The following is a 288,358-nucleotide window of genomic DNA, read 5'->3' as shown; positions in this document are numbered from 1 at the left end:
GGACCTCAGCCTTATTTATGGATACTCCTGTCTTCACATGCCCTTTGATGCATCAAATTAAAAACAAAACAAAACAAAAAAAACACAAAATTTTCAACATTATGGTCTCGGAGCAAGAATACTTATTTCAGAAAACAAAATTTGTTATGTTTTTCATTCTTATGCTGTTGTGAAAGTGTCTGTTATAAGAAATATTTGAAACTTCAGTCAGTAGAACATTTCCTAATTTCTCCCTCACCAAAAAGCAAATTATGCACTGAATGATGACACACAATTCTATTTTCATATGCTATGTTTATGCTATTATACTCAGTTTGAGAGTATAAAGAAAAAGACGACTGTCACTTCAATGAGTAAATTCAATTTATAGTTGAAACTGATTGTTATAGAAGTTGTACATGTTTTGAGCATAACAATCTTTGGTAAACAGGATGATTCCACATCATGGGACTACACAAATTCTCCCCCAAAACAGAGAACATAGATTAAGCAAGCAGTCAGCTGTATGAAATTGCTCCAGTTTTTGTTGCAGACTACAGGACAGCCACGCAGCATACATTATTAAGAAATCTATGTTGTTCAGTCACATTAATTGTAGGCTTTTGCCACTGCTACTGCCAGATGTTACCCTCCTTGCATAATTTCTCACTGATCACCCAATCAGGTATGAGTATAGAAGAAGAGATGAAATATCCCAATCCCCAACTGCCAATCAATGCAAGCAAGGAAAGGCAAACCCACAGAAACTACTTGTCAGTAGTTCACTTCTGCTCCTAGGAACAGCAGATGATTATCAATTCTAACAAGACACCAAATCTCCATAAGGCTGTCCCTTTTAACAGCCTATTAAGAGAACGGATATTTAAAATAATTGAGTTGCATCAGTAGAATTAGAGATCACTCAAAACACATTACAACACTTAAAGTGGTTGCTGATACTAGTAGTCATCTAGTAGTCATTGCAGATCCAATATATGTCTACCTATAAAAGAAATGCCTAAAGTAAGATTACTGACAAAGCTGCAAACGTTTCTGGTTTCTCGCCGTAAATGTAAATTACACACACATTCTAAAAGAAGAATCAAGCATGTTTCAATCCTACCATTTATCTACTGAAAATACATAGTGCATCAGGATTCATTTTGAAAGAAAAAAAAGACTTTTAAAAGGTGAAGCACTATTTAGAGCATAATGTTCATAGAAGTCTATGCTCTCATTTTATTCATAAGATACTATTCAGAATACAAAACTGAACAATGGACTTGACCTATTAAAGGAACTTAAAAGAAGGACTAGTAAAATTTTATTTTTGCATTCTACATAGCAATCTTGGAAAATCCTCTTTTCAATCAACTGAAAACAAAACAAAGATTTCCAACTTAAGAATTGGAGGCTTTTATATATATAAATTAAGATGACCAACAAGAAATAAATAGAAGTAAAATTAATTATCTTTACATGAATGCAAAGCTAAAGTCTTGAATTTAGGAGGAAAAATTTCCACATGGGAAGCAAAAGAAAAAAAGATTTGGAAAAAAAAAAAAAAGTTTCTTTAGGAATGGTAAAATTAAGCTCTTCATTTCAGAAATCAAATTCTCAATTTATGAAAACATTAATGAAATAAACCGCTTTGAAACAGAGTAGAAATCAAAGGAAAAGCCTAGACAGCATATCTCATCCATCTTCACAATGCTTAGTGAAGGGGTTGGAGCTAACTACAGCAATGCTAGCTAAGCCTGTGCAGAACACAGGCACACACATAGTAGTAGGAAAGAAGCAAACAATCTGTTCTACTGTTGGGTTTGTGATTCAGACAAGAAGCAGCAATAACTGTGATCAATCTGAACATTAGTGAATTCCACAGTCTTACTCAGGAGAGACATTTTTATGAAGAAAGAATCACATAATCCTAACTAGATCCAGAAATTGTCCTCTGTCTAACTTAACCCTCCCTTTCCCTTATGCACTGATGGTATACCGTCTCGTAATCAGGTGCTTTTTAGCTGCTAGCTTCCTTTCAAGTGCAAGGACAGCTGCCATGATCTTCTCATTAGCACAATACCAACTGCAGCAGCATTTGTAAATCAACATAATTGATTACTCCAGGAAATGAGCCTACTCTGATTACAGCATTAGGTAACACAGAGAAGACTCTTGCATTCTTATGGTAGTGTATCCCCGCTGTTTTAATTCTTCCTTTGAAAAATAGGCATATGTATATATGGCTATTGCATATTTGGACAGTATGTTAATGAACATGATGACTTCTATTAATACTTTGTACTGGTATTCCACATGCTGTTCTACTTGCAGCAAGATATTGCCTCTGTATGTAGCTGCAAAAGTGTTGGTTTCAGTTAGTTTAATCCACAAGCAGTGAAATTTGCCACTGTTTATTTAATACTATAAGAAATTAACGTTGAGGTGCAAAATGAGCAATTCATAGGCAAAAGAGATACTTATACATATTCTGTTAAGGTATAATTTATTTTTATTTTATTCCATTTTTCTTAAGTGCAAAGAAACTACAAAAAACTCTGCACTCTGTTTAGAAAGCCAAATCCATTTTTTCTATTTCCTTTTAATCTTTCTAACTAATTTGAAATCAAAATATATAATTACAGAAGTACCTTCCAGCTTTCTTATGTCATACATAAAAAAAATAGGTTGGGCGATGGTGATGTAATGCAGTATTTTGGGTAAATTATCAGAGAATCACAAAATCATAAAGGTTAGAAGGACCCTCTGGGAATTATCTAGTCCAACCTGTGCTAAAGAAGGTTCCCTGCAGTAGGTTGCAAAGGAAAGCATGCAGGTGTTTTGAATATCTCTGGAGGAGGAGACTCTACAACCTTTAGGCAGTCTGTTACAACGCCTTGTCACCCTCACATTAAATAAGTTTTTCCTCATGTTCAGATGGAACTTCCTGTTTGTGGCAGTTGCCCCTTGTTCTGGGCATGATTGTACGGAGCCTGGACCCAACCACTTGACTCCCAGTCTTTATTTACAAGGGCTGCTTTAAAATTAATGCTTCCTCTTTTACTATGTTGGTCCCACCAAGCCCTATGCTATAGATAGGAACACCTCCATCTAGACCAGATTGCTCAAAGCCCCATCCAACCTGGCCTCAGATGGTTCCAGGAAGGGAGCATTCACAACCTCACTGGGGAACCCGTTCCAGCGTCTCACCACCCACACAGAAATTTCTTCCAATATCTAGTCCAAATCTACCCTCTTCCAGTTTAAAACCATTTCCCTTGTCCTGTCACTACATACTGCATGCCCTTATAAAAAGTCCTTCTCCTGCTTTCCCACAGGCAAGAAAGATGCTGCTATCAGCTTATACCGTATATTAGTACTCTCAGCACAAATAGACTATTGAGTTGCCAGACTTCTGTTTCTTATGAGGCAGGGTTATATTGCACTAAAATCATGACCATGCTCCAGCTTTCATAAGAAAACATGAATACATTCATCTTCACTGTATATTTTAATGTGCTTATCCTGATATCTCCTGCAATGCAGATATCATAAGATCAAAACAAAATAAAACATCATTTAAATCAGATCTATTTGCATACAAGATGGACTCTCACACTGAAGGTAGCATGAATTGTTTCTTAAGTATGCAAACTGACTCACTAAATCATAAACAAATCCTTTAATGCAGTGCAGCACTTTGAGAAAATCATCCTGCATACTTCCTTCATTTCAGAAACAAGTTTCCTGAAGTCAGCTAAAAGAGGCCTTTTTTGAGCAGTTTCAACAGCACTGATTATAGAAAGTGAACCAGTTACTATCTTCAGCTATTTTCTCCACAGTAGTAGATCCAATTCTTCGCTGCCTCATGCTTTCCACTAATATTAGGTAATATTAGGTACTGCATAATACTAAACCAAAAGAATAATAAGCAGTTTGAATCTTGTCCAGTCATAAGCACTATTACAATGTGACACAAGAGAGTGGTTCAATACCTACCACATGGTCTACTTACCAGCGAGGTAACAAAGAAAAACTGAAATGGGAATCTCCAAATGTTTCAAAAAGTTATTCCTGATGGTTATCAACTATAAGAGGCAAATTCCAACAAGTGGTCTTTGGTTAGTTGATTGGCTGAGATTTTTTTTCCCCATTTATTAAAGATTTGTCAGTCTACAGATTCGAAAGGATGAATGACAAAATCCTTAAAGAGCACGACATTTCGTGCCACACTTAGCACAGTTATGAAAAATATGTATTGTTGAAAGTAGCCAGTATTTCTTATCTTGAAATTACATTAGATAAACCATGCCATCAAAAAAAGACACAGCTGTGATTTCAGCATTATATAATAAAAACACGTGGGTCAAAGAACTGCAATTTTTATCTTAAATATGGATCGATATTTTTTTCTTTCGGTAGCAGAATGTTCTTAGTATCTAAAAATTAAAAATATTAGCGACTTATAATGAGTCAATCCAACTCACGCCTTTTATCAATGTCATGTAGGCCTCTAACTAGAAAAAATCACCTATAACTTAACAGCAGAAGGTAAAGCTATCTCTATTTTAAAAATACACTCCTCAAATTCATTAACATTAACATAATTGCCTTTCTCCACTCTCACGTTCATAAAATGGTTTTGCAAATACAGTTTTCAAAATAAAAGATTTTTGTCCTTTTTTTTTTTTTTTAAGCAATGCAAATTTTATAAAAATAGGATAGCAGGATAGAACTCTGTTAATTCGGCACACAAATGCACCCTGTCACTTCCCTCTTCCCCAAGAAGAGTCCAAAGTCAGTCAGTCAGTCCACTTCCCCAGTCAGTCCAAAACATAAATACATTAACAAGTTGCTGAAGATAGAAGTGTCACAAAATCCTGCAAGTTTTCTACAGGTTTCTGATAAATAAATACAGATGGAATTTTATCAAAAGAAGAAGTTGTTCATGATACCTTCAACCCCAGTAAGACTTCTGTTGTGGATATCAAGATCTCTGGATGGAGAAAAATATTATCAGTTCTATTGACACAGTCTTAGAAGTGTGTCTACCTTGAAATTACTTTGGAGCACAAAGAAATGTTTGTTTGCTTATCTTTAATGATTCCCAAGTGAAAAGTTTCACAGAGTAAAATCACTTTCATAGAAGACTCCAACTCTTATGGCAGGTGATAGTAATCTAGCTGCAACTACCAGTTAGAAGGGAAAATAAACCCAGAATTTATATACTAGCAGAAAATCTAGCATCAACAAATGTATGAGGTTTGATGTTGCACAAGCACTTTTTAAACTGTCTTGTCTTCAGACATCTTCTTTCTTCATACAAAGTGAGGACAGATGGTTTAAGCCTGAATCATTTTATTGAGTTATTGAAAAAATGCAAATTTATTCAAAGGATCCAGATTTGCATCTTCCCTTTCCTACAAAATATAAGTCAGAGGAGTGAAAGTATATTCAATAAATTATTTGAGATAGATTTAATTGAAAACTGGAATATTCCAGTAAGTAAACAGCTCTGTGCATTACTGTAAGATCCGTATGTGATTTGACTTCTCTTAATCCGCAGATAAGCACTAAAAGAAAAACTAACTAATAAAGTATGAGCACACTTAGAGGTGGGGTGGAACAGGGGGATGTGAAAGGAAGGGAAGCATCAGCACATTTAAAGAAAGGTTCCAAAATTTTTCTCATTTTCAGAAAAACAATGTGAACTGTTAACAAACATGAGAACCAGCTGAACATTCATCTATGTGAGATCTCCCATGATAGTGAACTTGATCCAACTATATGTATGGTAAAACTCAGGGAAACTTATTTGCTTTAATTCTGAAAGGGCAGATGTTTGCACACACATGCTACTACAAATTGGTCTATCTTTTATGCCATTGCACAGCTTCATAGAATGTTTCTTGCTTCACACTGGGATAGCCTGTGTTCAGAGAAAGTGAGGATAATGCCACCACTAACCATCAATTCCATTCTGATAACAGACAACTCAACACTTTGCTTGAACTAGAGATGAGAAAAAACAATGGTATACATCATTTTCCCAAATAAATTGGTTCTAATGAAAGGAATACAGTATGGGAGAATCCAGCCCTATACCTGTCCTACCTGTTTGAAGTAAAACAAAAAAATTTGCATGACACTAAATTCCCAAGCACGTAGTATTTCTGTGTGTGCCCAGTTGCTATTATCAGATATACTTTCTTTGGAAATACGTATGTACTCTTCAAACTGATTCTTAATGTTCTTTCTGGTAACACGCATAGCTGAAGGCTTTTTATCTTTCATCATGAGGCATGTTTTCCATCACTGTCATGGTTCTATGAATCTGTCTCAATTTATTGGTATCTTTTTTCAAGTTGTTAACTCCAAAACTGGACACAGTATTCTATTTTGATTATAAAAGTGACAAATGCGGTGAAAATAACATCTCTTAATTTAGATTTTCAGTTCTAACACCTAAAAATGGTATGATACTTCAATTTGATGCAATGTCTTTATTTGACAAGAGCCATTAATCCAAAGTCTTCCATTTATAAATTTTCTTCATGTTCCTTTATTGCATAACTAGCTTTCTGCAATTCTAAATTGTTACGTTTATATTTCTGCATCCACTTCTGTACTTTTCCTTTTGTTAAGCTAAATTTTGCATGTTATAGTTGTATCCAACTTTTCTCTAAAATAGAGTTGCTCATTATAATTAAGAGGAGATTCTTTTGCCTTAGTGCAATATTCTACTTTTCTGCATCAACCTCTTACCTTACACATAACTGTCTTTTTTCTTTTTAATCTATTTCCTTTGTTTAACTTATTTTTGAATTCATTTTATTTTATTTTATTTTTTAATTTAGTGAACAGGATCACAAAATACTCCTGCTAGAAAACTGTGACAGTCTTCAGTATGGATGAGGTCCAGATTAACATTTTTTCATTAGCAATATTCAGTATGCAGATGAGTAAGGAACTGTCTGCTAAGATTTCAGATTTTCTTCTGAATTATTTGAATGTCCTTTCTAGCAGGGAAACAATGTAAAGATTTCCATGCTGTCCACAGTGAGGTACATTTCTTTCATTTCTCTCTTGCTACATATAAATAAGCTTTTACAGAACTGTCATTCTGTTCTTGGGTCTCATTATGAAGCAGACACCCACTGTTAGCATTTTGCACTTCAGCTCTTGCCAAGATTTATCCATTGTCACTAGAAGCCTCCCAACCTATTGGTAATTCAAATGGCTAAAACCGTATTTAGCACATAGAATCAATCTCCTTCTCTTCTGCCACTTAAGTCTTACTCAGTATGCTAGATATTGAATCTTCAGTCATGCCACAGGGCTTCAGCATTACCATAGTGGTACTGTGCATTATCTTTCCTCTTCAGTTTCTGAGCAGCATTTAGAATATCTTCTAAATATAGTCTCCCATGACAATGATATAACAACTTTGCATTAGCATGAAACTATGTTTAATTCACAGCTTTATGACCCTCAACCTATTTCTTTACTTGTTTAAAAGAAAAAAAATGAGAGAATCATTGGGACGGGCTTGAAAATTTTTCTACTTTGTGAGCCTACTGCAACATTGCTTCCATCTTTTTATTTTGATGAAAGTATGCAGCCCTCCTACTGAGATCTAATTTACATTCTTTGTCCTTCTGCTCCCAAAAAGCATTTCTCAGACCACTGATAAAGTCACCTCTTCTGAATGTGTGATTAGGCTGGAGATGAGCTAACCTATATTTGACTTAATTTTTCTTTTAATAAGCTTTGATTTTATGCAACTGAATATCTTTACTCTTGGGCATAATCTCACTGTTAGACCTTTATGCATATCTGTTTACTGTAAAGATTTGAGTCAGTCTTAGATTTTTTTTTCTTGAATAATTTTGCATACTATATTTTGAAACCTTCTTGTGCAGAGAATACTTTCCAGCACAAATTTCATTAGATACTAAATAATAATAAACAAATAAATATGTAAATAAATCAGTGCATCTTCTTTCAGTGTATCTGCAGAGTTTCCAACTTGTTATTCCTTGAAGCCTGGTCAGTGGTTGGTGACCCTGCACATAGCAGGGGGGGTGAAACTAGATGATCTTTGACGTCCTTTTCAATCTAGAACATTCTGTGATTCTGTGAAACAATTGCTTCCAAATGTCTTTATGGTACATTAGCAATATAAAAAAATAAAATAAATAAAATAAAAAAAAAAACAGTACCGATTTAGAACACAGATAATTATGATAAATTTGTATTAAAGCTTTCTCATAGCTTTCTGTCAATCATCTCCAAGTTCAACTTTCTCATTATGTGTTTCCAGAAACTATATGATGGAATTCTGCTGGTGACATTTGAGTGATAGTGACTTTGATTTCAAAGGAAAAGTTTCAGGTTCATTTCATTACCTTGGAAAAGTAAAAGCAAATTTGCCTTATAAAAAGCAATTACTTCTTAGCTGACCAGTGCACAATAGCAATATAAAAAAAGATTTCTCATTCCACTATTCAAATCCTAAACTAGCAAACTAGTGTTTGATTTTACTTTAAACCAATTTTACCTTGTTTGAATTGCAAAACCGTTTAATCTTCATAAAGTAGGTTATTATAATGGAGATCATATTTTATTGGCAGAGTACACCAACTTGGAACAAACAGTTTTGTATTTATTATTTTTTTAAAGGAAGGAATGCTTTAAATTGGATCACATCTTTAGGTATTCCGTAGTTGAACTTATTTATTTATTTTACAAATACCTACTTTTAAAAGTATTCTAAATATAATAAACAAATATTTATTCTGAATACATCATAGATCCAACAACATATCTGATTTATGTAAAATATAGGATCTTATTCAGTTAACTACTCTCTTTCCTCAATGGTTTTTGTAAGAGTATCATGATAAATAGGAGATGAATACTTCATTTAGATTAATTTGACGAGTTTCTACAATGAATTAGAGAATTCCTCTTTTATTTCCAGACTTGATAACCATATTTCACAGATATTTATATAGCAATGAAGGTATAAAATTTAAAGTGGATTTAAGGTAAAAATTGTGTAACTAGAACCATTTCATTTAAACATAGAACTAACAATTTTATTTTATATGTTTAAACCCAAATGGAAAATGCTATATTTTCTTTTACTTAGTAGTTGTTTCTATCAAACCAATTACTGAATTTCCTTGGAGCTGTCAACATGAGTTTACTGAGCATCATGACAGTATTCCACAGCAACTTCTATTTTGAAGTGACTTTGGAAAATAAATAGATCGATATGCAATTATAAGCATCAGTAACAGGTGTATCATTCAGTAAGAGTCTATGTAATTATTCAGAGTAATGGAAAAAAAAAATCACAAAAAGTTGTCTTGCTTTGTGATCATATTTTAAAAGGTGACTAAAATGAAACCCATCCTTATCTCTGTAATATACCATATCTGGATGTAAAAATATAGTTAAAAAGCACAATTCCATGTCTTTTTAAAGTCCTCTGATCTAAATAACCTAAAAAAAAAAAATGCATAATCTGAAAACGAAAATGAAGTGGAGAAATCATGAAATCAATAGTAATATCTATCTACCTATCTATCAAGAAAAAATCTAAGTAAAAGCTTTAGAAAAACACTAAAGAGAAATATCTTGAGCTAAAATCAGAGCACTTATTTTCTGCATTTGAATGTGAGTTGTATACAAATGCACTGGATGAATTTTTACAATGATTTAAAAGTTCCAGCATACATATTATCCTTAAAAATTAATGTAGAATATCTGTCTTCGTCTTTTGAATGAAACAGGCATTTAAGATATGCAGGTACTTCACTGTTAAGGACTGCACATTGTTGCAGATGAAGCACTTATGGAAAAGGTTGAGTCCCTACTTGAGAACAAGGAATGAAAATGTTTGTGACAACCCTCTGAACTGAATAAAGCCTCAGTCTTCCATACATCTTCTGCACATCAGACATACAAACGGGCCATATTAGGGTAGAGATGGTGATTTGATGACAGATACGGTTAGGTGTTATCTTAAACTCTAAATGATGCAATTTATCTATGCTACTAGGCTGCAGGAATTTCCTGGCAGCCCAGGAGATTTCAGTTTATCCTGACATAACCCAATTTATCTTTTCCCTTGCATGTATATGCATGTATGTTTCTGGACTAGTAGAATCGCTTACTTTAGAAAGGAAAGAAATAGACCTTTTTTTTTCCCAGCTGGAGAAAAAAAAATTACATTCTCATTTTTTTTGTAAAGCATATTTTCAAATAAAATTTTATTTAATAAATTTGAAAGGTGACAAGATGAATGACACCAGTTCCCTTATGCTTTAACATTATTTTCAAACCAGATTTTTCCCTATATGCAATTGAGAATTTTTGTCTAATGCACACAAATCCTTCATGAAATACCAACTGCAATCCTTTGCAATGAATTCTTCTAAGAAATAGAGCAAGAAAAGTAAAAATAATCCAACTTTGTCTGGTTCCTGGATCCTAGGAAGAACAAGCAGAGTAGGCTGGAAATAACATAATGTTTACATACAATTAATTTCAAGTATACCTAAGTTTGTAGAAGAAGAATCTATCAGTATTATGTCTTTCCAGCAAAGAACTTGGGACATCAAAAAATTACCCTTATCTACGACAGAATATTACAACCGAAAATTAGATTTAATTGACAATAGGTTTACTTCCACATAGTAAAACCTAATCTTAGCTGAAACAGGAAAATTTAATATTGGAAAGTGAAAGGAAAAATATATCTTACCAATGTTCTGGAAATAAAGTTTGATGATCAGCTAAAAAAAGCTTGCAGTGAGTAATCCAGATTGTGATATAAAAAACAGTAGCAACAGTGCCATACAAAAAGTTTTAAAAACTTGTAATTTAAAACAGCATTGTATTACAAGTCGATAATTTAAGAGATGCAGACAATCTTCCACTGAATAATATAAACAGGATGGTCTGAAAGCAGTGCCTCCTATTTACTTCCATTGAAACTACAACAGATATAAAGATCACAATAACAGTATCTGACAGAGCAAATTCTCAGCTACAGAACACTATTTTTTAAATACTATTTTTTAAACAACTATGTAATTTTGCCAGCAATGAACAAGAGCCCGCATGCCAAGCTCACAACAATCCACCAGAAGTGGCTCACTGTCACTGTCGTCACTGCTGAAATGCACCATCCACCGCACTCAAATCCAATGCTTGGTTTCCATCAGCACTAAGCAAACATCAATGAATGCCAATAAATGCCATTATTTCCACATGGAGGAATACACTGATGCACCTTTGCTTCATAAGCACTTCTATATTAGGTGCCATTTTGTCAGACTGCCCCTCTGCTACCTTATGTTGCACTGCAACAAAGTGAAATGGAATACCGAATGGGAAGGCTCAGCCTCGACTGCCATACTACCAGCATCTGCCTCCACCTTCACAGGACAACATAATAAAACAAGGGGCATTACTCTTGGAGCAGGTCTTCATATTACAAAGCTGAGCAGAGATGAATTAAAACTGTCTTTGATTCAAGATAAATGTGAAATGAAGTTATACATCATTGTTGTGAAGATAAAAGACAAATTTTGATTTTGAGGTATAAATACCAGATATTTCCAAATAATGTTTTGGGTGAATCACCAATGTATAACAAAATCAGTTAAGTGAGATGCAAAGTGAGTAAGACCATTATTTGACTTTACAAATATATCAAAGAAATGGTTAACATAGAAAGCTGGCTCTCCAGAAAGAGAGAAATATCATTCAAACAGAAAAGAAATTTCATTATTTCACTGAAGGAATTTAATCTCTCTCAATCTAAAATGTCTTTTTTTTTTTTTTTTTTTCCATTCTTTCCTTTTTAATATCTGTCCCGCTTCAAATTGATGTAAACTATACTTACAGTATTCACAACACAAGAATGGAATAAGAAGATAACACAGATGATAGTTAAAAAAAAAAATGGTGTCAGAAACAAAGAACTCAGAGATAACCGACAGTCCTCCTCCACACAATATTTTCTTTTAAAAATGAAAATCAACTACAGAGATTTGTATCGAAGAAAAATAAGAGAATGTTTGTTGATTTGTCAATAAATACCTTGAAAGCAACCCCTATTTATAAAAAATATGTGAGTTTTAGCCATATTAATCATTAAACTTACAGTAGCATAAATGTTACTTCTGGGATGGTGGGAAGGTTCTGTTTTTGCTGTTATTATCCTTCCATTGGTAAAAAGGTATGTTTCAAAATAGAGATCAAGGGAGTTATAATATATGTACTTCAGCTTAGATACTGACAGACTAAAATCTGTAAAACAGTAAAGAACTTACATATAGACCCACAAACAGAAGTTTGGTAAACTAACATGGGTCCAGAATGTTGTCTGAAATACAAATACATCCACAGCAAATTTTGGTTAGGTTTGAATAAATAAGCACATACATGACACAACTGTCTCCACGTACCACTCTCTCCTATTAAGTATGGACTGGAAATTCTCTCAAATCATCTTTGTGTAAACACACAGCACGTAGCTTAAAGTATGTTGCTACCTGTGCACAAGGTGACTTCTTACAATGCTGTAGTAATGTTAGTTTCCAAAATAATGATACCAATTAGTAGGAATTAAGAGAGACTACAAACACATAATAAAAATTTAAACTCAAAGATTCTGATGTTGATAAATTCTTTGATTTGTTTCTAAAAGCATGTCTGCAGCACTGCATGTGAAATTCATACTACCAATGGATCAGTAAAACCACACAAGTTCACTGACTTACGTTCCTTTTTTTCTTTAATTTCAAACTTAATTAGAAAACATTTTCCTTAGCTCAGAGGAAAAAAAATATGTTAATAATATTTAAGCAAATACTAAGACAAAGTGGCTACAGAGATTCTAGGAATCACAGCTTAGTAATGTAGCTACACAATTAAATTGTATCACAGCAGAAGTAATAACCAGCTGCAGCTTAAGTAGAGTCAGATGGATGCTTATTAAAATTTAAGAGTTGAAAGTTCAAAGAAAGAACTTAGAGCAGTCAAGCTGTCCTCAGGTCTGAAACACTTTTTGATGAAACACGGAGGTGATAAAATCAAATTTAATCAAAGGAGAAGAATAATTAAATTAAAAATGAAAAAGAAAATTACATCAGAAAGGTAAAGACTAAGGTAAAATACACTATGAAGACTTTTTTTCTTCATTTATTTAACATAGTGCTTCGAAAAGCAGTTAGATTGACATCAGCAGAAACAAAAGCCTTTTGAACAAGCATGGTATAGTCACCACTAGAAAATAGTCTCCTGTCATGAAGCAGCTACACAGCTAAACCTAGACCTAGTAGGGCAATCTTCACACTGTGTTAAAATACAAATTCATTTGTATTCATTTTCTATGTTCATCCTTAGCTTGCCTCTCTCCTTCATGAATGTCATCTAGCATAATGACTGATAATGGTTACATGGACTAGTTTATAGATATCTGTACTGCAGAAGAAAAAGTCAAGGAGCTGGTTTAGACAGGTCGTTCAATTATCATCAAGCCACTTTTAGCACTGCACAAGGCAAAATAAGGTATTTTTAGTCCAAATAACGAGGTAAAAAATTCCAAACAACGAGGTAACTTTGGATCTAGCCAGCAAATAAAATCAAGTCGGTCCTAAGCACGTGCACTTTCTGATGAGTTCAGTACTAATTTCAGTCTTCTTGTGACCAGACGAAAAAATATCCAGACAACCACATCCTTTAATGGCGCAAAGATAATCTGTTTTCTCTTCAATGTAGAAGACCTATCTCTAAAGACCCTCTGAACAATGACTTCACCACACGAGAGACCTCAAGCTTTTCCAATGCTTGTGGATGTACACACTTGTTTTTCCAAGAGCCACCCATGGTATGGCCACTACTAGACTCTTGACAGGTTACTGAGAAAAAACTAGCAACCAAGTCACCTAATTTACAGGTGTTTACCTAGTTGTATATATTATCTTCAGCAGATTTCTGTTAGTAGGTTAAATTATTCATGCATCTCTGCATGACGGAGCAGAGGTGTTTGAAGGTGACATTTGACTGCAGTGGCTTGCCATTTCACTATACACCTCAGCAACAAACAGACACACAGACCTACAGCCATCACACTCCACCAGCAAAATGCACTGATATCCTTATCGCATAGCTTCATAAAGAGTACAACAGATAAATGTGAGGGGGTGGAAAATGCAATCCTCTGAGTTAAGGAGCATACCATAATATCAATGCACAAATCAAGTGTACCAAGTATTTCCAAATCCTGTATGTTCTTGTGGCTGTGGTGCTATTAGGTATATGCACAGGGACTGTTTATACACGCACACACACTCACGCACTCAAATGACTTAACGTGTCAGTGAAAGGAATTACCCAAGCCATAAATCTACAGTTAGGACTTCTTTCAAATGTAAAAAATCATTAGCTTCCTACTACAATTTCTGTAAAATCTAACTTCCACATACAGTGGTGCACAGGGTATATACCTGCATAGGCTATATGGCAGCTTTTGGAAAGTTGCTAGTGCTGTGAAATTCACAGTGTTGAAGCTGCATGTAGTATAGCACACAAGGGGCAAATGAAGGATGATTTCTTTGTATCCAGGTTTCTTTGTACAACTCAGTAGCTCCTGAATGCTTTTCAGTAATGCATGGCATCTGGCATAACAAAAATAAACAGAGAGGATCCACATTAAAAAATATTCCAGACAAGCTACGATAGAAAGATGTTTTGTTTTCAAATCATTTAATACAAGAATATTACCTTAAAAAAATATATTTTTTTCCTCTAACATTTTCTCATTTATAAACCAAATCCAGAATATGAAAACACTCAGGCCACCGAAGCTGATAAGGAAATGTTTCTTATATGATGATAAAATGAACATGATGATTCACAGTTTCAGCTTCAGTAAGTGCTCTTTAAAATTGTTTCTATTGATTATAGAGAAAACAAATTTCCTTCAACCATTTACATTTCCTTGAATTGAATAAGAAAACATATTTTGTGTATATTTGCAATGCATAACTGCATTTGTTATAGTCTCACATTTTATCATGCACTTGGTTTGTAAAAATCTCAGAATTATGGAAAATGCTCTGATGTACTTCCCTGTTTTGAAAAGATGCAGATTACATGCATATGCAAACTATCACTACAGTTGAATTTTCTTTTAGTAATGACAATACAGTGATAAAAGTCAAATTATCTTCCATTGTTGTATGCCCTGTTATTCTAAAATCATTTTTATCCCAAGGTTTTGTGAGGAATGGTTTAAAAAGACTCTTTAAATATTAAACATACCAAAATATTGATGGATTAAATGAGATTTAGTTTCATAATCATAATGCACAGTGCTTAGTGCACAATGTTTTCTTTCAGTGTGCTGAGTACCAGCTTTCAAGAGGATACCTTGCATTTTAAAATAGACTCAGTTTCATTATCATAGATGTTTTCTCCTTTTGAAAACACTGAGTTATTCAGATATATATTTTTTAATTTCCCAGATAGTAAACCTCTGATGGGATAATCTCATACCAATCCATATGGGAAGGCAGTTTTGCAGATCAACAAATCCTACCATTATTTGATTTGATCAAAGAACAACTTAATTGAAACAACATAAAGCCGTTAACAAAAGTTCTTATGCACATCCAAGTTAGTGTAAACAACAGACAGTTTAAAATAATGAAAATGTTGTTATGACCAACAGATGAACTTTTTGTTTGTTTTTGATATATACATGCATACAGTACCTTCTGGTTGGGCATAGTTTTATACCAAATGTAGTGAACCATTCACAACAACTATTTTGCAAATGGTAAAATGCACACATACGCACAGAATATAAAAATGCTGCTAAAAAAAACACACATAATGCCATGCTCCAGGTAGAGTATGTGAGACAATGAAAACTCTTCTCAGAAATGTTAAGTTGGTTTTAATTTCAGTATATACAATCAAGAATTTTATTTTTATTTATAAAAATGAAAAAAAAAAAAGCTGAAATCAATATAAGAAAAAATTGCATTAAGATTCTGTGCTTTACAATGCTGCCTTTGCAATTAAAGCCCAACTAGCAGTTAGCTAGATTTAAAGGGACGTTGAAATACATCCGAAATGATAAAAAACATCTGTAGTTCAGAGGTGGTTTAATCATGTAAATATACAAAATATCTTATTGGATCTACTCCGTATTTTCCTTCTGAAGAAAACGTGGCAAAAAGACAATTTCCTACCCACACAGCAGAACAGATTTTAGTACCAGGCTTTCTAAGGTCAGCACTTCAAAATTCTCCTCATGTGCTGGAAGATATTTTCTTCTGGAAAGTGTGCCTTATAGGGAAAAAAGTTTTTTCCTAAAATTCTTAAGTGTAAAAGAAATTGCACAATCATTTCACAGGAGAAAACCTGTACTTGTAAAGGAAGGGAATTCTGTGTTCTGAAATATTTTCCAGTCAAAAATCTGGTCAGTTGATCACTCTTCTACTGAAAAAGGATTAATCACTGACAAAAGAGTAACAAAATAAATTGCATTTCTAAATGAAATTTAGGTGTTTAAATGTTTAAACAGCTTTACTCATGTTTTCTGAAAACTTGAAAACTCATGCAATGAATTTTTTCTTCATAAACGTGTATAGAAGGAGAATTTCTGACTTCTATTTACAAATACTCATGACTAAAAATAGTTGTATAGCCTCTAGCATTTGCCCATTTAAAAAGGAATAGAAAGATGATTCCACAATTCCATCCAAGAAAGTCATAATTAATGATAATGATACGGGCAACAAATATGAATTATTGTCTGAATAGCTGGAAATAAAAGTTCTGAGTTTTATACCACTGACTCAATATGACTAACTTCTAAAGCAAATAAAAGCAGCTCTATGCTGTGGGTATTGTTTGGACTAAAATAATGAACGAACATGCTTTCAGCAAATTGCCTTCTCAGTCTTAAGTAGCTTTAATTTTCATATAGGCAAATGTTATGATGACAAGCATAAGTTCATTTTCCTGAGAGTAGTGGGTTTTTGTTCTTGTGACAGCGGTAAATCTTTCTAATATGCCACAAGTCAGTGTGTTCCATGTGTGGAAATCATTAATCTAAGCTTTACAATTCTAATGGCTGATTTTTTTCAAAATGGATATAGTCCTAGATGTTAAAGATAATTTCACAGAGAATGTTTGCTGTTTGCTATACATTTTAATTTACTTATCACATCATCTCCTGGATCAAACCATGTTCTTGATGTATATCAACATAATTTACAATCAAAATCCAATACAAATGGTTGTACATACTGTAAATGTTTCAAACATAACATATCTGTTCCTAATTATTGAAGTAAAACTGCTGTGATTATCTGAACAGGTCTCAAAAACTTTATAGCTGACATACTACACAACAGTAAGTTTTGGTAGATCTCCATTAAACTGAACACACCCCCTACCTTAGATTGCTCTCACTGTATTGAAAGAAGCACACAAAGAAGCTGGTTCAACTGACATCTGATCAATCACATACTGACAAAATTGTGCATATTGAGTAGAAACATTACTTGGCTCCAAATCTCTGGGCTATCTCACTCAGAGGATGCCTCATGTAGACTGCTTACTGCAAAGTAAGGAACTCTGCAAAGGAAGATCTTTCACAGAAAAATAACTAGAAGCAGATTACTGGTGGGTGATAGTAATACTCTGCTACTTTAACTTTAGAGTGAGAACTGCAAATGTCAGTTAGACTTTCCATTCTTTGAAAGTAGGAAAAAAAAGAAAAAACGTATTTTAATATAATTCTCTTAATTTTTTACATTAACAAGAGTAACCCTCTGAAATTTTGATCCATTAGATTTTCCAGTTCATATATTCAGAATGGGTTAGTTTTTCAAGTCCCAATATTTTCAATTATGAAAACATAAAATTCTACAAGGAATTCAGAACTGTGTTCCCACAGGGCCGCTAACCACAGCTTGTTTTGGCAAGATCTACTATTCTTGTTGAAAAAAAAAAAAAAAAAAAAAAAAAAGAAAAAGTGCTAAATTGGAAGAGATCAGAATTGGTTCTTGTTTATCTTATTTTTTTTCTTGGCAGCAAAAGAACAATTTTTTTGATACCCCATCTTCATTATCTACAATTTATGCTTATTATCCCTTGCCATAGTAACAGCAAGAGAATAGTTATTAATCGATGGAATAACTGAGGAGACCATATTGTCAACAGCACACTGCTCACACTAGAGAGAGAATTCTTTATTTTATTTAGGTCTTTTTGCCGTCAAAATTTGCTCTCTATAATATGGTGTTTTTTTAGTTGTTTCTGCCATATTAAAAAAAAAAATCAAGAAGCACTACATTTGGAGCAATTTCCATATATTCTTTAATTGAAGTAATAATCCACTGTCTGTGACACCACATCTGATTACTGTGGAGAAACTGACAGTGCTGCAAAAAGAGAATTATTAATCTAGGTGAGGAAAAAACTGTGAGAATAAATAACTTGCAATAAAGGAAAAAGGTCCTGTTATTAGAGAGAAAGTTGTAGGAAAAAAAGCAAATGAATAGAAAATAGTCAATAGGCAATGCATACAGACAGAATTATTTAATCAGGCTTTCAAAACAGAGGTGTGTGTCTATCTTCTGGGGGATTTAGAGTTAGCACAACAAAGTCAAAAGATTTGCTGCCTGGAAAAAATTCTTATCCTTAATTCATCGTGCAGATTTCCAATATTTCATGGTGAGAAATCACTTTCCAAGATCAACATCAAATTGATTAGATTTAAGGCCATGTTTATCAGTGAAGAAAAAAATATAATCCTCTGAATTAAGACTAAATCAGGAATTCTGCTAAAATATACTTGAACATTTTTTTTAATCAAATTATTCTTCCAGTTTATTTCTCTACCTTCATTCAACAGCTAATATAACTAAGTGAATATAAATATAAAGGAAATCTAAAAGTGACTAATTTTAATCTTGCTCAATTACAGTTTATGTCCCTAAACACTCAAAAAACACTTCTTACTTTCTTTGGGTGGAGCCAAGGTATAGGTAACCTACACTCTCAGCTATATAGTTCACTTTTGATCCACCAATCATAGGGATTTTGTAAAGGTGGTAGTTGTAACTCACTGTCAGTTCTCAGTGGAAAATTATCACGCACAACAACCTGAACTTTCCCAAGAGAACTGCAACATATTAATAAGGCAACAACATTCAAATATAACATAATTTCCCCTAGAGACAAAGAGTGATTGATTAATTGCAGTTATTAAAGCAGAATATCTAGCCTCTGCCTTGTCACTTGTTTACAATCTGTTTTTTTTTCAGCAGAGTTAGTTCATATAAATTATTGATATGTACATTTTTGTTGCAGATCTGAGTATAGAAACTATAAGATAAAGCACAGCAACAGAAAGAATCCTAAGATAAACAAGCAGAAGGAGTTTTAGATGTCATCAGCTATGCTCATAACATCAGTAACAAATTAAAAGGATAATCATTGCTATTGAAATCAGTGGCAACAGAGTAAAATGTCATAACCCAAAGGCAGATCAAACTACATTTCTTCAGAGATGGTGAGGCTCTGGAACAGGCTGCCCAGAGCAGCTGTGGATGTCCCATCTCTGAAGGCATTCAAGGCCAGGTTCAGTGAGACCCTAGCCAGTCTGATCTGGTGATTGGGATCCTGCCTGTGGGAGGCGGGTTGGAACTGAGTGATCATTAAGGTTTCTTACAACCCAAGCCATTCCATGATTCCATAAGCATATTACAGATGTCTTTCACCCTCACTAAAAAGATGTCAACTCCCTTTCAAAGTAATCAGCGGAATTCTTTATGCCTTTTTTCTCATTGCTTGATGTTGTATGGCTGAAGAAATCACTATCAAAACCATATTATGGAGAAGCTGAGGAACAAGCTTGTCGGTTTTTATTATTACATCTCCTGTTCCCATTTTCCCATTTTCTTTTTTTCTCTTCAGTTTCTAAAATCCATTTCAATCCATATCATCTCATTCCACTTTTCAAATCAACTGTGATTTAAAAGTTTCCTCAGTTAAGTCCAGAAACAGAAACCTTTTTCAGCAAAAAATGCTACCATTCATAAACAATTATTAGAGAAAATTACTCAGATAAAACCTTCCATCATGTCTATCATTGTTTTCTTTGTTGAATTTTGTGTGGCATTCTGTTCACACAATCTTAGCACTCAGATAACGCTTTTTGTTAAGAACAACAGGACATACTTCAAACAGATCACTTTATATTACAGAAAATGTGGATAAAAATGGTGAAATTATTTACTGGAATTGTTAAGATTATTCAAGATTGGATTACCCTTCTGATGAACATTTAGTAAATTCAGAAAAAGGTAAGACTGAAATTCATGGAAGAAAAACTCTGTCATGATTTATGATTTTTTGTTATCAGAATTCCACATAATAACATCATGTACAGAACTGGAAGTTAAAGAATTAATGCCCCACTTCCATGGACTGTCAATTTTCCAGTTTCTCAGAAGAATATAAGAACTACATATCCCAGAGGACTTGTCCCGTTCTGTTTCTGTTTTCTGCTCAGAAGGAAAGATAAAACTGTTCACAAGTCACGAGACACTCCTTTTTTTCCTTTTCTGCTCATCATTGCGGTGTGTGCTCCCCAGCTGTCTTGCCTTCAGCATTAGAGTAAGGTCTTTGATTTTGGACACTCTCTCTCCCATTTTATTTGATTTATTAGTTTCAATTCCAATTATATTGTATCGTTTTTGTTATCTTGCATTCCAATATCATACTTAGTAAATTAACTTTCCTCCTCAGATTGTTGCCACAGCGTTGTTTTTAGGCCTGTCTCCCTACTGTTTCCCATTCCCCCTCCCCCTTTATCCAGGGCGTGGGTCTGTGGCTTCCCTTATCCCATTAATCACGGAGCAGGACCGACCCAGCCCATAAACCATTGACAAACTCCTGGTATCAAATCAGCTTTGCAGACAGCTCCTTTCTCCTCTACAAATACTATGTCCAAAGTGACATGGATCTTTGTCATATATGTGATAGACACTGCTAAGATACTACTTCTGAGATTTCATGGAGATTTCCTGTTTATTTCATTAGACATAATGCTTGTTACTTTCCTTTGGAGCTCTGCTAACAAATTGCAGTGCACTATGCAGAATATCTATCTTAACAGATGAACAGAAGATAAAAATTTACAATTTACAGATTACACTGAATCTGTAAGCTAAAAGAGTCTTCCTCCAAGTGGAGAGGTCCACTTACTGTATATATATTACAATCATTTCCCACCATTAAGCATCTGACACTGTGTATATACATTACCATCAGCAGCCTAGAAGGCACAACAAGAAAGATGAGATTCCTCTGCCACCCCCTAAAGACCTGAAGACTATGAGGAAAATGAAATTATTTGGGAAAGCCAACGACCAAAAACACTCTCTCTCTCTGTGCACACACACACACACACACACACACACACACAGAGTACACTGAAGAAGGCACACACAACTAAACCTGAAATCCCAATTCTTAATTACTTCATATCATGTTTGATGCAATGTTAAAACTCTGGAATAATTAGTCTCTTTAATACAGGTATTGTAAATCACTTAAGACCAACATTACAACCAAAACTTGGGAAATCTAGGAGGGCATTCAAAGAATGCCAGCAGGTCACTGATAGAGAAAGGAGTTCTACTGTCAAAGATTTTTCAGAGTAACAATATTCTTAGCCACCTGCCATCCTTTCAGAGATAAAAGTTGTAGAATTTGTTCTTTGTCTGACTATAAATTTGACAGACAAAAAAGTTCTTACAGTACTATTTAAAAACTATTTAAGTCTTAAAAACCTGGTGCCTAAGACTGCCTGAGTAGGCACAGACCACTGCCACAGCAAATAGAGCACTAGTCTGATGTTTTCTGAGCATCGTCTTATACTTAATAAAGAAACAAACTGTTTCCTTTTGCACCTAAAGACAGTGAAAGCCCTAGACAGACAGCATTTCTGTCTTCTCAATGCAAGGTGAAGAAAGCCCATTACTGTGTCCAACCACAAGCACCCAACTTGAATCATCTTGTTCCAGGATGGAGCCAGCCAGCCTAGTGAAGTTCACCAGACAAAGAGTAGACTTCAATAAGAAAAAAAATTATTTATCTTTGAGATTTTCTTTCCCATTCAATCTCAAAAAAATAGAAGCAAACAAAATCAAAACAGATAAACTGCTCCAGACTTTTACACAGGCTTCAAGAACCGCTGTGAGAAGAGTCTCAAAAGAGAGGTTAGGATGCTTATACTAAGTTTATTTTCTAACATTTCATAAAAAGACACCAGGCAACTGAATCATCCCATGAAATTACAGTGCTTAGGATATATTCACAAAAGTATAAATATTTGAGTTTGTAAAGTGCCTCAGGCACCATTAGGTTTATCTTTTCCACAGTTGGAACTGTGACATTTCAAGATCATGGAACACATGATGCCTTTCAAGAAACAAAAAAAAACAACCTTCTTTTCAAGGTAACTTATCTAGAGTGAAGCACACTTACATATTTTCTTGGAAGCAGAGGGAGTAAAGATACTCTTTCATAGTGACTGAATTAGAGAAAAAAGCCCAGTTAGCAAGGCAGAGGTTGATGGACACTGAGCTGTATTCAGCTACAGGTTCAATTCACCTTTGCAGCTTGAACATAATAGTAATTGAGAGAAAAGATTAAGGAAACAAGACAACAAATTCTCTCTTCGGGACTAGATTAAGCATTATTCAACCAGTAAGAAGATGGAAACAAGGAGCAGCAACAAATTAGATTGAGGTTAATTGCCCATAATTCATAGTACGTAAGTGTCATACTGAAGAGAAAATATGTTAAATAAGTGAAGGCAAGATCCATGATGGATGAGTACATGGCTCAGGATGAGTACATGGTTATGCCTCCATCACCAGTGTGCAGGAAGATAATGAACAGGATCTTTTCACTAAAACAGGCCAGAAAAAAGAATTATATTTTATATATACTGCTTGGAATGGGACAAAATGATTAATAGCGAAGCAGAATGATTTATGTGACATTAGATTGAAAAATAGTTACACCGCTTCTTCACTGAACAAATGAATAACCTTATACATGTAAAAACAGTCTGTGCATTTAACTTTTTTTACTGCAGGTTATTCAGAGTACTGTACTGTTTATGGCACTTTCTCATTAAATCTAAAGGAAATATGATTTCAAAGCTTATGATTTAACATTTTCTTTTTGAAAAGACATCTGGCTATTTTCTGGAATTGTGTTTCCTGTCCACAGTTTGAAGTAAGTTTTCATGAACATTTCAACACTGTAGACGATGCTATGTGTGAAAGAGTGGCAGTAATTAAATGTTTGGCTTCTGGAGTTTTGTACTGAAGGTGAAAGTATTGTGGTAACACCCGGGATGAAATGTGGGTGTACCTGTCATACATAGTAAAGATGAACATGTGTGGGTGGGTTTCCATTCTGATAATTGATGTGTAAATTTCTGCAGTTTGTAATAAAAAGCCACATTTATGAAATCTTGATTCTTTACAATGGGAGTAGGCATTAGTACAATGAATACTATTTCTATAAACAGATGATCTAAAAGTCTAGAGAAATACGTTATGTTTCTGACTGAGAATAAACCCAGGTGTTTGGTTGGGTTAGCAAAGTTCAGAGGAAGCAAATCCCACACAAGTTCCTCACAAAGCCTCCCACTCCCTTTGTTCCTCCTCACATCTCCTCATTAAAAACATGAACAGTGAATAACTTTACATAACTGACTTCCCTTCTTGCCTGAATTAGAGAAAACACGCTGATCCTTAGAATACGTATCACCTACCTGTAAGTTTCTGCAAAAGTTGGGAATAGAGGGGAACATAACTAGAAAAAGTGAAACCAACCAATGCCTTTAGTTGCTAGTATGACATATAGTTACAGAAAATTTAGATAGTCTATTCAAAACCAATTTTTTTTAAAGGAACAAATACAATAAAGAGCTTAGTATCTCTTCCTCTTATACTTAACTACAGTCTTTAAAATGTACTTTTCTTATATTAACATTTATCTAAATGCATCTAGGTATGCTGATAACAAATGTCTTTTGTACATGTTTCCAGAAAAAGCTGGCACAACTGGAGCTTACAAAGCTAAATGATAAAACAATTTTTAAAAGCATTAAGTGAAGTACAGTTTTCTTATAATAATTCATTTTAACAGATCTGCTCCATGGCTTCTAAATATTAACAAAAGCCACAGTTGATATTAAAATGGAACATTACTGGTTTTCTAAGTTGTCACTGTCAACACTATTTTTTTTTTAACAATGTAGTAAGTCTCTTTCATCATTTAAGTAAATGACTTTCTAATTACATATGCTAGTACATTTTCCATTGAACTACACAGCGTTCTATGAATTTTGTTTGCAAAGATGCATGGAAATAACCCCTTGGGTTTTTTTTTTAATTTGTTTTTGGAGGAATTAGATGCTCTTTGCTCTCTGTTCATGAGAGAGCAAGAATTACTCTCAGTAACGCCAAATAACTACCTTCTAATGCAGCATAGATAAATTATTACTGGTAATCTATTTAAGTCTATTAAAAAAAAAAAAAAAAAAAAAAGAGAGAGAGAAATCACTGTAGATTGCATTCTTATGGTACTGATAAGATGTTCTTATCCTCACAGCAATATTGACAAGATATGGATTAAGTCTGAAGTGGGGCAGTAAGGTGTATTTCAAAACTGCATTATCAAAAATACTATTAAGCATTTTTCTCCTTCACAAGTGGTGACAAAAATTGTTGAAATTATTTCTTCCCTACATATGCACTAAGTTAATGTGCCATTTATCTGCATTTTCTGAATATTCCAAGGAGCTGATTACTGCAGTTTATTAGATAATGTTTTATTCTACCGTGAGTACATTAATAAACCTTCTGTCTTAAAACAGGTCTATGTGAAACAGACATATTAGCATTTATTTGCACACTATCTCAACAAGTCTTACTGTCTTAGTGTAAGTAAGGAGAAAAAGGGGTTAAAATGCATGGGCTATACGTTAGCAGCATCACAAAACTACGTCAGATCTATCATACACAGGTTCAATTGTATCAGAAATAGAAAATGAAAAAAAAAATCTTGAAAGTATATGACAACAATGATATTTAAAATATGTTGCATTATATTTAAGCTACTGCTTAATAATAGCTAGGAGTACAGATAGTTACAGCAACCTGAGTTAACTTGCCACGGCTACATATTAAAACCGTGAGACAAAACTCAAGCCCCTTACATTTCACAGCATTTGGTGAGTGATGGTATGAATGTTGAGAGAAGAATAAGGCAGAGACATAAAAATAAGGAATAGATACAGCAGCTCAGTGAGTGAGAAACACTAAGAAAGAAACTTCAGTTCACAGGTTTTAAGCATATCCTTTTGAGTTCCAGTTTTGACATGCTTTAAGTTCTCTGAAAATGTGGAACTACACAGGAAAGCACTTCATGGTAGTTCTAAGATAAAGAGAAGGAAGAATGAACAACTGAGTGAAACAATTCAGTATGTGCAGTGTTTCTGGGCCAGTAACCTTTTGATTTCTCCTTCATGTAACCTCTAGAGTTTTTTGTTATTGTTACTGTTTTTATTATTATTCTGTTACTGTTACTGTTATTATTATTATTATTCTGTTATTCTGTTATTACTGCAGCCATACTACTCACTTGTGAATTTAATTCAGAGAACGGGTAACAGACTGCTAAAATGATCTGTCTGCACAGTGCTAACTTGAAAGCATGACCAGAAAGAGCTCTCCACCAAAATAAAGTATTGCGCTCCCTCGCAGTAAAAATATACTTGAAAAACAATGTAAAGTTATGGGGTGATTTTTCATGAGGAAATAGTACTTACAAACAGAATTCATAAACTCTCAGGGCTGATGTTTGTCTTCAGGATGTCCACTTGAAAAGACGCTTAAGTTGTTACAAGTCAAATTTCATGGTCAGATGGCCTATGACTTACTATGTGAAGCATCATGATGCAGCGTGTACAGCATACACCGTTATGATAAAATAAAGAAAATCACCATTAGAACAAATTACATGCTGGTAAACTGCCTGTAGAAGGTAACAAAACCAGAAAGGATAGAGAAACTAGAACTTCCTCATAACATGACAGCTTACGCTGTTATACTACTGCTGTGGATTAACAAAACACTTCATTTTCCAATATAACCAAGTCAACAACTTACAGGAACACTGAAATATTTCAAAACAATTACTGAAACAGATTTGGTGATACAGTGTAGAGAGAAGATGAAATAACTAAAACGGAGGCACAAATAACCAAGTAGTATGCTGATGGTATGTTCCCCTTCTATTGCACACCATCCACATGACTAATAGTTTCACCTAGTGAGCCATGGTACTCTCTCACGTTAGTAGTTATTGTTTATTTCCTGTCTGGATGTAAAAGAAAACATTCTCTTCAGTCTCTTCAAATTGCTTCAGGACAATTAAGTCCTTGAAAACCCAAAAATAAGACAAGAATGTAACACATTAATAGAAATGGAGTAAGCACTGATTTTACTCATGGTTAATACCAGTAGGACTTCAGGATCTGGAGAATATCAGACTGCATTAAAAACTCTGTTCTCACATAGACATGTATTAAAGCAAAATTTGCAGCAGAAACTCTCACACATCCTATGATGTTTTTCCTGCCTGGCTAATTTTATTTTGAAACAGAGACAACCGTGTTCAGCACCGATCCTTCTATCCAACAGAGAAGTGTGGAAAGAGAACAAGAGAGTCAAGGTTATCGGTTATCCATTCTTACTCTGAACTAGGTTTTGCAGCCTAAGAATAAACCAAGGAAAAAGGACAATAACTTGCCAGGTAAATTTACTGCTCATTAGCTTGAGTTTCTGCAGACATTTATACTTTATTCCCTAAAGAATAAAGGTTCACATATACAGCCCAAAATATCTGCAGTCTCAGACTTGGAAAAGATGGAGAAGTCACCTAATCATATCTGGAAATAATGAATGTCCTTTCCAAACCGTGCTATCCTGAAAAAGAACAGAATACCATAACAATGAATATTCTGACTACCGTTAAGTGCTATCTCCTGTCATTAAATCCAAATCTAGTTTATCATAATGGCCCATGCTAAGCACAAAAGCATCCAGTGCAGCACAATGAACAGAGCTGCCTGCAGTCAATGCCAGGAACCTGGCAAAAGAGAAAGTCTACAATCACACGGGTCCTCAACTACACAGTTCTGATGGTTAAGGAGAGGCTGCATTTGCAGTTCAGGGTCTGGAGTTCCTCCCTGAAGGCAGGAGGAAAAACTAAGCAAAACTAATGCTTTTCTTTAAAAATGGCCTCCTCCAGACGAGGAGGAGGTTTATCAATCCCACTACTGGTCAATACTCATGCAGTTAAAATAATCACATGGATGAGTGTGAAAAATTGAAATGTGCTTTTTTCCTCTGTGAAGGATATGCTCCTACATGTTTTATCAGGAACAGAAATTTGTAGTGACCAAGTAATAGGCTGTCACTGGCTGGAGATCACTGTATTGAGATAGTATTGATGTGCAACAAAGAAATTTAGGACATGAAGACTACAAGAATGGAAAGTAGCCATGGTGTTAATCTGTGCATATGATCACTTCAGCATCATTTTTCATATAGCAAATATTGGAAAGGGGGCCAGCTTTTTCTATTCAGATAGAAGCAAAGCAAAACAAGCCCTGTATTTTGAAACCCTTGCTTCTGGATATTGTTACAGTCCCTCCTGATTGTATCCAGAACAATCTTAAATCTCCTCTTCAAAAACATAGGAGGCAGGAGCAGGGTGCCTAAGTAATACGACAGTTTTCACACAAGTACATACTAAGAAGTTAGGAGGGTGTTAAATACTGTTGGGTCTATATACAAAAGAGACTTCTCTTTCTTTTAGACCATTTCATAGATTAATTAAATTTGCTGGTTATAATATATTTGAAGGAATTAACAATGTGAAGAACTAAGAAATACAGTCTCAAGATCAATTTCAGACAATCATGTCACTTAACTCCAGAGCTGCAACTCAGATTATATCAGCCTGCATTGTATGTGGCAAATGTGAGCAAGATCAAGTGAAAGTAGCCAGCTGCTCACAAACTTGTCCTTCACAGATGCTGAAAAGTCTTTCCTATAAATTTGGGCAATATAAACTGGCAATGCTCGAACAATAATGCACTATATAGTCAGTTCTGAATAACAGAGACACTGTTATCATCTTTACTTTCCAATAACTTAGCTCTGTTATTCAACTACTTTCAGTGGATCATTTTCATGAATTAATTTGCATCACAAACCTAACCTTTTTTGATTAAAGCTTTCATATCTTCTTTGTGTGTTTCCAAAATTAATCCTATAATTCTTAATATAAAATAAAACAATTTTGCCTAGCATTTTTTAAATTACAGAAGTAATATATTCAGAGGGCAGTTTACAACAACGGATAGCCATTGCAAATCTCTTCTCAAATCATTTGTACATTAAAAGATGCTTCACAGTCAAATCTAATGGTTCCCGTTTTCAAACAACAGTAGTAAAACAATTTTCATGCTGTATTAAATTATTTTTGCAAGGACATACAGTCTTTCCCTCATATTATCACTGCTACCTTTTGGCAGGACCTTATCTAAAGAGAAAGGTAGTCTTCAATAACTTCAGTATAACCTCCTTAACTGAATTACAGTAGTTGTTTGTTTGATTAATACAGGGCAATAAAGAGTAACAAAGAACAAGATACTTAGTAAGAAATTACTAAGTGCTCACTCCTGCATTTCACATCACATGCTTTGCATAAACTAGTACACAGAAGCAAATAACCATGCAGAGAATTGAAGATTTGAGCTACAGTGTAGTGAAAAGTACATCTTCGTTCTTTTTTTATTTCCACCAATAGGCAAAAAAGTATTTGGTTTCCTCCCACATTAAGTACAAGACCAAACACCTCGTGTGCTCAGCTGTTGCAAAATGTGGCCATATCAGACTGCCCTATAATGCTCCAAGCTGTCTCTGCTTCCCTCATTTGCTACCCCTTTTCTCAAGTACTGAATTCTTACAGAAGGAAAAAAAGATGAATTATTTGTAATACCTGATGCCACAGCTAGTCCTGCATCCACTGACAAAAACTCTTTCAAAGCCTACAAAGTAAAAGCAAGCGTCACCACTCTCTTGTAAGTATTCCAAATAAAACCTGTTAACATTGAACTCAGAGCTTTGCCCAGAAGGTTACTTGTTACAGTGCTGAGTCTGCTGTGACAGCAGTGACTGACATTTCCATTACAACCTATTTTTCTTAAGCTACATAAAAGTAAAACCACTGCTTAGAACATGAACCCAAAAGTCAAAACTGCCCAAACAAGCCAGGTGCGTTGTCACATAAACCCCCAATAATAAAGGGCAAAGCCCAGACTTGCAAAGAAATGAGACAAGGAGGGCAGGAAATGAAGCTCATACTTCTAAATGTGCTCATTTATCTTCTGGCTCTGGTTTCTAAAAGCAGCCCTCAGACCTGGGACAAAGCAAACAACTGCAGATAGCATCTTAGAAGGTTAGTCTCTGCTGCAAGACTCACAAGGAGGTGGAAGTCGGAACTGAGCAGGTGAATGCTGCTGGGTTGTGTCACACTGATGCAACCAAAAATGACAGAGAAAACATTATAACTTTTCAGAAAATTCCATTACACGCAGTTGTTTTCCATCAAACTTAGCTTGCAACTATTGCATCTTAAATATTGTAGTATTAACAACCCGAGAGTGAAAATGATTACCAGCACACTGAAACTAACTTCATCGATTTTCCCTGTCTAAGCAAAGTGCAATGCAAAAAGGGTAATCAAACAAACAACCTTAACTGTGAAAACAAAATTGGTTTTTTTAAATACTGTCATTTTTATTAATCTATGCTGATATTACTTGGCTGAAGATTGGTCTCTCATTTACAATAAATGTTTGGGTTTTTTTTCCAAGTTAACTTTCCCTATTTAACTGAACAAAGAGTTAAAGAAAAAAAAAAAAAAAAAAAAAAAAAAAAAAATCTGCTGTATTTCAGGCAAAAGCTTTTTTTTTTTTTTTTCCCCATGAAGTCATAAAACCCTGTAAAAGAAGTTTACTGTGGGAACATTGGTATCTGCTTAACTGCAGCAGCAGCAGCAAAAGCAAATGTAATAGGGAAAAATTTTCAAAGATAAGAATCAAAGTGTTTTATCAAGGTTGTTCATTCTATTACAATCTCCACTTCTACAAACCTTTTAATGTAGAAAGTCACCTGCTGGACAGAAAGCTGGTGGTATGAATCTGTACATAAAAGCATTTTTCAGTTAGAGACTGTACCTAAAGTGCCAACAGGATTTCTTCTGTGGATTTTCTTTTTAATGAAGAGGATGGTTTTTGTGGCTGTTGTTATTTTGTTTTGTTTTTCTTCTTTGCTTGTTTTAGCATACCAAATTGTATTCAGTATAATAATAAAGTCATACTCTGTTCTTAAAATACAGCAAGTCTGAGCATAATTTTACACCATAGGGTCTTGAATCAGAATCTGATTCTCAAGTCCTTGCTCATTCTTGTTGGCCTCAGCTTAGAAACACCAGGAGCAAGCTAAATATGTCTAAGACTTTGACAAACACACATTCTCAAATGTGCAAACATTTTCAAGAAGAAAAAGAAAAGCATGTTCTAGTTCTGAGAATCTAGAACTATCTGAATACATGAAAAATATAACTATTTTCTTCCTCCAATCCACTAGCACAGTGTCACAACTGTTAACAAAATTGTAAAGATTCTATCAGATTGGTTTTCATGGATCTCTGGATATATCACTTTAAATAAGATAAAAACACTGCAGCTTTCATTTTATTGAGCTACAGAACAGGTACTGAAATATTTCTGAGACTGTGATCACACATTCATTATTTATAAAATAAACGTAAAATATTCCATTACAAACACCATAAAAATATCAACATCTGTTTCTGTATTGAGCTAGGCTCACTGGATTTCTCAGCAAAAGACAAAATGATATCTCAAGAAATATATGTTTACAGTAAAGTTACTACTTCTTCCAGATGTCCTGAGAGATACATTGTGTGATCTAACTGGCCTATCTTCTATCTATAAGTTTTCCAAATACGTCAGAACTAAGAAATACCTGAGATTGAATAGACCCAGAGAAGAACAAAATATGTACATGCAGAAATACCTGTGTTTCTTAGGCATTGTTGGGGACCCTCAAAAAGAAATCGATGGGCCAAGCACACAGATCTGCACTAACAGAAGTATTTGAAATGTAAACTATGCAGGAGAGAAGACTTTGTAAAACCTCTCCAGCAAACAGTGAAATATTTTATTGACAGCTGCTCACCCCCAATGACTAGGTTATGAAAAAAAGGTTTCTTTTGGCCACATAAATCAATGGTTTGTACCTTCAGAAGACAACAGCAGTTTCCACACAAATCTAAGTTTGAGCCGGTGTGAGTAGCCTACAAGGTACTTGCAGGGGGAAAGAGTATTTATTTGAATTAACAGATTTTATGTATTTATTTAAATCTCAAACTCCAAGATTCTAGCTCTTCAATAAAGATAATACCAAGGCATGTATTTTCAGGACACTATGCTAGACTATAGTCAACATTTTTTACATTCCCACTGGGAAATTTAAATTATAAGCCAATTTCAATGAGATTTATCCCAGATTAAAATATTACAGTTGCAACATTGCAAAATACTCTTTTTGTGTCAGTGCAACATTTCATTTAATCTATCAATGGAACTACAGTGTTTCAGGGAAGTTACCCTACATAGGTATCACCAGACTCAATCTCAAGTCACATCCATTAGCTCTTTGGCCGTTTGCATCAAGCCAAAATGTGCTGGGACCTAGAAGACCCCAGTGCATACTTCACAGTATTAAGGATTTTCTTTTTATGTTTTATTTCTCATGGATGCTTTTTAATCTGGCTTAAATCATGGTGCATAGAGTAAAACAAAGAATCCTGCGGGACTTGGCAAAAATTATGAGTGGATGATATCACATCAGACAGCAGATGATTGGCAGAAATTCCAAGATCTGAGTCTACAGTTAGAGGCAGAGTGCCCAAACTATTGCAAATCCAAAGCAAAGTCCAAGTTTTCCAGAACACTATTTCTGCCCCCCATTATTTATCTTAAAAACAGGCCATTCTCCTAAGAACTTGTATTCCCTGCCCATTGTTTGCTGATGATTTCCTTGGTTCTGAATATTCAAGCCTAGCATCTGATCCTTTCTAAAGACAAGTAACACATAATGAAGAAGACTTTAATTACAATGTCTCCTAGCAATCAGCTAGCCAAGGACCAGCTGCACCATTCTTGGCTTTCAAGTCTTTTTGCTATGGAAGAAGGCATGCCAACTGTGTAAAATGTAGGCCAAAGTAGAACGCATAAGTTTTAAGGAACAGGAATGATTTTGTAAGTGCATCATGTATTTCTGAAATACATTTATCCCCTTCTTACAAAAAAAAAAAAAAAAAAGAACAGTTGTAGAATTTGCTGAGGATGCATTTTATCTCTCAGCCAGTTTCAAAATTAAGGGAACTTATTTCCTCTTCCTCTCCCTCTGCTGTTCTTTTTTTTTTTTTTTTTTCCTTCATTCACTGAGACTCCTTTTGACAGGAAAACCAGTGCTATAGACACATTTCCACAAACTTTTGGTATATGTTGCTTATACAACACCTATTATGCATAATAAAAGCAAAGAACAAAACATCACAACCTTGAAATAATTAAGTGACCTTAAAGTTAATAGCCAAATAGAATAAAACACAGGCTACACTATATTTATGCTCCAAACATCACTAGCAGCGCACATTCTGTCAAAACATTTTGATTCCTCCTTCACTGGAAAAGAAATACCTTGTTGCACATAAGGAGTAAATTTCATCTCCTTCTGAGGGACTGACCTGCAGAACACTGGAAGAGGAATGATAGTCCCAGCAGGAAGAGAGCAGTTCTGTGCAATCATTTTCTGTTTTTAATTTTAATTAACATAGAATCGATCTGGAGTTAATTGTTCAAGATGACAAACACAACTATAACACCAGAAACAAATTTCATGGAAAAACAACAACAAACCAGCAAATAATAGTTGAAGAGTAACAAAACCCAGGGTCTATATTTGCACTTGCAGTTATGTCCTTACTCTATCACCCGTGACTGCCAAAAAATACTGCAAAGCTCACATGGATGAATGTATTGAGAAAACACGTGTACCATCAGTTCTTTTAAGGCACAACACATTTTAGTATAGATATCTTGCAGGTGCGTTTCAGAAGATGAGAGTACAAACAAATGCTAATAAATCCATATCACACTGCAGCAAGAAGTCATTTACAGTACTAAAATTAACCTTATTTGCAAACGTCTTAAGATCATAACATTCATATATTGTTTGAACAGAGGTCCACTGTTGGGAAATACTATAGGAAACAAGAAAAATGAAAACAGTATATCCTGTCAGACAAACTTAGTGGACTCCTGAGGCAGAGATTTTAGTAGATGAAGATTGAATATACTTGAAAATTCACAAAATTTATTACTGCATGAACTAATCAGAACCCATTTAAGCCTGTTCACCTTTCAGATCTTTATTACCCTTTTAGACAGAAAGTTCCTAAGTTTAATTATGCATTTATGAAAAAAAAAAAAAAATTCCTTTTGTTGGTTTCAAATATGCTGAATGTTTATTTTACTTGGAACACCTTCATCCTTGTATTATATTAAGTAATAAAATATGCTGCCTTGTCTTTACCACCATTCTAATCCTCTCTTTTCCAGGGAGAAGTTACACAGCCATATAAGTTGCCTTCAATGAGTAACTGAAGCATGAAAGAACTTCTGTTCTTGCTCTTTGTAGCTATAGCAGTAGTTTCATTTATGATAACTTCATTCACACGGGAATGTAAACTTTAGAGCTGGTGAGACACGGGAAGTTTTTTCAAAACAAAACAAAACAAAAAAAACTGAGCAGAATTTGGACTGTTTATGGTATATTACTCACGGGGGGAATTTCCACCCAAAATATCGCAAATATTGAATTTGGGACAAAAAGGAGATTTTGTTTGTTTTATAGAAGAAAATAATTCTTTACTCAAGAAACAAAGTCAGAAGTTGACAGCTATAATAGTCACTGCCTGAGAATTTATTCAAATACAGAGTAACAACAAGGGGGAGAGAGAGAAAAGAAAGGAGTGGAGAGATGAGGGAAGGAAGAGAGCTGCATTACCAGAAATATTTTTCAAAATGACTATCTCCCAGTCACTCTCTTCATTGTAAAAGACTATAGCAACACACAGTCACCTCACAAAAGTCAAACACTTAACTGGGTATTCTGCTCCCAAAACTACGTAACTTGCTGATGATACAGGTAACATTCAGAAGTGGTTGTTTTTAAGTCTATACCTTTTTAGGAATCTTCTCTTGACATCAAGTTCTACCTAAAATAAATGTACTTTGCTGTTAATACCAATTAATTCTCATCTTATATTCCTTATTACATTGTCTCTGCAGTAGTTATGTGGGCTTGCTCAACACCCTAATTTTTCCTTACTCACAGATATTCAAAATAAGCTGCCTGAAACTTTTGAACTTGCTGAGCTGGGTTCTTTTTCTCTTTTACTAACATGTGTGCTCACCTGGCATTTTTATCTAAGCTCTGCTTAAGAGTTAAAAATTGTAACAGAATTGAAATATGTTAATATAAAAGGAAGAATGGGATTTGTCTTACCATGTTAAGAAGATTAAGCAATGGCTAGATAGTCCAGGACCATCCAGGGCTTAAATTCCACTTGTCAAAGCTGCTTCCTCATCTCTATAAAAACACTAGGTTAGAGCCTTTCCCCAAGGTCAGGGTACTCTGTCTCTGCAAGTGAAACAGATGGAAGAGATTTATTAGGCAGCAACATACATCTATATGTTTCATCTTTTTGCAATATAAACACCTAGAAGATGCTTCAAGCAGAGTTTAAGAGGAATTCAAATGAATTATAAATGATGATGAAGTCTAACTTTTATATGAATACATGCCATATACTATCTCTTAGCAAGTTATCAGTATATGAAAGACTGGTTTTCTACTGAAGATGGTAGGCATATTTTATAATATTGCAATCAGTTTATACTAAGGAATTGAAGTGTGAACAACCATCTGTATGATTGTCATGCCCCACACAGATGCCAAGGTACTGTGCGTACACACTTCTGCACACACCATCTCTTCACAGATGATACTGAATGGGAAAGGAACAGTGAAGAACCTTTTTACTGATGGTACTTTATGGTCAGATGAAGAACTGACAGGTATGTAGAGAACATTTTAATAGGCAGTATAGTGCCTTAACACCATGCAGTAATTTCACACAAAACACTAGCAGCACACTAAACGAGAGATGTTCTCAGATGCAGATCACTTCAGAGTGTATCTAAAGACATTAATAACAACAGCATAATAACACTCAACATTATTATTCACAGCATTTCCCTTATTGCATTATGAAGGCTAGGTCAAGCTTATGACTGTACTGCTTTGTTCCACGCATCATAGAACGTCTTGAATAGGAAGAGAATTTAAAGATCATTGATCTACAATCCCCTACTGTGGGCAGGGTTGCCAGACACTAGAACAGGGACTAGATTAGGCTGCCCGGAGCCCCATCCAAACTGGCTCTGAACACCTCCAAGGTTGGGGTATCCACACCTCTCTGGGTAATGTGTTCCAATGCTTCACTGCTCACTGAGTGAAAAAATTCTCCCTGACACTTAATCTAAATTTCCCCTCTTTTAGTTTAAAATCATTGTCCCTTGTCCCATCACTGTCAGGCTCTGTAAAAAGTCTGTCTCTTTCCTTATAGTAAGCATTTTGCATGTGACAGAACATTAAATAGAACTTGCAGACAGTCTTAAACATTTTGACGAATCCATTCTGGTCCAATTATTAAGAGAACAAATATTTCTAAGCAGCTAAGCAGATGAAAAATACAACTAGAAAAATCTGGCACTTAGTTTTCTCCTTAGAAAAATAGAATGTTAAAGCTTTTAAGACAAATCTTGTAAGTACATTTCCCTCAATTGGGTTCCTCTCATGTGTGTTTACTCCATTCCTTGCAAAGCACTCAAAGCTAGATTCAGAAAAACATAAATAGTTATTATTTGTTTTTAATTTTAGCAAAAATTTTAAAAGGCAAAAAAAAAACCCAAATCCACTCAGCAGATGACATAAAAAATGTCCTCAAGAACAGACTGAACCAAATATGTAAGACTGTTTTCACACAACCCAAGGCAGCCTGTGTTTGTTACAGAAGTGCCACACACAAGTTGCATTTTACCTCTCAATTTACCCCTTCTCAGCTCTAGGCAATGACACTCCTCCAGCCCTTTGCTTCCAGATCCCTGCACCTCAGTACCACAGAAGTAAGCATTTTTTATTCTTGCCTCTGATATTCCCTGGATCTTTTTTCTTTTTTCTTTCTTCCCCCCCTTCCCCCAGATCTTGATTCATTTACATCACGTCATGTATATTTCTGGACAATTTTATAAAACTGTGCCCAGGATTATTTATTTATTTAAAAAAATATGAGAGGTTTTATTGCTCCAGCAATAAAGCAAAATATGCAACTTTTTGCTAATCTCTAATCCAGAAAGCTCTTTCCCAGTTGTATGTGAAACACTAACATTAATGAGCTATTCCAACATATACTTGTAAGCAAATGTATGATGTTCATAGAACGAGGAACCCAGAATTTGGGACAGGTATAGATACTCTTCCATTTGTACTGGTGCAGCTAGAACTGCACTGGTCTATTAAATTTTGTCCTAACAGGAGTGAACTTCTTCAAACGGGCTGCTGAAAACCAGAAGAGTTTTGGGATGATGAGATTTCTTGACGAATGTCACAATATAGTATTTGCACATACCAGACGAGTGAGTTTTAAGTGCTTTTCAGCTACTTGTTATATTCTGCTGTTTCTGTGCTGGATGCAGTTTTGCTTATCATCCTTTGCTTGAGACCTATTTTCAACTGAGGGCAAACATATCTCCATAATATGTCTGTTTGGATCATGTACCTATCATACTGTAAAAATCCTTGGAATCAAAGTCCTGCAAAAAATGTCATCCAAAACCCTGTGTATTGTTTAGGTTAACATAGGCTATTTAAATGCTAATCACTGCAAATGCTCACATACAGCATTTCTCCCAAATATGCAATCACTCTGTATCTCTGAAACCATCACCAGTGGTTATGTCCAGCTAAGGGTTATACAAAAAAATTAAAATCTTTAAATTGGATTAACCAATGTGATCAAAGTTTGACAGTTTCGTGTACATCAGCATATCTACTCAACAGGACTTGAAATTTCAAAATCAAACCAATGCACAACTTTGTCTATGTAGGAATCTTAAATGTTATTGGTTTGAGCTTCAGCTTCAGGATTGCAAAAATGAATAATATATTGACTAATCTGGCAGTGACATGTTATGGATTCACCTACATATGAAACAGAATTTTACCAAATTGAAATTACAACTACGTACTCAACCTAGACCATTTTACATAATTCCTTAAAAACATATTTTGAAATAAAACTGTGACATTAAAAATAGGCAGGAGTGAAACCTCTTAGGTTTCATTACTTACACTAGATAGAAAAAAAACTCTTCAATTTGTATATTTATATTATTTGTAAAAAGCACTAACCTTTCATTTATTCACTAAAAAAGGGGTGAGACCTGCAGAAGAAGTGATGAAGAAATTTGTTCTGAAAGAGAAGCAAGCCTAAATATCACTGTGCATGTGTAACGCTGGAGACACCTAATTTATGAAGAATTTCTGGTGCCTTCTGTAATCTGTGTCAAAAAGAAAAAAAATCATCCACTAAAAAATAATAAAATAATAATTAAAAAAACCTTCTGAATAATATGGTCAGTATATATTAAAAAATCACATCAACTTCTACAAACATTTTTGCCAAGTTCTCCTGGGCACAGCAGTACAACTCTACTGATTAAGAGAATTTCACAATTACTAAGAGGCTGATTACATCTGCTGATACTTTATACTCAAATATTATTAAGTAGTTCATAATAATAATGCCAATCAACTTTTTTTTTTTTTCCTTTTCTCTAAACTCCTCTCAATAAATCTGACATTAGAAAAGAATAATTTTTGTTCAAAGATATCACTGGTAAGATGATAGGACTTGGACAGGGGAACCAATCTAGCTGGTCTTGAACTTGTCTTGTTACAGTAGGTAGACTGATGACCAGCAAGTCATTAGTATGGTGTAATTAGCATTTGATTTACCCACAATTTCTGACGGTATCAATTATTCAAATTTCAAAGTCCCATCTAGCATTGCATTAAAACAGTTGGCCAGGCACACTGGTTCTTGGAACAAACTTAATACAGTACTGAAGAGGACTCTTGAAATGGATACTGAAAGGGGAAAAATAAAAATGGACATACAGAGAAACAATTTACAAAAGTTTCAGTAAAAGCCTTAGTATATGCATTTATTTTACCAGCAAAAGTTTCTAGTTGAGCTGTTTCATTTTAAAAAAAAAAAAAAAAAGAGGTTGTACACTCAACACGTTGTTGTTGGTTTTTTTCCCATAGTCCCATACTAATGCATCCATATTTCCAGTGTCATTCATGCTACAGTAGAATATATGAAAGCAGCATGATTAGCTTTAAAACCAGTAGCTTTATAAACTGCAAATCCCTCATACATTTTTGAGCAAAATATCTTTGGAAGAAGCATGTGTTTGTTGAATGAATTTTGATTATTTCTCCCAATTTTAATACAATTGCATTACAATTACCATATTTGCAAAACAAAGAACAAAAACCAGGAGAGCGTAAAAAGAAATAGATGATGACATTTGCATATTCACTGTGCCTGAAACGTAAGTTTGATTTTATTCTACTCAGCATCGCAAATGTGTTTTGAAACCTCAATGCAGTGAGCATTATGCATTCATTTGATGAGTTTCATTTGCATTTAATTTGCCTTCAGTTATTTAATAGATTATTAATTTTGGAGGCTTACAATCATTTCTCAGTAAGTATTACTATGACCTAAACATGAGAAATTGCATATTTTTGCAATATTATTCACTCAATAATACAAAATTTTTATTGTATGTTTGAAAGTGCATATTCTTAGCATAAAGTATTTTTTTTAAAAGATGTGTTCTATTATTCAGAATTTCCCTTAAAACTATTTTAATGTAGAGTATCACAGTTAATTTGTCATTAGCAAAGATTAATGTAATTCACTACCATTGCCTTCAGATCTTTAGCACTTGGGGGTCTCCAAAATTTTCCAGCTGCCTAAGGCTCATTAAGCCCTGCAAAATCTTCAGTTGAGGCTTAACAATTAGAAGCATAACTCTGAGAAACTTTGGTACTCTTACGACATCTTCCATTGTGGTACACATGTCAGAACCTGAAGGATTTTCCTTGCACTCAAGTTTATCACCACTGATTTGATCATTTACTTGTTAAAGCGTCATGGAATACTTGACCTTTTTACCAGTCAAGAATGATAGAACAAAGGATGATAATGAAAGGCATTAATCTTACTACACTTGAAGATGGAAGAAAAAATGATTTCTAAGAATTAATGGATATTATATATTATATTGTATATTAATGCATATTATATAAATTATATAAAGCTTGCTATAAGAAAAACAAACTAAAACATTACTTTAAGGACCAATGAAAAGCACTTCCTGGATACCTCTTCCCTCCCCTTACAGGCAGGACACGACACCTTACTTATCCACAGAGAATTCTGCTCAAAATCAGGAGATATGAATGAACAGACTGTAATCTCTGGCCAAAATTTTAGGATTCAAGATTAAAAAGGATTGGATAGACCCTGAAAATAACCACAGTAACTAAAGAGATCCTAATTTTCATCACTATACTTTATATTTAACTTAGCTTAGCTTTTCTACCTCAATGGAAACTGTAAAAGACAAGAGGTAGGAGCCAAGAGAAAATCAGACAAGGTAAAACTGTTTTTTTTTTTTTTTTTTTAAACTGTGCAGAAAAACTCTAAGTGGTCCAGACATCACAAGGAAGAGTAGTAGATTAATAAAACAAGTACTTGGCTATATTAGATTTTGCAGTAGTGAGAAATTAAAGCAAAGGGGGACGTGGATTCAGAAAATGGGAAAATGAGGAGTAAACAATGTAATACATGTTAGGAGCAAGTAGACAAAAATATGGCCAAAATGGCAGTGGAAGCAAAATTACTTAGGTAAAAACACAGTGAAAGCAAAAGTGAGTTTGAAAAGATACTTGCTCATGTTTCAAACAAGCTTCCAAATAACATGAGATGACTTCTCAAACTTAAGTCCTACTGAGCCTTTTGTTCCAAACATAGCCATTGCAGTACGTTTATTTTCAGAAGTAAGAACTTTTTACTTCAAAAAGTGCATAACAAAAATAAGCAAAATTTTACATCCAGTTTAAATGGGAATTTGTTTCTGTTTCTGTAAGTCCTTCGAAGACCTTTAATAAAACATGTATTTAATGGACTACCATTATATTCTTACTAGGTTACCCCACTCACATACTGAGTAATTAGGGTCTTCCCTTTGGAAGACTGAAGAATTTACATATGTAGAAATTTTTTTCTAAAGAATCAAAAAGTTTCATGAATGCCCTGTCATGATGCTCACTGCAGCAGTACTAGTTCCTAATGATAGAAAAAGAACACGGCCAGCATCCGTGCTGCTTATATCTTAAAATATTGGCTTCTGGGAGCCATGTACAGTTAACAGATTTCTGGACTCATGAACATCAACAATGAGAATAATTAGTTCATAGCATTTAGACTTCAAAGGAGGCTGGCTAACAGCTGGAAGAATTCAATGGATCATTTAATTCAGTATTGGGGCTCATAAATAGATAAAAATTCAGTACTTTCAGAAAATGCTCAAAACACAGAAACTACTATTGATAGCAAATCCACCAATAGGGGCAATCTGGTTAAGGATCCATTAAAAGAAAATTCTAAATTGCTGTATATCTGTTAGCAATATGCAAAAAAAACAAACAAAAAACCAAAAGCATGCTGAAGCAACTTCTCATGCAATATTACTTGACTTTAATCTCTTTAAACAAGAATTGATTCCAACCTTTTTTTTTTTTTTTTAATTTTTTTGTATGGTTGGTTGGTTTTGGTTTTTTTTTGTTTGCTTTTGTTTGTGATTTTTTGTGTGCTTTTTTTTTTGAGAGAGAATTCATTACTTCTGAAATATTATTGAAGAACTTGTGAAGAAAATATTACATAACAATTTTAAGTAGCTGCCTTTTGCATTCATAAAGTTGCTCTGATTCTACACCTGACTTCAGTTTGATTCCTTTCTACTCTCAGAAATCTACCTGCTGTCATATGCCCATTCAATTGTATGGCTGCTGGCCTAGAGGGGAGCAGCAATGTCTGAATTCAATGTTTTTTTATTTTCTTTGCTTTTTGAAGGATTGACCACTGCAGGGAATTTGCATGAAAACAATGTAAGACGGAGGACAAGAACTGCGATGAATCTTTCTGTAGATAACAGATCCAGACTTTTCCATTCAGTTCCAAATAGCCCTTAATATTTGCAGCACACAAACAGAGCTTTTTGTTCTGATATTTGCTACACACTCAATGGACAGCTACCCCTGCTGGCTGCTCTTGGCAGTATTTCACAGCTGAGGACAAAGCCAGTGAGCACATGCACACTAGATTGGAAACTACCCTTATAGCATCTCTCCACACAGCAATATTTCTTTTCTTTCCAAGGCAAGTAATAATCTGATAAATCTCTTCAGCAATATCATATAACCCTAGAATAGAAGACAAGCACAGATATTCTGCCTAGCAGAATGTTTTCAACACGCATTACTATGGTACTGATATCCTAGTTTAGGAACAAACTTAAAAGCACATTTGTCATACATAATGGCAACTGTAACCCAGAAAGATAATACAATGACAAGAGAACCCATTAAAGTTTTACCTTTCTTTCACTGACCACATTACCTAAATAAAGTGCTCATGAGCAATCAATAGGTAAAAATAAATGGATTAATCATATCATCCAAGAGCAAATATTATTTAATGCTGATCATAGGTGATTACTGAGAATGGCTACTTCATCTAAAGCATCACTTGCACACTGGTTTTTAACATCTGTGATGTACTCATAAAGATGTGCAAAAACAAAAACAGTGGCAAGAATGGCTATAAGATCATTGGATCAAATGGGTTAAAGTCACTGATTCACAAACTCATACCTGCCATCCTATTTGCTAGTTCCGTGGCTAGTTTGTTTGCATTTTTTGTATGTCCTTAATGTGAAAATTTCCAGTGTTCTGTTCTTTATGCTAGGAGTGTTTGCTTTAAATAGTTTAAACACAGTACTTTAAGTTTCATAAACTCATTCATCTATCCAATTATATCAATCATGCTTTAACGCTTCTCCACAAAACTTAGCAGCATTATGCTCATATAAATGAAACAGATCTTATGACTTCTCTGGAGTTATCATTGGTCATAGAAATGGGGACAAAACTAACAGAAGCTTACTCAGTTGTGAGAATCCTTCTTAGTTTTTTTTTGGCTCAAAGCTTGCTTCCTGAGGTTTTTCTTGTGATAAGACTCTGAGTGACTTGTCAAGGAGGCAGCTGATGGGTGCTAACTGTGTGACAATCGATATCGCTTTGGGAACATTTGCAAGCCCCTTCCCCCAGAGCTGCTTGCTCTGTAGAAGAGCGGAAGATCTGGCTTGTGGCCAAACCGTTCCAGCTAAGTATGGAAGGCTGGGGGATGATACCATTGCATCTTGCGAAGGCAAGATGCAAGTTGGTGCCTCCCTGCTTCCTCTTATCTGCTGGCAAGGCCAGAAAGATAAGAACAAAGGAGGTTCCTGCTGAGATCCCAGAGCCAGAAGCTGTCACTCAAAGGAGAGCTGATTCGACCACTTTGGATTTGAGCTGTCACTCCAAAAAGAGCTGACTCAACCACTTTGAAGCATTGAAAAAGGGCCATCATCACCATGGTCGTCGTCGTCATTGGCAACAGGACAACTCTGCCTGACGACCCACCGCTACTGAGGATCAAAGACGGAACTACGAACCACGCTGGATCCATGGTGGTGACTATCTCCCTCTTGCTGCCTATAAAGACTCCTTGCTTCTTCTTTTCTATCTTTTCTATCGCCCTCCTTCCCTTCCCCATTACCCTAATTCATAATAGTGTCCGTTCTCCCCTTCCCCATTTCCCCTGATTAAGATTTGTAATAAACTGGTTGGACCAACATTTGAACCGTTGCTTCTTAATCTCATGCCGGGTATATAGATAATAAAAGAACCTCCTCTCCCTCCTATAAATTAGAGCGAGACATCAGTCTAATTAGCTGAGTTACTGTTATGAAAATGGTATAAAGAGTAGAATGAAGATTCCATCTCTAGGGGAGGATGGTAATGAATAATATTTTGGAAAGATATTCAGCTTTGAGAGAAATATCGCAACAGAAATGTTTTTATATTCTATTAGCTCAAGATTGCCTCTTACTATGTAAGCTTTTTCCCTTTTACATAACGAAGCATTTCAAAACATACTTAAACATAATAATGGTATTCTTTGTTTTTTTCCAATGAAATTTTAAAACAAAACAACAAAAAAAACCCTCTCTTTATGTACAAGGTTATTCTAGTAAAACACAATATATTTATTCCCTTCTGCTGTCCATGATAAGATTTCCCCTACTCAAGCAATTTTGACATCCTGTAAGACATAATGCATGACTACATCTGTTCTGTAATGAAAATCAACTAGACAATGCATATCGCTGAATTCAAACATTTCTGAAGAACCCAAACAGTCTCTCCAAATCCTATTTCATCATTACAGCTACTTTTCCAAACACATCTGGATTTTTGAGAACTTGTTATATTATACAGCATTATCATTTATTGCCTAAATTGGTAGTGTTTTCCTATCCAGTGAGTTCTGAGAACGTACATGAACCTATTTGTTCTTTATCAATAAAAACTACATTGCATAAAGACTCCTTCTGACACTTTACACTTCAAGTTTATAACAATAGCACAGATCAGCTCTTTCAAAAGTAAATTAGTCCCTACAGATGTTGATATTAAACGGTTACTTGTCATACTAAACCAGATGTTCAATTTCACTGCTACGTAAGTGAAATGTGCTTGTAGTGGTAAATTATATTGATTGATCTAGACAGCAGAAGTGACTGGACTTCCTTTAGCCTTATAGAGAGCACCACTTCACTATCCTGAAGAACAGGTTTCTAATTTGCTTTGGGTGAATATCAGATTTTTACGTCAAAACGGAAATTTAAATTTAAATATTGAATAGAAAAAAGATACAGTAAATTTAACGTAGAACATCCTATGCCTTCTACAGTGTGCAAAACTAAAGCATTCTCCCCATTGAGGATTTGTCCCAATTATAGACAACAGCAGTGAGCACTGATGTAAACTGCAAAATCTTATATGTTGGCCAACGCTGAGAATATGGGATTTCTGACCCCCACCAATGCCCAGCTTCACTGGGGACTCAGGTGAGATCATTCCTGTCAGATATCGATAGGTTCCAGACAGATACCAGATCTCAGGTCATGATAAAAATAAAATTAAAAAAATCTAAGGCAACAGCTCTTTTCCAAAAGTTTTCAGCGATATTTTTAAATCTTTGGACACAAAATAAAGGAGAAATTTCTATTCTAGTAAACTTTCACTAAAATTTGGCTACTACCTTTGACACAAGATAGGGAGAAAGTTTTGAATAAAACTTTCTTTGCTGGCAGACGGGAATAAAGTTAAGTGAGAAGGTCTGACTTGTGCAAGAGAAGGAACTTAAAAGCTTCCTATTTTTTTTTTCACTGAAAAAAGACATCAATAGCCATTAGCACCCGGCATGGCAGAAACACATATTTCCTCCAAACAGTGGAAGCAAACAGTAATGGCTGTGTTCTAACAGGATGTAGTCAATCATTTTGAAACCTGAGCCATGTAAGGCTGCTCTGGTAGAGAACATTCAGTAGCTCTTTTATGGAAAGCAACCATTGCATTGATGCATCAACTGATACAATTGCAATAAATTTCCTCTTGCCACTTTCTATCTAAGATTAAGGGTTAGTCAGCAGAATGCTTACATCAATTAAAAATAGCCATATTCATGGAGACAGACACAAATGTTATTTACATGCAAACCACATATATACTAATGTCTGTACAGCACTGAGAACTGCTTGTCTTTTGGTTTAAAATAAAAAATAAAATAAAATGACATGAAAGATAGAAAAGAACTAATACTTATCTGTTATAAATTCATTCAGACAGGACTGACTCTGGGGCAGGAGACTTAACACCAGGCTTTTCCTAATCTGACACAGAGAACAGAGAAGCACAAGTGGAAGAAGGTGGCAGCATTTTAAATTATTGCAAAGATTCCGGAAAAGAGAAAGAGACGCTGATGTGTTTCAAGCAGGGATCACTTCCAGCAACTCGCTATGAGCAGAAGCACAAAGGAACAGGCCAGGCTCTGAGCTTGGGATGCCACTTCTTGTCACATGATTAGAGAAACCACTACCACCAGCACTAAGGCTGCATGACTTACAAACACCTGAGAAGAACAATTCAGGGTGTACCTCCTATAATGAATCTAAAACTAGATTTACTGGACATACTCTCAACTGCTGTAAAGGGGTTCAGTTTCTACTATTGACCATATATGATACTTGTAAACCTCCTGGGTAAAATTGCAAATTTTACTGCGTGTCTAGAAGAGCAGAAGTATAAATCTGTCATAACATAATTCAGAGGAAAGCTATTTCAGGTATGAAGCACTTCCCATAAGGCAACACTCAAAATTTTCCCTTAAAAACAATCAGTATTTTCTACAGCTGGACAAAATACACTCTCATGTGGATATAAGGAGAGAGGATTATAGGCAGGGATTTCCCATCAACACTGCAGTCAGTATTCAAATAATTTATAGTTACACCCTAATTTATTTTATAGTTACACCTTATTTATTATAAGATTAAATCAGTTCACTAGATGAGATCTAAATCTTTATCTCAGTTTATAATAACAGAAAAATACCACATGGAGGATCTCTAACGTCATGTTTGTCTTCTACAAAGAACTTCTACAACCATACATATATATGCAATCTATTTTCGTCTTTACAAAAAACACACCTGCAATATTGATAGAACTCAGTATATTTAAATCAGCCAGTGTTGTGGTTCAGACAGGAAAAAAGTCTCTAAATAAAAGTCAAATACTAGTACAAGTTTGTACTTCAGAATTATCTTTATAGAGACAACAGATGTATAGCGCTCCTGAAAATGAAATGGGTTTTGACAGGTATGCTAAATTTTGCTTAGATAAGCTTCAGTGGGAACTGGCCTTCTTTCATAATTCAGATTACCACTCTGCCACATTTTAATGCAAGAGACGGTGTCTCTGTTCATAGGATTTTCTACATTTTAAACTTCATGGGACAAGCAGATATTGAATTTTATTCTTTACAATTAACAGTACAACATCTCCCTTGAGGAAAGCAAAAACAAATAAGAAAATAAACATGAAATTAAATATTAAAAAAGAGTGTAAAAATATAATACAAAATTTATATTTCTGCTTTAAAAAATAATAGAAAAAGTAATTTATCAACTTCTATATTTTAATGTAGCATAATATGGCTAAGAATAAGGTCAGTATTACAGAGTTTACAATGCATCAGACCACACATTGTGCATTTTATGCACACCAATGCCGTTAACTCTGAAAATTCTATCTACCTATGAACCTCTCCTTTCATGATTTTGTTCTCTCTGGTAAAATTAAGAGTTCTAAGAACAGCCAGTGTTGGCTCTTTTAGTTGGGGAGATGTCTCATTGGTTATTAAAATTGACTATCACTTAAGCATCTTATTAGTTTAGTAGATTACAGTACAAGTACAAAAAAAAAAAAAAATCACATAGATACTTAGATCTTCACCAAAGTTTACTTAAACTGTGCCTGCTTTCTCATTTTCTTTGAGAACTATAAATATATAGACATGCACTGCACTTTTGTCACAGCACTGCACTTTTGTCACAAGCAAAATTTTCCCTTCTGATTCAAGTCTGAACATTTCGAAGTCCACAAACATGATGTGATCAGCCAAGTGAGAAAGGGACATCTTAAGGGCACACAAAATTGACAGCTGCTTAGGCACAATTAAGTGCCTATATCTTTTGGATGAATGGTCAGTCCAAGCACTGTAAAATTTTCTAGCTCCAATTCACTCATTAATAAAATATTATGAACACAGCTTGGCACAGTCTATTAATTTCAAAATAGCAATTGCTTTGTGTATTTGCAGAGTATCATGTGAGATATTTTATTACCCCCAAATCAAAAAGTCTTACTAGACTTTACATGAAATGCCAAACCTTTAGCAGCAAATGATAACTGAGCTAAATATACATAGATCTGTAAGCAGTGCCTCCTATTATTTCCAGAGAAATCATAACAGATACAAAGTGTGCAATAACACTACTTGACAGAGCAAATTCTAGGCTACAAAATACATAGCATCTAAGCACAGTCACCACAATGAACTGTGCATTTTCACCAGTGATGAAGAAGAGCCTGCATGTCAGGCTCGTAACTATCTGCATCACCAGATGTGACCCACTGTCACCACTACCAAAATACACCACCTCCCTCTGTTCACATCCACTGTTATTTCTCCATAAACATTTAATGAGTGCTGATGAATCTCAGTGGGTGCCATCTTTTCCTCATAGCCGACTTCAGTGACACACCTCTGCTTCAGATGCACTTCCATGTCAAACACCATTTTATCAGACTACTCCTCTGCTGCCATGTGTCACAGGGCAACAAAATGCAAACAGGAAGGCTGCACAAGAGTCATCTCAATTTCTCTGTTTTGTTACTTCACATAATCCTATTGGTTGCCCCTCATGTTTTTTTCTTAAAATTTCTACTGCCATACCAACAACATCCACCTCTGACATTGTGAACCAATATAATAAAATAGGAGATGCTACTGCCAGAGCAGACCTCATATGTTTGAACAAAAGACCTTTTTTTGACCAATCTGAAGACAAAAACTTTTGACATGTATGGCCTACATTTTTACAATAACTGGTCATTCTTGATTCTGCAATAGTTGGATACCTTGTTCAAAGTAGTCTGCTTTTCCAGAGACTATATTATGTCCAACCATTTTCAAGATAAGCTCCTTCACAACGCTGTAAATATAGTATCCCAAAATGATAGAATTAAGCTATCTGATTCCACAAAACCCTTTTCTAAAATCCTGATGGTGGACCCTAGTTACTTTCACTTAATCAGCAACCAAAACAAAGAAAAACAAATGGAATGAGCAAACTAAGTTAAAACAATTACTAAATTTGATTAATTTCTTTCAGTTTATAATTAGCAATCTCTTACCACAAAAAGAAAACAAAAGTAGTAACGCACCAGCAATCGTCACATTATTTTGATCAGCTCACTTAACACATTAAAAAAATAAAATGCTACTGTTTCCAACAGACAAAGAGTGTTTGTCTTGTCCCTGACTGTAATTGCTGTGCTGGTTGATCTAATTCTGACATCATTTTCACAAGTGATTTTCTACTCAGGTTTGCCAATAAAGATAATTTGTACATTAAATCTGATGGCTGGTAGCTCAGCCAATATCCTATTTCCCATCCCCACTATATATATATATAACTGCACTTTAAATTTCATTTTTAACAGTGATCACATAAATTAAAGAACATACGAGTGTTTAAAGTTGTTCTGCTTTTCTTGAATTAGATGAAAAGGGTGTTACAGTTGACAAGCACTTGAACTTAAAAGTGAACACATCTTTGATGTCAAGTATGCCTAAAGGATTCCCAAGTAAGAGTAATATGAAGACAGGCTCACCACCACACATCTATTCCCAACAGTCACCTGCTGGTCTAAATGCCTCTGTACTATTATAAAAATCTGTCAAGCATTCAAAACCAATTACACACAGGATGTCAAATGCTGTCATGCCAGCTGTCCTTTCAGTCCACAGCAGCTCTTGCTGCCCATTTCCAGTTAAAAACACATTGAGCTACACTGTTGTTTTTCTCAACTGTGATTCACTGCAGTATGCTAATCTGACATCTATGTACCTTAATATTTTCATATACAGAAATGAATATTCATACTATATATTATATATACCATACAATACCATAACAGTAGCATTCTAAAATTTACATAGTTGCAAGCATAATAAAAAATTAAAAAAATAAAATTAAAATCTATTTCAGTAGATACTAACATCAAGATACTATTCTAAAGCGAGAAGTGAAGAATTTAAGTTATGTGTTGCCTTTTCCTATGAATTATATTTGACACAGAAACAGAAAGGGAGATTTTTCAATACTTTTCCTGTCTCATCTTCTACATGGCGCATGGCCTTGTGTGCACTCATTTACAATGACATACTGTAAGAACATACAGTACAATTATTTAAAGATGTGAATCCAAAACGAATGCATACATTTGGCTATAGGCAGTCTTCCCATTCTTATGTTGAATTACATAGTACTCTCAATGTTAAAAAATTGTTTAAATATCCAGAAATTTAAAGTAACTTACTTAGCTAGATATAGATGATAATTAAATTTTATTTGAATTGAATGAATAATTTGAGTAACATTCAATTAAATAGTAGAACATCCTACTACTACGTTTTTATCTTTTTTACTCTCTTGTGATAACTTGTTTTCAATTTATTATTTAATGAGCTAAGATTTTTCACGCTCTCTATATAAATATTAGCAAATCTTTACTAGAAGAAATTTTATTTGCGTCTTTGTGATTTATGTCTTCCAGACAAGTTCTTGGTCCAGAAAAGTTTTTGAATGGCTTGAAAACTGCACTAAGTTGGCAGTATGGCCTTCCCTTGAAAGCAAAGCTTTAATGGAAACATTTTGTTTTCCCACAATGTTTTTAGCAGAAAAGTTTTAGATATCTTTTAAAACTTCTGAAGAGATAGAAATCAATGCTTCTGATTTGAGAGTATTTGCTCTGAAAATTCTATTGTAAGAAAATATTCAAAATGGTTTGAGTTCAGTGTGAAAAATATTAAATCAAAGATGCCGTGTGGAAGAGATGGTGTATCCCAAAAAGCTGAAAGAATTTCACTGATAGTGTCAGGGATGATCTTCAATAAGGGTTCTAGAGGAATTAAGCAAGTTATTTGCCAAAAGCATTCGTAAATAATCATATTGTTCAACTCTATGTCCATTGGAGACAAACAGCAAAATATCCCTTAATAGACTGCCTAAGGAATTGAATAGCAAAGCATATCAATTACAACAATATATCTGTGACAACTGTACTCTTCTAGCATGTATGAAGTTCACACTTGCTTTGCAAAACTTCTTTTTTAAAAAAACTCTTTAAACATTTTAAAAGACCCCAGTCTTCCCACATAGCTGCTTTTACTGTTCCTGCTAAAGTTCAGCTTCTTGCTAGCAGCCACATATAGCTGTGAAATGGAGGTTAAGTCAGAGAGCATAGTGGAAATGAAAACCAAAATGATGTGATTTTAGAAGAGTGTATCTCCACACATGATGAAAAGCAGTAGAATGACATCCTATCCCTGATGCACAATATTACAGCTAAGGAAAATATAAATACATTTGACTCTTGTTTCAAAATAGAAAATGCTATCTGATTTTTTTTAATTAGTATTATTTTCCTTCATGTGGAATTATTGTCTCACGGAATGCTATTGAACTACCAGTAGCATCAAAAGCTGAGGGCACTCCTCCAAAGGACTGGTGATTGGCACTCCTTCAATGACTGGTGATTTTTCTCACGTGTTTTAAATACAGCTAAAAGTTAATGTAAACAGTAAAATATGGTAGAAAGTATGTTCTCTAGAATAATGTAATCACTGTCAAGAAATACCAATGCTTTTGATTTCAGACAAAATTAAATCCCCAGTTTATACATACATTTACTATTTACTGCCTTCTGAGAACTGTTTTAACTCTCCCATGAGCTGATTATGAATGGGACTGTTCTTGTAATGCCCTAAGGAATTTATCTGCTTAACAGTAATATACTCCAATAGGCCTCTAACCATATATATATATATGTATTTTAAATACAGAATGCAAGGCTTTGATCTTGACTCCTCAATGAGGTTTTTAAGTAGTACAAAATGGGAATGCATCCTTAAATATACTTCTATTGGTATTAGTAAATTAAGAGTATTATGACTCACATTCCGTTGTTAAACATATTCTTAACAATAGAATCATTGTAATCCATTTCCAATCCAAAACACGTAGACAGTGCCGTAATATATTCAGTAGAAACTTGATGAATTTATTTTATAGTTTCCAAGGTTACAGAGGTCTGCAGTTCAGGATATGTTTTGTGTTCACTTAATAATATTGAATATTATGCACTAATATTTCACAACAACTGCATTAACATAGTGATAGCCTAATGCAAAGACCTATCCATGCAGATACATATATATGTATAAAAGAAGTAATCTTGTAGTATATCATCCCTCAGATACCCAGCAGAGAATGGCTTGAATACACTCAATGCAGTAATATTCATGTGACCATCTGTTAGAAACTTGACACTTGAAGACAAAGATGTTAATCTATCTGAAAAGCAAATGCATTTTGATAGCTTTGAGTTATTCCTTCATGCTTAGAAGCCAATCCCTTTGGTGCCCACATGAAGAGTTCACCGTAGAAACAATGACAGCAGAAAATAGTAATAATAAATGTTTACATAAAGAAAATGCCCCTTCAGTGACCCCCCTAGGAAACTTAGAAAATGTCACCATCTATCAGAATCACAATTACAACCGTAAGCCTGTGTCTCTGAAAAAGGTCAGAAATCAAAACAAAATGCAAAAAATAAAATAAAATAAAATAAAATAATAATATTTTAAAACAATCCATACAAGGTCCAACAGAAACAGCAGAAATACCCGTATGTTCTGTACCCTTAACCTGTGTATACAGAAAAAAGCCAGAGAACAAAGGACAAATGTTACCTCTTACTTTCGTGGTCCAGTTTAAAGGTTGGAGAAAACAGAAACTTAGTTAAAACCATCATAAACTCTACAGCCACTACAGCCTATATGAAAAGTTTCTATTGTTTCTTAAAGTTTGAAGTACCAAATCCTGCGCTAATATACAGTCAGCAATTTCCCACAGACTGAGTACAAAATCAATGCTTTGAAACAGCTTGTAACAGCAAACTTTTTCACTCATGTTTACAGTATCAACTCTGGGCACATTTCTCCAAAGCTCTGACAGTTTGACTTGGCAATGCAGCAAACCAAAGCAAAGGTTCGACAGCAGCATGGAGTCACTTACAGACATCCTGTTTCCTTTTTGATCCATGTCCTAATCTATTTTCTCTCTGAAGCAGTAAATATCTGAAAATGAAAGGTGGATAGGGGAGCTTGATCTCTTACCTAAGTGTCTTGCTCCTGTTTCATCTATTGCTAACTCTTCTATCTGAAAACAACAATAAGTAGCTCCACATATAAAAACTGTGTAGACCTGTGTCTATTGAAAATGCTATATTCTGGCATGAGCTCAGCTATTAGAAAGACATACACAAAAAGAAGTCTTCTACAGCCTTACCCCAGAAACTATCATTATTCAAAAGAAATAATAGAATTAGAAGCAAGGCTTAAGAACAGCTCGATTTAAGTGATTTAAGTCTATTCAGGTAGAAGAGGTATGAACCAAAGTTAATTTCTAAGAATGTGAAAGTACCTTTATTTCCCCAGAAAACATAACTTAGATTATAAGAAAACTTAAGCTCTGAGGATCCAGAATGTATGTGATATTGCCATATAAAGATGGACGATTCTTTGTTGCCGGATGGCCAAGAATTCTCATTTAAAAAAAAAAAAAAAAAGAAAAAAGAAAAAAGATACCAACAACCCTGATATGAAAAAGCAAAAACAGGATTGTCAATATGTCAGTATCTGCCCTAAATTTACAGCACAATGCATTCCAGTGGTGGAGGCTAAACACAAGTTTAAAAACACAAGTTTTTTTTTAAGATAACATTGGAAATGAAGACAACATATGGAAGGATAAAATCTTATGAACTCAACTGCGTAAAAAGTTTTACAACTGTGAGACAACTACATTAGTTACAGCTAAATAACAGGCAGAAATCCAAGGTAGCAAGATGTTCTGACAGCATTTTGTGAAAAGAGATCCACCTCTTCACATGAGTAAACAGGTATCTGGAAGTCAGATGTAACGTACAAGCAAGTTCATGCTCTTCCTGCATAGACCATCTTCATGGTGCCTAAAGGGCCATCCAATGAGCTAGAAATGCAACATGGCAGAACTGGCACTGCACAAATGTAAACAAGACCCAATTCCCAATTCCTTACACTAAGGAAAACAAATAATTTCAAATTACTACTCTGAGTGTATACTACTCCGGGTGCTCTACACTTAGAAAATAGATTGATGTCTCAAAACGGATGTTGGATTGCATTCATGAGGAAGATTTTGAGAAAGTATTTGACAGTGAATTTGTTTTTTTTTAATAACTAGCAGAACAAACAATTGACAGTTATGCCCAGAGCACTGTTTAAAGACTAAAAAATATATATTAAACACAATACAACTCATTCTATTGCCCTTTCATAAATCACTGTATTACTCACTCCTTTTTCAAGTCTCAGTCATGAACACACCTTTTATTTTTTTCAATATATGATTAGGTACAAGTGATCTCAAATGCAAAGCAGCATGAAGGAGAAATTAGGTTAGAGGACTGAAGTCAAAGTTGTCAAGACACTGACTAAATTCAATTACAGTGAAAGCCAGAACAATACCAGGGGCTTGTTTCACGTAGTCTGTTTTTAGTAGGCTTCATCATCACATCTGAGTGAGTGAGCTGCCTTACAGAAGGCAGACAAATGGCAAAGGCCAACAACAGAATGAAGGAACAGTAAACGGCACTGCTTAGCCCAGTGTTAAAGAATTTTTTACTACTTCAGTCCAGACTAATAATTCCTCACTTTGCTAATGAAAACAGGATTTCACAAACCAGTTCCATATGGCAGCAACAATTTATTAAAACACTTTTAAATCAGTGATTTCAGAGCCGGCTTATTTAGACATGGGAGAGCTGCATTGACTCCTGCTGGAGATTTGAGTACACTGTTGGATTTCTCTAAGCAGTTAAAGGAAGTTTAACTGCCATATAATCTACGTATAACAAAGACTGTTTTTCCTCATGTCCTTTTCAGCTAGTCACAAGAGTGTACAGAGACCAGACTGTTAGATAAGAGGTCTAAGGGAAAGCCAGGAGAGTCGCTGTTTGGGCATGCTGAGAGAAAGGCAATAGACCAGTGGTCTGAATAAGAGGCAGTTTATTTGTGCTGCTAGGCTGAGAAGCAGCAGCAACTTGATAATCTCGTTGTGCATTTGAATGAATGATGTGAGAAAGCCATTTACACTGAAAGTGAGAGAAAAGGCACAAAGGCGTGTCAGACAACTTGGCTGGCATCCTGAAGCACAGACTTGATGCCTGATATTTGCAAGGCACCTTAACAACAAAACTCAATTAGGACACTACTACAAAAATGTTGACAGACATGTGAAACAAGGGCTGTTCTGCTTTTTTTGTTTATTTGTTTGCATTCATTCTTACAAAGAAGGTTATGATAGTTTGTAGAACGTCTTTGTAGTTGGGTTGGACAGCAGCTAGTGGCTGCTGGAAGGGAGTAGCAGGTGTGTACCAGTGTCCCGCAGCTTGGGGAGAGCACTTACATGACTATTGGGATGGCAGCAGAGAGGAAAGGCTAATCCTCTGAAAGAAAACACAGGAGAGATTGCTGGACCTAGTGGCTCTACATAGAGTTCTAAGCATTTGCTGAAAAGGATGCTATACACTTTCTGGCAGACATAGAACTGATTGTATCTGTCTTATACAGCGGAATACCAAAACAGAATGAAGCATTCTTCATGAGGTAGTGGATAGAGTTCTGCACACATGAAACAGCATAGGAAACTATATTTATTAATCAGTTTAATATTTCGCACAAGCTGCGTTCTTCAGCTCCTTGTCCCTTTCCGTACCTTCTTTTTGCAACATGACTGTTGAAAGAGTGCTGCCAGAAAGTAAATTTGTTTTCTATGTCCTCCAGTGAAAGGCAAAAAATGCATAATTTTATGAAGTCCTATGTACTGAAGTACATAAATGGCTAATTACTAAGTTTGTTTAACACATCTTGGAAAGACAGATCTTCAGTTTTTGTCTTCACTGAAAACCCATCTACTATGGAATAATATACAGTTATCCATAAATTGATAATTTAGTCATGGAAAAAGGTCTTTACTTTTGATCTACACATCACTGGATACAAAACTATTCAGATTTTAAATTTGTTTTTTAGGCAACTGAAACATTTACAGGTTTGGATTTCTAAAGAATGTTCTAAACATGAAAAAATAAACTAGATATTCACAACCTAATAGACTATAGCTGTATTCTTCAAAAATTACTAGTCTGTAAGTTTCATAACATAACATATTTGAAAGGCTATGATGTGTCAAATGTCAATCCAAATGCATGTTTTGAAGAGACATGGGCTGTAATTTAAGCCAGAAAACCCCTACATGGCTAATCCCTGTTACCATTTATATTTATAGGTTTGTTACAGAATGGTAACAGATCCCCTTACTTTAAGACCATTTGCCAATTCTGTCAGTATTCACTGTATGAATATATTGTTCTCCAGGTAACACAGCTTTGTTGCTTAGCAGCAGCTCCGCTTGTGTACCTGACAGTACATGGCTAATCCAGATATAAATAAAAACAAAACACAACAAAAAACACACATCAAAAAACAAACAACAACAACAAAAAAACACCCCAAACCCACTAATATTATTATTCAGTATTGAAACAACACTGGAGAAAAGGAGAGACAAATACTTTCTGAGTTCTGATTTGCACTAAAGAAAATATTATTAAATAATTATTAAATAATATTATTGAAGTTTGAAATTTTACATTCTACACAAAACTTCCTTTAGCATCATGTTAGCCTTCATAGAGGAATAACAAGGTGGTGCTTCAGTATTTGGTTGAAGTGTGATATCAAGGCAAAACTGATGTAGTCAACCTGTACTTTTTTCCTAAACCTCATCCATGGATAATGAAGTTTATACTCCATTTCAAAATATTCTACAAGGCTTGATGCTGAAAGTACAAAATTTACACTTTCCACTACGTATACAGAGTTAGGAATGCAACAAACTTACTCATCTACCTTCTCAGAGCAACTCAGAGCTTGATTTATGCTATCTCAAGGAAATAAAGTACTTCCATTAATTCCTTAAGCCCTCCTTTTATTTACATAAGCAATAGCCAGTTCTACAGTATCTTTTTCAGTTCTTGACTATCTTTTTCTAGGAAGTAAAGCATGCGCCCACTGCTGCGCCCTTAGCGATACTGTGGCAAAGATACTATCCTAAATCTCATGTAAAGTCTTAGTCTTCTCTTTAGATAAAATTCATTAATACAGTTATGCACTGGATGAACAGAAATTATGAAGATTTTCTTGTGAAAAGGAGATCAGTGAACCATGACAATTCCTACCAAAATTTTTTCTGGAATTCACAAAAGGTCCATACAAGAATTTTTAACTATTTACAGAAAGCTAAGAGTTAAATTCAAAGCCAGAAGAACTTTGTTTAGTTGTTGTTACAGTTATGTTGAAAATGCCTGTCCTCAAGACATCCCTGACTTAGTTTTTAAATGAGTTGGCCAATATTTCCCTTCCTGCTGTTTGAGAGCCCTGGTATTCATGCCACTACATTGCAAGTGATAAATACGTGGGTGGACAGGAAGAGTGGGAATAGATGTGGTAAGAGAAAGCCTCCAAGAACTAAGAATAATAAGCTCCTTACTGATTTTTATCACATTTGAAGTTTCTCAGTGCTACTGAGCACAACAAAAATAGATAGGGCAACCCCAAAATTACAATAATCTCTGGAGAACAGTGGGATTACTTTATGACTCCTTACTACAAATCACAGGCAATAATCTACTGGTCTTCTCCTTTGAATCAAAATAAAGGCCACATCACTAGCACGTTATACCATCTTTTAGCATTTTGGGAACACTTTAGTGTACAGAAATAAACATGCTGTCTGAGCAAATGCAATTCTGTGAATGTTAAGAACATGAGGACTGAATATATGAAAAAAAATGTTAAGTAGGCTGGACACATACTTCAAATTAAAGGAAGGAAATGTTTGAATTACCATCAGCAGACACACCAGCAGTAGTTACAAGGCCACATTCCTGATTTGAAATATCTAATTATTTTAAATGTAACAGAGTGAGGGAAGGCATGGGGAGTATTTTTAATTATTTGCATTACAGACAAATTTGGAAACTGAAATCAAGACATAGTTTCAATAAAAAACTGAACAAGCACAGACCAGGACTGGATCTGTCTCGAGTTTTTACAGTCTAAGCAGAAAAGCAATAAGAATGAAGGGAAGACAAAATATACAGAGATAAAGGAGTTATCCGGGAGCCACAGAATAATTATGGAGCCACCTGTTCAATTTTTGTCTCTTGAGATTGTTACCATCATATGTAAAAATGCTGGAAATGACTGTTTCTTTTTTTGTTGACCAAGTATGAAAGGACCGAGGTAGACTGTTAACAGCCTATCTGAAGAGTATTCCTAGTAAAAGAATATTCAGAAAACAATTGTGCTGTAGGACATTCAGAATGAAAATGATTTCTAAACTAAGAGAATAAGAAAAATAAATGAATATATATATAAACATTTCTATTTATAGATCTTATTCATTTTATTTGTGATCTTGAGACTAAAGTTATACAATAACACAGTTTTTCAGACAAACAGTTAAATAATCCAGGCTGAATCTACAAACACTTCAGATTGTCATGCTGCCACATTGTTAAATATATTGCAATTTAAGAAATTTACTCTACTTTCTTTCTGTATGCATGAGAGAAAACTGATTCTGAGATGGCAAAGTGCTGTTCTTTCTTCCTACAAGTATTTTACAAGCTATTTCCTCTCATGAACAGATGGAGCCAGAAGTAGACAGCAAAGCATACACATTATTCACTCTATTTCTAAATGTACTGTCCCTAAGATCTAGTGAATACACAGAGTTTGAAAACCTTTCCTAGACACTATGCAGGTATTTCTCTCTGCAATACTAGACAAAAAAAATAAAGCTTACACTGGGTGTAGATAAAGCTGCTTGGGTTATTGACTTTTTCTAAGTAGAATCATTCACTGCATTTTCAGATTGTTTCACATGGTTCAATAATAATACGGAGTGCACTGCAAAGAAATGTACATCAGCACAGGAAGAAAAAAACACACATAGAAAACCCCAACCATAAATCCCAGTCATGAACTTTGGTCTATTAATACTGGGCTGTCAGATGCTGAAGTTCTTAAAACAGAAAACAAAGCAGGAGGTGAAAGAAAATGGAAACTAATATTTATTTTTAGCAAGTGCAAATATCAGACCTGTTAACTAACTCTTCTCAAATTAATAAGCGTAATATAGCTAAGAGTTTACAGTTTGATATTGGACAGAACTGGCTATTTAACAAGTTTTTCTTCTGCTAACTGTACTGGAGGTGCTTTAAAGGAAGATTCTTGGAAATGCAGCATTTCATGCTAGTATGAGTATGCTACTGAATTATAGATTTAAGATAATTAGTTTACTCTCTGCAAAGTGTAAGATGGAAAGAGAGTAATGCCTTGATTACTCTAATGAAAAAGTGGCACCCCACCATGGAATCATTTACTCAGTGATGAATCTCTACTCCTGCTGGTGGCTTTTTCAGTCTACTGTACAGGCACTGTACAATTTCTATGCAGTTCTAATAACAGTTGAATAACACGTGCCTCGCAGATTTTTACAATAAAATCCTTTCATTCATGAATACAGCACTAAGTAAGTATCTGAGAAGTCACTGTCTCAGTATTCACTCTTACTTGAATAAAACAATACTTCACAACTTCACAATACAATCAACAATACTTCACTCTTACTTGGAGAAGAAATTGATTTTAAAGGCAACTTTTACTCCTTCTACATTCAGGCATGTTCTCTAACATTCTCATGTCTGTCTCAAAGGAAAACCCAAGTGAGTACCAGATCTCTCTTCTCTCACAGAAAAGAAAGGAGGCAGCTGCACTGACAAGGATTCTCAGGAGACCATAATATGATATACCTATGGGTACATTTCCATCAAGTCTTGCCATCAACTGTGCTCATCTTTGGGCTAGACCGAGGACAATCTTTGCTCATGCACTTGAAATTCAGAAAGATAAAACTGGAAAACTCAATTTGTGACACCTTGCCCCCCCCCCCCCCAGGTTAACAATGCCTTTGTGAAGTGTTTCGGTACAATCATAATGAAACCACCCATTACTGAAGATCAGTCATACTTTCAGTGCCTCAAACCAAAGCTACTTGCCATATACTTGCTTCCTACTCACACAAGGATATTTTTTAGCATAAATAGCTGCATTACTTTCAGTAAAGAGACAAGTGAAGAAAAGAAACTTAGCATAGCAATAGATAAAATATACTTCCCTTTTCTCTTGTAAAACAGAAGTCAGCACATCATGGTTTGCATAGTGCAAAATAATGAAATGGAGCAAATAGTCGTCTATAAATCAAGCTTTCAGATTAAAGGATTTACCACTGAATGTTTTAGGAAAATAAAATTGCACAAAGCTTCTTGCATTATGAGAAAAACACCTGAGTCCAAAGCAATGGAAAGAAAAATATTTCCCTCATTAAAAGTTCTTAGAATAATCTGTGTGATAGAGCTTTCGTATTTCCATTTTTTTTTAAGAGGTTTAAAGACTTTTAGTTAAAGTATATGCCTTTGTTCTGCCAATAACAGATCAAAAGCAGACATGAAACAAGGAAGAATTTTTTCGTCTTCCCATTTATGACTTCTTGCCTGTATATGCATGACTCCTTGCAAACTTCTGAATGCCTAAATCATACTCAGTTTAACCTGAAAAAGAAAAACCTTGAAAAACAAACACAGTTTGTTTCAAATACACTCAATTTTGCCAATGATGAAAACACTTCAGTCTAGATTTTCAAACATGTTCAGGCTGATGATGAAATGAATGGAAAATATGCCCTCTGAGAAGATGAGCCTTGATTAAAAAAAAAAAAAAAAGGAAGTCAGACAGGAGTTTTAAGTAGGACTACGTTCCAGAAATAGTTAATTGTAGCTGCTATTTATGTAGCAATAGACTGGTCAATTTTCACTTTGCCATATGAGAAAACATTTAAAAGGCATAAACAGACAGACAATACAGACCATGAGCTTTAGATATTTTTCTTGCTTTTTAAAGGAGTGGCTATGAAAAAACATATTATAATATCTGTTGTACTTTATGGTAAAAATAGCTTTAAGATATGTAGATGCTATTCAAAGACGTAGAAAAATTCTTCAGATTTTTGTTTCTAAAAACCTTAGTACACTGATATTTCATTACTTGCAAAAGTGAGCGCTCTTATGACAGAGATGGTAGGTAAGGATTCAGATGAACACTGGATTTAGGAACGCCACATTTCTAAAGGAATTAAAAATACATGAAAGCATTAAAGTTAGTGAAATAAAGTTTTCTTAAAAGAATCATCATACAAACCACTGTAGGAAATACATGTCATAACTTAAGTCTAGATTGTCCATCTGGGAAGTGAAGTTCTACACTTCACTGGGAAGTGAAGTGAAGAAGGCTGCTTTTTGACATCTGACTCTTGCTAAAAGGACGCAACTTGGATAATTCTAACAAGCACTTCACTGACAGTAAGAAAAACTAACCTTTATTGAATGACACACATATAACCTGCATTACTGAAACTCCTTAGAGGGTCCTTAGGAGGCCCTTTAGGGGCCTTAGCAGATGAAAAAATTAATAGGAGCTGGTAGTGTGCACTTGTAGCCTAGAAGGCCAACAGTATCCTGGGCTATCAGAAGATGGGTAGTCAGCAGGGAGAGCGAGGTGACAGCCCCTGTCCCCTTTGCCCTCATGAGGCCTTATCTGGAGTACTGCATATAGGTCTCCCTGGTTCCAGAAAGAAATACTGCAGACTTCCAATATTTAAAAGGAGCACACAGTCAGGAAGGAAATCAACTTTCCACATAGGTAAATAATGATAGGACAAGGGAAAACATTTTTAAACTAAAAAAAGGAAAATTTAGATCAGATGTCAAGGAAAAGTTTTCCCTTGAGAGGATAGTGATCTGCTGGAACACTGCCAAGGGAAGTTGTGAATGCCCAGCTTCCAAGCGCACCCACCTGGAGATGTTCAAGGCCAGGTTGGATGGGGCCCTGGGCCCGATTTAGTGGTTGGCAGCCCTGCCTATGGTGGGGAGTTGGAACGTTGAGGTCCCTTTGAACCCAAATTATTCTATGGCTCTATTCGGTGCTTAAAATAATATCCAGGGTTATCTTACAAATTTATGGATTTGAAACGTATTTTTCAAAGTGGGTTTCAATATCGGAAAGTGAAGAAATGGTGAAAATACATTGTTTTTCAAATAACCATGCAATCACTGATTTAATAGGTTGGGTTAAATTAGAAGACCTAGACCTACAGACAATTGCCTTGTTAGCTTTCCGTGTACTTTAGCTATTTTGCAACATTCAAAAGAAACTATTTCAATCTCATTCACTCACAAAATCTGTTTCTTCTCAGACTTAATTGCTGTCGTCATATATCCAAACAGAAAATTTTACCTGCTTTTGCTTTATCCCTAATTGATATTCCCTTCACATAGAGCTTTCAATAACTGTAATAGGAAAATCATTTCAAAGAAAATGAAATATAGTTATTATCTACAGAAATACCAGGTTTTAGTTATTTCTAACAACAGCTTTCACACAAACCGCCCTTGTCAACAAAAAGCCCCTGGCTAGCAGAAGGGCATCAAAATGTACTGTTTTAGTTTCCAGACAGTATTATTACAGATTCCACCCAAGAATAGAAGGAAAAAAAAAAAAAATCTGACACTGATGGACTTAAATTATAATATAAATGAATTAGATACATTACAGATCACTGTTTTTATAAATACCATTACCATTATCAGGATTTCAGTGCAAATCTTTCACTGAGTATTATTTTGTGACTTCCCTTGACAAACAGATGGTCTACAACAAAAAACACAACAGAGAGAAATAAGAATGAGCTGGCACTAATTCTGACACACACTTTAAAGAGAAATCAATCCTTCTTTCTGTCTAAATTTACATCTTAAATCTTTTACATCTTAAATCAGTAAGACTATTTGGCTACTGTACTAGAACAGCCCACATAATGCCTTAAAGATCTGCAGTAGTTCAGCATGTCCATCTGCAACGTAGGAGCCTGAACATATTTTTTTCTTTAAACTGAATTGTACTCTTTGGTGGTAGCTACTTAGATCCTGTAATGAACCAGGAGTACAAAAAGTATCTTATAAAAACAAAAGTACACACACACGGAAAAAACAATAAGGCTATTAAAACATGGATGGGAAGCGAAGTAGAATTATGTATCTGCTGTTCCTATCCCATTTCTTATCCAATTATGTATTAGATACTATTAAATACATTACAGAAGAAAAAAAAAGTATGCATGACAAAAATAGAAGTTAAAAAGCACCTTGTTTGCCTGCAGTGTAGACACAACTTTTACCACACAATTATCTCCAAGTCAGTCAGCAGCCAGAAAGCTGCTGCTCTTTGCTGGGAGCTGTGTGTGACCTCAGCACAGTGGGGATAGTGACTCTGCTCACCATGTTGCAGCCACAGAGCCAACAAGAAACTTCAGCATCTCATATCAGGTTTGTGACATAAGGAAGGTACTGAGCAAGGAATGGTTTTGCTCTAATCCACAGCATTCAAGACTCAGAAGGACAACACTGGGAGGTCACAGTAGAGCCAGATACAATTTTCAAGAAAATTAAATAATATTGCTAAATATTAATCTGCTAGTTTTTGTTTTTTTTTTTTTTTTTTTTTTTTACAATTTACGAAAAAATGTAAAGTTGCCAAGCAAAACAAATAATAATTGTGCTGCTCAGAAGCATAAAATCATGCAAAATGCTTTACAAAAACCCCTGTTTGGGGGGCACATGCACTAGGTCCATTTCTATGTCACACTAATCAACTAGCAAGTCCCTATACCAGAGTGTTTTTTTCTTGTTAATTAATATCCAACTACATCTTCACATTTTCTACTTCCACTCTTAGACACATGCATATTTAGGGTTAGATACAGACAAATAATCACAGAATCATCATGTGCAGGTCAGGCACAGAATGTGCATTGTTGCACTCTGTCCTTCATTGTTTGGAGCAACAATAACTGCATTAATCAACAGTTCTCTCTGCAATACGCTGTTTAAAACTGAACACTGAAGACAGTGAAAGAAGTTAAAAACAGTTATAACTTTGGAATTTGATCTCTCACTCCTTTTTAACTGTGGCTGTATTATCCCCTTAAAAAAAAATGCCAGACATGGTAGCATCTATCACTTTACCCACTCCTTTCATTGCCTGCTCCAGCTCCTTGCTCTGAGCTGAAATATTAAATTTGTTAAAAACAGATAGGTTAAAATTCTCTTGCATTTATTTGCAAGTCTTTCACAGAACTTTAATTCCTTTTCTCAAGTGTTCTTGTTAAGAGTGTGTTTATATAATTACATTTAATTATTTTTTTAAGCACATTCTAAATTTGATGGAAAGAACTGGTAGACATAAATAAAACGAGTACTCACAAAAATAACCATAATTGATAATTTTCAGTTGCATAACATTTCATGTTATGCTCTCAATAAATATCACAACAAAGGAGACTATGTACAAAACAGATGCAGCTGAAGGCACACCATCAGAAGTTTTCTATTTTCTAAATTATTTTTATTCTAAAGAGTTTCAACTGCTACCTTTCGCTTTTTGTCTCTACGGAAATTTCAAAATACCTGTAATACTTGTTAGAGGAATTCTCTCCAGTTAGATCTGATGGAGATTCCATTCATCTAAAGAAAGTTCAGTTAGTTTTATGTAGATTTAAATCCAGAACTGCATCACTCCACTCAATTTAACTAACATATAAACTACATCAACAGTGATTGCGTTTATTACAAGAAAAATTCTAACACTATTTATGTAAAAAGGAGACAATTTTACTTATTTTAATAACCTGTCCATGTCTGTCCATGCCCTTCAAGGAACACAAACATATTTCAAACAGTACACCTGCTGTAACTCTGAGCTTTAAAAATCTAAGCTGCTCTGCTATTGTTACTTATATTTCTATGAACTGAACAGAGAAGAAATTCGCAATCCTTTTGCACATTCCCAAGTCTTTCATAACTCTGCCATTTCTTCAGAAGAGAGTGATTTTCTTCTTGTAAAATCAATGGTATTTAATGGAATGTGTAAATTTATTTTTTCTGAAGAAATATATATATATATATCATTGTTATTCTAAAACAGGACATTCAACTGACAAAATAGCAGCTATTTCAAGAAGAGCTCTAGCTAAGGGAATTAGGCATACAGATGTCAATGAAAGCAAACAGGAAAATAAAGACCATTAATAATAATCTATTTTAAGCACTGACAGAAGTCTTGGTTCATTACCTAGAGGATTACATCTGAAAACATGACTTCAAGAAACTGTACCCGCTCTATTAACAAATTCTGAAAACATCAGCCAGAATGTTATACACACAATATGCATGTGTATGTACAAATATTTTCCTCACAAACACAACCAGCAACATTCCAGTCTTCCACAAAAGACAAACACTCAGAACCAAGTCTGACAGTCCTGAGTGATGTCCAATAACAAATTCAAATCTATGCTATGTTTCAACCACGAAACACTGCCCATATGAAAATCTCCATAATCCAGCAATTAGCTTGCAAGTTTGCCCTAATATAGACCATCTGTTCATGGAATGAAGATGTCACAGATGTTGAAAAGGAAACTTTGCCTGCTTTATGGCCTTGAAGTTGCTTTTTTTTCTTCAAAATGAATTTTTTAAAAAAAAGGAAAAAAGAAAAGCATGCTGTCTGCACTTAATATTTTTCTTTTGTGCAAAGGCAACACAGTATGAAATGGTCTCCTGTTCAGAAATGAGCATAAAACCTTTTATAAATTCCTACTGAAACAAGATCTCCTTAGAACAATGCAGGAAACTTTATGCTAGGAGCAATAACATGACCAACAAGAGAAGCGGCAAAGAAAAATAAGATAACAGGAAATAACTGATATAAACATATGAAAGGAGACAGCACAAAGACAGACCCACAAGGCTCAAACATTTAATTGGATTATATGCTAGCCACAATACAGAGCAGAACTCCCTTTGAGTGGCGTATTTTTGTGGTGCACTTAAATGTCTTCCTTATGGTACTTCCAGAGTAGTTAGCAGTTTCACAGAAGGCTTTCAATGCAGATTTTTTTTCTAACAAAATCTGTTCTCTCATCACACTAACTGTTTGAATCCCTGTAGGCAGCTTGGGGGACACAGTGTCTAGGACATGACACCAGAGTACAGCAGTAGCTTCTATCCTAACAGTTATGCACAACAAAATGTTTGAGATACTGAATTTCTTGAGCAAATATTTTTAACCATTGTTCAATATATTTCTGTAATAATGTGCCCTACTTATCAGTCATGTACTATAATGAAAGCGTGCTTAGTAACATGTTTCACTGCAAAATAAAGTAATGCACATAATCAGCATTTTACCAGTAAAATGTAAAATACATTTTCCCCTCCTCCCCACCCACCCCTTAAATTAAGAAAAAAACACTCCAAAACACACTGGAAACAAGTACTTCTTGCTTATTTCAGGATAGCAATAGTAACCAGATTTAGAAAGGAGGTCACAGAAAATCAGAAGTCTTGAAATTGGGTCAAAAAAAAGAGTTTGCAAATTAAGAATATTTTTTCTTTGAGATGAAGCGAAGTAAATTAAACAACATTTCAGAAAAAAAAATGTACACACACAAAATCTCATACTACTACAAAAATTCTAGCAAAATATAAAGGTTTTGTGCACTTATTTTGGACCCCATATTTCTCTTTGAAGTGCACCCCAGTGAGTCACTACAGCTGAAAAGCAGCAGTAAGCATTGCGGAAGTTTTATGTGCTTACTTATCCTGCTATTCTATAAAAATATCCATTAGTTACGACCAGTTCCCATTTTGTATGGTACAGACTTCCATTCATGAGATGAGAGAGACTGCAAATGAAGTCACATAGCTGCACCATATGTAGATTGCTCAATACACTGATATTCATGTCCTTGTACATAATTTCCAAAAAGTTACTGAAAAGCAATGAAAAGAAAAGGGTCTCTCATGGCAACAGTTAGAGTTTCATATTTCCCCAAGAAGCCTTCTTATTGCTAATTTCACTGACATTATAGCAGAACTAACTTTTATTCTATCTTCAATTGCAGCTGACTGCTTTTAGCTTTGTAGAACAATCATGTGCCTTGCTATGTTGCCAAGCAGTACCGTGCAGTAGAAGCATATATGCACACCAGAATGACCAACTAAAGCAAGAGGAAATACTTGTTCAACTTATTCTACCAACATCACTACAAATATTTGCTTGCTACATTTTGATTATATCTGCAAGCTGTGCCTGTTGATTCACTTTTATGTCAGAAAATATATTCTAATGATAAGGAAAGGGGAATTATTTCTCATTACCGTAATTTCTCTAGATGATAACCTGAGGGTTAACAAGATCTTAGATTCGTCTCAGGTTTTATCACTTTTAAAGAGAAAAACTTGAGAAAAAAATAATATATAACAAAATCTGTGCTGAAGATTTTACCAAAGGCAATCAGATAGAGCAACTCCTTTAACAAGCAACGGCACTGTAGTCAGTAAGACATAAAAAATTTGTACAAGGGTTAGCTCTATCTTTAGATATAGCAAATATATACTTTTATCTAAGTCTGGATGACATATCTGAAACTGCAAAAGCGTAAGCAGAGGAGCTCTTAGTTACAATGCAATACGATGACTAAACTTGCCTTGGAAGATAGAAGCATCTTGAAAAAATGTGTAGTTAATTGGCATGTCTAGCTAACCTATCAGAATAGAGCTTAACCCTGTCTTTAACTGACAAACTGTAGGCCTGAAGTTGAATCAGGTTAGTGGTCACATGATAAAATACATGTATACAAGGATATCACAAAAATCCTGTGGTGGACTAGCTTTGTAGGACACCACCAAGCTCTTAAACTTGAGCAACTCTGTAGTAGATCAGTACCTAGACTGCGCAAGATTGTCTTACTGCACACTGGGTAAGAAATCTGCCTTTCACATAGCAGTGCAACAGAAGTACAGTAATGAGAAACATTAGCATCAAGCTGACAGCAAGAATCAGGGGAACAGTTACTGAAGTTCATTTCTGCAACTATCCATAGTACCTCGTTCAGAATCAAGTCATTAAACTCTTGTATCAACTTGATATTGGTTAAGAACTTACATATTTTAAATACAACTGAAACAATTGCTCAAGATCAAAGTGTCGGTTTGATTCCATCAGTGAAGGATAACACTGATATGGAAATAGGGCTTGATGACAGACTACTGTACATTTACACGAACATCGATGCAAAGATTCAGACGTTCAAGCACACAGTGCAGTGCAGCATTTGAAAGTGCAAAACTGGTCTTTGACAGTAGCAAGTGGTCTTGCAGTCTGCAAGTATATTCTCATTTCTTTCTTCCTCAGCAGAAGTTAGTTATGCAGGACCTGACATCAATATGTCAATCAAGTTCACACTGTGAAACCAGTCATAAAAATAGCAAGAGTCACAACAATCCATCAGGTGAGGGACCAGGGCAATTTCTACCCAGTATTTTTACTAAATGTGAATGCTGCCTATATGAAAATCATTCACATATTAGCACTCATATTCCACCAGAGTTTATGTTGAAGCCCTGTGGAAATGACAGAGAAGGATAACCACACCACAGTCACACTCCAGATACCTTTCTCTGTTCTGTCTGGTTTAGTGGAAATGCATGTAAAATGGAGAAGCATACATGGATAATATGGTTGGTTTTTTATTTTATTGTTTAAATCCAAAGGAAATTCTCAGCTAGCATTTCCAGAATCCATTAAAAATTGAGGATAATATTTCAGGGTTGTGAGGCACTGAAAAATTATTGAGTGTTTTCAAAATGCTGTGCTCAGACCTGATAGTCTGAAAAAGCAAAAGAGTTAATAACCTTGAAAGGATACAAACACTATTATAAAGTTGCACGTACATGTGCAGATGTAAGTAAATAAGGGTGCACTCTGAAAAAAAGAAAAAAAATCCATGCGTCTTGATGACTGAAGCTTTAGTTTGATAAAAAATGAAAATTCATGCTTAAATCCAACAGAACACTCAAAGTGTATTCTAATTAGAATAAATTGTGGTTTTATATGCATAAATATTTGCTCACATAGAAAAAGTCTTCACAACAGTAAAGGAAAACAGCTGGAATTTGTGTGGCATTTTAAGCGCATATTTACTTAATACTTTACTCATTTAAGCGTTGACTTTCAGTCCTTTTGAAGTTCAGGTCATATTTCCACTTGACTTTTACGAAAACTGAACTGGTACTTCAAATATCAAATAAAAAAAATGAGGAACGAACAGTGAATAACCAGATTTGTAAAGTTAATGAAGTTGAAATTGAAGTTCTGTTGCACTCAAAAAATTAAAGAGCTATATTACAAAATCTCAGGTAGAATAAAGCACCACTTCTGCTTAATATATTAACAAAGTCAGACAGGACAAGGCTCAGTGAAAAACAAGTATGAACTTGTTCAGATTTCATGCTGCAAATGCTCAGTAAATGAGTGCTTAATATTTCAGGAAGTCATTTCACCTCCTTTCAGAGAGGAAAAGGAACAGTTTGAGCATAAATGCAAGTAAAAGAACACCATAATTAATTGAATACATTTTATGTTTTAATGAACTGAATACCAGAACCTTTACACTCAACTTCATGGAAGAATGGGAAGATTTTGCAAACTTGTGTATACACATTTCATAGACATATAAAAAGACACTTCTTTTATAACACACTTGAACACTGACTTGAACACCATAATTCCTGTCATTTCTATTATACTACTTTTTTTTCTTTTACAGGTGTTCCATGAATTTACTATATTTTGCTGCATTTGTTTGAGGAGGTTATTTTCCCTTCAGGCAAAGAAAGCCACAGAGAGTATTCAATACCTCTGACACATGCTGCTATTATAAACTCTAAACCTCAAAAGGTCCTATGGATGTGGGTGGGACTTCTTTTAACACAGAAGCAGATTCTGTGTAACACTTGTTATATGTTAGTGTTATGCCACTGCTTCTCAATTATGTAGTCCCATGATGAAACATTCACTTTAATGATCCCCAAAAGCAATATTGCTCATTTTGTTAATTCTTCTCCCTAGAACCACTTTCTTTTATTGTCTGAACTTTTCTCATTTATGTCCTGTAGCGTATATCAGCATTTTAAAATTAAGAACAGAAAAAAAAGAATCTCTTTACATTTGAGGCAATCTACATTCACTACAAGGAAAGTTTTTCCCCACCTCTACTTCGTTCATTTTTTCCTCTTTCATTTTCTTTGGTTTCTCATTTTGCTCTCTTAAAAAAGTATTGATATATTATATTGATATCATTTGATTTATATCAAATATCAATATTTGATATATATCAATATTGATATTTGATATAAAAGTCTAAGAGAGGTATCAATTTCAGAGTAAAAGAAAGCCAAACAAGAACAGTGAAGTTTCTCATATTAGGAAAGTTTCTTTATTAGAAAAAAGATATTAATAGCTAATAACAGTAAGTGTATACATATTTTAGCTACAAGGAAGCCCAAACAGCCATACCTGATCAGAGAAAAGGCGGATTTAACCTAGTGCTTCATCTCAGTAATGGCCAAACCTATCTCATGTTCTTCTAATGCCACATGTTTTAAAAACCAGTGCAACTCTTTCTTTGCTTGGAAAAAAAATGAGTTTTCAGAAAAACTTAAACAATCCCAAGTTTGTTCAAAAAACTAAATTCATGTCTTAGCAAATTATGAGAATTTTATCATGTCAGCTTATCAGAAATAGTGAGAACCAAACATTACCCTGGGTTTGTCTTATCCCAGTAACAGAACATGGGTTATTATCTCAGTAAGGGATGGCATACACCTCATCCAGTGTTGAAGACTTTTTGTCAAATCCTAACTAGCCCAGGAACACACCAGTCTGCTACTGCAGTCTTCTTTCTGAGGGTAGATTATTATTTCCATTATACATATTGCACCCCTTTAAAAAGTTTCAAAACAACTAACTTTGTAGTCATGTCACTCAAACATTTTCTCTTTTAAATATCCTATTAGCTTTCTTAAGTCTCAATTCAGCCCTCAAAAGATGAAATATTTACTATTAGAAATAACAGCACGAGACCACCAAGAAAGCAAAGAACTCTGATACTGCAATAAGCCAACTAAAAGCTCATTTATCAAGTATTTTCTCAATTGTGCAGCACTTAAATACCTTTAGCCAGTTCAAGAATTAGCTCAGAAGCTCTGCACCTGAAGCACCACCGACATGGAGAAGTTTCTCAAACAACTCTGTACAGCTCTGCAAACTGAACTACCGACACAGTTTAGAGCTGTTGTTCTCAACTGATAATTGACCAAAAGATGGACTGTTGTAAAATAACTTACAGACTAAGAAGCTTTACATAACTATGTATGTGTAATCACCAAAAGGGTAATTAAGATGCATAAAGGAAGCATTAAAGAAAAAAAATTCAAAGCAAAACCCCAGATGGCAAAGGACAAGAACACATTGGACTGCAAATTGGCAGGACTGCCACTTGATTATACAAGATGAATAGGACTGAAGAAAACAGGACAGGCATTACCAGAAGCAGAAGAGATGCCTAGTCCCTTTTGAAGGAGGGCAAAAAAACAAGACCACACGAGCAATGAATATCCAAGAAGAAAGACAAAAAGACCACTTGAATACCTTCTCTCAAACACTTCTTCCATTAACTTAACCGCAGCAGCTATGATCCACGAGACATCACAGTCATCAGTCCTAACTACACAGCAGCTCCTCATCGTTAGTTCCATCGTGCAGTATTACTAACAGATAACTTGGAAAACTGCTCAAACAGTTTTGTGCACATCGTGCTGATGATAAATATGAAGAAATGCTTATTAGTAACGTGGGCTATTTATGAATTTAAAATTGGTCCAAACATTCCCCCACCAGAACAACCTCTCATTCTTTGACATTTATATATGTACGTTTGTGCATTTTTATATAGATTTATGTATCTAAATATTCCAAATATTTAGTTGCAACAGCAGACTGCTGCCCCCCAAAATCCTGAACGAGTGAATGTACTGCTTAACCATGTGAAAAACAGCGAGCGCAGACATACAGAGACACCTGCAGTAAAGGGGAACTCAATTTAAAAAAAAGAAAAAAGCAGTTCACTGACTTATAATTCTGGGTATGAACTGTGCTGGACAGTCTCTCCCTTTGCAAGGCCCTTGATCTTTAGATTGTCCTCTAATTACTTTCTTCAACTCACTGTCATAATAAGCCTCAGCTTGAGGCTTTCTCGTGCTTCTCTCACAAGTGGAAAGGGACAAAGTAACTCTCAAGCCATTGACAAGAGTGTAGCCTTTAGACAACGAAAGCATGTCACTGGCATTCACATTTTATGACAATAATAATCTTTACACTGTAGTTCTAAAAAAAACTTCCTAAGACCAGCAAAAAGGTAGAAAATTCTCCCTAATTCTCCAAGCTACTTCATAATTAAATGGTTAAATTACAAGAAGATCCCAGAGAAATTATTTGCAATTGGTGGGATTATTTGTATGTACCATCATATTTAAACATGAAAAAACTGAAATTTGCTAAAGGAAGTCTTATACAGTGCATTTTGCAACATAACAGCCTGTAGAATTAATTAGATCTTGTTTTAAATCCTCAGAGTCTCTTCCTTCAGAGCTTCTTGAAAAAGTTATGCTAGTTTTTGTTTTGTCTTCCACTGGGATGAGGGTAATGCTGCAGCGCTTTCTAATCATTTTGGAGAGTAAAAACCAGCAATAGGTGTCAGATAATGATCTGAATGTATAGAGAACAGTTTAAAGCACTTACACTGCAATTATTTGTAATAAGACGACAAAATAGAAATCATGCTATCTAATTAGACAGGTCTTACAATTAATTCTAACTTTGCTAAGTAGTCTGGGAGTCCTTTTTGAAGGTACCTTGATCAGGTTAATTGGATTCTGACAAACCCGACAGAAACCCCTCGGTAAAATCAGAGTTTCAAAGTTTACAAGTTACAAGAGCTGGTCCCAGAGCTATGCCAGCATCCACATCACCACTGCCACCCCCCCATGCTCAGGCCTTTGGTGAAGATCACAGGGTCAGTGTTCACTGTGTGAAGCACTGTGTGCTGCAGGGGATTGGCCACCAGCCCCAACAACGCCCCATACTTTAATTAATAGCTTTGGCCTTTGCTCTCAAAGCACTCTTTCTGCAGGGCAGTACCAGTGGTACAGATTCTCTAATGTTTGGTGCGAGGTCTCAGCTCACTGCAGTCAGGCACAGAATGGATCTCTCTTATTCGGTTTCCTTGAAATGCAGAGATTCATCCCTGACCCATACCTCTGCATTTTGCGAGCTCTATCTCTGCATGTATATCCCTCATGAGACAGACTGACCATAAATCCTTTTTAAAAAATAGTAAAAATAAAACAAACAAAAAAACCCCACAGACTGAAAGTGACATAGACCTTGAAGAAGATTTTTTCTTGCTTTAATTCCCCTCCTCTCGGGGTTCTCCAGAGTACTACAAACTCAAGTCTTGTTCTTATACTGGTACTGAAGTCAAATTCTAACCTCCCGAAAAACTGGGTTTGGAGCATTTCTCTTTGTAAGTAGAGGATGCCAAGTTACTCACACACCTTTGAAAAATGTATTCTTAGTGCCTTTTTCAAGCTGCCTACAATTAAATATTATTTACTTTACATGCAGGAGTTGGAGCTCCTCATATCATGCAGCATGTACTCTTCTTGCTTTCTGTTGAGAGCTGCACCCCACACACTATTTAATGGAATGTCTCTTTGTTTTCACTCAGCTTCCTCTGTATAGAATCAATAATAACATACAGGGGAAAATAAATTGCAGTAATTCAAGGCTGGATACGGAAACTTGAAAAGTGTAAGACATCAATGCATAAAAAGAGATGTGTCACTTGTAAAGACAAAATAAATAATCAAGAAAATTTATGAAGAATGAAATAGGCTTCCTAAAATCAATTATGTTAATATAATTAAAAAAAAAAAAATAAAACATGCAGTCATGTATTTATAAACATCTTTAACCACTCAGATATTCTATTTTCTTTTCGTATGGTTAGTCATAGTTAAACACCATATTAAATAATTACATGGTTCGGGCAAAAAGAAGAACTTGACATAATCACCAATGCATATATTAATATTCTAATTCTACAGTTTTGTTTAGGGTATAAGCAGTATTACCGTTATAAATTAATTATGCAGTGGTTAATCCTTTGTGTTTTAACTACCTTCACAAGTAATCAGCCAAGAAAACAGAAAAAAATGTTATCCCAAAATTTCATTTCACCACACTATTCTTTGATCTCTTTTAATATGTGTTGCACATTCATTAACTCTTCATTATATTTTCATGATTATATTCTGTTTGTAGCTGAAAACCAAACCAGCTTCCTTCGGGCAAACATTTGCAATATAAAAAGTTCATTTCTGTAAACATAATCAATCTTATGCATGAAAATTTAATTCCCCTCTCCACCTCTAAAAAGAAAGAATTCACAAACCAAACTGCTATAACCTACCTCACATTTCAATTTAGTTCTTGTTGATTGTTATTCTACTGTAACAGACAACATAAAATAATTGAGGGTTACCAACACAGATAACACACCACCTACATTCCTTCTGATATCTTTGGCAGACTGGACCATGTTCTTCAACAATGAAGTGATGTTGCCTCTGCAACTCCCTGGAACTACTAGCTCAAATTACATTTGTGTAAGATACTTTTTATTCTGAGATTTTGTTTTAAAACTGTGGAACTTTACCTTTTTTGAAACCTAGAATGTGGCAGTGTACTGAGACAAAGCAGTATGTGGATATGATTTTTACTCTTTGTTGTTTGTTTGGTTTTTTTTTCCTCCTCTTCAGATAGCTTTTATTTTGGAAAAGTTACTTAATTCTACTGCACGCTGATTGAAGTAAGTATTTCTTTATATCAGAATTCTCAAGCTAACTAGAGAAATAGCGTATAATAATACTGTCAAATATATGGAAGTTCAATTAAGGATATTCTTAAGGGATATTTAAAGATATCTCAAGTAAAGACAGAAATTGGAAAATAATTCAAGTCTACATTAAATGTCAAGAGTTCTTGAAACTACATGTCTTCGATTAAGATTTTGGTTTCCTAGAGATTATCAGCTTCTTCGCAACTGCTCCCTATTTCTTTGCTGTAAGGTTTTCACAAGCTTTTAGCTGTAGAGAATTTTGGGAGATCACAAGCAAATTTTAGAGCTTTTTTATGAAGCTTGATTAAGAGATTTTGCCTATTTGAAGTCTAGCTATTGGAGAGGTTTCCTTTTGCATACACTTTTTATTTTCAATAGTTGTGTACAATAAGTGTTACACAAAGTTCAATTTGTCAAAATCAGACCTAGGCAGAATTCACTCTCCCTTTAAAAAAAAAAAAAAAAAAGCACAACAGAACAGCTGGCCACAAAACCCAACCATCCAAGGTTTACTCTAGCAAATACACTCATATCACAGATTTCCTGTTTTTCTGGTTTTTGTTTTGTTACTGTTGTTGTTAGGCAGACAGGTAAGAGAGCAAAAGAGAGAATCAACATATCTAATATTCCTGTCAGTGAGAAGGACAAGGATTTTCTCACATAACTTTCTGTTAGAAATGAGAGATGAGCTTTTCTATGCAATAACTTAAAGCCCAGCATAGGTAGCTAAAGAAAATTCTCTGCTTTTTTTGCATACCTGAAGTCAGTGGTGCCTAGACTGAGTCCTTGCAGTATTATTCTGATTGGCATCACATACTTGTAATGTGCAGCAACCTTACAGAAGGAGAGAGAACTGCACACCTTCCCTTACATCAGTAAGCTGCTAGCAGGACCCAGGTGTAGTGCACTTAATAGGATAGACAGTGAAATCCTAATTTACTTAACAGCCTGGGTGAAAAATCTGCTAATTTATTCCGTTAAAACTCTATTTCACATATGACTGAGAATTATCATCCATTATCTACCCCAAACATTGTTTTTATCTAAACATAATGATTCAGAAGATAATTGGACAAAATGTAGATCCTGTAATCCATGCTATTCACTTCATTAGTGTTTAATCCTTTCCCCAGTCCTCTGATTTAATTGTAAATGTTTGGCTCAGTGAAGTTAATATCCTTTTTGTTGTTATTGTTCCGTTAAAATCAACACAACTCCACAAAAGATATAGATTATCAATACAGATTTATCCTTTTATAATTATGTTAAAGCTCATAACAGGCAAATAAAAATCATTATTATGCAGGCTAAACAAAGTGACAAAGGTTTTTCTAATGCTAAATATTCAGCAAAACAATGCAATTTGTCTTCATAAACACATTACAACAGTGTGTAATATTTAAAAATTTTGGATGGCATATAGTTGGAACAACTGGTGTTCAGAATGGTGCTCAAGTACAAACGTGAATAGCTTTCATTTTGAAAGCCTTACAGCTCAGTACATTTTTCAACCTTTTCAAAAGCCACTGTTCCCAAGAAGACGAAAGCCAAAATTAAACTCTTAACTTTTGAACCTATGACATCTTTTGAATTTCTATTTATTATCTTAATAAACCCTGTAATGGTTCAGGAGATGCAGTATGTAAAGCTTCCACTTCTTAATCTGATTTGTGATACTTTGAACGTATAAAATCACAGAATTAACTCAACTGGTCAACTAATCCATTATAAAGCTGCTACGATTAAATGAACTCTACTGGGAATATGAGATTGCTCTAGTAGTAAAATTCATCACTTACAGGTAATTTTTTCAAGCTGTGACAGCTGTTTAACTGTAGAACTTCATTCTATTAAGTCTTGAAATAATACAATGAAAAAAGAAAACAAAAACAAAAAGAACAACAACAAAAAAAACCCCACAACTTTATCTATTTTATGCTCCCATTCAGTGCCAGAATGAAAAGGAAAGGCAGATAAATACAAGGGAAAACCAGGTCATATTGAAATTATTATTATTTATTTCAAACCACTACTCAAGAAAGCTCACAAAGAAAATACAATAGTATTATGGATCCCCATTTTTCTTTCAGATTATTGATAGTATTCTGAAATAAACTATTTCTACGACAAACAAATTTTATTTACAAAAATTGCCTGCAAGTAGTATGGACTAAATACAGCACAAAAACTCAGGACTTCTTAATATTTTTTAAATCTACTGGTACTCTTACTGGACACTCAAGAAGTAGAATCACTTGCACTGAGCTAAGAACTTATTTGCAAAAACAGCATCTTCTTGCTTTCTATATGTTGTGAAGAAAAATAGCATCAAGTATTACTCTCAGCACTGTGTTTCTCAAGTTCTTTTTATATGACGCTGTAAAGAATATACAATGTGCTTGGCCTAGGAGGATAACAGTTATGCCCACTCTTTTTGCCTGCACTCAAAACTCAGCACAGCCACAGAACTTTCAGGTTCGTGTGCTGCCTCAACTCTCTGCCCACTTTTCTCAAGATAAATACCTATGATAGATTAAAGATGAGAATTTCCTCTCAAATCTTGTGTGACTAAAAGATATGTTACTATGGGAGAAAAAAGAAAAAGGTTTCTATAAAAAACAAAAAACCCATACCCTCAAAGATAATCTTTTAAAAAAATATTTATAGGTTTATTTCTTATATATGTATCACATCTGCCATAACCATATGGTCAAAGAACATTGTCATAATAACAATAGCAACAACAATGTTGGCCTACAACTACAGTCATAGTTTAGATTAATTGTATTAGCCATGTTATCCCAATCAAAACGCTACATTGAGCTGATAGGACGTTCAGCAACACACAGCATAGAAACTATCCTCTACTACATTATTAAATTTGTTACTTACTTGCTAGTTTTATTCTGATTTGTCGTTTCTTGGATGTTTTATTCATTTGACCCTGAACAACCTGCTTCTCAAGGGTGCAATAGATACTTCTTGTTACTTTGCTAGTTGAAGCTGACATTTTCTTTTACTTTGCATCTTAATTTTACTGTCATTCAGACCTTTAGAAATGCTAGATGTCTTACTGTAATCTATTCTCATGGAGAAATTTAAATGCATATGTCACTGCAGAAGTATTTCCCCCCATTTATTTCCATTGAAACCACAACAGATACAAGGAACACAATAACACAGTTTGATAAAGCAAATTCTCAGATCACTATTTTTCAATAGTTACCACCACTAGCTACACACTTTCACCAGCCACAAACAAGAGCCTGCATACCAGGTTCACAAAAATCTGTACCAGTAGAGGTGACCCACAGTCACTATTACTACTGCTGAAACACACCACTCACCACCTCACTGTGCTCACACCCACCGCTTGGCCTCTCTCAATCTTCAGGTAGCATCAGTGAACGTCAAATGGCTTCAAGCATTTCCTCATGGAGGAATTCAATGACTCACCTTTCTTCACATGCAATTCCATGTCAGATGCCGTTTTGTCAGACTGCCCCTCAGCTGTAATCTGTCATGGCAAATAAATGTCACAAGAATATTGGTAGTAAGGGTCAACCTCTACTGTCATACACCACCCTACATCTGCCTCTAAAGTTTTGGGCACCATAATAAAAAAGGAAGCATTATTTTCAGAGCAGCCCTTGTAATATGTACTTCTTTCACATAGTTTCCTTGAAACTCTTTGTCAATACAGATTATTAGTCATATTTCGATTCCTATTATTTCCTATTCCTCAATATGGGTCCACGTGAATGAAATGAGGTTCAGCAAGGCCATGTGCAAGGTATTGCACTTGGGCTGGAGCAATCCAAGGTATTTACACAGACTGAGTGATGAACATCTTGAGAGCAGCCCTGTGGAGGAGGACTTGGGAGTCCTGGTAGACAAGAAGCTGGACATGACCCAGCACTGTGCGCTTGCAGCCCAGAAGGCCAACTATGACCTGGACTGCATAAAAAACGGGTGGCCAGCAGGGATAGGGAGGTGATTGTCCCCCTCTACTCAGCTCTTGTCAGGCCCCATCCAGATTACTGCATCAAGGCCTACAGCCCCAGTACAGAAAGGATGTGGAGCTCTTGGAATGAGTCCAAATGAGGTCCACTAAGATGATCAGAGAGCTGGAGCACCTCTCTAATGAAGAACAGTTGAGGGAACTGGGCTTGTTTAGATTGGAGAAGGCTTCAGGGAGACCTCATTGTGGCCTTCCAATACTTGAAGTGAACATAGAAACAGGAGGGAGAATTACTGTTAATGAGATTGGATAGTGATAGGACAAGGGGGAATGGTTTTAAATTGAGACAGGGGAGATTTAGGTTAGATATTAGGAGAAAATTTTTCACTCATAGGGTGGTGACGCAACAGATTGCCCAAGGAGGTTGTGGATGCCCCATCCCTGGAGGCATTCAAGGCCAGGCTAGATGAAAGCATTCAAATTAACAGAACTACAGTGAATAACATAAAAAATGAGGAAAAACAAATTAGGTCAAAGCTACAAATCAGGCTTCTCCACGTGGTTTTCCTGAAAGCCGTAGACATATGAATCATAAAGGTTAACAGAAAAAAGTTCCAGTAGTCAAAGCTCACAGTGTGTGTTCACAAACCTCATTAAATGTGTTTTCACTTTGCTTTAACAATTATAATACAATTACATGTATTTTAAGTGGAAAAGTTTGTAAATTGCTAATAATTGAGGAATGTATTAATTTGTTGCTATCAGTGTCAGCTTTAAGGCTTTTAAGTTGGTGGATATCTCAACAATACAGCTTACTCATTACAAATGGCAACGCAGCAACTATATTTGTCGTAGAAAAATAAAAAAGGCCAATTGCTTGCCACCCATTTTGTAACATCCTCCTCCACGCCCATTTCATGCTCTGCCTGGATTGTCAAATACTCATCTCTGTAACCAGGACTTTAAGTAGCTAAACAGTTCACAAGGGCTGGTGCATATGTAAATTAAAGCCCAAGATCACTGTAACTGATTTTACATTGTAAAAAAAGCAAAACAAAAAACAAAAAACAAACAAAAACAAACAAACAAACAAAAAAAAACAACAAAAAACAGGGCAGGGAGGGACCACAGAATCATAGAGGTTAGAAGGGACCTCAGAAGATCTTCTAGCCTACCCTCTGATGGAGAGGAGTAGACTTGTATGAGAAGGGTATTTTTATGCCATCTGTTCTCACAGCTCATCCCAAAATCACAAGATGTCTGTGAGGTCAAGACTAAATATTTCCGCTGCCTCTTTATGCACTCAGCCTGAGCCACTGCATGGTTATATCTCTGCAAGATCAGTAACAGCCAGGAAAACCAGAGTGAAGAACTACTATACAGATACATCATGTTTCTTGTTCCAGTGCATTTCAGCACTGCGCTTCATGCTAACACATGAATTATTTGTGCTTAGCCTGAGAAGAAAACTACACTCGGGAAATTTTACAAAAGGCTGTAACACACTTGTAGGGTTAGACGCCACTATTCCCAGATTGAGCCACTTCTGGAAGACAGAAAAAAATACTCATCGGCGGTTAACACTGTGCAAGAGTAATACGTCTGTTATTAGTATTACTGTTATTTAGTGTTCTTAAAAAGGTTCTTACTATGAAAAAAAAAATCAGGATTGAAGCAAAGAAGAGAGATATCCAATATAACTGGAAATTGTAGAGACAAAGTACCAAAGGAGTCTGTTTTCCTGATGAACTTTGTTTAGAACTTCTATCAGTATTCATGGTGAAGATAACACAATGAAAAATTAACCTTCCTTATACTTATATATATGGTAAGAAAAATCAGAATAACAGTATCTACAGATCATATTCAGCCCAACCCCTAAAAATTTCCATACTGTGCTCCATTGTTCACTCCCACATTTCCTCTCAGAATAAAACTGAGCAAGATGAAAATTCATTCTGTAAACATTTTTTGTGGGTGCTTTGTTGCTGTACAATAAGATGTCACTTTATTAATTCCATCTCAGTGACAGTGTATTACGTCCAGAAATAGTACTGCATCATTAGCACAGTAAGGCACTGCAGAGCAATAAGAAAAGGCTCTACACTAAACAGAAGAGTTGGTTTGGTCATAATTTTCTAGGAAGAAATTACCACAGCATAAACTTCCGGGCAGCTTTAAGCTTTTGTCAGACAAGTCAGAAAATTTCTTTGACATCCCAAATCTAAAGGAATCTTAAACATGCTACTGAGGGCTTTTCATCAGAAGAACGCATATCTGATAAGAAACCTGATAGTACCTTTGGTTGATAAGTGAATATGGAAGACTAAAGGAAATACAGTTCAAAAGCAGCAGTTATTACAGGCTTATGCAGCCCTTCTAATATATTAGATATTTAATCAATGTTATCTGTACATTCAAATGCAATTACTTAGTACTTTTAAGCCAGGCTAAAGGATGCAGAAAGTATGCACAACTGATTCAGCCATGTGTCTCTCATCCTTTCGGAACAGATAATATAAATATATCTAAGGCTCAGACAATGTCATTCGAATCAGGAACAAAGTAGACAGACTGCCAACAGGCAAATCTCAAGCTGGTAAAAGCTACAACAGCATTGAGGAAAGGAGGAAGACATTGAGATTTGAGCATTTAAAATGAGACATTGTTAACTAAAGACTCCCTCAATCACAGTTATACATGACAATTTTTCTCTTACCCAAACACAAAATATGTTTTATCTCTTGGTAGATGCAACAGCTATAAAATTGCAGTTATGTTTTGTCTTTTCAACTTTTCTCCAGTATGAGACACAGGGCTGAAAGTATGTTAGTTCTTGCTAAATGACCTCATAGAATCCAAAACACACCATCAGGTTAAAAAAAATCCTAATACAAAATATTTAAAGCCAGATTGTTGACAATTCCATTCAGACTGAGTGATATCTTAATTCACACATACTCCCTTTATCTGTAGGACATAATTTAATCCATCTACAGAAATTCCATTCTAATATTATGCTAACACTTGCCAATAACTGAGTGGCGACTAACGTCAGCCTACTTCAGAAAATTGACTGAAAGCTTGCAGAAACACTGGCAAAGTAACGGTTTCAAAGAGTACTGCTCCATAGAATAAGGCAGAATAATCTGCATTGCTGGCCCAAAACAGTTGCTCTTTAGATTGAGATAATAAAAAATAAAAAGCCTGTTCTATATTAGGTGAATTCTTGGCTCGTACAAAATGAAGCCCACCATGTGATCTAACTGTTGCTGAAACAATGCCAAAATGAATTTATTATTATGGACAACCTTAAGACATCCAGTCTGAAGAGCTACCAGCTTAACTCAGAGAGGCCAACCAGTAGATTTAGGATATTTAAGATGTTTGCATTGTACAAGAAACATTAAGAGTTTTCTTGCCATTTTCCTTGTTCTTAATCAGAAAAACTCTGTAGTACTCAGTATTCACCACAGATTCATGGCCTCCAGATGCAAGTGGATTGTATCAGACAACTTTTCTTAGAATAAATGATCTTTAAAATATGACGTTTTTCCTATAGACTTTGAAACCAGAAGTCGAAGGAAATTAGAAACAAACTAGAAGTCTACATCCTTCTTAATACTCACCAAAGAGAGTGTTAAAAGCATTCATGTGCAGAAGCACGTATTGTTAGTATAGAAGGGCTGGGTGAACGTGACTTCAGTTTCTGTTACAGCCTTTCTTATTAGCTGCCCATTTGCAAAAATGTAATTTTAATTATTCCAGAGAACAAGCTTTCATAAATACTGTTGATTAACTACTAATAAGGGATGTCACCAGCAATCAGACAAATACATTTCTTCAACAATTCAACTCTTTGATTAACTTTCAGCTTCTTTCACACGATTGCATGATTCTCCAGGCTTCATTTTTTACTCAAACTCCGCACCAAGCTTTACCTTTTCTGAAATCCCATACTTCCACTTCATATTTCCCATTTTTCCTAGAATAAACTCATAAAGAGAGCAATACCGTGAAGAGATCAGCAGTAAAAGTGTTAGGAACTTGGCAACTGAAAGACCTCAATTCCCAAATTCATTTGTAAATGACCATAATGCAAAGCAGACATTAATTTATTGCTGCACTGTAAACTTCTGGCAAATGTATCAGTCCTGGCACTGTGCTGCTCTGAAAGTTCCTGAAAAAAATGATTCATAGAGAAGTTGATGCCCAAGCTGTAGCTCCTTTCCACCACACAGAGAGCTCAAACACACTAACTTGAACAGACATACTGGATGCCCTGAAAAACACATTCTCAACACCTACCTTTCCCTGCCAAAAATGACAAACATCAGGTACATATAATAGAGACTCGGAAAGCTTTATAAACAATTTGTTACTTCAATAAATTCACTGTATTTGATTAGATTGTAAATTGTTTTTTGCTGCAGACCTGAAACATCAGCTGGGAGAAAATTCACTCATCCACATCAGTGCTGGGAGCATTTTTATAGGCACTTTCATGCTTTTCATCAGTTTTGCAGACTGTACCAAGCCTAGGGCCCCCTGCACCAGAAAGACATGCAAATGTTAGAGCAGATCCAGAGATGTACATGAAGATGCTCAGAGGGCAGAAGCATCTGTCTTATGAAAAAAACATTGAGGGAGCTGTTTTTGCGGGGGGTTTTTTTGGTGGCTTTTTTTTTTTTTTTTTTTTTTTTTTTAAGGAGAGAAGGCATGGGGGGGGGAATATTCAACACTTAAAATGTGCTTAAAATCAGGTGGGAGACCAACTTTATACATGGTCTAATAGTGACAAGACAAGGGAGAACCATTTTAAACTAGAGGAGAGGAGATTTAGATTAGATGTTACAGAGAAATTTTTAAGTCAGAGGATGGTGAACAGGTTGCCCAGACAAGCTGTGGATACCCCTGCCACCGGAGGCCATGTTAGTTGTGGCCCTGGGCAGCTTGGAATAGTGAGTGGCAACCCTGCCCAAAGAAGAAGGGTATGGACTATATGATCTCTAAGGTGCCTTCTGACTCAAGCCAGTCTAGGGTACTACAATTTCTATGATTAGAAAAGCTGTAAACTGCATCCTCTTAACTCTGCAAGCGTGTTTCCTGGGACATGCTGAAGTGTCCATTTCTCAGCTTGTACCAGGTAATGAGCTGAACACCCTTCTACAATCCCAGCATTAATTATTATTATTATTAATACAATTTTGAATTGTGAGTAGTGAATGTGATCATGATTTCTCAACAGAAAATTCAAATCCCTGGCTTTTGAAGCGTAGAATATACCCTTTTTCTAGCCTATGGTGTTGTGTTAGGCTTGTGTCATTAAGATACGAAGAACACATTACTGCTTAAAAATCCAAACAAAAATTTTTGACATTCCCAAGTCTGTTTTGACAACAGTCACAGATAAATAAATAAAAAAAAAGTCGTTTATATTTGTAAGAATATTTAGTCGATGAACTTAATTTTCTTTAAAAAAAAAAAAGTTGACTTTTTAGAATAGCACAAAAAAGAAATTCATACATTTTTGACCTGAGGTTCATTTTGAATATATTTAACTACAATTTGCTGGTTCACAATGCTGGTAGAGCTGGAGCAAACACTGTATTTTAAAACTTTATAGAACTAATTTATAGTGTAGTTCAAACACAGACTTGATCTCCTGGCAGCAAAATTTTATGTTTCCATTTCAGCAATGCTGCCTAACACAATAATATCAGGCCAGAAAATCTTAAATATAAGTTAAACTAACATGATCCATTACGTTATAAAGCAAGAGTACCCTGTGGAGTCATGCTGAATATGCCAAGTGATTTTTCAAAATTTAATCATCCTAAATGTCAGATAAAGGTGCTTTTGCTGTCATTCTTTAAAACCAGAAAAAAAATCTGCTTGTGCCTTCAAGTTATACAGAAAACAGATCAAAAATAGCTATGTTAAAATATCAATCTGCTGTTTGCTAAATGTAAAGAAGGAAATATTGAAGTGTTTTATTGCAAAATAAAGAATTGCATTTTTTTCTGGTAAAGAACATGATATCAGTATAGGTATTGCCATTTCCTTCTCTGACCAATCTGTATTTTGATGTTGCCTGTACTGTAGATGCTGTAAAATGATAGCAACAATATTCTGATTAAGAAACAAAATAGCATGCTTCAAATCAAGATTTGGTTGATTTTACCTGTTAAGTTGATCAAATAATCAAGTTGGAAGCTTTCATAAGCAGGCTTTAACCTCACTCATGAAATGGGATTGGTAAAAAATAAGAAAAAAAACACTGCTCACTCGAAGGATTCACAAGGTGATATTTCAGGATCAAACTCCCTGTAATTGAGTAGTAAACGTGAAGTGAATTACACTGATGAAACTGAGTAATTGTAAAATAAACTATAACATATTTAAAATATCACCCATAAAGGCCAAACTTATTAAAACTACTGCAATAATGTGGTCTGCATGCAAGTACCACCTTCCAAAAATATCCACTCTTAGCTGTTACTGCAGGGATGAATGTAACAGCGAAGTGATTTAAAAACATGGAAACAATGACATAGATTTTTTTTCTTTTCTTTTTTTTTTTTTCAGGGTAGAAAGTAAATAAAGCATAATTACACAGCAGGTTCATTAAAATGCATGGCAGAAATTAACAGTGGTGCTGGAGCTAATTTTCTTTCTTTTTTTTTTTTTTTTAAAAAACAGAAATTCATAAGGCTAAAAGTTAAAGGACTGGCCAGAACATTCCCTATCTACACACAAACAAAGCACATATATGCATTCTGTATTTCTTTTGCATTAAACCACATGACAAACATTTTGAAAAGGCTAATAACAGGGTCTTAAAATAATAATTAAAAAAATAAAAATGAGAACAAACACATAAAGAACAAGTCATACCTCATTTTGATCACCTCTAACATAAGAAATAGAGCCAGGAAAAAGAGAGAAATAGTCTGAAAGTCACTGAAGGCTCACAACTGCAACACAACTTTGAGATTTTGCTTATATTAAGAACACGTGGATTTCCTTAAAGCATAGTATGAAACTTAATTGTCAGAAGTTTCATTTCTCTTAGCTCATCAAAGAACCTATTCATATGACAAATCAATCAGCTTCCTTGATTGATGCAATCTGCAGCTCAAAGCCAGGGAGAATTAGAGCAAGTGGAATAATTCCCTCTGGACTAGGTGATCATGTTCTCAACCGCTTCATCAAGAAACTTCAGATACTCCAGGGCTTTCCAGCTTATAAACCATTCAGAACTCTCAGGCAGATAACCATTTTTCTCTTACAGCTTCCATCACTAGAGGAAAGGCTGTGATGCCAGGATATAATTTCACCTGGGACAATATTGCAACAAACACTTCATATGGAAATGAAAGTTTCATTTATTCAGTTACTCCTTAAAGCCCAATGACAAGCCAAGTCAAGACAACTACTAAACTGTTACAAATAATATAAAAGTGGTTTACTGAATAGAAAGTATTATGCATGTTTTGCAGAATCCCAGAACATTTTTACCTGCAGAGTTAATGTCTGTGGTTTCTCAGTTTTTTTTCGGACTCTACTTTAATGACAACATAAAACATTTTCTCCTGTGCTTTTGCCAGAATAGACTATCTGGTATATTTTGAAGAACAACCCAGGAGTCAATGGTCACAGACACACTAGTCATAGAACTGAAAGCCCTTCTAGTAAAAAGCATCCTAACTGATCTGCACTGTAGAAACTCAGTGTCCCTTCTGAATGTTTAAAGAAAGCATACCAGTTTCTTATTCTTAAATCTATTTTTCTGAAGAGATTTGAATTCAACCTCTGCTTCTCCCAAGAGTACTTTTTAAAGCTTACAGGAGCAGGAAGTAAAGACCTTAAACTATACAAAGAAAATTCCAAAGCATTAGCTCAAGCCCCAGATGAGAAATTTGCAAACATTGCACCTTCAAACACAAATATGAGTGAAAAATATATGAAGGTTGCTCCAAAATTAATGCCTCCTATTTTTATCCATGGAAACTACAACAAAGAGCACAATAATGGTATTTGATAGAACAAATTCTCGGCTACTAAATACCAATTTTCATCACAATCACCACCATTAGCTGTTGCCACTGCTGAAATGCACCATGCCTCAATGTGCTCACAAACAGTTTGGTCTCTACCAACATTCAGCAAGCATCAACGAATATCACTAGGTGCTATTTTTTTCTGCAGAGTGAAAATTCATGGCACACTTTTGCTTCAGACACACTTCCATGGCAGATGCCATTGTGTAAAACAACCCGTCTGCTGCCCTTTGTGTCATGGCAACAAAATGATTTCATATTGGTGGGAAGGTTCAATCTCTACTGCCACCTCACCAGCATCTGCTTCTTTTGCTGTGGGCCAACATATTAAAGTAGGAGGCATTATTTTCAGAACAGCCTTCATAGAAACAGCATCCATAACAGTCAGGAAAGCAAACATAAACAGGAGTTTGGATAAAGTTCATATGCTCTCCTTTAGGCATTTAGTATTGATGGTGAAGGATGTGTCAGATAACGCGTTCTCCAATCTGATATGAGGGAATTAAGTCAGGTCTTACCTTCAATCCTGCTCTGCTGAAAATATTTTACTCATAGAATGGTTGCTTTTGATTTCGTTACTTCAAAAAGGTGGGTTCTTTGGAAAACCTGTTCAGTCCTATTCACAGTGGATGCTAGTCTATGCTACACTAAAACCCATCTTCCATTTAAGATATACCAAAATAAGTCTTTATTATGAAGAAAGCATAAGCATGAGGCATTCTGTATATAATAAGCTTTTTATTAAACTGGAAGATATGTGATTTTACATCATATGGAAGGTTCAGTAATGTTCCTTTTCAGTAATACATTTATTTTCACAGCCACCTGCTCCATTGTTCAGCAAATAATTTTGGTAGAGTTCACAGTATTATCATCTGGCCTGTTAAGCAGATGTAATATTAAGCACTGCAGGAGGCTGCCAAATTGGCAATCATAAAGAGGAAATCTTATGATAGAAATTAATTCTCTGGAAGTCTATTAATTTGTATTAAATGCCTGTGTGCATATATTGTGCTGTAACACAAAGATACATGTAAAACAGAACAAACACATACAACTCCTTTTTCTCCTCTCAAATCTTCCCCGGGTGGGATAAAAACACAGAAAAGAATTGAGGAATAGACACTAGAAGTGACATCATTTTCTATCAACCATGTGTCTTTTTCTCTGGTTTTGTCATAGCAACTAAGCAGAATCTTCCTCACTTGGCATCACTAACTTGATGATTTGCCTGTGGAAAAAAAAAAAAGTGGTCTCGATCTGGGTTTCCGAAGGCATCTTATTCACCATTCTACTAGAGTCTATAGAGCAATTCCTGGTTTGAGGGAAGCATAACCTCCTCTGGTTACTCATAAGTATATTCCTCTCTGTTTTCAAATACAGGCTGGCCGACCCCCAAATTTCTATACTTTTCAGTTCTATGATGAGTTCTCTAGGCAATTACAACTAGCACTGGCTCAGTTAATAATAAAGGACTGTTCATGTCCTTCTGCCCAGGCTAGCCTAGGGCAGAGGTCAGGTCTAGAAAGATCCACAGTGTAGACTGTCACAAGACCAGGCTATTCTCCTAACATCCTTTCTTCCTTGGCATGCTCTGCATTCTGTCACAGGAGCCAGATACACATAGGACAAAGGGTTCTCCAGAGAAGAGCAATGCAGAGCCCAGTATTTTGACTGCTTGGTAGTACCACACTGAATTTATCCTTGGTGGCTTAAATAGATGAGGACTGATATCAAATTTCTCTCATTTTCTGCCTTAGATTGGAACTGAAAGCCAGGGCAGATTTGTCTTAACTTCTAGCTAAATTCCAATTCTTTAAATAAACTGTCTACAAGCAAGTATTTTAAGTATACTGTACTAAACATCTTACACAGATCAAAACAATTCCTGAGAATAACAATTCCTCATTCACCCAGAAAAAAAAAAAAAAAAAGATTATTAGATAAAGGATGATTAAAAAGGAACATTACATTAACTGAAATAAACAGAAACCACATATTTAACTTGAAATAGTTATGATTTCTGACATCATCAATAACACTAAGTGCAGCTTTAAGCTATTCGATAATAATTACGCTGGTTTTAGAGAGCAGTATTTGAGAGAGAGAGAAGCTACATACTGAACAATAAGATTATACCATTTACACAAATAACTTCAGCATTTTTTGTCATCACAGAAATAATGTCAGGCACCAATGTGTATAAGCCATAAAAGCAGGATGATTAAGTAGTCCTAATAACACCAGATAAAACAAACTTGTTAACCATCTACCAGCAATATTATCTTAAACAACCCATTTCACGTTCTCGTTTCTCTCTATATTTCCCCATTAATGGCTGTCACATTCACTAAAAGACAGAACAGCAAGTTCTTCCAAGGGCAAGGATTATCTAAAAAAAATATCATTTGTTTATATGAAGCATGTTATCACTTTCTGAAATGAAAAAAAGTGTAGAAAAGCTAGCAATTTTATACACTTTCAAACTAATATTTGATAATTTTTCCTCTTCAAAATTGTATTTTTATATCAAATCTAACTGTATAAATGTAAGGAGTTAAAAAATATTCTTTTTAGTCAAGTGTGTCTAAATTTTTTTTTCTACAATTGGTATCACTCAAAGCACCTCTAAGAAATGTTTGATTGATCCATTTCTCTTAACTTCTTCTTTCTTTTTTTTCAGCAGCCAAGCAAAAAAAAAAAAACATTATTAGCCTAGTTCTGCTCTGGTATACTTAATGCTCTCATAGTGTTCTCAGGAACAAAATAGAGGACTGATGCAACACACCAAAGAGTTTACATGTTTAACATAGGAGGACTTCAGATTACTGTCTGGCATGAAGAAGTTGCCAACCCAACAGTCAGATTGAGCTGTTTGCTGGCCTCTTTGTAGCAGCCCTTCCCAAAGACACAAACAGTCTAAGAGTGAGTGCATCTATAATCAGAATGCAATTATATACATAGGTTGTTCTGAAAGTAATGCTCCTATTTGTTTCCATTGAAACTGCAACAGACATAAAGAGCACAATAACACTATTTCATAGAGCAAATTCTCAGATACAAAACACTATTTTTCAACACAGTCACAACAATTAGCTACTCATTTTCACCAGTGATGAATAAGAACCTGCAAACTGCACTCAAAAATCTGCATGGCCATTCAGAAAATGACTTGTTTTTCACACTGCTGTTGCCACTGCTGAAATGCACCACGGACTGCCTCACTGTGCTCACAGCATTTTGCCTCCACCAGCATTCGGCAAGAATCAATGAATGTCAATAGGTGCTATTTTTTTCTGCAGGATGAAAATTAATGACACAGTTTTGCTTCGGACACACTTCCATGGCAGATGCCACTGTGTAAAACAGCCCATCTGCTGCCCTTTGTCTCATTGCAACAAAATGGAACAAAATATTGGTGGGAAGGTTCAACTTCTGCTGCCATAACACCATCTACCTCTGACATTATGGATCAACATACTAAAACAGGAGGCACTACTTTCAGAGCAGCCATTGTACCTATCAGATCATCAGGAATTTTCTTTGAAGGTTGCTTGCATTATTTCTGGTTTTTAAGCTATTTGGCAAGTTTCACCTCATCTTTCCAGGAGCACTAATACTCTGCAGATAGCAATTAGTGCCCTACATGCAAAATATTATGACTCCTGATTTGATCTGCCTGTCATGGTCAGACTACACTACATTACCACTGAGCTCATGCTAAGTGATTCTGATAACACTGCTAAGCACTTCTCTAATTCCATTCTTGCCTGTCCTTTCAGATTAAGTGTTGCACTAGATTATTTGGTTCTGTAAAGATCTGACTCAAGCTGCAGACCTCTCATTTCATCTCTCATGTTTTCAATGGGAAACATTAACCTTTCTCCCTGACAATTTAGGGCAATAGCTGTACAGGTGTACTTCACCTTAGAGATGCACAGAAAGGAATTCAAAACATGGCTTCTATGCTTAGCACATACTGACACTACGTCAGTACTGAACAGTGAATCTTCATGTTGCGATCTACTACCATGAACTTGAAAATAGCTTTTCATCATCCTGAATTTTAGACCTTTAAGTATAAATATTTAGGTAATTGTCTAAAAAGCCAACATCCTTTAAATTTGAACACAAATATGTAGAAAACAAAAACACAGCAAAATATGATTTAAATAAAAAATGAATCAAGAGCAAGATATTTCATTTTTAGAATATCAAGCGTCATGATAGTAATAGCAAGTGTAGCGCACCAAACATGCCCATGGAAATCCTAGAAACAGATCTGCTCACAGCAAGCATGATTTCACCTTTTGCTGCCTTTTCTTTGCTGTACCAATTTTCTTCCTAGTTGTAAACAACTCCTTTAACTTAGCTTAAGAAAAGTGTATTATTTACATCTTATGATACAATCACAATCAGTTCACTCCTATTTTACCTCTTCCTCAACTAAAATGATTTATTAAATCAAACTCACACAGATTCACTTATACATTTCCAAAGTTTTAAAGGAGGAAGCGGAAAATCTTCTCAGATCTGAATTCTAGCATCTAACTCAACTTGTTCCCTCACTTGGAGCCATTAATCATCACATAAGGCGTGTTTTTCGTTCTTTCTAGACAAAATGATTCTGTAGCACCATCTAGTGAGATGACATCACCATCTGTGACGGAATATGCAATTCCTGGTCAGGATTGATCATCATTTCCAGTTTTCCGAAATAAATAAATAAATAAATAAATAAATTTTTAAAGGTATCAAGTTTCCATACTTTCATTTAAATTTAAGCAACTAATTCATGCCATAAAGATGCAAAATTTCATGCGAACGGTTTTTGGTTTTTTTTTTTTGTTGTTGTTTTTGTAGGGCCAATCTTCTATGCTTGAAATGGACATGTTCAATGCCCGCTGCAGAAGTGGAGAAGTGTCTTGACTATCTCCTTCTCCACTGTGTAGTTAGAAGATGCAGTTGCATTGTCTAATTCTTCTGCACTTTCACTAAAGCAGCTGTGCTTTCATCTCAGTGGATGCAGGAAGGACAGATGTCATGAGCACTCTTGGACCTCTGCAGAAGAGGTACTCACAATCTCGCCTGGCTTGGCCAGTCTAAAAAACTACATTTTGAAAGCTATTTGTTTGGTGTTGCTTCCTGTATTGTGATATTATCAGAGTACTCAAACAAATTCAATTGAAAAAACAGTTTAAGGTTAGTACATTCTACTCTTGCAACTTTGCGCAGTTGTACAATTAAATGGGAAAAAAAAAGCCATCTATGACAATCTTAAATTTGTACAAAAATGAATACATATGCTACTCAGTTTCTTCCTCATTCTTCCTGTAAGTTCTTGGCATAACTCAGGGAAAATCATAGATAAATTCTGACTGTCCGTCAGTGCAGAACATAAAAGTAAATTGAACAAAGGCCTGAAAACTCCATCCTGTGAGTGAAATGAAAAGGGCATAAGAACAACGGTATAGGATTTGGACCACCGTGAGTGTGATGAGTCACTGGCACAGGAACCCTATAAGAACTGACTGATGCTCCAAGCTTATCAGTGTTCAAGCAGCATTTAGACAATGACCTCAACAACACGATTTAACTTTGAGTTATCCCTGACACAGTCAAGCAGTTGGACTTCAGGATCCTTGAAGATCCCTGAAATCAAAATATTCTGCTCGATTACAATGAGACATTTCAAATACAACAGCTGTTGTCTATTATCAATCTAGTATGTAAGGTCTATAAAGAAGTTGAAGAATAGTAAGATCTTTAGTGTTTAAATCTGATGAAAAATTTTCCCCTGAACTCCACTGATCGGCTTATTGCATGAAGTATGAAATTTGATTATTTTTCTATTAGCTTGCATAACTGCAAAGTTTTATCAATAGTCAGGAAATCCTGTTTTAATGGAGATTCATGTGCTCCAGTCATCCTCAATGTAAGTCAGTGAAAAAAAAGACTTAGGCATGAACTGATTTTTAATTACTTAGTATATATACACAGGATGGATGCACCTGTTTACAGAAGACATTTAGTAAAATGGTAAAAAACACAAAAATCTCAGATGATATAAATAATTCTTATTATCCAGGAGTGAGGATAATTGATTTCTTGAAAAATCCATAAAATGAAAACTACTGAAACACAACAGGAGAAATAAGTAACGATCTCCATTTCTTAGGCTGCTTGTCAACTAAGAGAGCCACATAGATCTCCTTCCTCCTCTTTTTGCTGTTAAGCTTCACCTGCTATAAAGCATCATCATAATTATGAACTTTTGCTCATAAATCTCATTCTTTATTATATTTATGATGATGAGTGAAAGGAATGAAGAGAGAGGTTGTGTAATACCCTCTCCAGATATGATTGTAACTCAGCTGCCTCAGAACAACCTGATCCAACCTCACATTTGGCCACACTTTTAGCGAGAGTCTGGGACCTGATGAAATCCAGCCTAACAAAATTGAGTACAGTTTACTCCTTTCCTTATCCAATCCAAAACATCAAAGCAGCAGTCCAGGCAAGAGGTAAAGTAACAGAAAAGGGACAGAAAAAGATTAAGTATGCAGAAATTAAAATATTATGAGAATTCATATTTATCTTTTAAAATTTGAAAGCCAGACACAAATTTTGACCAAAGAAGCATCAAGTTCAAATGGTTGGCAGAAAGGCTGCAATGCTTCATGCAAGTGATCTGGTAGCTTGCAGTGAGAATCAACTAAGCAGAGTACAAATAGAAAGAAGCTTAGCCACATCTTTTATACATTTGTAATCAGTTTTTTGATCAAAGATTTCTCCAGTTACCTTATTTTCTAAAACTTATTAAATATGCACTGCTTAGTTAGTCATTATTACTTAAAAGGTGAGCATGAACACATATACCAATTATTAAAAGCACAAAATGAACAATTCATGCTAATATTCATGTCATGTTTAGATACTTTCTGCACTGTTTCTCATTTGAGACTACACATCTAATGTGAGCCTTTGCTTTCTTTTTTGATGATTTTTCTGATGTTCTGCTCATTAGTCTATTGTCCAACTGCTTACAAGCCACATTCTCAAGCTCCCTATATTCCTACCGGTGCACACATACAACAAGCAAACAAGCACAAACAAACAATCCAGAGTAATTTCAGCCTCCAGCTGCACAAATTACACAAACAGTTTGCACAGCCCTCAACCTTGTCAGAGTTCATTGCCATTAAGAAGATTCAGTAAAAAAAAAAAAAAAAAAAAAAAAAGCTCAACAGCAGCACAGTGCTTCCTAATCATAAAAAGCTTCAACATTACATGTCATTAGGAACATTTTCTAGGAGACAGAATAAAATATTCCTTATACAAGAAGGGAAAGAAGATGTAAGCTGATACTTTGGAAGCTGTTAAATTACAATGTTTTTCCAATTTTTCATTCATCAGAATGTGCTGCTAGAATAAGATTTGCCTCAAGTTAGTATCTACCCCCTTCTTCCAAAATTTTGTCCTTTTAATTCATGTGTCAGTATATAGTGTCATTTTCTATTGTAGGTATATAAACATTCTTGCACCTATTCAAATGTATTAAATGCTGTTCCCAGTATAAAGCATTTGGTTATACTTCAATAAAATGCAGGTTCACATTTTCATGTTTTTGAATCACTGGTCTATCCATTTACTTTAAATGTTTGAATAGAATAAAAACATTTGCATTTCTCTCTTCCTGCTATTACAAAGTATTAAAATACAAGTAATGCATCATTTTTTTATTTGTTAATCTCTCCTCCATTTGAGCTGTGATGCCAAAACAGACAGTAAATCATGCAAAATGGATAGTTGACTTGGCATTTGCTATTAGCCCCTCTGCTGTTTATTTCGTCCCTCACTGAAAATATGAAGCATATGTGTATGGCAGTGAAGAACCATGAAACATCAAAATAAAGTGACCTTTTGTTGTTTGTGCATATATTTATTTTTTTATTATTGGAGTTCTTTGCTGTCTCGTGCTTTGCCATCTACCACGTTAAACCACAACAAAAAGAAAGACTGAACAGAAAAGTTTTTATTAGGTGATTTTTGGTGCTGCAACAAGACTTTCCCTAAAAGGGGTCTAGAGTGTGCTGGGAGAGAATAAAGGAAATAGGAGTATCAAGGATAATGCACCAGATAACACCCTCTTGATGCCACCCTCGGAGACAGCATGCTAGGCTATGTGCTATCTCTGGCCTGATCTAAGAATAAACCTCCGACGTTCTTAGAAATATTTGATAATAATCAATGTAATTATTTCTCATGATACTGATGAACTAAATGATGACTAGCGCAATGGTATCCATCTTCTGCACTTTTTATTAAATGCATGGAAGCCATTCAGTTAAAGTTCCAGACCCTACTGAAGCAAAACACATCTCTTAGTTTATGAGTTTGTTTAGATAGATTACAGCTCTAAAAGCATAATTATATTCAAATTGTGTGAACCCAGTAAATCAAAAAAACACAAAACAAAGCTGTTACTATGTTTAATGTTCTGGAAGTTATTCTAGTAGGAAAAGACAATCTATAAATCAACACTAAATAGTGAGGATCACATTTTGGATATATTACTGAAAATAATAGCTAGAACACTGTATAATGATTATAGAGATATGTGCTATAAGTTGGCATTATGTAAAGAAGTGCTAAACTCTCTGGTATAAAATGACCCCCATATTTCCTGTGGGAAAATCCCCAAACTTTTTCTGTAAACTAGTATTACATAGGAGCACGTACATCTTCCTGTTTTCTAAGAGAAACTTGAATTATTTTTAAAAAATTGCATTTTGCAATCTACACAGTAAGTTGTGTGGAAATGACCCTGGGTTGCAAGTGGTTTCATATAAACTATGACTGGTATCAGCTACTAAAATGAAATCAATGTTTTTGTGGAGGGCTCATAATTTTTTAAATGGAAAGAGATGAAGCTTTGAAAGTGAGATAGTGATAGGTGCTGGTATTGTTAAGCATTACACTATACAACGTAATCTAACAGGTCAAATATTCCCTATCTGGTCCAAGCTTTTCTTTATTTTTTCCTTTGACTATTTGCTTTCTATTTTCCTTTCTTTGTTTCATAAACAGTGAGAAAAGGCCAAGGCATTTGTTGAAATTGCAATATACTGTTTTAGTTTCAGATTTTAGCTAAGGAATGACCTGACACAGAAATTAAATGTTTTTACCAAGCTCTGCTCCTACCTTCAGACAAAGCGATCATTAGAGCACGCTTTATATTATTCCTATTTTTTCAGAAACATTGTTGAACTTAAATGCTAGAAATGTAGGTAATGCAAACAAAAGAGAGTAAATTTAGTATGTGCAAAAAATTCCAATCAAGTTTTCATAAACCTAACTTATAAGCATTGAATTAGGCTTTTAAAGGAGAAAGAAAATCTTTCAACAGTGTAGTAAGAATTCACAAGACAAAAAAATCAGGTAAGGATATATCAGAGTTCTACATTCTGTCAGTGCATGTTAAGAAGTTGTCAGTGACACAACCTTAGCAACGCAAGTACACAATGTACACAACATTAGCAATGTAAGTAACAGTGCAGAACCCAGATTTTTCTAAAAGACTGAGTCAGTCTTGGGCATTCTCTTCCGGGACCTTCAGTTACCTTGACAATAACACAAATAACTATGTGCTGGGGAACAAAATGATTACTTTAAGCAACCTTTCTTTGGTAAATAATTCTATCAAAAATGTGTGCCACAAGCTTCTTAAATGATTTTTAATTTTTCTATTCCCTTTGAGCAGGCTTATTTTCCACTATTGCTCATGAATCAGCAAAGTGTATGTGCTAGAGAGCCCAGTGTGGGTGATGAGGAACCCACCTCTCCAGCAGCTCATGTGCCTGTCTCAGCTCAAAGCACTGCCTAGCTCAGCCCAGAGCTGGCCCTAGAGCCCAGCTGTTCCTCATCAGGGAAAGCTTTTCAGTATTGTACATCTATCACTAACAATTCATTATGTTCCAAAATCAAACACAAGCAATAACCAAAGCTGCCTGGGACTGTGATCAGATAACTAGCTTTGAAGGTATTTGAAATGCAGCTGACCATTTCTTGTATTGATGAAACAATTATCAACTTCTCCCAGTAATAACTCATGAAAAATATTGATTTTTTTTTGAGCAAGACATGCTGAACTTTCTAAAAAGTCAGAAAAGAAAAACATGGATTGACAGAATAAGGTACGCTGGTCAGATACATCTTTCAGTGCCAGAGGAAGATTCAGCCTCAGATTTGATGTGAATAAATCACATGGGTTACAAACATAAAATCATAGAATGGTTTGGGTTGGCAGGGACCTTAGAGACCCTACAGCTCCAATCATCCTGCCATGGGAATGGATGCCTCCCATGACATCAGACTGCCCAGGGCCCCGTCCAAACCAGCCTTGAACACCTCTAGGAATGGGGCAGCCACACCATCTCTGCACATCCTGTGCCAGTACCTCATCACCTTTGCAGTAATTAACTTCTGCATTATGTCTAATTTAAATCTACCTTCTTCTTGTGCAGAGCTGTTACTCCTCTCCTATTGCTACACTTCCAATTTCTGATTACTATCTATGGAGGAATGTTGCTTTGCAAACTGAATTGCATTTAACAAGAAAAGCAAAAAAAAAAATCCTCAGTCACCTGAAGGCATATGTGGAATGTTCCCATAGAGTCAAGGCAGTGCCTAGCAACAAAGTGCTCAGAATGTAAACACAGAATGTCAAGGATTGGAAGGGATCTCAAAAGATCATCTAGTCCAATCCTCCTCCCAGATGAGGAACACCTAAACCAGGTCACACAGGAACGCATCCAGTGTATCTATAATAATCACTACTAAGATTTTCTGATAATTTCAGAAGAGTAATTAAAAAAAATTGATTTGATGCTTCAGAGTAGTGTCAAAACATTGTGGCACGGTATTCTGAGACTTGGTTGAGTTCCATGTCATACATGACTTCTGTTCTGAGTCTCTAGTATAGATTACCTTAAGTATTTGATTAATATTACATTGACTTCAAATAATCAAAAAGACTCAAATCACCCCACAATTTATTTGGCAGCCCTGCTCTTCTATCCTTCCAATTATTCTGCAAACATTATTTCCCTGATCAACATCATCTTCTTTCAAATAAACTCATTGCAATACAGGACATATTGCTTACATAGTAGGTAACATGGGGTATTGAGAAAATAATTGCCATTTAAATGGAATTCTAGTACTGCAACTGAAATAAACGATATGAATAAAGTGTCAATTAAATGTTGGTAATAAGAGACTTTACATAATTTGCTTCCCAACAGATCAGAAATTAACAGTCACAGTGGTAATGCAAAGTTTAGAAAAAAGAAAATGACCATAAAAATCTAAGTAATCTGAAACATTTCCTATCGGAAAAAGTAAAATGTGATTAGGAGAAGTGCAGACCAGAGAAAAAGAGCCTCAGGAACCCAGGTACAACATCTGAATGCTACAAAATATGCCACAGATATCTATGCCAAGTGAAGTCCTTTGAGTTGTTTCCCCCATTTGCATGAAGCAAATGTCTGTTTTTTGACCCTTGAAATTAGTGTGCCATAGCAAGTCCCAAAGGAATCCAAGGAAACTGTAATATTCTCTGTAGTTCATGCTTTTGTGTTTTGTTTTCTAGATTATCACTACTAATTTTAAGCCCCTGCTTCTCCTCTATTTAAGCACACTGCCAAATTAATGCAAATCTGCCTCCAGAAAAAAAAAAAAAAAAAAAAAAAAACAGATGTAAAGAAGGAAGTTGTGCCAAATAAAAGATACACATTTGAAGGAAATTGAACAATATGCTGCTCAGTGATTGCTAGTAACACTGAGAAAGACAAAAGAATATGAACCAAAGACCAATACTCTCACATTGCCTAAGTATCCTCAAAGTAGAATTTTACAAAACAGACAGGTTACATGGACAGAAGCTGTTGCTTACAGATTGCTTTACAAATTCCAAATGGCAATGGGTAAATGAACTATCAGCTCCTGTGACACTGCTGAAGTCAAACCAAAAGCCACTCCTTAGAACGCTGTAGACAATATCCTTACTAATCCTTCTCCTAACCTATCTGTCCCAAAGAAAAGCTTTCAAACATCAGTTAAAAAAAAAAAACAATGAAAAGAAAACAAAACAGTAAGTTGTACATTAATTAAAGCCAGCGTTGTCATGATTGGATACAGAATGCACTGTCTGAAAACCAGTTTTTATTATTAGACTCTAACTTAAGTTTCATCTATTGCTTCAAAGCTGGGCAGGTTTTATTAATTGGAAATGAATACACTGGGCGAAATGTCATTATTTGCTTTTTATGCTCAATTTGCTTACAATTTGTTAAATTTATAATTTATTCCTATTATAAACTTACATACTCTCTAAATCACTCCCCTGTGGAGTCTTGGAACTGAAATACTGATAGATTCACATCAGATACCTCTGAATCCTGTTGTTTTGTTTTGTGGTGGTGTTTGTTTTCTTTTTTTTTTTTTTTGGTACACTGAATTCTTCTCAGCTTAGCTCCCTAATGACTTCAGAAATACGTATAAAAAGCTCTGCAGTAACAACTCCTCCACATAAATACTTTGAATTCTATTTTAAAAAGGGAGGGATTCGTTTTTCTGTGTTCGTAATTACTGCCTCACTTCACTTATTTTTCAAGCATCTACTCAACAAGGCCAAACTTATTTGAATTGCTCATTAGAAGACAGCTGAACTGTAAAATACAAGCATTCTTATTCTTTCATATTGTACTGCTCATTTTCACACTTGCTATCTTGTAAATTGTACCTGTTTTTACTAACAAGTTCTATGCTACAACTACATGAATAGGGTATACAGCTTGTTATTTTCAATGAAGATCAAAATGTTTCGAGTTTGCCTCATGGCAATGTATAGAAATCAGATTTCAAAGAAAAATCACTTTCCTTCTGAAAAATTGGACTGCTTCAAGGTTTCCCCCCAGACTACGTTTCAGTTATCCTTGACTGTACTATTACTGTAGGTGAAGCAATAGGACTAAGTATATCTGTGAAGGTCTTATAATCCAAAGTAAGAGTCTAATTCAGATGAACAGTCCAGGCTTTAGTCTTATTTAGATCATTTTGTATTTTTGCAAGTGTAAGAACGATCAGAACATAAGCCAATTCATATAAAACTGGTATAGTGATGACAATCTTTCCTAACTTGAGCTTAGAACATTCACTCAAATCATTAACCAGTATCCTTGACAGTGTTACAGTCTGATTAAGTACCAATAGTAGAGTATGCAAAAAATTTTAATTACATATACATGTACACATATATATACACAAACACACACACAGATACTGATATGAACAATTCCTTCCCATGTATAGTAGTTACATTATTATTGGGTAAATAGAATTCATTTAAAGAATGCTTCATTTCTCCATAAACTTGTTATCCTGTCAATACAGTAACTTGTGAGGATGAAGAAGAATTTAATTGTCTAAACAGATGAATTCTTTCTTCAGAGCAACTGAAAAGGGTAGGAAAATGTGGAGTTTGATCAGCCAGATCTATCAGCACTTAGAGATTTGTTTTCTTTCCATATTCTCCAGTTAATTTCTTAAATAACATTTATGTGACAGTTTAGCAAGTTATTTTAAAGCAGGCAAGTTTAAATTCTCTTCAAGGAGAATTAAAAGAATCTGAATTTAAAAAATAATGACGGGGCTGATACAACAATACACATTGTGTATAGAGAGAGAGACAGAGAGAGATGTCTATACACATGAAAATATACTAATACAGGTCTCTCGGACAAGGAATTACAAGCCGTATTACAAATTCCAGTTTTACATAAGGAATTGCTTCCCAGTAATGTTTGTCTCAAAGCTGGAAATGAGTACAGCAAACAGGCCTGGACAAAGCTAAAATCTCATACATAAGACTACTGCTTTCTACCTCTTCTGTTTAAGATGTTTTGAGTCATAACTTTCATTTGGCAAAAAATAAAGTAACTTTATTAAAGACAATGCTATAGGCAGCTGTCAAAAAAAAAAAAAAAAAAAAAAAAAAGGCATTTTCCATTCACTTTTTTTTTCTTAAGGGAAATTAAGTCTATTAAATTTAAAAATGTCTTTGGCTAGGCAGTTTTCCCAGGAGCAGAAAAAGCATGTAAGGTGGGAAAAATACTATGCTGCTTTTGGGAAAAGTAACTGGTCTCCTAGTTTTATTAGAAAATTATGTCTTAAGAAATAGTAAGAAATAGCACTCACAGAAATGACAGTATCATGAAAGAACTGGTCATCTATTCTCTTGACAATATAGCCAAAGAATACAGCATGGTGAAAAGCACATTACAGCATTTAATACATTTAAACCTTAGTGATCTTTAACAGACTTTTTTTTTTTTTTTTTTTTTTTTTTAAAAGAGCCAATAAGTTGGATGCTTTCAGAGGTAAACATTCTAGAATTTCAATTTACGCAGACTTACCTATATGTGGATTTGTCTAAATTTGAAGTGCATAATTTTATACATATCTTAAGGTGTCATCACCTTGGTTGTGGCTTTTAATGACTCTATGGTTATGATATCAAAACTCTATTTACTACAGTTCTGACAATGATAAAGCAAACATTGAAACAACATTAGAATTTTTACCAGTTATACTTTTGGTAATACAATTATATACCAGCAATACAAAGGTTTGAAGAATCACGATCTACACATTGTGGGACAAAGGCTCTGCTCACTTCAGATGATTCAATTTGATAACTAAATAGAACAACAACTTCACTGGGAAAGAGAGATGACAGAGAATAAGCTTAATAACTGGCAGTATCATAAGCACTTGAAAAATAATACCATCTGAAAACCTATGAAACATATAAGTTCAATAGGTAGAAAAGACTACCTATTGCAAGATAGAGGTGCAAGATAAAGCTCAGAATTTGCTAGCAGAGGAAGGAAGTATGAGAGCAAGAAAGGTAAGCTATGCAAGAACAACCATCTGCAGCAAACCAAATTAACTCATTTGTTTTGGAAATGGAAGGCAGAATTCTTCACTGACAACAAAATATCATCAAGATAATTACGTATCAACCTTCAACTCTTTGTCATGTATGATGAAGTCATGCCAAATGACCAGTTCATTACAGTAGTAAAGATGACCAAGTTTGTTGAAGGGATTTATAGTACACTTCGCATCTACAGTATGCAGGTTCTAACAGCTGGTTTATTCCTATTAAATAGTAATTCAGTCAGAAAGCATTTGCAAGACTGCAAGAGATTACTGTGCAATGATTTTCCAGCTTCCTGGTCTTTATGTGCATGTCTGCCATGTAAGCACTTGCTGAATGTCTGCTGTGCCCTGATCATCTTGATTTACAAGTACTTGAACTTCAGACGACAAGTTGATTCTGATTGAATAGCCATTCCTAACTGTGAGCTAATTTTTATTACTATTTTGTTTGGAAACCATAGGCAATATTCTGCACAAGACCATACTAAATATACTCTTCCCTAAATGTTAACACTAACAATGCTCTCTTTTAACCCTGTTTGGCTTTTCGCACACAGCAGACACAGTACACACTGTTAAAGTGTTCTAGTCTATTAGTTGCTACTCTGCACTTAGAATATTTGAAAATGCAATGATGTGAGGGTGCCTGTATGATTTTAACAGATTAGGGAGCCAGAACTACATATAAGCTCACAGAAACTTCTGTGGAACTCTAAGAAACACTTCGCTGTCTACAAAGTACATATCTGCAGGACCACCAACAACCCCATTTTCAAAGGAGGAAAAGAAACATATGCAGTCATTTTAAAGAAAGTGACCCAAGGCTTACCTTCTTATTTTGATTTTGGTGGCTTTTGTTTCATATGTTTATTTTATTTAAAGAAATAATGTGATATACTTCTGTTGGTTTTCAGCATGTGGACAAATACAGCAGCAATACAAAAGCTAGGAAAAGAGAAACAGAGGTATGCATTTCATTTTTCCTCTGTAACAGGTAATAAATACTGTAATGCAACAGTGACAGAACACAATTGAATTTCACAGTTCTTTGTCAGGAAAAAAAAAAGGAACAATGTTACAGAAGTTCTATTTTAGTTTTAATGACATCTACAAATACAAGTAAACTGACATCCACCACATCAAACTTGCCTTCTGTTTCACAAGTGTTATGCACTTTATGTGTTTAACTTAATATTTCTAATAGGTCTGTTAATATATGCATGGTTACTCAAGCGTTAGTATCAGATGTAAAGAATGAAAACAACCTTATGAGTTGTAACACTAGCAACCAGTTAAATACTTCCAAAAACTGTTATCCTAACTGCATTGTAATGACAATAAAAAAAGGACTTGGAAAACACTAAGTAACACACACCTTAGACTTTGCATGGAGCGACCTCTAGTCACTCTAGAGGTCAATTTTCCTATTACACTTCACTTATTTAATTGGATTCAAGAGAATCAAAGTAACAAAGAACATGACATTTTGATCAGGTTTAGGCTTTAAAGTTCCAGAATCCAGGACAAATAATTTTGTTCCTGTGAAAAGAGCTTTGGTACCCTCCTTTTGTAAACTCTGACAGGGAAAGCCACTGCACAACTCCACTCCACAAGCCTCTCACCTACCACTGTGGAAAAATAAAGCGCAGCAAGTTTTCAACCACAAGAAGCAACTCCAAAAAAAGAAGTTTACTAAAGACCTATCATGTTTGCTATAGTCATTCATACTGATTTTCGCATAGATCTGATTTCTTTTCCTGAGAAGCTGATAATATATGCATCAGAAATATAGTTGATTTGGGACTTTCTGTAATAAAGGTGTATTTGTGTACTATACTACGCCTGTACCCATGAGGAAAGAAATAGACTGCAGTCATACAGCTAGACAGGCTAACTTGACCACATTACATCAAGGCGTCACATTTTCCTTGCATTATAATGCTCAATAATAGCAATTACACTACCAGCTGCAAAACCTAGAAGTCATTTTCAGATGCTAAAACACAAGCCATAAATAACAGAATTAATCTCCCACTACTCCAGTAAAGTCCTTCAAACACCCAGAACATACATTTTTTTACTTGGGAATCAGTAACTGATCTGAATTGCTTAAAGAATGACTAAAAATGTTTTGTTTCAGGATATTGTTTCCATTAAAATCATAGAACATTCTTATAACTCCCACACTAATGCATTGTGCTAAAATGCACTGTGGTTGTTTTTGTTTGTTTGCTTTTAAAAGTAGTGCACAAACAGAGCTGGGTTTTAACAACCAGAAAGGAAGCTTACAGATAAAAGCTTACTTCATAGGCTACACCCTGAATCAGAGGTCTATCCGTTGAGTATACCAGAATAATGAACAGTATATTTCTAGAAGATGACCTTCCAGTAAAGATGGCATTTATTTAAGAGGAAAGAAACAATTAGTTGGGGGGGAAAAAAAAAAAAAAAAAAAAAAAAAAGGAATTAGAGTAGTCTCAGCAGCTGATCTCATTCCAGATCAACTAATTCTTTGCTAAAACGAAAACCTTACTTCTAAGATCCAAAGTACGCATCTAGCTACAAAGGCAAAGTAAATAATAAAAGAGAAAGAAATCTCAAAAGACCTGAGAGCTTGACTTTAAGGTTTGTTCTTACTTTGAAAAAAGTCAATGCCTAATATAAGAGAATTCCCCAATGTTACCTAAGAAAATAATCTTAATCTGTTTTGCACTCTGCATATATTTTTATTAGCTATGTTACAGAACAGATACATTTTAAATTTACTTTAAATTTTCATTTGCCTCCAAATCAAATAGCTGCTATTTCTAACATATTATTCATATATCCCCTTGACATACCTTGCTTGAAATACATCTGTAATAAAAAATGAGGTATCCGGAGGACTCCCCATTTTCATTCTTAGACTACAATGAGTATCCTATTATAGAACACCATACACGCAAGTGCAAAGAAAAAAATCCCAAACAATCAGACCTTTCATGTTTCAGGGAAACACATACAAGATTAGCTCAGCTATAATGAAACTCAGAATGAAAACTCATTAAAGCAGCAGACAGTCTCTTCTGCAGAGATTCTTATGGATCTTGGTTCTGAAACCACTTGGTTAGGAGCAATTCCTCTACAGGTTTGCTTGAGCGAATTCAGAGTTAATGACTTAATTAGTTTCCTCGAACTCATAGGCCAAATAATACTGCTAATCTTGTGATAATACATAATTTTTGGACCAAAATTGGCCATAATTTTTATTTAAACACTGTTATAAGACTAGTCTAGGTCTGTAATCTACTTGTCTACCAAGTCAAGAAAGTACCTCCAGAGAAAAACCTCTCTCCATCCTAAAGACAATGTTTTGTAGGCAATGAACTGCTTTACAGAGCTGCTTATTCCCTCTAGCAACTAGAGAAAGAACCTAGAGTAATGGCTCAAATATTCAATAAGCAAGATTCAGATTAATTCCTTTTTATCAGAACATCCAGTTTGTTAAGCTAACTTCACAGTTCAACCTGTCTACGTAACTACTTTCCTCAATGTATTGCAATAAGACAGCATCAGTACAAAATTATCAGGTTTAGATCATTTTGATAAAGTAATTTCAAATGAACAAATTGAACAAAACTGGTCTGTAACCTTGTTACAAGTCGTTTTGTTTCTTTTAAATTTTTATATAAAAGCTTCTTGGAGTCCCAAAAGAAAGTTGGGAGAATCATTTTTCTGAGAAACAAGCAGTAGTTGAAAGGTTTGTGATGATAAAGATATGGAAAACCTATTTTCTAGAGAAGTATTTTTCTAAATTTTTGAGGAGTAAGCTACAACACCTGAACAACAGACAGTATGCCTGACACTTCCATAGACTATATTAACTTCTGTCAGGGAGCTGCAAATGCTGTGTTTCACTTTCTAGCATGGTAGAATCTTGTAAGATATTGAGTTACTTCAAGCAATGCAAATTGAGGATATTCAGCACAACTCAAGAGGTACTCATCAGCAGTGTGGAGAACCAGGTCCTTTAGCATTATCACAACCTTATGAACAGAATAACAAAGTAAACAGACTTTCAAGACCAAGGACACTTTAGAAATGCAGAGACAGATGGTTAGTGAGACATTTGGAAGGACGTGTTGGAATGGCACAGTTCTGATAGTGATTTGCATAATACGTTTCTTCTGTATCGCCACTGTGATCAAAACTAAATAAAACACATTGTTCTGAACTCATCTTAAGAACTCAATAAATTGGCTTTTGGTCTGTCCAACGAAGCTCATCTGCCCTAGCACAAATAAAGGTCTCAAGCCAACTGAGGCATTGCTTTTTCAAAAACTCGATAGCTTTAAGACTTGTCAGCATATTAATGAGAATGGTTCATTAATGTGAAATAGCATCTCTATAGTCAGATTCTCTAGCTATGTAACTTGAGAAGTCAAAGTCCTCCTATGAATATTTTTATTTATTTTTGAAGTACCGGGAGAAAAAAATAAAAAAAAAAAACAATATTTTGAGTGGCCTAATGACAGTTACTCAACTATATTTAAAGCATTAAGTAGTATTCAAATAATTTAACATATGATCATCTAAAATATCAATATCACTGTCATAAACATGACATATGACAATTTACACTTTGTGAAAAATGCAACTATATCAAAACTATTTTGCATTACTCTTTAGACTGCATTAAATTTAAAACCAAAGAGAAATATTTGTGGTAGCCGAAGATAGCAGACAGCCAGCTAAAGAGGAAGTAAATAACAGTCCTGGTGCCACACACGAAAATGAATTTGGAACTTCATAGTGAGAGCGTACACGCAAGTGAAAGAAGGTACCACATGAAATTAACACTCTATCTGCTCTCAATCTCACATTTGGGTCAGCCCTATGTTCCTGCTCCCCTATTCTTCTCCAGTGCCTGTGGACCACACAGCCTTATTCCCACATGGCTGGTGTCCTCTCTTGCTCTTTGACTGCCACCTGTCTTTCTCTTCCGCATGTTAAGTGTTACATAAGATAAACATATGATGAAGAGGAGTTAGATGCTTGGCTTGGCTCACCCTCATAAAAGTTATTTATGTTGTGGGGCACACTGCTGTCTTCCAAGATCCTGGCAAATTCAAAATGACTTTGACATTTTCCACTGTGATTCTGCATGAGCAAATGGTAGTTTCTCAACAGCAAACAGAACAGAAGGAGATAGCTTTTCAGACAGGAGAACTATCTGTGATGTAATGACTATAAAAGCTAGCACCCTGTGAGAAGCATCCAGCAGCTTCCCAGCACCAAACAGCACAGCAAGCTCAGCTGGGCTGTGGCCCAGCTCACATCCACCACACTGTAGGGAAGAGGAGGGGAAATAGCACCAGGAATAGGAAATGCCAGGAAAGATAGGGTGCTGGCTGGAGTCGTAGACATTCTGAGTCAATGCATAGGATATTTAGTTTCATGGCTCCAGTGGCCCCCATAGCAGCAAAATGCAGGTTCAGCACGGGCTAGAACTCTTTAGCTATGATTTATGCTTCACCCTGTTTAGTTCTATTTTTTCTTCTCTCAGATTTAAATAAGAGGTATTTTTGTCTCAATAGTGAGACAACACTGGTTTTGTTGATGTTTGTAGGGACCAAACTATCTCTACTCCTCCTCATCGGCATCCTCCCTGCACAGAAGACATCTACCTCTGCTCACCTTCAAACTGTAACATCTCTGTTCAAAGAGTAATCAGCAGCTCTCACTTCTTGCAACATGCATAGTTCTCTGTAAAGCAAGCTGAAGGCATTAATTCATCTTACACAGGCCACTGAAGCCATCACAAACAAACGACTTTAGATCTATGGCAAATTGGGCAGCATTCAGTGAAATGACCTAGAGGTTAAAGTCTCTGTATCATATTATCTCTCCTGAAGGCAAAGGATCGTACTTCTTAGAAGCTAACTCGCTTGTACATGGACCTCAAACACCATTTACTGTTCAGTGGAAATAGTAAGCACTGCTTAAGTGGAATTTGCAACACATTCTTTGCTAGTTTATTTCTGAAAATGAGACATATATGTTTTAAAAGAAAATATCAGGATTTTCTAGCCAAGACCAAAAACTGTTTCTCATTAGAGAAGACAGAGATAGAAAACTCAGGTTTAACTTTCAACAACATCAGCACACCAGGATGTCCTTGAACTGACTGATGTGCTGAGCACCTGTGGTGCTCTCTTATCCCAAAAAGAGCTGAGGCACACAGCACCCTGCAGCCAGAGCAGAGACCTTTGCTGGTCAGCCAGCTCCAGAGTTGCAGCGTAGCATTTTTTCCTATGACATGCTCATAAACACAGCAAAGGTAACTCAGTCAAATTATATATAGGTCTAGCAGGATAAAATTAATATGCAAAACATACAGACTGAGCAACCAGATATGTCTATATATAATTTGACATACAATTCTCAAATATTGAAGACATTACTAAAGAAGCCACACTAACAAACCTCCTTGAAACCCATTGGTTTAAAAGTTTACCAATGCAGTGAACTTTTCAAATAGGCCAGAAATATTTCATAGCTAGACTTATGATAAACATTCATATACAAACTTGAAACCAAAGTATGCTTTTATTGTTCAGAGCCTTGCAACAATGCTTATCAATGGAGAACTGAAAAGAAAGAAGAAAAAAAAAAGAAAAAGCAAAAAACAAAAGTAACCTGACTGCATTTTATTTCATTGTAAGCTTTCCAGTCTTGAGCCTTAGTACACTCTCCATAATATGCAAAACATTTTTGAGGGGGTAGAATACACCAAACTAGAGTGTTTGTTTGATTAGAAGTTTGACTACAGTGTTTGTGTGATTTGGGATCATAAAATACTCAATGGAATCTGTACTTCATCACCCAGATCCTGTAATATTACCACTTGGAAAGTATTACTTGATTCTTATCAGTTCAATGATCAGAATTCAAGAGTTTCAAGTAAACAAACCCAAACAAAACACTGTGGTCAGTTTTTCCTGTCCTACCTACCATCAATATTCATTTCTACAGAGAGGTACTTGTAAACTGACTATGGTAAAAGCAGCATTTGGTTCTAGCACAGGCAAAATACAAATACAAAATACAAAGTTTTAGTACAAGAGGACTCCACAGAGGACACCACCGTGGTTTCCTCATACCTCATTGCATTTTAAAAAAAGTAGGGAAAAATTTGTACTTCTTGTCAAGCATTTTCACTGCTTTATAGATGAAAGAAATTGAATACATTGTAGTTACGCTCTAGTTTCTTTCTATCAAACTAATAAATAAAATTAGGAAACAAGACTGGAAATGTCTTTCATTTTCTAACTTCCAGAAGAACAATAGTTTTGTCACCCAGAACTTTTCCAGTCATTGAATACTGTGAAATAATGGTGAATAAAAGCATCATAGCCAGAAAAATATGACAGCAGCTGATGGTGTGGGTGGTAGAAAAACATGAAGTATTTTATACTAAGTTAAAGGTTTTTTTTTTTCTTTTTATCCTAACATCCCATGAAGCAGAACCACATACTGCATTTAATTAAAAGCTGGAGATCAAAATTAGCCAACACTTTATCTAACCAGGAAATTTATAAAGAAAGGCTCCCCAGAGAGACCAAAATCCTGCCCTCGTGCCTTTGCTTTACCATTGAGCCTGCACAAGTTCTGATCAGTATTTAATCAAACCAACTAGAGTACAGCTCAGTGCTTGCTGACTGCATCAGTGGGTACTCTGACCAATACTTAACAGAAAACAAATACAGAACAAGTTCAACAGCAAAAGGAGGTAAGTCATATGCTTCTACAGGCTGTCGTCATTGCGATGGGCAATGAGAGCACTCTGATTGTGGCAGCGTAGCGCATGAAGGGAGATGGAACAGGGGTTATTACAAGGCAGCTCCTGATGTAACAACTGCATGGGCATTCAGAATTCCATCCCCACTGAAATACTTACCTCTTAACTCTGCATACTGACCCCAGATTTCACTGTTTATTTCTCCATGGATGCTGTTTTGTCTCAGATTTTTGGAAGTAATATGGAGGAGGAACAGGCTTGAGTCTTCACTGTTGACACTGAACTGGTCCACAGTGGAATCCCTCTTCCCCTTTCTATTACTTCTACATAGATTCTAGCTCTTGATCTCTAGAATATTTGTGCTTCCATCTAGCGTAGCTACTTCCATAAGCCAGGATGTTGAAAAGTCATAATTAAGATTTCTAACTTTAAAATTAACATATGGAGAGATGTTTCTGCTCATAACCAATAACTTCAATATTTTCCCTCATAAAAATAACATACAGACAAGCAAACAAAAACTAGAAAATGCATGCAGTCTCCTTTTGCCTTCCTATGAATATGCACTGAGAAGTTAAAATTTATTTATTAGGTAAACACATGACCCCTATACATTGCGACCTACAAGTCCCCTGTCTGGTTCCCTGAGACAAGAGCACCAAGATATAATGAAGAATAAATGTTACACTGACAAATATAGGTATTCCCACAACAGCTCACACGCATACACACACACACGCATGCACCCCAGCAGCACTGGAAGTTGCTGTCTTCTGAACAACATTCAGAAAAGCAAGGCCTCAGCAGGAATTATTCCATGTTTTAGGTAATGGATTCATTATTTTTTAATCTAGTCGACTTTTGAACAATTCATGAAATGCTTATCAAACTTTGATGTGCACTTCTTCATGAATCTCTGAATTTAATACTCTTTTATGTAATGATAGGCAATAAATACTGACTCCTTTGGAATTATCTAGTGCTGTGTACAAGTCTGTGACAGCTGCTTCAAGATTAAGGTCTGCAAGTGATAGGAGCTAAAAACGCAGGCAGAGTGGGCATTAGAAATAGGAAATTTTTGTCCTAAAGCATTTTGCTAGATGCAAGCAATATTCACATTCTGTTATCGTCAGCTTTTACAGAGCAAGCTTTGGCTCGTTGTTGAAAGAACCACCACTTGGATCTTCCAACAGAAACAATAAGTAGCAACAACAGCTGCCATCAAGGCTTTTGTCTATCAGCTGCCAGGCACAAGCAGCTTCCAGTTCTCAGCAAGATGCTCTGATTTGTCCTGTCCTCTCCACCTATAGATTCAATGGCACACCTCTATCTACAGCACTCATACTTCTACCCCTATTGCAACCTGTACTATCCATGTTGCAACATGACTCACACAAAAGAAGTCACTTGGATATTTTCAGATCACTTTTACTTAAGTTGGATACTTAGAACTTTTGCACAGTATAAGTACTTCAAAATGAATGATAGTATTTATACTCTAGTCTTGTTTTTGATTATGCAACACCTTGGTTGCTTTCACAGACAAAAAAATATCTGTCATAACTATAGCAATTCCTTATTTGAAAAATAATATTTGGAAAAAAACCTACGAAAGTAACTCACCAATTTCAGAACATTTACACTTCAATTCAGCTTAGCAGCTGTACTGTCGCCATTTAATCTGCCCACATCACATGCATCATCACCAAATGGACAGCCAGTGGCCCACAGAACTATTAGTCTTTCAGTACACTTATTTAGTAACTACGAAATAACATGATTATATGCATTATTGTACTTCATGAGCAAAAGATTACTTTTTAAAAGCTGTACAAGCTACCGTACTCAAGGACAAGCAAGAATCTAACAGAATTCCACAGCTGGATTTAATATTTTGAACATTCCACTCTATTTTGAACTTTGCTTTTCTTCTTCAAATTAAGTCCTCTGTTTATAAACAAGATCTAAATCCCTCCTGGGGTTAATCAAATAACCACAAAATGCAAGCCCAAAAAGAGAAATCACCTTCAAAGCTGATATTTGCTCAAAACCTGGAGCAGTTGCCATGGAAATCATATTCTTTTGATCCATAAATATCGTCAAAATAGCATGAGTGTTTGAACCAGGCCCAGCTAGTTTGAAATCGGAAAATAAGAGGGAAATGAACATGACAGAAGGGGAAGAAATGTGATAAAATCTCCCAAGAAGTTACATCTACTTCTTCTTTTCAAACTTTCATCATAAGAAAACTTGTGTTCCACCAAAACTTTGTTGCTGTAATTAAGTGAAATTTGAAATGGTGAAGAAGGAGAAGATTCAAATAACAAGACAAAATTAGGGTAAGATTGCTAAATATTGCATAGCTATAACCAACAATCTGAAAAAATGCTGAGCAGTTATTAATTGAACAGTCTATAAAATATTATTGTATTTGAACATGTAGGTGTTTAAACTTCTGAATAGCTAACAATTCAAAGAGTTTGCTCATTCAAGAACTTCATTTATGATGTAAATTTCATCATATTGCAGAAAATCTCAATTATATCTTAATTGTACACTTACAGACTTTAGTCATCATGAATGTTCCACCACACAATCCCATCTACCACTCTCAACATCATTAAAAAAAAAAACAAGAAAAGGGAAAGGTTACTTTAGAATATAACTGCAGACAGCTTCAGTGACCAGTCAGAGGGAAAAGTGATCAGAAAACTCACATTTCTTGCTCATCTACAGAATGGCCATACACACAACAATTAAACAGCAACTTATAAATACCAGCATGAAATAAAATGGGGGAAGAAAAGTAGCTTAAAAATTAAACTAAGATGTAATGTAACTATTGATGTTGTAATTTAACAGTTAAGCTGTTTAAAATTTACTGTGTTTTGGGAAAATTTTGATTAAATTGATTTTCAAAAAAGAAAAGTGAGCTTTCCCCAAGGCTAGGAAAATACTGCCTGTTTCTATTAGTAGCAACAAATATTTTGAATTAACGTGAATTCTTTCTTTCATATCTGAAATCAGTACAACTAGAAAGCTGTGCTACCCTTACAGAATGTGATCGGTAGAAGTAAAGATACCATCATACTAATACTCCTGCACACCACCTACATTTCAAAACTTTCCAGAGGCTCCCATGGAGGCCTGAGTATGATAGGCACTCTGAGGTATTTACAAAGAACTGTTTTGTTGTAAAGTTATCCTGAGCAAGACCTGAAGAGGATAAGAAAACTACAGTCATTTAAACATGCTACTTACCTATTTGTATTGCTTTGAAATCTGCCCTATAAGTTGGCACAAAAATTCAGAGGTATTTTTTAAACTCTTGAGCTGTCAGCAGCTATCCAAGAGCCTTTCAAGACACTGCATACCAGGTAAGCCTGGCCAGGTTTGAAGATAACAACATGTAGGAGAGCCTCATGGCTCAGGTAGTACAGCCCACAGCCCAGCTCAGGGGTGCACAGTCACCTGTCTGTCTGTCATTGCCAGCAGAGCATAGGGCAGGCAGCAACACCTCACAATAAACCATTACATCGTCCCAAACAGTAGTTAATCAGTAGCAAAGAGCAAAAAGGGTAATTGATGACTATACACCTCTATGTATAGATCTCCTATTTTGAAAGGAAATGAGACATTATATAGATGCAAATGATTTATATTCACTGCTTTGGAGCAAAGATTTTTTTGCATCTGAAGGATTTCTTAAAAACATGGTTAGATTTTTTTGCTTGTGCCAAAAATGTATTGAAGATCATGGGAGTTGAAGGTGGTTCATCTAAACTATTACTTCAGGATTACTCAAAGAAACAGCTCAGAGAGCAAAATTAACGTAGTCAAAAAGAACTGGACTTCTTGCCTATGACCAGATCATGAGATACAGCAACTTCAAAATAGATGGAAGGTGACAAACTACTTAAAATTAGATTTTTTTTTCCCCCATTAAAGATGACAGAATTGTACTAAAATTGAGAACATTTATTCCTAAGTGTGCAGTGCAGACACATGCCTGGGTACAACAAAATCAACTGATATGCATACCTGGGTCCCATATTTGCAATGCAATATATATTAGGGTATACATATGGGAACATATCTTTTTACAACTGTTTGCAGGTCAGGATGCTTATTGTCCATTTTATGCCTATCCTGATTTTCAACATTCTTAAAATTGCTAAAACTTACATACTAGTAATCCAGGGCATTAATCATGGGTTTGGTTGGGTTTTTGCTATTTTTTTTTTTTTCTTTTCTTTTTTTACTGGAAGGCAAGATGTGCAAATAAAATCTGCTTGGTGCATATGTGACAGTTCCCTGTTAGCTTTTTGTATTTTGACATTTATTTTTCAAAAAGAAATATGGAAATAAAATATTTTCTAAAGTACGTGCCTCACGGAGTTCCTCCAGGCATGTGTTATCTTACTGCTACATATTCCTTGGAATGTACTTTTTTTAATAACAAGTTCCTGAACAAACACTGTCTTTTGTTCAGCAGGAGAGAATAATTTGTTTTTCATTTCGTTTGGGCTTTGTGACTATTATGTAGAAAATCAGACTACTGCTTTCTTTTTAAAGAGAGGTAAACCCAAAAGCAGGTCTTTAAGCAATTTTTTGTGGTAAGGAACGGTTATGGGTGGGTGTAAATTAGTCAGAAAAGGGTTGCAGATGGTAAGGAAGTGCAGTTTACAAGAACGCATACACTGCACCCAAAAATTATGTCTATGAACATGTATGAAACATAACTAGAGAAAAGAAAGTTTAAGTTAAAGATGGCCTTGCTCTTCATTTACAGTTCAGATACGCTTACGGCTTAGAATTCACCATCACAATACACAATGGAAAGCTTACAGTAAATCGTTTAATAAAAGCCATACAAGTGGTCTCCACAAACCTTACCACCTTCAAAAACCTGACAACTTTGTAATATCTCCATCGCTGAGCACCTCTTCCTCTAACAGCCATGGTAGAGACAGCTGAAAATATTCTGACTGCCCTGATACAGGTTACCATATCAAAAAGTTCCGCCCCCTGGGAAACACAGAACAGAAAACTAGTCTATTTTTCTTTCTGCAGGATGAACTAAGAACTCCATTAATTCCTTCTAACAGTCTGCAGGCAATTGCAATTCATCCAAGCCACCAGAGCTTCCTGAATTTCTTTTTGAGTGCTTACCTATGCAATTATTCACCATGTTCTTCTCCATAACTTTCAGACACAGGTTGCTGCAATATTCTCCCTCCTACCTGCTTTATGTATAATTCTTACTACATTTCTTTCTAGCAGCTTTGCAATTCACCCTTGCCTTTAAAAACTACACTGTTAAATAGTGAAATCTCACTCTCTATGGTTACCTTTGGAACCAGTTGTCATCTGCCAGACCAGAGCATCTTCACAAGAAAACATCTGCCAACCAAATCTGAGTTTTCATCTTTGCTCATTTTATTCTCCAAAACTGTGCTGTGATGCCATTCTTAGTGCCTTCCATAAAAGCAATGATATTTGGTGTTTATTGCGAAATGTGTTATGGAAGAACTGTTTTTAAATATCTTTTGAGAGAGATACAGAATATATTTCAAATATTCCTGGGATGTTATTTGCAGTCCTGCTTCGCTCTCGCTTCACTTTGCACTTACCCACTCAGTATTTTACATCAGATCCTACACGATAAACTCTCTAGGGAAAGTTGCAGCTTTTCTCTGCTTCAGAGAGTGCCAAGCCTCCCTTTACATGATGTACAGATAATAAACAACTACATCCACCATTGCAAACTACACAAAGTACACAGGGAAAGGCATTTGACAGTCCTATACCCACCTTCATGTTTCATCATGTGAAGCCTGGGAAACAGTTTGTTTCCATCAGATTAAACAGGAACAGAGCTCCAGCTCCATGAAATAGCGCAAGGTGTGAAAAGAATAGTGGGTTCCCTGGCTATCTACACAGGACCACAGCCCATCACCAAACCAAGGTTTTGGCCAAACTGAACCCTGGTGAGATAACACCTGGAATGCAGTACCTACTTTCTGGGCAGCCCAGCACAGAAAGGACGCTCAGAAACTTCACAATGTACACTAGAGGACTACCAATTTGAACAGGAGCCTATGGCACATGGCCTACAAGGGTGAGGGAGCTAAGCTTACTTAATTTTGTGCAGAACAGGCTAAGGACCAATTCAATTGTGCCTCCAAAATTTGAAAGACAGCAGAGAGAGCCAAGATCTCCCAGACCATATAACAAGCTTCAGGCATTTCCTGTAAACTGTATTTTTATGATGTTTTATCTCTAAGGAAAAAATATGACCCCCACATCACTTGGGCCAGTTTTCAACCATTTGAGCCAGATAGTACAATCAGTTTTCAATCCATCATTAATATTGTACTTCCCAAGCCTCTGTATGACAACGCTGTAGGAGACGTGAGAGTGATCCAAGGCCCAAGCCACTGACCATCACAGATCCCCCCTTTTCCATATTATTAGGAACTTCAAAAGAAAAGGCAGTTCAGACTAGCCAAGCATGGTTTTTCTTTGGTAAATCAGCTAACTAACTACTCATGGTAGCATATACCTGTTCCCTATGTACTTGCAAATGGGACTTCAGAAAAGTTTACCATAATCTTTCCAGGGACTGAAATAAGTCAGACCAAGGCATAGCTCCCCAAGTCCTTGGTTTTAATGCTTACTTAAGATGGGTAAAAGGTTAGTTTTCTCCAGTTGACCTACCATACTAACAGATTTTTCAGCCTTGTAAATACATGAGGAACCTTTTACAACCACTGAGCGAATTGCACCTGGCCCACAGATTTAAACAAAAAGAGCAGGAAAGAACATTACCTGCAGAAGTGACTGACCTCATTATACCTTGCTTCAGAACAGGCTTAGAGAAAGATTCTACTCTCTGTAAAGCGGCAAGATATGAAGCTGATTCAAGCTAACCCTTGTACAACAAAAGTAATTTGTTTTTCCATGTATATATAAGCACTAGGAGAATTTTTTATTATTATTATTACAAAGTTAGGAACCTTTTCCTTATAGAATTATTTACACAAGCTTCTTGTTCTTGATTTAACTTACTTAAGTATGCCTACTTAAAGACATGACTTTACATCCTGCAAATCCTAGAAAAATACTAGAATATCTAGGTCACTTGCACTATTTTCAAGTTTTACAGTAGGACAAGTATCAATCACACCAGTCACTGAAGTTTTTATTTGTATTCTTTTATAAATGTGTATGGAAAGTTTCATTTGATTGCTTTTCTAGGGTTCCAGGAGGGATTTTTTTTTTTTAAATAAGAGGTTTAAACTTGTTTAGTAAATCTGTTCTCATTGTCTGTGCTTTGCTAAATGACTTATCATAGTGGCAATAAACATTTGCAGCACACAGCATAATAGTTTCACAGGATTTTATAGTGGGATGTGCTGAGAATACATATGAGAAATACCACATACACAAAAAATCATTACCGTAAGTTGCTTAGCCAACCAAAAATACTCTCTTTTTGTACTGACATCATTCATTTAACTTTGTTTTCTAGAAAATTAGCAACTGCATCACAAATGTTTTCTTTCAGCAAACAAAAATAACTACAAGCAAGCAAGCAAATTCAGTTATTTGGATGCTGGTCTTTCTACATCACATCTGTTACTCCTCAGTGTGGATGCACCCTTCAAATCTGGGATGATATTTCATGGTGCATATGATGGAAAAGAGCGAGTCATAGATGGACCTTCCCCTTTGATTTTTGGTCAGTGTTTTTGGCATAAAGGGGAACGGATGAACTTTTGGGGCTCTGGAGTCCTGTGAAGTGTGCACCTTTCTGTGTGAACAAGGAAGGCAGAGGGGAATACGCTACTACGGTCCACACAACTAACTTCTTAATATGATTTACCTTTCTCTAGCACTATATACTTCATTTTTTTTCTAAGCATTCCAAAAACAATATCATAGGGTGGTCCTATATTCAAAAATCCATACTTGTACAAACACATTTTTTGCTGTTTGCATGGGTGCTTTTTGTTTAGCTTGGTTTTTACTACACACAAAATCAATACATTATTGTCCTCGGTTCTTCTCCCCTCTGCCTCATGAAACTTTTGAATTCAAGTAAAGAAAATGGCTTCAAAAGGCAATACAAGAGTTCAATAACTAGTCCTTTGATGAAAGATTGCAAACAGAGTTCTCGCTCTGCCTTTCAGATCAAATACTGGTTTAATTCCTGGAACAAGTGGTGTTTGTTTTTTTTTGGGGGGGGTTTTTTGTTTTTTTTTTTTTGCCTTTTTTTTCTCCTCCTCCTCTCCCCCTACACACCAGAGAAAATCCCCAAGAATAATTTTTCCAGGAAGGTACAGTAACATTTTGCTTCTTTCACCCTAAATGTTTATCCTATGTGAAGATTAGAAACAATTGACAGTAAGCAAATGAAGCAAAAATGAATGCAAATGTGCACTGTTTATGTCATTAATTACAGTGGTTTTAAGCATTTCACACACATTTCTTACCCTATCTTACTCTATTTGGACATCAAAAAAATTATCCTCCTACATAACGTGAAGTCAAAGTTTAACTGTGACTTATCAGTACATCTTAAACACTAATCATCTGCAAGCAATCCACAGATCAAAAGCAACAACCAGAAAGAATACAAAAGATCAATTAAAACATTAAGTACATCTGATATAACTTATGCTTCCATAGCAGATTTTACTAATGGGAAAAAGAGGAAAATTCATCTCATGGATTACCCACTTCAAATTATTAACTGTGTAATTTCTCAGAAGCACAACAGCTAGTATTTATACCTCAACCATTTGTATTTTACTAATATAACATGGACACATTTATCTTGAATGCATCATATTAAATCTCTTTATCTTAAGACTAGTGAACTACCGGCCTTCCAGTTTTAAGTATGACAGTACTCCTGTACAAATAAAAAGTGCTGCCATTCACACACAGCATGTGAAATCCAGGCCATCCACATGAATAGTAATTGCCTGATGTCCATCCAGAAGGATATGGAAGGGCAGTAGGGAGAATTAAATCTCAACCGTTTGAAACAACAGTTCATAATCAGAGATGCACAGGTCTTACAAAGATACCTATTTCAGGTTGTGTGATTAAAAAAGATGTTCTTGTTTGCACCAGGTAAAGACATTTTATGTCCTCTAAAACAGCACCATGAAGAGAAGTTCAGTGGTACGTTTTAAGAGAAAACAAAACAACTGTAACTACAGTAAGCAGTATTAAAAGCAGCCCTTTAACTAACAGATCTGGTTTAATTCTTGTTCTTATCTCCACCACAAACATCAAGAACAACATTTGAGCAGCTGGGAATCCAGCAGTGAGAACATGCTCAGAGCCAAGCACCATCTCTTCTTAGAAGAGAGTTCCAATTGCCAGAAGTTACACAGCTTATACTTTGGTTGGCACACAGCAGTAGGTTAGTGTTTGGAAAGGACCGTTTGTAACAGAATCTCATTTTGCATGTTATGTACCCATGTAGTGAAGGCTCTGCTCTTTTTCTTATTTAATTTTGGAAAAAGAACAGACTGAGGCTAGTGCAACCACTTGCTCTTCACATATGGAGATGGCATATCACAGGAAGAATTAAGACTGACAGGGAGAAATTATTGCTCTAATTGTCTTTACAGATGATCTTTGTGTTTCACTACTGCTGTTGATTGGTGCGCAGATATCTAAAAGGTAACAAGAAGCACCATTCCTTTCTAGAGACATTTAAACATTATTTATGGCACAACTGACAAAAACACTTCTTACTGACATAAGCAGAGAATTTACAAAGACTTCCTTTGTATGACATTTAAATATAATTAAATTTATGAATTTCTGGTTGTTTTTTAAAGACATAAAAATGACTCATTAGTATAACTTCATAATTTTATTTTGAAAACAATGACCATAAGATTCATAAAACAGAACAAAGAAAATAGCTAAGTTCTGTCAGTTCTCTTGGAATATGTTTTAAAGGCTGATTCTGAAAATGTTTCTGATTTTACCCACATGGGTGGAATAAAGTTTAGCAAGCTAAACTGGACTTAAGTTCTTCTTTGAAAGCGCGCTGCACTGCATCTTGCAGTATTAGTAAACTGTGAAGTGCCCTTGCCCCCTCTAACTCAGTTAGGGATAAAAAGTTTTTACTGCATAATCTTTTTCCCCATTCTCTCCACATCTAGCTATTGTTGAACTCACCTAAACACTTGAAAGTTTTAACGTCAAGATTTGCAGTGTTAATTTCTAGTTCTACATTTAAATAAATGTGACAAAGCTGTAGATTGACAATGAGCAGAAATACTACTCTGTATATATTTAAAATACTGAGCAGCCTTCTTCCAAATTATAATCTGAATTCTGTAGATCTTACTTGAGAATTTAACTTAAGGCACAGGACAGGAATACACAGAACTCTAGAATAAGTTTATGGGTTCACTTTTGTTAATTTTGAGATTTTTTTCACCATTATTTAACCACAGGAAAAAAAGGCATAATGTATATAGATCATGGAAATGTTGTTTTAATTAGACATTCTGCAAATGCGATAGCATACACATCCATTTATTTTCAATATTAGTATCTTATTTTACCCTCAAACTTAAATACATTCTGGTTAGCTCATTCATAATGAAAAAATATGCTCCACTCCATGCAATTAAATTAGGATCAGTAACCTCCCTGCTTAATAACTGGGAAAGAATAGGTAAAAGAAAAATAGCTTCTGGTTAAAATAGATGTAATTGTTTCTGCTTCCAATCACAGTCTGAAATCATGCATAGTACAGTGAATGTAGATAATACTTCATTCAAATGTTTTTAATCATCTAAAGGCCAAGTCTTCACCAAACTGTGATTCAAATAAAATAAATACTGTATTTGAGATAAACAAAAAGATGACATTCTGAACAGATAAATGTGGCTCTAGATGCACTGAAACAGAATTAGAAAGAGTATTTTACTGGAGGGTAAAAGGTCAAATGAAAACATGAACTCAAAGGTCTTCCAAACAGAACATAGCCAGAACCCCTATGCAGATAACCAGAACCTATGCTGCCGACTTCTGAGGGACAATGGTGGCTTCATCCCAGGGATTTAGGGGTTTTCAGAGCCCTTGAGAAATTCCAAAGAGCCACAGACCTGCCTCTCAACAGGAGAAGATTAAGGGTACAGATGAAAAAAGAAGACATTGCTCTACCTCACAACAGGGAAGAGAACACTCTTGCATGACTGAACAGTAATGTACTATGAACAGACGAGATATTAGTCCAAGTACAGGAGACATGTTTTTCTGCTCCTTAACCAGCAGTCACACCTAGAATTACTATAATGGAGAATGTTAATGGGGTTATATAAAGCAAAAAACAAGAAGCATAACTAATGGCAACTTGAATAAAAAAGTTGCCTACAAGTAATGCTTTTTCTTCAAAGGTCCAAATCCTATTACCCTCTCCTACTCCAAAGTTGTTTACTGAACACTTAAAACTTCAAACTACGCAACAAAAATGATTTAGGTACCTTGTAATTGCAAATAGTTTCAGAAGTTGTACTGTTGCACTTAATACGTATTTGCCATAATAAGCTACTAATTTAAGTAGCAGTGTTGTATAACATCAAAAGATGCCATTACTAAAGATAGGAGTCTAACTAGTGTTTAATAATTCAGTGATACTTCCTCAGCTATTACACAGTCATTATAAATACAAATTTTCAATCAGTTTCTTTCAAATATTAGTGTTTTTAAAATCATTTCATAACAAAAAAAATCAACTAGTGAATATGTTTCTACCCAGAAAACCCAATATACAATGAATTACAACACTGAATTGTTACAATTTTTGCTTAAAGTAATACTTGCCCTTATTACCCAGCTTTCAAACATTTCGCACTAGTCCTTCATAGCAATTAAAAACTCAAAGATGAGTACAAAACAGTTCAGTTTGAGCATACAGAAGGACACACTGGAAAAATTTAAGTCTTTTCTTTACACAGTAATGTTGATTTTTACTTTTCCAATGCATTGCAACTAAAATCATTTGTCTTATTTTACAATCCTAATCCTAACCTCTTCAAAAGCATTACATTTGCCAGCCACATGAGTCCATGAAAGCTGATCCTGATTTGACACATGCCAAACAATCCTCAAGCCCCAAAGCAAGTGTTCAGAAGCCAGTTGCACCAGAGCTACTATGAAGAGAAGTGCTCCGGCACTTCAGCACAGACTCAGCTCCACCAACCCAAATGGTCCAGACAGATAAAGCACAAGCTGCAAGCTACCTGTCTGTAAAACACACAAATTTCATAATTGTGGTGTGGATGCCTCCAGTCTGAGTTGCTGCCAAATTCAGGGCATGAATGGCAAGATCGTGAGTCATTCTTAGTAGCACTCCTGCACAGGCCCTGTAGAAGAAGCTTCCAAAAAAAATCAAGTTCTAGATGAGAGATGCTGGACCTTGTTTAACACCTTCACTTTGAAACAATATTACTCATTCCTGCCCAAACGAAAAATTTCTTATTGCAATTTTGGGATGATTACCAGGCAGCCTACAGTGGTACATAACTAAGCATACTATTTTTTGACTGCAGTTAAGGTGTCTTACAAATAGTGTGTTCTGGGCATCTAGGTGCAGATGCAATGCTTCATTTAGTCTCGCTGCAGAGGAATGTAGAAATTGATTATTAGAAAGTTATATACTTTGGATGAATAGAATATTGAAAAACAGAGCCAAGAAATTCCAAAAACTCAAGAACCAAGAATGTTGCAGGTTATTAAATTTGCAAGAAAATGTCTATGTATTTAATTAGTATTTGACAAGAGTACTTGTGCAAGGAAGTTACAGCTTTTCAAAATATCAATTAGTATTTTTAGTAATAGATTGTTATCTTATTATCATGCTATAGGACTTCAGTTAAATGCCATTTAAAAGGCTGCCATCTTTATCACCAGGATAATGGTGGCAGCTCATTTGGAGAAAGAGCAGTCTACTTCTACCCACACGTTTGAGAGCCACTCATTTTTTAAATTGTAGTTCATTATCTTTTAAAGAAAGTGCAACTTATCTTTTTCATTCCATTCAAATTCCATGATTCACAAACTTTTCCTCTCTGCACAAACAGACGTAGTGAATATTACTCACGTGAAAGCATGTTACAGGTATCTAGACAGTATTTTCTGTTTCTTATTTTCTTGAATGTTCAGGGTGACAAACAGTTGTGAAGAAAGCATATCTGAGAGCTAGGATAATGCCCACTCTTACTGTTCCTCATTCTTCTTAATACAGCTCTTAGTTCACTGACTGTTATTAAACTGAATAGTTGAAGTTAATTCTTTTCTGCCATCATTCTATTAAATATGCTAATAACCCGAGCTCTTTTAACAGACTACTTGTACAAATAAAGAAGGTTAGAAAGTGAGGGAAAAGCTCACAAAAGGAAAACCTTGGGTGTTTAAGCATAAAGTCATACTTCCCGCTAGTAATAACTTCCCTTCTAGAGTTTCTAGTATTTGCTTTTCCTTTGTGAATTTCATAGGCCTCCTCACTGATTTCTAGTTTATCACTGATCCCAGCAGTGCGTTTACAGTAAATTGGACCATTTGATTTGCATATATACCATATACCGTTGAATCTTAAGCTACATTTCTTCCAGGAAATGAACCTAAGGGAAACATAAGGTAAAAGATGTACATTTGGACTTAGGTAAAACCACATTCGGTGAATAAAGTTAACAGATGTCAATTTAGTTATCTAACAGCTCCTTTGGCAACATTTCTGTAATGTGTAGCAGAAGTATAAGTCTAGAAGTTAATACAGACAGCTTCAGACACATCTGAGGTCATTTTTGAGGTACTCTCAAAAAAGAGAAACATTCCTGGCACTAATTAAGAAAAAGTAGATCTTAGAAGGAGACTTTGAGCTATATCACTACTTCCAGCACAAAAGGGAAGCAGACCTCGATTAGAAGCAGTTTAAAATGATTCTTCAGCTTCTAAACTGTGCTTCTTTTCCTGTTATCAAGCACTAACACTATTGTGTTACACTAACGTATTTCTGCAGTATCTTCATTTCACAAAAGGATTGAGGAGGAGTTTAGTTTTGCCTGAGGTAAGGGGTGAAGACTGAGAAAATTATCAAGAACACCATTTTCTCACTAACAAAGTCACAAGTTCAGTTCTCTCTCCACTGCAGCTTGATACACAGTCTTGCACAATGTGAGAGAGGTGGTGGTTGTCATGTAGACATGTAGACATTTACAGGATGTTACTTTGGAAATGGAAAAAGCTGACAATTCTTTGGGAAAAAAAAAAAAAAAAAAAAAAGACCTAGATGTGAGCACTGAATACAGAATAGCATCACTACGTTTTCTCATTTGCTTCCAACTGAGCAATTTAGTTTAGACAGCAGACATGGTTAGCAGGCACACTAATTATGAGGAGATGGAACTCAACAACTCACTGACAATCCTGAATCAAGAGAAAAATGCCTTCAGGATGGCAGAGTGCAGTGAATTTCTTACAAGTCCCAACAAATAGCAATAGTCAAATCTAATAGCTTGAAGAAAATGAAAACAGACAAGAGATAAACATAGGGAGTGATTAATATCTACCTGCTAATTACATTGCTTTATTTACTTTATCTGCTTTAAGTAGATTGCTTTTTAATTTCCATATTAAATTTTTTCTTGGGGGAGGGGAGAGATCAAAGAACATGAACTGCTGCTTTCAAATTACATTTCAACTTCCACCTCACCTCTTTTTGTGCTACTCTCCTTATTTTCCTTACTTGAATTCCTTTCTTTCCCTTTTCATTCTCCCTTACATCCTTAAACACTACACTATGCATCGTATCTCTATTACACCCATAATCTCTATATGGAATCAGAATCAGGTCTGCCAATTGTGCTCAGCAATTTTTTCACAGCAGTTGCATTTCTTTGCCTTGGGGCCCATCTAGCACAATGACTAACAGACCAACCTCAAGGGCATTCAGCTTTCCTCTAGCTTCAAAAGCTTCTGTGGGAATTCAATAAATTGATCAAGCACACTTTTGTTTAGTCATGAGCACACTGTCAAGCACCAATACTCTAACTCATCTCAGAGCTGCTAGAGGTGTTCCTAAAATCCATCAGTCTAGCAGCAACAACTAAAACTTAAACTCTCTGTGAAGCCACAGCACAGTGGTGCTGCACCCTGAGTCTCCCATCTCTGCATCTGAAGCTCATTGTCCTCCTCCAACAGCAAACTGTTCAGTTGCTCAGGAAAAATGTGTACAAGCAGCCATAGATAGGCTACACAAAGAATGCCTAATCTTCTCAAAATAGATAACTAATAAAGCTTTTGATAAAAACGCTTTCCTAAATGTAACCTCTGGTCCACTGTGCCCTTGACAATTCATATAGGCCAATTGTACTCAGAAAGTCAGGATTCTCAAACTCCTAAAGGAAATTCACATTGAACTGACGGAAGCCACAGAGAAGCTTAAGGGACTCACTGACCTCCTGCTCCTTCCTCATCATCACTGTGCTCACGCCATCCACTGCCCCAGCCTGGCTCCTCATGCCGCAGGACCTGCCAGGTGACCCCGTTGCCATGGTAACCTTCTCTGACAATTCCATTTTTCTCACTAAGAGCTGTGTTATCGTCTCAGATATTTGTATTAAAATAGAAAATCATCTGCATGTAATGACTTCTTATTTGGTCTTTGTCTCATCCGTTTACAATGGTGAAGCGAACAGACACCAAAGAATGTAAAAGCTCACACTTCTAAAATAAAGTCAGCAGTTTAGCAGGCTTGGATACAGTTCACTGGGAAAAATGCATTAATTCTTCATGCATCAGAGACATTCACACTGTCAGAGGACTGCTCTGGCAAACACGGAGAGCAATAAACCTCTTCCCAAGATATGCCGTGCAGTAAACTGATTAAGTGGCATAGAACTAATTACAGCATATTACGCTTCCGAGGTCTTTCAGCAAAAAGGACATCTAAAGGAGTAACATTCGCTAATTAATTATTGTTGCCGGCTACTAGGTTTTAAATAATCTAGAGGAATAGAAAATAAAGGCCTACAAATGTATTTTAAACTCATTAGCTTTAAGGAGTTTGCAACAGTACCTTTCTTTCCTTTCTTCTACATCACCTCCAAATAAATCCATCTACGTCACACAAATCCTCTCACACAAACTTTACCATCCAAAAAGGGGTAAGAACCAAGTACTTTTCATCTTAGCTCACCTCTGCAGATGATGCAGAGTCAGAAAAACTAACTGCCTCCTGAAAGCGTTATTTCTTTTCATTAATCACAGAATCACAGAATTGTAGGTGTTGGAAGGGACCTCCAGAGATCATTGAGTCCAACCCCCCTGCCAAAGCAGGTTCCCTACAGCAGGTCACACAAGTAGGCATCCAGGCAGGTCTTGAACATCTCCAGAGAAGGAGACTCCACCACCTCCCTGGGCAGCCTGTTCCAGTGCTCCGTCACCTCACTGTAAAGAAGTTCTTGTGCATGTTTGTGCGGAACTTCCTATGCTGCAGTTTCCGGCCGTTTCCCCTTGTCCTGTCTCTGTTCACCACTGAAAAGAGTCCGGCCTCGCCATTCTGCCCCCCACACCTTAGATATTTATAGACCTGGATCAGGTCCCCTCTCAGTCTTCTTTTCTCAAGGCTGAACAGACCCAGTTCACTCAGCCTTTCCTCATAGGAGAGATGCTCCAGGCCCTTCACCATCTTTGTGGCCCTCCGCTGGACTCTTTCCAAGAGATCCCTGTCTTTTTTGTACTGGGGAGCCCAGAACTGGACGCAGTACTCCAGATGAGGTCTCACCAGGGCAGAGTAGAGGGGGAGGATCACCTCCCTCGACCTGCTGGCCACGCTCTTTTTAATGCACCCCAGGATGCCATTGGCCCTCTTGGCCACAAGGGCACACTGCTGGCTCATGGCCAACCTGTCGTCCACCAGGACACCTAGGTCCATCTCTGCAGAGCTCCCCTCCAGCAGCTCATCCCCCAACCTGTACTGGTGCATGGAATTATTCCTCCCCAGATGCAAGACTCTACACTTGCTTTTGTTAAACCTCATCCGTTTTTTTTTTTTTGCCCAGCTCTCCAGCCTGTCCAGGTCTTGCTGAATGGCAGTACAGCCTTCAGGCATGTCAGCCAATCCTCCCAACTTCGTATCATCAGCAAACTTGCTGGGGGTGGCCACTATCCCCTCATCAAGGTCATTGATGAAGATGTTGAACAAGACCAGACCCAGCACCGACCCCTGAGGAACACCGCTAGTTACAGGCCTCCAACCAGACTCTGCACCGCCAACAACAACCCTCTGCGCTCTGTAATAAGACAAGAATGCTTAGATTCATAGAATCACAGAATCACAAGGTTGGAAACAACCTGCAAGATCATCCAGTCCAACCACCCTCCCATTCCTATCAGTGCCACAACTACTAAACCATCTCTCGTAGCTCCTCATCCAGACGCCTCTTGAACACTGCCAGGGATGGCGACTCCACCACCTCCCCGGGCAGGCCATTCCAGTGCCTGACCACCCTCTGAGAGAAAAAGTTTCTCCTAATATCCAACCTAAACCTCCTCTGGTATAACTTCTTGCCATTTCCTCGGGTCCTACTATTTGCCTAGGAGAAGAGGCCAGACCCTTTTGCACCACAACCTCCCTTCAGGAAGTTGTAGAGTGCAATGAGGTCTCCCCTGAGCCTCCTCTTCTCCAGACTGAACAATCCCAGCTCCTTCAGCCGCTCCTCATAAGACTCCAGACCCCTCACCAGTTTCGTTGCCCTTCTCTGGACACGCTCCAGGGCCTCAATATCTTTCTTGCAGTGAGGGGCCCAAAACTGAACACAGTACTCGAGGTGCAGCCTCACAAGTGCTGAGTACAGGGGGATGATCACCTCCCTGCTCCTGCTGGCCACACTATTTCTAATGCAGGCCAGGATGCCGTTGGCCCTCTTGGCCACTTGGGCACACTGTCGGCTCATGTTCAGCTGAGCCGAGCATCAACCAACACCCCCAGGTCCCTTTCCTCTTCACAATCATCCAACCACTCATCCCCAAGCCTGTAACGCTGCCTGGGGTTGTTGTGGCCAAAGTGCAGAACCCGACACTTGGCCTTGTTAAACCTCATCCCATTCATCTCAGCCCAGCGATCCAGCTTACCTAGATCCCTCTGCAGGGCCTCCCTGCCCTCAGGCAGATCGACACAACCTCCCAACTTGGTGTCATCTGCAAACTTACTCAGGGTACACTCAATCCCTTCATCTAAGTCATCAATGAAGATATTAAACAGGATGGGCCCCAGTACCGACCCCTGGGGGACACCACTTGTAACAGGTCTCCAGCTGGACTTCACTCCATTGACCACCACCCGTTGAGCACGGCCCTCCAGCCAGTTCCTTATCCAACGGAGTGTAAAACTGTCCAAGCCATGGGCAGCCAGTTTCCGCAGAAGGATACTGTGTGAGACCATGTCAAAGGCTTTGCTGAAGTCTAGGTAGACTACATCAACTGCCTTTCCCTCATCTACCAGTTTGGTCACCCAGTCGTAGAAGGAGATGAGGTTGGTCAAACACGACCTGCCTTTCATGAACCCGTGCTGGCTGGGCCTGATCCCGTGGACATGCTGTGTGATCTCTCCCAGGAGGACTTGTTCCATGACCTTCCCCGGCACTGATGTCAGGCTGACAGGCCTGTAGTTCCCCGGATCCTCCTTACGGCCCTTCTTGCAGATGGGAGTCACATCACCAAGCCTCCAATCCTCTGGAATCTCTCCAGTCAACCAGGAGCGCCAGTAGATAGCCGAGAGCGGCTTAGCGATCACCCCCGCCAACTCCCTCAGCACCCTAGGATGAAGCCCATCCGGTCCCACGGACTTGTGACTGTCCAGATGGAGGAGGAGCTCTCTAACTGTCTCCACCTCGATCTCCGGGGAGATATGCTGCATGTCAGCCCAGATATCCAGATCAGGGCACAAAGTGCCCTGAAGATAGCTGGTCTGACTATTAAAGGCAGATGTAAAGAAGGCGTTGAGGACCTCAGCCTTCTCCTTGTCATCTGTGGTCACATTCCCTGACGCATCAATTAAAGGACAGAGATTATCCTTGGGTTTTCTCTTGTCATTGATATATTTGTAAAAGGATTTCTTATTCTGCTTTACTGCAGTGGCCAATCTAAGTTCAAGATGGGCTTTCGCCTTCCGGACTTCCTCTCTGCATACCTTTGCAACTTCCTTGTAATCTCCCCTAGTAGCCTGTCCCTTCTTCCACAGGACATAGACTCTCTTTTTCTTCCTGAGTCTTGACAGTAATTCCCAGCTCATCCACACCGGTCTTCTCCCCCTATGGCTCGCCTTACAGTATTCAGGGACAGCCTGTTTTTGCGCCTTTAAGATTTCCACCTTGAGGAGCGTCCAGGCTTCCTGGACCCCTTTACCCTTGAGGAGCAACTCCCAAGGGACCTGTGCTACAAGCGTCCTGAGCAGGTCAAAGTCCGCCCTCTTGAAGTTCAAGATAGTAGTTTTGGTAGTCACCCTTCTGACATAGCTTAGTACTTAGATTTTACTTCAAAGTTGCAGATTCTAAACTTTTGTGAGATCACGCTTAATCATTAGAAAACAAGCATATATAGCTTTAGGACAGACTTCAACTACAGGAGAGAAGGCTATGGTGAAACAAGACACAGGTAACTGCCAATATAAAAGAAAAACATTGCTCTTGCAGACCACCCACAAGGAATGTGAAGGATTCCAAACTTACAAAAAGAAACTGAGATTACATATCAAGTCAAAACCCACTCTGAATAACATCTAAATAACCAAACAAATCATCTTCTGAGATGATCATAGCTCCCTCAGCCTTTGTTTTAGCTATCTGTTAGATATACTTGACTGTGTCTCAGTGCAGAATCATATCTTAGCTAAGTTTCACATTTCATTCTCTGGCTTTGATGGTCCCTTCTACAACTCCTATTCCCTCAAACTGAAAATACTGATCAGTTGAACGTACAGCCAGTGCATATTCCAGATGGATCAATGCATCTAACTGAAGTACAATATTTGAACAGGCAAGGAACTTGAAGATCATTTGTCACTATGAGTATCAAAGACCTAAAAGCAGAAAATGAAGTTCTACTGTTTTCTACTTAATTAACACCACACATATTGTTAAGAGTAAACACAGAAGTCTATTCTACAAAATCATACTTGTTATATAAGAACTTATATGTCCAAGAGAAGAAATATCAATAATCCCATTAAAAAAAAAAAAAAGCAAGAAAACAGAACAAAAAAACCCACAAAACTAAATGTTTTTATTAGACTTGATAATTTGCGGGTATTGACAAAAGTAAACTCAACAGAATAGTGCTGTTTTAATTGATTGTTCAAACACTACTGATATTATACATATATATTTATATAGAGAGAGAAGGCTTATTATTTGTTATTTAGTCACATGTCATCTGCCGAAACTAAGAAATGCAAACAGACCTAAACCACCATACTTTGACCTTTTCCCTGTTTTCAAATTTTAGTTGTTGACCATTTCTTTTCCTTCTCTAACCTCAATGTTCTGGGAGCAATAGAGAAATGGAATGGTTGCCTACTCGAAATAAATATGCTGTAAAGGTTAAAGTAGTGTAAGAGGTTGTTACTGTTTTTTTACTGTCATTGGCAAACAATACTAGAAGCCATGAGTGTAAGGTGCTACTCAGATGAGAAGAACTAGTGGTAATAAGAAGTGGCAGAACTTCCATTATTTTTCCTAACATGAGCTTTACAACCTATTAAATGTGATAGTTTATGAGTAGTCCAGTCAGTGTTCATGTACTGCTTGAATACTTAGCTTTTTTTTTTTTTTTTAAATGAAGTACTAAAAGTTTAGGTAAATGTCTATTCTAGCAAGTTTACTACATCATTCTATTGCCTTAAAAACCAGCACACCTTTTAGCATTATACTGAAAGACAACTAAAAGATTCTTCTTTATTATTATTCTAACACACATCTTTTCTTTGATCACAGTAGTGAGAAAAAGAATTACTTCTGTGAGATTAATTTCCCACTGAAAGCTTAAAATAAAGTTTGAAATACGGCTAATTTCTTTCATTTACATGTTCCTACTGAGTAAGAAACAAAGCTATAATTATTACAAAATAGAAAGAAAAGTGAACTAAACTTTTACCATTAAAAATACTTATTGACACTAAACAAATCAAATGCTATAAATGACTTCTAACTATAAAGAAGTATTTCCCACATTGTTTATTATACAGAAAAACAAATGGGATATAAGCTTTCATTTTCCAACCTAAATAAAAAGGAACTGTAGACAAAAAATTATTTCTTCAATTTAGAAGTACATGTGGCAAAAGGGAGAGTGACTCTCTAAATCTGTACTAGCTATTCCACACATCCCTGGAAATACTGTAAAGAATTTGCCACAGATATTAAGCATTACTGATTACAAGCCAGAATAACTTTTCTAAGTATGTTGTTGCATACCTCTTGTGTACCGTTACTCTCAGAGGCACACAACGGTCAATACAGGTCATAAAGTCCAATGTTTTAACAGAAAATTAGCCTGAACTACAGTCTCATTACAATAATTAAACCTCATTGCTCCTATTAAATTCTCATTACTCATACAATGAAATATTACATGAAAAAATTCCTAACAACTACATCATCTTCTCATGCTCTGATGCACCTTGCAATGTCCCCAGACCTCAAAGGTTGAGAGTTGCAATCTCCCTTAAGCAAAGCTGCTGGGGAAAATCCCTTCCCGCTACAAACAGGCCACAGGAGAGTTATCTGTACACGTTTTTCTTATTGCCCTGCTTCTTTCCCTCTGGCTCCCTGTGACCCCAGGGCTTCGGTCCTTGCACACAATCCTGGGCTGCAAGCCTTGTTCTACACCTGGGGAGGTCAAAGGCACAGCAGAGCAAAACCAGCCATCTGAGGTCAACTCAAATCCACATGGTTTATGTAGCCCTGTCAGCCATAAAAATACAAACCTAAGAAAATGGCAAAAGTCCCATTGGGTGAGAAAACATACAGACATCCTTCTCCCCCAAGGATGCTTACTTCATAGTTAAATGCTGTGTCTAAACAAGAGTAAGGTTGCTTGCACTTGTAAATGAGGAGGTATATAAACTGAAACTTTCACTTAAATATTTAACTGGGCTTAACATGTACCTCTAGTAAAGCACTGTTTCCCTCCAGACATTTCAAGTCAAAGGCAACAGAAAAATCCCTGTATGAAAATATGTATCTAAGCGATATAATTTTGTTTAGGGTGAACACAGCGAACCAAAAACATAGCTTAAGGGGGACTTTCAGGCTCATTTTTTACTCCATGTAGAATTTAATTCACTTGCAGCTAATTCTAAACCTACTTCGCAGCTATCCCCAAACCTATTCACTCTGAGATCTCTGCTCTATACAAAAGTTTTAAGCCAACAATTTTTCTGATTCTTCAGACTGGATTGAAAGCTGAAGCCTAGAAACTCCTGTTTCATTTTTCCCTGCTGATTCTTTTCTATTAGAAAGGTATCTAAATTAAGTAAGGCTTTGTTGTAGTTTTTGGCAAACAGAGGATAACTGGGATGAAAAGTAACATTGTGATTTCCTCCTGATTTCACGATCATTTTAGACCTTGGATCCTAATCCTCTTTTTCAATTTATTTACTGTACAAGATCCCTCTAGATTATTTTGAGCCGCAAGCTAATCTGCCAGAGTCCAGCCAGGAGCTCAAGGTGACTGAAAACCTAATGTGCAGGGTGTAAAGAGGAAGGGGCTGCTACCACACATACACTCTAACTGAATTGATGCAAACTACTTTTGCCACTTAAACTTGCAATAGCATTTCAGTCAGAACAGCTGAAACCATAGATTAAGTATCCAAATACTTTGTCAGGTTCTTGGACTGTGCAGAAAGCTCCCAGTGCTGCAACAAATGCATTGTGTGTTCAATAATACAATTAAATCTAACCTAGGCATGTATAAAAGAGCTGCAACCAGTCTTCTCAGATGAAAGCAGGCAGGAATACCCTGTGTGACTTTTTTCAGCTAATTTGCATGTATTAAGAATATTTATTACTTCTCACATCTTGTAAGACTTGCATAGCTTTCCCTGGGGAACTTGAGATCATAAGCTATCAACCACTACCAAAAATATCTGAAAAGAAGATGTGTATATGCAGTACAAATAGCATTTATTTGGAAACTAAAAATACATGCAGTCAGAACCTGAATAAGATACATACACTGAGAAGTTTAACATCAACACTGAATGTTAATGTCAAATAATATTAGATTAGAACATTTAGAAAAATAATCACGAATTTTCACCAGTTAAATATGAAGGGAAACCTTTGCCAAATTCACATTGTTTAACAGTTCAAGAGCCACAGCTCTCTGAATTTCCCTGTAAGATAGATGCCATACTCCCTTAACCATTCCCATGACCTTTTGCTATACTCTCTCCAGTAATTCCAAATGTCTTGCCCTGTAGAGGCCAGGACTGGACATAGCACTCCAGGTGTGGCTTCGCCAGGGCTGAATGAAGGGGAAAGATCACTTCCCTGAACCTGCTGAAAATACTTGGCCTAATGCAGCATTAGCCTTCTTCTCAGCAAGAGTATTTTGCTGATCCGTGTTCAATTTGACATTGCCCAGAACCACACAGCTCCTTTCATGCAGAGCTGCTTTCTACCTGAGCAGTACCCAACACATATTGGTGCCAGGGCCTGCTCCTCCCATGTGCAGGACTTTGGTTGTTGAACTTTGTAAGACTTCTATGAGCCCATTTCTCCAGCCAATATACATGCTTACATCAGTTGTACTAAACATAATTCATATTTATTTCTTAGATGTCAGTAGCAAGCATTGCTTTTATTCTCAATCATTAATTAGAGAAAGCTAGGAGCTAATAAAGGCTAACAGGTACTGTCCAACCTAAAAACAGAAAGAAAAAAGGGAGTAACAAAAATACCAGGAGATCTATCACTCGCTTCAGAGTAGCAACACAGAACATAGCCTTCCAAAAACCTTTTCTAATCAACAGAATATATATTGATGTGCACGCAGTTAATCAAAATGCACTTATTTGTTTTCTGATAACAAGCCCAACACAGATATTCTTGGCTTCACAAACTGATTTGTATAACTTACTCAGGCATTAATTGAACAAGTTTGTACTGCAGAAAGCCTCACTCTGGATTGTTTTTCCATATTTTGCCGTAAGAAGTTGTGCCCTCCTCACTCACAGACCGCAGTGCAAAGTTACAGCATTACACCATTACCACACAATGTTTTAATGTCATAGGTATCAGCTCTTCTACAGTTTTCCAGTTGTTTGTTTTTAAATGTATAACTTAGATTGAATACACTAAGATAGCATAGGGAATAGGAGTACACGACATGCATTGTGCTGCTTTTACCCACAAAAATAAGATTCATAATCATTGATACAATGAAAATAAATACAACACAAAAGATAATCTGTAATTAAAGCTGTATTTTGAAGTTAAAAGAAATCACAAGACTTATATGACACTTGGTAGTTTTGTCACATGTCTCTGCATGATACCAGATACCTCAAATGATATCTGTACTTATAAGTGCAAAGAAAGATATCTAACATAAAACAGCAGGCAAGGCCTGTTTCATACAAAGGATTTGAGAGGCCAGAAGTGAAGAAGTAACTGCAGAGCATTGTTACACAGTGATTATCCATAGAAATGGAATTGGGACATTCTTTCAGTCTGTGGACAATTCTCACTAATAAATTTCACCCCCCAATTTACACTTTCCTGGCAACAGAGTAAGCACTGACAATCACCAATGCAAATCCTCAGCAGTTTTTTTTAATGGTTTAATTTTCTGCTGTACTTGTACCAGAAACGGTACAAGCAACAACAAATTACTTCTCTTAATGGGTGTTGAAGCTCTCACAAGGAGAAGATACAACACAGTATTGCTTGAATAATGCTCTCACTTTGCTTCTATGCACTGTGAGATATATAGAAATATGAGTACGGGCTGCACTTACCTATGAACATAAAACAAATCTCCTTTATCAGACTTCAGCATACACAGACAAATTAGCTTCCAAAATATTTTTGCAGTTTAATATTTCTTTGAAGTCTAGTACCCGCTAGGAGTATGTTTCGCACAAAAACGGTAGGCCAACATTCCTTGAATGCAAGGGATATACTCCACCAAGAGCAAATCACAAGGCCAGCACACTCAGTAACAAATATTTGCCAAAAAATAAAAGCAAAAAACATTTCACTGTTACAAGCTCTGTAGAGCTATTTTGCATACGCACACACAAACAAAACCTAACTGGGACACCATAATGGTTGCATGCCCATTCAGACCGCCTACTCAAAATTAGAGGAAAGCTCTTCTTCTGCAGTATAATCCAGCCTTGGTTTAAAGTATTTGCCTATACAGTGTGACACCACTTTTCAAGACTTGAACACATTTTGTAATATTTCTTTCTCAGCAGCTCACTCAAAATTCTTACAACAATATTTTTTAAAATGTAGATACCTTTATACGTTTGAATAGAGAGCAAAAGAATAGTGTGCAAGTCTTTCTTTAAATACGCCTATTATTACACAACAGCAGTATCTGTTTCACAGCAGTATGTATAAGGTACTTAAAAACAGACTTGGATTAAAAAGCTAAAATGGCAGTTCTTTATGATTATCCTTCGTATTTGTTGCCCTGTCTTTCATCCTTTTGTATTCAGATAATCCAAATCTTTAAATCCTCCAAAACTCACTCTGGGTTTGGAGTTAAAAAAGTTTTAGTTCAACAGAAATGCTAACACTCCTCTGTGAATCTATGCTTCCATGTTTATACAAGAAATAAAAATATTTTCAAATATATGTAATCATAAAATTTTAATGAGTGATGAAAAGATTTGCATTCTTCAAGCATATTTCACAAGACAGCACAGAGCTGCTGCCCTTCTCTTAAGTGAAATCTAGTAAGCTGTATCAAGCTTGTCTCACGGAAGAAAAAAGAAACAATTAAAAAACATCTCTATTATGAACTAGAAAATAATTGGGTGATTACTGAAAAGAAATAATTCAGTTAAATCACTGGTTGTGATGTCAAAAAAGTAGAGATGTGCAGTAAGTTAACCAAGGCAGTCCGTAGCCGTAGTTGATTAAGACAGTTCAATTAAATTTTGGCAGAATTCAGCTGTGTGTTGTTTTTTTTTCCTATTATTTCTGCATTCTTCAATTAAATATGAGTTTCTGAAGTAAATAAACTTATTAAGGACAAAAATGGAACTCAAAATAGAGTTAAATATTTGTTGCTAGTCCCTACAATTTAATTACTAAGAAAAGCCTCGTTGCAAAGATATCCTAGTACTTGCCTCCCAGCATGTCCCAGGCTCTACAGCTGACCACTCCCATTTGCTTAAGGCAGAAGTGGGGAAAACTAACCTCCTTCTGCTCAGTCTGCATTACATGAGGGGAGGGGGCTCTTTACACACTTTTCTACTTGGCTCTGCTTCCTTCCCCTCTGGATCCCAGCCACAGTGTGTTGGATGCACACAAGCCTTAGCTGATGCTGGGCTGGTAGGCAGTCATCATGTGGCCACTCCCAGGATCACAATGCAGCAACCTGGTAGGCTCTTTCCCAGACTGGTATTTGCCCAGCTGAAACCACAATCAAGGAGGCTATGCGCACAAAGTTGGAAAACACTCCCAACTCACACAGATCCCAGTGTCTTGTACTGCAAGATTCCTATGAATGGACATCTACTTGTAACAGGAAAAATAATCATCCCCCAAATCCTAAATATCTAGCAGACCAAGTATGTCTTCAGTCTTATCTACTAAGTGTCTATTTCTCTCAGGTTTTAAGTCTTTGATTCTTTTAGAAACCATTGACAGCAGTGCCAAGCAGCTTTCCATTACCAAGGTGAAAAACAGCTGTTTATGTTGCAGTCCCTACTACTGCATATGAAGAAAGTGCTCTGGTATCAAGAGTCTAATTTCTCAATAGTTTGAAAGGAAAATGTCCCTAAATTAGAAAGGCCTGCAGGAAATCTAATCGTGAAAGTAGACCTGATTACTTTCAGCTCTTCAAAGTACACTGCAAGGAAGAGGGAGTCTGTACAAAGACTTATGTTCTGTAACGGTGGAACCAGTTACAATATTTTGCTCTTTTAATCCAGACTCTGTACATCGTACATCCAAGACATCTGCTAACAGCTAAACTAACTTTCTCAGAAACATATTATGCATGCTCAAGTCATCAGTGGTATGAGGGCATTTAACTACTATTTCTGAATCTGAAAGATGCATACAGTATGGAAACTGAAGCATCCTGCTCTCTCTCTGTACACTTAACATTTACAACAGTTATAACAGTTACAAAAATGCAGTGGTGAATTTGCGTGCATCTGCACGCGTACCAATGTAGAAGCAGACCCCAAAATTCTAGACCTTAGTTTGGGTTTTGTAACCTATAAGATAAATGCTTCACAGAGATCTCATAAGGGCTTCTGGAAAGACACCAAGGCTTCCAAATGAAGTTTAGTACAAAAGATAAGGGTTAAAATTAGTTAAAACTATAAAATGTCACTGACAAAAATGACAATGGAGCTATCAGCATGTAGGCAATAATTCTGCTGCTGGCTAAAATTGCAGCAGGTCAAGAAAGAATAGAGAATAGGGGCAATGAATGAGCCTGATTCATATCTGGATAAAACAAAGCATTACTTAGAGCAGCTGGAAATAGACTGATGCGAGATTGCAGAAAACACAAGGAGAAGTTGAAGCTTTCAAAGTTACCCTGCAGTTAGTAGTAATGCAGGGTGAAATTAGAGCCCTCTGCATGGGTTTCTACCCCACTGCAAAATGAGCGCTGTAGATTTATCTCCTTGAAAAATCATTTGTAACTAAACCAATAAACTGCTATTCCTAATGGGAAAGGACTCACTGAGTTAATTTTTGCATCTTCATTCTTCTACTAGTTGTAAAGCACCTCAAACCTCTTAGCTGAAACACGAAAATCCAGCTTATCCAGAAAACAAAGCAAGAGAACAGTGAGAAACTACATGCCAAAATTCAAAGAAGGCATGACAACATATCATCCTGTAACTGACTGGGCACCACCACCATTATTTTAAATGCTTTGTACTTACGTGCAAAGTAATTATCAGCAGGAATTATTTCTTAAAATAATAAGAATAATATTTCTATTTCTCATGACCATAATCTACGTAAAGTTTAACACCAATTACCATTTTGTGTAAGACACCCTCCAGCACAGCATTCAGGAAGCAAGCTGTTCCCTGATACACAGCAACCGCCAGAGCCTTCCCTCTGTTTTTATGCAGATGTGTTAGGTACCTCAGATCTGTGCAACTCTTTGCAATCCTTTTCTTGGTCTGTTTCTTGAGCACCATAGGGAATGCTGTACTTCAAAGGTGATTATTTCAGAAGCACAGTCGCAATTCAAGACAAGCTGTGGTCTATAACTAAAGCACCAGTCTTATTTTGTACTGAAATTTAGCTAGAGCATTGCCAACCAGTCAAATATCAAGTTTAATTGAAGTTGCATCTTCCAACTCTTCTCCTATAGCCTAAGATTCACTACTTATCTTTATATAAATTTTTACATGTTTATACTGGAGCTATCTTCAGTTTGCATCATTCAGGAGAGTTTCAGATACACACAAACCTAATATAAACTGATCTCTGAAATGTGAGCTTGCATACTGGCATAAGAAGTGCCATACAAGTATGTTTGCATGAGTAAGAAGTTGCAGCATGCGAGTCAACGTGTAATGAATGTTCACACGTGTATCTAGTTGGCTAGAGTAGAAGGTAACTTGCGCCATGCTAGCTGTTTGTGATAAGTTCACATTGTGAGTGGGATTGTCAAAGACACATCACTCAAACTCACTGACACTAAAACTCGTAGACCTGATACACTTCTATCATATATATGCTTATTATAGTATGACTAAGACTGGAGCCAGAGCAAAGCACATGTCCTACAACAACAAATAAGCCATCCCATGCTTCTCTATGAAGAGCAGACCAAGATACCCTAACTCCAGAGCATTGCAGTGTCTGCAGACAATCATAGGTATATTTGACTGATTTTCCCCAGACTGACAAGTTAGACTCCCCATTATCCTGGAGACGAAAGTCAGTTGCCTAATCAGCCTCGTTTCTGACAGGTTGTGGTTTTTAGGTCCTTTTATTAGCAATGGCATGCAGCTCACCATGATTTCCTCTGTCACCATGAGTAATGAAATAAAATTTCCAGATCCTATAAACTCAGTTGGTTTCAGCTTATGAAGCTAGGTTTACAGCTCTGTCACAGTAAAGGCAGCATTTCATCCCAAAAGCACTAATAAGCCATTTTTCCAGGAGATTACCTACCAAATTTCAGCTTGCCACCAAGCTGTGCTTATTTTTTTCCTGTCTTACTGTTACAGAAAAAGTCACTGTGGAGGATTTAAATATAAAAGGAGGTAATGGAAAAAGACACAGCTGTATAAAACCTCTTATTGACTTGTATTTGAAAGAAAAGATACAGAGCAGAATCCAGCTGCAGGTTAGATACTACCTACATATCTCTGAAGAAATGAGGCATAATCAACAAGCATTAGCCAAGATCAGGATTAGCCCATAGAATCCAGTTATGAAGAGGCCAGGCAGCAAAACCCTTGTAAGGTCAGAGGAGCTGAAAGTGGCCAGGAAGGAAAGAGGCATGCTTCTGGTAGGGAATCAGTAAAATCTACAACAGAAAAATTGTACAGAAGGCTCATGAAGCACTTCGGTGTTTATCATCACTGGTTGCTAGCATACTATATATACAGACAATGGATTCCCATTTTTTTCCTCTCGTCTTTGCTTCTGTGAGTCTATAACATATGTCTTCCACTCTGTCAAATGTCATGTGATACCTTTTAACTTACACCCACTGTTTGATCTTTCCTTACTGCCATCTCCTTTCTGCCAGCAGAACAATATGGTTTGATCGTGTCTCTTGGAACCTACTGATGTCACTTTCTCATTTCCCAGAAAGTATTTCCACAGAATGACAGGGAGTTACTCCTTCCCTTCCAACTGTTGATTTACCTATAGTGTACTCAAGGCCACCTTGCACTGCAAATCAGATAAAAATTCAAGAACTAGATACAATACGTTAGCACAACAGAGTAGAGACATAGCCTAGCCTCAGCATTAACTATGTTGATTTGATTCATACTGAATCTTGACAGATTTTCAGCTTCGATAACGTAACTTTGATGATATAGATGAAAATACTGAAGCCATTTTTCATGAGTAATCCTGCACTGAATGGTTTGTAGCCGCAAACACCCTTTTTGAAGTTACCATGTTAAAAATATTCACCTAATTGAGAAATCAGCTGAGCATTAAGTGCTTTATAGCAACATTGAAAACCAAGCTGACATAGCTGACAGCACCCTGTTGCATGCACACACAGCAGTACAGAAAGTACATTGAGAATAAAAATGTCTGTTTTTCACAGAACAATTCTGGGACAGCAGGATGCTTGGAAGCTCTAATTCAGAACTTAGTAAATAGCAGAATTAGGGCTGCCTGCATATCTAGAAGGCATACATAAGAGCCAATTTTAAATAAATAACTAAAACACCATGAAAAACAACAACAAAAGCTGATCAAAAGATGTTTGGCCAATGACCTGGGCACGGACAAGTGCACAAATTCACCCCAAATTCCAAAAGCAAGCTTAAAAAAATCAATTTTGTAGTCCTAATTTACCTTCAGGATTGGGCAGATAGCAGATATAACAATTACAGTTATTATAATGGCAAAAGCAGGAAAACTGTTCAACAAGTGGAAGAAATAAATAATCCAATTAACCACAAATACTCATTACGAATTGGGTTACCTCCATCTCACTGGCAGTCAAAGTCTTTTTGAATATTTTGCAGAACAGAAAAACAAAATCAACCCACGCTACAACACTGAGGAGCTACAACTGAACATTACCCAGAAATCTACACAAAAGATTGCAATAAGTATAGGCCTGAGACTGGCATATAAGACTTAGGTACCAGCTCGTAAATTGAAGATCACTATATAGCATAGGCTTTAAAAAATTTAGCAGAAATAATGAGGCACAAGGAAGACAATATTATCTTAAACATATCTAAAACTAGCCTGTAATCTAGGGTTGCTACCTAAAGATTGTCTTCTCTATGCTATGCCATGGCACATTCAGACAGACTTGTCACCCCTGAGGGAGAAGGAAGAAAAGCAGAGAAGCCTACTCAAGATTTCAAAATTAATATTGTTTGGAAAGCATTGCGTCTCATCACTTTTTACAATACAGAACCATGTCATGTTACATTATAACACCAGTTAATTAAAAATATAGGTATTACAGAAAGTTATGTGGAATTTAGTGTTAGTGTTACCTTCCATAGCAACACAGACTGTTATTAATTTAAAATTTCCAAGAGCACCAAGTAACAAAATGGGATAAGTAAAATACAGAATAAATTAAAAAGAAAAAAAAACCCTCCTTCCAATTGTATGGCATTCTTGTAAATAAAGTAAATTAGCTATAGAAGCATGTTCATTCTCATTTATATTTTATTCATTAACTTCATAAAATACACAATTACATTTCAGGAGGGAGAAAACTGATTTAGAGCATATCATCCTGCAATAAAATAAATTTTATAGCTGCATAGTTAATTGTTCTTAAATTCTAAATAAATTTTAACTAGTAAGAAATATCACTAGCTATCTAATAGTTTTGAGATATAGCCACCTTCCGTTCAAACAAGTGGAAATATGGAAGCAGACCTTTGGCAAGGTTTTATTGTTGTTGAGAAAAAAAAAAAGTTATAAACTTATATGTAAATATTCAAAAGTATGCCTTAGTGACACAGGCTCAGTGAATTTCACGTTTGTCAGCCCTCGTATCTTTAAGCTTAGTGATACGGTGAATGGGACACTCCAATAGAGAAGCCATATTTATGAAATAGGCTCACCAGAAAAAATACATATATCAGTTTGTGCAGTTGTGTTCTTACTGAGAAAAATGACGACATTTATTCCTCAAGCAATTACGTTACATCTGACTTTTAGAATTATGCTACTCCAAATAGTAGAAATAATATCTGAAATAAATCTGTACATGAAAAGAAAGTCTAAGCAAGATATCTTACAAACTTTCACTGTCTTCCTGAGAGCAAAGGGAAAAAAATCAACACATAAGAAATTTCCATCATACACTATTACAGGATTACAGAAGCTTTAAAACAAGGCGTTGTTGGATATGCGTCCTACATTCAGAAAGGTAGGGGAAAGAGGGGACAGGTAGAGAAAAGCACTGATAACTAAACCAGCTATTAGCTGGATTATCTGACAGGTGTTTGTTCTTACCAGCTGGGTACTATTTAGTCCTCACTCAGTGAGTCTGAAATGCTTTAGAGTCTCCTCAGGGAATACAGATCCCTGCTGTTAAAATGACAGTGGCTGAGTAAATGAGTTTCTAATGTACATGCTAGCATACTCTGCATTTGCCTGCATTATACCTAATCCTTCTAAAAAATACAAAAAAAAAAAAAAAAGAAAGAGATTCCATTAGTACATAAAACAATCATCTGCAGTCTTACTCCTCAGCTCCTTCATAACTATATAGACTCCATTTTGAAAATATTACTACCATTAGACCTTTTATTGCAGACATGTTAGGCTCAGAAGCTTTAATGGTTATGCCTGTTCAACTAGAAGAAAGAAATAATCCAATTAACCACAAATACTGATTGCTGATTGGGTTACCCCCATTTCACTGGCAGTCAAAAATTTTTTTTGGAATATACTACAGAACAGAAAAACATCAACCCACACTGCAACAATAAGGAACTATAACTGAACGTTACCCAGAAATCTACACAAAAGACTGCAATAAGTTTATGAGGCCTGAATTTGCAGGGTCTTCACAAACTGAATCCATAGGAGGAATGAGAGTAAATCATAACTAAAGAAATAATATTTCCTTACAATGTAAGTTATTTGGCCTTGAAAGGTCATGATTCCTCCCAGTTCCCATCTATCCCAAAATATGAGTTCACATTTATTACTCCACCTCCAGTCTATACTAAAGTAAACTCAAATCAAGAAAATCAGACTCTGCACACAGTTAAGGCAGACTTAAATGTAAGAGTGCTGCTAATTTCTATGAGTAACGATTCTCCTTTAATACATTATAATTCAAAATAATATTTTATATACATATCCTTGTATGAAACTTAGTATATCAAATAACTACCCTTTACCCGTTCAAAGAAGTTGTATTTACTTAAGTTATTCCACTTGCCTGAAAAATCTTCATGTTCTGTAAAGCCAGGCCAGATTTGAATGCTAATTCATTTCTGAACAGGGCATCTATTTCTACTTCTCAGCAAATGATTATCAAAAAGGGTTTTTTTTTTTTTTTTTTTTTTTTTTTTTTCCATTTTGAGAGTGAGCCTCAGCAAACGCACATGTAAAACTGACATTAAGCTTATGACTTTCTTGACTCTAGTAATTACTAGAATTTGAATCCAAGTCAGATTTTGCAGAGGACATAAAAAGCAATGAGAAAGTACTAGCTGGAAAAAGAAAAGTTTAGATAATCTACATATATCTGCAGCAAGCTATCAGTAGGAGACAGCTGTAAAAGATAAACGCTGTAACAGAAACTGTATTAAAAGTGATGAAACAAAGAATTCTGAGAAATGATGTTGTTCTTAAACAAGAAACCTCTTTATTTATTTTCATATGTTCTAAGTAACTTCAATACATAAATATCAGGTAATACCAACACTATGAGATTTGTCCATATATTGTGATTAAAAAGCTTAGAGAGCTCTTTGGAGCACAGCTCTTTCAGAACATAACACAAGTGATAATCTTATGTACTTCAAGGAATATTACATGCAAGTTTCTCATGTGACATTCCTTGCAACATGATATGGCAGCACTGATTCTGACTGTTTACCATCACATAAAAAAAAATAGGCCAAGTTGTCAACTGAAGCAAATTGATGTAGTTCCACAAAAATTAATAGATTTAAATCAATTTGTATGAAGTGATAGTATGCTCATTCACAAACTCTGTGAAGTTATTTTTGCAGGCAGCATTTTTACCTTGGTAGCTATGAAGTTAACTGGAGCCTACTGTAGATTAACACAAAACAGCAACATTAAGCAACTAGCAATTAAAGGCTTGCAGAAATGAAAGAATAGCAATGCTTATTTTTGTGCAGTAACAATGATTTCAGCAGGGCAGAAACTGAATTTAAATAACTGTCCAGTTAACTAACCAAAAACTGTAGCTCAAACTCCCTTTTATTCACGTCAGTGCAAATTAATAGGAATTTCATTGCAGTCAGTGGTGATATTCTGACATATTGACAGGATTGTCAGGCTTTGATGAATACTTTTCATTTTTTCTTCAACAGTGTGACATAGTGACCAACCTACTTGTACATTCTTAATACCCTTGAATAAAATGTAGAATAATCTGTCCCATCACAGTTATGTAGCTCAGTTCTCAAATTCCACTTCCTTTAGATCCCAAGCATGGGTAAAGTGTTATCACAACCTTAAATCATCCAGTGTGGTTCAGCTGATTAAGACAGGGCAATATGATCTATAATACTTTTGTACTATTGACCTCTGGTGTAACTAATCGTTTAAGCTGTCAAAAATTGACTAGCTAACCATTAACTGAGAAGGAGTAACACAATCTTTGACCTAACGTAAAGATTCTCTGACACTGAAAAAAAGTCATAATATAGCACGTTTGGAGCACACTGCTTAATGTCACTGTATGGTTGTCCTATACTGTGTCTCAATTTTGATGAACATATACTAGGAAAGAAAAAAAACCTAATAACCAGAATGAGCAAACGATGCAAGAACACTTAGAAACCTAGATACAAAGGCTCTTCTTTATGTACTCCACAGTGTAAGAACCTAAAACAGCATAATATGCACAGGACAACAACAATATATTACCAAATGATTCAGAATTGTGTCAGCAATGGTCAGATTATTTATTACCGTCTCAACTGTTAAGATAAATACATCATTAAAGTTACTGGGTATGTTATTTCTTCACTGCATGTGACTAAAGTTTTCTTCGTAAAAGCATTACTACAGACAGCTTGACTCTAATAATGCAGCTTGTAAGGATTATCTCTACAGAGTAGCATTAGGTTAGCAATGCTGCTGTACACACTACACGAGTTGTCACCTAACCCACAAATAACAGCACCATCATCTCTTTCAGCAACAGCCTTTGAATTTTTACAGTAGAATTTTCCAGCACAAGTTGTGAAAAAATATGATAAGAGAATATTACAAGGACAGTGAATGATAACTTAAAAGTTAAAACCTTATACTTTTATAAACACATTAAGATTTCACAGTATAAGATGCAGTATTTCTCTTTTGTGGCTACAGATTTGAAAGCTGAAGGAATTGCTCTGGGTGGTGGAGAAGAGCCCATCCATCAGAATTTCCCTGTGATAGCACAGCACAAGATTCACTATTGACAAGTATTTACTCTGCTCAGAAGACGAGAACAGTTAACATCATAAAGCAGAAGATTCAAGATGAATATGAATACATATATATTTGGCTTGGTTCCAAATAAACATTTTACTTTGTGTTATTTATCACTAATTCTCATTCAATAGCGACTGAGAGGAGAATAACCACCTCTACAGCATTTAAAAACCAACAAAAACTGACAGTGAAAAACATCTCTATTCCTAATCTAGGCCTCAGCAATTACATTTTACAAGATAAGTGTTTTGCCAATCATCTTCTTGCACATCACAGTTAAAGAGTAAGGCATATGTTTTCAACCAGTATACAAGTACAGTCTGTACTTACAGTAAGTTTAATATTAAGGGGTAAGAAAGTAATAACATAAAAATTTTGAATATACTTAGAAAACATACTCATGGCAATGACTCTAAATATAAATGCTGACTAAACATACATTTCTGACCATGACTTGACCTCACTTTTTCTTACAGATGGCGATCTGAGCCAACAATTTTCTTCTGCAATATAAATTATTACATGCTAACCCAAAAAATTGTCACGTTTGGGATGCACGGGACACTGATGAAGGTTAGTCATGTAAAAAAAATATTACTGTTACCAACGCAGAAAGATTTTCTTTGTTGTCTATTTTCTCTTAATAAAGACTTGTTTCAAGAGTAAAGTAATTCCAGTTCTTTTTTATGGTGGTATTTTAGGATAATCTTTCTAATAGTACCCTCTGTGAAAGAGTAGAGAATGTGACCTCACAGAAATTATCAACGACATTCCCTTCTTCCCTTTTAAAGCCCAATACATTATTTTCTGTACATCAGTTACACCACACATTTTAAAATACAGAGATATATAAAAAATACAAGATATATAAAATACATAAAGAAATGAGAAATCCTACCACATACAACACACAAGATCTAGAACAAATCTTAGAATCCTTATGTCGATAATAGTGAAAATAGTATAAAGAAAAAGAATGATAATTCCCTTATGTTACAATGATCTTGTGGAGTGATTATCTGCCATAACAAAATTAAATTAGTACAGCATTTTGAATTTGTGTTTCACATGATAGACACAATGCAATCCCGCACTGATTCTTTCAAAACTAGTGTGAAGAAATAAACTCAATGAAAACTAACTTTAGAAAACTCAAAAAAAAAAAAAAAAAAAAAAAAAAAACTGAAAAAGCTTCAACACAGTGATTGCAGGTTAAGGATAATAATTTTTGTAGTGTACACCATAAGAAGATACAAATTCCCTAAAATACATTCAATTCCCCAGTTCAAAGGGAAGAAGCCAGATTTCAAGTAGAATTTGATCTCTGAGTAACAGGTAATAACAGTAAATCAAGCAATATGAATACAATCAGAGTCATCACCATTAGAAAAAAGATTTGTGACAGTCACACTCGGTCAGAAGGATATAATAGGTACGGTATATATTGACAAGCGGAAGAAATTCTGTAATCAGTGATAGCGGAATAAGGCAACAGTGGAGAACAGACATTTCCACATGAGAAGAATGGAAATTGGAAAACAAGCAAACTGAAACAGAAAAGGTCACAATAAATAAGAAAGGATTTTCATCTGGAAAAAAAAACAACACAAAAAAGAAAGAAAGAAAGAAACTCAAACAAGAGCAACAGATAATAATTTGAAACAAAAAGATAGCATAAAAAATAAGGTCATTTCAGGGACAAGAGGCTGAAATGTATCCTGTTGATTTGGTCGGAGAATTTGATCTCTTCAAAAAGTTAACACTAGAAATATGGATAATTTATACCAACAAGAAATTGTGTTAGTTTTGATATAATCATTATTTATGAAGCAATTTTGTGCTCTCAACAACAGTTGTTTTTTTTTTTCCCTAGCAGATCAATCAAATTTCACTTAATATTAAGAATAGTATAAGAATCAAAGCAGTGAGGTGTATCCTGATTAGTAACTTTCTTGTATACCATCACTTTGACACGTAAGGTTCAACAAGCCAAGGCCAAAGGCAGAAAATTTGCATCAAATACTACAAGCACCAAACATCAGCGCATTCTTACATTCAAGAGCCAGGACAAACTGACCATACCTAAGAATAAACACCAGAAGACATATGTATTATTTAGATCTAAAACACTACACAGTCAGCTCTATCTTCAAAAGTCTCTATTTTCCAGAACTTGTTTTCAAACAATACAAAAATACAACTTTACTTATTAAAAAAAAAAAAAAAAAAAGATTATGTCATCTTTCAACAAACTTGAGCATGTGCAGGCACGATCTCACCTGGAACCCTTAAAAATAGGATATCAAGAGCACGTGCACTTGTACAACTGCAGCCTCAAAGCAGTGATTCATATACTTTACAAAGGAAATTACTATGATAACATCACCCACTATGCAGTCGTGTATTAAACACCCTCCTGTAGTATTTCATGACACACAGCATACATGACAAAGGCCAGAATTATAAAATACACACACATGTAACTGTGATAAATCATTTCACTACAGCACAGCGTTATATCATTCCAGCTAGAAGTAACTTAAAAAACACGACCACCACTTCAGAGGAAAATAAATTATAAAGTTATAAAAATATTGCAGCACCCTACAATGTTTTACCAATTATCAAATTCTAATAATTAAAAAAGCAAAACGCATACAGCTGAGTAAATTACTACAAAAGGGATCCTGCAGCTAAGCCAGCCTTGTGGGATTCAGGTCTTGCAAGTGGCTACCAGTGACCCATTAGAAGATGATAAAATTTGCAGGAAGAATGAGGATTAAGAGCCCAGAGCAGCTGTGCATTATAATGCTCACAGAAGATAACCAGGCCATTTGCCTCCAAGAACAGGCATATGAAAAACACTAGGAAGAACAACAAGCACAACAGCCCCAACCTCCTCCTTCCGGCTCAAGCCAGAGACACAGCGTGTAGCTGAACTACAGACTACACATGGGCCAGGACCACAAGCTCCAAAGCTGCAGCATAGCATCTAACAGTATCTTATAAGACCCAAGAAATCATGGCCAACCTATGAAGATCCTGTAGGAAAACTACTTTCACATTTATGAAAAACATTAAAAACAAACAAACAAAAGTACAAAAAACTTCAGTAAAGTTTGAAGAGCTATTAAAATACTGAAAATCACTTTCTACAGGAAATAAGAATTTAGGAGTTTAATCCATAAACTTACCATTGTACCGTTCTATCATAGTGCACAGGCAGCTAAAAAGTCTTGTTGCTCTTGCGGACAAACACAAAAAACATCTAAGGCCAGCTGGAAGCCAGCAACACTAGTGAGGAGATCTGTGCCCTTCTCTCTCTAGCTTTCCAGTAATGAGATAGAGAACTATCATTCACTAGCACGTAAACCAACTCTCTTATAAACAAAAGAAAATATGTATACATATAGATGTAAAAAATTACCGAAGAAAGGAGGCAAAAAACTCACAACGAGTAGCACCAGACATTGATCAAACCACTCCCCTGCTCAGGCAATAACCCTTGTACAGAAGGATCGACACTGCCCCCAGCTGCAAGCAATTAAGCAGTGGGATTAATTGCACCTGGGGAGGCAGGAGAGCACAAAGGTGAGCCAACCCCATTCCCTCTCTGCTTTAGCCACGAATTAATTTACAGAACCAGCATGATGTCCATACGTTTGGAACAAAACTAAAATCAGCTGAGATACAACTTAAACTGAGCATTAACTGCCTATTAGTGAAGGCAAAGCTCATGTCTTCACATCCAGAAGGAATTTTAGCTGTTTTACAGAATGGAAGGAAAAACAAAAATTCAGCCTTATAATAATTTTTGCTCAGAAACAACTTACTAAAACAGATTAAAGTATTCAAGACACAACACTTTATTGTTTTGTTATTGTCAGAACCACAGCCTACATTTCTTCAGCAAATAACTTCTGGGAGATCAAGCAGCCTTATTTCTTACAGCAGTACCATAGAGATTTAAAAGGAAAAGAAGGCAAAATTAAAGCTTCACTCCAAATATGTGAGAATCTTCTGAATTTTCTGACTCATTTAAATCTTCAAAATGAACTTTAAAAATGTTTTCTAATAGGACTTTTGGAGCTATCAAATGGAGTAGATTGTTAATTCTGATCCTGGTGTATGTAGAGAGAATTGCTCAGCGCACAGAGCATTTACTACAGCATCAGAGACCAAAAATGGGGGAATTCATTTCTGGGAAGAAAAATTTTGAATATTCTTTCAGCTCCCCAGATAAAATTAATCAAACCAAAACAAGTGGGATTTGCACTTGTTTCACCAGTGCTCTCTCTGCTGTGCTGCCCCAGTAAAAAGTCTCTGGAATGAGAAAAGAGGAGCTAATTTTTCACTGGTTTTTGTTACTGCACTGAATCTTACACTCATCTTACCCAGTTCTACTGCTGACCCAGGTGGGTGGAAAAAAATTATTTGAAACCCAGCTGGAGAACAGACAGAAGTTTTAAAAGGCTTTTACTGCTTGATCCCTTGCTGCTACCTCTGCCTCAAAGCTTGGGAAAACCCAGGGAGAATCTAATAAAACAGAATCAGGCCTCTTGAGATGAATGTCTTATGTTTTCTTTTACCAATTGTCCTTTGAAATTCCTTGATGGATGGCACCAGTGGCATAACAAATAAGTAGCAGGTGAGAGTGAAAGGCAAAAGAACTACTTTTTTGCACTACTCACGTGACACACATGGGTAACTTACAAATGAATTAATTTCTTTGGAACAATGCAGCTAAAGCCATTGATTAGAGCACTGTTAAACAGTGTTAAATGTATTCCACTTACATAAGTATTCTTTATGTGACACATTGCTAAATGCTTGCTTAATTAAAAAAAAAAAAAATAATAAAAATAAATTAAATGTTAACAATGAAGCATTTTCTTTTTAATTTCCCATTCATTTCAAGTTTAAGGATAGATACTCATACGTGTATAATTTATTTTCTCTGCATAAATATGGCAGCAGCACATTTTATTAAATACTGTGAGAAAAAAAAATAACAGCAACATTTAATTACCAGTATTTAAATGAAATGATTCATGTTTTGTATTTTAGATCTAAGCCATTAGAAGTTTAAGGTCAGATCAGCTATCAGGGATAAATTAATCATAGAACATGTTCAAAGCACAATCCAGTATGAAGATCACAGTGATTATTCTGAGAACCTTTCCAAATCTCTTGAGCATGTCCTTCTGAAATGGGAGACATTTCCCTGAAAATTTCACAGTGTATTTTAGCATTGTAAGAAAACTTTTGCATCTAGTTAAATAAACAAAACAGGGGTGAATTTATTGACTGCATGTCAAAAATGTTTAAAAAATCATTTTTGAATGTCAAATGGTCTTTCATTTCCCCACCTTGAGATTCCTGTCTCTGTTCTTCCTCTATATTTCATGTCTGCTTGCTCTTTCAACCTGCTTGGAGCGCAGCCAGGCTCTACAGCCTACAGTATGAATATGCCTGCTATATTCCTGTTTGATCTTCTTCCCTTGATGTGTCAGTTTCTTTGTGGCCTGCCTACTCGTCAAACCATTTTCACTCTTCAAAACTTTTTATGAATTTTTAAAAAGCAGTGCAGATCTCAGGACATTTGATGAATTTTTCAAGAGCTAATCACACACAAATATCAAAAACATTGCTGTTTATGTGTATAAGGACAAATATTTATTTACAAATTTCTGTACTTACACCAGCCAGATAGCAACAAAATAGTCTGAAAATATACAGAGTGTAAAAAGAAGGAATATATTCCTCTTTTAGCTTTAACAGGAGTAATTGATTCTTCAAAAAGGTGAAAAACAGAAGCAGCAATTAGAAGTGTCAACGAGTAAAATAGCAAAGTATAAAATCTTCACTAACATAGAAAAGTATAACAAAGATGCAAAAGATGAAATTATGAGCCATCGTCACTTAAGATGCATATTTAAGAAAATCATATACTGGTGCAATTGCTTAAGCTATGAGGTGACTTCTGTATTTAACTATTTCTTGTCGGCCTTACTAATGTGATACACTTTGTATAGATAATGTGCTAGTCCATCTGTACGCATCCATAAGTCACAGATCATAAATAACAAATTTCCATTTAGCAGTAAGACATTGTTGACAACATATTTCTGAAAGTTATTACTCTTTTCAGGTGATTAAAATTGTTTGTGTTACTGGTGAGTTCCTCACAGAGAACTGACCATCAAAAATATAGTGTTCCCTATGTCCAATGGGTAAATAATTCCCTGAAATGTTATAATAAATAATGTTGAATTCCTTGACAGTAATCAATTTAAATTATCTTGGTAGGATTATAAATGACATTGTTAAACACTTTTATACTCAAGTCAGGACCACCATCAGAGAAGTGGTATCAATAATCATAACTAAAATAACTCATTTTGCCCTTTCCTAGCAAAGGTTGCATAGCATAAAGCATACTTAACTGAAATATACCACTATAAAAAAGGATAGCTAAGGCCCGCTTAAGGCAATGTTTTTAGTACTTCAGTGTTATAGGCTAAGAAAGAATAAGTAAACACATCCGAAAAAACACATAGATGGTAAACTGTACTAAAACAGTTTTCATACAGAGAATGGCATAGCCAAGAAAGTCCCTTGGGTGATATCATCTGTCATGGGCGAACCTCAGTTTAATGCTCATTCAAAGACTAGCTTTCACAATTTTTTAATTTCTATTTTAGGAACAGCGTGGTATCTTCCAATTTAACATATATATATATATATATATATTCTGTAACACTAATATTGCATAAAGGAGCCTTCAATATATTAGTAGACTTTAAATGTAAAAGAAACTCCTCTTTTTTGCATTCAGCTCTCAGTGATATTTTCTGATTTGGTTGTAGAAGACACAACATGAGAATAAAATTATTTTTTAAACAACTTTACCTTTGAATGAGACTTTCTGGCATCTGGCTTTTTTATTTTATTCCATCTTTATTTTCTGTTTGGCAATGCAGATGTGTATGCACTAAAACAATATGTTTTTCCTGTCATAAGAGTGCTACTGAAAGTATATTAACATGACAATAATGCATGAAAATGGATCAATAGAAGGATTGTTGTGGACATGTACTTAAAAAAGGATGCTTTTACAAACAGTGTACTTCAAGTCTGAAATGTATTAATTCATCTGGTCCAATTTACAAACCTCTGATGTCTGCATATCTGAGAATCAGATTCTCAAAGGTATTTAGTTGACCAGTTCCCATAAATAAAATGTTAAATAAATAAAATAAAACGTATAAATAAAATGTTACAGCAAAACAATATCAAACCTAATATCTACTTTCCTAACCTTTAAGGAGCAATGGCCTCAGGTAAATATTTCAGAACAAGCCAAAAATTAATTCAAATAATTATTTGTTCAATTGCCACAAACCACAATTTGAGCAGACAGCTTCAAACAAGCAGTTGTTTCAAACTCAAAGCATCATCATAAGTAAATAAAGAGCTGTACATTTATTATTACACTTTTACTAAAAGCCAAACAGTTTACATCATACTTGACACAGGTGAAATGACCCAAAGACACGTGGAACGAGGACGTAGCAGTTAGTGCATTCAGTATTGCTGAATCATACCCTGATCACTGCAGAGATCTTACTTTTTTGCTTATGAGCTTAAAAGGAGTTACATGTAAAAGGATTTATATGATTAACAGTAAATTCAATTCAAATTGTCCTGTTAAAAAATAGCATATAAAATATTTAGGAGGAAGGAGGTGTCAACTGTATCTAAATTTGCTTGAAGCACTCTCAGAAAATGCTGATGGTAAAAGGACAGACATGCCAACCATCACTACGATAAAGAATCAGGAGTGAAAAAGTATATTTTAAACTTTAATTTAATGCAAAATATCAATGAAAAGAGTCACAAGAGAAGCCACTAGGAAAGCATTTTCCTCTTTCTAGTACTGTGAGCTGGCCTTCTACATTTTTCCAAATTGAAGGATTCTTAAAATTTTCTGAAGAAAAGCCTTCCAGATAGATACCAAATCTTCTCAAGTACAGTGTTGTGTTGGAAGGAGTTGGCATATGGATGAAAGACAATTCTGAGTTTTTTCATCTAACTCTTAGCTGAGAGTTTAATAATTTAATTTTATCTCATATTAATAAGTAAGTAAGAACAGAAGAACAAAGGTCGTTATTTTTTAGAAAGTTATTTTTGCTTAAAGGTATGGAAGATCCAGATCATACGAAGTAGGAAATTAATTTTAGCTACCTGAATTCTTGCAAATGCGTAAGCTTTGTTTATTGTCAAAGAATTTTACTGAAAAAATTTCAGTAAAATTCTGTAGCAGTGCTACTTCATAGCATCAGCATCAACAGAAAAATTACACTTAATATCTGTCTCCCTTTCTATTTCACCCATCACCATAGATTCTACACACCAACCACATAATAAATCTTAGAAAATTATATAAAAAGCTGAATATTTCCTAGCAATGATGCTGTTTGTTGGCAGAGACAACATATAGCAGTGAAGGGTTTGTTACCTTTAAAATATCTATGACAAGAAATCAAGCATTTCAAATGCATAAATAGGGGCTTCACATATTTAAGCTTTTCTCAAAGGGGATCGTTTTTGTTGTCAGCCGTTGAGAAACAATGATGGCAGGTCATTATGGGATAAAAACGTCATGAAAGAATTGAATCCTGCACCAGCTGTCAGAAACGTCAGGACTGAATTTCATTCATTCTGGTAGCAGCTCTACTTGTAATGAAAGATTGTCTCACCATGCTTTTTGATATATAAACATGTGTGCACGAATACACACTTCTGAGCAACTTGTAAAAGAAATCATTCCTACAGTTAAAAAGTGTACCATCGTACTATTTGCATCAATTATTTATTCCAGAGCACAATACTCTGTTATTGATCAAGCAGGATGAGATCAATTGATTGTCATCATATCTCTGAAAGTCATAATCTACAGTAAAGCTTTTTTCAAGCCATGGATGTCAATACAACACAAAATAGGTACATACTGCTTAGACATAGCAGCTAAGCTGAAAAAAAACACAGATTACCTTATGTCTCATCACACTGTATTTTTAGAATATTTAATTTTATTTCATAAAGCAATACATTTTGCTGCTACTGTCATTGTTTATATTGCTACTAAACAAATATGAGGAGCACTATACAAATAGGTACTGTTTATCTTTCTACTGCCTACACTCAGCCAGATGCAAATCACACAGGCCTCTAGGTTTTAATTGATTTCCAAATTTTGCACTGAACAGGTATAAACCTACACACTGTAGTAAATCAGTGTCTTTATACATAGCTGAAAAAAAAAAAAAAAAAAAAAAAAGGAAATAAAACACCTATATTCCCACTAAACTATGATAGAAATATTTCCTTTCTCTTTTGCACATCATTACTGCTTTCATAAAGGATGCAAGCCATTTACTAAGTGGAGAAGAGACTGCAGAAACAGAACCAAGAAGGCTGAAATGTGCAGCTAAAGCAAAAAAGAAGTGTGGCAAAGATGCTTAAGCACAACGGCAAAAATCCAGAAAAAGAAACCATTATAATGAATGAATTCTTCCCCAGCTTGTTAAAAGAAAGCTGAAAGTTTTGGAAACTTGTTCATGTTTTTTGTGATTACATTATTTTTCCCATATATATATGCACATACCTATAAACAATAAAGAAAGAAAAGGGAACATTTCCATAGGTTTGCATACAGAATTCAATATTACTATATTACTGAATTCTGAGTGCAAAGGAAGATAAGAATAAAAATCCAGCACATGACTATTACTTCCTTTCCTGCTTCCAAACGTCTTTTTGTTATCTTTTTTTTCCAGCAATGAACTGTGGAAAACAAAACTGTATACCTGTAGAAACTCCCACATGCCATGCACATAAATTAAATCTTAACATAGCATATCAAAACAGTGCACTGTGAATAAGCAGTAGAAAGTAGTGTTAAGTCGTTACAGCATTATACTCAATCTAAGCCAGGTACTGGACTCCTAGCTAATGAAATAAAAATGGTGCAGTTTATTGAAAGAAAAAATGTAGGAATTTTTCCATTTGCTTTCACAATGGGTTTAAAATTGGAAGACGAAGTAATAGTTCTGTATCATTATGTTTTATACATTAAATATACAAGTTTCAAAAGCATTAGATAAGCATTAAAGTTAGTTTACAAATTGTAACCAAAATGTTACTTCGAGACCTGGGCAGGGATATGATGGGTCTTTGGTTCCCATTTTGGAAAATGGAAAGTACAATTATTATTACTGTAATTGGTCAAACAGAATGAAAGAGGGAAAGCTGGTGTGTGAAGAAACTCCTAGGAGATTTTAAATCTTTTTATTTTATTAATCCAAAATTCAAGCTGGATGAATTTGTGCATATATTAAAATTAATAAAAATTTCCTGAAGATACGTCCAAAATGAATCATTTTGTCTCAAATAGTACTAAATATAGTTTTTATTTCCAATATTGATAGACCTGTCTCCCTAAATTCTAGTCACTTACCAATTTTGTGCAGATTACTCAAAAGTTTGAAATTCTACTTCCAGCCATTCTGTCCTAGGTGTGCAGAATTGCCTGGGGTTGTTATGACCAAAGAGCAGGACCCAGCTCTTGGTTCTGCTGAGCTTCATCCCATTGGCCTCAGCCCATTGATCCAATCTGTCCAGATTCCTCTGGAGAGGGGATATTTTAAGGTTGTGTGCTTTTTTGGCAGTTCCAAACCCTGGAGTACTTGATTTCATGCCTTCAGTTTTTATACTCACTACATTGATTCAAATGGTTCTGCTCTCTGAATCTTCAAATAATATTATTTCTCTATGCTGAATAGCACAGATGGCACCTGATGCTTCATCCTCAATTCTTTTTTCTAAAAGTATTTAATAAGCCTAAAATTCCTGGCTTGATTTTGTTTTCACTGAAGTAAATGGGAAAATTCATTTTGGCTTAAGCAGTGGAAAAATGAGATCCAACTGAAAATCAGGAAATACATTTGTACGCTTCCTGAAAGATGATCCAACTGATAATTGCACTTTAATTGTTCCCTACTATGCCTTATTATTTTTCTTACATTGTTAGAAGAAAGGGAAAACAAATCCAACTTAGGCAGTTTAGAGAATACCTCTTATCTGTGTCATGAAAGGCTACTTTTGTTTCCTTTATTTCTAAATATTAGTTTTGTTTGTTTTACTTCTAAATATTTTTATTGCCCAATACATGCTTCTAATCATTATTATAATCATGTAACTTCAATTCAAGATATATAGAACCCCTGTAATTAACTGGCAAAAGACAAATACATAAGAATTGGGCAAATCAAAACTAAAAGTTTAAATCGATCAAAATTGAATTCTCCCTTTTCTGAGTCTCTAAAAATGGTGGTAGTGTTTTCGTATCCTAGTCAATATTTTGATATTCAAAATTTCCTACATACCGTCATAGACTAAATTTGTATTAAAATAGCAAGAGAAAAAAATTTACAATGTTAACAGTACAATTATCTAAAAAATTATTCAAATATGTTCATTGAAAAAAGATTTTTATCTATCAAAGAAACAATAGTTACAATTTCTAATATTGCAGTATGTCACATTTTTCCTTGTCAGATTCAGTCCAAAATTAATGCAATTCCCTGCTGAATTACTGGATGGTTAAATATTTCTTATTTATTTTCATATTCAGGGATTTTATTCTACTGAGAGATGGATTTTGCTTTCTGAATAAATGACAGATAATAAAAAGTGGAACCATCTTTAAATTAGTTCTGTGCCAAACTCTGGTACTAATATTTAGGCATAGTTAACGTGCAATTAGTACAAAGGAGATTGTGTGTTTGTGTTTGGAGAAGGAACAGTATAGTGACTCATGTTTAATGCCTGATATTAGAGATTAATTTATTCTCCAAAACCCAAACTGACTGTTATGTTAAATTCTTTCCATGCCTCAATGCAAAAGAGACTACAAATTTTAGGTGAAAAGTACAAAAGTACAGTTCAAGCTATAGCTTGCCCATAGTCACATTAGCACATGTGTGTGAAGCACTCACGTTGGAGGCTGATTTCTAAGCAGTAGCAGACAAGCATTTAAAATGTGTATACCAATAATCTATGCTTTAATTATCCATAGCTAATGAAGTTAAACAGATAGATTATCCTATGCAAGATCTATACCTATTTTGCTACACAGCAGCAAACCATGTGTATGTGTGAAGCAGACACGGTGCAGAACTTGTAGAAATTATTCACACAGTTCAGATTCACAGACCCACATCATATCTAAAACCAAAGTACATTTTGCCCACTAAAATTTATAATGAGAAGAAAGTGTGAGAAGCCAGCAGCTTAGTCCTTTCTTCTATTTAATGCCTCAAAATGCTGCACTGATATTCTTCCCTCCACACAGGCCATTAATTACATGGACTAGGCCACAGTTTCACCACTGTTTCCATTTTTTGGCTAAACGGGAAGAAGCAGGCATTTTGCCTTCTCTTAACAAGGTAGCCTCAGGTAAGTCCTTGTGAAGCCAGACAGGACAGCATGGGTGGCCAGTGGCAGAAACTTTTTCTCAAGTGTTGGGACACCTGAGAAAGCATAGGAAGGCTCAGATACATTACCAGAAGCAAGCAGACCCTACAAAGACAGTTGTTCAGCCTAAGAAGTCCCCTTTCTCTCCTCCCTTCTTGACCCTTCTTTTCATTCACAATTGGTAAATTTCCAATCAGCAAAGTGGGAATTAGTTTAAAATGTATTTGGTTTCTCTCCTATTTCTAAGGGAAAGAACGTTCATAAGAGTTCTACTAAGGAAACTGTAACTGATGTCATACAAAAGGCAGGCTGCTTGGTGAGGAAGAAACCAGCTCAATGAAAAAAAAGTCCTTGTGTATTATTTCCTCCTTTTTGCATCTACAGGCTAATTACAAACATGTAAATCTCAGGCTATGAAACCTAAAACTAGTTAGATTTCTATTAAGATAAAACTAATGTCATATAATTCCAAAGAAGGAAAGGAGAACACTATTTCCTCTACAACAATCAGCAATATAAGAATAGTGAAAATATCAGCTTCACTTAATACATTCAGAGAAGATACTTCCAATGCATTCCGTCACCAAACATGCCTGTCTATAGCTCTTTATGGATGTAAATTGTGCATTCAATACCCAGTAATAGAATGTGGACAGGCCAAAACAGCACAGATGATCCTCTGTAACTTAATCTAAGGTTTGCTAAGGTTATGGGAGAGTGAAATTTATAGAAGATAGGCACTCGTCACTAGCCATATCAGTATTATTTCCCTTGTACAGTGTTATCTTTGTCTTGTACTTCCTATTGACTGCAATTCTTGTTGTTCTTTTTAGAAGCTAGCTTTGTTCTCCATTTTATCACCCACACTCAGGCAAATACACGCACTCAATGTCCATGAGAGCCCACCACGCAACAGCGATAGAATTAAATGTTAACCCCATTTTGAGGTATTTTTCTGATTGGTCAGTTTCATCTTTGTAAAAATTAATGGCCTCTTGAAAAAGTGCATGCCTGCTTTGTATGGACACTGGCAGGCATTCAAGATATTTGCTCCTCCATAAAATTTGTTTGTATTTTAAATTACACATTACAGACTATGAAGTAAAAACACTTTAAAAAAAAAAATCTGATTGGAATCAATGGTCTAATATTCTTCATAGCCTTCTAACTCACAAATATTACCTAGAGGGGTAAATTCTATTCTGTTTTCCACTGAGCATAATATAATGTCAGAGATGTAAAATAAAAAGCAGTCTAACTTATTTGAGGGTCGCAATTGCAATTTGCATGTCACTATTTCAGCTACAACTTTTAGAAACCCTTTGTAGATTTTTCCAGTTTTCTTTAACCAAAGTACATCAACACTGATACTTTAGTTTAGACTAATATAGTGCTTTTAATCAATTCTATTCTTGAGTGAGCCAATATTACCCTTTCTTGGTAATGCTTAAAATTTTTGAATTAGCATCATGGATTTCCCAATTGGAACAATGTTAGGAGTTGACTTCCTGTTATGTGGGTATTAGGAAGAATGGAAGCAAAATTTAGGATTAGATCCATTATGCAAACCCATAGAAATACTTGATATCAGTAAGCATCTCAATTCTTGAATGTTTTCCCTGAAAAACATCTTAGTCCGAAACTATAATTTCACCTTTCTCCTCTGTATAGTTGGTCCATATATTGAAGTTCGTTTATATCATGCCTTAACCAATAGATGAGAAATATACTGTTGAGAACCAGCAAGTAGTCCATAAAATTTTCCATCAGTGTGAACCACATCTCCCTATGACTCTATGCATAGGATACACCACAATTTTGCAGTGCTCTATGACCAGACTACAACACAGCCACACTGTAGAAATGAACAACCTTGTATTATGCCCTTACCAATGCTGGACTGATTTTCCATTCCAGCTGCAATTTATGCCGATGACTCCTGTGCTACTCCTGGGTTCTCCAGCATACTAATCAGGTCACATGACAAACCTTTATCAAGCTTAATCTCCCACATTTGCATGTGATAAAGCCATGCCATTTCTGGTAATCAAGGAAATGCATATATTGCTTCATAATACATACTCTTCTCAAACTCATTCTAGTGTTTTTTCAAGGTGAAAAGTTTATTTTTGATTCTGGTTCTCCTTCGTTGGTCTTTAGGGCACATCTTGATCAAGATCTCTATTTCACATACACTTTGTGGCAAAGTGTTAAAACATTTACCAGTGAATCACTGTCAAAACAATGTATATGAAAATGTGCAAACATACGAATTAGAGCCACTCTATAAATATTACAGAAGTTACATTCTCAGTTAAATTATCTGTATTCTATTTTACTATTTTCATACTTCTTTTAAATATCTACTGCTGTGGTTAGACCTGATACTGGTCCATACTTATTGAATTATCAATGATAGTTAAGAGAAAATAAAAATCTTCTAAGTTACAGCTTGAAGCATACTATTATTTTTAGTCAATATTTTCAGGGAAAAAAAATGAGGAAAATCATCAGTTATGTAGATGAACATTCCAGAATGACAATAAAGAAACATATATTGACTAGCAGAAAGATGTGAAGGACTCTTGGGAGTCTTTTTAATCTTCAGTCTCAACTTCAAAGGTACTGACTTTCAATTAATGGACAGAAATTAGCATATGGTCATTGGTTTTGTAAATAAAACCACAGCAATTCTGTTTAGTATTCTTGTCAAGGAAGAGTGACAAACTAAGTAAATACAAATAAATTACTTTTATCCAGGTAATACTTTGAAGACTCATAGGCCTGAAGAACAAATCCTTTGTCACACAACTACATACAGATTTATGGATCTTGTCAACTAAGTCCCAAGCAGAGCACTGAGAGGAAACTGTTAAAACAGAGCCATGAAAACAAGAAATATCTGGCACTGTAGTTTATTAAATGAGGGAATATAACATTTAAATAAAAAACCTACCCCATGAGACAGCCAGAGGTTTTAAGAAAAGATTTCACGGCAAAAGTGAAGATACAGCCTTTTATTTTACATAAATAATAGGTTGGGCATTAAAAAAAAGAAGTCAGATATATCATTATCATGGGGAGACACAGATACTGGTTAAATAGGCAAAATATCTCCTCATGGTGTATACTTATCAACACAATGTTCTTACCATATTGGGACCTAGCAATAGTTATAGGATTTACCACCAATTTAACTTCTCGATCTGCTAAATTTCTGATTGTGGTTGCAAGATTAGAAAATCTCATTTAGAAGAATTTTCACCAAAAAAAAAAAAAAAAAAAAAAAAAAAAAAAGGGAATACTATTTTTGGGGTTTTTTTGCTCCTTTTTTTTTTTTTTTTTTTTTTTTTCAGAAATTTGCTAATTGTTAAAATAAAGAATATTTGAAAAGTGTTCAAAGCTATTTCCAGACTGCACTGTTTAAGTGTTTAAGTGTTTAAGTTTAAGCTACAGAGGAAGAATAATGGTTTTTTTGGTCAGGCTTACAGCATGCTGCATGTCTCATGGCCTAGTTTGAACAGGGAAAATACTTTACATTAGAACTCTGTACAAAATCAACTTTTCATTTTTCACCTCAGTGAGGTGTCTTATTCCCAACCATCAGCTTTGCTGCCTGTAACAATACCTCCTTCAAGAGTACTGTAGAATCTGAATAAATAAATGCTTATTTTCTGAATGATCAGTTTGGAGGTCAGAGAAAATAGGAAAAAGAACAAGAGACAGTTTTCAAGATATTCAGCAGAGAAACCTAATCAGAGTCTTATCACCTAGTTATTTATTTTTCATACAACAGAAATAGCAATGGTTGCTCAGTCCACAACATACAGAGCAATGCCAATACCCTTCACATGATATAGTTACCAGGAAAAACAGTACATTGTTCATTTCTTCCACAATAGCAAATCTTTGGCTCAAGAAGAGTATAAAAACACACACACACACACAAATCCACAGCAGCGATCTGACAGTAAAATAAAAAATTACTTCCAAACACTCTCTTCAGCAAGTTCACCCAAATTGTATTCCATGTACACAGTATCATCAGAATGGGATTGCACCAATCATGCTAGCATCAAAATAATTTGCACAATGTTGAATTTGCAGTAATATGAGAAAATGCATACAACAAGCAAAGAAGGTAATATTCTTACCTTCTGTGTACTTAGCAGGAAGTAAAGAAAGAAATTTCTTAGACAAAAACATCATAACAGTGAGGAAATTAATATTTAAGTACTAATATATCCTTCACTGTGTGTTTTATAAAGTATTTAGGTTACTGAATTTTGATTAAATACCATGAACCTCTCCATATCTCAAGTACAGAACCTGTGGTAAGAGAACATATTTAACAATGAAAAGCTAATTTGGTTCTGCTGCCAATAACATATTAGCTAATTTGATAGTGGATTAATTACTATATACTTAAATATCTGAGCTGAATACAAGCTTACAAAAGACTGAAAAAAGAATACCAAATTTTCCCATAATACACATTTGCAGATTCCTGCATATTTAACTAGTAATCTTTTATTTCAGAAGTGCCAATAAATTAGAGGAAATTTTGTTACACATTAATTTATATGATGAAGCAGTACGTAGAAAGCCCATCAATTACAGTGATAGAAGTAATTAGGCTTTCAGTTCCTATGAATTAACTATGCATCATATTCTTGGTAATAAGTGGCATGCATGATTATCTCTGATTGTATCCATCTGCTTAATTTTTAATGAATGTCATAGTATGTATACAGATTTTAATTGACAATAAAAACATGTAGATTTATTAGCTGTTTTCAACTTTATTAGTTAAATTTGTTGTGCTATGCTAATCATCCTAATGCATGCCAATAGCGATTTCTTAAAGAATCATTGCATTTACTCAGTGTTATATTCTTAGAAAGAATAAATGCGAGCCATGGAAGGTAATAGTTAAACTGTTAAACGTGAAACAAAAGAGCTGCATTTTGATTCCACATCACAGCAACTGAGAATTTACAATATTAAGTCACAAGTCACATACCTTGGTGCAAATACTGCAAATGTTAAGAAACTGCCAGAAAAGTTACAAGAGTTACACTGAGTTGTTCACCAGTGGTTCAGATTGCTTATTTTTTTTAGTTCTGTGTAATCTGTGTATCGAGTATCATTTGGTTCTTCTGTACAAAAACTTTTAACCTTCAGCATTATGTAAAATATAAGAGTGAGGAGCTTTTACAAAACTGAGCACATATCATAATAGCTATGTCTTATATAAAATTTAAATAATAAAACAATTTTTATTTTCAGAATTATGAAGCCAGGTACAATAAGATAAAATTGGGTCTTTTTTCCAGTGCACAGGGTAGAAAAAAGTCTGTTTGATTTTATTTTTTTTTTTTAGCATTATATAGCCTTGTTCTTAATCCAAAGAAAACATATTTGAAAAGAGATACACAACAGAAATACAAACTTAAGTGCAACTGTGCTGCTCCACACCCTGGGATTGCTGCGGGACAGTGCCTCAGGAGTAGAACCCACCACGCTTCACCCAGCGTGCTCCAGTGTGTCTCATCTTTTGTCTCCAGTTTAACACCAGGACAAGATGCCTGTGCAATGAGAGGCCTTGCTAAATTTTAATGCTTACAATAAATTAAAATGGTGTCTGATAGTCTCCATGTATCAAGAAAAAAATTTTACTAATGAAAGCCAAATCATTTTATTTCATACATATCAATATTTTAAATATTTTTATTAGCCCATAGAGCTCTAGGAAATATAGCAATCATACAAAAGAAAAAAGCAGAGACATAGCAGAAAATTTAAAAATGCCAATATTCATGTTAGTTTTGATATGCGTGAAAACTTGCGTATCCATTTAATTTTGAATACTAAATGTTAGAAAAATGTTGCTCAAGAGATTTCCAAAACAAAACTTCTTTTTCCTCATTTTAAAAAAGGTAACTCATATGCCCACTCCCCACCCCACCCCCTACTGTTATTACCTACAAAATGCTGTAGTAATCATTTCAACCATATGGTAAATCAATGCAGCCCTTTTTTCCCAAGAACTGGTGAATGAGAACTATGGCTTCATTGAGAATGCATCAGCAATTCAGTTATTATTACTATTGAAGAAATGATGCTAGAGTAGTACCATTAGTCATAACGTATGCTTAGGGTTGTTATTTTATTTTATTTAAAAGCATATAACTAAAGCGTATAGAAAAGGAGACAGAGAAGGTCTATTTCCAGGGAAAATATTGGGGAAGATATTAACATACCTTGGTTTTTATTTCTGTACTTGCACATATGTGCTGAGATTCCAGTAATATTTTCATGTTCACTCTGATGTTTTCTTTGCCATCTTTCATTTGAAAGCCTTTTGGCACCTAAAACACCCTGAGCAATAAACAACTTTCTAACATTTGTCATCTAGAAAAACGTATTGCACTCAAGCACTAGAGGACCAGAGGCCACAGCCACATGAAAGTCACACTTCATTTAACATCTATTACACCACTCTTACTTCTCCCCCTTCTCCCCCTCACTCATTTTCTCTAGCAGACACAGTGGCAGTCTCCAGTACAGGTTTATCCATCCCCTCAGGGGAGTGTTTTCAGCCTCCCTTGCTAGGTCATTCTGCAAACTGACGTTTGAATCAACTCATTCTCTTAAGATTCATGAATGTTATTAATCTCACGTCCTGTTCTTCATTTCACTGGACTTAATTTCTGGTTTAATGGTTTTGGTTCTAGCTTTTTCCTATTCCTTGTAAGAAGAAAAAAAAAAAAAAAAAAACTTCATTTGATTTTCATTGTTTCATGTAAAAAAAAAAAAAAAAAAAAAGTAGAATTCAAATTTAATGTACTGCCACAAAAATACTTTAGAACAATTTAATTCTTATTGAATATGACTTTTCTAGATATGCTACAGACATAGGTATCTAATCAGTAGTCGAAAGGTGTACTGCTGCTGTCAACATTAAATACTAAAGGGACAATGGAATTTTTTAAAAATCTCTTTTTTCATTGATTATTTGGATTCATTCCTGACATATAACTAGTAAGGAAAAAAAAAAAAAAAAAGATAATTTTATCTTCTCCTCTTCAATTTGATTACCTTCTTTCTTATTCTTTTTTTTTTTTTTTTCGCTGGGTGTACGAATAAGTAGAGATCTCTGCACAGTGCTGCACAAAAAGCAAGGTTTTATAAGATGATCCAAAAGTGAAGTGATTTCAGAGCACTCACCTCCACTGTGGCATGCCCAAATACTATGTGCAGCCCATATGCAGGCCGGTGCAGCTTCTTTAGTGTGCTTGGAAATAAGGCTACATGGACACATTATAAGGGGAGATTCCTTGTCTGATAAATTGGATCATTTTGAAGCTCTTAATATGCTGAGTGTACAGAGCTAGCACAGTCTTAGAGCTTGGTTCACCCAACTTCAGCTACTAGTTCAGTACTACTGATGGAACTCATCCACAATTTGTAGTGATAGTACTGGCAGCCGGTATCATCACACTCTTGGTTTCTTCATAATAAAGAAATAAATTCAGAATGTCAAACTTCAGCAGGAAACTTTATTGAAGGAAATTTTACCTCTGTGGTGATAATAAAGAAATATTTTTGTTGAAAGAGAAATGGAAAATGGAAATACAGCTATTACATAAAACACATGTCATTTCAGTAAATGGAGAATATGAGGAAAGAACCTCAGTGGGAGATATATTGGAATCTAATCATAGACTACAAAAACAACTTTAGAATTTCCCAGAAAAAGGTCTTAGAGAAATGATACAAGCAAATCTCATCGAAGTAATCTCTTCATTGTTTCTAATCTCTTGTGCTGTCAAAAGATTACCAACGCTTGATTTCGTATCAGATATTAAATTTCACCTCTGCACAAAAACTTGTTGGAGAAAAGGGTTGTTTAGTGATATACAAAAAAAATTAGATGAAAATTTCTGATATTTTCTGGTTTGAGGTTTGCTCTCCTTGCCCTGTTCTAAATAGCTGTGGGAAGAAAAAAACTGATGCAGACAGTGTCACAGCTGGGAGGCAAGGTTCACACTAAATAATAATTCACATTAAGAACACAAACACTTTAGCTCACTTAAGTGTTACATTCAGTGTGGAAAAGGTCCAGGAAACAGGTGATACTTTCACACATTTACTGTGAAATTTTTAGGCTACAAACACAGATCAAGATGGGCAGCAGCATCAGCAGCACCTTTATGGTCCCTGCATTTAACCTTCTCATTTATTTGAACCAATCATGCTTGGGAAGGCCAGATCTGAAGTTCTGAGATAAACTGGAAGATATTATGAATAATACAAAACAAGAGCTAACCTCCCAAATCCATAGCCTCATATACCACACAAGAACCTGTTAAAATATGCTGTTTATTCCCAGTTTCCAGACATCCTATATTTACATAAATCTCTCAGTTTTCTTAATCTCTTTTGTTGTTTTTATTGCTGTTCTAATTTTACAAAATTTTTTTGTTTAGAAGGAACACATTATTCACTTCTCCATTTTCAATTAAGTATGAGATGTGAGATGTGATGAAGGTACCACATAGTAAATGTCTGTTGCATGACTGGGTATTCAGCTACCCAGGCAGAACAGAAATGCAATGCAGCTAAATGAGCAGGGTTTAGATCAAGTCTTGCTTTGGCCTGTAGTTAGAAGTTAGAAGATATAGTTCTTGTAGTTTGTGATGCTTACCTTATTGTAATAACAGTTTACATAACATGAAATATCAAGATGTATTGCTCTTGGGTTTTTTGGTGCTTTTTTTTTTTTTTTTTTTTTTTTTTTTTTTCCAGAATAACTTGAATTCCTTAAGTTGGATATTTTGGAAATTCTCACCTTAAAATGCTCTGAAATTAGTCATCCAAAATTTCAGGGAGTAAACAGAAATTGCATAAGTTTGCGTATTGCAGCTCGGGGATTCTGAAATGAATTGCAGTTCTAACTTCATAAAGCATTCTTAAAAGGATTACAATATTGGACGAAGTAATCAGATGTGAAATGAAGATCCAAGATTTCAGCATAGACACAAAAAGAGATTTGGGGTAATGAAATTTTTTAGGTAAAATAGCTCACATGAAAATCACCAACAATTGCAATATACTGGAGCACAAACAAATAGAAGAGAAAACCTATGAGACAGTTTGGAAATTCCCCTTGTAGGCCAGGGCTATGGCTAGCACATGACCAAGGTCTACAATCCTTCGGGCAAAGAAGATGCTCCTCTGAAGTGCTGAACAGTAAATATGCGCTAAAATTTTAGGTGTTCAAAAGAAAAGTATTAAAAACAGAGGAAATCAAGAGTCACAGTATAGGCATGAGAGGCTTTTTTTCTATTCTAACAATAACCTCTTAACAGTATTAACAATCACAATACCCAGATTCACTTCTTCAAGCACATCAAGTACAAGAACACACCAAAGAATAGGAGAGAAAAGAAGGAAGATAATTTAAATGCATCTTGCTATAGATCCTGAAATAAACGTGACTTCAAAATCAAAAACCATAAACACCACAACAAATAGCTATTCAGTCAACTGGAGTAAAGGTGTTCACTGACTGTATCTCTCTTTGATGCATTTGTTACAGAAAACTTCGGGCTTTAGTCAAGGAGGTACAACAGGCAGCTGAGGTTTAGGATCCCTGAGCTAACAGCAATTACACACCTGCAGAAAAGAACTGTGGAGACCAGATTACAGCAGGAACCATGCGCTCGGATATTTACTCAATCCACTGACTACAGCAGACATTCTTAGACTCCACCACTTATTTTGAAGAGATGTTTGACTATTCTCATTGCTGCACTGCCTATGTAGTGTCTATGCAGAAGTGGAAGCCAGTGCAGACTATGGCTCAACAAAATTAATTTGACTTTCCTTTGCACTGTTACGTGGGATTCAACTCCTCTGTATAAGCAGCATGGTGTTATTACAGCTTTTTTTTTTTTTTTTTTTTTTTTTTTTTTTTAAGTTATAACATTATTAAGTTTAACACAGTGAAGAACACAGCATTTCAAAGAAACCAGAAGTTGGCCAATATCGTGAGAAGGAAATAAAGTGAAGTAAGGTGTGATTTACAAGCCCTGACACTAGATGGTAAAATAGGTTAAGTCTTTTCAAGTGGAAAGAAGAATATGTATTCCTATTGGTTGAATTTTAGCTCTCCCCTTCTAAAATTATTTCTATTTTTTATCTTTTCTTGCAAGAAAAATTAAGCCTTATGAAATTAAATACCTGAGAATATAGTCCGAGGACAATGACACAGTTTCACTCTTCCCTTGCCTTCACACTTTGATACAGTTTCCAGAGCTGAGAATATACTGGCAACAAATTATTCTCTTGTGACTTAATTTCTGATTAGAAATCGTATTTTGTCATGAAGCAAACACAGGCAAGTCAGAAAACAGTAGAATTGGGCTTGTTGAAGCTTGCAGACACATCTTTATCTATTTTTATATGTTGTCTTGTCCCAAACTAACTATGCTGTAAACTCTTACCCAGAGATTTAAGCTTTATTTTTGCAGCTTATTAATGTGCAACAAAACCAAAAATATTGGGAGACCTGGAGAAAAAAAAAAAAAAAAAAAAAACAGTGTGTCTTCTAGATTGAGACTGTGTTATAAATGCAGGTAAGAACATAAGTGCCAATAAAACAAAACAGTATCAGTGGTAGAAACAAAGACGTGGAAATATTTCTATTATTTGATTACATTTAGTCAGAACCATAGCTTAAAGGGAAAATGGACAAATGTCTAATTGCACACTTTCTTTTGCTCTTGTTTTATTTATTTTGGTTGGTTACCTATATTGCAGGTATGATTTTGATATGTCAAAAACATCTTTAGTAAGGGAGTGGAGTTTTCCTTACTGTAACTTAGGTGGCAGATAAACAGGTAACAGGGACAATTTCATTAGATCACATATCTCAAAGAAGGGACACTTCTTGGCCAAATATTTATTACCATTAGTCAAACTACAGTACAAGCACACTGGAGAGTGCAATAAAATACAAGAATAAATCCCTGAAGGTAAAAAAAGCATAAAGAAAATAAATGCCGAACAACTACAATAGGACTTTAACAACTTTAACTAGCAAATCTGTATCTCTTCCATGGCAACAAATATTTTAGTGTCCTACAACATCACCACATTTGATGCTACTGTTAACTGGAAAGGCATGTAAATGGTTAATAGAGATAAGTCATGTACCTTGATACAGATGTTTTCATGTTTTTAAACAGGAATACTGTGATTTGAGATATATTTAATTTAATTAAAAAATCCTTTAAGAGACAGATATTGATTAAATCTATGGTCTTCCATCTTGTTCTTCATCCCTCTTTCAGAAAATTTTCTCCTATATTTCTGACCTGCTTAGACACAGATTTACTGACACAAATACTTCAGTTTCATGATTTGTGATTCAAAAACAAAAGGAATCTTAACTCAATTACATTTTCCTTTTTGAAAATAATGAAGTTATTATCATATATTTATGAATTACATTCATATTCACAGTAATTTTCTCTTTCTGTGTACTAGCTATATGCAAATGCATGCCATTGTGGCTAGCATCTCAATATTCTTCAGACATCTTGCATTAGCCCATATTTTGTTCTGCCAAAATCACTAATCATGCCTCAATACAAAATAATGAAATCAAAATGTATTATTTTGTGAATCATTAGACTAAAATAATTCTAGTTCTCTTAAATCCATTTATAATTGAATTCATGAGCATGCTTCAAGTTTCCTTCAACAGCAAGTTAACAAAACAATGATCCCTGACATCAGAGAACACTTCAAACAGAAATTTTCTCTTTAAATAATCCCTCTCAATACAAGGAACCGGAGCCATGGAAACTAACACATGTGCTCTACAGAGGTTTATACGTACTAAAAGAGAGACAAAAAAAATCTTTCATTATGTGAAAACTGTATGATCATCCATCTCTCTCATTTGTATAGAATATTCTGATAGAAATACCACATTTGTTTACCCTTGAAGAGAAAATATTCTGATGTTTCATACTGCTCAGTTGTGTTAAAAATTTACATTAAGGAAATTCTAAAAATGTCAAAGAAAGCTTTTATAGGTGAAATACGCATTTTGTTGTTGTTGTTGTTGCTGCTGTTTCCAAGTCAAATATATCCTTAAAAATATTTACTTCATGAGAATAACATGCCATAGGAATAAGCTTACAAAAAAAAAAAAAAAAAAAAAAAAAAAAAAAAAAAAGGCTATAGAACAGCATTAGAACTGAGTTCCTTTAAGCTGAAGTTGTTCCTTAAACATAATATTCATCAAGACACATCAAGACATTTTCCTTTGAATATGTAGAATGTCACAATGTCACAAGAAAGCTCCTGTGCCTTCCTAAACTTTTTTGAAACAGTGCTTCACATTCTGTAATGACCATTTCAATCCAGGAAGTCGAAATAATTCTAAAGTCCATATTCATGAAGCAAAGCCATAAGTTCAGAGAATTTCCCACATGAGAAAGCAAGCAGCTTGGTCTCTGGTACATAAATAAAATGCGACAAAGATAGGAAGTTGAAATTATGACATTCATAGAATAGCTTGGGTTGGACCCCAAGGATCATCAAAACACATCAAAACACTCTCACCCCAAAGAGAGCTCACAATCCTCCGGATCTGGCACTAGACCAGGTTGCTTAGGCTTCCATCCAATCCAGCCTTGAAACCTCCAGGGACAGAGCATCCACAACCCCTCTGGGCATCCTGCTCCAGCAGCTCACCACTCCCTCTGTGAAAAACTTCCCATTGACATTCAGTCTAAAACTTCTCCCCATTCACTTTAGGGATCAAAACCAATATAACACACCAGATTAATCAGTTTAATGATTATCTATATTTTTTCAATTTATGAAATTTTCAGTTCCAAAAATACCAGTTTAGATAAATCACTTCATTAGCAGGGAGAAAAATTAAGACTTTTTAATTTATTTCTGAGGTTTAGTGCTCTCAAAGTAGACGTAACTCTGAAATGCATTACAAATATTGCTATTTCAGAAATTCAGATACAGTAAACTGCCTACAGTTCACAGTACAAATACGGCAAGGGCAAAAATTAGACTCGCCTTAGGTATTTTGTCTTCGCTCCTGACATCTGTAACTTAGAAATGACAGAAACACAATTTCCCTGCCTCTTTATCACATTGTTAATTGAATTCATACACTAAATTCATACATTATATTAACAAAGCCATCTCAGTGTTTGTTTTCATTTCCAGATCAATACAGAAAATCTTATTTAACTATTACTGAAACAGTATCCTGCAAAATAACGACATGCCTTCTTCAAATCTATCAGACCCATGTTCTTCAAAGACAGACATGAGGGTCGAAGTTGTGTATTTCAATCATTCAGCAGTCAAGGAAAAGACTTGAGGTTACTTACAGAGCGCGTAGATGTTGTTCTCTTACAAGTTACAAGAAATATTACAGCAAATGTTTCATACTGTTATAAAACAGTATTTAACTTCTCCATCACCCAGACCCCAAAGTAATCCTTTTTGTGAACAAAATTATTGGCTTGGACTTTTAAGAAAGGGTGCATCATGGTCCAAGTTCTGAAAATGAAATTTTTAAGTCAGACAGAGCTCTGGCATCTGATTTTGAGTTTTCTTCAGTTGTTCTTCATTCTGAATGACTAATAGTTTTATGTGGTTTCAGTTCTTGAATTTAGTTTTGCCTCAGTGCTGTTACAGGAGATGAGGAAGAAAAGGTAAAGCTCACACTAGTGGGACTGCAATGTGAAAAAATCCATTTTGACCCAGATCAACTAACTGACCTCATAAGTTTCATGAAGTACAATAGTGGACTAAGGGGAGGGGTGGAAGCTCACCTTCACAACATCTCTGAAGCAAACCAGAAATTGACGTGGCACTGTCAATAAGTATTAGGATTATAAAAACAGGAGAGACTCTTTGCTCACCCTCTTAGGGCTGTTAATGCCCTGCAATCTAGTCCTCAGAAGCTTTATGAGGAAAAGGAGTCTAAATCTAAAAATATAGTCCTGAAAACAATTTTATTTATTTATTTATCTTGGTGAAATATTTAGAGAAAAAGAAAACAACCAAACCACAAAACAAAACAAAACAAAACAAAACAAAAACCAAAAAAAACACCTCAAACAAACAAGAAACCACAAGTAAAACAAACAGCAACAACCTGCCCACCTACCCATCCTCTACAAATACACACAGCCAAGAAACCCAGGTCCCAGCAGTTCTGACTGCTTCAAAACTAAGAGATGTGGCAGATGTTAAATTATTAAGTAAGAAGCAAGGACAAGATCAGCCACATACAGTATTAGATTTAGAACAGCAGTCAGCCATCCTGTAAGAATAGCTTTTGATAACTAATAACCCCTATGTGAAAGGCTCCTTATCCAATTACAATTCTGTTTTGCCTTCTCTCCTTTCATGTGTTTCAGAGTTCAGAAAGCAATTTTCATAGGCAACAGGAATATTCCAGAAAGTTTCACTTATCAAATGAATGCTGATAAGTTATTTTTCTGCCCTACTGGATGCCTAAAACTAGGCATCAATCTGAGAGCAAAAAAAAAATCAGACTGAAGTTCATTATATTCAAGATATTAGCATCAAAAATCCAACATGCTGTTACAAAGAACTGTGCTGTAATATTTAAAATTAATATTATTTCCTTGCAGATATAAACTTTTCCTTCCCAAATTTCTACAGACAGAAGAAACGGACAAAGTTTTCAAAGCCACGGGACAATAAATAAATAAATGTGTAAAAATAAAAATCTGCTGAAGTAAATTAAAAACCATAATTTTTTTTTCGAGGAGAACAAGTGAGCATTTAGCATGGTAATACACACTTTTGGTGCTTGTGGTGAAGAGTTGAGATACATGCTAGCTTTTCGCCTTTCTTTACCTTTGGCTAAAATCATGTTTTGCCACTCTAGCTGCAAGCAGCTGTGGAACTGAAGTCTGCTGCTGAAACAGCAGTCCAGCGTACTGCCAGCAGAACTGCTGCAGGCTGTCAGCATCACCACAAGGGGAATCAAAATCCATATGCTTACAGCAGCACCAGCTTTCAGAGGTACCCTGAGCATGTTTTTATTCAGGAAAAAATGCACATATGCCTGCATATACTTCATTTTCACGTGGAAAAGGATAGTCTATTATTTCATATATTCTTTCCTGCAGCTTAATTTAACCAAATAATATGATTTGTTGGGTGCTTTTCAAGGTGAGACTGAATGCTTCATTTAATGAAAAACAAATGAAAATTCCAGCTAATGTGTTATAGATTGCAAATAATTTGTACCTTTATCAGAATACAGAATTTAAACAGTGCTTAGATCAAATCTCCCCATTATTCAATCACCTTGTCAAGTAGGAATATAAAAACGAGGGAAAAAAAGTGCGATTGTGACTATTATAGTCATTGTCAATACAGTGATGAGATTTTATTGACAGAATATACACGTCTAAGGAGATGAGGTGCATTTACATTCATGTCTCCTCCCATTTTTGCATTATATTTCACATAAATATTGATTCAAAAGGAAGATTAGTGAGACTCATAAAGGATTGAACCACTTTCTAGTGAAAATCTGTAATAAGCAAGACATTTCTGTAGGAAGTGCGAGCCAGGTCAGCAAAGCTGAAATCAGTGGGACTCTAATGATCACACAAGATGGCCCAGAATAAAACTCTTAAAAGAACTTTAAGAAAGAGAATAGTAAAGTCTGCACTTTTTCTCACAAATACCCAGGTCAACTCTCATTATCTTAAAGTGGAAAAGCTATATTGTCAGAGTACCAGAAGACTATAAACCTTCCACATCATCTTGGTAAGACTTCAAACAATGAAATGGTAGTATAAAGCCATTAAGTCAATAGATTCAGAAGAAACACACTAAGGTACATGCAAATTATAGTTTAATCTACACAAGTGTCTGTGTAAGCTTGCAAAATACATATTTTTCTTTGCTCAGAGATAAAAGCAGAAATGCATCCTCTGGGATTCTGTTTAAGAGACTTGTCTTGAAAATTATTTGATAGAATCAGACAATATATACATGTAATTTATACCACTGACATTTGCAAAAATCACACTTAAATGTTTTTCCTCCAAGTAAAACAGGGGAAACAATGCAACGGTTTGGATACTAAACAGAAACTTTAACTTTTAAACTCTCTGTAATAAAACCATTCTTATTAAATGTAAGGAAAACAATTTGTGCATGCTTTTTAGGAAATAAATCAGCATCTCCTGAGCCTCACACTTACAAGGAGCAGATCAGGGTAATGCCATCATGGGCAAGGAGGAGTTGCTTATACAAGCCCCAGCTCTGACTCCAAGTGTCTGAGAGACACCTAATAAAATCCACACCAGGGTACCAAGGAAAGGTATTGGCATATATGCTGCAGTAAAGCCAGTGCTGAAGTCTCCAGGTTTCACAACCCAGCAGAGTGTTGCCTCTCACATTGAGTCAGCTGCAGGGCAAACCAGTTGTACGAATTTCTATGCACACCTTTGTAAGAATCCACCATTCGATTTCCCTTTCATATTTCCCTTAAATTCCCTTTCCTGGGAGCCTGGCCCTGGTCATTCAGCTTCACCCACAAACATGTTCATGTGTTCTGCCCTGTCATTCCCTCCTCAGCACTGCCAGTCTCTGGATGAAGCATGTTTAAATGCCAGTGACATGTGTCAATAACTGAACCCAGACTTGAAAAGTGTTTCTTCTACAAAGAAACTATGTTCAACAAAACAAAATGAATATGAAGGACACGCTGGACAATACAGGCTGCACAGTATATTTACATTGATACAATTTTAATATCTTGTAGGGTTTTATCCTGTTACCACAAATTTGGAATGTTTTTCACAAAATAAATAACCAAGCAAATAAATAATTAGTGCTACAGGAGAATTCACAGAGCTGCTTACAATATGTATACTCTATATTATATCTTATATATATTATCTTGATACAGACAGCATGCAGAGATGCTACTTTTTCAAAAAGAAGCAAGTGCGAATCTAAGTGTGAGAAAAGAACTAAGTCAAATACATAGGGCACAATAACAAGAGTGAATTATGCTGGATCCCTTATGTCCACTTTCCCACCTCCTGTTCAAGTCAAACTATTAAAAATTTATCCTGTTTTTTTTTTTTTTTTTAATAGAAGAACTGAAGATAGAGGACAAAGTGTGGCTGTGTTGTAACTTTGCGGGTAGGGTTGGGTACAGATATCTCCAAACAAGGGGAATACCTTGCCCCATCTAATATCCCTGATCTTTAAATGCTCCAAGCACCTCTTGTAACCCTGCCGAGCTGAACACACCGCTGCACAACCCAGTTAATTATTTTTCTGCTCCGAAGTAAATAATTGATGGATGCCACAGAAAGGCAATATACACTTGCTACCACAAAAACCTCTTATCCCCTGTGAAAACACCACCGCAAGGTCTGCCATGCCCCACTAACACTCAGGGATATTTGAAATCTTGAGGAAACTTGAGTGGTTGATAATACAAATGGCAAGTTATGAACAGTGCAAGCAGTTACTCAAAATTCAAGTATCTATTTCCATACTCTTGCGTTTACTTTCTAAGGAGCAGAAAATGAACCCCTAGTTTTACTGTCTCCTTCAATTTCTTTCTTATTCTACCATTTCTTTTCTTTTTTTTTTTTTAAATATGATTTTCCTGCTTTTTTTTTTTTTTTTAAATATGATTTTCCTGCTTTTCTTTTTTCTTTTTTTTTCTGCTGCAATCATTATTTCTTTGAGGCTAACTGCAGCTGAAGTTGCAACATCTGACAAAACAAATGATGGACCAAAGTACATCAATGGGGTTTTAGATCATGTGAACACATATTCCCTTTTATAGCCATGGAGATACACGGCACTGCAGAGTTTCTTTGATTGAATAATCTGGGAATTTTTCAAAATAGAAGAATCAAGAGAATCTAAATCTGAATTTTAGCCAGTTCATCTGATCTATTTTGTCTCCATGCTACATACAGCTGACACAAAACAAAATCTGGTTTATGACTCCACAGAACTTCATGGAGAAACATGTAAATTAGAAAAATACTGACTTTCTTGGTACTTTTTTATCCTGACAAAAAAAATACAGCAGTAGAAGAGATCAAAATAGACATCTGCATCATTTAGATATCCATTTCTTCTGTTTCCGTATGCCATACTTAGCATTTTATTGCCTGTCATTTTTCCTAGTTCTATATAGTTGTCTTTCATAAAGCACATAAATCAGTCAGGAACTTCTCTGTAACTTCAGCTTACTGAGGAGGCCTATCATCAATCATAATTAACGACTCGCCATGAGCAGTAGTGTGCCTTCAAGTGCTACTCATATTTCCGAAGTCATAGGCAAAGACTAGCTAAGTTTGGATACTGAAAGCCAAGAGAGAAATATAAGAAGAGATATAAACTATAAACCTTCTTCAGTCTTCAGAATACATGTGTTACTTCAGCTGTCTAGCATTAGTGATTATCATCTATGACATATAAAAGGATAATACATTTTGTCTTCCTTAGTAAGTCTCCATTTCCCAGGAAGAGAACAGAGGAACTACTACTATCAGAGATGACAAGTCAATTACCAAAATTAGCAAAAGCGAACAGATTTCACAGACTACACAGACTAACACTCTCTATTTACAACACACTGCCGTACTGGAATGAGCTGAACAATGAAAGACGGCAAATCTGCTAAAAATAAATAAATACAATAAAAATAAATAAAATAAAATAGAAACTTGCTTTACTTGTTCTTCTTTGGAACATGTGATATATTTCTGAAATACAATGGCTGTGTTCCAAAAGCCATAATCAGCTCTGCACTGCAAGTTAGGCAGGTGATATTTTTTCCCTTTGAAAAAAAATCCAGTAGATATTTTTCTGTTAAGCGTGTTTTTCTCAAAAACAAAGAGCTGGATTCTACCTATCCAAACTCGTGCTTTCTGCTTTAATCCCTTCTTCCAAAAAATACCACTACAGCCTTAAGTCTCCCTTATAAAACCATTATAAACAATGGATAATAGCATTTAGCTAAAACTAGCAGAAGATTCTAAATCAGATCTCTCTAGGAAGCAGAGTCTATTTTCAAATTATAGTTATTCACATTCTAACAATAATTCATAAAGGAAACTGTAAAGAACTACCACCTCTTCCAATCTGAACTTCATCTCAATCTACCATAACTTTTTTCATGAACATTCTTTTTTTCATGATGAAATTCCACCCTCATCAGGAAAAGCTTGCAGGTCATGTAGTGAGAAGCTCCATACTACAGCTAAGTGTTCTGAACAGAGGTGAGAAAAAATCCTACTGTCTCTTCCATACATAATGGATATGCATCCTATATTTCACAATCCTATGATCCCGAATTTGTCTCTAAAAATACATTGTTGTTGTTGCTATTTTTTAACTGAACTTCAGTTTTTTTCCTAGTTGTATAAGAATTTTAAACAACAAATAGATATTCAGTTAATATATACTATGGTCACAATTCATTTTGAAAAAACAACCAACCAACCAACCAGAACAGGCAGGTTGCACATACATAAATGCATTGGACTAGCAATATTTCTCAAATTGCTTGGCTATCCCAGTTCAACATAGTTCTTCAGGCATATTATAATAGTAGTATCCAGTTTATCATCCTACAGTAGAACCATCATTAAATGTTTTTTATTGCCCAGTTTATTGTTCTTTTCAGCACAATAACAAGCAGAGAGTGAAGTGCAAGTACTGCTGGAAGAAAAAAAACAACAACAACACACAAATAAAGTCCACTTGTATCACACAATCAAAACTTCATTCTAACCACACATCACTGCAGCATTAAAATAGACACAATAAATACACCATAACTTTCTCTTAGACAAAAAAAAAAAAAAAAAACAAGCAAAAAAACTACAGCATTATAAAATGTCGTGCTTGTTAGGGTGATAGCATAGAAAGTATTATTTCAAAGCACCAACGAATAGTGTGTCTAATGATTAAGTCTCTGTTTGGAAATTGAAATACAAAAAAGTTACCTGCTCATCTAGAATGATTTGCTCCCTGCCCCGATCCATGGGTCGTTGTTAACCTTTCCCTTACATTCCTCGGGATTTGGGATCTGCCCCTTATCTGTCAGTTGCTTGTTCAGTCTGATACTGCTCACTGCTGCTAAGTATTCTTGCTTTTAAGTCTGTAGAATCAATGGTGCTGAGAACTAGCCTCTTTGTGTATCTGTTTGTGATCTGTACAGTAATTTTTCCTAAATCCCTGTTAATTACGTCTGTTCTTTTTCATTAAAGAGAATAGAGTGATAGAAGTAACTGTGACCAGAAGGCAGTATAGCTCCACTGCTAAACAGGAAAGTGATGATTATAAAGCAAAGTAATACGCATAAAATATTTTGTCCTAAAGTGACTCTAAAGAAGCTGGAAACTGAAAACTAAAAACCTGCTTTAACTATAATTTAAGCACCTTGTCTATGGAAGCTGGATGACCCAGTCCCAACTGCTTTATTTTGCTTTTTTATATAAATAGCTATGGATAAATGCCTATATGCATATGCATTAGCAATATCTAAATTGATTTGTTTCAGTAAGTGGGGAACAAAACTAAAAAACAAGCAAAATCCAACTGTCCATAGTGCAAATGGGGAGATTCAAAAGATTCAGATTGCACATTCTGGAGCCAAATTCATAACCAGGGGAATAATAAAGTAAACAGAAAACAGACCAAAGATCCTCACAGTAGAATCCTCAGCTGTAATAAACAAAACTCTAAGTTACTCCATGCACTGATCTGGCTGCTATTTTGGCACGCTGGTGTCTATTACCAAACCACTACAGTGAGTTTCAACAGAAGACAATGGAAACTAGGTGACAAAACATGAAAATAATTTAAGAGCAATTACAAAGAGTCCTACATATGCCAGTTCTTCTCTTACTTTTAAAATCAGTTCACCTATCTTTAGCAAGATATCTCACAAGTGACAAAAAACATAGCCAAAATCTTGCCAGGCACTAAATAGCTGTGTCTTAGATTGTACTGTTTACAAATCTGTAATAACATTTCTTCCATCTGTTCTGCAGTTTCCATCTATATTCTCAATTTACAAAATGAAATAAATAGCTTACAAATTTATTCCAAAAGTTCTTTCAAAGTGATCTTCCAGCATATTGGTTATAACAAATAACAGACTAAAATTTGGACAAACATTTGTTTACATTTTCAAATGAAGTGAAAGGGTTAGTTTGTGTGTATGTGGGGGGGGGGGGGGGAGGGGGGAGGGAAGGGGGAGGAAAGAGAAAGAACAGATAGGGTTCTCAAGGCAAAGTTTTAAAGAAATACCTGTTAATTATGACTCAGCCATTAGCATGTCTCCTTAAGGCAATATTCAATTAGTTTGCTAAACTGTTCTGTTTAAAACCCAAATGTACAAACTATTCAGTTTTCAAAAGCTGAGTTCAGTGTAATGCAGCTCATGAATCCTGAAAAAATTGGTAGGAAGGTGATCAGTAGTTTCTGAAATTAAAACCAACAAAAAAGGTTCCCCGTTATCTTAGGTAGAACTCTGTGAACCAATTGGAAAGCTGCTCTAAAGTGAGAAGACCCTCTGAGGGAGTTCAAAACTCCCTCTGTTCTGTGTGGGCAATGAGTGTCTCACTCAGCAACCCTGAGGTGTGAGCAAACACTGAAATTACCGCCACAAATAGAACTGCTCATACACGAAGCCTAAGTCACATGCAGACAGTCCACATCCAACAAATGACTCTCATAGACTCATAGTTCTCATTTTTAATATGGAAAGGAAATGAGACAACAATCAAATCTCCTTAGAAAACAACTAATGCTGTTCCTGAAACAACCGGTATTCCTCAAACTGAGTAATATTTAATGTTTGCTCACTATGCAACAAGTTCTGTCTTCCCTGTTCAATTAGCCAAGTATTCACATTGGAACAATATCAAAATGATTTGTATGGTCAACCTTCTACAAAATTCCTTTTATTTTTGCGTACGTGCTTCTCCATTTGTTTGAAAGGAGCTATAGGTAAGATTTCACTTCTGCTATTGTAACTACTACCTTTGCTGTAACTATTATTATTATTGCTCAAGCGTCTCACTCCCTCTGTTACATCTAAAATTCCAGCAACTTTGTCATACGTTACTACTATTACTACAAAGCAAGAAACTAACACTTTAGAGGGCCCAGTAACAATAAATACTGCAGACGTTGCTGGAATTAAATAACATGGCACTTAGGAATATAGCTCATGTTTCTTTCTTCATTTACAAGATGCAGTGAGTCAGAAAAGTAACACCAGAGTATGGTTAAAAAGAAATGCTTTTTGACAGCCTGCTCTACAGTGAACATTGAGTCACCATCACCACCCCGCATAGCATCATTTCTTCTTGATATTTGCCATTCCATAATTAGAACAAATGACATGCTTGGGACGCAGCAAAATGTTTTTAGTTAATTTTCTTTTTCAACTCATTCACAGAGCCTGTACTGTTCTTGCTTCAAAAGGTAAGGCACGCAGTCACGATCTGTGCCGCCTCCATTTTAGAGACAGCTCTATTATTGTAAAAGTAAATGCCACCCACTTGCTAACAATGGAGACTAATTAACTCTGCAATTGCTGTTTAGAGGGTAAAAACTACACTGATTGTTCCAGTAGGTATTCTACGGAGTCAAGAGGATTACATATTAGCCTTCCCTGGCTCCAAAACAGTTCCTTCCACCCTTTTCCTCCTCCCCCCCACTTTTTTTTTTTGTTGTTGTTTAATTTCAGCTCATTCTGCTCAGAACTGTTATTTATGTGATGTTTTATGTAAAAGTATAAACGGTCTCTGTAGTAACTGGTTACGAATCTATTTGCTAAAAAAAATGTTTTTGGAATACTTTTTGTGCATTCTTTCAGCCAGTTTGCAAAGTGTTGATTTTAAAAGCAAAATCTGTACTTGAACTTCTTGTAAGCAGGTCCAGTAATAAACTTTGGTTTTAATAGCTATGCTGAAAACTAGCAGTATGTAGATTCTTTAACTATATAACACTGAAAAGGAATCTTCACATCCCACTTACTTGGGTATAATTTACTAAAAAAAAAAAAAAAAGCAGCTCCATAAATGTGCACTTTACTTTTTAAAAATCTATTAAAATATAAACAAAGAAAAAAGGTGCTAAATAAATATGCAAGTCATTCGATGAAATAAGGCAACAAAAAAACTAATGGCCAAGGCTCACAACGCTGAGGTTTGCATCTGATGGAAAAATCTTACTTACAATAACATCAATACAAATTTTGCAGATCAATTAATTACTGTCAGGATTAATAGCATACACAAGATGCAAAAAAATACCTAGTCTGGTTTTAAATCAGCAATGTTATGTGAACTCTTTGTTCTCAGCGAATACTGGGTAAATAGCCATGCATTAGTCTTGTGCAGCTGGATGTTAATTACATCAGATGCATTTATGTTTTTTAGCTTTTCTGGTAGGGCAGGATTGAAAAATTGAAAGAATAAAAATATATATTTAACTAAGAATTAGAATAACTTGATTGATTCTGCCAATTTAAAATTTTAATAACTAATATAATCCTTGAGCTAGGTGATAGATTATATTTCCTCTATACATGATTATCCAGAGAGACATTACTAATACTAATTAACAAACAGGGATAAATGTTAGTGATTAACCCTTATAATCAGTCCAAGTAAGGAGAAGTAGTTCATTTAATGTTTTACTGAAACTCATTAGAAATCAATAAGAAATACTTGTGTAGAAACTCAATGTTCTAGAGATTTTAGGAATTGCTTTTGGGCTATAAATAAAATTAAGACCACTATATCTTTAGGGCAGTAATTTCATTACATACAAATGTAGCACCAAATATTAAAAAAGACTCTATATATGTATAAGATCTATAATACAAAATACATAAATGTGTGAAAACGGGAAAAAAATAGAAAGAACCTATTATTATCTAAGTAATTCACTTAACATTTTTACCTAGTATAAGTGCAAGTATGAAATCTGTTCTTGTTTTCCATAGAATGTTCATAACTTATGTCAATGTAAATCTTATTTGTAATCATTAAACGTTCTTTCAACCCTCTCCCAAACTGTGGTCAAATTTTCTTTTCAATGAACACATGTAAGTTCTAATGGAAGTTTAGTCTGTACATCAAAGCAAGGCCAAGTCATTTCATGTTAAACATTTAGTTACAGATTCTTAAAGAGTTTGATGTGTGCTCTAATGTGCTAATTACTTTGATACTGAACAACTTAAAAACTTCCAGATGACAATGAAATTGGCATTCTGACTAGAAAATAAAAAGCAGTGCACATGTAAATTCCCAAATAGATAATACTCAAATAGCTATAAATTCACGCGCAATACAGTACAACACTCTAAGTTCTTCAAACCATCAAATGTGTCTTATTTCTAACAGACAAGCTGTGTTTCAGGGTCTATGCTTTCAGCCTACATCAATGACTTTTAAATATTTTATCTTTTGATGGGCATCTTTAATTTTTTCTTTTAGAATATTGTATCCTGTTAAGTGTCATGTACCAGAGTTTGTAGGAACTGTGTGTATGCTGTTTGTGTTGTGTTGATAAAAATAAAATGACAGAGGAAATAAGTATGTGGGACTGAATGACAACCAGAGAGTAATTAAGAAGGAACAGCTTGATTCAGTAGGACCAGAAACGTGCTTTGTAGGTCCGTTTTTCTGAAGCTAGAGTGCTACAGATAAGAGCTTTGAAATTAATCTAAAAAGTTAATCTGACTTGCATCCCATATTCTGCCATTATCTCATCTTTGGCCTGCAGTGTGGTTAGAAGCATAGACTCACCAAGGTTGGAAAAGACCTCTAAGATCATCCAGTTCAACCATTCACCTGTCATCAATACTTCCCAATAAACCATGTCCCTCAGTACAACATCTAAATGTTTCTTGAACACCTCCAGGGATGGTGATTCAACCACCTCCCTGGGCAGTCCATTCTAGTGCCTGACCACTCTTCTGGAGAAGTATTTCCTAACGTCCAACCTGAATCTTCCCTGAAGCAACTGGAGACTATTCCTTCTAATCCTATCACTAGTTACACGGGAGAAGTGTCTGAACCATCTCACCATAACCTCCCTTCAGGGAGTTTTAGAGTGCAATAATGTCACCCCTAAGCCTCCAGATTGAACAATCCCAGCTCCCTCAGGCCATAGGTTACCAGCTTCTCCAGGAGAATACTGTGGAAGACAATATCAAAGGCTCTGCTGAAGTCTAGGCAGGCTCTGTCCACAGCTTCTACCTCATCCACTAGGTGAGTCACTTGAAGAACACAGAAGGAAATCACATTGGTTCCGCACATGCCATATGATCTCCCTAAAGATGATCTGCTCCATAACCTTCCCCAGCAGTGAGGTCAGACCAAGAGGCCTGTAATTCCCCAGATCCTCTTTATGACTCTGCTTGTAGAAGAGAGTCATGGACAGTCTTTAGCAGTACATTACAAATTACAATGAGCTCCACATAATTCGTGGATATAATATGTGAGGCACTGCTCCTTCAATAATGTTATAGTCCAAAACTATCTGGCTAGGTATTTGCTTGAGTAGCAATTGCAACAAAACTGACCTATGAAAAAAAGGCCTGATACCTGCACTCGTTCACTGACAATAAACTAGATTGAAGCATTCTGAAAACTGCAAATGTGGGAGGAAATGCAAAGAGAGAATTAACCATCCATAGAAGACATGATAAAGCTATTTACCGGATTAAAGTAATTAATTCTGCATAACACCTAGAAGCCTATACAAAGTGGCTGATAGGTGCAGGAGAGCATTTAATTAAAAAGAGGTCATGTATTTACAACATCATATTACAATTGATGGCACAAAGAAACAAGAATTAGAATTGTCCTATGGCAACACAAGATCTGATCAAATCTCATTCAACTGAAGCTTTTCTTGTTGTAGATGTTAACTCTGCATATTCTGAAGTTGATAATAAACTCATACAGTAAGTGATGGCTTCCTTGTTACTTGGAAGTGCCATGATAAGCTGGAACAACCATTTTCTCTGAGGGGTTTCCACTATCCAATTCCCTTAGGGAAAAAAAAGGAAAAAAAAAAAAAAAAAAAAAAAAAAAAAGGAAGTCAAAAGGATCCCCCTTATCCCCTTATTATCTCAGCCAATTAGCCCACAGCTAGTTCACTTTTACCAAGCCTTTCAGCATCACAGTCTTACAATTTGCACCAATTGTGAAGGGTATTTGATACTTCTGTTAAACTGTTTGTATCTACAGTTGGCAACTTCTAGCTGTTGATCTATTCCAGAGAACTTTTCCCTGAAACTAAGTCACAGAAAACTTGCATGCTGCCATCAGCAGGAACAGCACTGGTATTAAAGCATAAACCATATGGATTTTACATGTAATTGTTATTTGCTTAAGTACTGCTAGACTGAATTCTCACGTGTTTCAATGTGAATCCTTTTTCACTCATACTACATCAGTGCTTCACAGCTGAGTCTCCAATTATTTAGTTTCAGCCCTTGTTGAATCTGCAGTTAATCTAAAAGCAAATATATCTTTTCATTTTGTTTCTATGTGAGATAAGATCTGGGAAGCTAAATGTTGACGAAATTTCTAACTGCCAAATCTAATAATATCTTCAAATGTAGACATAAGGAAAAAAGACTAGGAAAGCATCAGGGCATGTCCAATAATCCTGCTGTGAGAGAACAGAAAAATAAAGTATTTAGGTTTCAGAAAACAAATCCGAACTCATCTTATCATGGTGCATGTGTCTTGTCTATTCACACAGGACAGGAAAACAAAAGGAATAATTGAAGATTACAAGATCCGTGACAGCATGAACAAAGTTGCCAAAGAAATGTCCACGCTGATTAAAATCACTAAAATGTCTTTTCATATGTAAAAAGTTTGTGATGCATATACAATTAACTCAGTAACTATTTCAGCCACAAAATCATTTGCAATACAAGGTCTTAATTCTACATCCCTATGTTACATTTTTATAAATCCCAGTTTCCTGAACTCTGCTACGCAGACAGTCCATTCAGCTTTTACCACTTGACATAGTCTCACAATATACCTCCAGGCTGTATATAGGACTACTGCCATCTCATCCTCCAGAAGACGGGCAGGAAGCAAAGCACTTTTCTTTCACCACCATGCATAAATATCATTTCCACTAACAAGAACAGTGTCTTCTTTCAAAGTTTGATTTACAGGTGCTATAAGGCCATTGTACTGACTGCATGTCAGTCTCCAAGGAAACTAGTATCATATGTATTCTAGAAGCATTCGTAAAAGAAAAGAAGTCTTGTTAAAAATATTCTCAGCAAAACCTCTGCTATGAGCAGAAGCAAAGTTCAAGGTCTTCCGTTGAATAGTTGAAGGATGCTGTGTTCAAATAAAAGGCTCCTAAAGAAATAATAGCAGGTCAAGCTAGGAATCTGTCTGTTGTACAGACTGCAGTTTTGAGAGACTCAGAAATTGAGAAAAATAATCTATTTAAAGTTTTACAAAGGCTCAGTATTATTTTATAATTCTACCTAATTTTAGACTGGTATCTCTTCTGTATACGTAAGCATTGGAAGTTTCTACAACATATATGCTTTTTGCTATTACACTTCTCAGCCCAATTCATCTCAGCTTGTACTGTATTTCCAAGTTGCTTCTCAATCTCTATCTACAATATTTGTCTCTCATTTATATCATCTCTATGAAGAAAAGCACAGGATATCATGTCGCAACCAAGAAGACTGCTGTTCTCTCTGCTCCCAGGAGCCAAGCAGCTGGCTGTCCTTCAGCAGGAACCAGTGTTCTGTGCAGTGCAAAGGCTCTACTGCTGGAAAAAGTGCCAAATGAAAGGCATACAATTCCATGATCATTAACAATTTTCTGAGGCATTTTCAGAGTATGTGCAACGTCATACTTGAACTTTAAATGAGAACCCAAATTTCCCTTTTGCATCCTGTAACTTCATTTTTTTGTATTTTAAGAAAGGATTTTTTTTAATTTTTTTTTTATTCTAGAAGAAATTTCATTCAGAACCGTTGAACAAAGCCCAATGTAAAGTTTAAGTTAGTAAAGCAGTAATGTGTGAACATGGGAAGTCAAAGATACTACATAATACATGAGATTCTCACTGTTGTCGCCATAGAACTGACTGGTACAAACATAGCTGCTCAGTATTGAAACTCATTTTCTCTTACAGTCACACAGCTCAGTACAACCAAAAACAAATAAATGGAAGAAGAGACTACACCAAGCAAAACAAGTAAAAAGAGCAAAAGAGGACTACCAATAATAAACAGTTTCATTGTCAGCCTGAATCTAAGTGGACTTTCTTAATTCCACACATTTTCTTAAAATAGTTTGATTTTACTTTAAGAAGTTTCACTCACATTCAGCTATCATCCTCTCTGCATAAGCATATCTGTGGACACATATAACTGCAAGAAAACATTTAAAGACTGAAGAAGGAAGATAAGTTCAGGCATGATTAAAGTTCAAATATGATATTGAGTAAATTGATGGAACTGGAAGACAGAGGGAAAAGGTTAAAAACAATGTACAGAGTTAGAACAACTCAAGTGATTAAAAACAAATTTTTTTTTTTTAATTATTAATTTCAACTTTTTAAATTTGAAAAATAACTTGCTGGAGTTAAGTTCTCCTTTGCCCCTGTACTCCTTGCCTTCACCTTTCAAATCCAGATCCTTAGGATGTGCAGAAACGTCAGTCATTCTAATGGATTGGAAAAATGAAGCATGCAGTAGGAATTCAGAACATAGTCAACCCACAGTTTTCTTCAGCAGTTTCATCAAATCCAAAAGGGCAACATCTGTAAGGTTGGTATCAGGCACATTTCCAGAAAAGGATTCTTTATCAAATAGCAGCCATGTACACATTAAAACTGGCTTATATTTTCTTATCAGAGCTGGCAATAGGATCTTAATAGATTGATAAGACTGTTGTGGCAATATTGGTTCCCTAACCACCTACACCAAAGCAGATTACTTGAAGTTATCACTGTATTACTCTCCCATTATGAAATGTGATTTAACATCACTCTGTGCAACATGAGAATGTTTACAAATCTTTTATGTTATCCTTTTACGTTTCTTATTGAATTTGTTCTGCATTCGCAGTGGTCTATAGACCTTTTTTATGTTAAGCTAAAACATTTTAAGTAAACACAGATACATTTTCCTATCTCCACATCCTACATGAAAATACAAATAAATTTGCAATATTTTTTCAAATGCTAACACTTCATATGATAGCAAATGCTTAAAAGTATCCATCCACAAATATACTGCCAGAGATATAATAGAACAAAAAAAAATTAGAATGCTTTAACGAGTTGTTTTTTTTTTCTATTTTCCACAAAAAACTTTTGTTGCTTTGCAACAAAAGAGACAGCTTATGTGAGTTTGATACGCATATGTATTCCTTTCTATGCATTCTTATACATCTGAATAGCATTCTCGTTGATAGAAAACACAAGTCTATTTCTAACTCTTGAAAACACAGACAGGGAATCTGACAAGCCTGCTTAGAATTAAGTGGAGAAAGCAAGAAAAGTCAGATATTCGAAAGGTTTTAACTGCTAACGTAACAAATGCAACTGCAGAATTTGCATATTCTTCCTCTGAAAGGTGATCAATCTATCAAATAACAAAGGAATTAAAAAGCAACGTTTAACCTTAACAAATTCCAGTTCTATAGAGAGGGAGACAAATAGGGAGCAGAAATAAATTTGCTTCACCTGGAAACGATGCTGATTTAAGTCAGTATCAGAGAAAGTGCTTATAAGTGTATGAAGAAATAAAGTAGTATTCAGTACAATTATGCTCATTGTAAGTAACTTACCAAAGTGAATGACAAAAGTAATCAACAGAACAAGTTAATTTTCAAGGAAACCACACAAAGGATAAATCAAACTACCCCTCTTAAGATCATTAACTTTTAAAAATGCTTGATGGCTTTACACAGAGAAGCTCAAGAGATAAGCTTCTCTAATTGTAGTAAAATAATAATAATAATAAAATGAGAACAGATTTCTCCTGCTATCATGTTGGAAACTAGCCTGTGCAATACAATACCAGGGCAGTAATTACTATTCCGACTGGCATCAGACCACACTGAATCTACTAGCCAATCTTTCTTCCAAGTGCAAGAGAAAATCCTGTTTGTATTCAAATCTGAAAAATTTGACAAAAAAAAAAAGAAAAGCAAATCACTTTCTAGGTGCATTAAATTCTGATTAAGCCTTTCGGTTACTCATTTTAGCCCTCCTCTGTACAACAACCAGTTACAGGAAAATAAATCTGTGACAGTATTAGTTCAAATAATAAAGCCTTAATGATTGACCAGGTATTAACAACACAATGATTCTGGAAACAGCAGAGACGTTCTTATTGGATAACTTTAAAAGTATTTTTAAAGCTTCCAGTAAAATAAGATATAGCAATAAAATTGATTGACCAGTGTATCAAGATTAATCATATTTTTATTATTGTAGAATTGAAATGAAGAAAGAAGATAGACTTCACAGCTTAAGCAGTAATTGGGCACAGCAGTCATAAAATGGGGATTATAAGGTTATGGATAATTTGAGAATAATGGAAAATGACTTCAGGAGTTAAATTAGCTTGTTTTTGTATTTTAGATCAAGCAATTCGGAGGAGCTTCATACTGAATCCCGAGAATGGAGACATGCACATTACTAGTATATAATTCATTTTCTGCTCACTAAAATAAAGGGCTAACTCTCCTTTATCCCCAGCCACGCAGACTGAACATCTTTAAAACTCATGTATTACCTGAATACGGAAGGTATTTTTTAATCTTTATTTTACAAAATGTTAAAAAACACGTCTGCCACATAATCAAAGGGAAAGGAAAAGATAAATCTTAGATAAAAAATATGGGTTTTGAGCAACATCTACTGGGCTCTAAATAGATGCTTAGTTTTATTGACACTTCCCACAACAGTTACTCAAAACACATTAATTATTTACCTTATCACCATTATGAATGTAATTATTGTGTTCCTTTAGTGTGCATTCACGTAGATTACACATCCTAACCAAAACAGTTCATTGTGTAAGTGATAATACTAGCTTCTAGGAAATAGATGTTAATGTGCTGAGCACCTCTCATCTAGTCCCAAGATTTTCAAATGCTAGGAGGATAATTATTGGATCTAATGAATTTTGAAATAAATTATTTGATGCTCAGAGTAATCATAAGTACAATTGCACTACTGCATGCTACCAGTATTAATAAATTGAATTTGTCTTGTCTGACCTCATGAAAGGGAGAAAAGTGCACTGGGCACATCTCACAATCAGAGAATAAGGTTTGAACTGTTAAGTCAAAGGTCATTTATTTCAGTAGGATCAGAAGTATCCTTTTACTCAGAAATACACTCTCAGATAACATTACTACATTCTTCTTTTGGACACAACAAGCCCATATGTGATACAACCTATTTCTGTTCAGACTGAATGATTTTCTGCAGAATAGCTTCTGCAAATCTAACAAACATACAGTACAAATAAAGACCAAACCAAATCTGCTGCTACATTTTCTTTTATTTCTGATTTACAACCACCTTTCAAAATTATCCAAGAGCATCATTCTCTGTGAGAGAAAAATGCCCGATCTTGTAAGATTCGCTATTCCAATTCTGCTCAAAATTACCACTTTTGTCATTCTTTTCTCCCACAAAATTGAACATTTCTCTGCTTAGCAAAGTTAGCAAACATTACACAGTAAGCAAAGACATTCCATACCGCTCTGAAAATAGTCTTCACCTAACACTTGTAGGTTGTTGGAGTTACTTGCCTGTACCACCAGGTAGAACAAATTTGGTGAGCAAATAAAAAGCTGATATCACTGCATAATTTTCATTTTTCTGCTCCAACAGAGCTGTGAATCCCATCTTAGCCATGGTAAACCAATATAGTAACCACTTCAGCTACTCAGCTATTCATAATACTCGAAAACTAGATTTCCCATCGCATTTTTTCTCCACCTGTCTGCATTTCAATAACTTGGAAAGGCACCATATGTATGTACCTATGATTATGTGTATCTACCTCTATTGGGATTCTTTTTATTTATTTAACCATTGAAAACATTTCAGTCATTAACTGAAATCCATTGTTACCTGAAAAAAAAGAACCAACACTTTTTATGACAAAAAAGGAGGACTCCCATTTGAAAAAGCAAAAAATTTACAGTGATACAACATCTATGATGTAATGTTGAAGTTTAATGTCAATCTTTCCAGCTTACTGACATGAAAGTTTAGATTTCATTGTAAACTTTTAAAGAAATTAAAAAGATGCCTCTAAACATGCATTATGCTTTAAGATTATAAAGGTCACTTCTACTAAATCACTGCTTATAAGAAAATTACAATGCATGTGCATCAACTTCTAATTTTATTTCTAGTTCAGTATTTTTTTTTTAATTATTTCCAATTTCTGTTTACTATTCATTCACAGTCATTCCTATTGTTTGGATAGATTTTTTTTTATTACCCCCTTGTTATCTGCAAGAAAAAGACAGAAGAGTAAGAACTATCACTATGAAACCATCAGTGATCTCTCAATTTACAAATATGCATATCCCCAAATTCACACCTCATTAGTGTTCCAGGTAGCTTTAATAGGCACTTTATTCCTTGACCTACATGTTTGCAATTATGGACCAAGAAACATCTAACATAGATCAAGTACAACAGAGGTTGTGTTCCAAGATCACAAGCAACAATCCTGAAACAGAGAGCCTGTGCTAACTCCAAGCAAGGAATGAAAACTTTATGACAACTTACTTCAAAGAGGATCTGCAGTATCTTCCCCATTTGTACAGAAAATTGAGATTTTTATTTTCTGTCCTTTAGAATGAAATAAAATTCAGTGGAGGTGAAGACAGCTGTTTGATGCCTAAGAGACTGGGGTAAAATTGGTAAGTTGAATAGCTGCAAGGACGTGCCTACCGGGACGCAGTGGAATGACAAAATCACAGAACACAGGTCTCTCACCTTCCAGTACATCCCTCAGCTACTTCCAAGGGGTTACTAAGGCTCTTTCCACTCTGGGGATTTTCTGCTGCTGCTAGACATTTCAGAGTTAAGCAGTGCTGTATTTCTTCAAGCTAATGGGGAAATTTACTAGTGACAAAAGCTACTAAAATCTATACAGAAATGAAATTAATTTAGCTAGAAATATACTAAACTCAATTACATGATTTATCCATTTTACTGGCATCGAAAAGCCATGCATTGTATCTCATTTATTTGCAAGGTATTCAAAAGTGGTTTGTATTTGCTCCTTCTTATTAAATCTAACTGGATAATTAGATACATTTTTTGCAAATGAAGAAAACAAGACAAAAGCATTTCCTACCTAAGATGCACATGAGAGAGATAAGACTTATTGACACAACTCATCGTATCAAAACAGTGTAATATCTGCAAACTTGCACCACACAAATTAAACTTTTGTGCAAGATATGTATCTGAGATACCAGGACTGCTTCCTCTCTAGCACAAATATAACATACCCTTTCTGCATCACACATGAAGCACACCTGTCATATTTTATTTTTTTTTCAAATTAGCACATCCTCATTCAAATTGGATCAATCTGAGCAATCCATCTGTCACTAAAAAATGTATGGCTATATTGTCATCATCATATATGAGGAGCTATGCACGCAAATGCCGACACACCAAAATGATTCAATACCAAGAAGAATATTAAAATTGTCAGAAATCATTTTTATGTACATAGTGCTCAGCACAGAATCCCAAGTTCTTCAGCTCAAAGCTTCATGGAACAAAAAAATGTAAAATCATTCTTTGGAGCTGTTGACTTTTTTTTGTTGTTTGTTTTGTTAGTCTTTTCTTTGTCATAAAAAAACACTGCAATTTCCCATATCTCAAACTTGCTATATCAGACAATTAATACATGGAGTAATATCAAGTACAAAAAGTTGTTTTAAGAGATCAGACTCTTGCTGTAGGCAGATATTTAAAACACTTAAGACTTACAAATCCAAGTGCCACAGCATAAAAACAAACAAGCAAATATACAAAAAAAAAAAAAAAAAGACTCAAAATTTTATATATGAAAAGTTCTTAGTTATTTTTACACCTGTGTTTAACAGAACATGCATAAATATAAACTAATTGTTTAATGTTTCATTTAGCTTTAATATAAAAGAAAGTATTTGTGGCTGGTACTGCATGCAGACCACAACTTTTTATAGCTATACACTTTATTTAAAACCCAGGAGATAGAAAAAGAAGGCAAAAAAGACACTCCACAGCTACACTGTGCTGAGATCACAGACAAACCCAGCCAGAAAAGCCTTGGTGCCCCAGGAAAGGCTGCCAACTCCCCACTCTGTTCCTCCACAATTTGTTTGGCAATTAGTTAAGGGAAAATATACACTTTGTTTAAAGTATTGCTTTAAAAAGACTAAGTATGTAATTTTTTTTTTAATTTAAAACTGTTGAAAATAACATCCCAAGAAATGTGTCTGTATTGAAAAGACAACAACTGTTTGACACAGTATCAGGCTGCAATCCTCAGTTGGATTATAATTACTGTAAATTCCTCTACATTTCCATATTACTGTTCAGCAGTTTGAATTTAGAACTTACAAATTTCTGTAAAATGTGAGGTGGTGAATATGGCAGGGTTACCTGTTTCTTCCTCAACACACCTTAGTCTCTGACTACTGAAGTCTGAGGTTTTAAACCTGAACGCATTAAGCCTCAGTGTGACAAAGTCCTGGTTCCCTGCCAAAGTATATTCCCTGCTTCCCAGAAAATCATTAGATGCCATTGTAACTCACTCTATTATTGTAGGATTTTGCTGTCAACTGGGTAGAAAAAGGGAAATAAATGCTCAGAGCCACTTCTTGTTTCTCTGATTTCCAGCAGTTGATCCCAGACACCAAATGCTTCTGACAATGAATCAGATATCTGCTGTGCAGGTACATTTTCCAAATTTAGGCCCAGGTTTTAATACTTGTAATGAAATGTATAACTTCTACTTTATTGCAATAAACACTTAATAGATAGCTACTGTGTAAGGCCCCTGTTGTTCAGAATGATTACAAAGTAAGGATTAAACACTAGATGGTATGGACTGGCAGACCAAAGATTCAATTTTTAACTCCAATAGTCCCTCAGCAGGTTTGTACCCTACAATGAAGTACAAACTCATCTAAAAATAAGTGTAAAAGGAATAGCAGCACAGCTTTCTGTGTGCAGCAGTGATTACAGTAATGCCAAGGGGTCTTGGACAGCTGTGCTCCAGGTGCTTATTTGCATTACACTGTTCCTTGTATTGCTGCAAGTGCAGAAAGCACCAGGAGCAATGCTAGCACAGCCGAATCCACTGAGAAAAAGCGAGAACCAGGATTCAGGGCCAGGAGATTCGAAAGTAAGACCTGGAGAAAAGCCTGAATCAAAGCAGAAGCAAGCCACAAAAACTGCAGGGGAATTAAGCATGTTGCATTACGTGTACACTGACTATCTCACCTGTTACACTTTATGCCACATACTGCAGAACCAAATCAAGCCAGTCCCAGAAGGTATGGTACAGCCTTCAAGCCCCCTAAAGCCAATTCATTGAACATGCTCCATTTACCACCTGGACAAACTCTTAGAGAGTAAGGAATGGGATCACATGGGCCTGTATACTACTCTAAAAGTATTTCCAGAGGAAAAAAAATGAGCAACATACATAAGTGTCAGCTACAATAGATGAAAACTTGACAAGGAGAAGAGAAGCAGTCGGTACCACAGCAGGCCTGCCCACAGCATACTAGTCCAAGTGGCAGAATTTAATCCACATACATGTCCTCTGTAAAGTTTTGAAATGTTTTAACAATTCATTAAAAGATTTTTTCTACCATTTTTTTGGAAGTATAATGAGCAGATTAATCAATCAGCAATAAAAACAGACTCTAGAGATATATAAAAATATTTTTACAGGCAAATGATAAAAGCAAGTATTCAATAACAACTTACGTTTAGAAAAGAATAGAAAAGTTAAAAATGTACATAAATAAAAATATCTGATACGTTAATTTTAATAGCATGAAAATTTTGTTCTTGGCATGTAAGGAAAGCAGAGAAGAGAATTTTGGAAAAGGGATGAAAGGTATCCATGCACATCAAAGGCTGTATATCCTGTGATTAAAAGAAGCTTTAAAGCTAGCAGACAAATGTGACTGGTTAGGCTAATCACAGATCAAACTTTTCTTACACCTGCATTTTTACAAAGAGTTTCAACAGCACAGAAATATCATCTTAAATCCTTATGTTTCATGTTCTGAGATTTCTGCTGCAAAGTGCTAGGAAGATATTTAATGATGAACAGTCTTTTCAAAAGAAAGAAATGAAAACTATTTTACAGCTTCCATAAAGTCACTGTGCTATAGTTTTTCCTGCTACAAACCAGAAAATTTAAATATCACCACAATATTTCAGCAGTCAGAGAAAAAGTGCCTGCTCAGCCAGAAATCCAGAGCACATCACTATTAGATATTAAAAAAAAAAGTTTGATATTTATATGACATTATACATGGCACACATAGCAAATAGAATCACTTTTCTGTTTCTTTTTAGTTTCTCTCCTGACACAGTGCATTTTTCCAGATTATTCAGTTCTGTGAAGCAAGAAATCAACTGTGTTATACGTATACACACAATGACTTCTCCGTCATATTCAGAACCATTTATTGAGGCTTCTGCCCATTCTGTATCATATGCATTTCATTGTGAAGTAGTTGACTTCAGAGGATCATTTAGTGGTTACAGTTGAGTAGCTACGTCAGATCGACAGATTGTGTCCGTACTACTGTTTCTATAACAAGACTACAGTGACATCTCCCTATGATGAGGAAAATTTATTATTTATTCTGGAATACTTTTGTTTTTAACAATGCTCTCTGAATTGAAATCTTAGTTGTGCTGACTTAAGCTTTTTTTCTTTTTTTTTTTTTTTCTTTTTTTTTTTCTTTTTTTTGCTTGTTCATCTAAGAATATTTGTTAAATTGTTATGGATTGGAAAACAACTACACTATACAGTGCTCATAGGAGAGAAGCTGGAACATATTTATTGATATAATACAGACATAAACACAGTGATATAACGAAGCTTGTAAATAAGGCAGTGACTTTACCAAAGATTTGAGATGGCTGGATAAAGTTACTGCACAGAGAGTAGGGTCAAACACACACAGGAAGCCCTCATGTTGAACAAGTTTGAGAGTGGACCCACTTGCTTTCTAAACTCCTTAATCCACGGAGATAAGGAGCCTAATATGGCTGAATCTACTCCAAGTACCAGACTTGGACAATGGTTTATGTACAAGGGATCACATGTGCACGATAAATCTAAGATATAATCTTAATGAAGTTAACAAATCTTACAATCAAAGATGTGGTCTTAGTAAGGTTAACAAAGCCTAAAACAAATTATTAGTCACTTACTGAGGATCTGTATCAGCAAGGCATCTTGACATTAAGGTGTAAGGGATCTCTGTGCAGGTGTGACCTTGAGAGGCATCCCTGCTCAAGGGGAGATATCCTGTCTTGCATCCAGCCGCTGTCCAGGAGAGCTTGAAAGGGGCTCTTGGGCTGCTCACTAATTACGGCAGTAAAATGGTTGATGCACAGATGCAGTCTGCCTTTTAAGCACAAGTTCAACTGGTCCTCTGCTACTGAACCAGGGGTCTGCTATCAGTTCTTTCAGCCCTTAGCTTAAGACAGATTTATGGTCATTAATCTGTTTTAGCAAGAGTGTTATCAGTACTGCTGGTCATTGTCTTCTTTTGTGGGGCCTTGAGAGCAAGGCCAGATTGAAGAAGGGAGTTGAGGAAAGAAGCTGGGGGGGTGGGGAGGGGAGAGAGAGGAGAAGAAGGAGAACATCACAGAAACATAGCAAATATACTTTCAAAAAAAGTTTCAATCAAACACTATGAGCGAGCAATGTTTTGTATATTTCATTTTCTGCATGCGCAGCTGTTTATCTAGGTCTTATAACTAAATCTGTAGCACCAGTGAGAGACAGAGGCAATGTCTAATGAAATCATTAGTGAAATGAATCTCTCTGGAGAAAATGGTCATCACTTTCTGCAAAGCATAAGGCCTAAGTAAGGCTTTAAGCAGTGTAATACATTTGAAGTGTCTTTTTATTCTTCACTGTGCATGAAATTTATCTGGTTCCAAATAGAGAATTGACATTTGGAAGAGACTGAATGCATTCTGGAAGAATTAGAAAAAGCCAGTTACAGCCAGATACACTGCTTGCATAGACTGACAGCCCCCTTGAAGTCAGAGTTTAGCCCTTATGCAGTACGCTTCAGAAATTTAGCCAAATGATTCTCTCAGAAGATCATCAAAGGAAATATGTGCAAGACTATCATCTCTGCTGTCCCTGTGGTTTGATCCTCTTTTGGCTCCTCAACAGACCAGAATGCCAGAGCTTCGGATAAGAGATTTGGGAAACCTCAGAACTATTTTCTCCTTCTTTGTACAGCAGACAATGCCTGCTATTTTCAGCCAGAATTCACTTATTTCCATTTCATGCTACACTATTATTCACAAACCACTTGCCACTAGGAGAATACAGTATGTTGTGTGGACAGCGTTTTTTCATTCTTTCTCTTAAACTTATTGTAATGATGTCTTATGACAAAGATTATAGGAAAAGCAATAAATTATACATTCCTGTTGTGGTGCTCATCATCCTTTTAAACAAAAATTAAAAAAAAAAAAATAACAGTTCTAGAAAAAAAAAAAAAAAAAAAGGTAAACATCTGATGTGATTATTTCACCAAGGGAATTAGAAGTCTCAAAACTCTTCTCTCTTAAGGCCCTTGAATAAAGTCAGTACTTGGAAATTACACGTTTGAAGATTATTGTCTAATAATTTCCTTTCAACATATGACATCAGCATTTTTAAAAAGTAGCCCCACCAAAGTTTTGTTCTTTTTTGCTTTTGCTCATAATTTTGTTTTTATTTCCAAAATTATTTTCTTCTTTTCTTTTTGACAATATTTTTCCTGCCAGCTGCATTTTCATTGGGTGAAAATAAAAAAAAAAAATCAAGTTTAGATTTGAGGACTTTCAGAGAAGGAAAAAAGTTATACTCCTGAAAACCTGGCAATATAGAAGAAAATATCCATTTGTTCTTATTCTAAATTCTGTAAGTCAGGATCATGACATAAGTTCAAGTAGAACAATCACAGTATCTCATTTAATTCCCCAAACAACAAACACAGTATTTCTATTGCAGTAACACCAGCAGATTGACAGTACAATAACAATTCCTACCATAAAGGCCTCATATCTTGGTACCACAAGGAACATTCTTCACCAGCACAAAGATCTAGACCTGCTGATTCATTTCAGTACTGGCTGATGTTCAGTAGTTTACCATAGGAAGTTGAATATATCATATGTATTTTGAGACTTAAACTTGTTGCAAGTCTTGTGTCTCTTCAGCTATACCATTTTATCCATCACCTCACATTTTAAACCCACAAACTACTTTCAGTACAAGCCAAGGAAGTAAAGAAACACTGGAAAGCTACATCTAATACTGTTGCTAGCTTACAGGATCAGGTAGGACCAAACATATGGCTACTAGAGACCAGTCAGCTTTTTAAAATATTGGTTAGAGGATGGAAGCACCACAGCACAAACAGCAACAATATTACAACCAAAACTAATATCTCTTAGTTTGACTTCAGAGCATCCCCACAAACCAAGATGAACAGCACTGCAGCTGACCTCAAGTTCCACTCCATGCATACTTCACATGATTTTAAAAAACAAATTTGACTAAATTTTTAGATTCATACCAATTTGGCTAAACATTATGCAAACACTGTAGATCTACAGTATGATATATCAATGGAGGTTAAGCTCCAAAGTGTACACTTCACCCTACCCAGACATACTCAATTACAGAAAGTGTAATTCATGTAATTGAGGTGCTAAATTACATTGTATACTGAGCAGGGAAACTAATTGATCCTATGCACCTGTTCGACATAGAAAGAGGTTTTCATTCCGCGTTAAGGAAAAATACAGTGATGTTCTAGATGTCCAAGCAGTTCTACTGAAAATATTCAATTAAAAAAAAACAATTTAAAAGTCTATTGCAATATTTCAGGTGTCACGAAATGTACTCTAGCAGCAGTCAACTGCTGTGCTCATTTAAATACTCATATAAATATCTGAGGACATTGGGTGTATCTTTGTTACTCCGTAGTGAGTGAGTGAAAAAGGGTAAAAACATAGAAACTTTGTATCTCATCTGTGCCTATCCAGTCAGTCCTTCAGTGGAGGCTACCCTACCTGCTTACCCAAGAGCAGGCTGCCACCTCACGTTTACCTTCTTTTCAGAATGAAGCAGACATGACAGCGTGGGGAAGAGGTTTCACTTGAAAAGACTGCCCTGTGGCTCTGAAGCACAAGGATGTCACCCCTATTCACTGTCCTGAAGTCACAGGTGCTGCAGGCTTGTTTTTCAGCTGATTTTTTTTCACTGTAGCAGCGACGAAGTATCTCAAGCCCTACAAGAATGTATCAATCCTTTTCTGCAAGCAAAAATGGGTGCTTTCTTGGAACTGCCTCACAGGACACGGGCAGATGAAAGTCTGGTTTTAGGAACATAATAACATCTATTGCTTATTGGCAACTTTTCCCTTGCTGGTAATACGTTTTTTCCAGCCCGTACTGAACCAAAAACTGGTTGTTCAATACCCTGAATACTAAACACCAACAAGCAGAATAATGTAATCTCATTAAAAAATAATCACTAGATTACATGTGTTGCTCTCAAACTGTGTAGCAGTGGGAAAATTCAGTTATCAGCGCTGTGCCAAAAGTCCTGTATTTTAAAAACGGAATGATCAAGGGAGGTAATTGACAGCAGAGACAAGAGGAGACATCTGTGCAGTTTGTACTGAGGTCCTGACCCAAGGCAGATAGGTATAGAAACACAGGCTCCTCCATACCTCCCTACCCACCTTTCATTGTCAATTTCACAGGCTTTTCCCTTTCTCTGTAACTGTGCTTTCTCTTTCACAGCCTTCTCTAAGAAGGTAAAGAAAGGAGTATTTGAGTTAGGTGTTTGAATCCACTTTGCTAAATTTACTTGGTAATCAGGGAAAACAAGTTTGACCCACTTGAATTGCTGCTGTTGAACTATTGTTTCAGAGTGGACAAGTATGAGAGTAAAGAGTATTTATATAAAATTAAGCAATCACTCTGCAGTGTTCTCCTTCTGGTAATAATAGTGCTGTATAGCTAGACAGGCCAATGATCATTTAACAAAAAAGTAAACATAAAAGTAACTGTTCTATTCATTTCTCACAGGCAGTATATAGCAAGCTACTAATGAGAATTCTTACTCACTGAGAAATATTTTTCTTTCTGACATGTGGATCCCATTCCCTCAGCTTTCAATCAAGCCAACTTTTATTCCAGCCAAAAGTCACACATCAAGCTTTGAACAAGACTGCTCTCTCCCCTGAGGAAAATGCTCATGCAACTTGTGTTTTTTTCCCTGTCACCACTCCCTTGCTGCCCTGCAGTGTCCCATCCTTTGCCAGTCTGAGACATTTACTGAAGTAAAGCCACTCAGGTGACCAGGTGTTAGAGCACTTGACGCATAGCAACTGAGCACACCCTTAGATGCCCAAAATTTTAACTGAACAAGTTATGACAGTAAGCAGACAGGGGAGCCAACCATGCAGCTTTGGCTAAACTGCCAGGTGGTGGCTGGGAAGGGACAGAAGATTTTTCCTCATGTTAATCTCAGCTCCCAGACCAAACCTGGGCATTACTGATGCCTTGCAACTCCCAGTCTCAGGATGCTGTGCTTTGTCAGAAGATAATGATGCCACAGAATAACTTAGGGTTCATTTTATGTTTCTGTATAGCAGGAAAACTTGAAGTAGTGCCATCCACTCTCTGCCAGCTCCCAGGATGACAGCCCAGAAGGATTATGCTTGATTACTTCAGGTCTTTGTCATCCGGCAAATGGAAAGGATGGAAATTAAAACTGCACTCCAATTAGTTATAAAAGTAATTCACAGTTATTAAATCATCGCAGAAGCTACATCTGAAGAGTGTGTCTTACTAAATCTCTTAAAATATATTGACTTCACCAGCCTTAACCCACATGGCATCCCTCCCATTCAGCAACCAAACTATTTCATGTAGAGATTAACCTAGTGATCCCACACTTGAATGGGAATGCTACAGGACTTCATTCATATTCTAACACCAGCATTCTGTTGGGAAAGGCTAATTAAACCATGCTAATAGCAAAGTGATGGAACCCAAAGCCTGAAAGAAATGCAGAAGAACAGCTTAGCTAAGATACTTCAGCCAAAACACTAAATTTCTTGTGTGTTACAAGTAAGTGTTATGTTATCCTATCAAATCAACAAAACCACGGGAAATGGATGAATAAATCATTAGCTGGATATTGTAACCACAGTGGCTGCTAAACAAGCAGCTTTTGGCATAGTGTTTGTGATTTAAAGTTGATCTGCAAAAGATGGCAACAGCAAGCAAGCTTTTTCTTTTTTACAATAAATTTAATTGATGAAGAAAATTCTCCTTAATTTACCTCTGACTGAATATAATTGTAAATTTGCTCTTTGGACTCATGTAGCAGTGAATAACAGTTTGGAACTATTCATTATATTTATGAAGTAGAATTTCTAGTATGTGCAAGAATGCCCAAAGATTGCTAATATCGCAGAACTGGGTCGCAAGCTGTAAGAGAATTGCAGAAGTCCTTCATTTTTTACAAAAGAGTAGTCTCAACAAACAAAATTTTCTGTCTGAAAAGTTAATTATTCTTAATTCTGGGACCTAAAGCACAAAATATCTTACTCATCTTAATCTTTTAGAAAATTGATTCTGCATGCTTTTATTTGCCTTTTTTTGTTGTTCTTGACAATAATTTGAAGACTTAAATAATCCTTTCTAACATTACGAGTCTTGATTGAGACTCATAGCACTAGAAGAAGAGCTTTTAGTTTTTAACCCCGCCAAACAGAATCAACAGCAATTCAGATTTTCCCTATGTTACATTTCCTCTTTGCTAGTAGAAAGCAGAGAATTAGACCCAAGAGTCATATTCAGACCATCTGCTTTAAAGAATGAGTTTACATGCAGTTCAAAGCATGGTCAGGGAGCCTAATTTCCCAAAATAGTACTAGAAAGATAGATTTCTCCAGGACACAGTTTGGAGCACAAAGAGCCAAATTCCTCTAAGTGAGACATTTCATACCCCTATGCATTAAGCACCTAGCTAACTTGTGTACTAACTAGCTTAGGTCTTCCTGAACTGCTTTTCTCAAACTCATAATTGCTCATAGCAGTAAGAAATTTTAGGAAGCTACTGCCCACACACAGGCACTCAAAGGGCATCTGTCCTGAATATTCTTCCCATTCTGGGCTCATGGACAGGTAGATAAACAGCTTCAAATGTTCTTCTGGATGGAAAAAGACCATCTGCAATTTTATTCTGCAGTGGCTAATCAAATATCTGAATATAATTCTTTAGAATTAAGCAATACTGTGTTTCTCTATAATTGTCCACAGGAGAACCAGGATGAACACAATTGCCCTCCTTATCAAGAGCTGCTGTGAATAACTAGGTCAGAGCCCGTGCCACAGAACCAGCTTGCAGGAGGCACCTTGGCAGAAACTGGGTTTTAAAATTCACGTTAAATTGCATGCAAGTTTCCACTACGTGACATCTGTGAGAAAACAGGCTACCTAAGGCTCACCTCAACTTCTCCATCTCACTCGATTTGCTTTCCTGTGTGGGGGAATTGTACTTTATGATCTTTAAATTTAGACTGAGGATGAAATTCTATGCGAAGATAAGAATGACATGACTGAATAAAGAGGAATTGTTTGCCAGATCAGTGATTTTCACACAGCTCTGAACAAGTGCCTGCAGCCTGCCTGGTGGCACAAATAGTTGTCTTTACTTGAGTAGAAATCATTTGATTGTCTGAAATAACAATATAAACCAGATGAAAAATCTTTTGGTGAATAACTTCGATTTGGACATTCTTCCTTTCCTGAGATCAAGCTGCAGAGACCTTAACAGCTCAACTTTGCATTTGGGAAACTACCATGAAAGATTGTAATAGGCAGCAGATCAGTTGTCAGATTGGAAGAACTGTAGCGGTCCCAAAAGTAAAAAGGGATGAAGAAGTAAGGAACAGCAAAGACAAAAGGGAACTGGTAGTCCAAGGAGAGAAAACAGCATTTCTGAAATGACACTGTGTAAGGCTATAATCCTGACTAGATTTGACTTTACTCTGGAAAATAATTAAGATTATTGCATTCTTCTAGTTGATTAAAATGGGGTTAGAAAGATAAAGTTGCCGGCAAGGTTGTAGGAAAAGAGCTCATCAAAATCTCATCCACTATGGAATGCCCTGATCTGTGTGGCCAAGTTTGTAACATTAAGGATTAATAAATAAATGCCTCAATAAAAAGATTATTACCTCGTTTCTGTTCAGAGGCAATGCATATAACCTTAGCTACACTATCTTTAAAACAACGATTAAATAATGCTTCTAGAACCTCTGATTTTTTTTTTATTTTTTTATTTTTTTTTTTTTTTATCTCTTCTCCAAAGCAGGAAATTGAAGTAATGAGATTAATTTTTTTTTTTTTTTTTTTTTTTTTTTTTTTTGAAATTACGTTCAAACCATTTGCAAATAGAATTAGATCTCAAGATCCTAGACCAACTTTCTCTCTGCTTAAATTTATAAACTATAAAGCTTGGGGAATTTTTTTCTTAAAATAACTTTCTTAAAATAAAAATAATAATGAGAAAGATCACATCACTTTGGCTAAATCTACATATTAGAATGCAAGTAAGAACAAGCAGTAAGAGCAATCAATACAGCTTACTGGTTAGGAAAGGATTAGACGTTGACAAAAAAAATTCTGATTACATGGTTGTACACACTGTGGACCTGAGAGACGCTTAATGAAAATGAGGGTGCACAGGCAGGTGCAGAGATTATACGGCATAGCATCAAACACAGCGTTTGGTTTCACTAGCGCAGGCTGTGACTCTGTGGCACCCTTACACAGTACAAGGATCTTTTTTTCCCTTTCCATTTCTTCTTGATTTGTTGTTCTGAATCACTGTAATCCACAAATTAGTATTAGTTGTGGAGGAAAAAAAAAAAGAGGAAGGGAGAGATGCTTATCAAGGTCTTCTAAGGCTTAATTAATATTTGTGAAGCTCTTTGAGCTTCTCTGATGAAAGAAGCTATAGAGGACAAACTGTTATTGTTTTACTATCATTAATAATTAGTTTTTCACTGAATTCATTATGTCAGTATACAAGTCATTGAACACATATGCTTCATCAGTTTTTGTACTGTGCTCTACAAGTGCTCTTTACAAGCTTCATTGTAGTGATTGAGAATATAGGGTAAGTAAAACAAGGATAAACAAGTCTATTTACAAGCTATAGGCACAAGTTTAAAACCAACATTTTATCTAGCAATCAGGAAAAAAAATGTTGCCATAGCAATGATTACATACTATTGTACTGAATGCTTCCTCAGTTACAGGTGAAACTGTCCCTTCAAACACTGAGCTTCTGTATGATTGACCATAGTGTACAAAAAATAATGTTTCTTTTCGAGGTTTACTTATATATTACATTTTCTAGTCTCTAGACTCACCACAAAACTGTCCCATGGTGAGGCACGATCAGATGCTTCTTGCTGAGTGGTCCAGCTGGTTTTAAACCCTGCACAACACTCAGTCAGAAGCTGTACCATGGGCACAAGAGGTGGCATCCCTTCTCATCCCACCATGCAACCGTGACTTGCTTATAACCCTTCAGCAAAGTGGATATCTACCTATTTCAGTACGAGGATCTATGGGAACAGTAGAAATTTTTGCTGCATTTTTCTTCATTAACAAAATGTATTTGTGAGAAAAACTCAGAGCTAGAATTCCTCAGCAATTTAGCCAATTTTTACTTGTCATTGTAATGCTACAGTTACCAGTTCAAGTGTCCACATGCCTTATTTTTAATACTTCCCCACACTCTCTCTCTATTCTTTAAAGTCACAAATATCAATTAAAAATATTCATTTACATAATTCTATCAAATTAATTACCTTTCCCTTTAAATCCAAACTGCTAATTTCATGGGAAGCTCATAGGAAATTTTATCTTGTTCATGTTTTAAATATTTGCTTCAATTTATGAAAATTGATATTAATGCAATTGATTATATATTGCAGGGGAACATCCGAGTGTTTTTTGACACATCTATTACTGTCTCGTACTGCTTCAGATGTTAAAGTGCTGATTGTCAGCTTGCATAACTCAACACAGTTCCAGTGAAACTCCATCTTCCCCCACCTAAGAATCAGATTTGCAAATTTTTCAACTGAGTGTGATTCACTAACAAGAGAAAGGTTTTACCTACCATGCATATGGAATTGTCAAAAGCTGAGTTCCCATTTAGAGAAACTCTTATTATACGTTTTAGGAAGTGTGCAGTGATTTTTTTTTTTCCTCCGTCAAGGATAGTGAAGAACACAGATTCTAAAGAGGGAAAGCGTATGTTTTCAAAGGTCACCACAACAGCCTCTCATCTGCCAATCATTCACTTCTATCAGACCCTACTCTAACAGTCATACCTTTGTTTAAGACAGTTACCCTGTTAGACACAAAGCTTGCCTTCATTACACAGATTTGTTTACAGCTCTTGTTTCTCTTCCCCTCAATTTATGCCAGAAACGAACTACATTGTTTCTCTCTCTGCAAGGACATCATTTAGCTTTCACTCAGCCTTTAACAAGGTTACACTCCCATTAAGAGTAAGTATGTTTTGCTACCAACAGATTTGACCACTGGAACAGATCCATTTTTTAATTTAATGCTGTTTTAAAAAAGGAAAGGTGAGCTAGAACTGTTATTATGAAAATTAGACTAGCATTTGGAAGAAAATGACAAGCTTTTCATGGCAAACAAAGAGATGTGTAATAACACATTCCAGTTGTCAGCCAAGTGCTTTGATTTTTTTTTTTAAACAGTCATTGTCTTTTATTTATAAACTGTGGATTGTAATGAGAGATGGCAATTGAGCAGGCTACACATTTTTACTAAGAGCTGGCAAGAGAAATGGCAGCAAGGGTATCGGATGCTACCATGTGAAATGAAATAAGCACTGTGGAAAATATACAATCTTTTATGCTTTGGAGATTTGTATAAAACTTGGAAACTAAGGGATAACTGCAGGCTGAACATGTGTGCCTTGACTTCCAAGCTATTCAGTCTGCAGGAATATTTGCTGATGTCCTGCACTTAACTGCTTTCTTCAGAGAAATGCGACAGCTGACTTGCCATGCCTTTCAGTGGGCTGGTTAGCTCAAACAGAGATATGTTGACACAGAGCTACTGCATTCAAGTGCTTACTTCTCTGCATTGCATTGTGGACATCTTTAAGGCTGTTATGTGCTTCCTTCAGATTGATTTCATAACTCACTTTGTCTTCCTTGATTTTCAAGGAAAATCTATTAGGACCGATCTCATATGCTTTCTTCCACTGACTACTGAAGGTGCTAAATCATTATCTAAAATACTTCTAAGTTCTCTTACATAGCATGCTTTATGACTGTAATAATTGCAAGATTTAGCTTTTTAATCTTCAACATAACATCTCAATGAACTCACTTGGTTAGAAACATTTTTACATTTATACATTTTCTTGTACCAAAGTACTGTAAAAGGTACTGGAATATACCTAAAACAACAAAATCTCACTACGTAATTAAAGATAGCATATAATAGCTATATCATTCAAGAGACACGTCCTTTTAGAACATTTTCATCCTCTAAAGAGCAATGAGAGAAAACATACATCTCAATTAACCACTTGATCACGTCTTCATAGATTTTATTGCTTGTGAAGCCTCAGACCAGTATTTCTATCTACTGGAAACCTAGGTGAATAAGATCATTAAGACTGCTGACAATTTAACTCTTGAACGGTGGCTGAGGCAGTCCTCAAAGATCCCTATCAAAAGGAAATAGAAATAATGTATTTAAGACAATGAAATTTTTTCACCAAAGTGCAGATTTCTGGCTCCTGTCCAGTGTTACTTTTCTTCAGCCTTCTCAAATCCTGTAGCTGTTCTTAGCAATGCTAATGATATCATCTGACCTTTTCCTCAATTCTCACTCTGAGAGTATATTCATATTTGGAATTGAATACTCTACCGAAGTCGAACTGATATTTATTTCTGAAAGATTTGTCTTAACAGAAACAAATTTGCCCCAGCTGGCCCAAAATGGATAATATCTTGTTTGAGTGACTTATGAAAAGTACCAAAATATGTGCTGAAAACACACAGCTAAGAGTCTGCTGTTCTAACTCAGTGTACTTTGTGTCCTTGCTCTCTCAGAGATATTAAGAGCATGCCTAATGTTATGCAAGGGTAACAATTACTGTGGTAGATTTACCCCATGCTTAGTTGTTTGTCTGATATTATTACATGGGATAAAAACTTAGAGATTGATACTGCCAGCAACACATACAGCTGACACAGGACTGTTCTGGATAAGGCCAGTTGCCTGTGTATTGCATCCTGCCTTGAACACTGATCAACAAACAATGCCAAAGGAAAATTTTAATAACCTCTAGGCAGACCTAGAGGTTACTTTCCTAGAATGTTTCCCTGGTTTCAAAATTTGCATCTCAGAGACTGCCTCGGGCAAAAGTGCTTTCAAGAACTAGATAGCTTTCTGTCTCTATTATGGAATATGCATTTTGTGTGCTGTTTCTATTTGCTATATTACCATTCAAATTACTATAAGTTTTGAGGGCTTTGTTGTTGTTGTTGTTAGAATACATATATATCTATGTTTGGTGATGTCTTACATACTGTTATTTTTGCAGTTTCTCTCAAAATACTCAGCTGGTTCAAGCATAAAAATTTCATTCTCCCCCACTGATCTTTCAGTTTTAATGCATTGAAACATATTTGAGCTTAGCAATAAAATCAAACCCAAAAGAAAACTTAAAGCCCTCTGAATGTTTTTTTTTTTTTTTTTTTTTTTTTTTTTCTTTCCAATAAGCCTTTATATCATTTCCACATTGGAGCACTTGGCATTTCTAACTTGCTTGCATTGCAGTGCGAGTTTTCTTAGTTATTTGTATTAAAACAAATATTGACTGGCTTGGCCAAACAGAATTTTTTTCCTCGTTGTCTTTGTTGAGTTCAAGTAGTTAAAATTCATATTTGGTTCCCCTCCTTTTTCTTTTAATACATCTAATGGGCTTTTTATCTAACTGAATAACAGCTTTCCTATTATCCTGTGGAAAAAATAACTTAATGGAAATTATCATATTCACTAAAGTAGATCTTATATTGACAGATTTACCCTTATTTCATCAGGACTCTAAACACATTATTCCTTTAAAGATGCTAAGCTTGTCATTACACAGACCATTTACCTTTACAGTTATGGACATTTTAGGACTACTGAAGTATTAAAGATACACAATCTTAAGCTTTATACTCTGTAAGTCTAAAGCTAAAGAAATAAGCTGGATAAATGTCTATACATCTCTCTTTCTGTATGCTATATAAAGCATGTATTGCACTGTGAAGTATAAAGATTTTATTGGCACAAGCTTAGAACAACCTCATTAATTCTGAGTGGCAAAGTCTAAAAGTGAGTTACGTCTACCTCACTATGAAGGTCCACACAGTGCCAATAAAAAGTATAATAGGAAAGTTTTGCAGAATTGGATACATTTGATTGATGCTGTTTTCTTGGTCATCTTTTGTCCATCCTGTTCCCTCCTCCTCCTTGAAGCTGACATGTGAAAAGTCACAAAAACAATACATTTCATACAAATCCGGATGGACAGATATTTCTCTACATTGCAGTTTGACTTCTTTTATAAATAACATTTTGATGTGTAAGTGAAATGCTAACATCCTACTGAACAACAGGTAAATATATTTTGTCTAGACTAGCAAAATTTCACAGTACTATTGCAAAGCAGATGTATGAACCTTGCATAATTCTGTCCATATTGTGCACCAAGGAAAACTCAAGATATATACCAACACTGCAGACACCTCTGTATCTACAGCTTATTAGATATATTGGAGCTGCTAGCTGAGACAACATGAGCAATGTAGCCATGGCAGCAAAAAAGAACAACACATCCTAGGGTGACTTTCATTACATGTTCTTGTGGCAACACAACTTGCTCCAAACAAGAAACTTTAAAGCCAACTTTGAAATACCTACAAAAGTGGAAGGCATCATTTAAGGCTTGCTGTCACTCTGGGGTGTCTAGGCAGTAAAGAAAGCCAGAAGTTTACAATTAGCCAAAATCGGAACTATTTATCTAACACATAGTCTCTCCCATGACAACTTTGTGACAATGATCTACATTTCTGTCTTCAGAAAGATACATCGTATAAGAAATTATACTAACTGTGAAAACATCACAGAAGCTACAGGACACGTAGTTGCAGACCTCTCTGGCAAGAATCACAGTGCACCTGTATTGCACTTCCTACACAGGGGAGTAAAAAAACAAAACAAAAAAAAAACCAAAAACCTGTAAGTTCATAGTAAGGTCAGCAATTTTAAAGCCTTCAAACTGGCATGGGTCAAACTATCTCACCATTTGCTTTGTCATCCATTACGCTTTCTGAGAGTGGTTATCATCTAAAGTACTGCAGTGAACATTCCCCTGAGAGGCATTCTCTGGAGCAGAGGGCAGGTTGCCCTCCATCAAAGCCTATAGCTCTCAAATATACTACTATTGCAGAGCACAATGAGCCAGAGCTTTCACTCAAATCCCAGGGTAAAATTAATCTTTTTAAACAGAAATTTGTCCATTAAATCATAAATGTAATAGCCCAGAAAAGTTTGCCTGTAGAAGCAAATAAAATGAATCCTATTGGAAGATGCAGTTCAAGATTATTTTTAAAAGGAGAAAGAATGAGAGAATTATATCTCCTTCTTACATCATTGTCAACAAAGGTACACCTCACAGCAACATATATAGTTAATATTAGAAAGCACTTTTCAATGTAACTACCTTTCAGTTGTTCTCATTATACTGCACAGGAAATATCTGAAACACTCCCTCCAAATGTCATTTTGAGAAGAGTTTTAGTTTAAAGAAAGCAATGTTTTTAAGGTATAAACCTTCTCATAATGTAATTTTTAACAACTTCATGATTTGGAAAAGGACCTTACAAAGTTCATTGGCAACTTGATTTTTAGGAGGCTGCATTACAGGTAGTGTCCTTTTTTACCCACAAGACTTCACTGGTCTGCAAGATTTTCAACTATTATCTACACCCTGTCTTAAAAGAGGATGACTAAAACCCTAAATATTTAATCTGTACTAAGCAAACTTTCTCCAATGATAAACTTGCCTAACTATAATTTATTTATCTTTATGCTTAGCACAAAGTTACAATCCTGGTAAGCAGCTGCTGAATAATAATATAGGAGAAATAAGGCTTTTAAATCTCTAACAGAGAGAGAATCTTACGTGAATAAGAAGTGTAACTTACTTAGATTATATTTGTAGTTGGGCTTGTTAAAAACAGATCGGAGGCTTTTCCTGATTCAGAAAAGACCAAATAATGAAAATACATACTGACACTTTTCACTTTCCCAGCAATACAATTTACCTCTCCAAATGCTTCAAGCTATTTTCATTATTAACAAACTAGCATCATGTTACCACAGATGTACAGGTTCTGTATGATTTTATTTTACTTCATTTTTTTACTGCAGCTACAGCTGATATTAAACTACTGCTCATTTAAAAGTTATGGGGAGAATACTCAAATAGATGCTGAATCTGAATTTCTCTTTTTTTCCTCACATTTTAAAATTACAGGTCAGCTACTAGTTTGGTATAAAAAAAAATGCCTACTCACTGAAACTATTAAATTAAGTCTTTATTAATTATGTCACCTTCCTTTTATTTTTTAGCTGAAAGAAAAATGACATGCAGCGGCACAAAACACAGCTCCACTGCACATGGCAAGATGGAATTTAAGAGTATGTCTAAGAGTTATGAATATTTCTGTAGCCTCTTAGCCTCGGTCATCTAGCCTGAGGAAAGATTGGTGTGGTAGCTAGGGCCACCATCGGGCTTATCCTAAGCCATCATCTCCCTCAAAGTTGAAGAAAAGGAGTAATAACCTACTGTAATTCCTGGATTGCTCAGGCACAGTGGGAAAGAGAGGATTCTGTTCTCCATAAACATCTTACTTACTGTCCTGGAAAACAGGCTTTCCCCTTAGAACTTGATTTAAAAGAGTATCAGGAGATTTTAAAGAGAAAAGAGCTGCAAAGAACTCAATGCTGTTACAAGCTTTATTGTGAGCTATATTGTAGTGCTACAACTCAATAATAGTTTGAGACACTCTTCTGGTTTGAAGCATAAATTCTCCATAGCAGTCTCCTGTTCAGCAGTTATGGATCAGTGCTTCATGGTCAGGATCATGAAGTCAGACATTCAACAAACAGTTATTATAAAAGTATTAGCCTTTCTAGGTCCCAAAAAGAAAAGGAAATAAAAACTAAACTATAAATTATTTTTCCTGGCTTAGTATAGCACAGACAGGATTTTGGTTTTACTGACTTATAGCTCAGCAAGTTATTTCATATTTAATCTACTTTAGCCTTGTCATTACTTGTCATTTTTTCACTGCTTTTGTAAAAGTTGCATCAGACATTTGTTAGCAAAGGTATATGCAAAGATATACCATTTGTTTTTAAATAAATTAGCAGTGATTTACCCCCTTCAAATGCTAGAACTGCTATACTGCCATTTCTTGGTTCAAACAGCTAGCTTTACAACCTTGCAGAAAACATCATCTCCTTTTGCACCATTTTCTTTCTCAAAGTATTTGTTCATCTGGCTCCTCATAGTGCTAATTCTTTAAGAAGGGTCTGCTCCTGTAAGCTGAATATTTTTTAACATGTGATTCTAAACAGCTTCCTAGAAGTTAAAATATATTAATAGATAACCAAACACTGAATAGTATTATAATTATTTTTAAAAGGTTAACGCAGAGAATGCTTACATCACAGAACCCACTGTAATATCAGTTTTCATAACAGTTTCAATTTCTACTGCTTGGTGTTAATAAAGAAACGATTTCCATTTGCATTAATAAATGCAAATATTTACAGTATATTTATCCAAAAATTAAAATTTGGTAGAATAAGATGGTCATGGGGAATCTGGTACTAGAAATGTAATCTTCCACCAAGAATATCCTCCAATATCTGATGCAAATAAATGTCTGCCATGAAAGATCTCACCCTAAGATTGCCCCACAGTACTTCACAATAAAATTACTTTGCACTCATTTCTCAATATTAAACTAGTCAGTATCAGAGAAACGTATGGTGAAGACTGCTTGCTGCTTTGGAGCTAACACTTCTATAAGACAGAAGAACCACATTTTATTAACTTCCCAGCTATACCAAAAATTTTGCAGAAAGTACAAGAAGACCAACATAACTAAGCTAGTTTTAAACTAGGTAGTTCAGGTACCAATAGCAGCGTATCCATGACAACATAGAATTCAGTAGGGATAAATTTATCCTGCGCGACGTAATATCACACTGGAAAAATCCAGGTTTCTTAGCAGTTTCTGTACCCACACAAGATTGCACCCAGCACATGTTACCACTGTGCAGAAAATCTCCTTAGCACATTTTAGCAGTCCATGTTTCAAGAGTTGCCTTTTTGTTAGGAAAGACAATAAATAGCATCAGTAGAAAAGCAAGCGCTACTTAACTAACTGCACAGTAATTAAAAGCCTGAATACTTCAAAGATTAGGTCAACATTTTAACAAAGCCAGAAATAGTAACAGCATCTGAATTCTAAGTACAAGTAGCAGCTACAGTGCTTCTTCACGGGTGGGGATCTCAACAACTGCAATTCTTCCTGCCTTTGTGTGTTGGGGTGTTCAGTTTGGTGCCAGCATGTTTAATGCTGAGGGAAGCAAAACTCAGATTTATGTCAATTTACAAAACCTGGTTGGGGATGGACCCCATTATCTCTAAGACAAGAGCTGCCCCAGTTATACTAGCCAGTTATACTTCCTGTGTACATCTAGGTTAGCTTCACAACAAGATGTGTTGTTTTGCTTCTACAGAGCACACACTTTGAAAAGGTTGCTGCCACAGTCTCCCAACAGCACTTAGCAGAGTCACCTTGAAAGTCATCAAGATATACTCGACATACACGCTTTTTCCTTTTAATGGTTTCCTTTGTTAGGGACCCTTGGGGAATAATTCTTTCCTTCCTCCCAGGGGAATTCATCTATTTAACATACTACTATAATTTCCAATAGTTAGTTCTTTTTTCATTAAATTTTAAAGGTGGTGGGATTATTTCACTTGAAAGCTGAAATAAAATTCTAGCTGAACTATGGCAGGATCTCAATTCAGTGCTAGAAAAATTAATAAGAAGTTAATAAATTCCCCAAATGAGCCCAACTCCATCCACCATGCACAGATTCATTGTCTGCTACGTGTCACCTCCTCCACATGCTGTCCTGACATCAGAGACATCAGTGGCCATTAGAACTGCATTTAGAATAAAATGCTCACTTTACCAGCTGTGAATAACAGTCTCTGTCCGGCATCTCTCCTAATCCACCTCACTTGACTCTCAATTCTCCAGTAGGATCAAGGATAGTATAAAGCCAGCTGTACAGATAACACTGTTGTAGCCAGCATGAATTCCCACAAGTCTAAAAGCTAAACTTCAATTTAACAGTTTAACAGCAAAAATCTAGGATTACAAGGATAGAGCTAATAAGCAGCTCCAAAGCACTGTCTGGAAAAGAACCAATGAAAGATTAAAAGTGAGCTCAGTGATTAAATAGAAATATATATAATAAAACGAACACTGAGTCAGCTACGGAACTCACAGCAGACAGGCAGAGCAGCTCCTTTTGGAACAAAATAGAGTTTTTCCCCACTTGTCATCTATACTCTCTTTCCTTCAAGGAGAAAAATAAAAACAAAACCTACAAACTTGCAACCTGATAATTCCCACCCATATGCTGTTTTGAAACCAAACCTTTCAGCTACCTACTCCATTGGGAATTGACACAAACGGACAGGCCACAAATGGTTTAAAAGGTTTTACTTGCACCAACATAAGAATAAAAACAAGTACAGTACTGATACAGATGTCCTTGATTTTGTCACCCATTTATACTTTACAGGAACCATCTCAACCTCTTCCAAACCAGTATCAGAAGATTAATTTCCACGAAGAGCAAGAGTAACTTTGATTCTGTACAACATTAACATCAGCTTTTTCCTAAAAATTGGGCATTTCCCTGATCATTCAGTGTCCTCTCCTTCCTTCCTTTCAGCAAGAGTTTGAAATGCTAAGCAATTTTTTTCTTTTTTTTTTTCTTTTCAATCTTCAAACAGTCTGGGATGTTAGACTGCAGCTAGACAGTTACATTTATGCAGTTATTGTACAATGAACACTTCTATTCAAAAGCTCATTAATTATTTCAAGAGTTCATTGCCCATACTAACTACGTTCCAAAATAGATAACAGAAACTCAATTTTTCAGACTGGAAATTGAGGTACAGAGAACTACGGACAGGCAAAGAAAGAGAACAAGAAAAGAGGAAAACGTGTTTTAAAGCCACAAAATTATTATCTTTTATATATATATATATTTTGTTTCTTCCCTCTGATTCACTGCTCCAACAGAGAGTAAAGTCGCACCTTCCTACAAGCACAACAATAAACAGCTTTTTCAATTGATAAGACTAGTAAAATTAGATATAGGAAAGTTAATACTTACCTCCAAGTCAAGTAAGATGGGCACAAGGAATGTCATCAGTTTGCCCACAATTTGTCATTGAGAAATTCTGAAATTCAGTATGTATCTTGTAAGTCTTACATTGCTACCAAAACTGAAAGACTGTCTTTTTTATTTTACATGTATATTAGTTCCAGAGGATAATCTACCATCTCTGACATTAAAAGAGATGGTATTTTAATTCAATTCATTTAATTCAAGTAAGAAATATTACCTTCAAAAATAAACATTTTTCAAGCATTGCTTTTCCTCAGTTCAAGCAGAAAAGGATGATGATTCCCACATTTGTTTTAATAATCCAGTTAAATGCGCCTTCTATAAACATAGGTAAACATAATACCTTCCAGACTACTGTATCTTTACAAGAAACAATCTTAAAACAACCAGGTGTTCTATCATCAAGAAATACCTAGGAGAGTGTCATGTTTACAGCTGTTTCTGTACTTCAAATATTGACTTTTTGCACCCCTTAGAAATGACGCACTTCGTGTGACTTTTCACACGATGTGAAGGTGACTGATTGCTCAATACCTGGCATGCAGCACTGGACATAATCCCTTATCAGATTATGGAACTGACACATGAATTAATTATCCTAGGATGACAGTAATCAAGCCAATGAAACAGAGCAGGTTTCACCTTAATTTTACTCTGAGTTACAGTTCAGCCAAAGAAAAAATAACAAGTGTTAAGGACTGTGGGTCCCAGTACTGAAATCCCCCAACAGCATATCTTAGTGTTTACAAACTGGATTCGTTATTCTCTCCGATATGGTTTGATAATAATTTGGAATCCAAGTCCTATAAATCTATACCTTGTTAGCAATGATGATTCACTGTACTGGTAAGGACTATCTACCCAAAGCATTCTACATTTTCAGAAGAGAAAAAAGGAAAATACAAATATCATGAAGTATATAGGGATGGATAAAAATCCTCAGGTGAATTAGACCCTGATATGCCTGATAATGACACTGATGATATCACATTGTGATTCTCAATAAACATTTCAATTAACTTTAATGATGAATGAAGGTTTGAATTCGGTGCATATAAGTAGTGCAACCCCATTGACTGCAAATGTATGTACCAGAACTGCACTTCTGGTACAAAAAATATACCCAGAATTCAGTTCTAAAAGCTTGTAATTATTTTAGTGTGTGTTTTTCTGATAGCCTATTACTCTAAACCAAGAGCAGATTGCTGTCAAGTGACATCCCTGAAAATCAGCACGCATTTTTATATTTGGCAGTCAAGGCAAGAGGCAGATTGATGAATAGTTTAGAACTCTGTCATAAAAGAGCTTGATTCATATCAGGAGGAGCATATTTGATGGGAAATGCTGTGTTTATGTCACACTAACAAGTATGCAGATTGAGTAAATAGTGTTAGCATCTTCATCATTTAGTCTTAATCATTCCAACAAACAATGCCATTTTGTAGTTGACAGAAATCTTTGTTGAAGTGTTTCAAATGAGTAGATAAACATTTACGCATTTTGCCACAGTGCTTTTCTTTGTAAGAGGAAATTCCGTTTACTCCCACTTTCGGCCCTGTACTTGACCAAGGTCACTAAAAAGGGCCACTACAGAGATCCTGGCAAAGAGCTCAGTTTCACTGTATTTAAATCACCACATTTTGCCCTCAAAAATTGAATAGAACAATACAGAATAACTTTACAAGATTTTCGCTATACAAGGTGACTAGTGTCATTAAACAAGTCTGAGTAACATAGGAACTCATTTTCTTTGAAGGCACAGGAAAGACTTGGTGCCTAACTGTACTAAGTTCATTTGAAAAATTATCAGACAAATACTAAAAAAGCTTTCTTATTTGGTTATGCATCTACTTTGAAACAAAAGGCAGAGATTTTGCAATACTTCTCTGGAGTTCCAGAAAATTTCTATCTGGCAAATTTGAAAGTAGCCCTTAATTTCCACAATTTTTGAAACCTCTTTTCTGCTAGTGTAAATAAATAAATAAATAAATAAATAAATAAATAATAAACCTAGTGTAAATAAAAATAGCAATGCATAGAAATACTGAAAGTTAAAGTAAGTAATAACTTCTGTCAGAAGTAAAATAACAGAGAGAAACCCTCCTAAGTTTTGGAATTTCATTTCATGAAGCTTGTGGACCTACTTCCTAGAAATTCATTTAAATCGTCATGTCTATATGTTGATGATAGCAAGATTAAACTCTGAAAAACTCAGTTAAATTCAGGTACTTGCAATAGTTAAAATGGTCCTATTAACCAGTTAGTAATAAAAAAAGCTAAAGGTAAATTGCAAAGAGTGGGAAATTGGACAGTAGATGAACTGTGAGATAGGAGAAATGTTAATAACAGAAGATGGAGTTTAAAAAGGGGTTAATATAAACAAATTTTAAAGAAAGACATAAAGAGATGATGATGACAACAGCAAAGTTCAGCTCTCCAGCAGGATTCTAATGTCGCTACAGAAACACTTCCCTCTGTCTCAGTTTTCTGGTGGATAGCCAAATGAGTTAGCTGAGCTCTCCAGTGGAATGGAACAGAGAATGGCTCACAGAGGATTAAGTTTATGTTTTGTCAATCACATAAGATTTGGGTAATTGATTACATTGGATCAGGATTTGAAAGGAGCGCTGTGGAGCTGGCACTAATTTTGGGGGCAACAGTGAACTGAAAGGTGTTTCCAGATTCTGCTGTACCCCAGCTCAACATAGCTGGAAAGGTGACAGGTCAGAATGTTTGCTTGGCCAAAATAATATTCCAAATTTCACATGAAATGAATGGTTCTTATCTTGGATAGCTTGTTTGGTTTGGATTGCACAAAGTTCCTTTTGGCACTGTTGGTGGAGCCTATGAATTGTAAGAGTCCTATTAGAGTAGCAGCTGTTGCCATTTGAAGGACTGTATTTAACCACTAGACTGAGGGCTTTGTTAATTATTTATCTACTCAAGAGCCTACCAGTTGACAGACCTAAAGGCAGCACATTACACAGCTCACGTGTGACACTGTCCCGTAAAATATAACTACTAACATATGTTGCAACTTGAACAGAAAGAGAGCACAGAAACTCTCCAGAAAAGCCGAAATCTATCTAAATGACTTTTTCAAAGTAGAAAATAAATATGTGTACTAGCCTTGAGTGACAAGTTCCTAGATCATGCTGGAAAAAAAGACATCAAAAATACGTATATAACTCCAAATACTAATTGAATCTACAAGACCAATAATTCTGAAAACAAGTTAATTATATGCTGACTCTTTCAAATTGCAGTTGGTGATGGCAAGTAATAATTAGATAAATTATTTTAAGTATATGTCTGCTAAGTGCACACCAGCTGACTGCCCTGTGGCACCCAGAGCAAAATATTCCACAGGGCTAATGGATAGTTTCCCAGGAAATGAATGAAGAGCACAACAAAAGGGAGTTATTCTCCATTCCACCCTTGTTTTTACAGAGTTTTTCCTCTACTGTGTTTTTTATATTGCTGGAACAGAGCAGGAATTTATTTTCATCATTATAAATACGGGCTGCTTTTAAAAACTAAATGGTTCTTTAATAAAAATGGTAACAAAAAGTAGAATAATTTCTAGGAAATATGTACAGTCAAATGCAGAAAATAAGGATTGGAGCAATATATTGAAACTCTAAGCCAGTATTTTGTCACATATAAGATTAGAGAGAATAAATAAATCAGTTTTCCTAAATGAACAAAGTAGTAAAACTTACCCTGTCTTAAGCAGTTCGTAGCAGACTCAGAAACCAGGAGATGAGACTTCAGAAGATCTGTAAAGGATTGCAAAAAACTAACATATCAAAACCAACATCATTGTAAAATATTCCATGATAGGGAAAGGCAAAACGCTATTATAGCTGTATGATAATATAATCGTATACGTGACAGCCTAAAACATTAATGAAATATTGCCTATTTAGAAATGTCCTACAGGACATGCTGAGAGAATGAATGCACTGTTAATAATGAGATATTTCAAAGATGATTCTTGGTAAAAGCAAATTTAACATGGCCCAAAGCAGTAAAATTAACAGGAGTAATGGAAGTGGTAGTGAAAAAAAATACTATATCTGGTCTTGCAATGCAAATAGTCAAACCTCTTAAACAAATGGGAAGCTAGATGGAAGAGGTCTAAACAGGTCATCTCCTTTAACTTCATATGTTATAATGATGCTATGACTTAAAATATCTCAAGATCAGATACTTAGCAAAAAAAAAATCAAAGATCAAAAGCAGCCAAAAAAGCTGAGATCTTCCTCAAGAATAGAGGAAAAGAGAGAAATTGCCTTGTGGTTAAGGAAGACCAATAGTATCCGTAGCAAAATACAGCAGTAGCATTTTAGCAAAAAAATGAAGTGAAACTATATCACAGTATGCAAGAAGACAGTGGAACGTTACACAGGTATGTCTGCTTCTTTTATCAGTTAATAAACAGATCATCTAGAGAAAGTCAGAACTATAATATTAAAACTCTATTCTCTACTAAAGGTAGGGAAGAACAACGGAAGTTGAATCAACCTATAATTAATATGAACTTACTGATCTTAGTTATATTAGTTAAGATCTAGCAGTTGACAGTCATTTGGGAATATTCATCACTTCACACTTCTCCCTTAAAGTGCAGAGGAAAAGAAAACACAGTGCAGAATCTGTTTCACTGAGGTTTCTCCTAGACTGGGTTGATGTATCTCCTGCAAATAATGATCAGTGCATAGAAATCCATGACTGGATTTCTGGGTATTCATCTAAGTGACAGGGCTCTCTGCATGGAACTTCCCTGCTTCTATATGACTTTTTAAGCCTATTTTGACTTCCTAATTTCTCAGAGCTCTTAACGGAGAAAGAAGGATTTTTCAGCACTTGATAGCACAAGATAAGATGAAAATGCAGTAATCAACAACTAATTTTATTATTGGGTCTCTGCTACAATAGGCTCCAGAGAGCAGGGGCCAGTCCATCTGGAACAGGGTATTCTGTGAGCTACTGGTACTAGAAAAGCCAGATCGCAAAGGGGTCAAAACATAATGAGAAATTTTGAATTGTAGTTTCATCTGTATATCTTGATCTTGGTCTTTAAGAATGAATGAAGGCTTACAGCCCAGCCACTTGCAGCCACAGCTGGACAGCTATCCAGGTGTACAGATGGAAGTTTGATTTTGAAGTGCTAATCTTAAATTCTTATGTTTTATGTAGGCAAGTATTTTTTTTTCAAGTTAGTCTTTCATGATTCACCTGATTCTTATGCAATACAATTTATAGATTTTGTATTCACACCAAGTAGAGCAAAAGCTTTGTAACTGCTCTTCTTATACTGACTCCATAAGAACAACAATGTACAGTAAGAATTCACTCTTTAAATATGATGACCTTGCCCCAGACACTCAGAAGATCACCTTATAGCCTATCCAGCAGCAGCAGCCAAGTCTTCCCTGAAGTCTCAGCTATTGATCTTAAATCTGCAGAAAGTAAGCTCTTCATCAATTCTATTTAATGGTTCCTAATGCATTCCAAGAGAGACTGATGCCTTTTGAGTGTTCAGACTGGGACATATTGCAAAAAAAGTAATCAACATTTCAGACAAATCAGCCAAAACACTGCTTTGATAACACTTCTTTGTTTAAATAGTTTCATTTATTCTTTTATTGTTCCTATCTATCATGCACAGACATGTGTGATAAGCAATTACAAAAGATCCTTTACAAAATTGCATTATGTTGTTATGATTTGTACTATACGTAACCCAAGGCATTTATCTCCACAAAGTCAAATCATGTAAAGCATGTGATGGTTGGAGAATAATATGATCTAGTCACACAACTATTTGATAAATAAAACCTTAGACAGTTTTAAAGGTAATGTGAAGTATTATATATTCCTTCCTTTCCTTTAAATATATATAATTACGTAAAGATAAGTTTTTATATTTTTATTTTATATAAATATTTATTTATATAAAGATATATATATAACCCTTTATGGCAAAGCCCTGAAAAATCAATTGTGAAAAATGTGACAGTAGTGAACTACAGTAAAGTTACAGAGTAACTTCTTAACATTCAACATCATTACTGAACAGACTTTTTTTTTTTTTTTTTTTTTTTGAGTACTGGGAAATAATGACATGTTTTAGTTTATAAAAATTGTGCAAATAATCCATTGAACTATAAAAGTATACATGACATGACACACAACAATACAACACGAGATGTTTAAGTATCATAGAATCACCAAGACTGGTAAAGACCTCCAAAATGATCCAGTTCATCTGCCCACCTATCACCAATACCTCCTGCTAAACCATGTCCCTCAGTACAATATCTAAGTGTTCCTTGAATACCTCTAGGGTTGTTGACTCAATCACTTCCCTGGGCAGTCCATTCCAGTGCCTGACCACTTTTTCAGAGAAGAAATATTTCCTAATATCCAATCTGAATTTGCCGTGGTGCAACTGGACATAATTCCTTGTAGTCCTATTGCTAGTTACATGTGAGATGAGAGAAGAGGGTGAAAACCACCTCACCACAACCTTCCTTTCAGGGAGTTTTAGAGTGCAATAAGGTCACCCCTAAGCCTCCTCTTCTGCAGATTAAACCATCCCAGCTCCCTCATAAGGCTTGTGCTCCAGACCTCTCACCAGTTTCGTTGTCCTTCACGGAACACACTCCAGAATCTCCATGTCTTTCTTGGCCCCCTTGGACACCCTGTCACACTGTGGGTTTGTGCCAAGCAGAGCATCAACCAATATCCCCTAGGTCCATTTCCTCTACACAGTCTTCCAGGCATGATGTTGGGCAGCCAGGCAGCCAAACAGCCCTCTCCACCGTAAGACATGGATCCACGAGGAGCATCAGCCCCGCTTGCAGTTGGAATGGTCAAATTGGATAACCTGAGAGACTTGCAATACTTAGTCTCACAAAGGAAAAGTGCTCATATCAAAACAGCCTGAAAAGTCTGGGAAGAGTGACATGGTCTCCCATTAACCCGGCAGTCACAAAGCCAAAAAGCCTGGCTAGAATCTATGCAATCTGGGCAGCCTTCCTAACAGACCTAGTTTCCATCAAATATTTTGATGCAATCTGTGTAATTTTGAGAAATGTTTTGATATCATAGAATCTTCATTTTCCAAGGAAAGATGACATGATGGAAGTGAAATCTGCAAGTCCGCAAATGCAGGCTGAGAGAAAAAGAGCAAAAAACTTACATTCATCTTCCACTAGTCACAGAAAAATCAACACAAGAAAGGGACAGAAGCATCACTGTGGACAGTAACTCATTAAAAAAATTTCTCCAGTGTATACGGAGATTATAAGACAAGGAAACATTACAACAATTAAAGAGTGGGAATGAATAATATCAAAACTTCTGAATATTTCAATACATATTTAAACACTTAGCTAGCACTTCAAACACTGTTCTGGTCACTTCATCTAAGAAAGTTTATTGCAAAACTGATGGGGCAAAGAGAAAAATCGAAGATTTGGAAAGACATTTACATAGATATTAAGTATTTGAAATTAATTACTACAGAAAGCAAAGAAAACACAAGGAACTATGATGAATGTTGAATTTCAAAGAAAGCATTGATGTTTGGAAAAATCGTTTTTAACACCACTCATTAAATAAACGGTAGTCACCAGTGGCAGTTGAGTAATAAGCAACCTAAGCAAACATCACCAGAAGTTTGTTATCTTTCTATTTCCATCCTCTTCAGATGGAAAATTTTGGGATTGCTACAAGAGACATCTTTTAGATCTGGACCTCAAATCTAAAATTAAATCTAATCTTAAACAAACAAACAAACAAGAAAAAAACATCACAAACAGCCACCAGATAGAGGCATTTGGGAGTTAAAACTAAGTTTTCCAAAATCTCTAATATTGCTTCTTATTTGATTTATGCCATCTATAAGTCTTTACATGAGCTACAGTTTCCTAAAGTCTACTTCAATGAAAAGTCCCTAACAACCAGTCAGGTAACAAAAATTGCTTGGTTTCTTGAATGCAAGGTAAATGGGAAAATTCACATGTAATCTTAAATACTCATCCAAATCCAATAAGTTATAAAAATAGAAAAGCTGATAAGAAACGCAACTGGCACTGGCCAGCTAAAGGAAGCTAAGATTGAATACTAACATTCACTACTACTGAAAAGGATAGTAAAAGCAGCCTTTTCAAACTTGAAGTCTGAAAGTTTCCCATTATACGGCCTATGGATTAAAGAAGATGCTCCACAATATTCTCAGAAGAACTCAGCATGTATGAAAGCAGTAAAATAAGTAGTAAGATTTGTAAAAATAACTTTGTGCCTAGAGACCAAGTATATCTTGAAATTTGACCTTCCATTTGTATAGCAGAATTATGGGTCTTTCCTTCTGAAAATTTGTTCCTATTCATTTTGCTGAATACATGAAAATTGGAATTTGAGACAGTTTGACCTTCCTCTTTTTTATTTTATTTTCTAAACTTACATTGTCATCAGTGCCAAAAATCCTCTAATATGATTACAATCTATATACCCAATTTCCTGTTTCATTAAAAATATTTTAAAATACTATGACTTCTCTTCCTTCTTCAATGCTTGTAAACATATATGGAAGCTAAGGATAGTTGTAAAAGACTGACGTCTTTAACACAGAAGCGTAATACCTTACACATGGGTAGCAACAGCCAGCACCTGGCTGGTTAGGGCTAAGGGCAGGCGACAGGATGCCTATGGTGCACCCAACCAAAATATACTGGAAAATACACTGGAAGGGCCATCAGAAATTGCTAAACATGACAGATTACAGGATGAGAAGCTGACAAAATTTACAGCTGGTGCCATGGGAATGGCAGAATTTCACTGGTGATTTAGGATGTGTTATGTGTGAAATGGCTAAATTTCACAGGTAACTGAAAGAGAGCTGTGTACACTTCGGGGAACAAAATGTTACAAGGCAAAGAGCATCTGAATAACCATATAATAATGTATGAGGTCAAGGTTAGCTAGGTAATTTAGTATCAGAAGCACAAATCTTGAGTATGTATGTAGCAAAAAGACTATGGGGTAAGAAGTAATAGTGTATGCTGTTTATTTCAGAGACCAGGGCAGAGAAAGGGAGGAACTGGAGTTGCAAAAAGTGTGCCAAGAAACAGAAAAAGCAGTAACAAGGAACGCCAGTGACATATTCAGTGTTGCCCACTGAATCAGGATAATAATCTCACCCCCTTGTTTTGACCTTACCTTGTGGCCAGATCTGCTTCCGTGGCCAGAAGGATCAGGAAGGTAGGTGGTTTTGCTTTGTGGACTGGGGAACATCTGAGATGGAGCAACTGAATGTTCAAGTACTGTGATGGCAATACCCATTCCAGGCCTGACAGCACAAGGGTATTTCTGGGTGTTTGCGGTATACCCAGCTTGCTGGAATTCCCTGAAGAGAACTGATGTTTTTTCCAAAAAGATGAAATACCTGTAAAGTGAGGGGTAAATAATCTACTGTTGAAATCTGTAGTCTGTCCAATTCATATTTTCCTTAGGCAAAAATTCTCTGAAAAGCAATAATTATGCTACATGAAGGAAAACTCATCATAGGAAATACTTCTCAGCTAGTGAACTTAGTCTACAGGTGAGGTGATAAGCAGAGACATAAAGCCCAAAGTGCCCCATGGGATACAACACTGGCATTTCCCAGATTTCTTTCTGACTTTTTTCTAACAGATAGAGGAAAGGGGAGACCAGAGAAGGCCATGGTGTGTGTGTGTGTGTGTGTGTGTGGAGAGTAGAACAAAGTACCTAAACCCATCACTAGAAATAAATCCCATTGATGCAATGATCACTGAACCAGACAGAAGCTTCAAGCAATAATGCAGGATCCAGTGCAATTTGTTACCTCCATGTGCTTACATACAGCTTTTGGTGAAGGATTTGAGAAAATGAAACGCCCAACACGCTGCCAGTATTGGCTGGTGCAGCTGCACAGCACAGCAGGGAGGGCTGGCCTGGGCTGCCTGCCAGACTCTTTCTCACTCCCCACAAGTTAGTGCAAGGAGAAAATAAGGTGAAAAGACTTGTGCAAAATAGGGATATCACTTGACAACTACAATCAGGAGCAAAATAGACTCGGGGAAAATTTACTTCTAAGTCACATAGATTGAGACGGTGAGAAACAAAAACAAAAATTAAAGCAACACCTCCCCAGGCTCAACTTGCCTCCTTCATTCCCATCTTCTTGACATTTCTCCGCCTCCCCAGGGCAGGAAAGCAGTGTGTAACAGTCACTGCATAACAGTTTTTCTCCTCCTCCTCACAATCTTCTCCAGCTCCAGCACAAACCTCTGTGGGCCACAGATCCTGTCAGCAGCACCTGCTGCTTCGTGGGCTCTCCACAGCCTATGGGGGCATCTCTGCTCCTCTGCTGCTCTGACCTTGATGGTCACAAGGCTGTTTCTCACACTTTTTACCTCACTCTGCACTGCCTGACCAGCATCTTTGCTCTTTTTCTTCAATACACTTTCACAGAAGTGCCACCAGCCTGGCTGCAGGGCTCAGCTATGCCCGCTGGGGGCAGCTGCAAAATCGGCTGGAACCAACCAGAACCTTCCATGCTCTCACAGAGACTGCTCCTGCAGCACCTGCTGCAAGCAGCTGAACACCCGCACACTGTAGCTATGGCTATTTTCCTTCATGCACACTGAGTCATAAATACAAAGTGTTTACATAGGAACAGTAAAATAGGTTGGCTTTGTGGTACGTGCAGACATCTCCTGACGTGTGACAATAGGACTGGTCTGTCTGTTCCAATGCACAAAAGGATCAAGAGTGAGATGTTGCCACAGAGTTAAGTGAAGCTCCATTAGCATAAAAACTCTACCTCATAAGCTGCCACACGTTAAACCATTTGCTCTTGAACTGTTCTATAGTTACCACCTTTAAGATGAAGGATTTCTGATTTTGTTTCTAAGTAATGAAGTACTGACTGCTACCATCATCCTGTCAGTTTCCGTACATGACCAGGGCTGCGCTCCTTGACACTGTTCAATTAACCTTTCATCAAAGTATGCAATCAGAGCAGACACACAGCAATACACATTATAAATGGCTCTCATGTATGCTCACTCAGCTGTTGTAGAAGTAATAGGCAGACCTCCTGTACTAAGGGCTAATATAAGGACTTCGGTTTTTATTCTTTTCTCTGTGCTTAAAACCATCTTTGTAATAGCATTCATTATGCCCTCTCAGCTCTGGCAATTCCTCTTCAATCAAAACAAGTGACCGTAAGGAAAGCATATTAGTGTTTCATGCAACAGACAGAGGACAACTTTGTTGCTATTGCTTCAAAGAAAACCCTGAAAATGATCCTTCAGTTAACACAAATAAAAAATATTTATATTACTCTCTTACCATATAATGAATGCTAAGTACTTCCATCGCAGAGCACGCAGCTAAACAGAGAATCACATTACACATAGATTTCTAAATATTAATGAAACTAGATTTATCCACTGTGAGGATAAATACTGTACATTTTACATTAAAAAAAGATTTGAACCTACTAATAATTGTGGCTTTCAGTATCTTTATAACTTATTAACTATGAAAGAACAGTCTCTGTTCAAGCTAAGTCTGCCATTCCTACCAGTTACCAATTTTTTTTTTTTTGTCAGAGTTCAAAGAGGAATGGGGAGACAGACCTGGCTGGCTTCAAGGACATTTGAAGGTCCATCTTCCTTACTCCTGAAGAGCAATGTCAGAGATTAAACCACTGAGTCACAACAGTGCATGCTTGGAGCTAAAAAAAAATCATGCGTTCTGGACAGCATTAATAATCTAATTATATCTAAAACCATCCACACCCTGAATTTGGAGAAGCATTGATGTTTTTCCTACTGAAAACACCATACCTTCTTTTACTCTCAAAAATAACTACCCCTGCACAACAGAAAACATACTAGTCTAGAAAGCTTCATTGATATCCTAACAAAAAAGGAAACAGCAAATTCTTTTACTGAGATTCTTTAATACATTATGAATATTGTTTGATGCAGTAGACTAAGACAACTATCCAAGTCATGAGCCTCTTCATTTATCTATACTCTAAACAATATTAAGTTCATCATTCCCTATCTTTAGAGAGTATTTAGACCAATAGGGATAACAAAGGAATTTTGCAAAGCTTGGGTGTACTAGCATCAACTGCTACCAGTTTTCTGGATAGATGATACTGATCTTTGACTGAAAAGTCATATGCACTACTTTCTTCTAAAGGTATCATCTACACTTAAATTTCTTAAATATCAGCATATAACAATTACTTTTCCTTGTTATAACAGTGAACATCTGCATTTAAGAGCGTATAGCAAAGTTATCCTCTTCTATAGAAGTATACCCTCTTCTATAGAACAAATGGCTATTTTTTACTGAATTTAAGACTACAGAAAGGGAAATAAAGCAAATAGAAAGAGTGTGGAGACTTACGCGTTCATGATTGTATGTCTAACAGAAGCCTGTCTTAACAGCTGTTATCTCAGATGACACCATAGTCGAAGAGTATTTAAACAATTATCTTTGAAATTGCTATTCCATTACTAGGGTATAAATCCCTCCAAAAAATTCCCAAAAAGCTTAATGACTACATAACAAAGTTCTGAAAAATCACTGTTTCTCCTCATTCTTGTCCATCCTATTTCACAAAACTAGACACAAACAATGCAGAAAACTCTGTTCTCAAAGGGAACTATCAGTGTTGCAGAATCCTGTTGGCTGTTGAAATGATTTAGCCAAAAAAAAAAAAAAAAAGAAACTCTCAGAAGAGCCCCCAAAAGTCTTTTCCGAAAGTAGTTACGCTCAATAAGAAAAACAAAAAGCAGAGTTCCAATCACTCAACTGAGACTGTGTGCTAATTAATATGCCAGTCCTCCAGTGGCCTGCAGGAACCACTGCAGACAAGAATGGTAGGGGAGAGCTTCAGTTACACAAACCAGCAACATCTGAACACATAATGCACATCCAGACCAAAGAAAAAAGTCATCACAGACAATCTAACATTAGAAATCCCCATTGATTGATTAGCTCAGCAGATTAAACTGACAGTGCAACAATAAAACAAGATTCCATTTTTCTCCCTCAATCTATTTTCATGGGTATTGCATCACTGAATTAACTTCTAATAAAATCACTTTTATACATATGGCTAAGACTAGTACATTCCATCTCTCAATCCAGTTTATTCAAAAGTGAGAATGCTTCAGTAAATTGGGCTCAGCTTTCAAAATGTGTTAAAATACTAGGATAATTTCTAGTCCTTCATAATGCATTGCTACATGGAGCACTCCACCATTGCAGCCAGTATCAAATGTAAACTTCGATGGTTACTTATTGCTGTTTCTTCTCTCTGATACTATACCAGATAATATTTGCCATCACTCCTGAAATTAGAGCTTAACTGTACACCTTTATTGTAGGTATGTGATTTTCAGTTCTAACAAGGCTTTGTCCAATCTCCAGAGTTTTCCAAACATGATGTGTATTATGTGATTAATACAATGTTCATAGGTGTGAGCAGAGGAAATACGTTAGATCTCAAGAATCTTCAAGGACAAAGAGCATCTAAACAGACAAGAGAGAGCATTAATTAATTTGTATCTCCCATCGTGGCTCTCTTCCTCCCCCTAAAAAAACAGATGATGTAAGTTTAGACTTTTGATGCAGAGCTATCAACAACAGGAAGTAAACCAAAGAAAAAGCCAATCTTGGAAAAACTACATTTTTTCTTTTAATATGTATCTTTTTGCTGTATAAAAGAATCACTGGTTAAAGAAAGCAAAGATGCCCAAGGGCAAAGAGGAGCTTTGGATCAGCAGAGCCTGACAGATGCACATAGCTATAAAGATTTTTATAAATCTCAAGAGAGAGATGTAAGTATTACCTCACTCTGGGGCTACCAAGGGACACAATTTTAACATTAATAATCAGTTACTTATACCAAAGATGTTTAGAGTAGTTATGTTTATCAATCCATTCTTTCCAGCAAATTTCTGACTAGGGAATAGCAAATGCTACTCCTAGATCAGATATAGGGTAGTTCTGCCATGAGGAAAACCACAGTCACTTTCTGCCTGGAACACTTTATGAAAATACTTAGTGTTAATCTCAGAATGTCAGTTCAACTTCTTTTCATAGTGTAAAGGAACTGCTTACTATAAAGATAAAAAGGTTTGCCTTAGCGTAAGAGAGATGGTTACAGATTGTGACAAACTAACTTGCCTAAGAAACAGTCAAATACGCTAATTTTGTTAGAACGGGGAAAAAACAGCTTCTGAATACACAAATATTTAATGAGCAGAACTGACTTGATACTTTGAATTTATAAAAGTAAAACATTGATGAATCTGTCTAACCTTTAGCACATTTCCAAAAAAATTATCATTTTCCTCTGGTATATTTCAATTCTGTCAGACCAACACCTGCTGGCAGAGAACTGTCCCATCTATTAGGAATTCCATGTGCTGTTATATCTTAAAGGCAATATAACACAGCTGTGTAAATGATGCTAATGTATTTCTAATTGGACCTCATAAGTGTACTGTAATTGGTTAGTCTTTAATGATTTCTCATCTGTAGCAGACAAGAAAAAATGTACTGTACTACATCATACCATTTTATATCATAACGGTGAATACATTCCAATTATTCAACTAATTTCATGATTAAGATATAAAACCAAAATAATTATTCACACAGAAGTTTTTCTAACTACAAAGGAAATAAATATCTATGGCAAGAAAATGGGACAAATTTCATGCAACAGAGCCAGAGAAAATCCCAAAAGTAACTCAAAAACTTTATATGAAAACATTAAGTCTCAAATCATAGGCTGCCGTTGAAACAAACATTGTATTTTATACATAACTTTTTCAAGTCTTTGTTAAATTAATTGTTACCTTGATTAAATGTAATAGCACTACAACAATACATTTCAGATAAAGGACACTTAAAATTCTGAAATCCAAGAAAACTCCACTACTTCCTCATATCAAGTGAGAAAACAAAACTACTAATGCCAATTAAAATAGTCTGTAGTGCAGATTGATCACTCATATCAGCTGATAGTAGCCAGAAATTCATATGTTTACCAAAAGTAGAACGAGTCCCCAGGCACAGTAGGGAACCTACAGGCATTGCTGATATTTTTAGCTACAAGCATTTTAATTAGAAAGTGGTGCCTTTACCACAAATATTTAGAAACATTGCAGCAGAGCTGATTTCTTTCTTAAAAATAAACACTTTTTAGCTATTTACATTCATTCTCAAAGTTTAACTGCTCCACTTTTATTTTTGCATCCAAATTCTCAAATGTCTAGGAAAAAAGTAAAGTTAACTATGTTGAAGTTAAGATTTTTATTTCATTCCCATGTTGTTCCTAGTAAAAGGTCTTCTAGTGAATTGCATTTAAACTGAGTTTTGTTCCTCAGCTTCATCTACTACCACTGCATTAACTATGATTCCCACATAATTTCTTCCCTTCCTTTTCTACAGCCTGAATAGATGTAGATGTAATAAAATACTACATCACTGTGAAGAAATTGATTTATTTTTTACAGCCCCAACATACAAATACACTTATAGCCTATTGGAGTATTTAAAAAAAAAAAATAAAAATCAATATATACATAAAAGCCAATATCATGAGTGCAAATTCAATCTATAAAATACATTTTTATCTTTGCATGGTATTTTATTTTCTATTTTTTAAGCATTTTCAGAGTGACTGCAGATCATTGATAAAAATGAACATCAATTCACACCTGCTACATTCTAAATGAAAGAAGGTCTCTCCTGCTATTTCCCTAGATGGCTAACAAATGGTTCTGTTGGTCTGCCATGGTTTGAGAAGAAATGTTAAACTATGTATTGTCACAAGTTTAAAGGCATGAAGATCTTATCCATCACAGAGATGGATGTAGCAGGATTGGCCTGCTCTGAAATACAGGAATGGCACATTTTTCCTCCGTAAAAATTAGCAAAGGATAACAGTTTTCAGAAGATTTTAGGCTACCAACCTGAGCTTTTGAAAAATGTTTAAGGGCTTGAACTGCGAACGGTAACTTGCTAAAAGGACTGAGTTTGTATGCTCTGCTAAGGAAGCATCACTAGCATCTATATGGCCAGTAGACTGCCTTGAGAAAGCTGCAAATTCGGGTTCAGCCAGTTCTGTTTTAATATCTGATGCTACTGATGACTGCGAACCACCCGCCACCCCCGGGGGGGGCCCACCCCAAGGCATAATCCTCTTCCCCCACATTGCCTGGCAAGTATGTCTAATCATCTGATAAAACAATATAAAAGAATCTGAGATCATATTTCAATTTTCAAATTTGATTGATGACCTGATGAAAAATAGACACCCATTATTCTCTGAAATCTGTTCAGCAGTGATAACCTTGTGAAAAGAGGACATAAAGACACGTCATTGCTTTTTCTTATGCTAGACTCTTAAGTTTTAGATGCATTAGTGGTATGATTACCCTATCTTAAATTTCACATGATACTATTTCTCCTTATCAATAACATTTCATCTTCATAAGAAAGACTCATTGAAGCATACTGTCTGACTAAAATTCTGAAATTTTAAGATTGGGATTACAAGTATAGCTTTCCTTTGAAATGAGTTTGTGCTACGGCACATTTTACCCTAAAATAATTACAAGATTTAAAAATGTCTAAAAATACTTAGCAAGATGCTGCTTGAGACTGAGTTAAAACTAAATCCATCTGGAAATTGCCAAGTTCTAAAGCTTGAGATATGTCAGAGCATTAAACAGCTTGCTGAAAAGAATGCAGTATATTTTCATTAAATACATACCTTCATTTCATTAGGAAAAGAATTATTAAAGATTTCACACTTTTTTCTAAATGAAACATTCATAAAATATTTAAGGAATGTAACCATAGAGCAAAATGAGGAAAAGAAAGAAGATACAGGATTGCCCCTTCTATTAAGAGCACTAAACTCCCCAAAATGTTTTATTCTGCTCTTTCTCCTCCTTCCTGTGGCTGGGAGATCAAGCATGCCTGAAGCAGGAGATCATGCTCATTGCTTTCCTTGCTCTGTAATCTGAGTGCCTGTGCACAAATGACATCACCACCAGAAACATGCTCCATTTTGATTTAACCAACAGCAATAACATTTTCTGCTCTGTTATCACAGGGATCAGGAGCATTTGTCTCCCAAAGAGGATCATGCCTGCCACATTAAGAGGCGAGAGGTCAAGGGCAGATTAAAAAAGGTAAGAACGAATGAGCCTGTGAATACATCCTCAATTATTTTCAAGATCAAAAGTAACATTTTGAAAATAGCATTCAGATCAAGGGGGTGAGTATTTTTGTGTAAGGATACATAGCAGACAAGAATTGCAAGCCACCCCTAAGGGATTCACTGTGTGGAACCTCAACATAGGGATTAACAGAATCAGGCTGACTAATACAAGACTGCAGTTACAAATACTAGCACAAAGGCAGCTTGTACGATTATTTTGGCCCTTTTCCCTAGTTAGCTGCACTTTATGTGTTTTGTGTTTGTTGGTTTGTTACTTTTTTAAGACTTTTTTTCCCCAGTCATTTACAATTTGATAGTGAGTTTTACTCCATGCCAGCTGCACATATCTTTCAGTCTCTTACATGTACTATAGTCATGCAGTCACTAGCAAGCTAGAAGTTGTCTTCAGCACTGACAAATGCTATGGTGTATCGGTGTGATCTAAAAGAACATTTAAGGACAAAAGCTTTCACTATTAAGACAGTGACATAGAATATAAAATCAACAGTTCAGCAGCACAGCACCCCAGAACCAATGTCAGGGCCAGATTTTAACTCAGAATATTGCCCTTTTGCACTGTACAGGTTAAAATGCAAGGTTATCTATAACATCTACATAAGAACTCCTTGTCACAAAACACAACTAATTACAACAGTGTCCTGAATTAGCCAGGAGTCCTGGCTTTCCCACCTGACAGGACCAACACACATTATATTCAGGGTCGCATTACTGTCACATAACTGATGTACATCTGTTAAGATCAGTAAAACTGTGGCCACAAACTGCATCAAAGGTGGAGACTGGTTTTACAAGCAGGGAACCAAAATCAACTCCACAACAGCTCCTCTCCAGGAAAAGAGTAAAAAAAGTCCTCCAGGAGAGTAAAAATTTTGGTGTTTCATTGGGAACCTCAAGGAAGAGAACTGCTAAGAAAGTTATTGCATTGTCTATAGTTTTCAACCATAATCAGTTGGTCATAATGCAGAAGAATCCAATGCACAAGGAGGAGCATAAATGTATTACTTTAAAGCCTCTTGTAGGCTCCTGCTAATCATGAGCCAGACTACTGCTCATAACTTAAATTATTCATTGAGGAAGAATAAAAGTTTAATCAATAAAACCAGGGTCAAGTCACCCATGCTAGCGGTTCTGAAAAAGATGCCTTGAAAGTCAGCTGTAAAATACTGTGTGTTTTGAATGAAACATTAATATCTTCTCATGTTCCTATATTCATTAATAATAATAAACCACAACCAAACCTGACCTTTGCCTTCACAGTTTTTAAAGAGAGTTTATGAAAATCGTCAGCATTATCAGAGTTCTTTACCACTATTTCAATACTTATTGTACATTCAAGAATACTTAAGGTTACAGAGATAGCTCTTGATCTTCCTGTGGAGTTATTTGTAAAACATCAGCTATAAGAGAAAAGCTTCAGAAGAGAGTAAAGCACTCATAAAAATGGTCATCACTGCTTAGTTTTTGTCTTCTGCCGGTGTCGGTGATACAGTGCCAAACTTCAATACATATTGAAGCTATATTCTTTCATAATTGACAGGGCCATAAGCAGGTGTTAAGTTATTCTGTGTTGCTGTAATTATAGTGCAGACCAATCACTCTCCAAGCCTGCAAGAAAAGCTGGCAGTTAAAGTCGCCACATACAGCAATCATAACTGCACTGACAGGTTGCTGTCAAGCAGGCAGGGCATTCTGGAGATAGATAGCAGAAATGCCAAATCTAAGACAAACATTCCCAAATATGTAATAAATCATATTAGCTGTCTGGTGCTTCTCCTTGGTTTATTGATTGTGGTTAAAATAAACTAATTAGAACCATAATGATGATGCCATGAAACAGGAAACAAGGATGTGAGCTATGCAACATGAAATAATTTTTAGCAGTCAAGCAGCAGATCAATTCCAAGCTTCTTCACTTGCTAACAAATTAGTGCGGAGTGAGTACAGACTGCATGAGGTTATGAAAGTATCAAACAGCAGCATGGCTATCTGAGAGACTGCATGCAGATGCTCTATTAGTATATCCATTTGGGCTGCAGTTTCTGGGAGCTGCAACAACTATTTTGAGTTTAAGGGTCCTCATTCTCCCACCATCCTGCCAAACCTCCATTGGCAGGGCAAAGGCAGGAGGTATGGATATGCTCACAGCCGGTCCACCTCCCACAGACAAGGCGCCAGCATTGAGCATGACCTATAACCAGAGAACAAGCAGGGCAGTCCTCCGCAACAAGAGGAACTTGCAAGAATCATGCAGTGCCTTGCAACAGAGGTTTTGTTACCAGTACTTGACTGACTGGATGTATCTATGTACATACAATCAATTTAAATAAGACTTGAATCATAAATCTTGGAAAAGACCTTTAAGATGATCTCGACCAACCATCAACCCATCACCAATATGCCCACTAAACCATGTCCCTAAGTGCTACATTTTTCTTGTAAACCATTAGGGATGGTCACTCCACCACTTCCCCTGGGAGGCCTGTTCCAAAACTACCAGTTAAACAGTCAGATGTGTTGAAGCTTGTCCCTTCTCATCTCAAAAACCGATTCATTTATATCTTACTGTTTTGTAACTTCATCTATCTGTCCATCCACAACAACTTAGTCACAAATGGTATTCTCCAGGGATCAGTGTTGGGGCCAATCCTGTTTAATATCTTTAGTCAATAAAAATGTGTTTTGGATGAGGGAACTGAGAGCTCCCTCAGTACATTTGCAGACAATACCAACTTGTGGGGGGGGGGAAGCGTTGATATGCCTGAGGGTAGGAAGACCCTACAGAAGGACATGGACAGGTTGGATTCATGGGCTGAGACCAATGGGATGAAAGTTCAATAAAGGCCAAGCACCAGGTCCTGCACTTTGGTCATGACAACCCCAGGAAATGCTGCAGCTTTGGGGCAGAATGGCTGGCAAGCTGCATGGGGGAAAAGCATCTGGGACTGCTCGTTGACACTCTACTGAACCTGAAGCAGCAGTGTGCCCTGGTGGTGAATGGCATTCTGGATTACATCAGAAACAGTGTAGCCAGTAGGACCAGAGATCATCCCTCTGTACTCAGCTTGGGTCAGGACACAACTCAGTTACTCTGTTAGGTTTGAGGCCCCTAACTACCAGAAAGACATAGAGGTCCTGGAGTGCATCCAGAGAACGGCAACAAAGCTGGCAAAGGGCCTGGAACACAAGTTCTATGAAAAACAGGTGACAGAAATGGGACTCTTCAGTCAGGAGAAATTTAAAGTGAAATCTTATCACTCTTTACAACTACCTGAAAGAAGGTGAGGACAGGCCTCCCAGGTAACAATAGGACTAAAGGTAATGACATCTAGAGGAATCAGGAAAGGTTCAGAAAAGGATTAGAAAATTTATTTTCTAAATAATAATGAGGCACTGGAACAGGCTGCCCGGGGAAGTGGTTGAGTCACTATCCCTGGAAGTGCTTAAGGAAAAGTTAGATGTAGTACTTAGGGACAGTTTAGTAGGCAGTACTGGTGATAGGTGGAGAGTTAGACTGGATGATCTCAGAGACCTTTTCCAACCTTAATGATTCTGTGTTGTAACACTTTCCCATGTCAGTTTGTCCAGAAGACAATACATAGTGAGAAAACCAAATACACTGGGAATACCCTGGTAAGTTTAGAGAGACATTCAGAACTCCTGAGATTACTCCTAAGAGCAGCTAACCCTTTTGAATTGCTAGCACTCAGATATCTTCAGTCCCCTGACGTGAATATTCATGATGCATAAAACACAAGGATATCTCAGTGGCAGGTAGAACAGAACAAGAGAATAACTTGAATCTGGAAACAGGTGTGATGTAGCAGCCATACAGATTTTACATTTAAAAGAATCTGTATTTTGCTGTGAATCAGTGACTCGGTATTACATCTTCATCTGCTTCTCATGCCAATTTTACACTGACTTAACTCTATTAACTTATCCCTTACCTTTAAATAGCTTATTTCAGATTCACATTAAAGTAGATGAGACAGAAATCAGTCCTTTCTGAGGTTGCATCCTAATATACTGTTGATGCTGTCATCAACAACTTAGAATAAATAGTTTATTATTTTATTTAACATGACACTTTATTTTATCTACTAAAAGTAGAATATGAAAAATATCCAGACTAGCACTCAAATTTACCAAAACATTTTAGATCAGTAATGAATTTAATCTGTGCTAAATGTACATGCAGGGGAACGGTAATATCAATGTTAATCCATTCACACAGTTTTAGTTACGTGACTGTAGAAAAAAATTCATGTATGCTAATTTTCTGCAACTATAATTGCCTGCTCTTAAAAGGTCACAGAATTTAATCTCCCGTCTCTCTGACTTGGTTTCATTGCATGAATGAAAGAAACAAGACTTAGCAATTTTACCTTCTTGACCAAAATACTTATCTGCCTTTGGGACAGAAGATTCTACCTGCCATCCACATTTATATATCCTGAAAAGATGGTGATTAGTTAAGTGGCAGTTAGTATTAATCACTCATCTATGTAGCTAAGTTGGATCCAAGTAGCTACGGGAATACATCTGTATCTGAACTGCCTGGGCCCAATTTAACTATAACATAATTCACAGCAGAGTAGAAGATGGATGCAAGTAAAGAAACAGATCTGCTGTGAAATGAAGATGTTGGTAGTATTTAAAATAACTTGTTTAGGGATTAGGTGTGAACTTCAGTGGTTTAATTCTGAGTCTAAAAGGAGTACAAGTAACCCTACCTGAATAAAGTACAGAAAGTAGCCGAAAATCTACGTGAAAGAATGCCTTCGCTGTGCATTCTGTTCACTCGTGATCACAGCCTCCCTGGACTACAGCATACATATTTGACTCCATCTTCACCCTTTGTCTCTTTCTCCTCAAGCCTTCATAGCACAGCATGTTTACGTGCCCCACACTAAAAGGCTAGACTGCCTTCACGTGTCAGTAGGAGAATAAAGGAGCTTCCTGTGTAAATTTGATTTATCTCTGGGCACACTGGTACTGATGGTATCTTCATGTCTCTGTGGTGGTTGGTGATAGTTCAACTGACGTAAGGACAATGTGTGGCAGGTAATTACGTCAATTTACTCCAAGAAAAATAAACCAATATGAGATAAACATGATTTCATCTGTATTGCAGTTTGTTCATTTACTATCAAGATCATAAAATGAACTGTTCTGCATGCGATAGGAAACACCTTACTAGAAATACTCTTCATGATTTCATAATGGCACAGCTAGACATTTAACACACACAAAAAAATCTATTCAGTGTGTATACATTATTAAACACACAAATAATTTTTTTTTTAAACAAAAATCTAGACTTCAACCTTCATCTATTAGTATGGTATGGTAACTACAGAAAACTAGGAAGAAAGTAGAAATTATTAAGAAATAAAATATCGGCATGCCTATCTAGAATTTAAAAAGGTATATTTTTCACTTGTATGCTTTCCTATTGTAATTGTAGACTTTATATTAGATAACAGATTTGTAAATTTTGAAGTTGAGGTCAGTGAAGCTATGCTTGCTTTCACCTATCAAATAGGTCAAGATGAACACAAAAACAGCACTCCATTAGCAATTGAAATGATCTTTAAACCTAGAAGCTGAGTTGCAGTTCACTGGTTCCCCCCCAAACCCAAACATAAGAAATTCCATCGGCAAGCATTCAACTAATTGATTTCAATGAGCAGATCAACTCCTGAGAAAACAGAACAAAACCTTGACAAGTCCAAAAGCTTCCAATCTATTTAGGAAATAAATTTACGTAATGTAATGAAAATAAATTGGATTTTTGTTGTTGTTGATGTTTTTTATTTGTTTGTTTGTTTTCTTCTAAGTTACATTATTTCATGGAAGTGGAAAGCTGAGAAACTTGCTACCTTCTTTCCTTCCCTCTCTTTGCTTCATACCGGCATAACCTTTTCTGATAGTAATGGGAATGACAACATTATACATTTCTAATTAAAGAATGAATCTTCTTCATACTGTACAGCAGCTGCTGAGCAATTCTAGAAAGTTTCATTTCAGATTGTGTGTGCAATATTGAACACAATCTGTAGCTTTTTTTTGCATAAGTGTCCTTTAACAGAATTAAATTGCATTTTCAAAGAGACATCAGGAAGATTTCTTCCATCTCTTAAAATGTCTTCAGTTGGTTATTGAAGCGGACTATAACAGTGGTATTGCAATCTCATTAAACTCAGTATATTCTATTGTAATGCTTTGTTTTGCCCAGTAACTTTACTTTTAAGCTTTATTTGTTAAATTGAAATGATATACTTCCCCATTTATTACAGTTCGGAGGACAATATCACTTAAAAAATGTGTCAGAGAAGCTCAGAAATTCTGGTTGAAGACTGAATGCTAGAAGAAACATAATTATTATGCGAGCACCAAACAAAAGAAAACAACCACCACAAGAAAAATAAAACAATCCAAACACACATAAATATCAACAAAAAAATCCCATATCCCTAAGGTGCACTTAAAAGTGCAAGTACTTCACAAGTAACTGTTTTTTTGTTTGTTTGTTTGTTTTTTTAAAAGTTCTCTGCAGATTTTCTTTTCTTGTGTAGAAGCAAATATGTCAGAAATCAGTGGCAAGTTGTTATAAATGTACTACCAAAAACACCGTTTTCAATTCCTGTTGACCTTTATTTCCATTTGTTGCAATATAAAGCTAGTGTGCAATTCTTTGTTTTTATTTTGGATAATTCTTTGTATTTATTTTGTTAAGTGTGGATATTAATAAATTGGAGGTTGAATGGATTTCTTTCCAATTCAATCAGCTATCTTCTCTCGCCCTTTCCCCTTTTCTATTTCTTCCTTCCACCTTTCCTCCATATTTAACATAATAAAAATTTTCAAAAAAAATTCAATGATGTTATCTTATCCATATCATTTTATTTTCCTCTTGTCACATAGAAAGCAGTTATGTTAAGAATAAAAAATATTCATCAATGTATGAAAAAAAAATCTGACACCAGCTGGCAGTGGCCATACTCTAAGATGGTTATTAAGGCTCAAGTGTTTTGCTTGTCAGCTACATATTCCAAATAAATGCAGACATTCCCAGATTCAGAATCACTATGAAGCAAATCCGCTGGCTCCAAAGACATTCTGCTTCCAAGCACAGTGGTATAGCAGGAAGAGTAAACATTGAAGAAAGTAAAGTACAAACAGCAGCACAGCAATGAAGACTTTCCACAGGGATTCTACTGGAATATATCTCAAAGTGTTCCACCTATAAATCTATGGTGTATGTATGAACTCTCAAATTCCATTCCCAATACATACATAGCACCCAGACCATATTTATTCAAGCACAGACCATATTTATTCAAGCACAAACATCTCCAGTTGAAAAAAGTATGTAGCAATTCTGAGAAGATGCACAATGTAATTGATAACTTCAGTATTATCACGTAGTGAGAACTCAACAAAAGAATCTTACGTCACAACAAAGTTTTCCCCCTCCATTTCAGCAATTATAAAAGTTCCTGAGAGAGAAGCTGAGTCAATGATCAGACAGCAGACGGACAACAATATATCCTTGTCCCTAACTCAAATTCCTGCCTCTCTACAAAACTACACACAGTGTGAAAATTTCAGATGTATGCATCCAAACCACTGTAGTGGCAAATATTTGGTCTAGAGTCTTTCAAGCAGCTCCTTAGAGCACATTTTAGTGACTATTAGCATCTTTTACTTGCTTTCTTTTTAGTGATTTTAATTGTTTTTATTGGTGGTGTTGGTTTGGTTTTCTTTAGCTTTAATGTAGAGCTGCCTCCTATCAGGAGATCTGAAATATACTACTTGTGACTACCAAGCAGCACTCTCTCCTCCCCCAAAAGATGGCACATAGGTAAGAAAGAAAAGCTACTTTCCTAGTTTACCCTAATTATCAGAATACAATACGATGAAATCTGACTTTTCCTATAATACTGAAACATGTATTATTCTACACTTTTGGGGAATGAAAAGAAACATTAGATTGCTGCAAATGAGAAGATATGGCAGTTTCATTCAGCCATAGAAATTCTGCATGACCAGAAACATACATTCGGAAAAAGCAAGGTGTTACGAATACTGTGTTGCAATATGCCCATATGCAATATAGCATAAAATGAGTTACTATGATGACTACTGAAATGGCAGACTTTTTTTTCCTCCAAATAAATATTAGAGCACGATCAGCTAAACATGACCAAACCCTGAACACTTTAGGTTTTGTTCCTTTCTCACAAATGCCATTAGGATAGAGAACTTTTGACTCAGCAGGTTTTTCTTAAGTCACTTACTCCACAGCATGTGAACAAGTACTATTTACCAAAGAAAGCTGGACTTAGAAACCACGAAAGCAGTTCCTCTATCTGGAAAAAGCTGCAGTTGGGCAAACTTTGGTGAATAAAACACTTCCTCAGGAACATGTCTTGCAGTATATTCAGAGTACTTCTGTAAAATCATCAAATAAACTACAGAGGAAAGCGAGATAGTTCCTATTGGCTGAGGAAGCAGCATTTCTTAAATTTATGTGTGAATTTCTTAAAAATAGTGCAAAATAGAAATAGTCACTGCCTCAGCTAAGGAAGAAAGCAAAGATTTGTTCTGTGCTTAGAGAAAAGACAACAGAAACGTAAAAATGATTCCCATTTTCTCATTACGTGGTCATGTTTTTGTACTCTCTGGATAGCTACCATTCCTTTTTAAAGATTGGCTCGGCAGGGAAGGAAATAAACTAAAATAACTTTTAAAAAAATTAATACTATTCAAAAACTATAGTATGCTAAAACAGCCAACTGTGCTTAAAACCTTCTCTTAGATCACTAACTCACTAAGGTTGCTTTTGTTACACAGTGCTACAAAAACTAGACATTTTTGAAGCTACTTGCAAGGGGTAGAGATAAATGTGGCTACAAGGAAATAGTACAGTAAGAAAAACAAGAAAGAAGTAAAGACAGTAAACAGTATCCAGTACACACTTGAATGTATTCTCATATAGCAGATACGCATATATGTATAACTGGTAGACATGGAATGCAATTAGACATGAGCAAACAATTCACATCTCCCAGCAAATATTTTCTTGTTTTACTCTTCAGCAATTTAATGAAACAAACAGAAAAACCCACTACAATCAAAACTGAGACAAACAAAACTAATTAAGCTCGCTAGCTGTTTTCTGATTAACGCCTTTAGTTTAATCTTTAAGATGATCACAAAAATATTTTAAATATCTTTTTCATTCAGCTTAAGAGTTTCCATACATTCTTAGTTCTTCTGATCTAGCTTTCTAAAAATAAATAGTTAGAGGGGCTGAATCTGTACAAAGCTTAAGATGATTTTTGCAGATTTTTTTTTTTTGAGCTATTTCTCACTCCTCTGCAAGCGCCCCAGAACACACGGGTCCAGAAGCCACAATCATTTGGTGCATTAATACATTTTTCACAGCAAAATTGACCAGGACTCATACACATGAAAATGATCTTTCACAGCTCTACAATCTGTAGCCTTGATGGCTTAGGACATAAATGGAATGTCAACTCACCCGTCAGAACAATGCAAAATTTCATCTGCACAAGATCTGAAATATTCCTGCATTTGATATTGATCAGTGAAATATCTTGCATTATCTTGTACAGATATACAAGACATTTTCTGATATTTTAATTGATATGCACAATAAAGGGCAGTTATTCCTATGATTTTTTTAAGAGAATTATCAGAGAATGTGATGCCTCATTTGCTGGATAATAAATGTTCCATCACAGTAATAACTGCAGGGAAGTGTATGCTTCTGAAATACTTTTATAGCTGGAGAAATGGATTAGAGAGATTACCATTTCATCAAAGTGGCAGAACAGTTGAGAGGAAATATGGAAGGAAATTATTGTATAATTTCTGTAGAGTTGCTTTTTGTCAGACCCCACTGGCATCAATCAAACCATATCTTTTCTTCTGATGCAATCACATCAAAAGATGTGATGTTTCTCTTTAATATGCACTTTTCAGAATCAGAAGAGACAAAGTATAGAAAGAACTTGATGTTCTTTTTAGTTTACTATTATCTTGTTAAGAAAGGTGTAGACAATACTGTAATTTCAATATCAGTTTAGAAGCAAGTAGTGGGTGTTTTTTTTTATCTTCATTAAACTTTCTACAGCAGATTATTAAGTTAATCGTTCAAGATACATGGTCCTGTATATAAATAAGGAACATGTCAATTTTCAAACATGAAATTCACATACAGAAAACTTGAGCAGCCTGACAACCTTGAAGAATAACGGTGATTAAACAGACTTGGACTGCATCCCATCTACAACAATGTTACTGGATTTTAGAGAAGGCCCTTCTACTGACCCACACAATCCTGTCACAAAGTCACTAAAAGAAGAATGATCTAGAACAGGAGGGTATAGAAGTCAAATCACAAAGTCTTTTGATAGCTATGTTTCCTGATATGTTTTGCTTCTCCTTTAACACTGCCCACCCCCACCAAGTTTCAAACACAGAACTTTGTTTTCTTTAGAAATTCATACCCAAAACGCATTGCTCGTTGCAGAACGATTACCATATGTTCTTCAAAATGAGATTTGAGAAACATTCAGAAGTTTAAACTAGAGAAAATGTTACCTACTCCTAGTAGTACTGCGTCTATAAGGATATATATTGTATGTACTTGGGATATAGCTTACGTATAGATGAGAAGATAAGCATATGAGAGGGACAGTCTGAAAAAATAATACAAATTTAAATACATCACATCTTCACTAAAAATTCTGAAAATCATCAAATACAACAGCTTAAGTCAACAATCATATTTCTCATATGCATTTTGGATCATCTATGCAAAAATACATACATCTGAAAACAGGACATCAAAAACTAAGACTGTAGTTCCCTTGCAGTCACCCCCAATAATAAAAATGATTTTAAAAATTACAGCATAGAAACACAATCATATCTAAATTGTATTTGTCAGCATTTTCTATAATGTGTCATAGGTCTTTAATTTCCCATTAGAAGGCCGCAACATGTTTGCGTTTTGTTTGGTTCTGCCTAATTTAAAAGTATTACCTAGCAATTATTATATGCGGATTATATCATAGCAATTCTACAGTGAATTCCATGTTGCCCTGCTGATGTGTTTGTTATTGTGCCTATAATTAAGCAGTTGTTCTCTCTCCACTCTCCTGAGGTATCTAGGTGTCTCTATAGACAGTGCTTATATCTGAATTGTCCCCTTACAGAGGATTTCCCACATTCTGCAGCTACCGTTTTCCATTTGTCTTCATGACTTGAAATAGAAACATAGGAGAACGTAGCTCAGACTGACCACAACGGGTGAGACAGGCAACACTGTGCAATGTTCCCTGCCCCACACCATCAGTGGGATTCCAGTGAAGCTGTCACATGTCTAACACACGTTATTAATATGTATGTGTTTAAGATCAAGAATTACTTCTGAGGCACAGCAGAATACATTCCCACCCCTAATCTATGTGTGGGCTTCAAAGCCAGACCTACCATAGTGATAAAATGAGGCTAAGCCTGGAATGTGATTTGGTTTTGCCTACAGATGAAGTCAGTCAAAGGTTTAATTTGATTAAAGGTGAACTGAACCAAATTTAGATGAAAAAAAAAAAAAAAAAGTTCACACCAATGTCTCTGATCTCCACTCCGTGTTTACACAAAGATGCCAGAAATCAAACTACTTAAATTTTCATAAGGCCTTTTTTGTGTTTTATAATTATATGTTTTCATATCCAACAACTGGTCTGAATAAGCTATATTTTGGACCCCCATTTCTTCAAAAGCGCAGAAGCATTCTGCACTATAGTTGCAACATCATTACATTGGGTCACCGGAATCTGAGCTGTTAAAAGCCAGGGAGCATAGTGGGCACTCTTAGCACAACGGAATGCAGATCCTGCCAGTGAAATTCTCTGTCATCCCAAGTTAAATCTCAAGCTATTTTTCAAGACAAAATAAAAATTCCCTTGGGACAGTGGCCATGCAAAACCTGCCAGCCCTTCCGCTGGCTCCCTCCACCTCAAGCAGGAGCTGCCTGCCTCAAGAGCAGCATAACAACATCTAACTACCAGGGTAGATTCAAGCACTGATATCGTTTTCCACCATGAAACCTATGAAACATGACTGCAGTGCAGAAAGAAACATTTACTGTTGCTACATATCATTTAGTCTATCAGTGGTCCACTGAGGCATGCAAGCATTTTTGAATTCTTCGCAAGACAGCAAATTGCAATAAATATAACACCGTCAACAGCCTGCATGCCCGAAAAAGGAGAAGCAGCAAAGCTTGAAGTTTTACAATGCTTTTCCTGGAAAATAGACTCTATTAAGAGAGACTGACAGCATCAATTCCAATGGCCAGCAGCTGCCTGTTGGGAGACCTCTCATCTACTCCAGAGCACCCTCTGACAGAACACGACACAGAGAAGGGAGGCAGAAATTTCAACTTATTAGTGCAAAGTCACTGTTTGCCATGGAAAACATTTCACTTTTCTGTGTGAAACTTCTGTTCTTCAGTGGGATATTTGTAGGCACCACACTATTCAGCAGAGATGCTCACTCCTTATAGTGTTACTTTCAAGGCTTAGTCTGTCCTCCAGAACTTAGTAAGACAATGGCTGTCTCAACAAGATAAGGTCTTGTTGAATTAAATTATTTTTAACCAAGAGGCCAGATTTTGGAAAAGTCTGCTTCTCCAGATTTGCCTATCAGAAGATTATAGAACACTTTTGCTAAAGAAACACTGAGTGCCGCAGACCCCAGGGCTGAAGTTACTTGGTTACTGGCAGAACCAGCGTGAGCATTCATTTATTCCTGTCTTCCTCCCTCAGTGGTGTTGATTGAATTATACATATGGCAGCATTTCAATCATATGAGTTAATATTCTTAAAATTAATCAAAACAAAGACAATTTTTCTATTACATTTTCTCCTAAAGTCAGACAGTTTCAAGATTTAGAATATAAAGCATCTGAAATGATTCTACGTCCTCAAAGAAGCAGAAAACATTTACTTAAATTGGACCTACTGTCAACAGTGTAGTAATACATGTAAACGTGGCCTCTTCTGAAATCCTTTAGTTCTGATATTTTGCTTTCTCTGTATGAAGAGATTCCCAAGTTTTCATTAAAGTTATAGACTCTGCTCCTTTAGTTACAGGCATAGCTGCACGCTGTACGGGACGACTCATAATAAGGCCATGATTTGTTCAGTTTATGTTGAACGATAGAAAAAGTAAAATATGAAGTGAAAAGTCCTCTATTACTGTCTGTAATTAGCTAGAAGTTTAACATATTTTTATGGCTAGCAACCACTTATCAAGGACTGAACATCAGCTGACAGAAAAAAAAAGAAAGGGGATTATCGGGACCTCACGCTCTATCAGAAACAATGAATATGATTTAAAGAATTATTTAAACAAAATAAAAATGGTGGCAAAAATTTGAACCAGTTTTCTATAAAGAAAGGTGGGATAAATTGTCCAAAAATACAGAAATATCGCAGACATGAGCCCCAGGGCCAAAACCCAGAGCACTGCTGCCTGCTAGAAGAGAAGTACCCAGAATGATCTCTAGGGAAGGATAGCTGAAACGTTCCATTCTTTGTTTTGTGCCCAAATAAAATACCTTAGTTATCTGTTGAGACTGTTTTAATGATGTAGTGACTGACTATAATCTCTTGCTGTGCAGAGCTAATAAACAGTTAACAACCTGCTTCTCTCTTCTAGGGCATATCAGGTCATGGATATAACACCATAAAAGTATGTGTGAAGAACACATTGACCTCACTAAATGATCAAATGTGTGAACTTTTTTGTTGAAAAGAGATTGTAATGCACAGCTTCTTCCTCTATACAGCCAGGGAGGCATATGCATTGTTGTGAAACTGAATATTCCCTGGAGTGTTAGTAGGCTGAGGAAAAGGTAAAGATCTTGGTATCAGGGCAGCTCAAAGAGAAGTTCACAAAATAACAAAAATATGTGAAATATCATCAGAAAACAAGCCATCTCTTTCACGCAAAAATACAAAATCTACAATCCTCAGTATCAGAGCGCTGATGAACACGCCATGAATTCAAGTATTTTTTCTGATATGCTTTTCTTTATACATTAAGAAGCAAATAGTTGTCTGTATTTCCATCCATCTGGATGGTCCCACAACATAATATGGCCCTAAAATACTGTACTAAAAAGAGCAAACCAATAGACATAACTAAAAACAGCACTCCTGCAGAACGCCATGTTTAAAATATATGTATATATAATATACAGCCAATACCAAAACATTTTTCACACCAAATAATGTACTAAACTAACCACATGGCTAGTTATCACAGGCGACCTTGTTGTGCCAGCTAATCACATTGTAACCCCAGAACCTTTTGATTCTTCCAGTGGTTGTTCAAATCCTGTCAGCATGTTTCCCACTTGACTGATGATGACGGAATTAAATCATTCCCAATATGCTTAGAACAGAGTCATTCTTGTGATTTCACTTTTTGTCAGCCCAAAAAGTACCTTGCTCATCTTTCCCAGGGAAATCTTCAGATTGCAATTGCCCTTTGTATTTCTTTCCTATTCCTTTTCTCCCTGCCAGAATTTAATGATAAGATTGCTGAAAGACAGCAACATTGCAGGACTTTTGCAGAATTAAAATCTAGGCTCTTGTAAGGGAACAACGCGTGCAGATTTCCTCACTCTCATTCCACAGCAAAATTAGAGAGCCACTAACATTACAAAGATATCAAACAATACAGTTGCAAAGCTCTTGCCCAATTACCAGAACTGAGTAGATTTATAAAATGAAATATTCCTTCTTTTCCCACATGTAACTAGCCACGTTTTACAAAGCAAGATCCAAACTCCTTGCACAGAATCTCAACCTATTAAAATAGTAATGAAAGACCCCTGAAGAAAATCTTCCTTTCTTTTTTTTTTTTTTTTTTTTTTTTTAAGGGAAATAAAACTCCAGGACCATGCTGGTCTGCTTTTACATTTCCCCCAAAAATTCTATGAGAATGACAATGCAATAATATATTGTACGCTATCAGTACATCAGACTGGCGCACTGCTGGAGGATCCATGCCACTCCCCATCTCTGTAATGTCTTAACACTTGCCATCTAAAAGTGATAATTATGTGAAACTTCAACTAGGCTGCACAAACAAATTTTCTTCTACTAAAATCTATGAAGTCCAACTGCAAAACGAATAGAGTAACAGGAAAACTTCTCGCCAGCCTATACTGTGGATTCTTCATAGGGTCACTTAAGTATCTCCCCATGTGAAAGTAAGCACACACAGCAAGTTCGGAATTCCAAAACAATAACATGCAACTTTCTTTCCACAAAAAAGTACTGAAAGTTACGATAAAGAACGTTCCCAGCTAGTAAACAATAACCAGTGCATCTTACAACTGTATCGCCTTTTACCATGCAGAATGACAATTATATTAAGAGATGTATCACTGCAAAAAATGCATGCCTTCAACTCAAACTTTGAATGACAAAAGATTGAGTACAATTCATCCCTGCAAAATGATTTCAAGATATGCATTTATTATGTTTAACTATGATTCCTCCTTCTGCTTTTAAGAGATTGCAACTCTAATACTAAAATGAAATAATTTCATTATGAATTGAAAATACTTGTTTTCCAGTTGTTTGCATAACGTAAGGTACTTTACATATCATTATGCTTTCCTATTTATTATGACCATAAAAAAAAAAAAACTTGAGTCTCTCACATTTTTAGGAATTTTTAATGCTGAATGAAAGATGGCAAGAAGACCAAAAGGAGAATTCAGATTTTATCAGGTGATGCTTAATTGGAGGTGCAGCAACACCTGAGAAACACAAGAGAAAGCATGAACAGCAGATATTTTCATTTACTGACCACCACTCTTTTGTCAAATGCTGGGAATTTATTGCACTCACAGGAGATCTCATCAGTTTCATGGAGTTCTCTTACAGAATGGTTTGCAGACGCTGTTCACCTGAACAGCTGTTCCATCAGCATTTCAGTCTTCTCTGGAACTGAATGATTAATTCCATTCTAAGGCAGTTATCTTTTCAGAAGCATTTCCTGTTCTCTGATGCACGCAGCCCAGGAGTTGGTTTCAAAAGTTTTTTTAATTACTGGCCAAAGACACCAAAGCAAAGTTAGAACTGAACAAAGAAGCATGCCATGTTTATTCTTTCATTAGACAAATTAGAAGAAAGCCCTTTCTGATAGTCTTCCAATTTTCCAACGTTCTATTTTTTTTCTCTCCTAGCTCTGCAGAATCTTAAAGGGCAATTAGTGCCCTTGAAGATTTTCCAGGTATTCCTGTTCAACCCCAGAGACAGGAGGAACTTGACTTCTTATCAGTTTCAGAGACTACACTACCCTGCATAGAAATGTCAGATTTATGATTAAGTACATTTTCTTCCAAAGTCAAAATTTCATTTTTATACAAGGTGCTTTCTGGAATCGCTGAAACTTAATAACATGAGGTCTAAAGGGCAACTTTGACAGTGGAACTGGTTTGTTCTGTCTACACGGATGTAAAACAAGAGAAATCCCAAATTTAAGTACCCTATGGGTGTCAATAACATAACTAACAACAGTTTTCAATCAGCAACAGACATCAGGGAAGCATCCACAGCACCCAGCTTGCTGTGTATTGAATAGCTACAGGCTTACAGCCACAGAGGCATGGCTGTTGTGCAGGCTCTCAAACTAGTTCAGAGGGAAAAGTGCTTCAGGCACAGGCTACTCAAGCCCTAAGGTTTCATTTTTTTCTTTCTTTGGGATTCAGACTGCTGGTAATAGACCTGAAGCTGTTCTGTATTTAGAGTAGGATTTCTCTATATTTATGTCCCCATTTAGCTGACTCCATAGCTACTTTATAATTTTACTTTTATAAGTGAGCTCTTTTGAAATCAAAATTTCTGTTACTGACAGGCAGCAAACACCATCTCAACTCCATCTCTGCTAAGCAGGGTCCTCCTTTTAGGGTAGTCCTTCAGTAGAGCATTTACACAGTACTCCTCTAGCTCACCTTATTTCAGCAAGAACACACACATTTCAAATTGTAATGGCAGTTCAGCCCTTTCCTTGGTAACAGGCTTCAGTTTCAGAAAAGTGATCATGGGTGTCTCCAGTCTTCAGATTTTTTCCTTACTGTTTCTCTCAAGAAGCTTGCCAGGGCACATCATGCACACTTTCTACCCTAAAGTAATCATGCTTTCCCACTGCTCCCATGACCTGCACCTAGTCATCTTCATTATCACAAGAATTCCTTGGATCCTTTATCTTCAGTTGCCATCTTCCTTAATCTTGCAAAGAACAGGTCACACCAAACATCTTCCGAAAAGCTAGATTTGTTGTTACAGCTCAATATTCCATTGTTCTTATTTATGGAATTTATTAACAGATTTTTCAGATTTCAGAAGAGTTTGTGTATTAGTTCACCAGTGAAAGCTGTTCAAAATTCTGATGCAAACAAGCAACAAATTGTGAAGTTTTTTTGTGTTGTTTGAGAAACAATGGACAGAGGAAAGCTACATATTAAACATTTTTTATTCCCTGGCCTTTTACTGGAATTTAATTTTAGCTGAATTTTCAGATCAGATTCATTGTTGTCAGTGGGAAAGACATGATGCTATTCTTAGTTTCAAGCCTATTTCTTGGAGATATGTTCTAATGGGACTGCTGATTCAACACACTCATCTCATTCATTTTACTTTATTCTGGAAGCAGATATTCACTTTTGGAATGGCACACTTCATTTGACATTATTAAGCAACAGAGTAGATGACAGCAATGATTTATTTCATGGCATAATAGGTAATAAAATAAAATAAATAGAGAAATACACTTCAAATTATCAGTTGTGGAGTACTTCACGGAACAAGTAAAACTCGCAGATCAGTACACTGAAGAGTTTGAAAAAACCCGCTTAAGGCCAGCGATATTTAAAGGGAATGTACTCTGAAAGTAATGCCTTCTGTTTATTTCCATGGAAACTACAACAGAGTAGTAACACTAACAGTGTTAGTACACTAACATTATTTGATACAGCAAATTCTCAGCTGCAGGACACTCCTTTGCAACAGTCACCACCATTAGCTGTGCATTTTTACCACCCATTAACAAGAGCCTGCATGTACAGATCCGCACAAATGGAAGTGATCCATTTTCACTGTTGTCACTGCTAGAATGCATCACCCACCATTTCACTCTGCTCACATCCATAAGTTTTGAAACTTGTAGTTTTTGAAAATACCAGCAATCTGAATCCAAAAGAAAGAAGAAAACGAAGCCTTGGTGCTCACATCCGTCAATAAATATAAATGAGTGCCATTTTTTCCTGCACGGAGGAATTCAATGACACACCTTTGCTTCACACGCCATGTCTGACACCATTATGTCAGACTGTCCCTCTGCTGCCATCTGTCACATGGCAACAAAATATAATAGAATAACAGCAGGAAGGTTCAACTTGTCCTGCCACACCAACAACATCTGCCTCTGATTTTGTGGGCCAACATGATAAAAGGTGAGGCATTACTTCTGAAGTAGCCCTCAAAAGAACAGAATATATTCCTGAAGTAATTATATTAATTGATTTACTTTACACCATAAATGAACTTAGCCTCTCTAATTTTTAACTGTACCTCTTCAAAAAAATCTATTTTCACTCATTACTGGTTAATAAGTATGAAAATCATTCCATGACATCCTCTTACTACATAAAGTCAAATAATAAAGGTTTTGGTGGGATTTTATAGATTCCATTATATGCAAAGGAAACCCTTAAATTCTACAAATATATCAATTGTTAAACTTGCAAATGGTCCAATTTAAATTGGAAAAAGTGATATAAAGCATATTTCTGAATTTAGCAAAGCCCGTACCAAAATTCAATATTTTCTTCAATAAAAGGAATAACAAGAATAGAATAAAATACTTCAATTTTATTATTTTTATTTTTAAAAACCAGAGGTGATCTAAATTTATGTCTAACAAGTAGAATTGAAAGGATCTGATAGAAGGAAAATTCTGCCAAATGGCCTGTCTGAAAATATTACTTAAATTTCTTAGACAGTACATGGTTACCTACGGCTGTGAAACTTTTCCATTGCATGGTACTTTTTCCTAGTACAATTCATCACAGTGGAATTTAAAAAGCATTTGCTATAAAAGCAAGAGAAAAAAGTACTGGACACTCACCTTATATTTTTGATTAGCTCACTAAATTTTACATTTGTTTTGACATTTTACAGCACAAGCAGGGATTAACTCTGAAAATGAATGTCAAGTTATTTGCCATAAATCTCTCATTAGCTAGGTCCAACATTGGATATATTTTACTCTTTTGTTTTATACTCTACCATTCTACTGACAGTCTACTGACTGTTGCAGTTCATTACTACAAACACCACCCCGCATTTAGGCAGATATCTCAGCAGAATCCATAATCTGATAACCTTCTCTTCACTCTAGACCCTCACCAGGTAAATGTAAACCACCCACCATACCCTGACCCCTTGAGTGAAGTTTCTGTTTGCCACTCTAAGGTCTAGTGCACTAATTAAATTTTAATTTAATTTAATACAGGATGTGGGATTACTGAAAGTCACACATGCTTCTGCCAGACTTTTTTTGCACATAGGTGAATTTCACCTGTCTTTCATGTTTTTTCCCCTCATTTTTGATCTTAGCTATAGCCTGTCTAGCCTACTTATATCTCAGCTTGTATCCAACCAGCATATTCAAAAAGCTGCTGCTAAAATTATCCCTTTCATGCTGCTCAGACCCTGCCAGACATTCATATTCAAATCAAACCCTTCATCCTCTGCTTCAAGTTCACAGTGCTTCTTTTAAATCCAAGGCCCAGAAAAACACAACGCATACCTACATCTTTGCACTCAGCTTGCTCTATTCATTTTAAAACTTCCCTTCTTCCTGTTATGTTCTCCTCCCTTTCATGTCTATTTTATTTTCTATACTATTCCTTAAGGTTAGTGCTTTCTCTTGCTGCCCGCAAATAAAACTAATCAGCTACTTGATTTAAGTCTTTCTGTAAAACACCCTCATTTCAAGGTCTCGAGATGAGATAAAGAGAAGGGGGGTTTATCCACCACCTCTCTTTGAGACTACAACAAAATTCAGAGAGTGAGTCACAGTCACATTGTCTCACAGATTTCATTACACTTCTGAACATCTTAACTCCATAAAAGAGACTCTTACCATCAATCTGGATAACAACTACTTAGACACTCAAACTCCAAGTCATCTTTAAATAAAAAATTGAGAAAACCCAAGCAACTTAAAACAAAGATGGTTCTCAAGGTATTAATTTTCCTAAACACTGTAAATCTTTTGCAAATCTGTACTGTGATTGAAGAAAAGTGGCTCTTTGTTTTACTGTGTATGTTCTTCATATTATTATTTTCATTTCTAATTGACTGAAAGAGCTCCTGACTCTGGTAATCCAAAGAAAGAGCCTCTCAGAAGTAAGAGAGCAGTTGCAGTCTTGGGTCTAATTTTGTACTGGTCTGATTTCATCTCCTATATCGCTAAATTCAATTAGCTTGCATCTATTTTCATTTAATCTATTTAATCTCACAGCACTCAGCTGAGACTGGCACAAGGCACCACCGTCATTACCCTGCAACTGCCACTTGCTCACTCAGCCTTTTCAATGCCATGGGAGTTCATCCTTGCCATTTTATAGCCATCAACAGCCTTGACAACAAGACAGAGAAGCAAAAGAGTAAATGATCAATTAAAAAAAAATCCATTTTATGAAACTCCCCACCTGCTAATGTTTGTTCTCAGGCACAGAGCTGTGTGTCACTAAGGCTCTTGCTGGCAGCCTCCCAGGGTTACTGCAACAGTGCTGAGAGTCCATAGGTGGTACCTGTCATGATTTTCATGCTCAAAGCTGGAATGATATCTGTTCCTTTACTATATTTCACTTTAATTATCAAGTCTCAATTAACACCCTGCCACTCATTTCTGTTTGCTTTGCTTTGCACCATTTCCTGCAAACATAATTTAGAAATAAAAAATAGGAAAAAAGGGGGGGGATGGGAGTGGGGAGAATATGACTATCAGAACCTTAGTTTATCCAGTAACATGATTTTCTGTCTGAAGGGAGATTTTCATCTTTTAATTCTTTTTTCTAATTAGTTTCTGTGACCTGCATTAAGCATTTCCCACAATTTGCCTATCAATGACATAAAAAGATTATCTTTTTCATGTTGCTAGAAGAGTCAGGGACCTCAGAGTTAAATTCAATCACTGAAATGATGCTAAGCCTCCAATCTCATTTCCCCAACCCTTATTTCCTCCTTTCACTCCCTGGTTCCCCATTCCACCGTGTTACACTGTTGTTCCTGAATGTCCAGGGTGAATAGTTGGCCACAAGCATGAAAAGGAATTTAATTCTTAAGTGAAATTTTACCATATTATTAGGGGTCTACCATAGAAAAAGAAAAAAACCTTTAAAGTTCTAAAGCTGAAATCTTTAAAGCATTAACAAATGTTTTATCTAAGGATCAAACACCTTTTGAAGAACTATAGGTAATTCTGCTGGCTTCAGCTTGCAGAATTTCTCTTTACATAGCGTATCATTTTTCTGCATAGAATGAAGGCTTACAAACTCTCACAACCACAGGCGTTGGGGTAATTTAATTCACTAAGTTCCTGCAATGGGATTCAGTTTTCAGAAGTCTACAAATCCCTGGGAATTGTCTCATAAATCTTAGCTTTACAGATCACAGGTCAGATGCAGCAGCTTGGAGATGGCTGTTACACAGCACATACAAGTCTGTTCCTACACAAATAAACAGTTCAGCTCTACATATGAAAAAAAAAAAAAAGGCCTTTCTTTAGAGGTAGGGACCGGACCTGTAAGTTCTTTACAGAGAGAGCGGTGAGGTGCTGCAATAGGCTGCCCAAAGAGGATGTGGGTGCCCCATCCCTAGAGGTGTTCAAGGCCAGATTGGATGGGGCTCTGGGCAATCTGGTCTAGTATTAATTGTGGAGGTTGGTGGCCCTGCATGTGGTAGAGGAGTTGATTCATGATCCTTAAGGTCCCTTCCAACCCTGGCCATTCTGTGATTCTGTGACCTACCAAACCAATACAATGCTCCACTGGCTCCCAGTATACCAAAACCTATCTCACAGCAAGGTGGCGATTGCACCCACATAGCAGTGAGGCACCCTGTTTTACTCTGTATCTACATGGTCTGTTGCCTAAACACAGTTTAAAATTTGGTCCAGAACGACTCATTCCATATGACAAAAGATACAATGGCACTACACATGTCAGAAATAGTGTCATTACGATAAGGAAGTAACAGATAGAAGACAGAGGATGGCCCAGGGGAAGAGGTTTGGTTTAGAAGTTTTTTGTTCATTTGTTTATTGTTCTCCAAGGCTCTATTTGTGGCACTGACACAAAGAAAAAAATCTCATCTGGCTCCACTTCTCAGCTGAGCGTTTCTTTCTCTGGCACATTTAAAGGCTTTATTGAACGTAGATAATGAGCTCAATAACCAAAGGCATGGGCAGAAATTTCTGTCTATAAAATACCTTCTCCTTGAACATATTTTCATAATCTGTCTACAGTTCTTTGTCAGATGCGTATAGAACTGAACCTGGATGTCCTTAGCCATGTGGCACTCTGACAGAGCACTGCAGCAAGGCCAGCACACGGCTGGCTGCAACCCTCGGGCTTACACATAAACCTTAGGTTCCTCTTTGTGCACGCCTGCACTGCAGTCCTTTCCCTGCCCACTCGCACATGTAGCAGCACATCTGCCAGCCCACCTGCCCCATCCTTCTCCCCAGGCACATCTCAAGGGGAAGGTCAGGAAGCCTTTAGGGAGACAAACAACACGGAGAAAGAGGCTGCACCACGGACCTTGCAACAGACCCTGCACGGAGAAGTCCTGCTGGTTTTAAGGTGTTTCAGACTCCAGCCACAGGGGTTATGACAAACCAGCTTGACAGCCCAAGCTATCTGTGCAACACAGACATCTCCCCGGAGACTCAATGTTCGTCACATGCATCATTTCCTCATCTCATCACTCCTATTCACTCAGAGCCAATTTCTGATATGATTATCATTTTTTGACATGTTTTTATATACAATTTCATTTGCACAGCATCTTGTGAGAATTCTCGCCTTTTAAACAAAAGGTATTAATCACGTTTCTTTCAACAAGTTGAATTTTTATGGTAATAAATGAAGTGAATAATTACTACGCTGCTGCCTTTAGAAATACCTAAGGGCGAGTTGGGCAGCCAGAGGGAGAAAGTGGCTCTTGTCGTAAGGTGCGATTCATTCATCCAGGAAGGCAGCAGGGGGGCACCATTTGCAACTGTAATCATCAGAGAAATTCTGGTCAAAAAGCATTAGCATAACAATACTTCTCATGTTCACTAACTACTGGAAATGACAACAGGGAGACTGTCCTACAGCAAAATAGCGACACAGAAGACAGAAAATAATTGCAGAAGCCAAGTGTGAGCCTCGTATTTTTCAGATCCTTCATGGGGGAATACTACATCAGAGTATTGATTTGAAGAAGTAATTACACAAAATATTCTGTTAGTGCTTACTTGCAACACCACAGTAGTCCTTCGAAGTTGTGATGTAGTACTGTAGATGGGAAGACATTGTAAGGCTAGTCTGCTTTAACAAGGCAAAAGAAACAACAACAGAACGACTAAAACGTGACAAACTGCATCAAAATGTTCCCTTTTGTCTTCCTTATCTGTGTGTGCAGAGACTTCTCCAATTGTCCCTGGTTCCACAGCAATCTTTGGAACAAAAAGAGTGTTGGGAGGAAATAAACGATCCTCAAGACTAACAATCGACCATCAGGATGCTACACGACAGAGAAGATTGCCAAATAAAGCTATGTCTGTTAGGCAGTCTTTAGGGGGGAATAGGTTAGTTAGGCAGTCGTTAGGGGGGAATAGGTTAACGTATTTGGGAATGCAATGACAACGTAATACATGTTTAAGATACAACCTGTCTCCCAACGATCAACTGGTGGAGCGTTCTTAGAAAGTTATCTCGATGCTAGCCCAGCGCCGCCAATAAAGAACGCCTCACTTAACAGTAACAAAACTTTGCTGTTAAGTTTCTACTCATCAATTTCATTAAATCAGTATAATACAAAACCATAGTCATTATTTACAGAATTGCATCTTGGTGACAATTAACTAAAAATAACCACTGTTTTGAAAAGCACATTTCACGTTTAATCCTGTAACAGCAGCAGGACTAGCGCAGTGAGAAGACATTACAAAAAGAAGAATGCTCACCTATCTCCAAAGATCTCGGCTGGCAGAAAAATTCCACAAAGAAGGGATGTCCAACATAAGATGCTTCCTCATGGGCAATCAGCCCTTAAATGAGGTCCGGCTCCACGCCTTCCAGTCACACAGCTGAATTGCATCCACCTGTGCTCTCCGAGCTGACTGGGTCTCCTCTTCCCGATGCTCAATCAGTGCTTCGTGCCATGACTCAACAGTTCCCATACAAATCCATAACTACTTACTAGGAATAAAATAGACAAGGCTTTCACTTGTAGGGGAAAGTCAGCTAGCCTCAAAAATAAATAAATAAATAAATAAATAAAATAAAATACAGAAGACATAAGTCTGTAATATTATCTAACCTTCCTACTGGTCTGAAAAGCAATAAATCTGCACAGAGATCATTGTACTTCCCACACTGCAGGTACAGATCTACAGAGCAGTGTCCAGAACGACCATGCTTATTTCACTTTGCTGCTCTGGCTTAGATCTTCCAGCAGGGCTGACAAATGTCTGCCTTTTGTGCACCACTTGTGCTCCTTTAACATATCATGCCCCTAGGTAGCTTCCTGTGTGTTCTTTTTCTTGCTCTATGTTGAAACAGAGAATTTTGGCAAACTGGATTTATTTCCTGAAGCGTTCTTTAATCATTGTCATCAAAACTAAACACCCACCATAAGTTTTTCTTAAGCAGTTTACAACTTTTCCATGCTGAAAGACTCAAAAAGAACATCACAGCAGGTGAAATGAGCCACGCCTCTCCAGGGAAACCTGTGAGACCAGAGCTGTATCAAGACAACCACAGAGCAAGGAGAGAGATGTCTCCTCCTGCACCCAGGGCTTGGCTGAGGCACTTGTGCAGTCCCTGCTCCCAGCACTGCTGCTCAGCCTCCCATGGTAGAGAGGGTGGGTAGCACCCTACTTTAGGCAACTGGTGCCATCTCCTCATGTCCTGCCCTGATCTGGGCCTCCATGCCTAAGATCTTCCGGCACGCACACAAGACAGGGAAAAAAAAGATACAAATTTTGATTTCATTAATAAATTAGGCCAATAGTTTTCATCCCACGTCAGAATGCTTCCCAGTGTCCATACACATAATCAAAGCAAGTAGTGTGCCCAGGTCTTGTTGGGCATTATAGTGCTATGTTTCAGCTGATGAAAAGCCTGTCTGGTTCTAAATTCAAGAAGTGTGCTGCACTGGTGAGAGAAGCAGAATTGGGGCACCAGAAATAGGAACCCCACAGGTTGCAGTAATTGTACTACAAGCAGATGTTTTCCCAAGTAGCGCCTTGAAGGATGAGGAAGAAGGAACAGCACCAGTCTCCACACACCAGTCTCTGTACATTGCAAAACTTCTACTCCACTCAACTACTGGACCTTCACTCCTTCAGAACATCTCTCTAAAGGAAGAGATGATCTAATTTAATGTTTGAGACACTGAAAGAAAAGCAAGAAAGAAAAGCAAGAAGCAAGGTGCTGTTTGAAATTCATGGTAACTTTTAACCCACATTAGGTGAAATGTGCTAACAGCTCACTTAAATTTTGTGTTGGAAGGCCTTCTGTTTAGAACCATTCCATGCTGAAGAGTTTAATTATAATTTTAAAATTAAGTTAAGATAATTCATTACCAATAATAAGACTTACATGGGGAGAGGGGAATCACATTACTTTTATCCATTCTTCTCTATTGAACTTAGATGCACACCAACTTCCTGAGGGGTTGTAATGGGAAATTTGACATTGGGTGGGGATGTGAAAGGTCTTCACTTATGCCTTGCCATCTCCCTGAAGAGCACCCAGATGCAGTCACAAGCTTTCAGAAGCAACCCCCTGTGCACAGAGCACTGTGCTCCAGCAAGAGCCTGACTCCTTCCATCTCCACCTTCCAAGTGCAGGCATTGCCCTGGCATTGCCCTGCACCCCTCCAGCACATCTCTGATTCACAGTGAGGTAATAAGAGAAAGAAGAACCAAACTGTCCAGAATAAGAAGATAAAGGTAATGGAGCAGAAACAGGATAGGTAACTTGAGGCATTTTAATGTTGCTGTAACTGTCTGTTCACAGCATTCTGACCACCTCATTTTCTCACCTAAAATTTACACCTAAATTTACAGAGCTTCATAACTTCCTGCATGTTTCAGAATGTTCATGTTTCCTTCCCTCTAGGGAGCACTGTTTTCTTTCTGAGGAGAAAAACAATCTCACACCAGTGTGACAGAAACCCGGGAACTCAACTCTGTCTTAGCCAAATCCCCAGCTGAGATTAGAACCAACTTTGAACCTCAAAGCCAGGGTAAATCTGAATTTGTATCCTCAGCTTATGCTGGAGCTCAGTGCAGGCAGTCAGAAATCAATGCACTAAAGCTAAAAGCTTCAGCATACTGCCTCTTTTTATTATTTCTTCTCCCTTTTTCTTCCTCTGAACACTGCTTTTCAATAAGTACCACACCCGTGTCACAGAGGGCTGCATATATTCTGGTGAATAACCCTGAGGACCCTCATTAACCCAAGGAATTCATTTCAGATCTTGTCTATTATGCAAACGAAAGGTAGAATTTGTTCTCTTTTTCCATGTAGCATTATTGATTTATGCAACTCCAGGTTAGCCTCAACAACATACTTTTTAATTAGCAAAAATTGAATTTGTGGAGTTTAAAAGAAGGAAAATTGAACCACAGTTTTCAATACATAAAAAAGTAGATACAACTGCACCTAAAGCTGCAATACAGAAATTATACTGACCGTATAAATTCTACCCTATGTGAACTAGTGAAGTAAATTGGACGGAATGAATGGCAAAGTATTTATGTCCTAGGATTGATTACATAAGCAAAATATACTTATTGCGACCATCCTAAAAATGGATTGTTCACTAGGGATGGATTTAACAGTGGAGTTCGCAATACCTCAACCTGTAGCCTTTCTGAAATTCACAGTAACAAGTTCTTCCAAGCATATTAGTTTTCAGCAGCCTATTCATACAGCCCAGCCTTAACTGCGCTGCAGCTGCCGCAAGGGGAGGCAGCACAGAGGCAGGCACTGCCCGGGGCTCAAGTGACCTCAGTGCATGCTGCTGTGCTCCTCAGCACTCCTCCTGCTTTCTTCAGACAGCGTGAACAATAAGCTGAGGAAAATGTTAAAAAATCATTTACAAAATCAGTTCTCCTTGCCACTCATGAAAAAGCTTGCAGCAAGCCAAGAGAAAAAATAAATCAGTTGAGATACTATTAAGCACCGTGATGGTAAACTGGCAGCACAGATCCTGCAATTTGAACGTGGTGCTTTGTCAGTGACAAACGGGCAGTGCTGGAACCACTGCTGCTCACACAGCAGGACATTCAGGTAGAGGAGCAGAGCAAGAAACCTGAACACATGAAGAGGTGGAGGAAAGAAGAATTCCTGAACAAAAAAGTACTTGGGGGAGTCATCAAGGCTGAGCATAGCAGATGAGACAGGTAGTGGAGACATGGCTCCTGTGCTCAGAGTAACTGGTTCCTTGTTGCAGGCAGGAGATACAGCCTTCAACCCAAGGCATTGATTGCATCCTCCAGTCAGGTTTTGTCCGCAAACCTTTACTGCTACTTCAGCCTTTAGGAAAATCACTCAAGCCTCTGCAGAGATCATGCATTTAGTTCCACAAATGTTCCCATTTGCCTGTATGCACAGTAACTCCATTAAGGCTATCAACACCATTACTGCAACACATACAGTGCATTAACCCACCAAAATTCATAAATCCAGAATGTGTACAACTTCAGTTTGCCAAAAATTCTTTCAATAGTTATAGAAATAGCAGTTGTGGGCATGGAAGTTCAACCTTTGCATTTCCTCCTCCAGATTCTGATTATCTTCAAAAATAATTTTATTATTCCAGTCTGGACTTCAAACTCATTCATAACCTCTGTATCTCATCACATACTTCAGTAAAAGTGGGTGACTTTCTTTTCAAGTATGTAGACTGATATGGGTACCAGGTTCTGTAACTGGTTTGGGAATTATTGTATACTCAAAGAGAGAAACAACTGACACCAGCAAGCCTGTATGTCTCACTAGAAATGAGAAGTCCGCAAAAGGTTGGTTTCTACTTTGCTTCACAACATTAAGTCAGATTTCCAACTCTCCTTAGAAACAAACAAGTTCAAAGGTGTCAAATTTCCAGTGAGACAGGTAACGGCATTCCAGATTTTCATTTCCGTATCCAAGTTGTGAAAAGACCCTCAAAACTTGATTGCTCTCTGTATATTTAAATATTTAATTTTCAAATCCTCAACAGCAAGAATGGAAACCATTAAGTGGCTAAGATCAAGTGATTATGCTTTGCATTATTAAACTCTTAAGAAAATGATATGGTTGTTTCTCACTGTTGATTTATTTTAAACAATATTTTTAACTTGATCATTGCAGAAAGTGTTCAGTACTTGTCTGTATAGAGAATTGTCATGTGGGTATATCAAACATCTTATGAAGAAAAAGATTTTTAATTAACCCAAAGTTAAGCTAAACAGATGAAAAAGAAAAAGGAATCTAAAACCACATAAATCATTTAAGACCTCATCGCATTTCCCATTATGAGCTTAGTTATTCTCCACACAGTACTGCCTGCTCTGGAGTCGTTCTATGTTTTTTGACAACAGCATTCCAACTCATTAGCAAATAAATATGGTTGGAGACATCCAGGTCACTTTATGCAAATTCAGCTGTTGATATAGCATTGCTCTAACAGAATGTTATATAAATGCCACTGCCTGTATACTTGTGCAAGTTCCTTTTTTTCATGTACTGACCAGATTCTCTCCACTGAAAACCTGATTTCCTGTACTTTTTCTTAATAAATAATATATCTCAAATGTCTAATACATATCAAAAATTATCTAAAAACTGATCAAAATCAGATTAGTCTGCCTTCTTAAATACCACTTTTTTCTTCACTTGCAGAAGAGAGCTTTTTTAATGGATATCTTGATGCAAATAGGAGAGAATCGCATACTAGTGGCTCTATGTATAATTCCCTGAGCCTGGGTTACAGCCATGTTGTAGGCTTCTGCTCCCCATTTGTTCTTCTGCTTAACTCCTTGGATGACAGGGAAGGGCACTGCAATGAATACTCATGGGAATGAAGCATTTTAGTGGCAATCAAAGTGTGGTTTAAGTAAAATTTTTTCAATAACGTAAGTAAGAGGAAAGCCTGGGGGGTGTTGAAATATCCATCCTTGGAGAAATTCAGATTCTGACCTGCCATGATCCTAAGCAAAATCTTCTAAGTTTAACCTGCTTTGAGGCAGTGGGAATGAGCAAGAGATCCTTCCACACTTAGATATACTGTGATTCTATTAACTTTGGGTGTTATAATGTAATAAAATGGCTGATTAAAGATTAGTATTTGTCTGTAGCTTTGGACAATTATATTTTAAACCAAGCAACAATGCATATGCTCAGCTCACCTAACTAGGAACACCCATTGGACAGGGTTGGCTTCAGGTGGGAGTTCTTCAGCTGCCTACAGAAATTGCCCAGTGCCAACAGGAGCTTTGCTGTATAATCCAGAGCAGATCTGGAAAGTACGTTTTCCTCCTGTATTTTGTTTCAAGTTTGAACACATCTTCTATTTTTCCTCACAAGAATAGAAAAATATCATTAATTCCCTTTCCAGGCAGCTTTCAATTGGTATAGTTGCTTTATAACTGACTGGAACTCCAATATGTTTTCCAAAGCATTTTCCATGCAACATCAGTGGGAGTTTGCTCAACAGTTCCTTTTGCAGGGGTTTAACAGTTCCTTTTAAAGGGGGTTAACGTGTTAAATGATTGCTGTAGGATCAGTTAGCTAGTGAGCAAGTCAGCCCAGAAGGGTGACTTGCAAGACACCGCTATCCAGCCATCTGTAAATTATTTGGAGAAGCAAAACAGCCTTACACACATGCATCCCAGCCACACAGGGCACAGAGATGCATGTAGAACTTGGGCTGATCTCCAGCAGTGATCTCAGAAAGCACCAGCCAGAGGGGAGGGAAAGGTCCAAATGCATGAAGCAGTTCCCTTTGGTAGCATGCCCAGAAATATTTTACTGATGTTTCATGCACTAAGATCTTGGCATGTTTACAAATGGCAGACACTAAAGAACATACCATTGTGATACAACATGATAGCAAAGAGCTGAACTAATAGGCTCCCAAACACTATCAGATTACTTTGGCTATCAGTTATCTCCACCAACCAGAAGTTCTAAAGAACATAAACATCCATTTCTCAAAATGTGTATGTCATGTTAGTTTAATAATTATTATAATTAACAATGAAACCAAACCTCTCCTATAATTAATGACAGGGGTGAAGACACTCTTAGTTGAAGACTGCTTAGCTCCTGAGCACTTTTATTATCAATGATATCAGGAATATTTCTTACCTGTTAGAGAACATCATACTTCCAACATGTAAATCTCCTATTAAAAGATTGTTACTAGGGACAGCTACTCAATAACAACAAGAAACTGCTGTGTGTTTAAAGAAGGCAGCTGAAAGTTCAAAACTAGCTATAAGGTATGTCAAATACAGTCAATGTGTTAACCAGTAGCTTGCCTGACTCTCTTGAGGGCTGTGAAATATTCAGTTTTGCTGCAGAAAAGAGATGAGAAGTGCAATCTTTTTATCTGCCTGCGCTTTCTGTCTGGGATTTAATCCTGCATATAGATACACAATACTATTCCCAACCAAGCTATCTGTTTTGCATCACAAAATGAACCATTCCCTATTTGAAGGTGCTGTCAGTTATCTATATTTTGTTAAGCACAAAGCAATACTTGCTATTTCAAATTCCAAACTGCTGACAGTCTCTTCCTAGGGATCTGAATGAAGTGACTCGAATTATTTAGAATACTGAGTGGACTGGATTATCTCATTGTTCCATTTCTACGATTAAAATCAAGATAAGAAATGAGCTTTCAATGAACTAGATGCTCTTCTTTGACCCTGAGACTCAAGTAGACTCAACCTTTACTTCATTAAGAAATAAAATATGATACTCCACAATAAGAGGGGTGAAAAATAGGGTAATCTGGAAAGCATTTTAGAAGCCAGTGATGACACACTGCAAGCAGATGGTTTAAGCAGAATACAAAACTTAGTTGAAGTGAAGTTTTATTGGTGCAGGCCTGCCAGAGAATACATCTCTTAGACAAGCTGGACTGAATGCTCATGACTGCTGTTTATTTAGTCCAGAATTAATATAAGTGTTTTCAGAAAGCAATTCAGTAGGCTGAGAGATAAACTGTTTTTTTTTTTAATCAAGTGTTTACTCTTTTCATTCAGAAGTTAAGAGGCATAAGATATCCCCATACTCTTCTTCAGCATAATACTTTATCTCATGTTGTGTTTCTCATTTCCCATAATCAGTGTGGCTGATTCACAGCACCATAGCTACTCAATATGTGCTCCCAGTACATGTAATCATGATTTTTTCCTCTGTATCTTATTCTTCAAAAGCACAATGTATTCTTTTCTTTTTCCCCCCTAGAGAAAGAAAACTGACCTGGAGCTATCTTCCCCAATAAAAAACGTATGATAGAATTAATAATTCACTTTAAAGAGGTTAAGAAAGCTGGAGTAAGCCTTGTCTATATCTGCTTAGAGATGCATAATAACAAAGCCTTAGGAACACCAGAAAGGGAGGTTTTAAAGCAGTTCTGAAAATCTCATTCATTGAGATTGTTTTAAAATGAACCATGTCATAAACAAGAAAGCTGTATAACTTGTGTTTTGCAAAACTGTTAACGTACTGTACACATTTACCATGAGAGCAGGATATCTTCTCTGCTGTATTGTCAATTATGAGACAGTGTAACTGTCTGAATATCTAGACTGTAGATTTAAAACAAACAAACAAAACATTGGGCCTAGAATCACATTTGATAGACAAATATCCACCTTACATATATATATTGATATTGTTTTGATATATTCAAAAGATCACATAAAGCTATCTTGTGTTGGCCAAAGTCACATCTAGTGGATTGCTTGACTAATCTTTGACTATCTTAAGACAGTTATATGTTAAGTGAAAACCAATTTTCTCTTGTCATTTACTGTTGTTCATGGGTAACTTTGCTTGTTGTTTGTTCCAACTAAGATCACTGGAAACACCAAGCTATACAAAAGTTGTCAGACCTTATCTTACAAAACCTGTCAGACTTGGATCTCAAAACATATTTTAAAAAAAATAATCTCTAGAAGCATGAACAGCTTTATTCTGTAACCAATAATTGTATTCAGTAAGAAAGGTGATTTGAGAAGAAAGTGAACTTCCTTAGAGGATAACAAGAGTGGTCTTGGAATAAATTCCCAGAACAAATAAGGGCCGCAGAAGACTGCTTGTTCTCTTCTTGAAGCCACCTTTTCTAGTATGACTATAAATAATGTATACATTTGCTAACATATACAGTATCCTACCACAGGAAAGCATCACAGTGTTTATACAAAATTGTTCATCAGGGAGAACATGATAGAGAGAACGCACTATAGACTTCAGATTACTCAAACTGCTAAGTGCTCTGCTGGGTGAATGCTCTGGACCACTGGTGGAAGAACGAACAGTTCAGGTACAGCATTTATGTAATAAAACAGTTTTATGATTTTTATAGCATATCTTCCCTGAATGCAGGATAAAACAGTAGACAATATAAATAAATAAATAGGATAGACAGTGTAAGTAAATATAGTACAGTAATAGCCAAGTGAAGTAATTCTCGACCATCAGGGAGCTGAGTGGCAATGAATACCAAATTTCCCTAACGTACCCCAATTACAGCAATAAAAATAAACTCTGCCAGCCCAGAAGACTGCAATGTGTCCTATGTGATTACTTCTAATACGCAGGGGTGACAGTCTGGAGACTATCCCCATGTCAACTTCGCAGCTCCACATTTCTATCCGATTTCAAAAATAATCTGTAGTGTGGATTGGAGCATTCACTCTCCAGCAGCGGTTTGTCACTTAGGCAGAGATCATGTCTGAAAAACTCCAACCGAGAGATCAGTAGATCAGTGCCCACAGTTACTCCATGCCTTAATTCCAGCAAAAGAACAGACTTAGTAACAGAAACACCATTAGATTTTCAGTGAGTTCTTAGTAGAAGCTTGCTTGAGTAAGAGACTGGGGATTCCACAGTATGTGCACAAACGTGAAAACTGCAGTAAGCAAATATAATTTCAGTGTATGGAGTGTCCAATCTGACTAAACATCATATTTTAAAAAATTCAGAATTTGGTGCTCTGTGCTTTGCTGCATATTAAGTAAATCTCTCTGTTATATATCCTTCATAAAAACTTAAGCTCATGCTCTTGAAAAATATAAGAGCTAAGAAAAGAAGGGGCACCTAGAGGATAAAAAAAATGATTAGAGCCATGAGAATTCAGGCAGTCCTTATTCTCCCTTGGCTTTTTCAATTATGTCAGGTACGGATGGGGGCGGGGTTCAATAACTCCTACAGCAGTCCACTCTGCATGTTAGGCAGATAGAGCAAGTCACTAATACTGAGAGGAACAGAATTTATATCTACAACACATAACCCAATACACTTGGAAAAGAGTTATTTTTTCTTAATATCTAACCTACACTGCAATTATGCATTCCTTACAATAAAATGCCCCAACTTTATTCTCAGTGCTGTCCAACAGTAAAAAGGCCTGGAAAGTGCACAGCCAAGTGCTGACTTGGATTTTATTGTAAAAATTACAGTAATAATTACAAAAAAATAGAAATCTAATAACCAAGTTTTTCTCTTATTCGAATTTACAGAGTGCAGTTTCCCAGGCAACAGACTAGCCCAGAGTTTGTAGACCTCCAAAAGTTATTCACTGAAAATACCAACCATTGTAAGTTGAACTTACACCAGCTGAGAAAGGCTTGCTCCTCATAGCCACCTGGCGTGCGCTGCTCAGTAATGATCTCTATATTCTTTGTAGTCTATGCTTTATATGTTCAAACCCAGCATGCTTATTAACTTTGATTTCCCAAGTCCCTAGCAAATTTTACCAGTAAAAAAACCCAAAACATATACAAATGGGTGCACACAGAGTTGTGTGAGCTTTTGTGCCCTCCTTCCCCACTATTGTCCTAAGTACATGCTAAAAGGAAGAACCTCTCACAAATCCTGGATTTTATGTCTCTTACGTAATTTCTGGACTGAACAGAAACATACCTTCTCCCATAAGATCAAAACCTAACTATAACACTACTGAAAGAAAAAAAAAAAGAGTCAGCAGGATTGGTACATCTGGCATTCAGAATCTTCAAAAAACTTATTATTTCCTAAGCCACTAATTAGTTCCTCTAGAAGCATTACATTTCATTAGGACCAAAAACATCAAAAAGAGAAACATACAAATTCTGTTCGTTCTGCCTTCATTGCTGCACGTATACCTGAGAAGAAAGTAATGTGAGCTGTAAACAAACATCCCAACAGCTCCCTCTGCTTCCAAGTTGCCCTTCGAGAAGAAACTGAGATGGTAAACCACACCTAGAGGAAGGAATTTCACTGCTAAGTGAGCATCATAGATAAAGGTAAAGAACAATAGAAAAGCCTGCCTTGAAAAGTATTTTTTATCTCTTAGGACTGATAAAAAATATCCCTGGAAATCTTCACAGCTCTCCTAACCTGTTTATTACACTGATGGTCACACATCTGTGCAGTCTTCTCAATGAGGCACTACAAGAATCAGCATAAGAGACTTTTGAAAGCAGTGAAATTCCCATTTGGCTATATAGGCTGCTGCCTGTCTCCATGTTCTTCATGGATGGAAGACTGCCAATTTAAAAATAATTTATAGGTACAAACATAGGGAAACACAACACAGAACAGGTCAATCAAATATTTTTCTTCTGTGTTGAGTTTGCCATTATAATATTGCCATTCCAATATAAAACTGTTAAGATCACTGAAGGAGAATCTGAGGTGAAATGTTTTGAATCGCAAGATAAAGCTGTAAAATTTCAACCGGTATACATCTGAGCACTGTTTATTTTTTGGTTTTTTTTGTTTCTTTAACTTTTCTTATTATGTTGTGTGAACTGAAACAGTATCCAGATGATAAAGCCAGGAAAAAAAAATTAAGGATTACAGAACTCAAAACTCTCCCCTCTCACCAGCCTATCCTCTAAGTTAAAACCAGTCACTCACACTGTGTATACTGAAGAACTTGTTTAGAATGAAGGTACTGGGGGGGGGGACATGGCCACTTTTTGAAACTGGCTGCGGTTCAGTTAAGCTGAAATGAAATGTGAGAGAAATATCCAGGAAAAGGGGAAAGAATTATTATAGACACCCATTTTATATTAAGAAAAGTATTTCACTGGTATAATTTACTCCTCAAAGCGATGGTTGCCAGACAGATAAAAGCACAAGAACAGCTCAAATCAGAAGTGTCAGCACACAAAGGTGGAAGAAGTGTGAACTTCTGCTGGGCATCCCTAGTTTCTGCTGCTTCAGAGTTTTTGTTTTCCCACCTTCTCTTTTTTGTCACTTTCAGGTTTCAGATGCAAGGAATTACAGGAGATAAGAAGAAAAATTTACCATACTATTTCTAATCAAAGCACTTGTATACATCACGCCCATCTATGTTTTCCAAAAGCCATTTTAATTTTAGGAAAATATACCTATTTGGATTACCAGTAACAATTAATTTTACATTCAGGTTTGAATATGGATTCAACTTTATTTCTGAGTGGCATTTTCTTGCAGAGAACTTTTAAAGGATTAAAAATTTGTGGAAGAACTTTTAATTCTGGTAATGAATTGCCAAGTGGCCTAAGAATATAAAGCAGTAACAAAATGAAAGGGGCAGAGATTCTATTCTACAAGTGTAACTGCTTATAACAGTTATTACTCTTCACAAAAAAGAGGAGTTTGCAAGAAATGTTTTCCTTGAAGGAAGTGGTTTTAAAAAAGTGTGCAGAAGACAGGGTTTAGAGAACTAATATGGGAATGGAAAGAAGCAACCCTGGAAGGCCACTGAGATTAGAGGGCAAATTAAGAAAAATATTACTCAAGAAACAGTGTATTTGGTCAGCTCTACATGGCCATATTCTGCTAATGTGAGGACCAGGAATGTCTCAATGGGAAGCATGAAGCAAGTCCATGATACACGAGCAGTTTGACTTGCCGGGTACATAAAATCATAAATACCACAAAAATCAGTCAGCCATTATCTTCTTTTCTCCCTTCTATCCAGTGGTCATTTCATGGAAAGGAGTCTTCGTATGAATCTACCAATCGTTATGGAGGAAGTTAAGATCCTTGCTAATTATGAGGGGCTCTCTTTTAAGTCCTGCTCAGATCAATGCTATATTCTTCAGGATAAGTGTTAATATTGAGATGATGTCAAACTGTTCACATCCTCTGAACAAACACTAACATAACAAACAGCTGTGACTGCTCAGCATTCTCAGAAGAATTTCATAGACACCAGTGTCCTGAGAACCTGGCAGGCAGGGATGCAATCTGCTGTTTGTATAATGGTGGCACAATGGTGACAAGGCTCACCAGCAGAGAAAGTCCCCACCATCCAGCAAACAAGAAGCAGCGGCTAAAACCTGCAAGCAGCAATGTCACTTCCATGGCTGAATGTACTAACACACCACCAGGGGCTTGTCTGAGGCTGTTTGAGATCATCAGAGATACCATTTTCACTTTTTTGGACAGTTGACCACTCCTCTGAGGGAAAATAATACTCACGAAGTTAGCAGAGAAGCAGTAGAAATTTTTTTAATGATTTCAGGATATATATATATTATGATATATATATATATATATATGCTTCATGCATGACCCTGGGCTCTGCCCTGCAACCCTCATATTGTTTCTGCTCCCTGAACCAACAGCACGGTGTCAGTTTGCTCTGGAACATATCAGAACATCAATATTTACTGGATACTGAGTGGATTAAAAATAAACAAAAACCAACAACAAATACCACCAAGAGTATTCCTGAAAATACACAAGTTCTTTGCTGATTAGACTCTGTGGTCCTCTGTATTCATGTGATATGCACAATCTAGTTGACCTCTCCAACTAAATGTCTATTTCATTGTCCAGCATTAAGCCAATGAGATAACAAAAGCAGAGCCTAACTTAAAGCAAGGTATATAAAGCCCATTTGGGGAATAGAAGGATGACAGAGAAGAGAATTGGCTCATCAATACCCTAACAAAAAGCCTTTGTTACTCAGCTGAGGTATGTGAGGAAAGCCCTCTCACTCCCAGCATGACACAACTCTGTTACAGCAACACAAATCTTAAACTACCATATCTTTCCCAGTACATGCACTGCTGGAGATTATCCAGATTCATTTTGTCTATTTTTACAGAGGGAGGGAGGGAAGGAACAAAAAGTTTACATTCAATTTCACAGCAAAGTAGAAAAGGAAGCCCTTTGATAACCTGGAGATTTTGAACAAGCAAACTCTGATCATTTACAATAACTAGCATTCCCAAAGCTAAAATATGATAAAAAACTAAAACTTGCTTAATGTGCAAAGGGCACTTAGTTTTCTTAACATTAAACCACAATTCTGAAAGAAACGATAATCTTAATTTTGCATTTGCAGTTCAGTTCATTTCCTCTCAGTTGGTTAAACTGTTCATATCACTTGTTTCGCACATTGCACTGATGATTCAAGATGGTCCTTTAAACTAGAACACATTACCAAATGGCTCGAGAGATTGCTTCAACTCTTCTCCCAGGTTTCTCTTGCCCCTCTGGACAGCCCTTGGCTCCCTGCTTTTTGTCTCTCACCTGAAACATTCAACCTCCAGCCCACCATAGCCTGCCCAGCTCTGCCGCCGCTCCTGGCTCACCTCACCCGCTCTGTCCCTGTTACTCATGAGACCCAGTGAGTCACTGCCGGGAAACGCAGCTCTTCTTCCAGCAAAGGCTGCTCCTAAAGCAACAATCTGCAAACTGAAAATATCATCATCGCTCTTTCACAGAAAGGGACTGGGCTTTTTTTTTTTTTTTTTTTTTTCTGGCCAGCCCCACTGATTTTTTCAGCTTTCTTAAGCTTTCAGCTCTGTCACTCCTTCTTCCTTGCCTCTGACAATCACAAACAATCAAACCTCATTTTTTCAGCTAACTGCAAGCAAAATTTCATTTTTATAGTATCAATATGCGGCCTTCATATTTGGAGCAAAATAAAGAAGAAAAACTAATAAAGGAAAAACCCAAAACAAACAAAAAGAACCAAAAACCCAATCTCTTGCATTTTTTCAAAATCCATAGAGCGTCATGCCACTGCATAGTTTAGAAGTAAAACTCATGTTCTTAATATTTCGGTGAAGATAATTGCCTCTCCACTGACAACTTGTCAAGTTTCAGGATGATGCAATACAAGAAGACACAGGTGCAATCTTCCAGATTAATAATAGAAATAGTCCTCACAGACCCTTAACAGTGCAGTGGTACTGAATGCCATTGCAACATGCACTGATAGTAAAGGTTCTATTATCTGAAGTAAAAGACTCCTCAACCCCACAAAAACAATCCTTAACAGAAGAAAATGGAAGATCTGAAATTAATGCTTCTCAGAGAAGCCTTACCTATTTATTCAGGAGATTTTGTTCTGGATCCATGTTTGCCTTTGTTCATTTCTTTGTCGCTGTTGTATTTTATTTATCTGTCTCCATCCCTGGCCTTCGTCAGGGTTTCTTCACAAATATTTCATCCTTACGACATCAAATACACATGCAGTTTACCTAAAAAATGAAGGACAGTGGCTTACATAGTTGCATGTGTTACATAAATGCAAAGCTTTATACATGTGTGTATGCACACATGTTTACACATGCACATATACATATACGTGTCCATATACATGCACGCACATACATGTGATACTCCCTAAAGCACTCTTCTAAGAGTGAGCAGACACAAATTCCCTTACACCTCTGTAAGGAACTGAGAGAGTATAAAAATTAATACAGACAACTTGTTTCCTACATGAAATTGTTCACCTCCAACAGACTTTGCTTATTTCAGGGGTCAAAGAGCTGATAAGAAAGTGCCCAGAGAAAAGCAAATGGAAAAAAAAAGAAAACTTCTGAAGATAACTATGAGCAAGACATGTACTTTTCATATACTATTGTATAACTTGAACAGCCCACTATGAGGTCCCATAACAACCTGAGAACAAGCTAAGAGAACCAGAAACAAAACCTGTAGCTGCACTCAGGCACCGTGCTTCAGGAGGTGCCTAGTAGCAGCACCAAGGTGGAGAGGAGAGCACGTTAGGACCTGACAGCAAGCCATCAGGCAAAGCTGGGCCTGCAACCCCTTCACACACCACCAGCAAGCAGCCCAATAAGCTGCTGCTGAGTGCATCCTGGGAACTGCAGTATATACTGCCAAGCTTCCAGTGCTGCAAAGTAAGAAAATGTTTCGCTCAAGAAAATCACTGCCAGTGACAATGACACTGAGATGAGCACGTCTTTTCCCAGGCACAACACACCCATCTCTGTGCAACAGGAAAGAAAAAATGAAGTTTATCATTGTGCTTTGCATCTCAGAAGGCAGATTTCACACAGTTCAGTAAAGCTCTTTGCCAGCAGTAGAAGTGATTCATATTGCATGGCTAGCTAGATCAAAAATGCCACAGAAGGTTAATCTTTGTTTCCAGGAGAAGGCCAGAAGAGGTGCACAAAGGGATTAGGTAGTAATCACAGCAGATTTTCAAAACAGTCTAATGAAACAGACTCAGGTACTGAGGCACACTAGAGGCAAAGCCCAGTTTAAGAAATACAAAGAAAAAGAGAAGATATGTCCATGGTGCAAAACTCAGCAGCTGATGAAAATGCTGCAAACTCCCAGCTCAGCATCAGAAATTATTAAGTCAGAATAAATTATTAAGTGTAGAATAACCTTGTTTTGTTTCAGTTACTAAGGAATGGACAACATGTCTGATCAAGAAAGTGAAAAACCATTTCTCCCAAAACAGCCTCCTTAAGAGGCTGAGCACACAAGTTCAAGTGACAGCACAGAAGAATTGAAATGATCAAGTAACGAACAGGAATTTGGACATCTTTTCCTTCCCATCCACAAAGTAGCAGTAAGACACAGCTGACAGTAAAATTTAATTAAATTTACAACACTTTTCTCAAAAATACTTCTTCATTAAATATTGAAACCATAACTCTAAAACAAGATCAATTTTAGTATATCTCACAGTTGAATAACTAGTAATTAAATAAAATACAAAAAAAACAAAAAACCAACAGAATGTGCTAGACAAACTTGTTCACAATTACTAAATAAAAACAGAGATGACACTTTTCATTTGGAAATGCCTGACCATTTATTGCCAGATTATTGAGGCATACTGAAAGAAAACATGCCCTCTTCCCCAGTTCCTCTCCTAAGTGCCTGCTTCTGACTTCTGCTGGAGAGAGAGCATGCTTTGGTCTGAGTTAGCATCTGAAAAAAACAAGGTGGTTGGAAGATACTTCTAGAGGTCCTACAGTCTTACCCTGCACTTGATGGAGGCGGAAAAACCCAGGCTTGGCCAGCCACAGTGTTGTCTGAACAAACTCCCAAATCCTCTAAGGATGAGGATTTATATGACAACCTCCCCAGACAGCCATTCCTAGTGCTAAACTATCCTCCTCATGAGTAAGCTCTTCCTAATGTCTGATTTGAAACTTCCAAGTTGTCCCTCATGCTCACTGTCCCCTGTTTTACTATCTGTGATGAGCAAGATTAACTTGGCTCCACCAGATCCCTAATCCTCTTCACGATGAGTTTAAGTCAAGCTCCTTTGGAAACCAGAGGGACAGGAGCAATTGATATATCCCACACTGCCTAAATTTAAATAAACCTTCTTTTGCTTATGTGCCCCTCTGACAGCACAGCTGGTATAATTGCGTTTCACAAACTCCTAGCCTGTAGGAAGTACCCCATACTCCAGTTTGGCAGCGAGCTAACAGCTCTGAACACAGCTCCAGTGATACAAGTGATGTGAAGACAAACATGCACTTAGAAAATAATTCATGGGAAAATCCTAACTGGCAGTCTGTCCTTGGGTTTCTCACCCATGCAAAGTCAGACACAGCCAAGACATTTGGGAGGATGCAATGTTACTCATCTAGGCTTCTGTGTGATGTATATGGCAGCAACAAAGATGAAATGACAGTCTCCTTAGCTTCCCAATAAAACCGCAGCTGTTAGGGATTATATTGAACAGTAAAATAAATCTCTGATAACTATATAACTGTACTAGGATGTAAAAACTGTTTCTGGGCGTCCAATTCTTTCAAAAACACGCTTATTGTTAGGTTTATGTGCTAGTAATCCACAAATGGGGTCACTACATGCTTACAGTCAAATTCAGAGACTTGGTGGATCAGATGCCAAATGCCCCCCTTTATTATCTCCGTATCTCAAAATTATAATCACAAACTCAGTTTCTTCCATTCGTCCATGCTACTCTATTTCCTACTAGGCTGAATAGAACTTTTTTTCCTATTAATTTTAGCAGATGCTTTAATTTCTTCTTCATACTATATTTTATTAATGCCTATCACACTGGTACCTAGGCAGATGGCCAAATTCAAAACCAAACTTTTATAGAGAAATTAAAAGAACAGTCAAGCAAATGGGCTCTTCACAGCTGGGAAGCTGTTACTGTATGTTATATTTATAGTATATAAAAGATACTTGTGAACAGAACAGATGGTAACTTAAGAATTTACCTGAAATTGGATTTTGTCCTGAATTTCAGTAGGTCCTTGTGAGTTTGACATTTGGCAGTCATTCCTCCAATCTCTCCATTTTCTCTTCTAACACTGCACATTCAGGTTTTTTTGAAAAGACATACATTTATATACTCCAAAATCTTTTATAAAGGTTAAGAAATAGAACTCTAAATCGCTAATGAGCCCAGCAGGTCAGCAAATTTCTTGTAGTCAAAGTTATGAGCAGCTGCATTCTCTCCCACAGATGTGATACAACACTTTATAAACACATAGGTTCCTAAATAGGCAAGTGTGACAAACATATCAGCCCATCACCTATGTGTTTCATCAACTACTTGAAAGTAAACTCTTAAAACACATTCAAGTTACACTAAACTTTGGAAACTGAGAACAGCTTTTAGAGCAGTTCCCTTCTTAGCAGTACTCGAAGCACAGCATACTCTCCCATTTGGAAGCAGCTAGTGGGTTTTTACAGAAACTCAAAGTTTTTGGAGGTTCACATAGTTATTTTAACGCATACATCCTAAGTACAAGATCTTTACACCAAATGATGTACTTTGCCCTTGTAATACCAAAGCTAAATTTGAAGTAGAGATTTCCTACAACCAGATGGGCTTCATGCCTTCGTCTCCTGTTGATTCACAGGCAAATGGATGTTAGTTCTTACTCCTGAAAGTCTGCTTTATGAGAATTAAGTTTATTCAAATGTAGTGACCATTCACTGGAGCGTTCTGTGCTGCAACATCCCTCCACTTGGCACAACATTGCTTGCAGATTGCTAAATTGTCTATAACAGCATTTTAAGGGCCACATTATGGATACGTGATGTTGACGTAAATGTTCATTACACATGATGTCTAGAAAAACGTGCTATATTCTACAATGTAAAACCCACAAAAACCAGCACTAAGCTCAAAATCAACTTTAACAAGAAAAGCAAAATGCTTTTATAAAAGTTATCTTAGTTACATAGAAAATCTCATCTTTGGTTGATTCAGTAGTTAAACTTTATGGCTTGGTATCCTAATGAGTCTACCTCATACTTTTATGCAATCATAAATACAGATCATTGTATTGGAGATCACATAACATTTGTTTGCTTTGTTTTGTGTATAGTCACAATCCTTTGTATTAATGAACTAAAATATTCATTATAAATGCACTCCAGAGGGACGCGTGGGCCTTTGCTCTGGAGCCACAGAGTCTGATTAAATGTAAAAGGAAAGTACATTGTATTTATCCCTCGATTCACAGGTGGCCATAAATCCAGCAAGTTTCCCTTAACAGAATCACAGAATCATAAATAGATCTTAACTCATAACTCAACCTCTTTTTTGTCAGAAGATCTGCAAAACCGTTCAGCCCATTGCACACCTGAGTCAGTTTGCGTGCACAAGAAGCTTACCTTTGATGTACAAATAATTTCTACAATAACAGCTTCCATTTGAATTCTTTTTCTGCCATAAAATTTAATAATGCATTAGGATCTAAGGAAAAAACTATTGGTATTATTGTTATATAACTACATAAAATGTCTTTTTTAAATTGACAAATCATGTTTTTCCTGTTCTGGGGAGCCAAGAGTAGGTATTGTGTCACACTTACGAAATACTCCTGAAATCACCAACGTCTTTTCCAGAAGTTTTACTAAAAGCCTACATATCTTCATGCCCATATTCTCACATCATGCCACATATTCCTCCCAGCTCCACCTGGAATATGTACTCTAATGGGTTTGTCTGAGCACATAGCAGGGAGTTGCTCAGATTTTGTTCCCTGTAAGTTTTCTTGAATCTCAGACATACCAGACAGACTAGCTGTAGGTTGCCTACACTGCATTTCCTTCATGTTTCTTCAGTTACACGCCATTCTAGAAATAGTATGTGTGTGTCATCTAATTATGTCAACACTGCTGCTAAGGTAGATACTACGTGTTGTTAGGCAAATTTGGTTTCAATATGCAGCAGCTGAAGTGAAGTCTTTAATTCCAAATTGTCTTATGTGCAAGCATGGGAGACAACGCAAAGCAATCAAGAGACATAATTCACTTTCACTCTCTTCCCCCAAAAAATAGGCTTTATCTTGAAACAGTTGGGATCACAATGGAGCTGAAATCTGAAGCTGAATTTTCCCTCAACTTTTGTGTTATTTAAATTCTAAAGTAATTTCAGATTTTTCTTTTATCTCAAAGATTAGCTTTCTAAGTTCTGATGTTTTCAGAATTAATCAATCCTACTTTACTGAATGGGAAATTGCTGTCAAACTAGGAAACCATCTCAACTCTTCTCCCTTCCCTGATTCATTTATTGAAGCTCCTTTTTGTTTTTATTTTTCTTACATTTATCCGTGAGAACAATTTCGTCTTAGCAATGATGAAATCTTTGTTTTTAACACATCCAAGAACAAACCCATATTTCCCCTGAAATCACCGTGCGCAACAACACAGCAAAGGCTTTAGGGACTTAAAAGGCAAGGGCTCCAGGGCTTTTCTTTTCAGCTCCTGACCATGCTGTGCATGCACAGGTCATGCTGGAAGCTGAGCGTGAGGCAGTAGCAGTAGCAGAGTGGGTACCTGCACAGTGCTCTCAGCAGTTGGGCTGTGAAAACAAAGGAATGAGAGCTTTCACCCTTACACTCATCTGCTCAGGCCCACAACATATGCCATCATCTTATCTTCCCACACTTTGGAAGGTTGGGCCACTGCCTGTGAAGACCTATGACTGATGAAATCAAGCTCTCTGCAGCTGGCTCCCCATACCGCAGCCCCTTGGGCTCAGGCAGAGCCCACTCCTTGCAGTCAGCCAGCAGAGTGCAGTGAGGCCTCATGAGGGTACAGCTCCCTCCAGCTCATCAGGGCAGGATGCAACTTCTTCCCAAGCTAGGGTGCTAAGGGATGCATAGTCACCTGCCCCTGGGGATGCCACAGCTCAGCTGGCAGGGCTCAGTGAAGTGAAGCCAAAGGATTTCAAACCAGGAAGCAACCAGAGCCTAAATCCAAAGAGTCCTGAAAACACCTTCAAATACAGCTGGAAGGCTGCTCAGTTTTTTCTGGCTCTGCTCCCAAGAGCGGGACTCTAATAGCTTCTGCTCACCTTGACAGCATGTTTCACGAGGAGAGTTCACCAATATAGAGACCAAGTGCAGTAGGAAGTATTGCTCAAAATGAGCAATGGTGGCAGAATCTATTGCAGGAAGTGGGGGTGGGGAAAGAGCAATTGCAAACACTGGAAAACTTAATGTGGGCATTTTTCTTAGCATCAAAATATTCTGGAGGCTTCCAAATAAACTCATAACTCAGAAGCATTTGAGAGACAGCAATGCATCACTAATAGGTTTTTAGTAGGTTATATCCTTGAAAGAAGGCAGATGGTATAGAGGGCAAAATGAAGTTGTTGGTGGCCTAATGCATCGCAAGTGGTTTGTCACCTACAGCACTGCTTTCTTTACAGATATCTAACATGCACACACACACACAAACCTCTCAAGTGAATTTATTGACTAAAACTAGTTCCACAGAACCAATTAGTATCTTACACAGGCTACCCTGCAAGGCTTATGAGGCTATCCATCACTTGTCCATTTAACTATTTAGCATTTGTTCCAGCAATTTGTCACACTGTCAGAATGGAAGCATTTCAGAATAGGAGTATTTTGTTGAAGGAAATCCAACTCAGATAATGCAGATTTTTTTTTTTAATAAGACACAAGATTTATGTTTCTATTATTTTTAACCTTAAGCATCATGTCTGGAGGGTGCGGTTAATTCTTTATATTTCATAGTCTCTACATTTAAATCAATTGTTTTATATGAGAATTTAAAAATATCATGCAAAATGGAATTACTTCAAACTTCATCAGCAATTCACAGTTGTGACATCATAGAGCACCTTATCTTACAGCTGCAATGATTATCTTTCTATCATTTTTCTCACCTAGTCATTTGCTTTTACATTCATTTCTAGCAACTTCCTTAATTTCACAGTACCAAACAAATCACACACAAAAAAAAATAAATTGTTTTTCCAGTGAATGCAAGGCAAAGTATCTATGTAATATTAGCATGTGTACTCCTAAGGTATTTTAGATTTTCCAGACTATACATCTAAAGGGAAAGAAAAAAAGATTACTGCAGAGCTTCAGTTACCCATCCACATATGTTTACAAAATATAAATTAGCATGAATGCATAAAAATCTAAAATGCAAAAGAAACAGTTCAGGCTTGGCCATATCTTACGGAATATTTGGGATCTATAACGGGCACTGGGAACCGTTTCCAAAGAATGGTACTTGGTTTAAAACACAGCCCGAGCATTTTGATTAAACAACATGTAGGAATTAGACTAACACAGTTTCTACATTAAATGAAAACAACTACATTGAGAATTTAAGGCAACCTGTTAACATGTTGTCAGAGAACTCTCTCAGTCCTGAGGCACACAGTTGTATGCCCATGCACCTGTTATTCTGCCACTTTATAGACTGCACTGAAATGAATGAAAGTTATTCAATAACCTTTAGATTTGTTTATTGTTTCAGAGGCAGGACTTGGTTTTTAATGGTGAAAGCATACAGATCAGAGGTTTGCTTTCCTGATACCCCATAGGGTTTCCTGATTTAGATTTCTTATGAAGTGGATGCAGCAAAGATGCCTGGGAATCAAATGCCATCTCTGCATCTGAATGCTGTTAAGCAGCTCCCATGGCATTTCTCCCTGGCTCTTGGTGTGTGCCTGTTACTAAGCTCACTCCCAGAGATAAAACAGCAAATGTGAACTCCTGCGGGAAAGAGCATCAAGTGAAAACCTTTCTCAAAGCCTTGAGAATGCTGCAGCTCAGTCAATCACGAGTCCTTCAATGAGTGCAGTGTGCCTATTTCACCATGTATACAGAAGTGTTTGTGGTGCACAAGTGTTAGGTAGGGAAAGCCAAACACTTAGCATATACAGAGCAAAGTCAGTATCTTGCTTTAAAAGGCTTAGCAAATCTCACTAGATAACACTGAGATTGTTACAGCTCTGAAAACCCAAAACCATACCCTCTCTGCTTTGCTGGGTAATTATAGTGTTAAATGCATGATAATTTTCTATCCATTTGTGTCTATAATTAGTAGCTTCAGTCAAATTATCTGTTAAATATTACCGTTGCATTTGTCTGTGCAGAGGATGCTGTTCTAGGTTACAATACAAAAAATATTTCCAGTTACAGTGGGAAAACGATAGGAATACTATCAAGGCTGAAGTAGCCAACTGGTGGGAGAGGTGACCTGAAGGATTGGGTCACCATTAACCAGAGCAACAGAGCCAGGCAGCCACAGTCAATGGGTCCAGTGACAAGAGGAAAAGACGCACACAGCAGGGGGATTTAGACCCCTATCAAACAAAAACTTTCACCAACTGGTCCTAAGGCTATGCGAATGCCTACTTATTCAGCTATGGAAAAGGATTTGCTTGTTTACTTTTTTGAATACATTGAGAGCAGGAAATAAAAAATTGTTCCAGCTATAGACACAGCAAAATAATACTCTTATAACAAAACTTTAGACAGTGCTTAACAACACAACCCGGCAATCCACCTGTTTGTCTAACCCCTATTTTGGGTAGCAGAATTGCCAAAAAGAAGCAGCAAAAAATACCACAATACACCTTGGAACTAGAGACTGTGGCAACTCCTACTGGAAACCTGAGGAAGTTAGAAATGAAGTTGGAGACAAGATATTAAACTGTCTGTATCCTTTTCCCCTCCCCTCACAAAATAAAAGTAAGAAAAAATCTGCAGCTTCTGTTTATTTAATTCCCTTTTGTAAAGAAGTTCCAGGACAGCTCCCAGAAGTTGCAGAGAAGCTTTTTAAGTTTAATAGTCCAGAGTTAATTGCCATTCATTTTGCAGGTTTGGTACAGAAGGCAGGTCAGAATTAATTTCTTGCTTAACCAACACTGAAATTCACACTCAAAGTATAAAAAGCTATAGCTGCTACTGAAGTCTCATTCAGAGAGAGGTGATCGCAGCAAGAACTTGTCCCGAATATAAAATGCATCTGGGAACATGCACTGTCTCAAACAAGAACTGGAAGCTGAAAAAGAAAAATACGAAGTAAGCCAAATTAATCAGGAAGGGTTAAATACTCCTCTGCCTGTCCTGACAAACAAATTCAGCTCTAAACCACAGCTTCTCCATCAGTGGGTTACTCAGGCAGTTCAGCACACAGCTGATTGGAATCACATAATCAGGTCAGAAGGGTTTCACAATGGCCCTAAATATGGTTGCTATCAGAAAAAGGAACTTAAAGGTATAAAGGCCAACTACTGGTAAGTGATGCTTATTGGGATACATTCATGCCTCCATCAGGATGGCAAGAGGAGGGAAGGGCTGAGGAAACAAAAGCGAGACTTCAATATGTGTACAGCTCTGCTCTCTGTTACAAACCGTTCTAGACAAAGAACATGTTTGAAATAAGACAGCATCTGTAAATAAATGAAGTAATTGAAATTTCCTGAAAGGAGAATAAGGAACTATGAAAATTCATATAAACAAAGCAAATCAAAAATACTAAATACAAAAATTCATTTTCACAGAATGTCCTACTGCCATGGAAATGTTCTCCCACACTTTCTTTCTAGTAAGCCACCTGCCTGTTAGCACCTGCTGCTTCTTGTCTCCCTCCTAGATTTATAGGCCTCTGGGATGAAGAGGCCACATCTTTCACTTCACATTTTATATTCAATTGAACAAAAAGAGATGAACATCCACAATGGACACACTGATTAGGCATTTCCCCTAGAAAAAGCAATACTGAAAATCGCTATTTAGTTTCTGAATCTAGAACTACATTGTATAAAAACGTTGCTTTGATTCTCAAATTCCCCAGGCACTTCACATTATATAATCCTTATTGAGATTTGGTATTTTGGCATTGCTTTGCCTTGTCCCTCCAAGATGCCCCTCTTAATAATGTCTTTGGATTGCATTTGCAACAAGTCAGACACATATAAATTGTCCTTTTTTTTGTGAATGCAAGCAATGATACTTATTTTTCTTCTGTTCAGATATGGAAACAAGTAAGCAAAAAAGCTAATTCTGAAACCCACAGACATCCTTCATTTAAACAGATTCTCAAGTATAGGCTCAAAGGAATGCCTAAAAAGGACTAATGCTCAATAGCGATGCTTTTTACATGCACCGAGAATGTCACAAATGTTCTCCTACGCTGTGCAGACTGAGATGGATGCTCTCACAAAGGAGATGCCAGAGGCCACATTACTATTCCTTTATTTTCTTTCTCTGTTGTTCTTCTCACACTCACTATATCCCAAAGTACATATAGATCATTGACTTTTTGAAATGATATGGAAGGAAAAATTCTGAGTGAAACTGTAAAAGTCAGAAAACTATCACTGTAGGCAGCAGCCCACTGGAGTTCATGCTATTTCCAACAGCTTCTTAAAGCCATGCAACACAGCTTAGTGTGGAAGCCAGTAAACTGTATGAAACCATGGTTGCAAAAGCTGTGTACACCCAGGAAGTAAAATATATTGCTGAAGCATTCTTAGACTGGCTTGACTCCATCCATATTCACCACTGTATTGGTATAAATCTTTCTGTACAGAAACAGGAAAAAAACATTCCCAAGACTTCACACTGGCATAACTTGAGAACAAATCAAGACTTCACATATCCAGAGACTACCTGCCTCCTTATTGATGGACTCTACTGAAAGGTGATCACAAAACCAAAACCACTGTTGCCATTTATCACACTATTGTTCTCAGGGCTGCTGGTGGAATTGTTACAACCAGACAGATCCTTCTCCTTAAGGCTATTATTGAATTTTCCAAGCTTTCTTGTCTATCTTTTCAACAGAGGGTAAGAAAACTTGCAAAATAATACTATAATATATGTTATATTCTATCAGGAATTAAAATGTCATACACAAGTATCTAGTGGACGTGTTTTAGAGACCTTCTGGAAAGATCCAAACACACATACTCAGAAGTAACATTCTGATCTCAAACATTGTTTTACAAATTTGAATTACAATTCCAGTGGAATAAGTATCATTATTCCAAAACAACAAAGAATGAGGAATTTACTAAAGATATTTATTAGCCTCTATGAAAAGCCCAGAGAAAGTACATGGGCCTACCAAACACTCCTTGCCTTAAATGGTCCTCCTTTCTACAGCTATTGTGGAAGATAAAAGTGAATGAAGCTGTGTGATGGACAGTTGAATCTTTTATATTAATATATATATATATATTATTCTCTACTCTGTTTCTCCATGGAAAGCTCAGGAGAGATGGCCTAATTAAAACATCCAGCATAATATAAGATCAGTTAGAATTTCAGAATTGCATTGAACTTGTTGAAAGTGCTTGGACTTTAATTCAGTTATCTGGGAACATAGCCAACCTTTTCTATGTATTCCCAAAGGGAGATTTTCATTAAATGTATATATTTTTAAACAAAAATTCTTCTTATCTTCCTAATGCACAGTCATGGAAGATGTGTCCTTAGAAACAAAATATGATGTTTCAATATTTTAGGGTAACTTTTAAGCCATAACAGTAGCACTAAATTTTTTCTAGAGCTAATTCAGTCTAATTTCTCAATGGTTTATCTGCAGAAAATCGACCTGCAAAGGAGTTCTGTTAAGGCTGTTTTGAGGGAAGAAGATATTGAAAAGAAGTTATACAGCAAATGAGTAAGTAAAACTACTTTCCTGCATTTTCTGACTTCCTTCCCAACCTATCATCTTTAATTAAACTCACTGCAAGTTTGGAAGCCTAGTAAATCCAGGAAGTTACTTACAAAGTGGTATATAAGTGCTCTAAACATCTCCTGTTCCATGGCTCTGGATTTAATAATTTTCCTTTAATAGCCTGTACAGCTAGAAGAATTTTTGTCAGTATGACTGATTTAGCACTAGCCTCAGAATCTCCCTTCAAGCCTCACTCAAAGCTTGTGATTAGTTGATGCCAGTAGCAATATAAGCAGTCTCCATGGATTCTTCAAATAAAAACATTTGTAAGTCTCATCTTCATATTTGCTGATACCCTATCTCCTCTTGCACAGAACATGACAAATTTACAAGGGATTTTGCTCAGTTAAGGATTATTGGATTTGTAAAAAAAAAAAAAAAAACCCAAAAAAAACCAACTCATTATATATAAGGAGCCCCACAGATCAGGCATGGATACACTGATCATTGCAAATCTCTGACATGCTTCATTCCTTTTTGGACATGGTGCAAGAATAAGTTTAGATTTTTCAAAGCAAAACAGTGGATTCCTTCAAAATCACATACATTATTTGTTAAACTCTTGGAGAGATTATTTTTAAATAGGTCTGACAATTTGCTGAAGGTCTATATGGTGCCTAATTTAAAGGAATGCTGATCAGTGCACAAATATTTGTATTGTTTTCTACTTCCTTGATTACACAAAAACAATTATAAAGAGCAGAATCATTCAATTATCCTGGTGTAGGTGAGATGTTCATGATTTTCTGTTGTTTTTTTTTTGTTTTTTGTAAAATTAAGAACAGTTAGATGGTTGGAATGAATACATGTTAAAGAAAACCTCAGGAAACCTAATTGAATGAATTGTTGCCTATGAATCAGGTTATTTTTCCCCCCATGGCAAGACCTTCATCTTAAGTTTAGTTTATACTTAATACATTCTCATAAAGTGTAACACACTTCAAAATATGCCATGGAATCATTATATTCAATAGTTTCTGTAGACAGGCTCTAGAAGGAGTTTTGCAGGCTCCTTGACAGGAAAGAGACAATAATCCAATAGCTTCATCGCTTTGAACTATATAACTAGGGATTTGGGGAAAAGCCCATATTGGAGCTCAAAAACTAAGTACTAAAACTGCAAGTTGAAAATACATTTACTGTCAGTACTGCCCTCCAAGCCAATGCCTTTTCTCCAAGTACTGTAAATTAGCAGTACCTTTTTATGCATCTCAATGTCCTGCTTGGAAAAGATTCTCAAAATAACGAGCTCTTTGGTTTGATGTTACAAATCTGCTTATCTGCTGTGGTGTTTGCTGCTGGTTTTCTGCCTTAATCACAGCTACAGAAACCAGGGCTTGCAACAAGGGAGAGGAAGCCATGCACCAGCTCCATAAGCACTTACAGCTTATTCAGAAAGGAAAAGGAAAGACACAGCCAGCTCTACTTATCGTCCCAGCCTACTGCTTCTGCTAGTTCATGATGACATGCTAAGCCACACTATCAGCCTGCTTTGCACTCCATAGTGGGGAAGAGCTATCTGTCATCGGCCAGTTTAAGGTAATGCTGCCAACACAGACTGTATTTACAAGCACATGGAGAGGAAAGGAGAGCAGCTAACACTACTTCACATACTGTCAAGAAGTTCTGCAGTATCTGAATGAGAATTAGTCATCCTCTCAAATAATCCTATTACTCTTCATATACTGAGCTGGGCAGACTGCCCACTACGGGACGCCCATGGGCACGTGCAGACAGTGGGGAAGGACTGTGGTGACAGGACTGTCCTCCTGCACCTACAGGAAGGTGAAAGAGGAGTAGTAGAATAGAATTTCTTTTCAATCTATTTCTCTAGCATTTCCACTTCCCTGGAAGGGAAGATTGCACAGTCTGTCCACTACTTGACATAAAGTCCATAATAAAAGGATCCAGCATGGAAATTGATTTCTCTTTAAACTTGTCTCATCCCTACAGATGAAATCTCAATGTTTTAATAGAAAGGTCACATGCATCAAATAAGCACAGAGAAAAACCACAAATCTAGATTTCTATATTTAAATACATTATTCTAAAACATATTTGCATTCTAAACCTGCTTTGAATATTTTTAACAAATATTAAATTATACATTAACTAGTGATGTTGAATTGCAGCAACAGTTACTGAATTGCTAATTCTGATATCTAGGGGCACAGATAGGAAATTTTTCAGAGGACACAAGATCAAATTCACTGTGGACAAGACAGCCATAATCTTGGCTATTCTAATGAAACATATCTGTTCTTTCAATGGTTTGTCTCTTACTATAAGAGAAGGTTTTAGAGAAAACCTATGGGGAGGAGAGCTGTCAGCATCCACGTGGAGTCTTGCAGCTAGTATTTTTCTGCTCATTCTCACAAGCACTAATTCATACCCTACTGAGAAATTCAATGGTCTCTACAAGCCCTCCATTCCCCTCATCCCTACTGGCACAGGGAGCTGAAGGGCAGGTGACCCAACTACCATCTAATTTCTGCAGAAAACAAAGGATAAACTTATGCGGCAGTTTATTCTTATTTTTTCTTAAAAAAAAAAAAAAAAAAAAAAAAAAAAAGCATAGATATAATTTATAAGAAATTTACACTGTATATTTAAGTGAAAAATCCTGGGAAATTTTTTTTGCTAAATAATATTGCTATAAACTACTTACTGTAGCGGTGAATGCCAAATCAAAGTGATTCTCAGTGAATGCAATTAATCAAACAAAGAAATGTTAAATGTTGAATTCTTTCTGCATCCAAATCAATGTTCTCTACCTATATACCACCAAATATGTATCACAGAATCATAGGGGTTGGAAGGGATCTCTCATCTTGTCTAACCCTCTGCTAACATGTGTTCCCTAGTGTAAATTGCACAGGAGTGGCATCTTGCAGTTACATACTGTAATAATTACTGTTGATGAGTTATTATTATAACCCCATTGATTTCTGCAAAGTTGTTTGCCTCAACTGAGGTAAGATTCTCATTCGTGCAAATAAATAAAAAGAAAAAGCAGATGATGCTCTTAAAGTTTAATTCTGTAAATATACATGCATATAAAAACTTTGTGTTATTAGTACCTCTGACACAAGGGAAGCTTTATATTTGTTGTTACTAAAACAGAGGTTTTTAAGTAAATAGATCAGTAGCACTTACGAGCCACTCTGATACTTGTTCACATCTCACACATGGAACCTGGAATATGGTAATGTGCATCTCACTCATCCCTCTCCCCAGAATTGGCATACTCCACACATTTGAAGTAAAGATTATTTTTTCAATAAGCTTCTTTTAGCTAGTAGAAATTCCTCCTCCTCTTCAATGTTCCAGTCAAAGTATCAAATAATTTGACCCTTTACACATAATGCCTTCTCTCTCTTTGACTGTGAAGAATGCAATCCATTACCCACCAAAAACTAAAATACAAATCTGTTTTCCTCTGAAGACACCAAACAACAACAAAAAAACCACCACTAGTCACCCCTCTTCCTACTCACAATGGCTTTAGCTATTAGCACCTAATCCAAACGGTTTAGAAGCATCTCCTACTTGCCAGAATCCTTTTCCTGCCATTAATTTCCTTTGACTGCTTTTGAGAATCTATGCCAAGCACACACACCAATTAATGCATGAAAGTTTTAAAAAAGCTTTTCATTGATTTTTAGCCATTTCTCCTTATTGCAGAAGTCATCATGCAGCCAGAAGTTAAAGAAATAGAAGAGGGTGGATTCATATTGAGAATTACACAAGTAAGACATCAGGTTTTCTATTAAGATGCAGTGTAGCATCTTGGAGCGAGCATGGATTTTGCAGAATATAATTCCACCTTGTAGTCACCTATGCAGTCAAAGGAAGGTTGATGGCCAGCAGGGAGATTCAGATATAAGTGCAGACAAACAAAGAAAACAAAACAAAATAAAAAAATCTGTTTTGGCTGTAGGCACAAAGAAATAGTTATTCTCTTTGCCAGTAATTTCTCAAAGGGAAAAGGTCTCCAAAGGAAAAGACACCATGAAATTAAAAGCCTGATGTTAACTTAGCAATTCCCATGCTTTCTCTGCCTCTTTTTTCTTTTTTTTTTTCCCAGAAAATTGTATAGGAATTTTAAAATTAAGTTCAATGAGCAGTGGGAAATTCTCCCTAGTAACCATCCCCACCAGGACCTTCCTGTATTACTTCTCTAGACTGCCTTCAGAATCCATTCCACAGTACTTGGGAAGTCTGGGCTTGGGTCTCAACCATAGAGAACAGTTCTTTATCAAAATACATTTTGAGAAAGGAAATGCCAATCAAAACCAATTCAGAAAATTATTTCTTTTAGCAAACTTCCAAGTCCTTCTTTTGGGAAAACTTAGCTTATTTTCCAAATTTAATCCCATTAAAAATACAATTTTTTGAGCTTTCAGGATCCGGGCTCCTCCTGTGCTGCAGAGCCAAGCATTACTTACCCAGCAGTCACCTCTCTCCTTGGTCTCTCATCGGTGCCCAAGAGTCCAAGGCTCGGCTTTCTTGAAATTGACAAAGAAAAAAAAAACCTTTAAAGATAATACTATCAACTGCCAACTTCAGATCTGTTATTTCTCCCCTTCCCACAGAAGAATATTTTTCTCACAATCAAGGTCTTCAACTTTTTAGCAACATTAGTTTCAACTTGACCTGACTGGTTCCTCAGAGCAATGGTTTTCAAGAGGTAGTCCACAGAGCACTCAAGGTTGGTGGATATCTGCAAGGGTAACTTGAAAAGAAAGCATTAAAAATTCAAGCTGATTGTCAGTTGGGTTTTAACTCACTATACAGAGATCTGTACCTTCAGTGGAAAAAGGTTGAGAGGTTCACAGATCAAAAAAGGTTGAAAACTACAACCCTATAGAGCAAAGCACAGTACTGTTGAAGTGACTTTATAATTTTAGGCTGAGATCTCAATACACATCTTGAGTAGCAATCACAGAAAGCTTCTCTGTCATTTTTCCTTGCTAAGCTAAACAAACAACTACTCTACAGCACAGGAGTAACAACAATTTGTATACAAACAACACGGACTGTAATCATTTAGGCTGAGGAATCCTGACTAGCTTATCAAATCTGTCAGCATTCCTTTGCCTTTGCACCACTTTGCTGCTTTTAGCTAGAAGCAGAAATAACATGAAGAAAGCTGAAATTCACATTTTTTTCTTCAGAATGAATTCTTATATGTCAGTAGCATGGTCTCCAGCAGACCATTCTCTAAAATTTCTGTGCAGATTTTATGTCAAAAAGGAAAGATTACCTCACTCAGCCCCACAAATCCCGAATCCTACAACAAATCTGTCTCTTTCTGTGCTAGGAAACACCTTTAGCTTGGATGTGCATTATTTCTCTCCAGCTAACTGGATCTCAATGTGTCTTCCTGCATATTGTACCATGCATAGGAGTGGAGAAAAAATAGAATAGGGAAAAAGATTCTATTGCACTATTAAAATGAAAATTCTCTCCTTCATTAACAACACACCCATTGTGCATTTCACTGCAGTGTTGATCTCATTCTGATAGCAAGGATGCTGAATGATGAGGAGACATCATCACTCAAGCCCAGCCTCCTGCATCTAGACCGACATTTCAGATATGAGGAGCACCAACATTCAGGCAACGTTTGACGACACGTGCAGCTGTAGGGACTGCAGTGTCATGCAAGGATGCTAACAAAGGCAAAGAGGGGAACTTACCCTACAACAGGAAATGGAAGATTCTGGAATAATTTAAAGGAAAAGCATGAATCCTATAGAGAATCAGCATCTAAACATTCCATACATATTTGAAATAAACATTAGAGAAGCTTATAGAAGGCAATTCACAGATATCTCCTGATAACATTACTGCTGTGTAATCCAGATGGCATTTGTTTTTGATGATGCAAAGCTGTGCAGCAGCAGAGTCAGTAAAGAAAACATTGTGCTGGAATGATGTTTTCCGTTACAGTCCTCAAGAAGAGAAACTTACATTTCAGTGAACATCAAGGCGAGTTTTCAGCATATAGGAAAGCAGGCCTGCGTCAAGAACTGTAAGGCATTTCTCTAATAAAATATGAAAGATTTAAATGATGCTTCCCTTTTCCTACACATGCATATTTACCTGAAAATTAGGTTTACCTGAAGCATTTAGGTTTATTATCTTTCTAAGGCTGTTTTAATTCTATACATTAAAAAACAAACAAACAAACAACTGCATTCTGAAGTGTTTTGCAACTCACCCCCTTTAACATACCAAGAGAACAATAACAGCAGCCCCTTGGAGAACTGTGCTGTATAGATCGAGCCTTGCAGTAATGTGGCTCTGTCACCTCCCCAGGTCACCACCTTTCTTCCAGTGAGAGGCACACTGATCCAGCACAGCTCTCCCCCTGGCTCTCCCAGAGGCAAACCCCAGGACTCTGTACTTTGTCCAATACTCATGCTCCACAGAAGCGGTTAAGTATTTTCATGAGGAGAGGACAGAGAGGTGAGAGAATACGTCAGTCATAACTAGAAATATTGCAGTC

The 288,358-nt window shown here is 36.1% G+C and overlaps 2 long non-coding RNA genes across 3 annotated transcripts in view; both read right to left on the bottom strand.

Annotated features, from left to right (window-relative positions):
• Positions 1–37,855, bottom strand: part of LOC122181535 — a 72,303-nt gene extending 34,448 nt beyond the window's left edge. The window contains exons 1-2 of the long non-coding RNA XR_006179466.1: positions 37,815–37,855; positions 34,848–34,982 (exon numbers count right to left, since the gene is read on the bottom strand). This is a non-coding gene — a long non-coding RNA (uncharacterized LOC122181535). The remainder of the gene's footprint in view (positions 1–34,847; positions 34,983–37,814) is intronic.
• Positions 37,856–87,422: 49,567 nt separating this feature from the next.
• On the bottom strand, positions 87,423–223,102 carry LOC122181488. Of its 2 annotated transcripts, XR_006179442.1 has the most exons (5): positions 222,911–223,102; positions 217,402–217,458; positions 213,665–213,731; positions 102,504–102,619; positions 87,423–87,899 (listed from the first exon to the last, which is right to left on the bottom strand). It is a non-coding gene; the product is annotated as an uncharacterized LOC122181488 (long non-coding RNA). The 2 variants fall into 2 exon arrangements; XR_006179443.1 differs by lacking the exons at positions 217,402–217,458; positions 222,911–223,102 and adding an exon at positions 213,897–213,925.
• Between the last annotated feature and the right edge of the window lie 65,256 nt (positions 223,103–288,358).

The sequence above is a fragment of the Lagopus leucura genome, unplaced genomic scaffold (assembly GCF_019238085.1).
Source record: "Lagopus leucura isolate 7727_CA_CO unplaced genomic scaffold, USGS_WTPT01 Super-Scaffold_100009, whole genome shotgun sequence".
NCBI lineage: Eukaryota > Metazoa > Chordata > Aves > Galliformes > Phasianidae > Lagopus > Lagopus leucura.
The sequence above is the reverse complement of the archived record's forward strand: the minus strand, read 5'-3'. Positions and strand labels throughout refer to the sequence as shown.